The sequence below is a fragment of the Gavia stellata genome, chromosome 6 (assembly GCF_030936135.1).
Source record: "Gavia stellata isolate bGavSte3 chromosome 6, bGavSte3.hap2, whole genome shotgun sequence".
Taxonomy (NCBI): Eukaryota; Metazoa; Chordata; class Aves; order Gaviiformes; family Gaviidae; genus Gavia; species Gavia stellata.
Window position 1 is genome coordinate 26,086,057 of NC_082599.1, and position 242,495 is coordinate 26,328,551.

General features: G+C 38.9%; 6 protein-coding genes across 6 annotated transcripts; 3 read left to right on the plus strand and 3 right to left on the minus strand.

Annotated features, from left to right (window-relative positions):
- The first annotated feature begins 9,649 nt into the window (after positions 1 to 9,649).
- On the plus strand, positions 9,650 to 55,083 carry AKAP9 (A-kinase anchoring protein 9). The gene is made up of 29 exons (XM_059818332.1): positions 9,650 to 9,895; positions 12,073 to 12,235; positions 17,686 to 17,898; positions 20,364 to 20,596; positions 22,552 to 22,671; positions 25,678 to 25,854; positions 25,964 to 26,068; positions 26,500 to 26,652; positions 26,894 to 27,073; positions 30,477 to 31,565; positions 32,640 to 32,786; positions 33,170 to 33,673; positions 34,106 to 34,169; positions 34,878 to 34,996; positions 35,813 to 36,004; positions 36,916 to 37,104; positions 37,754 to 37,898; positions 38,647 to 38,866; positions 39,902 to 40,052; positions 40,971 to 41,639; positions 43,351 to 43,556; positions 44,453 to 44,561; positions 48,892 to 49,071; positions 49,630 to 49,830; positions 50,213 to 50,445; positions 51,452 to 51,537; positions 52,409 to 52,529; positions 53,714 to 53,853; positions 54,541 to 55,083. The coding sequence occupies exons 1-29, from the start codon at positions 9,650 to 9,652 to the stop codon at positions 54,582 to 54,584; spliced, it is 6,399 nt and encodes a 2,132-aa protein (XP_059674315.1). The 3' UTR covers positions 54,585 to 55,083.
- A 351-nt stretch (positions 55,084 to 55,434) lies between these two features.
- On the minus strand, positions 55,435 to 67,952 carry LOC104251559 (lanosterol 14-alpha demethylase). Its single transcript, XM_059818806.1, has 10 exons — positions 67,779 to 67,952; positions 66,892 to 66,990; positions 65,764 to 65,940; positions 60,901 to 61,027; positions 59,573 to 59,747; positions 59,283 to 59,402; positions 58,634 to 58,829; positions 57,952 to 58,047; positions 56,857 to 57,025; positions 55,435 to 56,545 (listed from the first exon to the last, which is right to left on the minus strand). The coding sequence occupies exons 1-10, from the start codon at positions 67,950 to 67,952 to the stop codon at positions 56,367 to 56,369; spliced, it is 1,512 nt and encodes a 503-aa protein (XP_059674789.1). The 3' UTR covers positions 55,435 to 56,366.
- A 7,208-nt stretch (positions 67,953 to 75,160) lies between these two features.
- On the minus strand, positions 75,161 to 97,291 carry KRIT1 (KRIT1 ankyrin repeat containing). Its single transcript, XM_059818323.1, has 17 exons — positions 97,217 to 97,291; positions 96,198 to 96,319; positions 95,651 to 95,810; positions 94,144 to 94,236; positions 93,109 to 93,238; positions 90,748 to 90,991; positions 90,336 to 90,451; positions 88,845 to 88,988; positions 87,598 to 87,754; positions 87,206 to 87,313; positions 85,391 to 85,547; positions 82,913 to 83,064; positions 82,100 to 82,266; positions 79,857 to 79,944; positions 77,897 to 78,103; positions 77,470 to 77,586; positions 75,161 to 76,912 (listed from the first exon to the last, which is right to left on the minus strand). The coding sequence occupies exons 2-17, from the start codon at positions 96,297 to 96,299 to the stop codon at positions 76,844 to 76,846; spliced, it is 2,211 nt and encodes a 736-aa protein (XP_059674306.1). The 5' UTR covers positions 96,300 to 96,319; positions 97,217 to 97,291; the 3' UTR covers positions 75,161 to 76,843.
- Positions 97,292 to 99,011: 1,720 nt separating this feature from the next.
- On the plus strand, positions 99,012 to 204,503 carry ANKIB1 (ankyrin repeat and IBR domain containing 1). The gene is made up of 20 exons (XM_059818688.1): positions 99,012 to 99,072; positions 133,656 to 133,924; positions 151,780 to 152,080; positions 158,672 to 158,854; positions 166,541 to 166,658; positions 170,287 to 170,495; positions 178,947 to 179,035; positions 180,773 to 180,917; positions 182,315 to 182,481; positions 186,708 to 186,796; positions 187,823 to 187,953; positions 192,506 to 192,640; positions 193,207 to 193,293; positions 193,387 to 193,453; positions 193,852 to 193,997; positions 194,675 to 194,853; positions 195,402 to 195,453; positions 198,687 to 198,798; positions 200,853 to 200,986; positions 201,312 to 204,503. Exons 2-20 carry the CDS (start codon positions 133,737 to 133,739, stop codon positions 202,062 to 202,064), a joined length of 3,285 nt encoding a protein of 1,094 aa, XP_059674671.1. The 5' UTR covers positions 99,012 to 99,072; positions 133,656 to 133,736; the 3' UTR covers positions 202,065 to 204,503.
- A 7,231-nt stretch (positions 204,504 to 211,734) lies between these two features.
- On the plus strand, positions 211,735 to 216,596 carry GATAD1 (GATA zinc finger domain containing 1). Its single transcript, XM_059818885.1, has 5 exons — positions 211,735 to 211,926; positions 212,079 to 212,204; positions 212,848 to 212,907; positions 214,549 to 214,732; positions 215,480 to 216,596. The coding sequence occupies exons 1-5, from the start codon at positions 211,735 to 211,737 to the stop codon at positions 215,668 to 215,670; spliced, it is 753 nt and encodes a 250-aa protein (XP_059674868.1). The 3' UTR covers positions 215,671 to 216,596.
- An 8,320-nt stretch (positions 216,597 to 224,916) lies between these two features.
- LOC104255816 (1-aminocyclopropane-1-carboxylate synthase-like protein 1) lies at positions 224,917 to 238,537 on the minus strand. The gene is made up of 14 exons (XM_059819126.1): positions 238,370 to 238,537; positions 238,093 to 238,152; positions 236,591 to 236,661; positions 235,687 to 235,756; positions 235,296 to 235,362; positions 233,632 to 233,729; positions 232,886 to 232,963; positions 230,107 to 230,207; positions 228,274 to 228,360; positions 227,028 to 227,073; positions 226,303 to 226,444; positions 226,067 to 226,209; positions 225,753 to 225,906; positions 224,917 to 225,035 (listed from the first exon to the last, which is right to left on the minus strand). Exons 1-14 carry the CDS (start codon positions 238,535 to 238,537, stop codon positions 224,917 to 224,919), a joined length of 1,404 nt encoding a protein of 467 aa, XP_059675109.1.
- Positions 238,538 to 242,495: the final 3,958 nt, after the last annotated feature.

Consider the following 242,495-nt stretch of genomic DNA (forward strand, 5'->3'; position numbering starts at 1 on the left):
TGATTCCCTCTGGCTTTAAATATAGGTCACATTAAGCCTTGGGGTAAGTTCAGAAAGGATGTATGACTTGTAGCACAGTGACATCTCTGTCATTTGATTACTCGAAAGGTTATCTGCGGTGAAATGTGTACAGCTGCAGTCTAAGGATTCTTAATTTTTCAAGTTAAAAGCACTTTTATGCCTGTATAGTACTGCTGTTTCATTAAAAAAACCTCATAACTTTTGTTTTCTGCACATTTCACTGGATTTAATCGTGAGGAAAATAATTTTTTGAAAACTCAGACTTTCGAGGCTTTGCCTTTTTCCCAAAATTTTAGATTGGATAGCTAAGCTTCTGACCTTAATTTTTTGATACTTGTCCAGAAGACCTTAAAGATTGAGAACATCTGCTACTATAATTGAAGGAATCACTTCTTTTAAAACGGAGTATTCTTGTACTTTACTTTGGGGTGGGAAAAGAATAGAGTTTGCTTATGTTAAAGCAATTCAGAGTAAGTATCTTCAACCACTGGTGACTATTTTCCACGCAGTCTCCTAGCCAAATGGTAAAAGGAGAAATTACCAGGCTCAAAGTTTACCACCATCTCCTTTTGTGTTCTGAGGTAGTCTTAAATTTTTTGTAAACTGCATTTTAAATAAGTTTTCTATATTAAAACCAGCAATTTATAAATATTCTTTGTGTTCTCGTTTTGTAGTCTGAGGTGTTTAAGAAGCATTGGGGTTTTCACAACATACATTGCCCAAAGAAATAGAAACGTGTTCTGGTTATGAAGGCAGTGATCACAGGCTGTCACAGTTACGTGTACTGTGTTGTTACCTACTGCATTCACAGAACCTAGTTCGTAGTTATATCATGTCTACCCACGGAACACTTACTGTTGCTTTTCTCCCTCATTCTCATTTACTGAGAATATTGCTGTCTTTTCTCAGACAACAAATACATAACTATGTACAAAGCGCTAATACATGATTGTTGCCCTTTGCTACTCTCATACGTGCTTGCTCTGCACAGGCATGTGCACTGCACAATACATGCATTTGCTTTTTGCCTGCTCCTGCACAGCAATGTGTATACTTGTATTTGGCCCTAATTATTGTCATTAACAGTTCCTAATATGGATTACTTGCATTACATATATGTAGAAAACCACCATTAAAAGAGTAGCTTTTTTTGGTATTTTAAGGTGGGAATAATATAGGCTTATGCCTGGCTTTCATAATGCTACTGTCTAAATGCACAACAGGCCCTGTAATTGGAATGTATTGTTAATAGCTTGTGAAGTCTTCTGGTGAAAGAGTACTCTCTTAAATAGAAGAGAACTGTATTCCATTCCAGTAGTGGTGAAGGCTGACTGTTTTAACTCTTGTGTTTGCTATTAGTGTATTTTGAGGAGGCATGTAAGGATTCACTCTTCTGTAACAAAGCAATTTGTTCGTTATTGTAATGCCCCCCTTGGTATAGAGCTGTTCCCATGCCAGTTGTTTATTGCAGAATTCTTCTTTGCATGTTCCCTTACATTCAGAAATAACTATGAAAGGAGGAGAAACCAAAGAAAAGAGTGAGGATTAAAGAAGACCCAAGCCTACAGTGGCTACAATGGGTGAATATATAGTTTGTAATGTATCTCTGAGGTTGTATTCACAGTTCTGTTTGTTTTTTCCTTTAAAAATGATACAACAGCATCCTTGCTGTGTACATAGTTCTGCCACAGGGGTCAGACAGCCATAGTAGCAGTCATATTGTTTCATCAGCTGAAGTTTTTGATCCTTCTTCAAATGGAATTAGATGGCAAATTCTATTAGTGTTTTCAGCAACAGGACTGTTGTTATTCATTTCCTATACTTCCACTGAATGGCCTGAGAAGACATAAGCTTTTAAAATTTTTTCCCCGTTGTTTTCTGAAAGTGAGAAATAGGTAGACACGACTTTTATATTTTAACCTGTGCATGTTACTGTATTTTCTAATACCTAGCCAAACACATCTTCCTTTTTAATTACTTAGGAAGTTTGTAGGAATAAATTTGTACCAACAATAATCTAATAATAAAATAGAAAAAACAATGTGTTTAATAAAGTGAATTCTCTCTGACCTTCTGAACATAATCTATATTTATTGACAAGCAAAACTCAGCTTACTGTTTTTGCTGAGTTTCAGCATTTTTTAAAAAGCTGAATCATTAAGGTCACATACTTAAAACCACAACCTGATTTATAGAGCATATAGAGGTTTATTTGGGACCTTGGCTAGATTATTGGCTAACATGGGATTTTATTTCTGGGAGGGCGAGTAAAGTTCAAACTTTAGTCATAAAACATATCATTGGAAGTGAACAGCTTTTGTGCAAAGTAATCCGGTCAGTTAATTACATCTGGAGATTTGGACCAGGAGTCATTGTGACAGAGCCAGCAGGCTTTGCTCTTCTCCTTCCTGCCGTGCAGTAATGCAGGTTGCTGTGGAGAAACCTGTGCGGTTATGGCATTCGTTAAACATTAAACCCTCTTACCTACTTTCTGAGCTCCTTGTTTCTGAACAGTGTACCAGGAACAAGGTAGTAAATAGCTTTATACACTGAACCACTATAAAACTGATTTTTTTCAGCTTGTAACCCCTAACCTTAACTCCTGAGTGGAATCCCAGGAGTAAACTGAGATACTAGCTCTACATGATGCAAAATATGTATTGCTTCTTAAATGTCAGTTGTCAACTCATAAACAACTTCTGTGTCTGAAACTTCTCAGTAAGCACTGTATAAGTAAGCACTTTTCTTAAGATTTAGTGGGCCATGACATCCGACATGCTGAACTGCAAGCTTCGTGGCAAGGAAACAGTATGAACCTTTGTTGGGTGTTTTTTTTTTGTTACGAGGAGAGATTTTACACAAAGAGAAGAAATTTTTACTTGGGCCAGTTATATTTGATTTATTGTTTTGTGTTGACTGAAAAAAAAATTGGGGGACAGAGAATTTGATTTTAGTTCTGTCAGGGTGGGAGATAGAACAGCATTATAAGTATTAGTAGAATGGTGGTTAGGCATTCAACTGCTGGGGCAGTTAATAAGACCTGACAACATTTCTATTTCTTGCTTCCACCACTGAAAATCTTCTGGAAAGATACTGTACTAAGATGCTGTGTGCTAAGACCATTTTTAGGGGGAAAAAGATACGGAAATTTTCACTTTGCAGTTAGGAAGACATTTAATGTGAACTCCTGTTCTTAAGTACCACTTTGTAGAAATTATAATATAGGCATCTACATTTATCATTTGCCATTGATTTTTCTATTTAAGTTGCCAACCCTACAGTATAAATAGAATTATTAGAGGTTTTGTGTGCATTTGATACTTTTTGTTTTTCCTTTTTTATCTTTGAGAGTAGTAAAGTTTCCATGTGCCAAATTATACTTTGGATGACAGCTCTCTTTTTCTTTCCTCGTTTTTTATAGCTATATTTCAGGTACATTACGATATTTTGTTCTGAGATTTTTCATATAACAAAATTATACTTTAACATTGGTTTATTTTGTATTTATCCAGAAGAAATGGAGGCGAATTACAAAAGAACTGACAGAAGCAAAACAGGAGTTTAAAATCTTGTCATTAGTTCTTGGAAGCCAGATTGTACTGTTCTGGTCACTGGCAAGAAGTAATAATATTAGTGATACCATTAATGTAAGAGACGTACTCTGGACCTGGCTTTTAAAAGATTACGTTCTGAGCAGGCATCAATATTTTTAAGTTTTTCTCTAAAAGTTTCCAGACATGCAGAAGTTCAGATGATTTTGCAACAGACTGTACATTTCTGCAGTTATTTTGTATAATGTTTATTTTTGTATTTGACATACACTCTTCATAGCATAATTCAGCTGTACCTCTCAGGCAAATAATTTACTAAAATGTAAGGGTTATAGGGCATGAACTATGGGTTAAGCCTGAGAAGGAAAACAGGAACATTACGTAGATAATTTGTACTCCATCAAGAAATAATTAGATTGTGCAATAACTAATATGTCATTGTTTTATCTTGCTTATAGCTGTGCTACTGTACTGTGGGCTTTTATTTTTGTGAGATCTCTGAAGCTAAGCAGGGTCTTACCTGGTCAGTACTTAAGATGAGTGGCCTCCAAAGAGCATCAGGTGCTGCAGTAAGTGTGTCAGTGGCTGAGTAGGGAATATGTTTTTCTTCAACTCAGTCTTTAACCAATACTTTGACACAGCATTTGGAAATACTTTTGCTGCTGGATGTCCATCTTAAATGAAGGTCCTTTCTACTCTGAGGATATTAAAGCTTCTGCATCACTATTGATATTTTGAGACACCCAGAGCCAACCCAAATTTGGGTGGTGAGAAATCAGAATGCTATTGAATAAAAATTGTGAAATTGTTCATTTTGCAGCCTTCCTTACACTGCAGGGGGGTGGAATATTAGGATGTTATGGGAAAGCCTTTACGCTACACAAACCCATTGCAAATATTTAGTGTGCTGGCAGAAGATGACTGCCAGCCACTGCTAGGGTGACTCCACTACAGTAGTTTGTGACTGAAGTTCCAAAGTGCAGTACTGTAAAGTGCTTTGAAATCCTGTGTAGATGAAAGGTGCCATGTGAATGTATATTCTATTCATCTGGTTATTCGTTCCATTCATGTATATAGTGTGCTTCTGTTTTTTCCCTTTGGAGTGTGAAAAGAGTTTGTAACATTATATCCCACATATAAAAGGAGATATGAAACAGTAATGATATAACTAGAAGAAAAAAAATTACTAAATACATCTGCATTTAAAAAATCTTAGCAATTATAAAGTAAAAATAAACAAAACCTTTCTAAATTAAAATTGCTGTAGATTAGTTTGTTGTACATAGGTCATATACACAGCTGCATCCATGATGAAATAAATGTGTAGATATTATTATCAGAATGTTTGCAGGTATAAAAGTATAGTAAGTAAACCAGGTGGTTAATCATGTTGCAACTTGTTAAAAAAAGCCAAAACCAAACCTGAAAACTAGAATCTGACTTTCTTGCTAGGTTCAAACAACATCAACAAGATGACTCATATCTCCAGTGTTCTTTGCATGCCTGGTTAAGAGGCAAGAGCAAGTATACGGAAATTGTATCCAACAAGAGTACTAACCACATTTTTAAAGGCTATTTGTAAAATTGACCTATTATAATTTCATTTCAATTTCTGTAACTAAACAAACTGTTCCAGTTCAGCAGTCAGAATTCATGGAGTAACCAGGAACTTAAATTCAAAGATAACCCAGTATTGCAACTTCATTGCTGAACAGGCATTGAATGTTCTTAACTCATTTAGTCATAGTGCTGTTTCCCAAAAATAAGGTATTTTTTTGAGAAAACCTTAAGCAAAACCACCATCTAATTGTTTAAAAAAAAAAAAACACACCAAAACATCTAGTTTATTTTATTTTAAATACATTTCAGAAATATACTTCATTCAAATAAACTGTCATTTTAAAAAACGTTCAACAAAAGCATTTGTTTCTGACATTTCAAATCTAACAGCCTAATGACGTAACACTTCTTCATTTTTAAAAAACAGTATCAACAATAGTTATCTACCATCATGATGTAATACTGTATTGTTATATCATACTGAAATGTAATTTTAAAACATCTCAGGAGCTTGCTTTCACTTGTCTTGTTTAAATACAGCCCTGAATTCTAAATATGGCAAATTCACTGTTTTCTAGATGAATTGCTATCAGTTTAATACCATAGGCAAACTTTGTCTCTCCTGCTTTTCAGGCAGAATGGGTAATGCCCTTAAACCTCAGACCTCAGGAAGATGGAGAAGTAAGCAGGTGCCAGGTGGCCCATCAGTAGGGACTGTTACAGTCCCTCTGCACTGTATTTGATTTGTTCCGCTACCCATTTTAATAAATTTTCAGTTCACTAATAATAATGCTGAATTTTGATGTTCTGTATTCTAGTCTGTTTGTCCTGAGAAGTTGTCTGAATTACATGTGTGTCTTTCCCTTTACTCACTTGAGTCTGTGCTTTTGAATCGCTAACTTGAACAGTTTTGCGTTAGTGCACACTAACATAGCTGGGCATTGGTGAAACAGGGACTGACAGTCTGTTTTGGTTTTTTACGTGGTTGTATTTTAAAGACAATCTTGCAAGTCATTATTGCAAGTTATTCAAAGTAGTAAGGGTTACTGATAGTAACAAAGGTTTGAAGATGAGTCTCAAAGCCCAAAAGCATACTGAAAGGACGTCTAAAATATTCTCTGTTACTGTATCTCCTTTTCTCTTTCACTTCTGCTTGTTTTTAGTTAACACATTGTGTATCTTGTTTGTGTAAGTTTTAGTATGCAATATTTCACTTTCTGTCTTTGCGACCAATGCAGATACTTTAATTGTTTTATGACTTGTCTTTCTAATCATAACTCAGATGTACAGTTTTTCGTGTTTTGAAGTGCTAAGAGTCTGTGTGAAAAGGTAGTTATTGTTTTTGCAGAGTCCTGTTCCTCCTATCATGGTAGTAGTATGGGAGATGATGATATTAACATGTGGTCAGGAGCAACAGATGAAGGACTACTGAGCCAACATCTTGCAGAAAGTGGAGTCGAAATTGATCCTGAAAATGAAGAACTCATTCTGAATATTAGTTCTCGACTACAAGCGGCTGTTGAAAAGCTTCTGGAAGCTATCAATGAAATTTCAAATCAGGTAGGATGATCTAATAGTGAAGTATTTTGAATTTTGTGTCTCAAAAATTTTTTTCTTTATTTTTTCTCATCAATGTGTTTTTATAAGCCTAAAACCTGTAGGTTCATTTTGAAAGCTGAAGCAATACTTCACGTGCCTATGCCCAAAAAAGTCTGCTCTAGAATGACTTTACTGATGAATTTAGATTGATGTTAGATACCTGCTTTGGACTGCAGAGAAAGCCTGAATTTGGGCACGTTTATGAATCTAGGGCACTCTTTCATTGCTCATATGGGTCATCTGCATTTTACTGCAATCCAGAGATGAGAGAGGAGGTGTCAGGGCACATTGAGCTGGCCCTTGTGAAGAGGGAGGATTAAGGGGAACTCTGCCCAGTTCTCTTGACAAACGTTTTAGTCAGTTGATGGGCCAAAGAGGTGGAGCTGTCTTACTGTCTCTTCCAACTATGATTTAAACATGGCCAGTTAAGCACATATCCACCTTGCTATCAGAAAAGGAGTCTGCACTCCAGCTCTTCAATATTTACGTGAGGTATGTGATTCATGAATACTCTCCAAAAAAAGAGGCAGTGTATGGGTACTCCTTTCTGTTTGCTATCAGGGTACTTTGCATGGTGGGATGTTAGTTGCTTTCTGGAGTATTTCCCTGTTAATTGAAATGGGAGCTATACACGTAGCTCCGTCAGTTCAAATCACACTGCTTATATTATGTGCTTTACTTTTAGATTATATACATCTCAATTTGAAGGTATCAAAGTAAATACTCTGTATCTCACTGTAACTTTTTAAGCTCTCTTGAAGTACTCGGTCTTTAGAGTCAGCTCTCTGATCTACTTGAGACTAGAATTCAAAGGATATAGTGTGTTTTATGCTACAGACCCATCTATTAGTCAACCTAGTAATGATATTACTTAAAAAGTCATTGCTTTCTTGTGTCTAGGTGTAAAATGTGTAAATCATAACTACTAGAAATGAAGGAGAAAAAAATCTGTGAGGATGCAAATAATACGAAAATTCAGCTAACATTTTAAAAGTTTTAAGCATTTAAATATTTGTTGATTTTGAAAAATACTTCAAAAATTAAGTCGATACTCTTTTCTTCTTTAAAAAAAAAAGGAAGATAAAAGACTAATTTGTGACTTACTAAAGTTAAAAGTAATCTACATACGAATTCAACAACCCCCCGTCTGGCTTACTAGAGCAAGTAGTCTGGTGGATCTTGTATAAATCAGTTTCTGCATTGTGTTTATTTGCAAACTCATTCTGCAACAGTTCTCTTCTGATTAAGCATGACTTCAGTTACAAAGAGATGTTTGGCTTTTTGAGGTCTTTTTTCAGCTTAAGTCCTAGCATTACATAATAATGAAAAAGGATACACAGATATTCCAATATATGGAGTTCTTAAAAAAAATATAGTTAGGCATTTGTAGGAAATCTTGCATTTAAGCAGCTGATGATACAGACAAAGAAAAACCACTTCAAAGTTTTACAGTAAGAATTCATGCTGCGATTATAAAAGTATTGTCAATTGTTTATTCCACTTGGTGCTTCTTTTTTCTGAACATTTTGCTGCTGATCTTTGAATGCAGTAGTATTATACATAGCCCAAAATTATTTCACTTTCGTGACTGATATTTTTGCAGTAAGTACTCAGTGTATTCTAAGCAGCTTATTTTTATTTATTGTCAATTGATCAAGAAAGTTTGTTTTCCCTTCATAGCTTTGTAGCTGAGACCTTGCCAATACCAGCAACAGATTTATGTTTTGGCTCAAACACATACACACACTTTTTTTTTTTTTTCATTAATATGGATTGTACAAATATGGATTTCTCCTTGATAATCCTATCTGTGCATTTTTTAAAAGTTAATAAAATGTTCATCTGTTTACACATTTTCCCACAGTATTAAGTATAAATATTGACATCTTTTCTGGCTGTTCTGTAGAGGTACTTTGCAAGTGTTCAAGCTTGTCTGCTGTGCAATGTCTGTTGTGTGCTTACTGGATTATATACATTTCCTGTATATACCAAGGGTTTGTAGGTGACTTGACAATTATTTTTAAATATTCAGAAACTGAATATTTTTTCCACTCTGCAATATTTTATAATCTAAAACTAATTACTGGCAGAAAAGATTTTAACCTTTCCTCTTAATGAGTTGTGTTGTGCATACAGACATGTACCGATCTCTTAAAATAAACTTAAAAGAGTGAGAGAAACCTGGCAAAATCTTCAAAGCAACTATTTGAGACCTGTCTGAACACACACTTTCAGACCTGAAATGCAGTTTGAATCTTTTCAGGCAAGGCATATAGTGGGTGTATTAATTGAAATTCCACCTGCTGGTGTTATGTATAGGTAAATAAATCAGGCCACTCCCCTGAACTCTTTCAGTTGGGAGTTACTAACAGGAAGCCTTTAAACTAGCAGAGTTTGAGAAAGTTCTTCCTGTTGAATTAAGTCCAAGAACAAGAATGAAAGCAAATAATGACATCTCTGTCTTTTTGTTTCATTTGCCATAGTGAAGATGGAAAATCCTTTTTAGTTTCTGGTCTGCTAGCTTGCTTGTCTGCTGCAGCGTACCTGTGCAGGTAAAACAAAATTATGCTTCCTTGCCTTGGAAATAACCTGCCAGCTGCTACTGGAAGATTTCTGTTGCTTTTTCATGTGAAACTTCTCTGAGAAGGATTTCTAGGAGTGACCATACGAAGCTGTCTTGCAGCTCTCTCTATTTTGGATTAATCCACTCCTGAATTACTCTGCTTGAGAATATGATCTGAGGCTCCCTGCTGATTATTCTGAGTAGGTCTGTCACCAACAGTGCTGATACATGTCTTCAGACTGTTAAATGTATGTGCTCTGTTACAAATTCCTGTTAGAAATTTCTGAAACCAGCCTAGCTAGTGCAAAATATCCATGTGACAGTTGAGAAGACAGAAGCAGCGATATTTTTTGGAATGGATTCTTACCGCACCTACTGGGCATCTAATCTGTTTAGTGGTTTGTGGACTGAAGGCCAAGAAGAAGATACATATGAGGTTGAATCTCGTGTGCCTTTACCATATCCTTTTCCTTTCACTGAACACTTGGATGAGAATAATTCTGTAGTTGTAAATACTTCAATTTTTCACTTCAGCCACAAAAAAAAGGGGCACATTTTAAAAGTTGTCTCAAAAATCTCCTTGCCTACACCTCCCTATTCAGTAAGTATAAAAGTTTTTAAAAGAAATTGTATTTTAAACCAGCTTAAATAGAAGAGAATGCAGTGAAAAAGGATATAAACTTGTCTCCATCATTAAAGTTACTATGTACTGCTGACAGGCTTTTTTCCTAGACAGTTTTTAATGGGCTCTGAAAAACCTTTAATTATACAATTCTCTGTTCATTTATAACAAAAGAAATTTAGCAGACACAGAAATATATTAAATTACAGAGATTTGAGATCTCTTTTTAAAGCACTTCAGTGTTACTTATTACATTACATTTTTCTCACTGTGAATAATTTATGTGGGGGGGGCAGTGCTGCAGTCAATTAAAATCCTTCCTTTGTAGCTTTCATACACTGACTAGTAACATTAACTAGCACAAGCTTGCTAATGGCTTCCAGTGATCCCATGAAAAAAACTTTGTTCTTGAAAAATCATGTTCATGTTTGTGCTTCTTTTTGGTTTTGCCCTGTGATATTTTTAATAATACTTTGAGTTGTTATTACTGAAAAGAGATGGAGAATAATTTTTATTCTGAGTTTTAGTTTGAAGATTTGATATGTTTGAGTAAGCCATTTTTATGGTTGTCTATGTACAGTAAACCTATCATATGTTTCCCTTTTATCTGAGATGGGTCTTTCATTAAGCACTTCAAAATATAAGAATAAAGTAAGAATATTTTGTGATTTTTAAAATATCTCAAACCAGTGCAGCTATTCATCTGCAGTATTTATACCTTTCTTTAACTCCTGCAAGAATAAATAGTTCACGTTAATGATGTCCATCTAAAAAGGAATGCTGTAGAAAAGAAATCAAGTATTTAAATACAGTGTATTATAAAAGATATTGTATTGATTTTTCAGACATTCTTTTCAAAGTGGAATTTTATTTGTAAGTGGATAATTTTGTATGCAATGTTCTATGAAATGTTCCTAATCCATTTTTCTGAGATTTTAAAGCATGCTAATGATACTCATGAACTTAGCTGGAGATGGTGAGAAAGCTTTTATTTTTGAAGAAATTGAGGGAATATGTTTATAGAAACTGTAGCAAAGCCACAGACTTTACTATCTTACAAATATCTACCAATATCCATAATACTAAAAAGGAAAAAAAAAAAAAGGGGGCAAGGAGCAGGAAATGTGTGTTATTTCATTTTCTGACGTTGTTCTTATTTTGAATAAGTTGTCTTACTCTAAATACAAGCCACACAAGGAACTCATTCCTGGTTCAGCTCTGACAATATGTATTTGTGTCCCTCAAAGAGGTGGATGTAGGCTGTAAATGTTAACAGCTGAGAAGTAGAGATGATCTTGGTAATTAACTCCAGTTTGCTGTTATCTTAGATGAACATTTTGTGTGATCAAAACTTCTAACATTAGAGTAATGTTCCTTCTTTACTATTTTGCTTTTGTAATTCTAATTTTAATTCTTTTTGAAATTATCACCTTGGGTATGTCTAAACTGTGCAGTAAGCATACAATTTTATGCATTTCAGTCCTGGTTTTCCAGTAGTTCACGTTAGTGAAGTAGTGAGATTGCGCTACATCTGTGGTAGTACACATTAAATATTAACCCATCAGACAAGCAGAGAAGAATAAAAAAATCCTTAATAATTCTGTTAGGTGGACTCAGTTGGAAGAAGCATTGCTTTACCGCCTTGTTGGTTGAAAAGTGCGGTATATTCAAAATTCATGTTTTCCTGCTGTTCTCATTTATCTTCATCTTAAGGAGAAAAAAGAGATGAAGCACCACTTGTGTCAATTTATATCAAAACTTCTGTGAGTTTTATGCCATGTTTTTTAGCCATTCTAAGTATATGGTGGGTGATAGCTTACTCTTATTTAGTACAAAACTCATATGTAAATAAAGGTGAATCTAGTGTAAACTCATAAACCAGGAATTATCGGAACAAAGAGATGGATTTAGCCAGGTGGCTCATTGAGTTCACTATACTGACAAAGCCTATTTGCTTAGACTTTTGTACTGAGTCAGTCTTCCTATTGTAGTCTGTGAATATGTGTTCAGTAAAGATCTTATCGAATGTCCAGTGAAGTTATGTGAGGCTTCTCATTGCACTGTAAAGCAACTGTTAATTAAATAGGAATGACAGAGTAGTTATTTATCAGAAAACCTTTGGTTTATCTAACTTCTGTGATTTTTTCCTGTGGTAGCTTGAACATGCTAAAATTACTCAGACAGAACTCATGCAAGAGTCCTTCAAAAAGCAACAAGAGGCCACAGAATTTATCAAGTATCAGGAAGAACTACAAGAACGTCTTAATGAAGAAACCAAAGCCAGAGAGCAGCTGGCTTTGGAGCTTAGTAAAGCTGAAGGTGAGTAGCTTTTTTGATGGGTTGTTGAACTTTGCACTCACTTACCTATTAATTAGGTAAAGAAATTGCAAATTAGATAGATTTCTTTGCAAATTTTAGAATGTTGTTATCCTTCTGGATAGTTATGGACAAGATGACCTCCAGAGGTCCCTTCCAACTTCAACCACTCTGTGATTCTGTTTCGCAGCTTTGTCTCACTTATTATTGTCTGACCCATTAAAAATAATAGGTTGGATATGTGTTGTTAATTTATTTCATCATAACATGTCTGTTTGTGCAGACAAGCTTAAATATTAACAACTTAGAATCATAGAATCACAAGTAGTTGAGGCTGGAAGGCACCTCTGGAGATCATCTATTCCAATCCCCTCCTCAAAGCAGGGTCAGGTAGAGCGTGTTGCCCAGGACTGAGTCCAGTCAGGTTTTGAATGTCCACAACCTTTCTGGGTAGCCTGTTCCAGTGTTTGACCACCGTCAAAGAGGGGAAAGAAAAAGAGAAAAAAATATTTTTTTTTGTACATTGAAATGCAGTTTCCCATATTTCAGTTTGTGCCTGCTGCCTCTTGACCTTGACTTAGTTCCACACAAACATGGATAAAAACATAGAACCTTCACTCTGAATTTGATGATATGGTGGTGATACGTTTCAATTTGCACTCTGCTTGAAGTGATCTTTTTAAGTGTATTTGCAACTGCATTAAAGAAGCAGTTAAAAATTGTAGAGTGTTACAACAGGGGAAACTAATAATCTTTTCTGATGTCAGGAAAATGTGTTCAAATCTGACAGACACTTAATTTGTTCTTTAGAATTACCTTTATTGTTTCGAAAGCTGAATGTTTTGTTTCCACCCAGCATTTCTACCATTATCTGTTCATAATTAGCATCTGAAAAAGATGCAAAAAAACACCTGCCCTATAGACAGAATCTCTGTAGTAGTAAGCAGAAAGATATTTTAGTTAGTTCTGAAGCTCACCAGACTTCTCTGTTTCAAAGTGGAAGCATAGAGTAAAGTTTCATAGCCAAATGTTATTCCTGGAGAATGCTACCCTGCCAGCCTTCCTCTTCTTTTTACATAGACAGATAATCCAACATGAGTTCACACACTATTAATAGCTGGGACACACGTAACCTGAAAAGAAGTGCAGGTTTCTAGACCATGTGTCTAAAATGCGTTGCGAGGGGCAGTTGGTAGCCTGTCAGTTCACACAACGTAAACGTGTGTGTCATCAGCACCAGTACTGGCTGTAGCATTTCAATAGCTTTAGCAAAACTAGAAGGAAGGAAAACTGATTTCAGAGGGAATAGATTCAGTTCTGAAATAGGCATTATTACTTTTTTTCAATATTAAAAGTGAAAAAAATCTTATATGGAACACATCTTAACATGCAAAAAAGATGAAATCTGCCACCAAAATACAGATGACCTAAGAATTTATATTCTTGCACAGATGGATTTACAAAACTGTTTCTGCACAGATTTAATCCTACAAGTAGCATTTAAAAAATAATAGTAGAGACTAATTTTATTTATTAAAAAAAAGGTTTTATTATGAACTTATCTCTGTTGCTTTGCCTTCTGGGTCTGTATTTTCTTGGCTTAGTCAGGTTCTCTACTCAGAACTATGAGTTTGCCTTTTCATTTACAATAAATACATTTCCATTTGTGCAGGACTCTACTGCAAAGAATGCGTGCAAAATTGTATTTGAAGATGACAATCCACAGAATGAGACCTGCTTATTACCCATTTTTTATTTTCATATTTTTATTATTATTTTTATCCTATTGCCACCAGACAAGCAAAAAATCTAAAATTAACTAAGTTCTTCTCTTGACCAGTGCACTTCTGTTATAAAATTTGCTTGTGCAAACAAACTAATAGCAGCAGAGAAGTTGCAGACTCTTACTAGATGCCAGTTTGTAGATAATGGGATTGCCCATATGTAAATGAAGGCAAAATTTACCTGTAAAATTTTATTAAATGCTTGAAATATTCCGTCAGAGCCTGGTTTGGAGGTATAACGGATGAGTCAAGTATGTATTCTTCGCTAGCGAAGAAAGTATATTAAACACAAAAATCTAGTGAGACCTGTGAAAGTATGTTTTGCATTCTCTGGATTTTATCTGATAACGTTTTATTTGGGAAAGAAAAGTTGGAAGCGTATAAAGTGGAAACCAACTACAAAAATTTTTAACTGGAATTTAATTTTAATCAGAGCAATAGCAAAGTCAGTTTATAAGACTGGACAGACTGGCTGTGTTGGTTTTGTTCATGAATAGTTCTGGAATATAAGACACAGAACTGGATGTTAGTTTTTAGCCCTTGACAGATACATTGCACAGTTGAGCTTTTAAGTTAGGTGCAGATTTATGTCACATGTAGAGATTTAGTTCAGTTCAGTCTTTTGCAGGAATTCAGCTAATTTGTCCCTCTTACTGCTTTAATGCTTTATAACTCCTGAATTAATTAAACCTTTTTTCATCCTTTTTTTCTGTGAACTCCTGAAATTAATGCACTTCTAAATGACAGGCACCTTTCTTTTTTGGTGTTGATACAGCAAAACAAAAATGCCGTAGAACTCTTCTTATTTAATTTCTTCTGCTCAGTGAACTGAGGTGTGAGCATACTCTGAAAAAGCCAAACTACGTTGTCTTATCAAATTCCTTAGATAGATATGCAGAACAATGTCTTATTTCATTATACATCTGATGGTGCTGTCTTCTCTTGAGATAAAATGTGTCATTTTTGATGATTTCTTTCTTATCATCAAAAACTGCTGCAGCTGAGACATTTTCAAACCTCTAGTGTTTTAGTGGTGTCAGAAATGACTTATCTAATGTGATGGAAAAGTTAATGCCAATTTGTTCACTGAACTCTGACAACTTTCATTACATCTCTTTAAAAAGAAAAAAAAGAAAAAAAAGAGGCAGGAGTAAATCATAGAATCATAGAATAGTTAAGGTTGGAAAAGACCTTTAAGATCATCAAGTCCAACCGTTAACCTAGTATTACTAAGTCCACTGCTAAACCGTGTCCCTAAGCACCTCATCCACACGTCTTTTAAACACGTCCAGAGATGGTGACTCCTTGGGCAGCCTATCCCAATGTCTGCCAACCCTTTCAGTGAAAAATTTTTCCTAATATCCAGCCTAAACCTCCCCTGGCATAACTTGAGGCCATTTCCTCTTGTCCTGTCACTTGTAACTTGGGAGGAGAGACCAGCACCCACCTCTCTACAACCTCATTTCAGGTAGTTGTAGGGAGCGATAAGGTCTCCCCTGAGCCTTTTCTTCTCCAGGCTAAACAACGCCAGCTCTCTCAGCCGCTCCTCATAAGACTTGTGCTCCAGACCCCTCACCAGCTTCGTCGCCCTTCTCTGGACACGCTCCAGCACCTCAGTGTCCTTCTTGTAGTGAGGGGCCCAAAACTGAACACAGTATTCGAGGTGCGGCCTCACCAGCGCCGAGTACAGGGGCACGATCACCTCCCTACTCCTGCTGGCCACACTGTTTCTGATACAAGCCAGGATGCCGTTGGCCTTCATGGCCACCTGGGCACACTGCTGGTTCATAGTTAGCTGGCTGTTGACCAACACCCCCAGGTCCTTTTCTGCGGAGCAGCTTTCCAGCCACTTGTCCCCAAGCCTGTAGCATTGCATGGGGTTGTTGTGGCCAAAGTGTAGGACTCGGCACTTGGCCTTGTTGAACCTCATGCAATTGGCCTCGGCCCAGCCAGCCGGCCAGTCCAGATCCCTCTGCAGAGCCTTCCGACCCTCAAGCAGATCAACACAACCACCCAGCTTGGTGTTGTATAATTGTATACCGCAACATGTGATCTTAACAGACTTCTTCATTGTTCATATCTTTTTTAGTGGGGGTGTGCACTCCATTTAATCTGGGAATGCCCTCTCAAATTCCAGTCTCTTAAGTATTTGTTGTGAACAGTATCTGGTATGGTGGGAATAACTACTAGAATTTGTATTGTCTCAAATTTTTGAAATGCTGTTAATGATGTTTCTAGTTCAGTATTTTTTGTTTCAACAGCCAGTCACTCTGTGTGGCTGTGTTCTCTGTGAATCCAAGTCTGGAAAAAAAGATTGGTCAGCAGCACATGATTGATATGCATGACCAGACCTGTATTTCTCAGACTGATTATGCAAAGACCACTGCTACTTCATTTCCTTCTTGTTAGCTTTCCTTTGATATGGAACTAAGTGCTCACAGAGATTTTACTTTGTCTACATTGATAAAAAATGGAAACATCTTTAATTTTCCTATATTCTCAAACCAGGGTAAAATCCATTTTAATACTGGTTCAAGACTGTAGATTTATACTGATGAAGTACTTTCATATTGAAAATAGTTTGATATTGAAAAAATACTGCTTAGAGTCTGTGGGTTTAGTAAGAAGAAACCTGTGAGATAGGTGTGTGTCCAACAAAGTTTAGACATCGTATAACTGGTGTCCTATCTGTCTTTTGGAACCATCAGTATCAGACATGACTGAACACACCTTACCATGGAAATCTGGGATACCTATTTAGTACCTTCTGTCACTTGGTAAAAATGTCTTCTGTGTTCTGTGGTTAGACGCTTCTGAAAGGAATGATGTGAATAATCTGAAGCCAGTACCAATATAAGATCTCAGTTTAGTTTTTATAGCCCTCAAGGAAATTCACTGTTTTTTCGTAAGTCTTTAGCTTTGTGCTCACTTCTGCATCATTGCAAGATGGTGCCATTTCTTACAGCCGTAGTATCATTCATAAAGCTAAAATAGAACTCCCCCTCAGATTCCTAGGTAAACTACTTCATTATGAAGCAATTTTAAAAAGCATACAAGACATATTCTCAAAGTAGTGTCCCAGATTCTCTGTTAAAAAGATTATTAATTGCTCTGTGCTACTTTAAAAATTGTGCATTAATAGTAAAGAAATTAAATTGCTTCTTATATGTCACCTGTTATAGGGCTTTTGGGAGTGATTCAGGTGCTAAACGTGGACACCTACAACTAGTTTTGGTGCCTTATGATGTTAGAGGCATCTGTATCATACCTGACCTACAGGAGACCCATGCTTTTACAGAAACTGTGGTTTGAGGTCAGACAAATGTCTTGAGGCACCAAAAATGGCACCTGGCACCTGAATTTATTTGAAATTTCTTATTTCTCCTGTGTTTATTGCACACTTATTTTACCCTGGCTTTGGAGTTCCTATTTGCTCCAGAGGTCTTGCGCTGAGAAAAAATTAAAAGCTATATTTGGTCTTGTGCTATCCTTCCTGTAATTTGTTCATCATGGAAGAATAGCAAGGACAGGAGTAGAGAAGTTGTCAGGTGCTGAGTATCTAACATGCATGTGCATTCATGTGAGAATACTGTAGTGACTTCACCATGCAAAAAATTAAAATTGTTCTTTATTGTCTATTAAATCTGCCCCAAAATTGATGTTCTACAGGCCTCATTGATGGTTATGCAGATGAAAAAGCATTTCTGGAAAAACAACTCCAGGAAAAAATAGATGTAATTGACCATCTTGAGCAAGAACTACTGTGTACAGGTAACAAATTGCAGGAGTTAGAGGCTGAACAGCAGCAGATCCAGGAAGAAAAGGAGTTACTCTCCAGACAGAAGAACGCCATGAGAGCAGATGCAGGGCCAGTAGAGCAGCGTATGTATTCCTCACAATCTTTCTATGATATTTTCTTATACTTTCAAATAAAATAATAAGTAATCTTGATAACCGTGTTTTCTCCCCCCTCTTTGTAATTATTAATAAAAATGTGATAGGGCAAAAATGTGGTATTTTCATACTTGATGCCTAATGTTAGCATGATAACTTTTCTTGATATTTAAACAAAAAATGACTGAATTTTCGGAAGTGTTGAGCAATCACAGTTGTTCTTTATGCCAGCAAAATCATGATGCCTTTGGAAATCTGCTTTTATTTATATTATTGCTGGAGATGGAATATCTTGAAGTTAGCATCTCTAGATAAAAGTACTTGTCTAAATACTTCCCAAACAGAGTTTTAGAGGGACTAGCAATATACCTACCAGAACATGACTGAACTGCACATAATGGCCATACTTATTTTAGGCACAGAAGATACACTTTTCTAACAAATTCCTCTTTTGGGGAAGAATGGCACAAAAGTTGCATGATAAGGAAAGCCTGTTACCTACCAGTAATGAAAACTTTCAGCACTGATGGTGAAAATTCCAGAGAATTACCATGTGAATGTAATCTAACTAACTGCTTACTCAAAGAAACCCATTTACCTTCATGATATAAATGTGTCTTTTAATTCTTCCTTAAACTAATAACTTAATATTTTATGTTTGAGAGGGGAAGAAAATTAAAACAGTGGTGTTTTAAGAAGTACTGATCTTTCAAGGATTGCACTGCTTACATCGTAAATAGCAGGATGAAAGTGCTATTTTATTTAATTCTAAAAGTTTATGGCAATTTATAATGTTGATATTTTTACAAATTACACATCTTGGTGTGTATTTGCAATTTCCTGTGTCCACTTTGTGTAACAATGACATTTTAAGAATATGTTGCTTCCTACTTCATAGTAAAGAAGATCCTGTCTATGACTCCAGTTTAGTTACTGTTATATGTTTTAGGTTTCTAAATATATTAAAGTTATTTTCATGTATAACAACTGTAAGGATAAACAATTCTATAAATATGTGTAGGGACTTATATCATGCATACCAGAATAACTTACCACATTCCCTAAGTTATCCCAACAACTTTGTCATTAAATGCCACATCTATCTTTGGCTTCATTTTCTCTTACATTGTTGCACCACAAGAAAACTATAGCTGGCATGTGAATTACTTTGCATCTTTTTTTGTTTTCTCTCTCTCTATTCTCCTAGGCCTAGTAGATGCTGCAGTCGATGCAGCTTCCCAAGCAGGTGTGTTTGTATGTTGCATGGCCAATCTGTAATTGGGTGGAAGACTTACATGTACTGACATTGTTAATCAGGATTATTGGGCTTTTGGCTTACTGACATTACTTGTAATTCTTACTGGCCTGCAGCTTTGATGTTGTATTTCATACTCAGTTTTACATTTCGCTAACAACATTTCTTATCATTTCTAAACATAATAAGCAATTTCATGAGTAACCATCATCTTATTCACCTATGAATTACAGATACTTAGATGGTATTGGAGGGATATTTTTGTACCTTTTTTTTTTCTTTTTATTTCCAAATACAGTTGAGTCATTCATTATGATAACTAAACACTGTATTATATTGATATATAATGGTTACCTAGAAATGAGAATTGGTTAAATATGATGTAAGATGATGGTGCCTAAAGGATCTTTCTTCTATAACGAAAGTAAATTGTATTGTTTCTGTCTCAATAGCAATCATATTTTAAAGATTCTCCAAATGTAATTGCACTTTACAGTTTGGATTTTACCTCAAGGGATTTTTGTACAGTTAGTTAATATGTACTTCAATGAGTTGTGGCTTAAGAGTCTTTAATAGAGTGGTTTGGGGCTTTACTATATATGCTTGCCAGCCTTTTCATGAGGACTCAGAATTGGGCATCCATGCAGTCACTGATTTTACAAAGCTCCAGTTACAGGTCAGTAATTTCCCTCTCTGTCTGCCCGGCAACCTCGCTAAGTCTTTCAATATTCCCTTCAAATTATTTATGTGTATCACATATAATGATGAAGACTGGGAGTGAATTGATTTTAATGTCGCTGGGGATGAGAAGAGGGTTGGGTTTTCTGTACTTCATTGTTAACTCCTGTGCTGATTCTAGCTGTAGTTTGAACCCATGCATTTTCTTTTCTTTTCAATTATACAAAGACCTTTTAATTTATATGAAATTTGAACAGGGAAGTGGTCTGATACAACTTCACTAACAGTCCTCTGAAGACTGACTAAAGGATAGTAATTTTATATTAATTCGCTTTAGTGGTCATCTTGATTATTTCTCAGAAGAAAATAGATTTTCTATAAAAGAAAAATAGTAAAAACCCAAACCAGTTCACATCCTTCTGCAGAGTACAGCATGGAGACCTTGGGGAGTGGTTTTGCTTCATAACATTACTAACTATTCATATCTAAAAGTAGTGTGTGATGCTTTTATTATAATCAGAATTGCTGGAGGAAACAGAAAAGCTAATGAAAGAAAAAATTGAAGTACAGCGTCAAGCTGAAAAAGAGTATGATGACCTTCAGAAGCAAGTGAAAGTCTTGGAAATAGACTTGGAAGAACAAGTCAATCGTTTCATAGAGCTAGAGCAAGAAAAAAATGCAGAACTAATGGACTTAAGGCAGCAAAACCAGGCTTTGGAGAAGCAACTTGAGAAAACAAGAAAATTTCTAGATGTAAGTATGGTAAAAGGCTAGTTTCATGAAGGTGGGTGGGCACCTGTACTGAGGGTTGGTTCAGCGGGAAATGCTATTTTTTTCAGATTTTGAGCAAACAAAGTAGCACACAGTAGTAACAGTGTTAGAGGTTCCAGCCCAAAAATTTAATTAACATTTTAAAAGTTGAAAATCTGTTTGAGATGCTTGCTTAGGACTGCTCTGTATTTCTAAGTATAACTTAGTAGGCTTCTTAAATGTTTAGAATAATGGGAAACTTCTAAAATTAATGAGGAAACATAACTTTTTGTGACTTTCATTTTTAACAGTTTGTGGAATTCCCATGTTTTTCAATAAAGTCTGTTAGAATTAGTCTAAAGTCTGTGCAAGGTCCAGCACGTGGGTTGGGGCAACCCCTGGTTATCAATACAGGCTGGGGGATGAAGGGATTGAGAGCAGCCCTGCAGAGAAGGACTTGGGGGTGCATGGATGGGTGGTGGATGAAAAGCTGGACATGAGACAGCAGTGTGTGCTTGCTGCCCAGAAAGCCAACTGTATCCTGGGCTGCATCAAAAGAAGTGTGACCAGCAGGTCGAAGGAGGTGATTCTGCCCCTCTACTCTGCTCTCGTGAGACCCCACCTGGAATACTGTGTTCAGCTCTGGGGTCCCCAACATAAGAAGGTCATGGACCTGTCGGAGCGGGTCCAGAGGAGGGCCACAAAAATGATCAGAGGGCTGAAAGACCTCTCCTATGAAGAAAGGCTGAGAGAGTTGGGGTTGTTCAGCCTGGAGAAGAGAAGGCTCCAGGGAGACCTTACTGCAGCCTTTCAATACTTAAAGGGGGCCTTTAAGTATTTCTGTATATTTCTGTGCCTTCTCAATTAACTCTCTAGCTGACAGCAGTAGGGTGGAATAATTTTTTACATAATAAATATAACTCCCTGTGGCACCTTCTCTGCATAATCTATTACTAAGCAGTATTAAAGGATAGATCTTTCCAGATACTTCTTAGCACAAATGGATTTGCTTTATTTCATTTTCTGCAGTTACAAGATTAGTTTTCACACTGAAACTAGTATGTGATAATAGGACATGGTTCAGAAGTAAAAATTCCTATTATAAGACCCATAGCCATAAATGCATTATGGTTTGGGATTATCAATAGCATGAACGGGAGAATTACGGACTACTGAGATGAGTAGCTGTTTGTAATAGCAGCATTAGAATTCTGCTGTTTCCTTGAAACAGCAGATGAGTTTTTAAAATCTGCAACTTGTACAAGTTGAGGTTTTATTCTGGTTTCCTGAATTTTTGCAAAAGATTTTGTTGCTAGACAAAAGCATTCCTCTTTGTATCAGATACTTCAGCTAGTTTATTTTAATGCATCTGATAAGGTTTGTCTGTTTTACAAAGTGGCATTTAAAGTTGATGCTTCACTGGATGCTATCAGTTGCACATTATTTGCTGTATAAAGATGTATTTCCCAAATGTCAGACTGGAATATAACAACTGAAACTGGTCAAAAGTAAAACTGAAATGCAAAATTCAAACTATTTATAGTTTTGGGTTTTTGCTGTTGGCTCTCCATCAATATAAACACAGAGTTAATTTGTATTCTTTAGTTTCTATTTATGCTACATATATCAAAGACAAACAGTAGGAAAGAAAATCATAAAATATTGGTTTATTACCATTTGTGTGGTGTACCTGGAACAGAAGAAACAAAACTGTCATTCTTGTGAAATAATACTGGATGTATCTATGCTGTCCTAATTTTTAAATAAAAAAATGTGAAATTTGTTGCCCCAAATGATAAAAGCAGTTTTTGTTAATGGTGGGTGCAGGAGGTTCTGCTACCTTAAAAATACTGATATACTGTTACCAGGCTCGCATTAACAGAAATAAGAAGTAGTAATATACTTAATTTAGAATAGTTTTTAAATCAAATGGTGTATGCACATAATTTAACTTTCAGGAGCAAGCAGTTGACCGAGAGCATGAGAGAGACGTATTCCAGCAAGAGATACAGAAGCTGGAACAGCAGCTTAAGATTCCACAAAGGAGTCAGCCTGTCAATGAACATCAAACCAGAGAGGTAACTCATTTTATTACTTGTACTCAATGAGTATAAATGACAAGTTGACAGCTGTTAAGATATTGTAATGGATCTATTTTATGGTGTACCGAACCTGTGTCCATTCACAAACCAGGAAAGTAAATCCCCTTAGAGGAAGGGTAAGGTGTTGGGAGAAAGCGGTGAAACTGTGTTTTGGGAGTTTTTTAAGGCTGGTTGTTCGTTTGGTTTTAGTAGTAGGCATACAGAGACTTCATAACTCTCAAAAAGGCTCTTTCATATAACTTCGTTTTGAAAATCCACTGTTTTCAAAAGGCTGTGGAAACATTCAGGACTACTTTAGCAATTTCACATGTTCTTATGCTTTATGACATCCTGTTTATAGCAGAGGTACACAACTGAAGGTATTGAGTTACCAAGGTTTAACACCTGAGATGTAGTAGCGCTCTCTGGGTACACTTGAATCTTCCCAGTTAGTCTGTCTCCACTGAAACAAATTTAGTGACTGTAGAACAGCAGCTCAAGGGAGTTACAGAAAACTCTTGGACCCAGCAAAATCAAAAGTGGCAGCAGTGCAAATGCTATATATTACGAAGCTTTGGCATGTTTTGTTTGATGACCTGTTAGTCAATTAAATTGCATTTTATATTTTGTGTGTTTTCTTGTGTCCTGCTTTTTGAGGAAGGCTGATACTTTTGCATGATTTTCTTGCCTGATTTTCACTATTAAAATGCCTCTTAATAGGTTGCACTGTGATTTTCAAATCAAATTTCTTACTGAGGTAGTTCAGTTGCTGTAATTCAATTGCTACATATTAGCAATATTTAGTATTCTATATTATATAGTTCAGGACGATAGACAGTAATAGAAGATAAACTGATGTATGTGAGATGTAAGTTGTCAAAATATTTGTTTACTTACAATTCTCAGATTTAGAGGTGTATTTCATGGAGGGTTTTCACATATTTTAAAACAAAGGTCTGTAAGAAATCTTACAGTCAAAGTATTGAGTCATCACTATGTGATATGGCTGTCATCAGCCTCTGTGAATAATGAATCTTCTGGAATTAGCTGGGTATGTGTTAACCAACACATATGGAGCAATTCTGCCTCTATTTCCTGCTATTGCAAAGTGTGTACACACTCCTCACCTGTTGACATGTTCCACAGATGGCGGAGACTTTTTAGCACGATTAGTTTTCCTGAATCCAGGATGTTCATTCTGAGTTCATTTTGTCATGTGTCTGTTTATAATTTGTGGCATGGGTAGCATGTGAATTCCTGGTTAAAATTACGACATTTAAAAAAAAAATTCTCCCAATAAAAAAAAATTCAAATTTGATAGCATAATAAAAATTGCCCTATTTTCTGTACAGAATATATATGTAAAAATAGTCCTTATTTATATGTACATACACACATATGTGTATACACTTAAGTTGGCAGATATGCTACAATGGAAATTTAAAGCATGCTTTAAAATAAAAGACAGCTGTAACTGTGATTAAAACTTTGAGATTTGTATTAGATGCTTTTAAATTAGATTTTTTTAGTAGGTAGAAAGATAGATAATAAGATAATGTCTGCAAGCACCACAGGCGTAGCAGTATTTTAGACCTGAGTGATGTTGAATGTGATACATTACAAATTATAGGCAGAATTTTCAATAGTGTGGTAGAGTCACATTTAATTTTTATCAAATAAGGCATACAGTCTTAACTAAATAGTATTTTTTGATTCACAATGTTACTTGGAATATTTCATAAATGTACATTTTATCATTATTTCTCATGCTTTTCTGAGATAGCTGCTTTATTTTTTCATAGTTGTATGGTTTTTGAAATCCTCTTCTGCTTTGCGTGAATGCCGTGAGCATTTTCTGTTGATAACTTAATTTCTTTTTTACTGTTGTTTCAGCTTACTCTGTCAACTTATTCCAGGGAGGGTTGTCATAAAGAGTCTGCTCTAGACTTGATTTTTCTTTTTCAGTTTCTCTCTCAAGACTTTTCTGCGGTCACTTCAGACTTTGATGTTACTCATGGATGGATAACATCAATAATACCGTCCTGTCAGCTTTATGTTCTGGTCCTCTTCTCTCCTATCTATTGAAATGCTTTGATTCTTCTACCTTTTGGCTACATCGTAACTTCCTAATTGTAAATACTGAAATCAGTTTCTTGAGTGGGACAAACATTACTTTCCATGTCTCTTGCTCGATTGCTTAGTTTAACTCAGGTCTTAACTTTGTGCATCATGCCTAATACCATGGATTTGTTACACTTCTTTCTTATCTGTACTATTGATTAATCATTTCTGAAATACTGCTAGAACTGGGGTCATTCCTATCTCTACTGCTTCAGTTACTCGTTTAATATGTTGTTTCTGAGCCACAAACACCTGAACTACTGAGATTCAGAACGCTTTACTTGGATGCTTGGTCCCCTATAGAAAGTGAAATTATATCATACATGGCATCTGTTTGGTCCCATTTAACAAACCCAGCATGAAAACAAACCTTATAGCAATTCTCTTTGATGTTAAAGACCCAGTGAGTTTTAGGATATGTCTGTATGTCACTAATCAACTCCTTATGTTGAATAATACTGGTCACAGATTTTTAGAACTATGATATTCCTCAAAGATGCAAATAGCACCTTGACCTTAGGGTCAAGGCATTCCATCCGTTGATGTTAAGTGTATCTTTTTAATGGGCTGCATAGGGATGCCACGCTACTTGCTTTTAACTGACTAGAGAATCTGAAGGCTTCAGAAGGACAAGGCCAGTTCTAGAGAGTAGGTGATGTAGCACAGAACATATGAATTCTTAAAAAATGCTGTTTCTATTTTTTGGATGTAGCACTTAGCATATCCTAACTTTACATTCTGTTTCACTTGAAGAGTAAGAGTTTTGTTAGGAGAAAAAAAGAGGGATATTTTTTCTCTGTCAAAAATGAGTGCTGTTGCTATTGTTAGAAAACCCTTCCAATCTAGTACAATATATTCATCTTCTTGCCATATTGTCACCAGGTTGAACAGTTAACAAATCATCTAAAAGAAAAAACAGACAGATGCAGTGAGCTTTTGCTCTCTAAGGAGCAACTTCAGAGAGATATACAAGAACGAAATGAAGAAATTGAGAAACTAGAATGCAGGATAAGAGAATTGGAACAAGCCTTAATCATCAGTGCAGACAACTTGCAAAAGGTATTGCTTGGTCTAAAATTATCATGTATTTATTACTTTCATCTTTTCTTGGGAACAAAATGGTATATCTTTTTTATTTGTTTATTATTAATATTATTTATATTTAAAGGTAGAGGAAAGAAAACAGCTTGGCACCATCATAGTAAAGGGAGAATTACCTCTTGAAGTACAACTGCAAGCTGAACGAGAAGCTGTAGACAGAAAGGAAAAGGAGGTAAAATACCTATGAAGTGTTCCATGTTTCCGCTGATATTTTTGGTTTGTCAGTTTTTGCCTTCTGTTGAGTTTAGTGAACTATACAGATGAAATTTTTTAACAGATCAGAGAGACAGCAGTCCAAATCCCTTTGAAATTCTTTTGTGAGCCATGATAATTGTTATTGTGTATGTTAATGCTTATGACTTACAAGAGTGTTTCTGGAAGCAAAATTCAGCCCAATTAAGAAAAACTTCATAGTGATTTCAGCTGATTTTTAGTGGCTTTTAAAATTCCATTCAGTTTAAGGACTCAGAATGTCACTGACTACACATTTTTTTGTTTGTGCATACCAAGCCAGTTTACTGTAGGCATTGTATTTGAAAATTATGACATTTAATTTTGGTATGGCTGTCTACTCCTTTTCCACCATTTGTTTTGGAAACATAGGTCACAAACCTTGAGGAACAACTGGAGCAGTTTCGAGAAGAGCTAGAAAATAAAAATGAAGAAGTTCAGCAATTGCACATGCAACTAGAAATTCAGCGAAAGGAGTCCACTACACACTTGCAAGAACTTGAACAAGAGAACAAATTATTTAAGGTAATTATGTAGCCTAGAGCTTTATTCTCCCTCCTCCCCAGAAATAAATTCTTGGAAAAAGCCAAGATCCCAAATTCTTTCTCAAGCATTCCGCAGTTCAACTTACAAAAAGGTCATATAATTACTTCTCATTCCATGCAATTTGTTTATTTTAATTCCTGTGCCTTAAATACTCATACAAGAATATGCAGAAAACATCATGTACAACTGTAACGTGGTTTTGGGGCGGTTTTTTTGGTAGGATGAAATGGAAATACTGGGACTAGCTATCCAGAAAACTGAAGATGCCACCATAAAGGACCATCGTTTAGTGGCTGGGAGGCTCGCTCACATCATGCAAGAAAAGGAGCAGGAAATAGATCATCTTCATGAACAAATTGCAAAACTGCAACAGCAACTTGAAGTCACAACTGACAACAAAGTACATACTTTTGAAATATTTTTCAGAGTCCTACTTTGTGTTGCTAGCCGTTTAAAGAAAAAAAAAAAACCTCCGTCCCCCCACCAATTACATTATCTTCTATTGCTGCATTAATTTAAAAATGCAAATGCTTCAGTTTCAAGCAATGCTTTAATCCTGATCTGGTTTTCCTCTTTTGTCTCATTTTTTTATGAAGGATATATTTTGCTTGCTTTTCTTTTTATTATTCTGCCTTATTTCTGCTTGAGTTTTTGTCTTAAATTCTTCTTCATTCCTTATGCTTCTAATGCTTCCAAACATTTAATAGTATGTAGGTAGCTCAATTCAATCTCAACATTCATTCTACCATCTTCCCTACAATGACATACTTTCAGTGCTATGTTTTGGTGACACCTGCTGCTGGATCATGTTGGATTTCATAGGGTTTTTTTAGCAGTTGAACTTTTGTGCTCCATGAGCTTGTGTAAATAATTTGTCATCATACCAATGTTGGCAAGATCTTTAAGCCAGTTTGAAGCATGGTGGATGTGCAAACAAAATGCTGTGTTTTATTAGAACTGGAGAGCAAGAAAGAAAGAAGCAGATTCATCTTTCTTTTATTTACTGAGATTTAACACCTGTAGCTTTCTGTTATTTTTCAGTTGTGTGTTTTTATGATAATGAGCTTCATCTTCTGGCTTACTTCCATTTTATATAGATACAACGCATTTGATTTCAACAGAAATGCTTATTTTGCATTAATGTAAGTGACCAGCGGAAACAGGCCTTCAGTCTCACATTTTTTATAGAAAGAAAATTGGATCTTTTTCAGTGGATGAATTTTGCATTCTGACCGTTTTAAATGTGAAAATTTATTAGTCATAAGCTTTAAAGTATTATTCGGTAAAGTAAGGACGTGAGTTTTGTTACCCCTCAGTAGCTGATTGAACATTTAGGGTAACATTCTACTTGTTGAATCCAATAAAATAGAGCTCTGACGGAGCTGGATAATTTCACTGAGGTTTTATGTGCAAAATTTAGTTATAATGAACCTCAGTGAATAATAACAAAACTTTGAATTGGATTTAGGAAAGATCATACTTTAGGAATCCAGAATGGTTCTGCTTTATACAATGACCACAGTAATATGGTTACATTTCTTGTCTTGAGAGAAATACCCAGGATTCAGGTATAATTCATTTTAATGATTGGCTCTTCTCATCTTATATGAAGTTTCATATTCTTAATTTCATCCTCTTATTCAGTTATATTTTCCAGGACATTAACTAATTGTTCTGCTTGATTATGAGATCAGTATTAAATATGAATAGATTGTTCTTAAGTTAATCCTTTTCCTAGTCCCTTAGACATCTTCATCCTACTAAGTGCTTTTATATTAATTGCTGTATTTGCCTTCTGTGATCCTTTATTCCATTACGTTATGAAGAACAGAAACTGTTATGCTGTCTTGATAGCAATCACCAGGATTGCTGTCCTTTTATTCTGAAAACCAATTACTTGTTCACATTTTATTTAGTGTTTTTTGAGCTTTCTCTAGTCTCTGTGGATTTTTAAAAATAAGTTCTTGGTTGGCAGATCAGCCCCTCTAATTTATATGGTCACAGTTATAATTTATTTTTGTACATATTATACTTATTACAAAGTAATCTTCTTATTCTATTTAATTAACTAAACCTAATGAAGTATTGAGAGATAAAGGAAAAAGTATGGCTATTTCAGTAATGTATTTAGTCATCTTTCTTCTCTTCTGCATTTTTTTTTCTTCTTCGTATTTCTGAAAGGCCCTTTTAGAGTTCTTACCTATTTTAGGTACCACAACTGATTTTATTTTACAATATCTCTTTTCTGAATATACTTGACAGATTTCCTTCTGACTTTTTCATTTCTGGTGTAGAAACACTGTTCATTTCAGATCTCCAGACATTCCCTTAAGAAAATATATCCATTTTGTTTGTTAGACTTACTACTTATAATCTGGTCTGTCTTTATTTTGACTTTGTAAAGGATTTTTTGTCATTCTTCTACACTCAAATGAGAATTTGTTCCCACTGCAATTTAACAAGCAGGTTTTTAAATTAATTTTATGAAACTTATTCTATTGGAGTCTGATAACTTGTTTTATTATTCCTTTTGCTAAGACTTTTTTACTTATTAAAGTTAGTGTTCATCAGCATTGGTCATTCCATTTTTTGTGTCTACTCATTTATTTCTTGTTAGAAGCTGATATAAGATGGGTTCTCTTTTCTGCATCATAAAGTCATCATGCTCATATTTGCTCAGTTACATAATTTTATTAATTTCTTGGAATTTTGAGCCCCTTACACAACCTGTAATTTTAAGTGTCTTTAGAACTAAGCTAGGAAAGTATTATTCTCACTCTCTTCATGTCTTCACCAATCTCTCTGAATTTTGTTTGGATAGTCACATACATTTTAAAATCAATACTTCTATAACTTTGTCTCTCTTTACTTTCATTTAAACTATAGCACAAAGAAATAACTGTGCTCTGGGTCTATGGGTACTATTTGCCCTGTGTGTTTTTGTGCACATCTGCATAGGTGTATGCACACACACACACACAAACAGACAAACACATATTTAGGTTTGTGGTAGGAAATGTCAGAGTCAACTGATAGGTGTTTTCTGTGGTGTCAGACTAAAAAGCGTGTTATAATGGTATTTTTCAAGACAATTAATTAAAGGTCTGTGTATTTAAAATACATATTCTTCTTAATTGGCTGTGTCCTGTATAAATCTATTTGACCACATGAATGAGTGGTGCTTTTGCATGAGGAGCACGGTATCTTTCTAATCTAACTGAACATATCTGAGCTGAATGTGGTAAGCTTGAGGATTTTTTTTATTCTTCTTATAAAGGAAGTTTGTAATGTAATGCAGGAAAATTTATCTGTAAGTTTTAAGCTTCATAAATCTTGGTTCCTTGGAATTCTTTGAGTAAGAAGAGTATATTAAACCTTGATTTCATAAGAAGATTGAACAGCAGACATGACCACTCCATTTCTATCCATTTTAATTTTCAATAAAAAGGCTGAGACAGAGCTTTAGACCAAACTATTGGGAAAAAAGTATTGTGAACACTTAAACTTTAGTATTTCATATCTCTGTGAATATTACAAATGCTTTCACTTCGTTTGATGCTTTCACACCTATCTTGCAGTTCATTAGGGTCACAGGCTACTTTGTCAGTCCTATGTGAAGATGTCCTGATTCTCATAAAGGTTTACAAGAGACATACCATTAAGAAATTCACTGAGGACATACTTTATTTTACAAGATGTTTCAATGTTTAATCAAACTGTTGCTGTGAAGTCCAGAAGAGAGATTATCTGAGGGTTTAGTAGTTACCCATTATGAAATTCTTTCCTTGTATTTTTTTTTCCAGGTTATTGAAGAGCAAAATGAGCATATACGGGAGCTTGAAGCCCAGGTAGAATGTCTGAAAAGTGACCAAGAACGTGTGAAGAAAAAAAATGATGAGGAAGTAGAGCAGTTGAATGATGTAATTGATAAGCTTCAGCAGGAACTGGCAAATATTGAACAAAAGGTACCTGCAGACATTGTTGCTTTTCAAGAAGATGCTGACAATCTGACACACACACTTGAAACAGTTCTGGCAGAAAAGGAAGCTTTGGAAAAGCAAGTAGAAAACATCAGTGTAGAGGCATCTCAAACAAAGAATGAGCTCGAGGAAACTAAGTTAAAAATGAACCAGCTAAAGCAAGAAATAAGTATGTTAAAAAAAGAGCATGAAAGTATAACAGAGAAATGTAAGTGTGCACTGATGAAAGGTGATGGGGAAAAAACAGGAGATAGGAGCAATGGGAAAACTGAAAAAGCGGAAGAAGGCTTATGTGAGAAGATAGAGTTGCGAGATCAGTCCCAGCTTAGGTCTTCAGATGAGAATACAAGAGTCGCCATTAGCAAGATGGAGGTACAACTGCAGCAACTTCAGGCATGCATTAAGGAAAAAGATTCAGAACTGTGCCAGTCCTACAATGAAATAAAAGACCTGAAAGAGCAAGGCAAAGCTGAAAGAGAAATACTTAAAAAGAGGATATTAGAACTGGAAAAGACACTAGTGGAAAAAGTTGCTGCTGCTCTTGTGAGTCAGGTTCAGCTGAATGCCATTCAAGAGCAAAGAAAATTCATGCAGGAAATTCAGGAAGCCTCAAAATGTGTGGAGGAAGCAAGCAAGAATGCCCAAACAGAGAGTTTGGGTGATAGAACTGAAAATGAGATGGAATCAAAATTATCACTCTTAACAGAGAGGCTTAGAGAGATGGAGGACCAACTGGCAATGGTAAGTTGTAACTTGGAGCTAGAAAAAGAAAATTTAAAAGTTGCACAAAAGGAAGCTAAGGTGAAAGAAGAGAGACTCTTAGAACTTCAGCAATTACTAGAAGAGGTTCAAGAAAAACACAAAGGAGAGATTCAGAAACAGATCAAGCAAGAAGAAATGCAGACATATCAGGTAATTAGATGCCATTTTCTTCTGGCTTGTTTTCACTAAAATCTGTTATTTTATGTAAACTATAATGAATAAAACACTTCTTAGTGAGACTAGTGATAGAAATGTTCTGCTGTGTGGGGTAGACCTTCATTTCTCTATTATTGCTGGAGTTATGAAGAAGAGAAGGATGTTATTTTAGCTGAACCCCACTATCAGTTTCCAATTTGCATTAAAAACACTTTGTCTTTTCACGAATGTAGGGTGATTTTGAATTTTGAACATACACTTTCTTATTTTTACTTTGAATTGACATAGAATGGAGTGAATTACAATTTTACATGGCATGGAGGTAGAGACACAAAAATTATCTTGAGAGGGTTCAGAATGATAAAGGGGTGATAGCAATTTGTCTGTACAGCTTGTTCTGGGGGTTTTTTGGGGGGCAGGTATTTGTTTATGTATGCTTTGATTTTGGTTTACTTTTCCTTGCTTTCCTGTCTTGATTCCAAAGGTATTTCCCATCAGTAGTTTTTACTGGTATACATTTGTCCTGATTTCTATCCACCGCTGGTAGTGTTGCCTCTGAATTTAAAACCTTCAGTGAAAGTTGACTGTGCTTGATAGCCCAAACATGGGCTTGATTGCTGAAACTCTTAAGTTCAGAGGCATCATGGAACCCAGTGCTGAACCAGAAAAGGTTCTAAGACCTTTCATCCAAATGCAGATTGAATGAATGTCTTAAATGTCTAATAATATTATCAGACTTCATTTCCCACTCTCTCTTGACCTTCCTCCCTGTGCTTTCTACATGGTGTAGCCAATTTCTGCTTGCAGTTCAGTAAACTGTAAGAAGACAGTCTTTCCTCCCACGCTTGTCTTTCCTCCCATGCTTATCCAGTTTGTGGGAGTTAATCTAGGAAAATGCTCTTTCAGTCTTAATTTTTTGAGGCTATGTTAATCCAAATAACATTTGGTTTCCCCTGTGGTCTTTTCATTTGTGGCTTCTGTAAGTTGGTGCGAAAGTGATCAGTGTTGTTAATACTTGATTCTTCTTAAGATTCTTTACCATTTTCTGTATCTTGTGTTGCCATGTAGGTAGAAACACAACTCATGGAAAGTCAAAAAGAAAATCTGCTTATTAATGAATTTGAACTAGAGAAAGGTAAAGAAGAGGCAGCTGCTGCTAAGGAAGAACTCAGCAGTTACAGAGAAAAGGCAGAAAAACTTCAGCAAGAACTAGCAGTAAGAACCAGATTTTTCCGTATTGTATTTAAAGCAAATGATTACACAGGACTTACTGTGCAAATATTCATTTTTTTTTTCAATCTTGTACTGAGAATGCCACCAAGAAAAATGGTCACGCAGTACCTACTATCAGTGGAATAGAGCTGATGCTGTAGACCAAATCTTCACTTGTTGCCAAAGTACATAGTTTTACAGTCCACTGTAGTGCAACAGTGGTTCTAAAGCTATATTTCTTAGGAGGTAATATTTGTTACCATGTGTCATAACTGCTTTAAAATAGGACTAAACTGAGTTCTAATGGTATAGAGGATTGTTTGGGTTTTAGATATTTTTTTTAAAATACTTGGAAGAACTGCAATTCAGATTCTCCATATTTACAGGTAAAAGAAGAAAGTCTGAGACGTCTTCAGGAAGACCTGTGCAAAGTCAAAGAGAACCTAGTTCAAGCAGAAGAGAGGCTTGCAAGTTATGTGAGAAAGGACAAGGAAATGGCAAAAACTGAAAGCAAAAAGGATGCAGAAATATTGTGTGATTTGTCAACCATTGAGTCTACTCTAATTAGAAAAAGCTCATCATCGCAAACAGACAAGACTGGGGAAATAAACAGCTGTATCCAAACTTCACCTGTCCTTGTTAAAAATGCAGAAATCCAAATCGATTTGCAAAATGGATGTTCTTCAGAAGAGATTGCAGAGATCATAAGAGAATTTACTGAAAAAATCGACCAAATGCAAGAACTCCACGCTGCTGAGATCATGGACATGGAGGCAAGGCATATCTCTGAATCTGAAGCATTAAAGAGAGAGAAGTTTGTTGCAGTGCAAGTATTGACTGAAGAATGTAATACTTTAAAGGAAGTCATAGAAACTCTACAAGCAAAAGAGGTATGTATCCTGTTTTATATTCATTGAACTACTTCGGTTCGTGCTTTTACTCCTGCTACAGAAATTCCCATTTGAAGTCTGTTAAGGGTGAACCACCACATGTTCAGTATAAAGCTTTTAAGTGTTCTGATGTTTCCAAGGCCTAGGGAGAGATTGTGAACCCCTTCCTCAGCAATTTAAGTTTGGAAGTGTGCTGAACTATCAGATGCTTCCTTGTGCTACTGCCTTGGACCTGTTCTGCTCTGTGAAGTGGGGAACAGTGTAGGTCACAGTATTGAATGCCATCTTTCTCGTCTTCATTTTGATTACTTTGATTGCAGAGAAAACTGAACAAAGAGGTTCATATCATTTCCCTCTGCTTAGAATTAGCTCCCTTATTGTGAGTGGGTGTGGGGTGATCAAAGATTTGATTGTTCTCTTTTCTAAATGTAGGGAATCCCAGTTTCTGGATTAGCACGTGCTCCACCGTATCAAGCTAGAGATGGAGGTTCTAGTGGTAAGAAACTTGGTTTTATAGATTTCAAACACCGTTATAAATTGAATCTGCTTTTTTAATATGAAGTTTACCATTAAAGAGTTTGTGTTCTAAGAAATAAATACAACTACTCCCCAGATCAAAGCAGAAGCCTGTCACACTAAGAAAAGGTACTGAGCATGCCATGTCTATTAATTTGCTTCGTAAGGAAAATGACTAGAGTGGAGATAAGTTTAGCTGAGGGATCAGATGCTAATTTTTTTCTTCCCACTGGAGTTCCTATATTCTTCTTACATATTACATTATCTCTTCAGCACAGCTTCATCATCTCTTGATAGAACTTAAAGCTACAGCTCCCTAGCAGTGGGAGATGATGACAGGTACTGATTTCTCCAAGAGCAATAAAAATTATTAATATTATCCTTTTCATAGGCAAAGGCTAAGCATATTAAGGGGGGGTCATTTGGCAGAAGTGTTTGTGCAAGTAGTTGTTTCTCTTTTAGAACTAAACTAGGATTTTTAAGTTTGGGTTTTTTTAGTTCTGTTTTGCTGTTACTACTTTGAAACTGAAAAAGAATAACTATAAAACAAGTAGTCTCCAGGCTTAGAACCAACTCTGGTGACATGCAACCACCTCTTACAACAACAGACAAAAACACTTTTTTGATGCCTGTTCTTCAAAGTTTCACAGTAATCCAGCTTTCATGTTTTTCTCTCCTTTTATTTTAGACTCCAGTTCAGACTGGAGTCAAGGAATGTATCTTGCTCAGACCCAGGAATCTGACATGATATCTGAAGGAATAGATGAAGGTGAAACTTCAACAGATTTACTTCCAAAAAAAATTAAGGTAAAATAGAACTGATCATTTTTATTATGGAACAAGAATGATACTACCAAAAGCTTACATTAGCTGCTGCTTGATTAGTGAAAAGAGAACCGTTTAGATAAGTTTTAAAGTGTCACCTTTTTTAATACATTTTAAAATAATTCTGATAAATTATATGGTTTTTTGCATGTTAAATTAGGTTAAATATGACTTTTGTAACTGTAGGCTTGTTCTCGATCATGAGAAATATAACTACTGTTAATTATAATTTATTGTAGTTATTGTGTATTAATGATAATGTCACTAACATATATTACACAATTTTATAGATTCTGTTGTTATAGCTGTAGAATAATGTCTATATTATGAAAGTAAACAAATGTGTTTATTATAAACAATAAGAGTATCATGTTTTTAATTACATTTTTAAAAAAAAAAAGCAAGTCTTTTGCAACAAAGCCCTAGCTTAATAGTAATTTCAAAAAGTGAATTGCAAAGCTCACCTGGAAGCTTCCCAGGACTTTGTTTTTAATATGTGAGTTTCCACCAGCAACCACTTCAAAATTTGAGTATTGATTTGACAGGTGAACTTGGGGAGTTTTCATTTGAAACTGAGGAAAAATACACCTATTTATTAAGTTCTACTGTTTGGCAGATACAAAGAACTGGGTGACACTTCTGTCTTTGATATAAGGAAGCATAAATAGTTTCCTTATGCTGACCAATTTAGAAGTACCAGTATTCCAATATGTGTGAAATAAGTTTATTATAAGTGTTATGGTTGTTGTTGTTATTGTCAGAACTGGCATTACTGATTTCTTTTTGTATTTATTGTAGGGTTTGCTGAGAGCAGTCCATCATGAAGGCATACAGGTGCTGTCTCTCACTGAATTTCCATATGGTGAAAGAGAGATGCCACCTCTTAAACAAGAGCCAGAGTCTTGGCTTGAGGAAAGGAAAGCTTTTCTAAGCACTATTTCATCTTTGAAAGACCTAATTGCAAAAATGCAACTTCATAGAGAAGCTGAGGTATAAATAATATTTTAAGATTCTATCTAATTAAAAACAATTTATGATAACCTTTTAAGGCATATTCGCAATTCAGGTTTAAGTGCTCTAAATATACTGTTACAAGGCAAAATATTTCAGAAATATGCAGTAGAACTGCATGTCACACTTTCTGGTAATAAAATATCTTAAATTACAGCTTGCATGTGTTCTTTTGTGCACTGATAGCTTTTGACTGTATAGATCCACCTTTTAAAAATAGTTCTATTTTAAAAGCATGTTTCCAGTAGCAGTTAAAGTAGATTTTTTTAATGTTGTTATTTATTGGTGTAGTAGAATTTGGATGATAGTAAAAAGATTCTGTAGTGAGAGAAAAGAGGGGAAAAATTGTTTAAAATATAACACAATATTAATCAGTAATCTGTTAAAACTTATTAGGACTTGCCTGTCTAATTACCCCAATTAGACTTTTGGATATATGTAGGTAGTTTCTGTTACTTCTGCATTTCCTTCAGCATGTTGAAGTGGGGGGATTAACTTTATATCATTATAAAATTAAATCTTCTTCTTACACAATATCTGCAAACTACCACATAGCTCTCAGAGTGTAGGAACATACATGTAACATCATAAGAATTAAAAGGACAGTGTGATACAGTAACATAAATAATAACTACACAGGTCTAAGTTTTCAGTTGTAAAAGCTAAATTGCTTCCATCTAAACACAGATAAAGTTTGTCATTTGTGCATGCAGAAGAAATCATAACGTGTACAATAAATGCATCCATTTGTATGAATGAATGTTACGTAGCTATTGAGTAAGAAAAGCTCAATATTCCACTGAAAGCACACACTTTAGATAAAATGATAATGACCATTCTTGATGTTATCTTTGAATTCTGCTGTTTAAATTGGTTTTATACCACTGTAGATTTATGCAAGTACTGAATCTCCTGAAGGTGTCTCAGACTGGCGAGGAGAACTTCTGCATGCTATTCAACAGCTTTTTGTGAGAGAACAAAATGTTCTTCTTGCTGCGTTTCAAACTGAACTTGCAGAACAGGGCACAAGAGATGCAGTGATATTGATGAATCAGTTAGAGCACAGACTACAAGAGCAGGTAATATAAAACATACTTTAGTCAAAGTGTGTTTGTCTACATTAGATTTTAATTTTGAATGTATAAATCCATTTAAAAATATATGTATTAATAGTAGTTTTGACAGTCTAAGGGTGAAAACAAAGTAAGACTTGTAGGAAGAAGAGGTGTCTTTAAAAAGAAAAACTGATATGGTGCGCGAAAGAGATTTTTGGGTGCACAAGCTATAGAAAAAATACAGCCGCCTTCGGAGATCAATTTGAATTAATTGAGCTTGATTTCATTAAGTTAGTTAGAATTATGTTACACTGTCTAAGAGAAAAGGTAGCTTGTTTATGTGAAGCAAGTTGTAAGAAGAGGAAGTGATAAGGCTGCTACGGGACAGAGACAGGTCAGATATCTCCTCTGGACATAGAAGGATTAGTGAGGAAAATTACAATTTGCCGTAAAACTGATAGCTCTTTTGATTCTATAATTTTGATGCCTAATAGAGAAATAAAAAAATAACAAGCAGTTCTTCTCAATATTATAATATTGATGTAATTATGACTTAATTGAAAATGTTTTGAATATATATGCATTATGAATATATAAGTAAATGTAATATCCACACCATAGATATTCTAACAAAATCTGGAGTTTTACTTTTAAATGTTTCTCATGCTAATAGGCTACTAACCAGAGAGCAGCAATGGACTGTCTTCAGAATGCAGACAGAAGAAGTTTGCTGATGGAGATTCAATTATTACATGCTCAGATGAACAGTAAGAAAAATAATCCAAAGAGAGAACAAGAGATTAATTCAAAAAGCCAAGGTGACTTCTGTGGTAATATATGTCTATTTCCAAATGCTTTCATGGTAGTGCTCATTACGTTGTAGGTGAAAAAATGATGACTTTCTTTGCTCTCTAATTTTGATACTTATGTTCTGAGCGTGCATACTTTTCATCTTTTTCAATCTTATTGGACCAATTTTGCAAAAATTAAGATATAGTCTGTGTTCTTATGATTTGTATCAAATTGAAAGTGATACAAAGTTATTTCAATTGCTATAAAAATTGGGCTTGTATTTTAAGGTTATTTTCCCTGTATGCGCTTCAGCGTTTAGGTTCAACAGCTTTGATATTATCTAGGTTGGATAGTCAGTCATAATGAGTTAACTAAGCAGCAATTAGAATGAACCTCAAAAAGTTCAGAGAGAAGGTGTACTTTAAGTAAATGCTCGCTGTCAGCATTTTGTCACAAAAATTTGGTCACAAGTATGCATACATACCTAACTTCAGTTACGTTAGTCATAATCCAAATGATACATATTGATATGGTTGCGGACATAGCCTTTTAAAGAAGTTTAAGAGTTGAAGTGATTTCTTGGAAAGTATGAAAGGTATTACAGTATAAAAGGCATGGTTTTGCTTTCACTCCACTATTGAAAGAGTATATTATTTTAAAGTATGACTCTTAGTGATGGCCTTGTGGTCATTCTCTGTGCCAGGGGAAACTTTACCCAAACAGACAGTGTTGTTTTTTTACTAAGTAATTTCCATATTAATGGTACTCCATTAGAAATGCTGGAGTATAATATGCAGCAGAAGCAGTCACAGATACTGGAGATGCAAGTGGAGCTCCGGAGTATGAAGGACAAAGCAGCTGAGCTTCAGGAACAGCTGAATTCGGAGAGAATGATGGGTGCTGAGCTGAAGAATGAACTTGCACAAGCCAAACTAGAGCTTGAAACAACCCTTAAAGCACAGCACAAGCACTTCAAGGACCTAGAAACCATCAGGTGCAGCTTTCACTGCCAAACTTTCTGTGTTGACAGTGAATATGATCTTTTCTATGTTGTCTGAAATCATAATACTGATTTTATTAAGTAAGTTGATCTCGTGTAAGGTAACTGCTTCTCAGTTTTTTCTGTAAAACATACCTGACAAAAAATAGACTTCTGTTCCATTTGACAAAAAATGTAATTCTATAGATTAAGAAGATCTGATTCATAGTTTGATTTAATGATCTATTAATATGTAGTTTCCTTTTAAATTTTGATACATTAAACTACTGTATACAAGCTAATAAGTATACCATATTTATTAAAGGTTTTTCTGCTTCTAAAACTGAACATGGAGAAAAAAAAAGCAGAGTTAAGATGACTTTGCAAGTACTTCCATATGAAATTCCGTAACTTCTAAGTGTTGCTTTGGCATGGTCAACAGCAGAGGTAACAGGCCAAATATCTGGCACTCAAGAAAGCCATTATTATTTATACCTGGACCAGATGGATGTGCCCATGTACGGTATCTTAATGTTCAGCTCAGAGATAAAAAATTGAGACAGGGTTTAAATTGGTATTACTTTATAGATTACCTTAAAGCCTTTACAGACCATCAGGAGCAAGGTTCTTTCGCAAACTGATGCAAAATTGATTTGCAAAAAAAATGAAAATTCAGGGCATTGATTTTCCCCCCCCTCCCCCCAATAGACTTTTTCTTTTGATACACTTGGCGGCAAGATGCATTTCCCCTGCATTCTTTCAGATTCTGACCAGTGACTGGATTAAGTTGAACACTAGCTGCCTCTGAGCTGCCAATTAATAAAAACAGCAGCTACAAAGTTAGCAGGATGGACCTACTTTCTGTCATTTTTGAGCTATGGAACTCTATTTTTGAGTTAGGCTTGTTTTTCTAAATAAGCTTTTCACTGTAACTCTACTACACAAGCAGTGTTTTCAGTGCACAAGATGGAATAAATTTCAAGTAACTGATGTTACCATGATAGGATTAGAGCCATTGTCTAATCTAAAGTTTGCCCATTTCTCTTTTAGGACTGAAGTTAAAGAAAAAGCAGCTGAGCTAGATATTCTCAAGGATACAATGGCCAGTGAACAGAAAAAATCAAGAGAGCTACAGTGGGCTTTGGAAAAGGAAAAAGCTAAAATGGAACGCAGTGAGGAAAGAGGAAGAGAAGAGCTTGAGGTATTCCATAATCCCAAATGGCCTGGAACATCAAGGAGCACACAAGTATTCTTTTGATTAACATTTCATCTCAGCTTACATTTTTGTCCAATGTGTGTTCCGTGTTCTGTCTCCAACAGCAGTATTTTATCATCTAGAGCTGAAGAAAGATGTATAGAAGCTGTGTAGCAAAGAAAGAAAAAGGTCTGATGCAAATGCCATTTAAATCAATAGGCATTTTACAACTGTGCTTTTCAGGGCCAAGATGAAAAGATTCTACTTTATATAATAGCCCTCATATATTCAAGGGGACAGGACACTGCTAACATGGATACACCTACCCCCCACCACAACCTAACTCATAAAAGATAGTATTTAAGAATATTATTGAAAGAGAGATATTGTTTTTCTCCATTTTAAAAGTCAGCAGTTTCACCTCATGAAAACTAAACCAGGAAGTTTACTTTAGGAGAAAATGCGTTAGTAGCTTCCCCGGTACCTCTGCAGTATCTGATACAGTAAGGGAGAGAGAGAGACGGTAGCCCAGTACAAGTATTTAGACAAAAAACACGGTCACCTTAATAGCATAGATGTATTTACATCTTGAAATCTTAACTTGCAGAATCACTTTCACAGTTTTAGAAAGTAAAAGCAGCTAATTATTTTCAACTTCAGAACTACAGCTGTTTGTATCTCATTAAAAAGTATATGTTACAAATATTTTTTTATGACAGTATCTGATTTTATGTTAAAGACACCTGTAATATATTTTAATATCAGATGTAACTGCAGCATTCGGAGTATTGTCACGTTAATTGTGAATAGCAAAACCTTTTAAAAGCAACATGTTAGAGGTGGCATATTTGCAATTTGCAGGAGATTATGGAATTGTACGCAAATGGCTTTAATCAATTCTTTTCTTCTGTTTTCTCATGGAAGGATTTAAAATTTTCACTTGAAGATCAAAACCAAAAGAACTTACAGTTAACTAAACTTTTGGAGCAAGAGAAACAGCTGTCAGCTGATCTGCAACAGAAAATTGAATCCCAAGAAGCACTCAGTGCTGCCCAGCTGTCACGTGAACAAGGTCGTAATTCTGAGTTGCAGGTGCTTCTTGAATCAGAGAAGGTTCGAGCTCTCGAAATAAGCAGTGCCCTAGAAAGGGAAAAAGAGCTATGTGCTCAGCTTCAAAGTGCTGAAGATAAGGGGCAAGCTGGAACACCTAATCCATCTGAGGAATTACTTAAAGAGCTACAGAAACAAATGGATGAAAAGCATGACCGTATAGTGGAGTTAGTGAGTGAGATGGAGAAGTATAAACTGGAATCTGTGCAAGTGAGACAGCAAATGGAAAAAGAAAGGCAGATCCAGAGGAAAGCATTACAAGCAGAACAAGATGCTAACATAGTAGCACAGAAGAAACTCCATGAACTGGAGTCCAAAGTAGAAGACCTTCAGTGGCAACTTGGAGAAAAGAAGCATGAAGTTCATAAATTAGGGAATGAAACAAAGAAGTTGCAGGAAATAATCCAAGAACTGCAGAAAAAAGAGCAGGAGCATGAAGGAAGAAAGGAAGCTGAAAGGACACCAAGCCACAATCCAAATGAGGTACAGTAGGACTGAGAGCAATGTGTAATACTGAACTGTGCAATTTAGCTTTTAATTCTTTTGTTCAATTAGCATTGTGTGTCACTGTGCCTTTACTCAATCTGTAAAATAGCCTGCAGATTACAAAATACAGGCACCAGGGAAAGGGAAAGCATTTCAGTTTTGCTACCTGAAACTATTTACACACATTCTCTGAGAATGAAGCTGTAGGGGTGTGTAAGGAGAAGCATGAGCAGGAAAAATGCATCTGAATGTATACACACACTTTGTGTCTTAGTATAGGAGAAGAATATTCCCTGCACCCAGTCGCAGGAATGAGCCATTCCTGTTCAGGAATGCTCCAGGTCAGTGCTCTTTATCTTTAGTTCATAAACCACAAGTGGCCTTTGAAACATTTAAAAGTGATCTCCCAACAACTTCAATAATTAAATGAGTAAGTAATCAAATGGGCATATGCATGAACATGTATATGTTAGCGAACAAAATAAAAGGAAGAAATCAAGGTAAAAAATTAATTTAAGAATTTAGCCTAATTTTTAGATGAATGAAAGTTGGAACCACTGTTGCCTGTAAATTTTTCCCTCTCATAAAAGGTTTGGAATTTTTTAAAATTATTTTTAAATTACTTTTAAAACTCTTCAGACACTTCCCTGTAAGAGATAAGTGTTGCTGGGTGAGTGATTTGTGAGTAGGACCAGAGAGGGTTGCCAGGAGGCTTGCCTCTTTGCTGACCATGTTTTTGCCTATCCTGCCATCATTCCATGCATTTTGGCAGCTGTCTGTCTGTGGAGCCAGGAAGGAAATTTTTCTCTTCATCTAATTTGGCTACTGGTTTTAGTAGTTTAGTAGTTTTCTGAAGCACTGAAAACTACCCACAGCTAGAGGCAGGATGTTGAGTGCATTGATAGCTGTGATAGCATCAGCCTTCCTGCCACGCCCAGTTTGTGCATCTTGCTCTTCTGCTCAGAGGTAACTGCCAGCACTGCAGTCAACGAAGAGTCTTCCCTTGGATGAGGTTGGCAGTGGCTGTGGGGGCTTTTTCCCCTCCTCGGCAGCAGACAGTATGATCTGGATCTGCCTGAAGTTTCAAATAATGACTCTCCTGTGACATTCGCAACACTGCTTTTTTTCATTGGTACCACATTGTGGTCACATACCCAAAGGCACAGCCATAGACTCATGTTTCCTTGGGAGGGCTAGCAGTTCTTCCATGGCCAGTGTTGGGGGGCTGTTAGTGAGGGTGACAAGCACATGTTCAGTGCATTGCTTCGCTTGTGACAGCATCAGTGGTATGGCTGCCTGTCACTGTGGACTGACCTCCATGACCATGGTGCACTTTTCCAGTCCTGTTCCTCTGCCTATGAATTGGTCACCAAAACACATGGGCACGGTTGCCCAAATTCTATGCACAACTGGTAAAGGAGCTGCTGGCAGAAGAAGGAGAAAGGCTTGGTGGCTTCCTGCCCACTGAGTTTGTTGAATGGATTCATACTGTAGCTAGATCTTAGTCAAGTGAGGCATCACACCATACCATTCACAAATAGTTTAGTGGTACACTACAACAGTAGTATAGTCACACTAAACCCCTCTCTGTGTCAGAATGGTTTGTTCTTCAATTTCTGGGTGTGTTTCAGAATCAAATGTTTCCATTTTAAAGACCTGGACCACATGCATTCTTTATATATATATAAAAATATGTATTTATGTACAGACTACCTGGGATACACCCAATGACAGAACAAGAAATTGGGTTCTCCAGCAAAAAATGGAAGGAGCTGAGGCAAATGAATCAACCTACCCCACGCTGACAGGAGGAGGAGATCTCTCTGCTGCTACTGAAATTCTGGAAAATGTCAGACAGAAGCTGCAAAACGCATCTCCAAAGCTGAAGCAGTTGGCTTGGAAAGCTGCTAGCAGGTTAGACGAGTCCTCAGCTACTTGGTTTTGTTAATAGCAACCAGAAAGCTAATATATTGGGTTTTGATCATAATTCACAGACTACAGGCCTAACTGATTTTGAAGTTTTTGTAGTTTTATAGTATATGCCATTACTTGAGATATACTTATGTAAGACAGGATCCCAGAGTATCAAGTGCTGCTCTAAATCTTACATGTTTGTTATGGTCCTTCATAAGTTACAGCAAAATTGTATTTATTTTTTTTCTCTGAAAAGTGATAAGGTTTATTTGGGTATGGTGTAGGTAGATAATTTTAAAACAATTTAGTAATTAAATAATTCACTGTATAAGGGGACAAATATAGGGATTATTGCTATGGATCATCCCCCTTGCTTTCCCTAGAAAAAAATAATATTTTATGGTCAAGTGAAACTGATCTTGATTCTTATTTTCTCGGGTTACTATTTCCTTAAGAAAAAAAAACCCCTAACATGGTACCAGGTCCATGGGAGGTTTGAATCTGTTTTTTTATTTTGCTGTGATGGTGATTTAATATTAAACATTCATTCTGAAACATTTGGACAAAGCAGAATGCATTATGTCTTGGAAAGAGCCTAAGATTTTGCTAAGATTTCCAACAAATTTGTTGGAAGCAGCACCACATTTTCAAATATGCTTCATGTAGAACTTCCTTTTCTCAAAATTAGTGGAAACTGTTCTATGCAAATTCTTCATAAAATCGAGCCAATTTCATCTAGAGTCACTGAGCAGTCTTGAAAATGTTGCCATGTCTCCAGTAACTATGCTGAAGTGACTTGCTAAAGACCCAGTGCATATGGATCGATGGAAAGTCCTATGAGGCTGGCTCGTGGTGTCAGACTATACCTGTTGTTGAAACTGTCACTTTTGTTTCAGATTACAGTTTGAAACAGCAGATGATCAAGACTTCATTGCAATACAAAATGCTATTGAAGAAGTTATTTCAGAACTGCAAAAACTGCCCGGATTGTCCTATCTGGAAGAGGTGAGTGCAATGTTGTAACTTTGGTGGGAGAGTTTGGATGATGAGCTGTGAGAGGAAACCAGCAAGGAATTGTTAAGTCTGTAGTTACCCAGGTCTGTACTTTATAGAGGAAAATCTGCTCCAGTGAGTGTTCTGATTTGGAGTTGGTGAAATGTAAAACCCCCTTTCCTTTTATTTTTTCTATTTTAATTACTTTAAAAGTGAATTTTCGACTTTCAAATTAAGAGTTTTCCAGTTTAATTATGAATTTTTTAATCTCATGATTTTTTGTTTAAGAAAAGATATTTTCCTTTTAGCAGTATTTCTGTAACTGAGGAAAATTTGCTCAGTACTTCTGGATGCTAAAATCACAGAATCACAGAATCACTAAGGTTGGAAAAGACCTGTAAGATCATCAAGTCCAACCAAAAAAAAAAACCAAACCACACCACACAACAACAACAAACCACAACACACCAAAAACCAACCCACCCAATACCACACAGCTCCATGCCCATCAAGCTACATCCCACAATGCCACATCCACACGCTCCTTGAATACCTCCAGGGAGGGTGACTCTACCACCTCCCTGGGCAGCCTATTCCAATGTTTCACTACTCTCTCAGTAAAGAACTTTTTCCTAATATCTAGCCTGAACCTCCCCTGGTGCAACTTGAGGCCATTTCCTCTTGTCCTGTCACTAGTCACTTGGGAGAAGAGACCAGCACCCACCTCTCTGCAACCTCCTTTCAGGTAGTTGTAGAGAGCGATAAGGTCTCCCCTCAGCCTCCTCTTCTCCAGGCTAAACAACCCCAGCTCCCTCAGCCGCTCCTCATAAGATTTGTGTTCCAGACCCCTCACCAGCTTCGTCGCCCTTCTCTGGACACGCTCCAGCACCTCCATGTCTTTCTTGTAGTGAGGGGCCCAAAACTGAACACAGTATTCAAGGTGCGGCCTCACCAGCGCCGAGTACAGAGGCACGATCACCTCCCTGCTCCTGCTGGCCACACCATTTCTGATACAAGCCAGGATGCTGTTGGCCTTCTTGGCCACCTGGGCACACTGCTGGCTCATCTTCAGCCGGGTGTCGATCAACACCCCCAGGTCCTTTTCTGCGGGGGAGCTTTCCAGCCACTCATCCCCAAGCCTGTAGCGTTGCCTGGGGTTGTTGTGGCCAAAGTGTAGAACCCGGCACTTGGCCTTATTGAACTTCATCCGGTTGGCCTCAGCCCATCGATCCAGCCTGTCCAGATCCCTCTGCAGAGCCTTCCTACCCTCAAGCAGATCAACACTCCTGCCCAACTTGGTGTCGTCTGCAAACTTGCTGAGGGAGCACTCTATCTCCTCATCCAGATCATCAATAAAGACATTAAACAAGACTGGCCCCAAAACTGAGCCCTGGGGGACTCCGCTTGTGACCGGCCGCCAACTGGATTTCACCCCATTCACTACAACTCTCTGGGCTCGGCCGTCCAGCCAGTTTTTTACCCAGCGAAGAGTGTACCTGTCTAAACCACGGGCCGCCAGCTTCTCTAGGAGAATACTGTGGGGAACAGTGTCAAAGGCTTTGCTGAAGTCCAGGTAGACAACATCAACAGCCTTCCCCTCATCCACTAGGCGGGTCACCTGGTCATGGAAGGAGATCAGGTTGGTCAAGCAGGACCTGCCTTTCATGACCCCGTGCTGGCTGGGCCTGATCCCTTGGTTGTCCTGCACGTGTCCCGTGAGCGCCCTCAAGATGAGCCTCTCCATAACCTTCCCCGGCACCGAGGTCAGGCTGACAGGCCTGTCGTTCCCCGGATCCTCCTTCCGACCCTTCTTGTAGGTGGGCGTCATGTTGGCAAGCCTCCAGTCATCCGGGACCTCCCCCGTTGACCAGGACTGTTGATAAATGATGGAGAGCGGCTTGGCAAGCTCCTCCGCCAGCTCCCTCAGCACCCTTGGGTGGATGCCATCAGGCCCCATAGACTTACGAGTGTCCAGGTGGCATAGCAGGTCGTTAACTGCTTCCTCCTGGATCATGGGGAGCCTATTTTGCTCTCCATCCCTGTCATCCAGCTCAGGGAGACGGATACCCTGGGGATACCTTGTGTGGCTGTTAAAGACTGAGGCAAAGAAGGCATTAAGTACCTCAGCCTTTTCCTCATCCTTGGTGACAATGTTCCCCCCCACATCCAATAAAGGATGGAGATCCTCCTTGGCTCTCTTTTTGTTGTTAATGTGTTTATAGAAGCTTTTTTTGTTGTCCCTCACGACCGTGGCCAGGTTGAGCTCTAGCTGGGCTTTCGCCTTCCTAATTCCCTCCCTGCATGACCTAACGAGGTCCTTGTATTCTTCTTCACTTGCCTGCCCCTTCTTCCAGAGGTGGTAAGTTCTCTTTTTTTCCCCGAGCCTCAGCATAAGCTCCTTGTTCAGCCAGGCCGGTCGTCTTCCCCGCCGGCTCTTCTTACGGCACATGGGCACTGCCTGCTCCTGCGCCTTCAAGATTTCCTTCTTGAAGAAGGTCCAGCCTTCCTGGGCCCCTTTGCCCTTTAGGACCGTCCCCCAAGGGACCCTCCCAACCAGTGTCCTGAACAGGCCAAAGTCTGCCCTTCGGAAGTCCCTGGTAGTGGTATTGCTCACCCGCCTCCTTACTTGGCTAAAAATTGAAAACTCTATCATTTCATGGTCGCTAAGCCCAAGACGGCCTCCGACCTTCACTTCTCCCACCAGACCCTCTCTGTTCGTAAACAGCAGGTCAAGCAGGGCACCTCCCCTGGTAGGCTCGCTTACCAGCTGCGTGAGGAAGTTATCTTCCACACACTCGAGGAACCTCCGGGACTGTTTCCTCTTAGCTGTGTTGTACTTCCAGCAGACATCCGGTAAGTTGAAGTCCCCCCCCACCCCCCACAAGAGCAAGGGCTTGCGACTGTGAGACTTCTGCCAGTCGCTTGTAGAACGCTTCATCGGCTTCTACGCCCTGGTCGGGTGGTCTATAACAGACCCCCAGCAGGTTATCCGCCTTGTTGGCCTTCCCCCTCATCCTTACCCATAAGCATTCAACCCCGTCGTGACAATCATCCAGCTCTATACAATCAAAGCACTCCTTGACGTACAGAGCCACCCCACCGCCTCTCCTTCCTTGCCTATCCCTCCTGAAGAGCTTATAGCCCTCCATCGCAGCACTCCAGCCATGCGAGTCGTCCCACCATGTTTCTGTGATGGCGACCACATCATAGCTGCCCCGCCGCACGATGGCTTCCAGCTCCTCCTGTTTGCCGCCCATGCTGCGTGCATTGGAGTAGATGCACTTGAGCTGGGCTATCGGTCTTGCCCCCGACAATGGCACGTCACCCCTAGGCTCACCTCTGGGTAGCCTGGCTTCATCCCCTTTCCCCTTCGAGTCTAGTTTAAAGCCCTCCTGATGAGGTTTGCCAACTTACGGGCAAGGATCCTTTTCCCCCTTGGGGACAGCTGAACACCGTCTGCACTCAGCAGGCCCGGTGCCATGGAGACCACCCCATGGTCAAAGAATCCAAAATTCCTCTGGTGGCACCGGTCTCTGAGCCACGCGTTGACCATGTTTGCTTTCTTATTCCTTTCAGTGTTCCTCCCCACCACTGAAGGGATTGCAGAAAACACCACCTGCGCACCCGATCCCTCAATCAGTCTCCCCAGCGCCTTAAAGTCCTTCTTCATCCCTTTCATGCTTCTTTGCTCTATCTCCTCGCTGCCAACCTGCAAAACTACCAGTGGGTAGTAATCGGTGGGCCGTACCAGACTGGGGAGTTTCCTCGTGAGCTCTCTCACCCGGGCCCCAGGGAGGCAGCAGACTTCCCTGTGGGTTGGGTCAGGCTATATTGTATTGATAGAACACATTTACTTAAACAGACCTGTATTTACCAAAGGAAAGGCAGTCGAAGATTGAGTAGTGTGCACCTGTGTAAAAAAATTAAATGAGGTAATCTGTTACAAAGAATTCAGCAATATTTGATTTTAACTGAGCTTGGCTAGGTCCTTAATTAAATTTTAGGCAAGCATTTTCAACATGACCTGAAAAAAGTTTTCAGGCTTTTCTTTTCCTCTAAGTTAGATAAATCTAAACATAGTACAAAAGCTTTGCATATCATTATAGCTGGTACAGTTGAGCTTGTGTGAAAATATTCTGCTGTGATATACAGGATAAGCATAGAAGAGAAAGTCACATTAATCTATAGTTTACATGTACACTAATGTTTTCTTTATGTAAGTTACTATGAAGTTATTGTCATTATCTACAAAAGTTTTTCACTGTAAGCCAGTTGTTTTCAAGTTGGCAACTTGGATCTAATACAAGCTGTGTTTGGTTTTCTTTTTTCCTTCTAGCTGAAGCTGGTGCTACCACCAGGGACTCCATCTAGCTCGTTGACTGAGAGGCTGCTGAGACAAAATGCTGAGCTGACGGGCTTTGTCAGCAGACTGAGTGAAGAAAAGAATAATTTGAGGAATGCTGTTATGAAACTGGAGGAAGAACTGAGGAGATACCAGCACAGACAACCTTCTGGAGACTATGTATGTCTTTAGTGGTGCTGATACAATGATGTATAGGCATAAAAGCATCATTGCCCTAGTGACCTAAGTGGGAGTGGTCAAGCTGTCTGTCTTTCTTGGCTTCCCTCTGCAGAGTAAATGGGTGTGAGTTATTCTTGTCCTGTGGTCAATATATCTCGACTCACTCTGTTTACTGTAAACTTCGTGATTTTACCCAGTTTCTTTTTGTTAACTGCTCATTTCTTATAAATTCCATGTGCTTCTCTTTTTGATCTGTGTCTCATCACCGTGTTGAGTAGCAAATAGATCCAGATAGCTTCAAGATCATGAAGCTAGTATGATCCAATGAGGGGGATTTTTTTTTTTTTTTTTGAGAAGCTGTATTTTTCTAGGACATTGATCAGGCTCCTAAACGCACTGCTTATGAGTTGTTAGGATGCAAGAGTGGCCTCAGATCCAATCAGTGGGTAGTTTTTCTCTCATTAGTTTTATGAGGTCTCCACCAAACCAATGACTAGAATGACACAGCTCAAGCTTTTCCAAACTGTGTGGTTCAAATACAGTTTCTTTTGTCTTCAGTCTTCTAGACACCCATCGGATGTTGGAGTTAATATTGATACTCTTGTTGCCTCTGAGAAGGAAATTTGGAACAGAGAAAAGCTGTCACTGCAGAAATCTTTGAAACAAGCCGATGCAGAGCTCTCCAAGCTGAGAGCAGAGCTCAGGAGCGAAGCTTTCCTCAGAGAACTGGGATCAGATTCTGAAAATGCTGTTTTAAGGGTAGGAAGACTTTGTTGCCCACATACTAACTACAGCTGCTTTTTTCATTTTGATTTGGGCCTATTTTTCATTGTGTTCATTCTGCTTATTCTAAGTAAACAGATATTAATTCAGGTTTAAAATTTTCATCCTCAGATACCTAACTCTTAGTTTTTCTCCCCAAAAATGATATGTTGTCCTTTTGTGTGTCCTGTATTTCTTGCTGCTCAGGTGATGGTCAAATTACGAAGCTACATTCAACAAGTGTGAGCAGTAGTGCAGTCTTCTCCATGATAGCAAGAAATGAATAATCACAGAAATGCTGTAGGAGTAGTGATGTCAAAAGTCTTAGAACTCTAATAATTCTTGGAGCTTATGGGGGCTTTTTTTTTTCTTCTTGTAGAGAATTTATGGCAAATACCTACGAGCAGAGAGCTTTCGGAAAGCTCTCATATATCAGAAAAAATATTTGCTGCTGTTACTAGGCGGATTCCAGGAGTGTGAAGAAGCCACACTCGCCCTCATTGCACGAATGGGTGGACAGCCTTCCTACACAGACCTCGAAATCATCACCCATCGTTCAAAGGGTTTTACAAGATTTCGCTCTGCAGTCAGAGTGTCCATCGCAATTTCAAGGTAAACTGGAGGAAGTTATATTTCTAACAGATATGACTGTGCAGTTTAATATATACTTTTCTAGCTCTCTAGTGGAATCTAGAATTTCTCATGTTCCGTCCTGTTTAAACTATACGTTTTTGGTAGTCATGAATATAGTAGATACTGCGTAGGGTGACAAGTTGAGCAGAGCATAGGTAAAATCTGGAATAAGAATAAGCAGTCTGATTGTAGTTGAAAATGGCTCTGTATTTGATAATCAATCAAAGATGGAGTGTATTGTATAAAGTAATAATATTAGAAAAAAAATTACTAGCAATTCTGGGGTATGCACTTATTTACAAAGGTATTTTCTGCAACTTAATTTCCTTTCAAGGTTAAATTCTTACATGTAAGTATTAAGATTTATGAACTACTTATATCCATCTGGGTAGTCCTTTGAATTCACAGACTTTAGGTCCCAGCCTGAGGATGAACAGGAATAGATGAGGAAGAACAAGTGAAGGTCATTACTGCATAGTGCTGCCATGTTGCTAGCAAACCTTCTTCACAACAGTCTGAACCCCCAAGCACTTCTGCTTGCTATTGATCTGAGCCTTGTGCGTAGTATAAATTCAAGGAACTATACATATACCTGGTATAAGTGAGGCTTTTACTCACAGCGCTCTGCGGTTACAATTTTGGGGATGTGACAGGGTAAAAAGTCTATTTAGTATGATTTCAAAATGCTGATGCCCTGTTTCTTAGGTGCTTGAGCCGTTTGCTATCCACTTGGACTTATGCAGCACCTCTGGAATCAATGGAATTGCAGAGGTGAAGCTGAAAGCAGATTTGCACAAAAGATGTTTTTCTCAGGGATATGTATAAGGATGTTTTCTACTTGATCTTCAGGTTTTAGATGCCCATCCATTGATTTTGCTTGGTGTTCAAGAAATTCTTATGCCTTCTAGAATACAACAAGCAGATTATTTTTAGCAGACTATTTCATTTATCCTGAAATATTTATTTTTTTTAATTTGAAATGCAGAATGAAGTTCCTGGTTCGTCGATGGCACAGACTTACGGGTCCTGGTATACTAAGTATCAACAGGGATGTCTTTAGCCAGAACACAGGTAAATCATAGTCCAGTAATGACTAAAAAAATGGTATTCACAAGTCACACCACTGCTTAATGGTGATGGTTTTTAATTTGTATTTTCCTCATGGGGAATGAATGGGGTGCTGCTCCTCCTTCCTTTTGCCACAATTCCTTGGATTAACCTGTTTCTCAGGTTTCTGACAGTTTCCATGCTCAGCACAGACACTAATCTATTTGCTTTCTCTTCAGTCTTGTTTTGCTCCATTGTGGGTGGGATTTAAAAAAATATGGCAACTTTCCCTATGGAGTGTTTTTGTAAAAACAATTTTATCTGCATCACTGGGTTTCTCTTAAGAGATCTGCACCCTCAGCTCTAAGAGGGGATGCTGAGGATAGGAACGGACAGAGGAATCGTAGCAACTACAGGTCCCCCACAGCAGTGACTGTGGAATTTGGATAATGAGGTGGGATTCCTGTACACAAAAAACCATTAAGACTGACCTTGCTACATTACTTTTAATGTGACAGAGACAGAGCCTGTTGACCAGCTCTCTCTGGTCTTTTCCTCAGAACAAAAGCCTGTCATTCTTTTGATATAGCTTAAGGTTTGGGAAATCCGGTTTTCTGTTTGCTTTTTTGGTAGAAGCCTAAGGAGAATCAGAAGCTTTTTTATTAATTCTTGGCTATCTAGGTCTTCACTAAAACCCTGTCCGGCTCAGTCTGTGAGGGTTTTCTCACTGACATCAGTGAGGCCAGGATTTCACCTCTGGTTTTCTCTGAAGCAGTCTGAAAGTGGTCTATATTTGTTAAACATTTTTGTGATACGCAAACAGAAAACTTGCATTTGAGATTCCCAGTGAAGTGCAAAACGTTTGTTTTCAATACATTGTTTTTTATATTTCTAGGTAATGAATTACGGCCTGATTCATTCTCTGGTGGCATGGATCTTTATGGAGAACAGAGGCATTCCTATAGATCCAGGTCAGACATGGAGTCTCCTAGATCTCCTGTAAACTTTCAACATAAGTACGTTTTATTTTAGATTATTATTCTCTGTCAGAACACTGTTTAACTAAATAACTGCATCAGTGCTGACTGCTAAGGTTTGTAATTTTTGATGCCATAAGATTTTTCTACTTTTTTTGTAAGGATACATAACAAACTACATCTCAGGCCTTCAGTGTGTGTTCACTTATTGCCTAATCAAGGCCAAAGCTTGCAGACTTCTGCTGTCTGATTTGTGTCACGTTTTTGGAACTGGTGGTGGATGACTGGATGGAGCTACATTTACCTACCTCTGTAGAGTCTAGGCTTTGTGACTAAGCAAACCTCTGCTGCCTGTCCCCCTTTCTGGTTGGCAGCAGGGTTCGGTATGGGGAGGGGCTGCCTCATGTGGAAGGGAAAAGCAGGGCCACTCGCTGTGGCTGGGGAGGGTCATCTGGTTACTGTGGGCCAGGAGGAATTACCATGACCTTGTGGCCAGAGCGTGGGTGGAAGCTGCTTGTTCGGGATTAAACCTTTTTGGATGGTTGTAATAAGCTGTGATACCAGAGGTATTAGTGAATGACATGCCAGTGAAACCAGGTATTTTTCACCAAAGGCAAGGTTTTTAGGAGTGCCGTCAGCTTTTGATGACTTCATACAGAGTTGTGGGCTCTGAGCTTTACTGAATATCTGATTCTTGCCATTTTGGATCTTTGTTTGTATATAAACCACCTCAACATTTGTAATCTTAGTTTGTGGCAACCATAACAGTTTACATAGAAAAAATGTTTAATCTCTTTTAGCCACTTTTTGACTTGTAGAGAGTAACGAAGAGAGACAGAATCCTGTAAAGATGGCTATGTCCTCGTTCACACGAGCTTCTTAATAGAAAAGCAACCTTGAATCTACCATGGCTTCTGCTGCAGTCGCAGTAGGCATTTACTGGTCAGTCTTTGTCCCAAAGAAATGCAGCAACAAATAAGGTGCAGTAGAAAGAAAAGGCCACTGGGAGAAGTGGTTTCTCTGGGGGAGGCAGTACAATGGCTTGAGCAACAAATGGCAGGGACGTTAAATGCGTATGGATGTGCTGGCTACCACAAGGGTAAGTTAAGGGACAGGCAGTCAGTAAGGTATCCCTACTTAGACTATTTTGCTGCGTCTGCTGAAACTTCCGTTTTATTTGAAATTTTGCTTTTCAAAAACATCTTGTGTTTTTCTGCCCCTAGGTTCCATGGTACACATGCTGATTTAAACCCAGCCTCTTTCGCCTGTTCTCAACTGCAGAACTATGATCCTGAAAGAGCTTTAACAGATTACATCAATCGGCTGGAGGCACTACAAAGGCGACTCGGCAGTGTGCAGTCAGGTAAGGGCTCAGGCAGTCCTCCCTGTGACTCCTGGGTAGCACAAGGCATGGTTCCAATTTAGAAAGTGTGTGCTGGTTCTCTGAGATGCGTAACAAACATCTTTGATTTTAGGTATTTTCAGCCTTAAACAAGAGGCGATTCTGAGCTGTAGCAAAAAGCTCATAGAAAAGAAGATGGTAAAATTCTTTGCAGGGAGACATACAAGTGTGCTTTAATTACGGACTTTGAGTTTATTGATAACACTTCAACTTTCCCTGATCTCTAATAAATGTGCAGCAAGGATTCAGTTGGCAGCTTATTAAGATTTTAAGCTAGATGCAGAAAAATGTACCCAAAACATTGAGGTGTGGGAGTTCAAGGGGTATTTCTTCTCCTACCACTTTGGCTGCAGAAGTCACAGCCTTTTTGTCCCATAGATGATGGTAATTTTTGTGCTGTCAAAGGGAACACATCAAGAAAATTGTCATATCAATGGGACTTAATTTATCAAACTTGATGTGGGGGTGATTTTTGCAGTTACTGTGTTAAAGTCTTACTTCAGCATAAAATCCATCATTTGAGGAAGTTCTGTCCTTAAAAGATTTCCCCAAGTCTTTCACACATATTCAGCTGAATAACATGTCATTGGTGAATTCTCATCTACTTATTCCAAACAATCTTGATGGAAATCTTTCTCCATCTTACAGGTTCGACTTCATACACTCAGTTGCACGTGGGTATGAGAAGATAATAATACTCTTTCAACAACTCCATCACTGGCAGTGATGTTAATGGATTGCCTTCTGTAGATCCGTGCTCTTTCTGTGCTTTTGTATAATGTGTATATTGTGGGACCAATATGAACACAGCTATACGATTGTATACAGTTCCATCCTGGCACACCCACGCAGACTGGGATTTGTGTATATAGGCACTTTGTGTTCATGAAAAAAAAAAAACAAAACTGAAAAAACCCACCATTAAATTACATGTATATTTGTGGAATGCTAATTTAAATGATTAACTTATGAAGTGTGTATTTATCAACAGGGTGCAAAGATGAAACTTGTGTATTAATGAAATTGAGCTACATTCAGCGAAGTTTACTTGCACTTTTTCCAGCAAGGCAACTGAAGTTACATGACTCGTAATATTTGCTACTGGCAGTGCAGACAGAATATCACTTGTAGAGACCTATTTTTGTAATGGTAGAAGTTTTGAATTTTATGGGTATTTTGTCAAAGTACTGAAATAAAGATGACTTCATGCTTTTAACTCTGTTCAAGAACCACTCCCTTCTTCACACTGAAAAGGTTGCTCCTACCTGCGCTCCTCCTACTCCTCCTACTCCTTTACTTTTTAGATTCCAGAATGCTGCTACTAATGAGAAGACAGGTACAAGCTTGGTTTCTGAAGGGGCTGGAAGGGAAGATACTGCACTCCCTCAGTTGCCGAAACTGATACAAAACCTTGAGTTTGTAACGGTTATAACCGAGTTTAGAACAGGGTGGGAAGCTCTTTGCAGGACCGACAACAAAGAAAGAAAGAAGTTTATTACAAATTTACTTAGTAAAGCTTTTCAGAATTGACAGGGTTGAGCACAGAAAACTTCCACAAAAGGTTTGTTTGTAAATTTAATTCAAAGTTCCTGTGAGCCAGAGCTCATTACCATTTATCATCACCACTCTTGAACCAAACACCATCTAACACTCCTGCATGAGTCAGTACAACATGGGGACAACATTCAGCTATTTCGCTTAATTTGTGACCGTTTTATACACAAACATGTTATTTACAAAATTAATGTTGTTTATATCATCATATTGTCACTTTCACACTTACATCAAGCTTCTGAGATCACTACTTTCAGAAGGATTTTTAGAAAGTTATTACTTGTTGCTTTCTGAACCTAAGCATTTTACATCTGCTTCAAGTTAAATGTTTAAATCGTTTATTCTCAGAAAAGACTTCTCTGTGAACATTTTGTGATCTGCCTACTGCTCAGCTGTACAGCAACATTTTTTAAATAAGTATGTGGGCACTCCCAAGAGTTAGCCAAGATCACACCTAGTGCGCTTGGAACAGAATTGCAAATACCAAAGTACATTTCCCCCCCGTGCCTGTTCCCTGATGGATTTACTGTAACTGGATACAGAGAGAAGGTACACAGCCTTACCCCTTGTTATCTGGGGAAAAGTAATCTTCAATCATTTTTCAAAATCAAAGAGTTCATTTATAGAAATTACTTACTTCCTCACCTTAAAAAGCTGGCATGCATCTTAAAAGTGTTACATCAATAGAAAAGACACTTTTTCTTTAAAAATGCAATGAGAAAGTTGTAGAACAAGCAATTATACACAGCAGCATTAAATGGTGTGGGCAAATGATAGATGCAACGACTGCATTTTGTAGCTTATTGTAGCTTTCCTAACAGTAGTGCAACTGTTTCCATTTGCCACTCATTTTGTCACAATTTTACTCAAAAGTCTGTTAGTTTACATGACTTAAGTAAATACGGTTTTAGCTCCAGAATTTACACTGACCTCCTCTTGTATCTGATAACAGGGTTACTAGGTGTGTGTATCATTGTCGTATAATTTATAGTCGGAAAATAGTCATCAATGAGATCAAATTCATACAAACGAAGCAAAGTAGACCAAATAGTCTTAATCTGAACATAAGCAAAGTTTTCTCCAATGCAGCGATGACGGCCTAGAAGGAAAGCCATAAAAAGCCGTTAGCATACTTAGCTCAATCACCTTTGACAACAATCTAACTTCAAAAATTTTATGCTGACAGTAATTGCTTCTTTCCTTACTAAAGAACATGAGGCTCTGATCCTGTACATACACCATTATGTGACTCCATCGAAGTCTTGTTTTTATAAGCTGTCACTGCATAAACCAGACAGAATCATCTGGATGAGATTGTGCTATTCTGGCCTCACCAGAAAGCATTATCACCAAAAAAGCATTTGCAACACTACACAATCACTCAGGAAGGCACTGCCTTTTCCTACTCACCAGCGCCAAATGGAACATATGCAAATTTCTCTCCAGCTGCTGGGTTATCCTGGAGATACCGGTCAGGCTTGAAGTCTAGAGCATCTTTCCAGGAGTCCCTGAGTCTGTGATTAACAGTGGGAGATACACAGACCTGATGGCCAGGGGGAATATTATATCCAGCAACAGTCTACAAGGCAAGAGACAAGACCCCACACATCACAAAATGTCTCCATTTTTCTTTTTAAAGTGTTACCTGAAGTGCTATATCATGAGGCTTGAATTTCAAAAGAGATTTTGGCTAAGCTCATTTAAAATTAATGCAGCCTAATACTTTATTGTATTAATTGTACAGGGCACAATATTCAAGTAGGTGCCGGAACCTTTCAGCTGCTTTAACAAGGCTGGCAATTCTACAGAAAAAGTTTAAAAAAATGAACGAACTTAATTTGTGGAAAGCATTTGTCATGGTAGGGACATTCTTTTAAAAAATTATTTGACTTTCAGTCTTATTTGCACAAACAGCAAGTTTTCTTTCAGATTTACCTAGCTTGTATAGTATTAAGTGCAAGCCAAATTTTTCCAAGATAGCTATTAAAAATACCTGGCAAACAACAACCACAAAATATCTTTAAATGGTAGCACCAAACTAAGAACTCAAGTGAGACTGATAGCTAAAAGAAAGGGTCAGTTTTGCTGAGTAAGACTGCACGTGGCTGTTACTAGGTCCCCTCAGAGCCTTTCCCTTCTCCAGGCTCAACAAACCCTCTTCCCTCAGCCTCTCCTCACAGGACAAGTGCTGCAACCTCATACCATCTTGGTGGCCCTCTGCTTACTTCGCTTCATCAACATCTTGATTGCTGGAGGCCAGAGGGGTCTAAAACTATAATATTTCCAGATGAAGGTAACAACTATCAAGTTCAAGGTATTAATTGCTTTCCTGAGTCAACACCGGCTACACTCCCACTGATACAACCCAGGATGCCATCAGCTTTCATCCCTGTCAGCAAACACTGCTCACTCGTGTTTTTCCTTCTGCCAACCAGGACACCCCCCACCTGGCCTCTTCCAGCCCTGTTCTACTGAAGTGAAGTTAGCTCCAATAAGTGTACTCACTTGGGGAGTTTTGGCCATTCTCATCATCGTCATTATAGGAGGTCTAAGCCTTAAAGTTTCTTTTAGACAGCGATCCAGCAAACTGAGATCCTTCAGCTGAAAATACAGAGAAAATGATATTTCAAAACATAGCCAAGTTTATTCAACACAAACAAAATGGTATTTTATACCATTTAAAAACATTAAAAAAAAAAATCAGAGTAAGCAGCTCATATTTACATGTACTTCATTACCTACCCTGGTAATTTTTTTCATTTGATTCAACTAAGAAGGAAAAAAATCTCTGACCAGTGCAATCAATTATGACTAGTTTCTTACTAATCTGTCTCACGAGTGTTTTCTGATGTCTAATTAAAGAACAAGGTCACACTGCATCCCTTTCCTCAGTGGGAATATTAGGATCTTCCTCCTCTACAGAACTATAATTTCTTAAATCGTAGGAACTGTAATTTCCTTAATCAACACTGATTAAAAAGAACAGTAGCAAGCTGAAACTTTACTTGGTGAGGAGGAAGTGGAGGAAATATACTGACAAACAGTGTTATCACAGACTGACTGTGCCATATTATTATTATAACACAAAGCATATGACTATATTTCACATTTTGGTTTTTTGTTGTTTTTTTTTAATAAGCATCTAAAAGTATAAAAATACTCATCAGGAATTACGTAACATACAAACCTGGTCGTACGTTAATGGTGGCAAATCATCCCCACAAACTGCTTTTTGTTCTGCATAGCACTGTTCCTGTACTGATTTGTCTCTGGCGATAAAGAAGCCAAGCCAGGCACTGGTGGTGGAGGATGTATGCTGCCCTGCTAGGAGCAACCCGATGAGCATTCCAGCAATTTCATCATCTGTCAGCGGACGGCCATCCCTAGGTTAAAGGGTGTTAACGTTAGACCTTCATTTGATCAGGTTTCCAGTTATGGTAGTACTTACAAATTCTTCTAATGTACTTCTTTCTCCTCCTTCTCTTTTGTTGCCTACTCTAAATGGAGCAGCAGAAGATCAAGGGGTAGCGAGAAGGGAGAACAGAGGGAGAGAGACTCTCTAGGAGCCTTAAAGAAAATCATGACTGAACAGCCAGCAAAGAGGAAGGAAGCAACTTCGTGACCACTGATGAAAATCTCAGAAATGTAAATAATCATTTACAAATAGTTTTTAAGCTGTTTTTAAGAATACAGCTAGGACCAATTGCTGGTAACAAAACCAATTCAGAACATGAGGGAATATTTCTTATTTTTTGGTAGATGATAGTTTTAACTGAAGAGCTCAAAGCTAAAGTAAAAACTTCTACAAATGACAAGTCTTCAGAGGCTTTGCTTACTTGTATGAAGCATCAAGTAGAGTTTGGAGCATGTCATCTTCCTTTTCCTCAGACTTTCGACGTTTCTGGATAACCTTGTAGAAAATACTCTTTATTTCTTTGTGTGCTCGATCTCGACGTCTGCGATTCAAAACACTTCTATTAGCAACTTTATAGAAAGTAACACATAAAATGCTTATGAGGATTTATTGGGACATCTCGAACATCCTACAAACAAAAAATGGGGGAATCTAAACAACAAAGACATTCAGATAAAATGCTTAAGTTGCTTCATCTGTTAATTCTGGTACCTGAAGCTTGGCAGAGGTAGCCAACCCGGCAGAAGCCAGGCAGCATGAGTAAAACCCCCATCCAAATCAGCATACAGCTGAGCCACCTTCTCATTCAGTAAGCTTCTTATTTCTTTCCCGTGTAAGCAATGACTTGCTGTCAAAATGATAAGTTCTGAAAGGGCTTCAAACAGGTCTGAGGAAAGATTTGAAAAATGTTACTGAAGATGCATTTCAGGAGACATGTTATGTTTTACAGGTTATTCTTTGTTTTTATTTTGTAGAAGAGAAAAATAAGTAACTGGACACAGATTAATAATTTTAAACAGAGTTTTAGATTATTTTACTAGGAGAATGAGGCATCTAATTTTAAATTCCTGTGTGTCTATCAGGTGTCTCTTTAAACAACTTTTTAATTAGATCGCTGATTTCAGGAACTTTTTTCTAAGGTGTTTCTTTCTAGAAATTTTTCTAGGAGAGCTAGTAATCCTTCCAAAGTAAGCCATGCAGCACAAGCTCAATCCTTAATAAATATAGAAGAAGTCATACAAAAACTTAACCTTGAAATCCAAATCCATGGGAAAACAGTTAGTTTTGCTGCTCACTGAATTATTTTTATATAATATTGAAACATTTAAATAAATTATAAAATTATACATTATCATATTATTAACTATAGTGTACATAATACAAATTATATACTTACAAAATACATAATAAATATATTAAAATATGTACGTATTATATATTAAATATTACATATTTAAATATACATATATAAGTTTAAGTAATACTTCTGACACTGTTATGCTACTGTGGGCTTGCAACAATGGTGACGGGCTCTGTCTAGCAGACTAGCTGGGAAAGACAGGTGGGAAATAAAAGAAGAATTCCACTTAGATCACTAACCTAAACGTAGCAGCTTCAAGGATGCAGTTTTTCCGTGTAGAAGATCCCTGAGCTAAGACCTCTGACACAGGCTCTGGGAAGTCAGAGCAGTATCTTTTCCTAGGGACTAAGAAGTGGTTATGCTGAGCTGACTCATCAAGCAAAAAGAGCATAATTCAGCCAGGCAACAGGTACACTCTCTCTGAGCTGACTAAGCAAGCAAAAGTAAGATAGTCCTTCACTCCTTTCAATGATTTTCTGAGCAGCTTTATTCTCCAATAGCCTTAAAATTGATTAAACAAAATATGTATTTTGCACATTTCTTCTGATATTCAGTACAGTTTTACCTACGTCATTTTTAATTTCTTTAATATTGCAGTAAATCGTTTACAAAAACATGCTGCATTGGCCTTAATTCCTTCCCGGAAAATCAGAGGAAAAATGCATCTGATCTTGCTTACTTCTTTCCCCACTTTCTCCCCACGCTTTAAAATACTCCTTTGTTTCTTCTTCAATCACAGATACATGCTGTTTAAACTGGGCAATATTTAGTCCAGTTTTGAGCATCTTCTTCTGTTCCAAAAATACCTAGAGGAACCAAGACAGAAAAAACAATTAGTACAAGGATGATCATATTAATGTAATTTAAAACTTATTTATCATTTGTACTATAAGAACATACAGAAGTAAAAAGGGATTATGATTAGGACTGCAGGGTGCAACAGATACTGAAATTTAAATAATAGGTAATATTCCATTTTTTACCTTCTTTGTTTTTCAAGCAAAAGTTTAGAAACATCCAAGTAAAACAGTAGCTCAAGGGAGCTGCAATTCTCTCTTCTGCAGTACCAAAAAAAAAAAATTTTGGTATCTTTGTTAAAACTTCATTGCTGAAGATACAAGAAGCATTCAAGATTGAAATATGGAACGCATACGTAATCGCAAATATAATCAGACCTGTCCTTGCAACATCTGGATTCAGTCTGCATTCCTTGTTATGTGGCTTCCTTGCTTTCTCGCCCCCAGAGCATCTGTCTTCTCTCACGCAGTAATACCTTACCTCTGGTCTAGAGATGCACCTTTCTTTTACAAGGCCCTCTGATCTCACTGCCCAGGAAGTTAGACACAGAAGCAGGAAGCAAGCTGCTTCCTAGGAAAATGGTGAGCTTCACATCCTTCTCACCTCTCCCTCTTTTTCTTTGTATAGACTCATAGGTAACAAACCTATCTACAGGTAAAAAGCCCATTATTAGATGAGAACCATTCAATGGATTGACAGGACATCTACTCAGAAAATTACTCAATGAATTTTAAGCCCTAATCATGAATTAGGGCATCTGCCCTATAGATCTGCACTATACCATGAACAACACGCCAAAAATTGTCTTCCCACCAAGGGGTCTGCAACTATAGTTACTTACAAAACAAAAGGCATGAAAAGAAAGGTTACTGCCTAAAAACTTCTGTTTTCAGAATGCAGTGGTGACTCCAGCAGTCTATCAGAGGGTACACATGCCACGGAGCAGAGAGACAAGCACATTTTCCTTTGCAACATGCTAGCCCATCTCCATCTCCAGCTTGATGGAGACACGAATGGCACACAGGAGTGAATACATCCTCTGCCATTTCACCTCCTCTCAACATAAAACTATCTGCAATAAGCTTGGACGGAGGACACAGAGTGAATATGAGTTGATATATAGACTATGCATATTAACAAACAATTCCCAGAATTACTAGTAAATTCCTTTTAAAGAGTAAGGGGTGGTTCTTCTAACCGCCATGACTGAAAGTCATTGTCAAGACTGAAGAAAGAGAATTAGCAGCTTGAGCAGAGAGAAGGGGGCCTCAAAAGAAAGTTCTGGATGATCCATCAATGGTAGAATGCCAATGAAAGTTTGAACGGCTCTCTAAATGCCTTCCCAGGAGATGCTACGGATGTCACCTGTCTGGACTTCTGTAAGGCCTTTGACATGGTCCCCCACAACATCCTTCCCTCTAAATTGGAGAGATACGGATTTGATGGGTAGACTGTTCAGTGGATGAGGAATTGGTTGGATAGCCGCATCCAGAGGGTAGCGGTCAATGGCTCAATGTCCAGATGGAGTCTGGTGACAAGTGCTGTCCCTCAAGGGGCCGTATTGGGACCAGTACTGTTTAATATCTTCATCAATAACATCATAGACAGTGGGATTGAGTGTACCCTCAGCAAGTTTGCAGATGACACCAAGCTGAGGGGTGCGGTTGACACGCCTGAGGGATGGGATGCCATCCAGAAGGACCCGGACAAGCTTGAGAAGTGGGCCTGTGTGAACCTCATGAGGTTCAACAAGGCCAAGTGCAAGGTCCTGCAGCTGGGTCGGGGCAACCCCTGGTTATCAATACAGGCTGGGGGATGAAGGGATTGAGAGCAGCCCTGCAGAGAAGGACTTGGGGGTGCATGGATGGATGATGGATGAAAAGCTGGACATGAGACAGCAGTGTGTGCTTGCTGCCCAGAAAGCCAACTGTATCCTGGGCTGCATCAAAAGAAGCGTGGCCAGCAGGCCGAGGGAGGTGATTCTGCCCCTCTACTCTGCTCTCGTGAGACCCCACCTGGAATACTGCGTCCAGCTGTGGGGCCCCCAACATAAGAAGGTCATGGACCTGTCGGAGCGGGTCCAGAGGAGGGCCACAAAAATGATCAGAGGGCTGAAAGACCTCTCCTATGAAGAAAGGCTGAGAGAGTTGGGGTTGTTCAGCCTGGAGAAGAGAAAGCTCCAGGGAGACCTTACTGCAGCCTTTCAATACTTAAAGGGGGCTTGTAAGAAAGACAGGGACAGACTTTTTAGTGGGGCCTGTTACAATAGGACAAGGGGCAATGGTTTTAAGCTAAAAGAGGGTAGATTTAGACTAGATACAAGGAAAATTTTTTTTACGATGAGGGTGGTGAAACACTGGAACAGGTTGCCCAGAGAGGTAGGAGATGCCCCATCCCTGGAAACGTTCAAGGTCAGGTTGGATGGGGCTCTGAGCAACTTGACCTAGTTGAAGATGTCCCTGCTCATTGCAGGGGGGGTGGACTAGATGACCTTTAAAAGGTCCCTTCCAACCCAAACTATTCTATGATTCTATGTCTGAAATGAAATTATGGTGGTATCACCATCCAAAATCCAGGTCACCTCTAGCAGAATGCATTCTGGCCACAACCAGACGTGCTGCCTCGCTAGCTTCATATAGGGAAACACACAACTAGAGATAATCAGAGTATGTCAATAGCAAAGTCCCTGCATCTCCTAGCTGTGGAAAAAAGTGATTTTCTGAGGAACCCAGGTGATTTTCTGAGGAACCTGAACCTGCAGAGATAAAAAGGAAGAAGTCCTTCTAGTATCAAAGGTATGAATGAAGTAGACTTATCCACAAACACCCAAAGCTTGCTGAGTAATATGAAAAGATTAACCTCTTGACTAAAGCAGAACTCAAACACGTTCCAGGGAAAAAACTAGGGTAAGTGTAGAAAAAGACCTTATTTCAGAAAAAAAGCAGTATATGGTGAACCAATGAGGCAGGCTTTAGTCATCCCTATATGCCTGAAGAACATAGTTGTAAGAAATGCCCATTTCCAAGGAGCTTATAGAAAGTTCTATAAAACTCCTGAAGGATGAGATTAGATCCCATCAAAGAACTAGCTCTTGAAAGAAGACAGACATTCAAATCTATCCATGAACTGTAGAGTGTGAAAGCAGAAGTCAAAACAGCTCTAACATCAAGTGGATGGACTTTCACAGAGAGACAGACCAGCACCTTGCATTTTCAAGCAGACATCCCATGACAGTCAGAATCCAAAGAATAAGCACAACACAGTGAAACTCTGGCCAACTTAGCAGTCTATGTCTGATTCACAGACACTTTCCTGAAACTAGTATATACCAGAGAAGAACAGGAAAGATGTATTGCAGAGAATCATGTACCCTCTACACTCTAGCAGCTCCAAAAGGGACCCTTGACTCCATCCCTGACTTTTTGAGGAAGGCCTCCACTGTCAGAACTTGTAGAAACAAGTCTGTTTGTTAGAATGGCCTCACTTGTGGAGGGGATCTCCTAGGACACAAGAAACTATCTCCTACTTGTTATCCAGGCTGCAGTCCTGCTGGTTTCATTCACAAAGGGATGAGAGGAGCTACGCAAATCCATCAAGTGCAAAAAAACCCACCACCCAAACAACGAAACAATCCTCCCCTCAAACTTTGTGACACTGTCTATCCACAATTTAACACTTCCTGACAAAGCAGGAGACAACTAAGTTCTCCTTTACTTATTTACAAAGTGGCAAGTTGTTGGTAGTCAGTTGTATATGAGATTTCCAGAAGAATGAGGTAAGAACAACATACATACTTTGTGGATCACTGCAAAACGCCAGTGTGGAGTAAGAGAGACTAGGGATTACTGCCCCTAAGCCACATAATTAATAGGGGAACAATCACTGCAAGTACCTTCGGCAGGGGAGAATGAAGAGTCATGCTAAGGAGGAAAAGTCTTGATGGCTGCAGAAACTATTACCAGTCAAATGATAGGCATCTACACAAACAAAATAAAGCCAAAACTGAAAATCCAAAAATAAAGTGTATCACAACGCTGTTTCTGCCACCAGACTACTCTGTGGTACAACAGGCTGTCGATGTCAACATACACTGAACACAGAGTCCCAGTGGAGCAAGTCTGACTATGGAAAAGTTGGCTTCTGCAGTTTAAGAGCCTGTCATGACAGACAACTCGCACAAACAAGAAAGCAGCCAACGCTTAGTTCGGAAACAATGCCACATGACACAGCCACTGTGCTTCCACACCCATGCAGACTGTATTCTGTAAACAGACACAGACTGATTTTTGTCTGAGCAAGACAAACCTTGTGGTGCAAACTGTCAAATTGATACTCCTGTATCTGGATTTGGTGTGGCATAAATGAAAAGTTATCACTCTTAAAGCTCTCTCAGAAGGAAGACCTAAAGTTGCTTGTAAGGGAAAAGTAAACTGCAGTCAGTGGCATGCTACAAGGGAAGGAAAAAGAGACTCACGTATTAGTTTTTTCTCTATGGTGGGATTAGATGCTTTCAAGAACAAAAAATAGCATCCAGACTGACGAATGGCCGGGTGGTAAACAAAGCAACTTAAACATGTTCAGTCTTGATTATCCAGCTGAGACAATTTACCAACTGCATTCTGCTTTGCTGCCAGAATTGTGTATGAACACACAACCCCATCATACAGAACCAAGAGCTCAGGGCTGCCTACTTAGAATTTAAATTATGCTACTTTTCTACTCACCTCATATTTAAAACACATACCGTATTAGGGACATCATAAGCAACTCCCTTGCCAAAAACTGGTGTAGTTAACCGAGAGTACACATCCTCTGCATTCAAATCTTCATTTTTACTATTGAAGAGTAGAGCAGCAGCATCACTACCCAGTAAGTATGTGAATGTCTTGCCAACCATAGTGAAACTGAATACAGGTCCATACTAAGAGAGAAAAAAAAAAATTACCAGTTTATTTTAAATAAGAACACAAATCATTAAATATGTATCACTTTAGGTACAGGCTTCCATAAATCACTTACTTTCCCAAGAAGTGTTTAGAGACTTAATAAAGATATTAACATTTTAAACCACATTTAAATTATGTTCTCAATGTACTTCCTAGTGATGTTATAACAAACACACATGATCTTGCACATATTAAAACCATTTAGTCTGAAAAATGTAAATAAAAGAACAACACACTACAAAAACTAGCAGGGAGATTACAGCACATACAGTCTCCAGTAATCTACAACCACTGTCTCAAAAAAATCTGGATTTCAAGTTATGCATAGGTAATTAAGAGCAAATAAGATTTTAAAGTTTACATGCCATCTCCAGCAGATCTTCACATACTAAATTTGGCTTTCTCTGAGCTAACCAAGCTAAGATTTAAGCTTATGCTTTAGACAATGTGAAACAGATCAATAAATCTTATTTCATTGGAATTAAGGCTCTACTTCTTTTGGGCCCTTTTAACATTGGAAAGGGCCTTAAAATTCATCAAATTGCCTACAGAGGTGGTTAGCCACATTCCAGCCTGGTCACAGATTAGTAAAGAGTGAGATTAAAAATTCCCAAGTAAGGCAAGAAATAACGTCACGAAAATGTTTTTTTTTAATTAACTTGTGATTCAGCTACGAGCATTACCTAAATACACAGACACATTTTTAAAACTCTGAATCACAAGAGAGATCTCAGAACACACTATTTCTCTAACAACAATATATATAAAGAGATCTGAAGAAACCAGAGCCTACTCTGCACACTCCACTCCATATTTGAGGTGGTAAATGAGAATGAACTGATTTTAATCAGGCTCCAGATAGAGAACTTAATAGATACACAAAAATATTTTAGCATACGTACAGCCAGTCATGTGGGAAAACATACCTTGTCATAAGCATTTTCCAAAAATTCAATGGGACTTTTTCCAAATGCAACTGCATGTCCAAGGAAAGGGATGCTTGATGAAATATAAGGTGGGTATTTCTGTGGAAGAAAGAGAAAAATAAATATTGGATTTTCTTCACAGACTAATAAAATAATGTCCATTTACATAAAACTAAACACAGAGGAGGCTTTAGACATGTTTTGTTTAAACTTTTTTGTGAAAAGGGCAACTTTGGACAACTGAATCTTTTTTTAAATAAAGTAACAGTTTAACAATTAAGGTGGTGGCTAACCTGCCTCGGAAAGCAAAGCACAAAAATACTGCAATTGGAAAGAAGGCAGTCAGAAGCAAAACAGTGTTGACGGTTTGTTAAACAGTCCCCCAAAAGCATCAACGTCAGTTTAGTAACGAGTTTCACCCATACGTGGGAGCCCTCTTTCAAGCTGCGCTGGTGAAACAGAAGCGGGCACGGCCTTTACCTCTACAAAACCTAAGCACCTCTGCTTCATGCGGTACCAACCAGCGGGGCGAAGGGACAAGCCAGTGCACCATTCCCGTCAGAAACCGCCGCTGGGGAGGTCCTGGGAACGCCCCTCGCCCGCCGGAGCCCGCTCCGGCACACTGGGATCTCACCGCCGATTTCTTCGCGCTCCCCAAGAAGAGCTGTCCAGAGGCGAGCGCAACCCCGCTCCCCCGTCCGCCCGCCCGCCCGCCCCCGAAGGGAGGCCGCCCGGCTCCCCCCGGCCCTCTCCCCTGCCGTCGCCTCGCGGTGACCACCCCGCCCGCGGGGGGGCGGCGGAGGCCCCCGGGCCCCCTGCCCGGCCCATGCCTCTCCCTGGCGCCGCCGCGGGCGGGCCTGAGGCACCGCGCGTCCCCCAGCGCCTACCCTCTGGTCGGACCCGACGTGGCGCCGGTAACCCAGCTGGAACAGGTAGCCGAGGCTCAGCGCGAAGGCGGAGGCGGCCAGCACCAGGGAGAGGGGGTTGCCGACGGCCACCCGCTCCAGCAGCGACCCGCCGACCTCCATCAGGCTCAGCATCTCCTCCGCGCGCGCCGCCATCCGCCGATCTGCGCGGACCCGCGCGCCAGCCCCCTCCGCGCGCCGCGCCGGGGTGGGGCCGGCGGCCGCCACGCCCCTCCGCGCTGGGCTGATCTCTGCCCATGTGACGATTCCTGGCGCCTGAGCCAACCGGCGGCCGCGCTTCACGGGGCGACAGCATCTGCCGGGCTGCGAGGGGCGCCATTGGGCGGCGGGGGACGGGCGGTGGGGCGCCGGGGCGTGGTTGGCGGCCGGCGGCCGGCTGGGGTCTCGCGCGGCCTGGCGCGGGCGGCCGTGGGACCGCGCCGGGGCTGCCGGCGGGAGAGGGTTGCAGCGCCCCAGGCCGCAGCCCCGAGCCCAGCCGCCCAGCGCGGCCTCTGAGGGGGGAGCGGGGCCCCGCCTGCCTCTTCCCGCAGCTGTTCTTCCCCGCGGCCTTTCCCGCTCCCGAGGGGCTCTCCGCCAGAGGGGCTATGCCCGAGGCCGCCCCAGAGCTCCTGTCGAGGCTCCTCGGTCTGGCCTTGACGGGGCCGAGCACTGCGGCGTCCGGCGCGGTCCCTTCGCTGAGCGGCTCGGTGGCCTCTGCCCTCTTCCTCAGAAGCACCACTCAGGCCTGTGGGGCTGCAGCAGCTTCCTGGTGCCACAGCCCTTGGGTAGCAGCACGCTGGGGGTTAAACACGCGTGGGGAGAGAACACACGTGGAGAAAACACGCATGGCAATAAAACTCGCATGGGATAAACTCGTGTGGACAAAGCAAGCGTGGGAATGTACTCGGGTGGGCTAAACATGCATTGGTATGGACTTGCTTTGAGGGTAAACTTGTGTGTTGAGAAACGTGACGGTATGACCTCGTGGGGGTAAACGCACGTGGGTTTGAACTCCCATGGGAGAAACACACGTGGGTATGAACTTGCGTGGGGTAAACACGCGCAGAGAGACACGCACATGGTGCAAACTCATGTTGGGATGCGTGGGTGTGAAACACGCATGTGGAGAAACATTCAGGGGGACGTGCGTGGGGGGATCGTGTGTGGGGATGACCTGCACCAGGGGGCCCGCCTGGGATAACCCACACCAGACAACCCACCCTGGATAACCCACCCGGGATAACCCACACCAGGATAACCCATCCGGGAGAACCTGTGCCAGAATGGCCCACCCAGGATAACCCGTGCCAGAAAACCCACACGGGATGATCCACCCATAACAACCCACGCAAACTAACCCATCTTGGATAACCCACACCAGAGGCTCCATGTGGGACAACCCACCCGGGACAACCCAACCATGGTAATCCACACCGGATAACTCCCCTGGACAACAGGCTGTATTACACCAGCAACGTTCCTCAGAGAAGCGAGGATGCAGACCCGCATTCTGCGCCGCAGAAGGTTGGTCTTGCAAACAACAGGACCCTGCCCCGCAGAGGCTGTAGCAATCAATGCCTTGTGCATGTCAGGCCTTTATTTGCCCGATGATTGCACTTGCAAAAATCATGCCACTTGGAAAGATTTCACAGATGGGGCCCCTACCACAGCCGTATTAAAAATAGTAAATCTAAGAGCGGATGCTTGGTTAGAAGCCATGGCAGATCTCAGCAGGGCACACTAAAAACTGGAAAGCTTTCTCAGTTGTTTGCTTCATCACCCTCTTGTGATGTATTAGTACTCTTCGGGGGTATAGTTAAATGCTTACATTTTACTAATGGACTGAAAGCCTTATTAAATTAATAGAGTTGGGGAGCTGGCCGATAATCATTATTATTTGCAATTAAGCGGACCACATACTCCAGTTCCCCTCTGCTGTCTGGAATTTCCTTTAATGCACTGTGAGATATGTCCAGGTCCCTGAAGCAAACCAGTTTAGATAGCTCCTCTGGAATTTTAGTTAACTGAGAAAGAAATAAAACCATTTACTTAGATACAACTCCTTCTCCTCTGTACTCGGCGCTGGTGAGGCCGCACCTCGAATACTGTGTTCAGTTTTGGGCCCCTCACTACAAGAAAGACATTGAGGTGCTGGAGCGTGTCCAGAGAAGGGCGACGAAGCTGGTGAGGGGTCTGGAACACAAGTCTTATGAGGAGCGGCTGAGGGAGCTGCGGTTGTTTAGCCTGGAGAAGAGGCGGCTGAGGGGAGACCTTATCGCTCTCTACAACTACCTGAAGGGGGGTTGCAGAGAGGTGGGTGCTGGTCTCTTCTCCCAAGTGACTAGTGACAGGACTAGAGGAAATGGCCTCAAGTTGCGCCAGGGGAGGTTCAGGCTAGATATTAGGAAAAAGTTCTTTACTGAGAGAGTAGTGAAACATTGGAATAGGCTGCCCAGGGAGGTGGTAGAGTCACCCTCCCTGGAGGTATTCAAGGAGCGTGTGGATGTGGCATTGTGGGATGTAGCTTGATGGACATGGTGCTGTGTGGTGTTGGGTGGGTTGGTTTTTGGTGTGTTGTGCCTTGTTGTTGTTGTGTGGTGGTTGGCTTGCGTGGGTTGTTTGTGGGGGTTTTTTTTGGTTTTTTGTTGGTTCCCCCCCCCCCCCCCCCCCCCCCAGGTTGGACTTGATGATCTTACAGGTCTTTTCCAACCGTAGTGATTCTGTGATTCTGTGATTCTGTGAAAAAAGTTTAAAAGGGAACTCCTGCAGGCAAAATAACATTCTGTAACTTACTTCCAACAATAAAAGCTTCTGACCATCAATTCTAGTGGAAGCTAACTTGGTATTTTCCAATAAAAATATGGATGCTGAGCGCAGAAATTTGCAGGGAAGCTTTTTAGACATGATAATAGAAAAGCAATAAAAAACATGCAGTAGAACAATGCCTCCACAGCTGGAGCTTTAGGAGAAGTTCTTTTGGTCGTTGTTATCATTAATGAAAAATTCTACCCTCTCAGAAAACTCTAATTTTATTTTCTGCTTTCCTCAGCCACAAGGAAATGAAATGTGTTTTTCTTCTTTTTCATTCTGTTCTTACTTTGGTCTTTTCTAATTATTGTTTTCCTTCTTGGAACTTCAACTGTTCTCTAATTATGGAAACTAAGGCTACAGCTCTCTGAGAAATGGATGTAAGATCACATACCTTTTGCTCCTGGGTCTCAAGAAAGCCAGCCCTTGGAAAAGATCATAACCACATTTGAAATCATATAAAGAAGTATGATCCTTTTCTGACATCAGGTATGAAATACTGATTTTGCAAATTCTTGTGAAAAAAGGGAGATTTAAATGCCTAACTCATCAGGAGATTGTTTTGCCTTGTTCCTTAGTATTTAAAAAAAAAATAAAATAAAAAAAAATTAAACTTTGTATTTTAGAAATGTGAAGCAATTTTCTCTGCTGTAAGAAATCGAGGATCCAATATAGTTTTTCTTGTTTGAACCAGTGAAAGTTTAATGACCAACTAATTTTAATAAGTATGACAGGAGTTAGAAGGATTTGTTCATTTCACAGAGAGGAATCTTGGAGGCAGGCTCATCTACCAAATTCCAGCTTGTCATTTTGTCTCTTGATATCCATTGGGATGTAAAATACCTACATTCCTAATAGTACTAGAAAAACAAAAAAATCGATGATCTATTTCAGATCAATCTGATTATCAAAATATCACCTCAAGATACACCTCAACAACACTATAAAAGTAAGGTTCATGTCTAGTATTTCTAATTAAAAGTGCATCCTAATAGATTTTTGTCCAGTTCTGATATTAAAAATAGGTAAATACGTACACGTGTTTGCCTCTCTAGAAACTATTTTTCTGTTCTTTGTTTACTCTAGGTGTAGTCAAACACAGGAGCTTTTACATCTGTTAGGAGGAAGTCTATTAATAATAATTTTGCAGGACAACAATCTGTGCAACGCAAGTTTTTCTTACGTAAAGGAAACGTTCTCTTACCTTCAACCCATTCATTCGACACACTATCAATGTCTCCAGCAAAGAAAGATGACATATTTCAGAAGGAAAAGATGCAAACTGGTTGTTTGATACATTTAGGTCCTTGCTCACTTCTTGATTGCTAATCTGTAAAGGAATACTCTTCATCTGATTATTTGAAATGTCAAGTGTTTTTAAACACTTTAAAGAACACAGTTCTTCAGGAAATTAGTCAAACTTGCTATGGTATAACAGCAGCACCTGGAGAGCCTTCATCTTGGACACCACTGCTGGCATGCTCTTGATTTCATTCTCACTTAGATGCAAGTAAACTAGTTTTGTAAGGCTACACAAGCAGGCAGAAAATGAAGACAGTTTATTTTTGTTGAATTCTAGGTGCTCCAAATCTTTAATATCAGAAATTCCAGGTATTATTTCTGAAATAGAGTTGCCACTAAGATTTAAGGGTTTAAGATCAAATAGTGCACACAATGCATTTGGAAACTGAGAAAGCTTATTATTGCTGAGGTCAGCTTTGGTTATCCATATACAATTTTTTAATTCAACAGGAATATATGTTAACGTATTTCCAGAAAACTCTGTTTTGGAGAGGTCTTTTAAATGTGATATTTGTTCATCCCGTGAGTCCAGTCGGTTTCTACTTAAAGAAAAACTCCTTTAAATGTTTAAGTCTGTGAATATTAGCAGGAAGCTGGGTTACTTGATTGTTATGTATAATGAGATGTTTCAACATGGTACAGTTGCAAATATTATCTGTAACACTTTTGAATAAATTTTTTGCAAGGTTCAGAAACCTAAGGTCTTGTAAATTCTCCACTTTATTGGAAAGAAACTCCAATTTGTTATCATCAACTCTGAGTTCTTTTAGTTTTGTCAACCAGAAAGCCTCACAGGCAAAAATATAAGATTATTGTTACTAATTGAAAATTCTTTTAGTTTCTTAAGCTCTTTAATATCCTTTGGTAAACTCTGAATCAAGTTCTCACATATGCTGAGTTTTACTAGATGAGGAAAGTAGCAGAGAACCCTTGAGAATATTGAGATTTGATTGGAAGCAATGTTGAGTACCTTCAAATTTTTCATGTCAGCTATGGTATCTGGCAAAGTTTTTAGCTTGTTGCCTGCAAGTTCTAAAGTTGCAAGTCTTTCCAATGCAAAAGGAAATTCATTGCTGTTGTAGTGATTGAGTTCTTCAATATTTACAGGTTTTGACAGTTCTTTAGGGAGACAAGATAACTGGTTGCGACTGACATTCAGTACTGTCAGTTTATGAAGTAAGGGTATTTCTGGTGGCAACAGTGTCAGTCTATTTCTTTCAAGTAACAGGATTTCCAGATTAGTTAGATTACCTATATTTGAGTGTAATATTTTTATTGTATTGTGTAAGAGCAAATATTTTAAATTTGGGGTTTCAAAAGCAAGCAGAGGCATACTCCCTAGTCCTTTAGCATTTAGTCTAAGTATGAAATTCTCATCTTTTTCTTCAGGCAACATACATGTTGATCCATTTTCACGACTTTCAGGCTTCGTTGCTGATGGTAATACGTCTGTCCTGGCATCTGCACTGATAGCTTCTGAAGGGATTTGCTTTAGTTCTCCAGTATCCTTTTCAGCTGATGTAAGTAGTGTGTGTTTTTTCACATCTGTTTCAGAGACACCTTGAGGCATTGTGGCAGCTGAGAATTCACATTCATACCTTTTTTCAGGTAAATCACTTCAAGGTACTGGGTGGTCTTTTCCTCTCCCCTTACAGGAAGATTTATACCATCTTACTTTACAAGTCTTCAAACATGAGTCCCTCAAACAGGCCTGCATTTTTTCCTAGTTCCTTTAATACAGGCTGATGGAGTAAAGTTGTACAAAATGAAAAGCTTTAAGGTCAAGTGGAACCTTTGCAAACCATGTACATCGTTTTTGTTGAGGCTGTACCTGCATTTTTTCAGTCACAGCCTATTTTCTGAAGCATATCTAGCTGTGAGCTACCAGCGGTAGGGAAACCCCTGCATTTCTAGAGTAACTTTTCCCTGTCACCCAAGCGGCAGCAGGAGGACGTCTGGGCTGCGTGAGGGGTTTCCCTCAGGACCACGGCCTCCCTCTCGGACAAGCCGCTGCCTTTCCCGTGCCGCTGGCAGAAGCACCCCCTGAACTCAAGCAGCTCCCGGCAGGGGGGAAAGGAGGCTGGCACCCCATCTCGGCACCCACCTCAGCCGCCGCCACACCAAGCCCGGGCGCTGGCGACGCGGCGCGGCGCCGCCGCCGCTCCCCTCAGGGCGTCGGCCGGTTGCCGCGGCAACCAACGGCGCCTCCTCCGCCGGCGCCGCGGCGCGGCAGGAGGGCGGGGTGGTGCGGGGACCGGGGCGCTGAGGGAGGCTGGGCCGCCGCTCGTCGCCCCGCCCCGGGCGCGGCCTCAGGGCGCGAAGCGGGAGCTCGAGCCGAAATCGAGTCTGCAGGCGGAAGGCTGGCGAGCCATCTGCGGGCGGCTTGAGTTGTGCCGCGATTGGGCCTGTCGGTCAACCTCAAAGGATGCGGGTTCGCTTCACCACGGCAAAAGGCACCCGGTACTAGATGGGTCCGCTCCTGGCTCGTAGCAAGGCCTGCACTTAGAGGTGAACAAGCCTCAGGTCAGCACGCTAGCCTGACGATTAATTATTGCGCTTGATAAAATTGTGCCCGTCTTTCAAAGTTTTCAGTTACTCTTTTGCCTCACTGTGCCTGGCTGGAGCATTCTACTCTCAAATCTTTGCTTCATGAGCTACACAGGTACTTACTTTTTAAAAAAGGACGTGTTAGATAAGCTATAGGAGTTGAGCCGAGTATCTCCTGCTTACAAAGGCATCATTTTCAGACTTGCCCTTCTTGCAGCTCGTTTTCATTTTTTTTTGTTTGGTACAGATATGAGGATAGTTACTAGTGGTCTGTCTCTACAGTGTTAGATTTCGCTCTGTTCCCATTTTACATTTCCCCACTTGTAGAGGAAAAGATTGTACTTGCCCACCTTCTCACAGCAGCACAGTTCAAACTCCTACGTACCCAGGTGCCAGAAGCCTGCTAAGACTGCGTAACCGGGCTTTCACTACTTCACGACTCCACTAACACGCAACCTCTGCAAACTTCTGGTTTGCCATGACTAACAGTTTCCAGTTCTCCTGATGAATTTCTGAGTGGTTTCCAAGGTGCACTACCTTAATTTGTAGTCATCGTGGGACCCTCCCTATAATCCTCTCTGATGATCTTCCTTCATACCTTGCAAAGGTAAGCCTGTTACAAAATACTGCTCTTTGGTAATAACACCTGCTTGGTAAGACATTTGATGGCACTTTCATGCTGGCTGCAGTAATAAAAACAACAAACGTGACTTGCTGCAAACTATTTATTAGGAAGTAATAAATAAGAATTTAGCAGAAAGAACTATACAGCAATAAGACATACTAATGCTATTGTTAAATATGCAAATGACACACATTTTAACATTTTCCTTCTCGTTTACTAACAAGGTGCTACATAGAGAAGTGTATTTCTGATACCAGTGCCAAGTGATAGCAAGGACACACTATGAAGGACCTGACTGTTGCCTTATTTACCTTAAATAAAATGTAACAATCCATGAAGATTTACTGTTATTTATGCCAGTGAAGTTTAAGTAGAAAAGTATAGCTTGCTGGGAAGATTACAAAATATAAGAGTCTCCTGCTCACTTTTTTTTAACTGCTTACTACTTTAATTTCTTAAACTGCACTTACTAGTGGTAAGGAATAAGTAAAGTTACTACACAAGAGCACAGTTCCTAACATTCATTTTAACTTTTATTTGAAAACTTAGAGGCAAGTGCTATTTTTTTTTTTTTAAAACCTTCTTACAAAATATTGCACACTTTGAGCATGCAGTTTACAAGGAAGAAATAGTCAAGTGCACTTAAAACCCTGAAAAACAATCAGAAGTTTTAAAGATTCGTGTTATGGATACTATTTTAAAGTACAACGATATGTTTCGGATTGCATAGGGTCCCACCTTACACTTGGGACCCAACTTATTGAGACCCAATCCTGACTCTGCAAAGAGCAGGCATAATGTTTACAACATGTATCTGAGTTTCTTGCATTATAAATCTTCATTCTTGCATCCTGCACTGCTTGTAGCCTCAAGAAAATGAAGTAATGAGTAGGCAAATTACTTTAACAGAAATAACTTAGTACCTCTTATATGAGTTTTCATTACTACAGATGTGTTGCAGTCCAGGGTAAGATTTATCAAACTTTCTGAAGTCCTCTGAGTAAGATTCATCTGTAAGTCTGCATCTCGCCCTCCTCCATATACACATTTTAGATTGCACAGCAAAAGTAAAAATCCATTTTTTTAAAAAACAAGCATGCTAAACATTTAATATGGCTTTTGAATGTTTTAAAGTATTTCCCTTTTGACATCCTTATGCAGTATTTTAGAATAAATAGGAATACAAACTATGAGAAAGTTAAGAGTAAAAATAAAGCCAGCTATAACATTTGTCAGAAACCAAATAAAAACCAAGAGTTTATCAAAAGTAGTTGCTCAAATGTCTAACTAGTCTTTTAAGCATACTTATCAACAGTATCTTAAAAATAAAGTGTGTTTACAAAATACTGTAACATGTACAACCTCCTTCATGTTCCACAGGATGACACGAAAGGTAAATAGGTTAATTAAGACTTGATTAATGGCACTGGTAGTCCCATACTCTTCTGGGAACAAAAGCCTTACTTGATTCATGCTCATCCAACTCAGTAAACCATTTACATTTCATTAGCTTTATTGGTTAAGCTCAAGCCCTACAACAGCTTATATATGAAACACAAAAATATTTATAAAAATAAGATATGTTGTATAGTTTTTTTTTTTTAAAAAATAAACCATGCAGCTTCTGTACAAAGTTAAAAAACTATACAAATTTGACTTTTTATCATGTAAAATTCATGTACATGGAAGTCTTCTGTTATGATGAGAAATAAGTTGGTTTTTGCTTAGCCATAAGTTGCTGTTTTGTAACTATTTTTCATTTCCGTCATTCATTTCTTTCACTTGGCATTAACTGGCCATTTAATTTCATCAGAAGTTTTACAACGAGACCTGCCTATATAAAGGTATACAATTAAATTCTATCAGCATTTCAGAACTATGACATATTACCACTGATGCAGATTACAGGTAAAACAAGCATTTTCCATTAGACATCCACAAACACTATCAGAAGTTGCTGGCAGCAATTGCAGTGAAGTTGCTTTGTAACACTGCCTTCAGGGATCCTCAGTTTTATCCAATCTCAAAATCCACTAGTTTTGATAACAAAGTTACCAGCTCTAACTCTGTGATTCTCATCATGTTTGGACTTACCCTCAGGGTCTGAGGGATTGGGCACATGCAACAAACAGTTTCAATTAAAAAAATAGTTTACCCTAATGATTACAGATGCATTTCATGTATTTTGAACCCTAAAGGCTTCACATGCTAGGAAAACAAAAGCAAACATTCTGCAATACTAAAAAGAAAAATTTAAGATAATTTTTGTAGGGGCTTGGCTTGGGCTTCTTTTATACTGTACAAGGGTGGTCAGTCTCAAGAGAGAAGAGGCATGTATCCAGTTTAGGGAAAAATAATTGAATGCAAAGGATGAAAAATGACAATGCTTACCTGTTTTGTATGCACAATAAAGCTCATTTTGTTTTCCAGACTGTGGATTTGAAAACACGTATCTCCATCTCCCAACTGCCACATAAAGCAACCATACTTTAGGCTGAGGAGTAAAGCCTACAATGAAATGTAGGAAAATGTCACTCAGAAAATATTCTCCATACTTACAAACTGAACTTTCTTTCGTACACTTAGGCAGGATTCTGACTTAGAACAGTATGTTCCACAATCTAGTTCTGGTTATAAAGTAGTCAAGTGGAAAAATACAAGGCTTTCTATTAGTAGCACCTTATAAAGATCTTAAAATCTTGGAAATCTTCAGTCAAGTTTAACCAAACAGTCGGATGTGAAATGACTACTAGCACAAAGAATTTAAGAGAACAGAATGAAGCTTAACAGGTATCATTGGCAGTTCACTTAAGCTGACCTTCGTTTCCATGTTGAGGAGGTGCAGCCCTTTTACATTTACTCCTACATACACTTTGATGACTTTATGGCTACTTGAACTTGCTTTGGTGAATATCTGTCCTGTGAAAAAAGCTGCTCCGTAAGTAGGAATTTCCCAGCAATTCTGCAAGAACATGCGCTGAAGGTGATGCATCTCTTTACTTACACCTTCACTGGTGCTGAGATTCTAGAAATAAAGGAACAATGGCAATCAACAAGTCTTCCCAAATAGTTGTGGTTATTTGAAGAAAAAACACTATTTAGTGGAATTCCCACTAAATTAGTATTCCCAAAGTGCTTTCCCAGCAACCGTCTTACTACATCTAAATTAAACCCTAGAGCCACAGAAAGGCTCAAATGCCAAAAGAGACTGAGGCAGAAAGGAGATACCTGCACAAGCCTCAGAAATCTGAGCCACAGACACCTAACCTCTGCAGGGCCCCACAATTTTGCCGCACTCTGAAGTATATCAGACTCATCAGGGATAAGCAGCTACCACCCATCTGACACTAAATGCATCACAATCCTTAAAACTAAGCATTCTTCCTCCTTTAAGGGGTCCAATCCAGTGAGGCATGGTAAGATGAGCAAGTATCTCCCCCCCAAAACCATGCATTTTTTTCTTTTCTAAGCAAAAGAGAGGTGCAGTTTTCCCTTTTTTAGTGGAGCTCTCATTCAGAATGAGACAGGCTTCTGTTTCTTCCTCTTCAGTAGAGTGAAACAGTCACAACAAAGGATCGCTAGAGTACTCTTGCCTTAAAATGGACTGATGTAAAGTACCCTAACAAACAAAAAACTTGGCTCAGCCACACCCGACATGAGAAGGCACAGGCATGAGAGAGAACACAAGTCTTCAACAGTCAGAGCGCCATGACTGTGGGTGTGATGGATGGGACCAACCTCTTTGGATCCACACCCTGCATTACAGCTTATCTAAATTCTACACAGCTATTTTTAAGATGTAAAATATATTAATAACTTTGGAACAAAAGATTGCAACTCCTTTTCCCTTACCCCATACCCCACACCCCAAAATAATGGCCTAAGAGCAAAAGTCAAGAAAGCTATGCTCATTCTTATATATTATCTGATACAAGAAAGAGTAGAGACTACTCTGCTATGCCCTCTGCTATACCATAGTCTTAGAAAGACCACCATCATCCCCTCCTTCATCTGTATTACAAAGAACAGGCACAATCTGCTGGTTTCTGACAAAAAAGGTGTAGGCACCAGAAGAAAGTTTATGATTGAGTAACCTCATCTCAAAAGAGGGGCAAGGCCTAGACACATTCCCTGGGCTCCTCTGCAGTGTTTCCTGTCAGCTACCTTTAGTGACGCATGTTAGCCAGTACAGTTCTCTGACACACCTCACTTCTCCCGCAATTTTTTTTACGAAGTTCACAAATTTAACCTTCAGGTGCCTCTGACCCCGTTTGGAATCCATAGGCCTTCAGTTAGGTGTCTTCAGTTAGTTAGATGTCTTCAGTTAGTTGTTAGTACAGAAACAGCCCAAGTCCAGCTCAATTAACTGCTCTAGTCAAAGGAGTTGGCATGTGTTCGCACGTATGCGTCAGCAGCACTATCAGATCCCTAACATACAAGTTACACTGGTAAAAAGGACTTTGTGGATCTATTGCTACAAGCAGATGTGAAAATATAAGTCAGAGTAGATTTTTTTTTTTTTTACATGTATGCCTGAATTGGCAGTATGCCCAATAACACAGTTAACACTGAAGATAAATGAACAGATGACAATTATATGTACTTCTAGCAAACAGATCAACTGTAACTGTACAAGAAAAACAGCATTCCAACAACCCATCCCAAAAATTCAGTGCACATTTCTAGCTTTATATACACCAGTATTTTTGTTCATTAACTGACAACCAGTCAAAACATGTTTAAGACAGGATTTTCTACTATTTGATTATTTATCTCACCTTGTATTCATGAAGTATCCTGTTTGTCCAATGAGGAGCTTTACTTTTTAGTTTAGTAATTGGTACTATAGATTTAAGATTTTCTTCACTAAGAGAAAAACAAAGCAGAAAAAAGTTTTTCTTCACTAAACAAAGTAAGGAGAAAGAACAATGTCTGCCAGTTTCTATCTTCAAGTCACATATTGAGCTAGACAGTCAGCTCCTACTCCATGTTGCCTCATCAGGTGAGAAGCATTCCTGAAACATAAGCCAAGGCTTCCTAAGGTATAGTATAATTCTCAGTTAATGGAGAGCCAGCTTTGTGTTATGCACTTTGTGTCATGCATCGTGGACATGGCACGGAGAGAAAATGCTAGCAGAACACATGACTCTTACTTGATTACAGACCAGTTTGGAAGCCAAAATGATATACGAACAGTCATTTAATCCAGAATATTACATACTCAGAAAAGATAACAGCTTATAGGTGCTCTTCCTTTCACTGTTGTATTCAGCACCACCAAGGACTTGGCCCGTTAATTTCCACATGAAAGTTAGACACTACATGATACGAAAGTGAAATTATTTATATAAAGTGGCTTTAAAAAACCCATAACCAAACAACAAACAGTAAATGGAAGCCTTTGCTAGTTTGTTTTTATGGACAATTAATCTAGGTTGCATCACTAGATTTTTATTAATTAATTTTAGTAATTAATTTAGTAATTTTTAAACTGTATTTATCAGTAACCACACATATGGTCTACCAATCAAAAACCCTGCACAGGACAATGCATCTAGATCTTTAAGATCAAGGATACCCTCATACAAACAACAGCCTGGATATAATTTTTAAATGACCAGTCTTTTGATAAACATTTATGTCTACTACAAAAAAGTTCTGAATATAAATCTTTTAATCTATCTGAAGAAGAACAGATATTTTCCAACATCTTTCTTTGAATATGGATGGAAAGCATGCCCAAATGCCCACAAGGCTCTTCTATCTGGCCCAAACTATCTTTTCAAGTAGTCCTGTCTACAGAGTCAAACAATTCCATTGAGCAGGATCAACTCAGAGCCATATTGCTTATCTGGCCCTGTGTGGAAAGGAACACCACCCCGCAGCTGCTGGGATTCAGCAGGGGTAGTTTCATATTAATCCCAGTTGCATTTAAATGCACAATCCTGCAGGTGTGGGCAGTCCCACTCAAAACCACTTCTCCTTATGCTCAACCTACCAACTGTGCAACTGCAGGAACAAGGCGGGTCAACAGCTGAACCTACTGAACAGCCCACCCAAAAGTTTTCCAGCTCATTCATTTTGCTTACTCTGTAATGGTACAGTCTCTACACCTAACAGAAGGAAGAGAAAGGAACAAACAAGTGCAGTCAGTACAGCCAGCCCTTTCAGAGGCAGCCCACGCTTACATCAGCATAACTGTAGCAGAAAAGGCACCCTGATTTACTCATGGTAGAGGATACAACCAAAAAAAAACCAAGCCAAAACAGCTCAGTTGATGCTGTGAATGAGAGGAGATGAGAAGTATAGCAGTATTCCAGAATAGCACAGCTGCTGTTACATGAATGAACTGAGGTGGAGATGGTAGGGGGTGGACTGAAGGTGTACACAGTAGAGAACTGGAATCCTGATGTGCTCAGATACTGCTGTAGAAATGTATGTGGGAGGAAAAAGCCGTATCCCAGAACAGCTCAGCTACTGTTGTGCTGGCAAGCAGAGAGAAGGGGAGAGAAAAGCACCATCTGGCAGAGCCCTACTGGTGCTATGTTTCTGACCAATTTAGTATAGCAGTTCACATACAAATGAGAGAACAGAAATAATATCTCTGCAATGGTCTGTCCTCTTCAAAGAGGGAGGAAAGCCAATCCCAGAAGTTGATCTAACCGGACATAGTAAGAGGTTTCTTCAGCATTGTCCAAAGTCTCAGTCCTGTCAAAACCCTTCATTCACATGAATACTGTTACCCATTTTGGTATTACTGTATATCAGTGTAGACTTACAGAATACAGAACCTCCATCCCTCTGCCTGGGACTGCAATAATTAAGATAAATATTTTTTTCAGACCCCATGTCCACCTTCTATTAATGCTTAAAGGGTTATGTGATTACTCTGAACTAGAGCTCAGTGATGGAGAAAAATAATATATATATCATACCTGAAATTTGAGAGTTCCATAGTAAGTGCTATCTAAAAATACTTAATCCAAAACCATAATTTTAAGTTTTAAACACACATACTTACTTTAGAAAGCCCTGTTTATGTTTCTTGCTCTCATAATTTCCATAGACTATTTGTAGAAGCAGACTTGCCAGTGTGATCAGCTTGGCATCAGGTGATGTATAGAAACCTTTCAGTAAATTATATCTGGCTTCATCAAAAAGGATAAGAATAGCCAATGGATCCTCAATCTGTTAAAAAGATGTAAATAATATGATTTCTTTGTAAAAGAAAATGATCTTAGAAACTATAAATACAATTTCTCACCGATTCGAAAACAAAAGACAAAGGTGTGATCCTGACTGAAGTATACATTTTAGTAATGCTTTGTAATAGAAAAAAATACATATTTTCATTGACTTAATTCAAGACTTCACTGATCTAACACATTTGCAAATTAAAGGTGACTAGCATACCGTGCCCAATCAAAATGTTCACAGAAATACTGACATTTATGCTTTTCCCCCCCATGAATCCATTTTGAATAATATGTTTGAATAATCCCATTGAAATTGACCAATTAAATATCTGAAAAATCACAGCACAAGGAAGAGGAAGAAAATTGAACAGGTTGTTTTTAGCTGTATGACAGACAGATAGAGACTGAGGCACACAGACTTACGATAAACGAAACAGTTGGGAAGGTGAGAAATGAGAGAGAGAGAGAGAGGGAGAGAGGGAAGAACCTGAAGACTGAAACTATTACAGAAGAGGAGGAGGAGAGGTCTGGTTTAAGTAAGTTTGGAAATTACTACAGTCATTAAACACACTGAGTGTTGATGGTCAAAGTGTTCTGACTCTGACCATGATTTCATGCTACCACTGCCAAGAGCAGACCTTTTTTTCTATTTCCAGTGGAAGTCTCACATCTCTTCTCAGGAAAAGCTGTGAAGTTTCCCTTTGAGGATCCAAGTTTGTCAGTTCAGTGAATATTTCAGGCCAATCTCGAATATGCTGCAAAGGCTTGTGGTATGGCTTCAGTTGGAGGCCTGAAAAATAACAGGTTTTTTTTTATAAATAAACAAACAATAACCCAGCGCACGCACACACACACACATATGATTAAATGCTGCACCAAAACCAGAGTATCTGAAACTGAGGACTCATTAACAAACATTTTTCCCTATGTTTTCTAAACTGCTATATAAAAAAAGTTTTGAAAATATGGATTTATTGACAAAACTCTCAGCATCAATTAATTAAATGCACTAGTGATGAACCTTTGTTATTTTCAGCCTCTCAAGAGTGAAGTACTTAAAAATTTAATGGAATACCAAGACGGACCTTAAAAACTCAGTAATAAAACATTAGAGACTGTTGTCTCAATTATTATGGGAGAAATACAAAGTCCAATAATCTTACTTTTGACAAAAAAACCCCAGATATAGTTTATCTTATAAATATATTTGCCATTTTTGGATACATATAAACCATAAACTTTTCAGAACATTCTTTTTTTTAATCTGTAAAATGTCTTGACTCTTAACAGGCTACAGTCATTCAATGTTTCATGTTCTCCTGTATATATGAGAGCTGAGAAATCAATACAGAGCTTTCGACTACAGTCCTACTATGTACTAGAGTCCATAGCTTCAGTTACGCTCATTCACTTACCCTGCCTGTCCTTGTGATTATTGCTTGGCTGTTTTCTAATAGTGAGGAACTAGAAGGCTGTATCTGCCTCATCCTCCCTGCTCTGGCTTTTACACTGTGACATTTCACATTATATGAAAAACTTCAAAGGACATGTTACAGTGCAGCATCTTTTCACTGAGAACAATCTGTTCACTCAACTTATCCACCTTACATTCAAACACAGAAGAACATTATCCATCCTACAAACAAGAAAACTATGGTCTTTACAGTTGTACACAAACTGCAAGAAATACATTTTATAATGAAACTTGTCCAGTAGTTGCTTGAAGCTGTAAATCAGAAGCTGACTCATTTTCAAGCTTAGGCTAAATATCTAGAGAATTACTTGTTTTTAAACAAATGATGTATCAGTGAGCTCCTCCCCTCAAATGCAAGGGTAATACTTCAATCATTTGAGTAAAACATGACACACATATTTAGAAAAGGCACAAGCAGCAAGACTTCAACGGTCAAACACTTCATTTTCTTCCAGACATTAACTTCTATGTTTAACTGAGGGTTACAGCAGTCACGTGGCATACAGCAAAGTAAAAAGGCAAATGGCATGACACTGGGAGAGAAAAAAAGAATGAAGAAAATATTTCCTGCAATATTTATAGATTTAAAAAAAAAAGTAACAATGCCACTGTAGTGGAAGATCAACAACAGTAAATAAAATTTTAAATGCAAGACTTCTGTGTTAATGGTACTGTCAACACAGTGTCCTACCAGACCTGAACTGTGCTTTGTAAATGCATTATAATGTGTCCCATAGCTATCTGCTTGCAGCAGTACTGTTTACCACATTTTCTGACAAAACACAGTCACAATCATTGACTCTTCTGTGGTTCTATTTATCTTTTACCACAGACCTCAAACTACAAGTATAATATACTTTTTATTTAGATCAGAAATACCAAAAAACACAACAAATGTAATAATGTAATAATGATGATTTGCATGAGAATTCCCTCCCACCAAACATATCTGAAAACTTGTTTATCAAAAATCGTTTTGGTGCAAAACACATGAAATTCATTTAATTAAAGGACCTAGTGAAAAAACATTAATCAGCTTTACTTTAATTACTAGTTTTAAATAGATTAAACACTGGTAAAAACAACTACATGCATCCAATTTCAGACACTCTGGGAAGAAAAATACACTAAAATCAAGGCAAGTTAGCAGTAAGGACTATGACAGCAAAGGTGCCCTATAACAGAAAGGCAATCTGGACTAGCCTCATCTTCCTAGATGAAATACATTCTAGATGCCACAGTGACACAGGGTCAGACCTATTGGGGGTACCCAAAATGATGGCTAAAATGGTGAAGCTCTCTATAGCTCTGAAAGTAGTTTGGAGACATCAGGCTGTAAAAGGCGGGAGTTGATCTACTTGGAGGAAAGCTCAAGCAGAGGAAATAGAAAAATTGGTTTCACTCCCTATGCAAAAGATATAAAGAATGAGACCTACAGGGATTACAGAGTCTCTAGCAGGGGCAAAGTGTATTAACAGACAGTCTAGATACAAATTAACTCCTAAAGGATGGCTTTTAAAAGCTGATAGAAAGATGGTAATACAGAACTGTCAGAAAGTGTGTTTCCTATTTTCCTAAAGGCAAGCACAAATAAAAAAACTATGATAAACTCTCAAGTATAACAATCTTCCTTGTTACTTACTGAGGTTCTCGGAACAGATCCAGATAGTGAAGTACTGCTGAGTTTCTTGAGACAAGCGCATCCCCTCCATTATTTGTTGTACAGTAGTGTTGTTTCCATGTTTCAACTCAACAGAGCGATATGACCCATCCATACGATAAATTCGTGCCTTTTCATACTACATAAAAATTTAAACATATTAAACAAAGAATTTGTTAAAATCCTTTCTGCTGGTGCTTCTGAAGAGGAAGGCAATTTTACCATAATTCAGCAACATCCATACTGTTGAGAAAAAGAACACCGTACAACTCCTGAATATTTACTATTTATCAAAACTGCTTGATTCATGACCTATGCAAGTTCTTATACTGTGCTTTTTACCACAATAACTCCAAGAAAGATCTTACTGATATTTTGAGAACTTCACTTCTGCTGAACTCAAAGGCAAGCAGGCATTTAAAAGTCCCCTGAAGGATTTGGGCTCAACTGCATATCCATATCCTGAAATGTCCACCTCACTATTACTGGCAGGTTATGAATTATTCCCCTCATTAGTCTATACCAAAAAGACTGTTTTTTCAGAGGGAAGCACCACCCTTTACACAGATCACAGTACAGTAAGAATACAATCTCACTAAGATCTTTTAGCACTTCTATAATATCACTACTAATAAATAATTTTTCCCCTTCAGAACCCCCATAACTTTCACTGAATTGCATGTGGGCCCAGAGTATGCCTCTGGACACATGAAGGACGTACTTAAACGTAAATCAGGTGCTTAAAGCATATACACACAAATCAGTGAAACTTCTTGTTTTCATCTCTCTAACAGGTTAAATGTTTCAGCTGCTTGAATAAAAAAGTTGCAGGAATTTGTTATTTCCCTTCTTCAAATCTACTTGTCAAGAACTGAGTTCCTAAAAACTTCTGGAAAAAAAGATGAATGCCTTGGAAAATGACAACTGACTGAAAATGAGGCTGAAACGGAAAACATCAGTCTATTTTTGCTGCAGTAGTCATTGTGACTCCTACTGCAGTAATTTCTATCGTAATTTTTATTTTAATGTGTTAATTCAATAGTAATAAGTGACAACATAGTATCACCTATTACACTGTGAAATCTACTTAAAATGTGTGCGTTAGTCTTTTAGAGTCATTAGACACACATCTGCCATTTGATCAACTGCATAGTAAGATCCCTAAAATAAAGGAGGTCAATTCCTTCAATAATTATTTCGGAAGATTCATTCATATTAAGTGAAATGAAGATAATTTAAAACATCTTGGAAAACTGACAGGTTTACCGCCACCTACCTACAGAGATACAAGTTGCAGCTGAAGTCAAAGAAAAGAAACAAGTGATTTTATACCATTTGGCTAGTTTTAAATCTACTTCAGGATGAGAGGAGTCACATCGTAAATTTCGTTTACTATCCTGGCTAGATCTCCACTGACTACCAAAGAAGCCTAAGCTGACTGACTGATGTAAAGCCTATTCTGTAGAAGCCTACATTTAGCCAGCTGAATGCTCCTGTTTATCAACATATGACAATGCATAAAGAAAGCTAATGGTTGTATGATGAAAAGTAGACATAAAATCGGTAGCTCACGTGATGCTCCTACAAATAAATGAAAACATCACGTTTAAAGTCTTACATCTATTTCTTGAGCAACAGACAAAAACATTTAAAAAGACAAAATGTAAGTTTGTCAATATTTAACAATTTCAGTATACTGCACATTTCCAATAACAGCTATAAATGAGCCCAGCTATTCTACAAGTTTATGTGTAAATTAAATATAATCTTTAAACTATTTAGAAAATAAACTCATACAGGTTTATTTATGGCTTCCTTCAGCAGTTTTGCAGTTTCTTCCCACTCATTTTGTTTGTTCTCTTCACAGACATTCAGTGGAGATCTTCCTTGTTGATCAGTGATGTGCTACAAACATAAACAGAAACACTGATTATACATTGCTTTCACTGGAAACAGGTAAAAATTTATATATTTCTTGAGATAATTAAAATCCTTGATCCTAGGGTTTAAACATTTAATTGATATACAATGAGAAAAGTAGAGGTAATGAAAAATATCTAACCATTTTTTGGTAATCTCTCAACAGGATTATTGTGTTTACAGATTGTGATCTGGACACAAAACATTTCACATACACAAGTTAGAAACTGTTGCTAACACTGCTATTTCTATACACAAACAGAACTTACTCTGTCAATTTCTGGATGATTTAGTAGAATTTGTACTATTTCAGCATGCCCACCTCCAGCAGCAAAATGAAGAGGAGAGCTAAGCTGGCCGTTCAAAAGATTTGGATTGCATTTCCCTTTCTCCAAGAGCATTCGAGTGGCTTCAACTTTTCCATACCTGCAGACAGGTTTAAAGCAGAACAGACACAGCAAATGTAAAATAAAATCTTTTTTCATATAGTCCTAAGTATGGAAAAGTGTATTTCCATGCTCAAGAGTTTTTAGCTTTGAAATGGCACCAAAGACAGTAGAACATTAATAAGCTTGTAGAAATTAGCATCAGTTCTGCATTTCTTTGGTAACCATTGGTCTAGTAAACATTTACTGGATTCATTATAGACACAATGAACCTTGCTTTAAACTAGCTAAGTTTGGGTAGTTGTAGTAATTCAGCCACGGCAAAACAGAGCTCAGCCTTGCCTGAAAAAAAATAATAATCTGTATGAGAATCACAGTTAAGCTTCTGTTTGTCGTGCAGATGGATCCTGAGGACTCGTAAGCCTCATGCAGACAACTGGTAAATCTTGTGTATACTGTTTCTGCAAACTTTCTGAAAAACACTAAAAATCAAATAAGGGGGTTTTTTTATAACAAAGTTTGACTTTCATGTTATTCATATCATCAGACACTACTATAAATACAGAAGACTAACTTGCATAAAGACAAAACAAAAGCATTTTTAAAACAACTGAGGAAAACTCTTAAGCACTTACAGATTAAATCATCACAGAGTTATAGGCAGACAAGTTGACATCTGTAGATCACCTAGTCCAGCTTCCTGCTCAAGGCTTGATCATCACCAACACGCACTCAGCTCAGCTATTGCTGTGCTGTAAGACTGCTCACAGCCTTTAACCAACAAAGACTGTAAAAGTTACCACACTAAACTAGACCCAGTGTCTCCAACAGGAATTAGAACAGATGCTTCAGGACAGATATAAGAGGCAATAGGTAAGTGTTTGATGATATGATCTCCACACCTGGTCTCCTCTGAAACCATTCAGATTGAAATTATATCAAAACCTGAAGCAACCTTTCTCTTGAGAAGGTTAACACTAACATATATTAGGGTCAAAGTGTAAGAAGTCTGCATTTTGTTTGATTTCTCGTTTTTGAGTCTGTATGATAAATTACATAAATGATTAGCACTAATGAATCATGATAGCAAGAACACATTTGATTGACAAAACTATATTCATCAGACTCACCAGCATGCATAATGGATAGGTGCCCAGTGGTCACTATCTAATTGATTAACAGAAAACTTTTTATCCAGAAGGTGGCTTAGTAAATCAGAGTCACCTTCACAAGCACTGCGGTGAAGAGGGAAATCATCTACCCACTGGTGTTCCCTATGAATTAAAAAGGGTAACAGGAGAACAACAGAGTTCAGAAATATTTCAATAGTTGAGAACATCAACTTTTTAAAAATTACTAACTTAGTACTAACTGTAGATCTACATGAAGAATATAAATGAAGCTCATGCAGCTAAAATGTGCCAGTATTCATACAATTAGTATTTTATTCATGCAGTAGTCAAGCCACAGCTGTATTACTATACTAAGAAATCACAGAATCATAGAATGGTTTGGGTTGGAAGGGACCTTAAAGATTATCTAGTTCCAACCCCCCTGCCATGGGCAGGGACACCTTCCACTAGACCAGGTTGCTCAAAGCCCAGTCCAACCTGGCCTTGAACACCTCCAAGGTTGGGGCATCCACAGCTTCTCTGGGCAACCTGTTCCAGTGCCTCACCACCCTCAAAGTGAAGAATTTCTTCCTCATGTCTAATCTATATCTACCCTCTTTCAGCTTAAAGCCATTACCCCTTGTCCTATCACTACATGCCCTTGTAAAAAGTCCCTCTCCAGCTTTCTTGGAGGCCCCCTTCAGGTACTGGAAGGCTGCTGTGAGGTCTCCCCAGACCCTTCTCTTCTCCCGGCTGAACAGCCCCAACTCTGCCAGCCTGTCTTCATAGGAGAGGTGCTCCAGCCCTCTGATCATCTTTGTGGCCCTCCTCTGGACTTGCACCAACAGGTCCATGTCCTTCTTATGTTGGGGACCCCAGAGCTGAACACAGTACTCCAGGTGGGGTCTCACGATAGTGGAGTAGAGGGGGAGAATCACCTCCCTCGGCCTGCTGCTGGTCACGCTTCTTTTGATGCAGCCCAGGATACGGTTGGCTTTCTGGGCTGCAAGTACACCTTGCTGGGTTATGTTGAGCTTCCTGTCAACCAACACCCCCAAGTCCTTCTCCTCAGGGCTGCTCTGAATCCATTCTCCACTCAGCCTGTATTTGTGCTTGGGATTGCCCTGACCTACATGTAGGACCTTGCACTTGGCGTTGTTGAACTTCATAAGGTTCGCATGGGCCCACCTCTCAAGGTCCCTCTGAATGGCATCCCTTCCCTCCAGTGTGTCAACCACACCACACAGCTTGGTGTCGTCAGCAAACTTCCTGAGGGTGCAATTTGGGAAATGCTTCCCTAATGTTTGTAATTTAAACCTTTCTTGATCTGTTCTTTAATTGTTGTGTTTCAGTACTTAAGAGACTTCAAATAGAATTTTTTTAAAATATGTATTTACACAGTAAAGCCCTAAAGCAATAGAAATCTCATTCTGACTGAATCTACCAAGTACTACTGTAATATAACAAAACAAAAGTCGCCATTAATGAAAAAGGAATGTAACGTAATACTTGTCCTCTGTGACACTGCTCATGCTACGTTGCCACTTTTCTCTTTTAGGAATCTGAATCTTTGAATAGTCTGGGGCTCCAAGGCCGAAGTATGGATTTATTACCACTTTGTCAACCTGTGAAGACATAATTTAAACACAACTGAAAGAATATATTACTGAGATTTGGCTAAATAATCCCCCATCCAGGCCAGGTATTCTCTGGAAATCAAACTTATGATAGTAACATTTTATAATAAAAGAGAATGATGTTCAAATGTGAGGATTTGAAAAACCATTTAGCAGTAAGTGTACAATAAAGAAATCTGATTATATTAAACATAAAGCCCACGCTCATATCAAATAAATGAATGAATTGTAAAATGAAAACGTATGTATTTTTCACAAATATAAAATGAAAATATAGTTCTTACCCTATTGGTATACTGAAGGTCAGATCCAAACAAAGGATTATAGATACACATATCTGCTTTCTCCAATGCCAGCATTTTACTCTTTATTTCCAGGGCAGTATAACCCATGTGTAACGAGCTCTCAGTTTGACCAGGTTCTATAGCATAGGCAGGGTTTATTACATTCGTTTTAATTCTCTCAAGAGGAGACGGTCTGAATAAGGCTGGGATGGAGTGAGACTGGGTGTGCCGTTCATCCAACCACCTGCAGGAGAGAATGGGCAAGTAATTAACTTTCAGGTAGAAAAGGACTATTTTGGTCATGCCTGTCCATTATTCTGTTTGATTAAGGGTTGCATGTATGATAATCACACATTTTAATTAAAAAAAAAATTAATTATAATGTGCACAGCCAATTTTATAGCACTAAATTAATCCCCAAACATGACATTTTAAAATCAAATATAGTTAAGCAAATGTATTTGCTCAAACACATTTCCTGCCAATGCAAACTCTCAAAGAAGAGGAAATTATAAGCGAAGGTAAGAATAACACTGGTTACAGCCAAAACACTTAATCACACCAACATTTCACAGTTTCATTTACTTTCAGTTTATCAGTATTACTACTCTCAACATAAAAATTTTGAAACTTAAAGCAGTTTAAGTGTCAGTTGAAGTTTCATTATCTGTGCTTACTTAAGCCTTCTATCTCATGTATTTCATCAGGGAGAGGTGGGAAAAGGCAAAAAATCAGAAGGTCCTTTGACAGTTTCCAAACTGCTAAGTCTCCTTCACATAGCCTACCACCTACCTGCCTTTTCACAAAGCTGTGCTGAAGGTTATTCTCTTCTAAATACACTCCTACTGACAGCATAGAAGGGCTTTAGAGCCCTTTACTCTGAGCTAGAGGGGAAAGTCAGCACTGTACACCTGCTACATTTTTTCCTGCCACATATGCAATACAATACAGGGCTCAAGACAAGTTATTAATCTTATTTTTTTGATAAATATATTTTCACCAAATTCCTAAATTATTTTAGTGTTATGCTGAACAGGGTACATTTTAACTAAGGGTCTAAAGCTAGGTTTGTATTTAGGTTTCTGCACATACTTTCTCACAAGCTCGAAATAAACATGTACTTTGCTGGAATACAATAAATTCCACATAGTGATTTAGCCTGGAAATATAGAAGCAGAAGAAGTACACACTTTAGAAAGATAGATCCACTGACAGAGCAATTGGATCTTGTCTGTCCCAGAACCATATGTAAGCATGGCAGAACGTGGTCTGCAGTTCAATGCATATGCTTTGGACTGGATTTTTAAGTCCCAGATTCAAGCTATGCTGTGCTGCAAAAGCCATATTCCCTTCACTTATTTATGGTCCTGCTGAGAAGGAGGACTGTAAAATTGTGGTCATTGTGCTATAAAAACCCTCTTGCCTCTCTGAGGTATTTTCAGGCATTTTCTCTAACCAGTTGGTAGATAAATTAGTTACGGTAGTTTGAATCTTTGAGAAGTGTTGTTTCAGATTACGTACATGGAGAATAAGCAACATAAACTATTTTCTATTATACTTCCAAAGCTTCTCTCCCAACTGTAAGGCTCATAACACATTTTAAGCAGAGCTTAAGAGTCTGAAGGCATTCATTAAGCAGCACATAAATATAACTGGCACGATGGTATACATGGAAATATTACTACTCTACTAATAAACCCTACACACAGATAATAGCCCGTAACTTAGAATTTTTCATGTTAGCCAAGAGTTTCACCTAACTTTATTAATGCATATAAGTTCATACATAAATATGTTTGGTATTTCTTTGTTAAGGGTACATAAAAAAAGACTAAAAAACTGCTCACATATTCAATTTCCAAAGTACTATAAATCTAGCTAAACAACTAATCACCTTTCTGAAAGTTAATTCCCTACTGCAAATAAATTTGTATGGCTGGGGAAGATGCACTCCCTTTCTAAAGGGAGGTTTAATTTAAATGCAAATCTTAATGGTATACAATTAACAGGATATTTTTACTACACTCTGGCAAATACTCTTAAAGATTACAATTATGTCACTTATAGAAGATTAATCGTTAGTATTTTATACGATTTTACAAAACATTCACTGTGAGCAAGAACTTCCAAAAGGCCACTTGATTTAGATAAGCACACCATTCTTCAGTTTGCACAAGATTTTAAAAAATGTTTAGAAATCTGTTGTCAAGGTTTCAGTTTCTGATAAACATTAAGAAAATAACATGATATCATAATGATTTCCTTCTTAATTAGAAGAAAGCTATAAAAACTATGGGCTACATCTACAAATTATCTTGTTTAACTTTTATTTTAATGTATTTTTCTGATGGCATTTCTTACTTATCCAAGGCAATTAACATTCTTGCAGTAAGCGTAGCAAAATGAGTGCTGGATTCACTGCAGACTCTCATGATGTCTTGTAGACAGTAGAACACAGGGCATCCAGGACTGTATGCGTATTTCGTGTTATCTAAAAAGGAAATATACTCTGAAGACACATCGATGAGAAGAATCATCTTATCTTCCCTTCTGCATCTTTTGTAGTTACACATTCCTAACTAATTGAGAGTACCTTCTAACTTTAGACTAGAGTAACTTAATGTTTTCCAAATGATAATTGGTAGAAATTACATACAATCCTCACGTGACAATTCACAACTCAACAGGGTAGCCTTAAAAGCCTTAAAATGTTCAGTTATTATTCCATCAGCATGCTCAGCTTCATCTGATGAATTAATATTAAATGTATACTCTGGCCAGAAAAAAAGAATAGGACTCAGGACTAGAAGAGGTATTTATTGCTATTTGTAACTCCACAATGGTATTTATTTGGTAGTTTTTATCCTTAAAGCCTATCAGTAAGGCAAAAATGAAGGAGTTTCCCCAAAAGCACACAGACATTTACTTCAGGCTTTTTTAAAAAATACTTTCCTGACAAGCAATTTACTTTGCCGTCTAAAGACTTTGTGCACCATTCCTTATTCAAACAAAACTGTTTACAGACTTCAATAAGCATTCTTCTCTGAGTAAACAACACTGAACTGAATAGGATGTCTTTCTTACACGTGCATTCAGTAAATTCTATACATTAATGCATATGTTATGAAATATAATCAAGTGAACAAATACTGCTTAAAACAGAAGTGTGCTATCGTTACAGAAACAGAGGCAATACATTAAAAACAAGTTTCTTCCTTAATTTTAAGTAACTTTTTCAAGTTTTAAAGTATTCAGAGAGAGGTTTCCACCTGAATGCAACTTCTAATGTTTAAATACAGAAAAAGCCATATAGCATGTTCATAAAAATTCTTAATAAACCCTCAACTGAACTTCTGCTAAAATGGGTGCAACTTCAGAAATTATGCTCAACGTTACCTTTCACAACAGCTGGAACAATGTAAAGTGATGCTTCCTGGCCTGCCTTCTCTCCATCAAGAGGAAACTTCTTCATTAACACTACGCGCTTTCCTAGCACAGTATTAAAAAAAAACCAAAATAATCAATTAACCAACAAAACAAACAAACAAAAAAAATCTATAGTTCGCTATCTGAAAGCTTACCAGACCAATGTTCCTAATTTCTAGATAAAAAAAATTATTATTATTATTATTATGAGCTATAATCTAAAGCAAGCTAAGAAAATCTTTATTTTCTCATAGGTATTAAGAACATAAATATATATATACACATTAACGTGAAAAATCACATGAATGTACCCCTTTTTTCATAGGCAACTTTTCTATACCCCTGATTTTTTGTAGCATTCACCCCCCAAACCATCTATCTTTAAGTTAAACAAGATTCTTTTTGAAATGGGAAAGCATGGCTGCATGCTATATTCCATGTTAGGGTGAATGCTTTATTCATGTAGTTGTAGGACAGCACTTTCCATGTTATCCTCCCTTCCAACCTTACAGAATTTAGCATTTTGTTCGCTTTTCTGACCTCAGCTGCTTATTTTAGCAGTGGCCACATTAAGCTGTGCACATTAATGCTTGGGCCCTCTGTCTGAGTCAATTTAAAACTCTAAACTGTTTAAGAAACAGCTAGTTTTCGGTTTTTCTAGGCATTCCTCAATGTGTATTAATGCTATTATGTTATTTCATGTTTGCTGCTCAACTAACTTTGTTAAGTCCATACAACTCCAGTTATTGCCATCTGCAACATTTTATCATGGAAACAGCTACTCCTTCTCTAAATTGTTAGCACTGCATTGTCTTGTCCGCACTGACAACCCTCCCAGTATAACCCTACTTACAAAGCAGAGATGAGATACAGAGGAAAAAAAAAAAAAGTGCTTTAGTCGGTCTAGTTTATACCAACCTGGAAATGAAATATGCTGGCTAGAACAATTTTTGTCAGCACAAGTGTGAGGTTGTTTGCTAGACCAGCTATGCAACAACAATGAAAAAGAAAATGTACTCATCAAATTATATCTGTGATACAGTTATGCCAGAAATATTTTCATGTAACTACTGTCTACTGAACAATGCTGGCTTTAGAACAGACTTCAGAAGCGATCAATTCACTAGTTCAAGTCAAGTTTTAGCTGAAATTAAGAATAAAAAAGCTACTTCAATCTGGTTTACCAGAAGTTTAGCTATAAATCTCAATTTGAGGTGAAGAAGTAGTACAGATAGGCAAAGTTTCACTTAATAAAAATCTTTCAGTAAGCATTTTATAGAGTTGGAAGGTAAAGGGAAACAAAGGTAAATTAAAGGTTTTAGCTGTATAGTTGGCTTGGGTTTTTTTGATGAACCTCAAAACATACCTTCTTTTTTAAAACTAATTTCATGCTTTTGCACAACCTTTCCATGCGCATTTAGTTTTTAAAATATTTTTATAGAGCTATCAACAATAAATCAGATTAAAATGTTTTTACCTTTAATACCCTGATTGGCTGGTGAAATTGGTTTGGTGGCTTCTAATACATAATCCAAGATGCTCTGGGTTATTTCAGTGCCTCCCTGCAGTTTAGTTTCCAACAAAACTTTCTTTCTTTTTTTCTTTTGGCCTTCAATGGGAACTTCAAGCAACAAAATCTTTCAAACAATAATGAAACCAAAGGAGTTTAAGCACAACTGAAACACACATGGAACTTTTTTTTTTTCCCCTGGCTATTTATTGTACCACTGTAAAAGCAGTAACAAAATGCAGGAAGTATTGAATGTGGAGGAACAGGATGGCGAAGTCAGAATGACCTCCATAACAGTACGGTTAAAGAGAAAAAGACAAGGCTGCACCCTTGTATTAAGCAGCCCGCAGGGCAAAAGGCCCTGAAATGACCATAAGGATGGTAGACAGACATACATAGACATTATTTAAGCAATCTTATTGTCAGATTTTCTTTTCTGCTATATCGTTAGATATTTACTATAACTTACTATCTTAAAAAATTTTAATAAATAAAAAAATTTAAATAGTTTTACTTCGTAGGATTTAGCTCGATATTCCCGAGAATTCAGGCTAGCAGTATTTTTTGGACGAATCACAGCAACATATGCATCTCCAATGTTTTCTGGGTTTCCCATCTCTCCTCCTTATTCTATCACTGGAAAAAATGAATGAACAGGAAGTAAAGGTTCAGTTGAAAAAAAAGGGAAAAAAAAATCTAACAGCACGCTAAACTTCAGGATGCAGTAATTATATCCACTGATTCTTTACGTTATTCATTTATCGTTCTTTAGCTGGAGAAATACAAATGGGTCATAGAATTCTGCTTCCTTTTCCTGAAATGGGAAAATCCTACATCACATAGATTTAATACAAATAATCTTGTTCTCTAACCCACTTTTAAAATAAAAATAATATTTTTTTTTTCCCGCTTTGTAACTATCTTCCCCATTTTGCAAGCCAGGCAAAAGGCCAAAGAATTTTAGGACTCTGAAAAATATATGAAATTGAAACAGAAAACCATTCTAAAGTGACAAGCACTGTAATTTGTAAAATGTGCTATGACAAAGTATTGCATTTCTATGAGTTCCACAGGGATTTTAAGAAAATACCTGATTTTCCTCCCCCCCCAGGAAGTTGAACACAGTCTTGCCTACAGCCCAAGTAACAAAGCTGATAAACTATGATACGGATTCATTTACTTAGTTTTACTTCAGTGGGGCTGCAAACTGGTACATAATTCATTCAAACATAGAGCTTCTGCAAGGAATATGTCTTCAAGTTTTTGCAAAAAGTGGACAGAGGTTTTTAGATTTAAGATAAAACTTTGCTCACCTTCCTGTTTAACACAAAGTGACAATTCCTATAATAATAAAATTTTATGAAGCTAAATCACTTCACATAGCAGATTTGAGAAATGTCTAGCCATTAGCACCCTCCAGCTGATCATTTTCTTCATCTGCAAATGAACACACTTTCATTCCGTATCATCAGTAAACACATGCTTTTTGCAGATTAATCCCTCCACAAAGATTTTTAACGTTACTTTTTCTACCTTCTTCACCTCTTCTAGGAGAAACAGAGGTCTTCAGATACCCATGCCCTTAGTCCAGTATTTTTGCTAGGAGCAGATTACCTGAAAACGTATTAAAAAAAACCCCAACATAAGTAACAGCATGCATTTTCAGCTTCAGTTAAGGTAAATACATTAGTTAGATAATTTAATGGTGGTACCTGGACAGTAATATCTGAATAGAAACATCTATTGATTTGCATTACCGTAGCATCTAGAAACATTAAGTAAACAATGCGCTGACTTGTGAGAGCTCATACTTTGGGATACTAAGAGTTTTGACAGGAACAAGAAACAACCGTCCCTTAGGGGCAGCTGGAAAAGGGACGCTCCCCGAGTTTCCTTACATGAACGGGATATGCTGGGTTTGGGTCACAGGCCTGTGTGGAGGGAACCCGCAGAGGCAGGGCTGGGCCAGGCTGGGCCACCCGGGTGGCAGGTGATGGGCAGGTGAATAAGCAGTGGGTGAACTCCCTCTGCCAGTGCTCTCCACTAAATCCCGAGGGGGGCGAGGATGTGTGGGAAATAGGCAGGCGGAGAGTCTGCACGACTCCAGAAAACAAAAACAGGATGCAGGAGGCTGGGGTTGCAGGGATGCGACAATAGCGATGACCAGCTTCAGAAGGCACCACCAGTTAACTGACCCTAACCAAATGCAGGTGCCAATAACGCGTCCCCGTCCCAACGGATGCAGGTCTAGAGACCATGCCTCAGCTGGGCTTCTCCCAGCGCCGCCGGCCCTCTCCGCCTCCCACACCACCGCCCGACGGCACCCTCAGCAGCGCGGGACCCGCCGGGACGAGACAGAGGGCGGCTCCCGCCGCCCCGCGGGGACACAGGGCCACGCCACCCCCGCGAGGGAGGCCGCCGCGCCCGCCCCGCCGGGCGCAGGCCCCGCACAGGGAGCCGCGGCAGCCTCCTCGGCCTCCCCCGCAGCGCTGCCTCCCTTCGGCAAGGCGAGCCCGTGGAGGGAGGGAGGCCGCCGACCGAGGAGCACGACAGGCGGGAAGCGGCCCCGCGCCGCCGGTACCTCCCCCCGAACTTTCCCGGTCGCGCCCAGGAGCGGGCCGGGCCCCGGGCCCCCGGAAGGGTGCGCACGCCGCAGCGCCACGGAGCGGGAACGGCTCCCACGCCCTCGGGACCGCCCCACCGGGGTGAGGGGCAGCGCCCCGGCCCCGCTCGCTCCTTCCCTTCCCTTGCCTTCCTCGGTGGTGCCGGCCGTGGCCTCCCCCTCCGCATCCTCTCGGTGCCCAGGCCCCGCGCCCGAGACGCGTCCCGCTCCGCCCCGCCCCGTCCCGTCCCCGCCCCGCTCCCTCCCACAGCTCGGCGAATCTGCTTCCCGTCGGAGGCCCGCGGGCCTCGGCTGCCGATGAGTTTCCGGGTCGGCGGCCTGAACTTCTGCTGCTGCCGCCGCCGGTTGTTGACCGTGGGCGGAGAGAGAGGCAGAGAGAGCGAGCGGGCTGCGGGCCGGGCCGGGAGCATGAGGTGCTGCTGGCAGGCAGAGAGGTGCTAAGGCCAAGTGGTCGCCCGGGCCCGGGGAGCGCCGCCGGCAGCTGTCAGCGCCGCCACGCCGCCAGGAGCCGCCGCCGAACAAAGGGGCAGCGAGACGGCGGCAGCCACAACGCCCTGCGCGGGAGGGATCCTTGCCGGCGGGCGGGCACTCCCCACCGCTTCAGCCGCCGAGTGACGGCCCCGGCGGAGCGGGCACTCCAGAGGGCGCCTTATCCGGAGCGGAACGGGGGACAGGGAGAGAGGAGCGGCCGCTGAGCAAATGGAGGAGCTGGGTGGCGGGCGCGGAGGCGCCGGGAAGGGCCGGAGAGAGTCCCTGTGAGGAGCCGGTGAGTGCCCCGCGGCGGTCCCGGCGCCGCCTGGGGAGGCTCGGGCGGGGTCCGCGGGGCTGCAGGAGGGCGAGACGAGACGAGGCGAGTCGGGCCGCGGGCGCAGCCGGGAGACTTTGCACATCTGGGCGTCGGCAGCCCGTCGCCTCGGGGGTGGGGCGGGCCGGGAGGCGGCTCCGGGGGCGCCTCAGCTCCTCGGCGCCGTCGGCGGGCGCGGGGAGCGGAGCGGAGGAGGTGTAAGCAGAGGGTAGCGCCGGCGTGCGGAGGTAAACAAGCCGCAAGTTATCGAGGCTGGCCGTCCCCGGGCACAGCGGCGCTGCCGGTGTGGGGACGGCCCCCGGCAGCCCGGGCCCCGGTGGGCAGGGGGCTGTGGGACAGCGTATAGGCGGGAGGCGGCGGGCCGCCGGGCTGGGTTGTTCATGGAGGGGAGAGAGGCCGCCTCCGGCCTAGGCTCTCGCCGGGCGCCCCGCGGTGGCAGAGGGCGGGGGGTCTCTCCCGGAAACCGGCCGGGGGGGGGGCTCGGCAGCAGCAGCCCCGGGGCGGCGGGGCTGCCTCGGCCGGGACCGTCGGGAAGTTTGGAGCTGCCCGGTGGCCTGGCGTCAGCCAGCTCCCGCCGCCGGGCATGTGCCCGCCTTGTCCGTAGCCTGGAAATCCTGCCTTGAAGGCGAAAGGGAAAAAGTGTGAGTGGCCGGAGTGGGAGCTTCCAGGCTGGGTAACGCCGTGCTGAAACAGTCTTTCTTGGTTGAAATGGAATGCTCGCGATCTCGTGTTTTATTTTTTTTTTTCTCGGAGAAAAATTCGAGTCTTGATACTGTAATAATTTTATGTAAGTAGCAGTATTGCTCTCCCAGACATGTCTAAACACATACTGGAAATCGGGCAGCCTTTAAAAATGAAGAAACTTGATAAATCATGACTGCTCAGTCTGTCTTTTATTTACAGTTCAAATAGTATGCACAGGAAATGTGGAGTCACAAAACCACACTTTGCAGGGTAAGACACTAGTACTGCAGCTTAAGTTGTTTGCGTGGACCCCTTCATCATTACTAACCATTGTTGTTTTCGCTTTTTTCTTTGAGTGCATTTCTGTGCTCACTAGTTCCAGAAATGGAGTTTTAGTTGTAGACATAACGCTAGTAGGTGTACTGTAATTTAAGTACGTTCCCTAAAAAGAGAGACCACTTTTGAGGGAATTATTAGCTCTAGAGGTTAGCAATGAGAAGAGACTGTGTCTTCCTTAAGCATGTGGGTGTTTTATCTTTATTTTCGTCTCTTTAATTTTCAATACAAAGCATAATGTATTAATTTATCTTTAATCTCTCTTGAGTACAGGGGAAAAATACTCTTTTTCCCCCGGGGGGGGGCGGGGGCTTTAGTCATGTGGAAAGCAACAGCATTTTTCAACTTCTAACAACGTGGCTTATTTAGTTGAAGTGTCTACACAGAAGTAAAGTGGTAGAATTTATAGTAACTTTTTTTTTTCCTGGATTTGCAAAGAGTAAATGGCTGTCCTTACAAATAAGAGACCAAATTACAGAAGAGGCTTCTGAAACTTTAATTCCAAGACTTTCTGTGGTCCTGTACTCAAGCAATTCATTCTTGTAACAAATTTTCGTTTAGTCCTTAAACAAAGGAATAAAATATTTTAATAATACAATGTATTATTCCTGAATAAAAATATTACTAGAAATTTACTAAAAAGCTAAACAATGTAGGTGGTGCCCAGTCTTCAGATATATATGCATCAGCAGAATATTGCAAATGAAAATTAATTTTAAAAAAAGGAAACCAAAAAAAGAACAGCAGCACTATTATTATAATAATAGTATCAGTAGCCAAAGGACAAAAAATAAGCAAGTAAGTTTTATGCAGTCCCTCTAATTTTCACTTGTGCCGTACATGTCTAGTTAGGACTAGATACGTACATATGTAAGTATGTGATTAGGCTTATTGAAAGAACGTGGAGTTTCCTAGACATAGTTTTATATTGTATGTAAGTTTAAACGTATCTGTTTGTTACATGCTGGTGTCAGGCATGCGTACTCCAGAAAATTAAAGGAAACTAAATATGTAAATTTAAAAGGGAATGCCTTCTACAGTTGTCAGGTTTTGTTCAATGGAACAACTAGAAAAAAAAAATGGTTTTAGGAAATGTCATTATGTCTTTGTGCCCTATAGAAGACCTTGTTAACACGATGGCTGATGTAAGCTGTCCTGAGCAGTTTCTCACCCACTGTTCTGTGACATTTCTGTTGTGATTGATTAGCACTACATTGCTTTTTGTTTTAGTAATAGAGTTTTGTTTATTAATTGTTAACTAGTTTGGCTAGCAGGGTTTGTGGTGGGTTTTTTTTTAGTAGTTTGTTTTTTGGTTTAGTTTTTTGGGGGGTTTTTTTTGTTTGTTTTGTGTATGTGTGGGTTTGGGTTTTTGGGTTTTTTTTGTTTTGTTTTAGCTTTGCTGCTGATGTCATGTAGTTACCGTTACCTGACTAGTTAATTAACTTCACCTTGGAATCTGAAAACTTGAAGTTGCTCTCTGCTGTTGTCACTGTTGAAATTTTGTTACCTTTGCTAAGGTGACTGACACCAGTAAGAAAGAAAATTGAGAAGCTGCAGGTTACAAATGTGTATGCTGAACCAGTTACGTTTCTAATCACATTACTGTATTTGCATAATGGCTAATGATACCTAGCAAAGAGAGATCTGTTTTGCTTGAAGAGCAGCCCTGTGGAAATTCTGAAATGTTCAAAATGACAGGGAAAGCTGTGTTTTCAACACCATCGTCACAAGACAAGATTCTTACTGCTTTCTCTGCCTCCTCCCAGAATACATGCCACATACGTTTCCATGGAGCGTTTTTGAAGTCACACGTATGTGTAAATTTCGGGAGAAAAGGGTATTTGCTGAAAGATTACATTACATTAAAAGTTCAAGATGGAGAAGTCTACTTTGTGTTTAAAAACTACTATTTTTTTTTCAGAACCTCTAAATGTCTTCCAGGTTTAAAGTGGAACCAGTAAAAATAGTCTGTCTTTGCCATTGTGGAAGGTCAAGCGCAAGGTCCAGCACCTGCGCCAGGGCAGTCCCCAGTATCAGTATCCTGCGGAGAAGGATTTCAGGATACTGGTGGATGAAAAATCAGACATGAGCCAGCAATGTGCACTTGCAGCCCAGAGAGCCAACTGTATCCTGGGCTGCATAAGAAGTAGTGTGGCCAGCACGTCAAGAGAGGTGATTCTCCCTTTCAACTCCACTCTCATGAGGCCCCCCGCGGAGTACTGCCTCTAGCTCTGGCGTCCCCAGTACAGGAAAGACACAGACCTGTTAGAGCAGGTCCATAGGAGAGCCACAGAAATGGTCAGAGGGCTGGAACACCTCTCCTATGAAGAAAGGCTGAGAGAGTTGGGATTGTTCAGCCTGGAGAAGAGAAGGCTCTGGGGAGATGTTGTGACTTTTCAGTATATAAAGGGAGCTTATAAGAAACATGGGGACAGACTTTTTGCCAAGGCCTGTAGTGTCAGGACAAGGGGCAATTGTTTTAAACTGAAAGAGGGTAGATTTAGATTGGATATAAGGAAGACATTTTTTATGATGTGGGTGGTGAGACACTGGAACAGGTTGCCCAGAGAAGCTGTGGATGCCCCATCATTGGAAGCATTCAGGGTCAGGTTGGATGGGGCTTTGAGCAGCCTGGTCTAGTGAAAGATGTCCCTGCCCATGGTAGGAGGGTTGGACATGATGATCTTTAAGGTTCCTTCCAACCCAAACCATTCTGTGATTCTGTGATTTTTTTTTTTTTTTTTCTGAGGAATATTAGATTGTCTTCTCTAGTATCAGTGAAATAGTATGTTTTGCATTCCAGACTGTCTTAATTTATGTTTTGATATGTATATGTATATCTATTTATCTGTCTCATCTCAAAAAATACTCGGAGTGCTATACAAATAAGTGTAGCAATATTGGAATATCCTCTTTTGGGATTCACTTTGGAGAAAAACAGATACTAGTCAGTTTCTTTGTTGTCTTTTTTTTTTAAATGTTTTCTGAATTTTCTTTACCTTCCATGCTTTGTTAACAGTACAGTCCTTACTTTCTTCTTCTTTGTTTTTAGTCTCACGTACTTTAAATTGTACTATGAAGAGAAAAAGGAATAAAATAGGTGTTTGTGTAAAATCAGGTAGGGTTTTTTTCTTATTGGTGTGCAGAGGTGGTCTGAGGGAGTCCTTGTTATTTCTCTAATCCTCTTCCTGTATTGATGTTTTTAGTAATTGAAAGTAGTTTTCGGAAGATGCAAACATCTCGTATATTATATAAATATGAATTTGAAATGTTAATCTGTGTGTTTCCTTAACTCTCCTGTTTTCCAAACAAGAGAATCACAATGTTTTTAGATAAGACAAACACTTCCTTTGACCTAAAGCTAATTTGTAGTACTGCTGGTATCCTTGAATTTTCTTTAAGGGGTTTTGTTGGAGTTGCTTAAGAGATACTTTCATTTAGTGGGTTTGCTTTGATTTATATTTTAAAACACATAAATTCTGAACTCTGGCTGTTGAAGGATAATGGCAGTAAAAATACAGTAATGTGTTGTAAATGGATTACTGCAGGGACATAGAAGGGCCTCTCTACTGAATCCTGGCTGGGGTGGTTTTACGGAGCAGCTGCATGACAATGTTGTCTGTAGAGTTCCTCTTGTAAATTTTTTTGTTCAATTCTGTACTGACAAGGAAGACAAGGGGCCAAAACAAATTTTCTAAAAGTAAGTTTTATGTATGTGCGTAAACTTGGACCTAGGAATCAATGTTTGCACGCAGCCTCCAGTATAGTAACGTTATTATTTGATAATAAGTTAGTGTCATTTAAATATTACATCATGACAACTGAGGCAGTGTATGATTAATTACATATAAAATAGTTCTTATGTGCAGGCTTCTATGTTGGAGAAAACTTGATTAAAGCTCTTGGGGTTTTTTCCCCTACTTAAGGGAGTATCCCAATGGCTTGTGCTTACCATTTTGACATACCTGAAGAACTTCTGTGGTGTAGTCTGCCATACTATATAGCATTCTGGGAAGTAGAAACTTAGTTATTGGCTGCTACTTCTCTATATCTCTTCGCTGCATTTAGGTTTTCCTTTTCTCTCCAACAAAAATAACAACAAAAAATAGGTATTCAATTTTGACATACGCTTTTATTGTGAAAATAGCACCCCAGAAGCATTCGAGTAAATAAACCAAAAAGTCTTTTTGGTAATACTGCAGTCATCAAGTTCCATGGAATAAGGACTGTCGTGTGGTAGCCAAGTGGTATATATTCATTTTAAAGCAGTATTTTTAAACTGCTGTGAACTACTTAGTCCTTGGTTTATAATAAAGGCTGTGGTCAAAAACAGTGTCTAGGCATTTCCGAGTCACTGTGGTATTTTGAGTGAATCCTTAAGTTTTCTGGAATTACCTGAACTATTCCATTTATATTTACAGTTGACAGTCAAGTGCAAAGGCATAACCCTCTCACTTTAGCATTCTGAAACAAAGTACAATTTAGAAGAAAAGATCAAGAATGATCGATTTCTGGACCATCTGCAAGACTATATACAAGTTGATTTAAGAACCTTGACTTAGTAACTGGACAATAGGCTTTGAAAACCAAAAGAACCTAAAGAGAGTTGTTTTGCTATTGAAGAGACCAATTGTTTATAGGTTATTCTCTCTATTAAGCAAGAAAGTAAATCACCACTTGTGATTTACATAAATCACCACTTGTGATTTACACCTCCTACATATAACTTTAAGAAATGTTTGTAATTTTGGGCCATTTTTCTGTAATGTGGAGTAAGTTCTTATATTAAAGTGTGGGGTGTTTTTTCAGGAGTCATTATCAGAGGTAGGAAAATAATAAATGCTTATTAAAGAAAAAGGTCTGTTGCTTGTTTTCAAATTCTGCATTAACTTAAGGTACTCAAATACATTTAATGGAGGCAAATTTTTTTCTTCTTCATTTAGTATCTTTAAGTCTGATGCATTTAAATCCTTTTCTATTTATGCAAGTTAACAGAAGTATAACTTATCGATAAGAGGTTTGTTTATATCCTTGAACCATGATGGCTACTACTGTTGAGGTTTGTGTTATTTCTCTTCTATGCAATGTCACTGCCATATCTTGTAGTAGCTGTTCTATCTTAATGTTATGTTAGTGTTGCCCCTGTATTTATTTATATGGTGTTCTAGCTTCTGAATATTTGTTCTTGTTTCTATCCTTTCCCCCTTATTTTTCTGATTATTCTTTTGTGTTTCATTGTTGTCTTGTACCTCTTGAGGCAAAGATTTGTTTCTTCTGTTGACAACATGAATGGCTTGTAGCTTTGATCTGCTCTTGGAGAACATTTTTATGGAGTCAGGATTGTTTTCAGCATCATCTGCTGTGATAATGGCTGGTACGCTGTGTTATACTTACCTCATGCCTCTGTCTCATGAAGTTAATTGAGTGGGTGACACCTTCTTAGACATGCTGTGGTATTGGGGCTTTTTTTTTTTGACTACTGTCAATGATTTGGCACTTCTGTGCAAGTAGAAATTCTAAACAGTTCTTGGCAGATTAAAACATAGGGATGTGTAGTCTTGTGTAGGCTCTGAAGCAAAGCACTAGTAAGAAGTAAGATAAACTAAGGGAAAATAAAGTGGGCAAGTTTTTATGTGAATAACAATCTGAATTAAGATTTAACTGTAATTCACATAGAATTAAAGGTTATAGAGAGAAAAACAATTTCATTTTGACTTGGTTTGACTTAAGACTCTGATAGATGATGTCAGCTAGGGGTAACCTGTGAGATAACTTATTTGAAAAATGGTAAAAGGATGATTATGGCTAACTGAAAATTCTCACACAGTTTAATTCTGTGTAATTGTCTTAAACAGTTAAAATACTGACTTTTGAAAAAATGTGCTATAGGAGTGTTGGTGATCTCTCCCCCCCCTTCCCCCCCTCCTTTTTTTTTAATGAAAGATCACTTGAGGAAAGAAATAGCTTTTGAGCTTTCAAAGTTATTTCTGGGAAAACTCACTTAAAGTTAACATATATAATACTAATTATGTATATACTAATGGCATGCATATTTCTTGACTGTGCATATTTCCTGACTGTTTTATGTACTCTGTATTCGGTTGCAGTTAAATGTAAACATGAGTTGGAAACTGATTCACTGCCCCAAGTACTTCACCTGATGATCACTCTTACTGGAATTTAGCATAGAGAAGAATTAGATTTTTCTAGTTTATAAATATAATTCTGCTTTAAAACAGGCCCTGCTCATTCTTATAGCAGGTACTTTAAGTGACTGTAGGAACATCATGTCCTGTTTGCGTGCAGCTGGTTTTGGTCCTGCTTGTAAATTGCTACAAATGAAATAACTTAGTGGAGAAAATTGTATTTGTTATATTTATTAGTTTGAGCTGTGTTTACTGTCCACTTAAGCTCCTTGAAGAGGAGACCTTTCACAGATGTTAATTGGGCTGACAATCCCCTCGCTCCCCTTTATTTCAAATAGATTTCTAATAGGAATTTTGAAGGCAAAGTTAAAAATGGTTTATTTCTATCAAAGCTGTTGTGTAGGAACTCAAAATCTTAATGTATTAAACAGCAAGAGTGTATTTTTTTAGGATATACAGATGAAGCACTGATGATAATGACAATTGACATATTTCCTATTATGAACCAGCCTTTGGAGAAATAGCTGAAAAATTATGAGGAAAGATCATGATATATACTTGTCTATTTTTTTGCACTACCATTATATTAAATACTGGTTCTATTAAAAATTATCATAGACTTAAGAATAGGAGTTTTAGGGCTGTTGTAATTTACTAATGAACTCTTCTCTGTACTAAGGGTTTGATTGTTGCTGTGGTATGCAGTTGTGTATTTTTCTTTCTTTGTATTTTTATTAGCTACTATGTGTGTAAAATATAAAAATAAAAGGTAATATATGCAAGGCTGGATGCACATCAGGACTAATTTTCAGCAGTAGCAAGCTGTAAATGCTGTTGCAATAGACTTTTCCTCTGAAATGTTCTTTTTCTTACTACCTTGCCTGTGTAAATTACTTGCAGAATAGTTGCTTTTTTAGGATTTTATTTTTTTTTAAATCCAGGTGGCTCTGCTGTATTCTAGATCTCTAAGCAGCTTGGGGACAAGCAAATGTATTAATCTCCAGTTAACTCTCTATTATGTTGAAAGACTACAGATAGACATGTAGAAATGTCCTGGCAGAATAGAGACCAGAAAATTTCTTGTTAGTCTATCAAAATGGTGAATTTCATCAGTGTCATGAAGAAACTGCAAAAGTGTGTAGCTACTAAACTATGAAGACCAAAGTTCCAGCTGTGCTAATAATGCAGGTTATACGTTTTAACAGTTTAAAGAACTTACTGACTGATGCAGTTTCATTGACATTTGCTAATTAGTTGGTTACCTCTGTATCCATAAGGTGAGGATTTTGCTATTTTAAAGCTCAGATCTTGAGACACAGCTATATATTAGACTTCATGATAGCAGAACATGTGGTTCTTCAGTAACAATCTGACACATTTATTGTCTAGAAATAGTTCCACTACAAAATTGTAACAGCAAATAATCGAGGCCTGTGCAGCACTGTGAGTTAGATACAATTCTAAGATAAAGCGTTTGTTCTTTCTGAATGAACTCCAGTTACTTGCGTTCTCTGGAAACTTGTATGTGGAGGTACACAGCCTGCAGTGCTGAGACATTACTAATAGCTCTGTAGCTTATTGCGGTACAAATATACAATGATTCTTAATTTAGGCCCTTTTCCCTGACTTGTTGAGAGTCACTGACACAGATACTTTATGTATTTAGTCCTCTGTATTTAGAAGGATGTGTTGGAGGGAAATCTTTCATTGTGCTTGGTGACTCACTGAAATAGCTCCAAACTACCCATTAAAAAAAAAAACAACATACTGAAGAGGCTTTATTTGGTGGCTTGCATTTTGAAATACAAGTTCTTTGTAACGTCCCATTTACCAACCTGTTAATTAGTTAAAATTAAACTGCTTGGAAGTCCTTTATCCTTTTCAGGACATGATAATTAGTATTCAGTAAGATTAAATAGTGCAGTTCTGCATTTATAATCTTCATTAACTACCTGGATGAGCCGATGGAATGCACCATCAGCAAACTTGTGGATGACACCAAGTTGTGTGTGCTGGAGGGCAGGGCTGCTCTTCTGAGGGACCTTGACAGGCTAGAGAATGGGCTGACAAGAACCTCATGGTGTTCAACAGAGTCTGAAAATTGAAACAGAATAACCCTATGCACTATTATAGGCTGGGAACCAATGGCTAGAAAGCGACATTGCAGCAAATGATACTGCTTTCCTGGTGGACACCAAGTTGAATGTGAGTCAGCAATATGCCTTTACTTAGCAAGAATGAAGCCAGTAGCTGAGGGAAGTGATTATTTCTGTGTGCTTGGCATTTGTGTGACTGCATCTGAAACTGTGTCTAGTTTTGTGCTTGCCAGTATAGGAGAGACGCTAACATACTGGAGCAGGTCTAGAGGAAGACTGCCAAGATAATGAGACTGCAGGAGCACATAATGTAAAAAGAGAAGCTAGAAGAGCTGGGTGTCCTCAGTGTTCAGAGAAGACTAGGGACGGGATCTTGTTTTCAATTAATGGGAGGGTACAGAAAAGACAGAACCAGGCTCTTCTTGGAGGAGCTGGGTGGCAGGGCTAGAGGCAACAGAAAAAGTTCCAGCTAAGGACGTTTCAGTTAAACATTAGGAAAAGATTTACACCATGGGGGTGGTCAAATGCTGGGACAAGTTGCCCAGAGAGGCTGTGGGATCTCCATCCTTGGCGATACTCTGAACTTAATTGGGAACGGCCTTGAGCAGCCTTTGAAGCTTTGAAGATTGCCCTGGGTAGAGGACTGAAGCAGCAGACCTCCAGAGGTTCCTTCCAATGTAAACAAGTGCTTGCTCCATATCAGATGGTATGATTGCATAACCAACCATTTTCTCCCTCCTCTGCCTACAACTGGTCCTGGCCCAGCTGAAGCATGTGGCCCAGAGGGCTGTGGAGCTTTGTAGAAGAGAACAATATTATTTTACATAAATTCTACTATACAGTTTAAACCCTGGTTGTTTTTTTTTTTAACCTGACTTCTGCATAGTCAAAGATTGAGGTGATTAGTTTAGTGTTTTGAATATCACATGTGTCTGTAATGAAATAGACTAATCCTGAATGAGGTATCTTTTTCCAGAGTTTTGTACTTTTAAATAATGTTGGGGCGTTTTTTTCTGTACTATGACTTCAAAAAATTTTCCTGCTGTGCAGAAGTAACCTGATTCCTTGTTCATCCTTTCAGGCAATGAAATAAATATATAATTGTAATTGGAATACAAATTTATTCTGGTTTTACTTGTTTATTGAGGTTGGGGGGGTTTTGTTAGTTTGTGGGGTTTGGTTTTTTTTTTTCCAAATTCATAAATCCAGACTTTCTCATAAGCAAGCTGCCTGATGTTTATACTTACTTAATAAAGGAATAGAAAGTTAAATTCATTTGTCTGAAATGGGAGTTAGACAGTCAGCATGTTCTAGTATAAAGTACTTTGTTGTAATGTTTAACTAAAAGAGGTAATTTGGAGGTTTTGGTCTCTTTGTTACCTTGGATGTTATTACATTGTAAAATAAGCAAACCTGAATAAAACAGTCACATTATTTTACTGTAAAAGCAATGTAAAGTGCCTATTGATTTGGTCTTTATTTCATAGAAATACCTTTTAAGTTCAGTCTCACTGAGCTCAATTCAGAAATCCTGTTGATATTTTTCTGCATGTATTCCTATTATATATACAATGAGTGAGGAATTGGTATGAAGAACCAGAGTTCTAAAATCGATCTTTAAGGTGATTGGTTAATTTTTTTTATCCCCTCCTTCTGATTTAGCTATTTGTATGGTTTTGTAAGATGAGAATGAGTCAAGTTTCTCCTAAATTAGTTACAAGTCTTAAAAGTGTACTGAATTAACTTCAGTTTTGTAGGTTGTAGTATCAGGGTAGCCATAAGGAGTTACTAATAACTATGTCCTTCATTATTTTGCAAATACACAAAGGTTTTCAATTTTAGCATCTACTCTTGAGTGCGAGGGAAGAAATCCTAAACTTCAAAATCACATGTTTCCTGGGAATAACTTCTGTATGAATTACACAATTTCTAGCAAAACCAGACAGTACTTTGTGGGTGTCTTCAGCATGTTTTAGCTCCTTCAAAGTAATGATGACATGCAGATCAAAGCAGACTGGGTTAGTGCTAAATGGAGTTGTTCAAAAAAGTTTCTTTTTGAAACTTAAAACTTGAGTATGAACTCTGAACAAAAAAATATTCCCGAACCAGTCTACCCACAGCTTAATGTGAAAATAAATTCTTTCACATTCCTAAAGCCGGTCAGTTCACCCTCATCATGCCTTGCATTAGCTATTGTACACTTCATTTTCCCCAGTGCTGCCTGGGTCTGCTTACTCTGACTCTGTTTGATTCCTTTTGTTCTTTCCAAACTGCCCACCCAGCTGCGGTATCCAAACAGCTGTAACCAAGGGCACCCAGGAAACGTTCTCATGCGGTAATTTTATGTTGTGGCCCCAATTCCCTACAACTGAGGATGCTTATCATAAAGAATCGCTTCTCTTTTTATTTATGTGTTGCATTCTTAAAAATGGAATTAACTTTAAAATTTGTCCATGTAGAATTGAAGACCTGAGAGCAATATTCTGTTTTCAAAATGGATTCAGTGGGGCATGAGACTGTAAAATGCAAAGTTTTGGGTTTGTTTTTTTAATACAATTTGCTGTTCTAACTGAATAAGGAAATAAGATTTCCATGTTACACAGACACTTGATTACATCCTGAAAATGGGAAGGTTATTGGATAGGTGGATTATGCCCCTTTTAGAGTAGGTGGTTCCAGCATACCTGATTTCTGGAACATTCCAGGCTCGTGCCCTTCTACTGCAATATGATATGTTTTCATACAAACCACCATTTGAAAAGGGAGTCTTTTATATTTATTTCATCCCTTTATAGGGGTATATTTTTCGTTATTGTATATTATTAGTCATGGCTGTTCTGTAAGCTATTAGGTGCTTGCTTCAGAGATACTTCTTACTTTTACTGTAACACAAATATTGTTCCATTTCTCTCACTTCTTGCCTATTGCTCTTTTTCCCCTTCTGAATCTTCTAAAGAGTAGTTTAATGCAATTAGAACATGCTTCTTGCTATGCAGTATGTTATACGAGTACGTAGGGTGATACCAGAGTAGATTTTTAAACCTGTTTGTGCCTGTTGAAATTTTCAGAAGACCCTAAGACTTGAATCTAACTCTCTCGGTAAAGAAATTTTTCCTAATATCCAGCCTAAACCTCCCCTGGCACAACTTGAGGCCATTTCTTCTTGTCCTGCAGTGGGATAGGTGATGTCGGAGGGAAGGAAGGGATGACTGTTGTTAAACATCATCCTTTCCCAAAGTGCAAGTGGATAGGGACTACATTAGACATATTTTCCCCCACCCCTTCAAGACTGTGTGTGTTCCAAAAGCTTTGTGCCAAGTTAGTAGAGTTTGTTCTCACCGGAGTTCTGCTGAGCCTTCTGCAGCTAAATCAAACACCTTTCACCAGTACCTTCTTGCCCCACTCCTGCTTTTTGACTGTTAGGGTAGCAGAGTTTGGATGTCTTTGCCTTCTAGTAAATGCAAGCTCAGCTGTGTGCTTTCACTACCTGTTGGACAATGATTTTAGTTGTCTTTCCACCTAGGTCTTGCTTGCCTAGCATCAGGCACTGGAATAGCATCTGCTGCTGCTATTAATGATCATCTGGGTTTTTCGCATAATGAGATTAAAACTGGACCCAGGACTAGGGTGAAGTTGCTCTATCAGTTATTCATTGGGAGTTTGTGTCCTGATGTAGTTTCATACTCCTTTGTACGTGGCTCACCATGGGTACTTGCAAGCTTGGGTGCAGTCTACAGCAGCCAGTGCTGCCTCTGGTGCTGTGATGCCTGCTCTGTATCTGCAGTCTCCCACTCCACTCAGCTACATCCTCCAGTCCATGCTCCGTCCATCATCCCCTTCTGAATGCACTGTCAGAGTCATAGCTGATAAAATAATGCTGGGCTGCAAGAGAAATTTCCTGAACACTGTTTTGTCTTTAACTAATGCAGCGGTGCTGGGGTAGTCCTGCCTTGCCTCCAGCACCCAAAAAACTGTGGGCTTTGCACAGTTTGCACACTGCTGGTGTTTCTGCTTCTGTCTGCACTTCAGTTTGAGCAAACACTGTTTTGAAGGTATTTCCACGCTTTATGGTGTGCACTGGTACAAATAATCCTGCCTCCCTATTGCTGCCGCTGTGCTCTGGCCATTTGGACCATCAATATCCAGGAAGAAAACCCAAAAGAGGGAACTGATCTGAGTTACAGCTATTCTGCTGCTCTGTGCAGTGACAAAGGCATGTCCCAGTACAAAACAAGGGAAAGTGCGGGAATATGGACAAACAGGAGGGGTGTATCAGAAACAGAAAGGGCAGGATCAGCTCTGGTGCAAATTAAAAGCACTTTAGAAACTATGGTCTAAGTTTCTCAAACAACATTAGCATCATAAAAAGATAATGGAGGCAGATTTCCAGCTTGGTAAGTGCATGCTTCATAATAACTATAAAAATGACCTTCTAATTTCTGAAGCTTTCACAGAAGTCTGGTAGACATCACACACTGATCTGGGCAGCCATAACAGGGAACTGGACCGGGGGGAGGGGAACAACCCAAGACAGGAACTAGAAGTGTATGGGGAAAAAGAAACATGCTTGGGTTTTTTTTGGGGGGTGGGTTGTCTTGTGATGCCTTTTACTTTACAAGCAGGAAGAACTATTCTTAAATAAGCACCTGTGTGTTACATTGGCAGTGAAGCAGGTTTTTCATAAGGCTCTCACCAAGCGATTCCTCAGCATCACAATTCTGTGAACTGCTGAAACTGGTTCCCCTAGTTTGTCTCATCTACTACTGCTTGCTTTTGCTCCCGCAGATGTGTGCAATGAAACTGGCAGTGGGATTCTTCTAACAAACTCTGTATTCTTGGACCTTACCCCAATGGATTTCTGTCTCACTTTCAGGCAGGCAAATACAAGTTCTACCTGTACCTAGTAAATGCTGGACTGATAATTGAACTTTTCCTAGTGGTAGGTCAGGCTGCTTAAGAACAGCTTTACCAGTCATGGTAGATGAAGGTGAATGGGCTTTTCAAGCTGAAGGTGAGACATGGTGACTTGACCGACGGCGGTAAGCTTGCTCTTTTACATAAGCAGGCTGGGTTGCGTAGTCTCAGGTGGCCACGTGCTCTCTTTGACTGGATGCCTGCTGTCACTACTTTGCAGCCAGCTTTGGTGGACATCGAAGTAAAGGTCTTCCCTTATATGAGGAGGCATGCCTAGCTATGGAGGTAGCAGGAAGGGAACGCATGTCCAAGTCACCACAGCACCACCACAGTGAGGAAAGCTGATGTGCAGATGTCCTCTGTGACTTTGTGCACAGTGTTCAAAAATAGCACTGGCTAAGAACCTCCTGTGCAGTGTCACTTACACCTCCTGAGTCAAGAGGATGACCTGGATCTTTCAGTTCTGCAGGACCTCTCTGTCTAATGTAGCAGCAAATAAGGGATACAGAGGTCCTTAAAGTCACCTTACCTAACCAGAAGCACTGGATCCACTGGTGAGCTAGCTATGTTTGCAGCACGGTCAGTCATTCTTTTCTTATGACCCTGGGAACTGTATGGAGCCGATGTGGAAGGAACAGAGTCAGTGATGAACACAGCCCAGGCTGTGTTAACTCCACTTTATCTATTTTGATGCTAGGTGGGCTCACGGGCAAGCAGTGTTAGAAACAAAGGGTACGTAAGTCTAGTAAATGCTGTTTTTCAGAACGCATGCTTGCTGGCACAGTAACTGGCTGTAAAAAGAGGTAAGGCAGCAACTTTCCATCCAAAAAAACCAAACCATCCTGCCAAAACTTGAGCAAATTAGTGGACAAGGCATGAGATGATCTTGGCTACTGGATACTAAGCCAAAGGCTTTTGCTGGAGCAGAGGGGAAGCATTACTACATGACCATTAGCAACCTGATACTGATCAGGCTTATATCTGGTACCTCAGATGATCTGGTTATATGGAGATCCAGTATAACTGTCAAATTAGAATCTAAATCTTTTTCTAATGGTTCCCTTTTTTTCTACTGCAGTGTTCTGGTTTACAGCATAAAAACTAAAGTATTTCCTGACTGGTATATTAGACTATATAATTAGTGTTGAATGCTTAAATCTATTTCTGCACAGAGGAATTTTCTTCTTCGTATTGGGAAGACCCCAGCGAAATTTTTCAGGTATGCTTTGGCCATTCGAGTGTTTCCTGTGTTTCCTTGTTCTTCCCCAGCAAATGTAAAGTGGAGAAGAATAGTAATAAAGAGTGACAAGGTTTACTGACTACAGGAGAGCATGGAAATAGGGAAACTGTGGGGAGAGGGGCAGTTTTTTTGCAGGTTTCCTTTTTTATTTGTTGTTGCTATGAAGTAGAACAGTAAGGAGGAGAAAGGTCTGCATGTGTGATACCATGAACATTTTCAGAATAGGAGAAAAAATACACAAGACTTCTTACGCTTTCCTTTTTCTTCTGTAGTGTCTGACTACAGTCTTTCCTTGATGATAATTCAGCATCTCTCAGTGAGAGAGGTCTTTCATGAGAAAATGGGGAGGGAAATCTGAAATAATTCAACGTTCTTAAAAGACAGAATATCACTCCTCCATCTTAATGTAAAAAATAGGTCTCAAGAATTTCTAGATGTGCTTTATAGATTTCCTGCATTCTGGCTGAATCAAGCAAGGTGAAAGGAGATTAGCATAGATGCCATCCCTTTATCAAGTATTGTTTGCCAAAGTGAGATGTACTTACTTGGTGATGATAACCAGAGTCTAATTTTGTAGGTCTGATCTCAGAACTGTCAATCTGTGTTGAACCTTGTGGAAAAACTGTGGAGACTCTGTTTCAGGTTATTTTTCTCAGTGTGAATATGGTTTTCTTTAGTGCACTTTTTGATAATTAAAACTGTGCAAAAAACACTGCTTTTTGTCATGTGTAACCTCTCTCTTAAGAACTAACTTGGTGCTGTTCTACTGGAGGTGAGTTGACACAATGCACTTAAAAGATTCCAAGACAGGCTTGTGGAACAGCAGATGCGTAAACCTGATGCCTCTTCCTGGAATATTAGTAGAAATGATGTAATAATGGACCAGATCAGCAGACACATGGATAAATGTGATGTCCTGAGAAACAGTCAACATAGCATCGTAAGGGAAAGTCTGGTCTCACAAACTTACTGAAATTCTTTGAAGAAGCTAGCAGGGAAAAAATGCATTTGATATAATCTGCTTGGATTTTCAAGGGGCATTTCACACAATCCCTTGTTTAGAAGTCTTAAAGAGTCCAAACAGCTTTGGGAAAGAGGGAGGGTCCTTTGCATGTATAAGTTGCTGGTTAAAAGATAGGAAATGAGTAGGAGTAAAGAGACAGTTTTCACAGTGGTTGAAGGACACTGATAGAGTCCCAGATCAGTGCAAGGACCTCTGCTGTTTAATGTGAGGATAAATGATGCAGAAAAGATGGTAAGTAGTGAGGTGATAGTCTCTAGACAATATTACAGTGTCAACTGCGAAAGAATTTTATGAGGCTGAATGGTAAATAGCATATGAAACTCAATATAGCTAAAGGTGAAAGGTTGACATGGTTGGGGGGGAGAAGCATCCTAAATTAATACAGAAAATTATTCTCTTAATTATTACCACTCAGGGACAAGATCTTGAGTTTATAATAAAAACTCTGAAGAAAATTAGCTTAATCCTCAGGACCAGTGCAAAAAGTAAATCAAATGTTGAAAGAGTAGAGACCATGCTACCACCGTGTAAATCCATGCATTTTGCATCTTGTACACAGCTCCTCGTTTCCTAATGCAGAAAGGTTTTAGTGGCATTGGAAATAGATCAGAAAAAGCAGAAAGGATCCTAAAAGTTGCACAGAATCTATTCCTTAAGAATTAGGGTCAATCAATCTGTAAAAGAGCAACCTGTAAACAGATTGGTATGACAGAAGGGTGGTCACCTGTAAAAGGTGATATGATAGTAATCTGTAAAATCACAGAATCACAGAATCACTACGGTTGGAAAAGACCTGTAAGATCATCAAGTCCAACCTGGAGAAAAAAAAAAAAAAGCCAACCACCACACAACAACAAGCCACAACACACCAAAAACCAATCCACCCAACACCACAGAGCACCATGTCCATCAAGCTACATGCCACAATGCCACATCCACACGCTCCTTGAATACCTCCAGGGAGGGTGACAAGTGGAATGGAGAGAGTAAATGGGAAAAGTCTTTTGCTGTCTACCTCTCAGTTCTTGTAGACAGTGAAAATGGAATTTAACAAGTGGCAGGTTAAAAACAGATGTTTCTTCACAATGAATAGTTAAGCTGTGAAATTTCAGAGTGCTGTGGCTGTTAAAATTTTCCATAGATTCAGGGAGTTTTTGAACAAATTAATGGAAGAAAAGTGCATTACAGATTATTAATATAAGAACAGCGCATCTGGCTCAAGAATTCATCAAGTGGTAAATTGCCGAAGACTGGGAGAGTGTTGTGGAAAAGTACCAGCTGATGTTTGCCCAGTTTTTGTACTTTTTGTGGGTATACTCTGCTGGCAACTCTCTGGGCAAGGTATTGGATGAGCAGGATCTGATGTGGTATGGTCATTATTGTAACTATGTTTATAATCTTTGGAAACAAAATGGGAAAGAAAAATGCATATATTGGTAATAGCAAACTTTTAAAAGAACTAAAGTTGTATATCATCTGTTTGATTTCGTATTTGTGAAGCCTAAAGCCAATGGAAATTTTTGCTGCAAGGCAGATATAATGCTGTTTCATGAAAGCACACAATGAATTGTGTTAATAAAACTTTTACATATAAACAGTAGAAGTGGTAAATGAGATTGTTAGAATTGAAGGAGTAATCTAGTTGTCATTAGTCATAATGAAAATCATCCTAAGCTTGCATTAAGCTAATGTCTTGAAACAGAATTGCTGTTAGGGATAGGATTCTTTCAAGGTAGGAATAAACTAGTTTTTCTCCCATTTAGAATTTGGATATTTATTCCTAAGCAGAGTTTGTCTTTATTTTTGAGGAGCGACACTTTTTATTTCCAAAACAGCAAAGGACTCTTACCAGTCTTTGTCAGACCTACAGTCATTTTTAATTTATACTATAACCCTTCCAAATCTACAGAGCTGAAAAAAACCCTGTGGTTTTTGCTTTTATATTTTTTTAAAGGCTTGTCTAGTATTTTTGTAATTCCTCTTTTTTTTAGCTTAGTGATGTAGCTACAAAAAGCTCATTAAAATTTTTACTTTCTTAGTCTGCTGTAGAAGCCAGATAATTTTTCAGGTTTCCAAATGGAGTATCAATTGAACCCATTATCTGAAGAACACATTGGCTCCAAGAATCTACTATAATTTTTGGAGTATTGGACACTGTGGATGCAAACAATAAGAACGCTTATGAGTAAATATGAATGATGAAGAATTCTGATTTCAGGACAAGGTCAATCACTTAGTTGTTGGACTAAAGAAATTTCTTCCCTTAGCAGGTTGTTCATTGTCTGATGAAGCTTTTTACAACTCTTTCTGTAATATATAGGACTGACTGCTAGCAGGAAATGTAATGGATTATATCAATTCCTGAAGTTGCAATCCAGGAAAACCGTTTCTCTGTAGCATGCAAAAGAAGGTAAATAAAACTGAGGAATGCAACTCCTGCAGGTCTTCAACATCTGTTAAACTCATTCTGGTGTTACATCCACAGAATTCCGCTGGAGAAGATATCGGAGATTCTGCCAGTTCAGCACCATCCTGATCCTTTCTGATTACTTAAATCTTTATCTTGGCAAGCACAGGGATAAGAGCCCTTACTGTCATCAAGGGTCCTTCATTTCTCAGTATCCGAAAGTTTGCTCTCTTTCTTCTGTGAATGATCATGGTTTCTTTCATGAATTGGGCAGTATTTTTCGTCTAGACACTGTTGCTCTACATCTTTATCTTTTGCTGTATCACGTAGCCATTTAACTAGGTCAAACATTTCTTTGATATAATAGTTTCAGATCATCAAATTTGGCTAAGCTGTATCTTCACATTGCCCCAGATACCTTTGAACAGCCTTCTTGTCTACCTCCTCTTAGCTTTTAGCACAACAGTAGGATGGTGTCCAAAGAGATGTCTTGATACTGTTTAATCCAAACTCATGGAAGTTGCTGTAAAATTACTGCATTGGGGACGAAGAAAATTTTTAAGAGACTTTGTCTGAAGGAAGAATAAATAGGCTGCTTAGTGAAGTGCAATATGATGTAGCCTGTGTGCTAAACCAGTAAAACAAAACCATTCCTAGCTTTCTATAACAGTATTGCAATAAGTTAAAATGAAAACCTACTGCAAACTTGTTTAGCCTTAATCAGTACAAATGCTGTTGGATTTCTTGGAGCACAGATGCTCTTTTATTGTTATGATACATGTCTGCATGAACAGAGAGTTTTTTGTTTTCAGGCGTAATAAGAAATTGAAACAGTGGATGCAATAGTGAAATGTTCCAGCAGACACCAGATGTAAGAATCTGGTGACCTGAGTGTTGTGGTTTAGAATATAAAGAATGGGGTTTATATGAAAGTTTTGCTGTTTAAGAAAGACCGTAACAGACAGATGTAACAGGACTTTCAAAAGAACGATTGAAAAAAAAAAAAAGTGGGTCTCTGTTCACTAATATTCTTTCGGCATGTGAGCTTAAGTCTGTGCCAGGCAGGAGTGAGCAGAAAACTCCCTGGCTGATACTCCCAAACTTCTCAGCAATCTTAGCTGTGAAAAGAGCATAGAAAAAATGAAATTAAAAATTTTTTTATTTCTATTGTAGAACATCTGCTTGCTTTACTTATGGCTCAGATTTTTAATATAAATACTAATTTTAAAGCACAATGTAAGATATGTTGTTCTTAAGCTTGGATGTCTGGAAGGGTAGTAATATTAATGTTTTGCTTATGCTTTAGGGAGGCTAGTCTGAACAACTAGTTTGCTGCTTTGAAGGGAAAAGCTCACTTTTCTGCGTCACTGCTTTAGGGGTGTATATTCTGGCAATGAAATTATGGAAAATAATTCACTGTAAGGAACTTGGTTTCTCTAAGTAAGTGATGGCACTTCAGTATTCTGGACATGAGAAATGTCATAACTTACGGAAAGAGGCAATTACATTCTGTTTAGAGATTTTGCAGTTTTGATGGCTTTAAGTAATTTTCAAAGTCCTAAAAACAACAATGTGCTTCAGAAAAACTGAGCAGAGCTACATGTAAGAGCATGTTCTGTTTGAGCTTGGATGACTTAGAGAAAAATTTAAAGTGTGTGTAGTTACTTTGTACACTCGCACAACAGATACAGGTATGCCAGTGTGTGTTCACCGTTAGATGACTGGTTTGACTTCTTGTGTTCAAAGCAGTGACTGAGAGTCATGCTCTGGCTGAGTTACTTAAAATAAATAAAAACCCTCATGACAATACTGAGTAAGGGGTGGTGCGGCAGGGATTTCTGTCAGCTTCAGTTCCTTCCTTGCTTTCTCTTTGTTTCTGAAGGAAGCTTCATTGTCCTGACTGGAGCATTGTATTGACAAGTAGCATAGGAACATACTACTTGAGAAAGTTTCAGCAAAAGAAGAATCATTGTAAGAGAATTCTACAGGCTCAGTCATTTCCTAGAAATAAAAAATGCTAGAACAAGGAATGTTTGTTCAGGACAACCACAATTCACCTCCTTGTGTAGGCCCTTTATTATTATATCCTTTAGTTTAATTGAACACCTACTAGTTTTGCCTTATTTAGCTTGCATGACAATGGCCCATGTATGATGAAGGTTTTGTAGTGTCCTTTCTCCTTTCTGTTTTCATTTTCCACCCACTGACTACTGCAAACTGTTTTCCCTTGTTTCCTGCTTTTTTGTTGCTCCTGGCGATCCAGCCAGGCTTGTTAGTTCTGCTGTTCTTTTTCCACTACCTTATCTGGTTGCCAGCAGGAATATTGAGAGCATAGGAGAAATGGCATAACTGCTCTTAACTGTCTTCTCTGTCTAGCTTCAGCATGACCCCTGGAAGTGATCATGGAGAAAGTTCCACTAACCATCAAGCACCGTTAGCTATTTTATGATCCCAGTGTCTGTACAGTTACTTCTGGTGGAAGCCTCAAGTAAATAGCTGAAGATCTTCTCAAATAAAGTCATAAAGATTTTATTACTTGGGTAAAACGGAATGCTTTTTTTAGACCGGTTCTTGAAAATCTTTGTAACATTAAGCCTGTATACTCTGCTCTGTTCCATGCAATTTTGATGCCAAATGGGTCAGATTTTGCAAAATAAGGAACTCTGGTAACTTGCATTTCTCTTTACTCCATTCCTTACCTTACATAGCACAGGTCAGTAATAGTATTCTACAAAGAACGGCAGTCATTCATATTGTATTAGCATCTACGTCAGTCACTAGGTATGTTGATTATGTTAACAGGAGAACTGATAGAAGAATTAATAGGAGGACTGCGTAGCCAGCAGGTCGAGGGAGGTGATTCTCCCCCTCTGCTCTGCTCTGCTCTCCTCTTGTGAGACCCCACCTGGAGCACTGTGTCCAGGTCTGGGGTCCCCAGTACAAGAAAGACATGGACCTGTTAGAGCAGGTCCAGAGGAGGACCACAAAAATGGTCAGAGGGCTGGAACACCTCTCCTATGAAGAAAGGCTGAGAGAGTTGGGATTGTTCAGCCTGGAGAAGAGAAGGCTACAGGTAGACCTTGTTGTGGCATTTCACTATTTAAAGGGGGCTTTACAAGAAAGGCAGACTTTTTGCCAAGGTCTGTAGTGTCAGGACAAGGGGCAATTGTTTTAAACTGAAAGAGGGTAGATTTAGATTGGATATAAGGAAGACATTTTTTATGATGAGGGTGGTGAGACACTGGAACAGGTTGCCCAGAGAAGCTGTGGATGCCCCATCATTGGAAGCGTTCAGGGTCAGGTTGGATGGGGCTTTGAGCAGCCTGGTCTAGTGAAAGATGTCCCTGCCCATGGTAGGAGGGTTGGACATGATGATCTTTAAGGTTCCTTCCAACCCAAACCATTCTGTGATTCTATGATTCAAGCTGAGGTTGTTTTGGATTTTTTTAATAAGCTTTATTCTGTCTCTTTCTGTTTTCTTTGGCTTGATATTTATCTTGAAGCCAAAAATCATTATCATGCAACAAGTGTGCGTTTCATTGTAATTACACTGGAGTCAAGAATAATCTTCATAAATACAATCTGTAAGTGAGATACTATAATTAAATTTTGCTATCCACAGCCTTTATGTAAATAATTAAACAGTTTGCGCACACAGTGGGGAAAACAGCCCAATATTTCAGCAGAGCTGTTCTGGCAAAAGTTAAAAATACTTCTTCAAGTTAGGTGTTTGTGTAAATTAATGTTAGATTAGATCCAGTATATCTTTTGCCATTTCCCTGCCAGAGTCAGAATTTTGCCAGTGGGTATATTAAATATTTTATCAGAATTGCAGCAGTTGCAGTTCTGCTAATTTTCTGGCGTTCATAAGGTGCAAGTGATGATCCTTGTCACTGCGGTTACCTGAATGGCTCATTCTTAGCTATGATGACTCTTGAGATTCTGGGAACTTAGCACTGTGACAAGCAGGACGCATATCTTTTAGACTAGAAAGAGTTAAACAGTTCTAAAGTTGTCCCTCAGAAGTGTCGTAAAATGCTTGTGAAATAATTGTGTTGAAAACATATTTTGCTGTGGGAATCTGTCTCATTTTAGACATGCAGTGATATCCCGGAATCTGTGTTTAGACCTTAAATGAATGTGTTGCTTTGAAGGAGTGCTGACCAGTTAAATTACCTCTTTGTTAAAAGGAAATTGATTTGTTCATTCATCTGAAAAAGCCAAGATCTCTTTGAAAGATCAGTGGGGTCACATTGTCTTTTAGCTTTATGGAGAACAAAACCAGCACGTAAGAATGCTTCCAGGAAACAATAAAAGTATGTGCGTGTTTGTTTCTAGTCTGGTACGTTTGTGAACATTGTTCATCATCTTTCTCTGATAGCTGAATGTGCTTTCCTCACCTCCCACTTGAATAGCATAGAAACAGATACTCCTTTAATGTAAATAGATTATATTTTACAAAGTTTCATCCCATAGATATTTATGAAATAACTATAATGCACCAAGTAGAGATGTACTCTCTCACTCTTCAAAGCTTAGCTTGCTTAAGTGAAAATAGGGAACTCTGCATACATTGCATATTCCTTGAAATGGTGTGTAATAATTCTTTTCAGTGCTTTCAGTTATTTGGGTAATAATAGAGAAATTTCAGTAAGTGTTACTTATTTTATTCAGAACGTGCAACCTGCGGACTATCAGCAGTCTACAGACAGAGCACTGGTCCTCTTAATAGTGTAGTTATGAGTCAGGAGTCAGGGGTAGGATAGCGTGATTGTTGCTTTCCTCTGATGATTTGAAATACAGCATGATATTTTGGGAGATTCTACACTGAAAAATCTAGATTTATTTGTTTGCTCACCTTTTTATTTTTACTCTATTAAAAATATATCGCTGCTTATAAAATGAGTAGTTTTTGTGTTGAAAGGCACTGACTTCAGATATTATTTCTAAATGCAACTGTATGCTTTTAGAAAGTGGTGGAATGATGCTTACTATGTAGTCTGATTGCAGTTGGCTGACCTTGTGTACTAGCTATCCTTACTTTTTAAGATCCACCATAGGCCTCTTGCATATTTACAAGATTCAGCGACAGCATGACACTACCAACTGATATTATTTCCTATGAAAAAGCTTCCTCAAACTGAAAGACTTCTGTTTCAGGAACATGCTAAGGTTTTTAAATGTATAAGGGATTTTCAGATTTTACCTTGGAAGAGTGTGCTTGTAAGCAGCCCTGTGTTGCCATACTCTTTATTTTTGCTTTCTGTGGATATGCCTTGACAGCCAAAAAGTTTTGATTTCAGTTACAACAGTTTAACGCCACTGAAAATGAGGTTGACATTAAAGCTTTTGGCTGGCCAGATTCTATAGAGGCTCTCCAGAGGGTTGGCTTTAGGCTGCAGTGCAGTTTCAAACTTACCTGAATTTAAATTGTGTTAAGCTGAGCAAACATACTTGAAAAATACATACTGAACTCAGTCAAGGCAGAGTCAAGGCGCATTGCACCCTATTTAGATTGGTCAGTCAAGCTCAGAGTAAGGTTTTCTACAGCCATGTGTGTTGCCGTCTTCATTCCTGCTTCATGTCCTAGCAGTGCTCTCCAGTACTGGTTGTCTTTACCCTCAATTTTTTAAGCAGATCAATCTGACAGGAACTGACAAATTTCTTCAGACTTTTTGCTCCATATAGTGTCTGTCTGTTTATCCCATCTGTCCATTACTCTGTAAACCATTGCCTTGTAACTCTGTGTGGTGGTTTCACTGTGTCCTTTTTGTTTGTTGGAACTGATTATGGAGGGGACAGACATTTGTCTTTTACTGAACTGAGCTGGGTTGTTGCTTATCTTAAGGTTAAACAAAGTGTGTTTGAGTCTTTTGTGCAAAGAGGCTCCCACCCCAGCCAACACATAGAGCATGATGTGTGTTCGAGGGTGAGGAGAAACCAGACAGAGAAGCATTACACTATGTGAACAGGGTTCTCGTGCTGCCAACATGAGAGATGTTGCACTGGTTAAGAACATTGCCAGTCTCTGGTTCATATTCTTCAGCTTATCGCTGATGCTAACTGTCCTGTGACTCATCAGCTGCTGGTACTTCTTTACATAGGGGCTGCCTGATATTTATTCACTTTTGCTTGATGAAAAAGTGGTGCTATCAGCATTGACCTGTGGTAGCGAAGTCACTTTTATAGACATTTATTGAACTAACAGTGTTTTATGCCCTGTATCGAAGCTGGTTTGAGTTATTTTAGTCAGTGGAACAGTCTACAGTGAGATTTTTATACTAAAACAAACTGTGCTTGAGATTAAAATACCAGAACTATCAAGCATGTCTGTCTTAAGCTAGACTTAATATAATAAAATGTCAAACATTTCTTTTTGTGCTTCTTCGCCTTCTGATCTAGACAGAGGAGGTCTGAGGGTGGTAGTGTCGGTATTACACTAGGTACAGATATTTTATATTATTTAAGATTTGGTTAGTCTACTCTAATCTGAGGAGTGAAGAGCTAGCCCTAAAAGAGTTCTGCTTCATTTTATGACTGGAGCGTAAAAAGGCTGTTAAGAAGACTCTCTCTCTGGTATCAGTAACTAAGCTACAGCAAATTAAATCAGATCATTAAGGCCTTTACAGAAGGTTGCATTGAGAACAATTCCAGAGTGCTATCTGGACTTCCGAGAACTTTGAGGGTTTTGTTAAGTTTAAAATAATTTTCTAAAGACATGGTGCCCTGGAATGAATATGAAATGATCTGCAATTACAGGTGAGACTATTGGATAGGTCAGTGCGTAATTATAGAATAACAACTCTATTGTTCTGTGTTACTGAATTGCTGCTCCCTAAGGATAAAAAAAAAAGGATGCACCAAAATGGATGCTCCTTTTAAGTTGTGCCACTGGATTTTTTTGCCCTGACTATCTGCAGGGATGCTGTCTTCATCTGGCTATAACAGTATACCTTTAATTTGGCCACACAGTATCTTGTCTCTCCTGCCATATGTGTATGTACCTACCCCGCAGTGGAGTTAACCACATCTCATTTAGATGTTGAATGCAAGTACTATAGACAACACCATTAAAATTAATGTAGCAATTACTTTAGCTACGTCTATGCAGAATTTTTTCCTTAAAGTGATAACTGCTTCTAGTCTCTGCTGCAGCTGTCCCTGTTCCATCCCTATAAGTGTATCAATGCAAAGAAAACCAAAGCCATGCTTAAAATCCTTTTTTCTCCACAGACTAGATTTGTGAAAGAAGTGTGTCTGAAAGAAAATATTACTCCTGGATGAAAGTCTTTCTGCCTGAGTCAGTAAGACAAAGCCTGAAATTACTGAGCAAAAACTTTAAGCCTTCTACTTGTGGGTACATATGCCAGGATAAAAAGATTGTAACATAAGTTGCTAGACTCTCTGTCCCACAGATGTATAAATAAGGAAAACATTAATTGTCTCACTACCCTACACTACGTTTTATTCAAGTCAACTCTCAAAATTATTGCCACTTTTCAACCTTGGTATTTAAAACACAGATACAATGTTATACTGGTGATCATTCTACAAAGGGTGAGACACTGGCATATCAATTATTTTTTTGGTCTGTACTTCATAGTGTAAAATGTAACACTGAATTTGATAATGTCAAGCTCCATGCTCCATTCACAGAGGTTTAAAGTGGCAGGCATGCTTTCATTATTTCGTGTTGATGACTTCAGAACTTTTGGCACAAACCTTAGAATATTTCAGTATGTAAAAAAAAAAAAAAAACCCAAAACAACCCAAACCCAAACAAACGAAAACCAAACAACCCCCCTCCCCCCCACTTTTCCATAAATCGATTCTCAAACTTTGCTAGTGCATTTGTTACTTAAAACTTTGCAGAAATGTTCCTCCAGATGCAGGCATCCAGGAAGAGCAATTTTTGCCTATTGATTAAAATTTGGCAAACCTTAAATCTTTACTGTAGACATGTAAAAATCAGCTTTAGCCTAACTTTTTCTGATACATCTTAATTATAGACATCTCTACCAGTCATACATAAAATAGGTATGCACATTTGAATGTTTCATGTTTTATTTTGCTTCATTTTTAATTTAATCCATCCCAGGAACGAGGATGAAAATTACCAACATCACAACGTGACACTCCTCCTAAGTATACCAGGTTACTAGGCTTTCTCCTAAAACACAAAACTGTTCATGATTCCCTTCTGCAATAAATTATAATGTACAATGAAGGACAGACTTTGCAGTAAGTATTTTAGAAACTCAGCTTTTAAAAATGACCTGTTTAATTGCAGTATCCGAAGCAAATAAAATAGTTACCTTTTGACCTAACTATGCTTGAAACAGAAAATGCTTTTAGAATGCAATATAGTATTTTATACTTTAAGCAAAGGTGCTTTTGGAAAACAAGTCGCTTTGAGATCTCTTTTTGTTATCCTTTTTGTGTAGGCAATTCATTATCACTTGTCTTTCCAAAGGTGTAGGAACCATGTAATGTACACTAATTTTAGTCAAGAATGTATTTTATTTTGCTAAGATTTAATTATGAGGGGCTATGTGAAGTCTTACTTCTTTGAGCTTGGCTCACTCTGCTATTCCACAATAATGTTCTTATAGTTTACGTGAAAAACTACTTTCGTCGAATATAAAGTACGCTTTTTTTAAGCTGCAGATTGTATTCAAACTTTTTAGGGTTAAACTGTGGAATTACACAGTGTTACATTGTAAAATAATGGTTGCAAATGATGATTAGCTCTATTGCTGATCTTTGCTCATTATATAGGTAAGAGATTTTTTTGGTGCAAGAAATACATAGCATTATCTTCTCATGGTTAAACCTGAGTATTTTTTTACTGATTTTGATAGATTTCTGAAGCAGTACTATGTAGCACAGTATGTCTCCCTTTCTTTTCATCATCCCCCAATATATAGAACGGCTGCTGTATGATCATATGCTAGTGCTACATTCAGTGAGAAATTCTGCTTCAGTATTAAAGCAATTAAAATCTAAATTGAGAGGTACGTCATTTCATGAAAGACTTGGGTGTTCAATACGTGGTTCCTAAATGAGTGTTAGAAGTAGGATGTTTCAGAAATACTTACCTGATACCACTTGTACAATATTTTATTCATTATAAATATCTAGCAAGCACTGTGGCAGTATTTCAAAGGAGGAACTCCTTCTAAAATCCTATTGAGCCATTACAATTGTCCTTCTTCAAACTCACTTTTATGATGATGCCCATGGAAAAATCAATAGTAATTGGGCAGCTGATGCAACTGCTCTCAAAATCTAATTGTTACCTTGTTCTACCCATGTATTTCCATATCCACCCTTTTTTCATCTTGTACTCAGTATTCAAGCTCCTATGAGAGTGTCCATCTCTTTGTTAAATATTTATAGAGCTATGATATCAAAGTGCTGCTTTTAGCAGTGTTGCTAATAAGCCCATAGAAGTTTTACTGTTCATCGCCGAAGTAGAGAAGTGCGATTCCCCTGACTGAGTTTATAAGAATCTTTCCTTAGTCTTTAAGGTGGGCTGTGTAACAAGTGATTTGGTTTTTTTGTTTAAGCTGGAACTTTTATTTGGGAATAGTAGAGCAGTAAATACAGTTTCTAACTTTAAATGAGGTGGTTGATGTTTGGAATTCTGAAATACGTGGGATATAATTAGCAAACATTGCATTTAGGTTTTCCTGTATTCTTTGGTATAAAAGGTTATGATATTTGTGGTTATGATAAATGTTATGAGGTTATGGTAAAGGCTATGATATAGCCCTTCTGTTATCACAGAACTTGAAAATTTAGTGAATAGGTCTGCCTGCCAAACAAATGTCTTGTCTCCGTCCTGTAAAATTCTATTCAAGTCTCATTTTATTAAGATAACATACTTGAAAATTGTCATTTTTATTGTTATTTTTGTTCCACTGTGATGTTTTTGTAATATGGCACATTAAAAAATAGCCTAAGGATTTTAAATGCTGGGGTTATACAAACAGCAAAGCAAGACCAGTGACATTGACACTGCACACTAGCCATGTGAGCCTGGGAGCTGCTGAAACTGCTGTAGCAACCCCTGTATTCAGCCCATGGGAGCTCTCCAGGTCCCTGAGGCTGTGGACTGGCTAGACCTTCCAGGCCTCGCCTCTTCCCTGCCACCCGCTTCCCCGCTTTCAGGAGGAAATCATAGAATCACCGAATGGTTTGTGTTGGAAGGGACCTTAAAGATGATCTAGTTCTAACCCCCCTGCCATGGGCAGGGACACCTTCCACTAGACCAGGTTGCTCAAAGCCCAGTCCAACCTGGCCTTGAACACCTCCAAGGTTGGGGCATCCACAGCTTCTCTGGGCAACCTGTTCCAGTGCCTCACCACCCTCAAAGTGAAGAATTTCTTCCTCATGTCTAATCTATATCTACCCTCTTTCAGCTTAAAGCCATTACCCCTTGTCCTGTCACTGCATGCCCTTGTAAAAAGTCCCTCTCCAGCTTTCTTGGAGGCCCCCTTCAGGTACTGGAAGGCTGCTGTGAGGTCTCCCCAGAACCTTCTCTTCTCCCGGCTGAACAACCCCAACTCTGCCAGCCTGTCTTCATAGGAGAGGTGCTCCAGCCCTCTGATCATCTTTGTGGCCCTCCTCTGGACTTGCACCAACAGGTCCATGTCCTTCTTATGTTGGGGACCCCAGAGCTGAACACAGTACTCCAGGTGGGGTCTCACGATAGTGGAGTAGAGGGGGAGAATCACCTCCCTCGGCCTGCTGCTGGTCATGCTTCTTTTGATGCAGCCCAGGATGCGGTTGGCTTTCTGGGCTGCAAGTGCACCTTGCCGGGTTATGTTGAGCTTCCTGTCAACCAACACCCCCAAGTCCTTCTCCTCAGGGCTGCTCTGAATCCATTCTCCACTCAGCCTGTATTTGTGCTTGGGGTTGCCCTGACCTACATGTAGGACCTTGCACTTGGCCTTGTTGAACTGCCTGAGGTTCGCACAGGCCCACCTCTCCAGCCTGTCAAGGTCCTTCTGTATGGCATCCCTTCTCTCCAGCATGTCAACCGTACCACACAGCTTGGTGTCGTCAGCAAACTTGCTTAGAGTGCACTCAATCCCACTGTCCATGTTGCTGACAAAGATGTTAAATAGCCCAGGATGTCCCAATACCAGCCCCTGAGGAATGCCACTCGTCACTGGTCTCCACTTGGACATTGAGCCGTTAACCACAACTCTTTGAGTGTGACCGTCCAGCCAATTCCTTATCCACCGAGTGGTCCATCCGTCAAATCCATGTCTCTCCAATTTAGAGACAAGGATGTCATGTGGGTCAGTGTCAAATGCTTTGCACAAGTCCAGGTAGATGATGTCAGTTCCTCTTCCCTTATCCACCAATGCTGTAACCCCATTGTAGAAGGCCACCAAATTTGTCAGGCACTATTTGCCCTTGGTGAAGCCAGGCTGTCACCAATCGCCTCCTTGTTTTCCATGTGCCCTAGCATAGTTTCCAGGAGGATCTGCTCCATGATCTTGCCAGACACAGAGGTCATACTGACTGGCCTGTAGTCCCCTGGCTCTTCCTTTTCTCCCTTTTTAAAAATGGGGGTTATGTTTCCCTTTTCAGTCAGTGGGAACTTCACCGGACTGCCACGACTTCTCAAATATGATGAATAGTGACTTAGCAACTTCATCCACCAGTTCCCTCAGGACCCGCAGATGCATCTCATGAGGTCCCATGGACTTGTGCACCTTCAGGTTCCTTAGATGGAAATATATGTATTACATGCCCTTCATCTTCAAAAACATGAAAAGAGTTGAAAGAGCAAACCAAGTTTCCTTTCTCTGAATCACTGCCTGGTTCCAGCATTGGCCTTGATAGCTTACTGTCCTCTGAGAGCACATAATGGGTTAGAAGCACTTAATGAAAAAAAGCAACACAAAAAGAAGGCACACTGGGCCCCTTTCAGCCATTTTCAGATCCAGAACTTTGTTGCATCAGCTCATATTTTGTCCTTTTTCTCATTCAGTTGAAGTGAAGACTTCTTTGGTGGCGGATGTAGTTGGTCTGTTAGCTGAAAGGTGAACTGAAGACTGCAAATGGGCAGATCCTGAATATTTTACAGCAGGGCACTTATGACCCATGGCAGCTTGAGAGAGGCAGCAGCTGTCACATCTTGGTTTCTTCTGGACTTCCAAACACGCTGGGAGCCAACTGTTACTGCCAGGGTATAGAGGCAGCTTCTCCCCTGTCTTTCTGTATTTCTGCTGGCATTTTTAATGGCTAATTCAGAAAAGAAAGCTACAGCGTGGCCAACCAAATTTTCAAAGCATAACAGTCTAATGCCTGTCGTAGTGTTAAAGATGAAAGACATTGTGGATACTGTATGAAAGTGAAAGGCATTAATACAGTTTCTCGTATCATGAGTTGTAAGTAGGGAGGGTTTCTGGGTTAGTTTTGACCCTGTCACTTCTCTCCTTGCATGCTTCCAGAGTCTGGTTTCTTGCTATCACATCAAATATAAGCTGTTTGCCTTCACCTGAAGGACTTTCATAGACAATCCTCATTCTATCATCATTCATTTTATTTTGATAATGTGATGATTATAGTTATATTAGCCATTTGCTAAATTTTCAATATCTCTATGCTGATTCTTGGTTTTGCGGGGAGTTTCACTTGTGTCTGTTCAAAGCCCCATCATTGCTCTGTTTCATAATCCTTCAAATTCTCCCTTTCCTTTGACTGAAAGTCTTTTCGTTTGGAGAGTAGTCCTCTTATGCAGACAAGTATTTTACTCTTTTTATTTCATTCACCTTTCTATATCATGTCTGTATCGTATATAATCCTTTATTGTGCACACAGGCTGTAAGCTTTTTCTATGGAAGCAGGTGTCACTGTTTTGTTCAGTGACTTACATAGTACATGCTGCATATTCCTAAAATTCCCAGATGTTACGATAATGTACATAATAGTTCAAGCAATGTGCTTATGTCTTCTATATTATTAGTTGTTGAAGACTGTGCTACCATCTAATATATCCGTACTCCATCAAAAATAAATAAAGTTTGTTCAGTGTGCAGTAGAATTAATGAAATTTACAGTTTTTGCCTTCTCTGCACTGCCATAACTTGAGCTTTTTAGTTCTGTAGGGCCACCCTACACAGACCCTCAGTTCTCCCATGCCTTTCCAGACCCCTGCCTAAATCCATTCAGATCTCCTCTTCAACATCTCAACAGTATGACCCTACCTCAGCTTCTTCTCAGACTGCCTGAGGGCACCATCTTATCTCGTTATACACTCAACACCCTCTCTCATCCCCACCCAGGTTTGTTTAATGTTCCAGTTTTGGGCAAGAGGCAGCATGTTCCGCAGCTGATGCAAGCTATCCATGTGCTAATTTCCAGAAATAAGAGCATGGCAATTGGTGCTGTTACCTTGTAATTTCAAATGATGGAAGAAGGTTTTGTGCTTTTCTTTTCGTTATGGGCACTAGTGGGATCTTCGTTATTGATTTTCATGAAGATTCTAGGAACGTGGTATCTTTCAGGCACTTGTCTAGTTTATAGTCTGGAGAGCTATTGGTGGTGGATAGGGATAAGACAGGTAATACAGTACCATAAACTAATCTCATTAACAAACTTTAGTGAAAATCACTCTTTCAAGGTATTTTTGAAATCCTAGCTGTTGAAAGTAATATGAACTGCTAGTTGATTGAAAAGACTGTAAACTACTTCTTGGTTTTCTACAGTCTTTCATTAAAGCCTGAAACTATCCAGTATTTAGAGTAATGCAGCTGTTTCTGCATCTGAAAAGACATTAATCTACAGCACTGAGAGCTGTGACATGGTAATGTGAACATGCAGTGGCTTTCTTGAAGAACATAAATATCATATCTGCATAGTATCTGCATATTTATATTTTAAAATATAGAGATGACAGAAATACACAAAATGCTGCAGAATCTTTAGTGTGATTGAAGAATCTGGGCTTTGGTATATATTTGTATATATATGTATATAACTAAACATGTTGAGTCAGCTGATTTGGCAGTTTCATTGTTATCTGACACAATGACATCAAAAGGTAGGGCACAACAACTCCAAAATAAGGGTGGCCTCACCAAGATTTTGTAGGAAAAGGGGATGAAAATGGAGGCCACCAAGGCCACCGCTCTCCTTAAATGACCCTGACAGCACTGGTGAGATTACGATGAAAATGGTCTTTTCCCTCCCCTTCACAAAATGACCTCTCAGAGGGACTGTAGAGAGGAGACAGTGCAAGACTCCCGCTGGTAGGATCTCATGCAGAATGGGGTTTGAGCAAAGCTATAGCAAGACTGGGATGCAGCGTGACACATAAGTTGACAACAGTAGCTGAAAGCAGCTCATGAGAGGACTACTCTGGAGAAACAAAAATACTTCATTGCGACTCTTCCCCAGGTTTCCCCAAATCCTTTTCACCTTAATTGCATCCGCATCCTGATTCCCTTGGATTTTCTACAGCTCTAGACCCCTTAGATTCCTCTATTTGTTCTGTTTATAAGGCTGTCTGGGCACCAGTAAGTGTGCTGGAAAGCCGATGTAGAAAGACAAGTTTTGAGATAGTCCCAACAAGTTGAATGTAAGGTACAGGGCAGGAAGCAGCTCCTGCTCTGCCTGATTACATGTGCCCAACATAATCATTGTCAATTTCCTAACCTGCTGTGCCTGGCATATTTGGATCCCAGTGTGTGCTTTGTGGGATGAAAGGTCTGGCATGGAGCAGTCTGGATGGGATGACTCATGCACAAAAGAGACCTCCTAGAAGGTTCACTGTGCTACCAGCTGCAGCCTGGTGCTGAGTCCCCTGTCTGTCCCTCTGGCATAAACCAGTGTGTGCTCTTTCTGACTGCACGACCTGATAAGCTTCTCTTGTCCCATCTCACAAGTGGAGATGCTCTGTCTGCCCTGTCTTTATGCAACTCGATCTGCTGGTCCCCTCCATCATATAAAGGTGAGAGGCTGTGGAGCATAGCAGTTGGCAAGTACTTTGAAGTACTCATATGGTGAAGTTGGTTTGTGCCAGTATAATGCCTGGCAAGGTATGGACCCATTAATTGTTGATCTCTAAGTGTCATTTAAAAGATGCGGTTAGGTGTTTTAAAGAGTCTGCTTAGCAGAACTGTTAAGATGGGGCCATGGTAACTCCTGTGTGCATGTGCATTCATCTTACTGGCACAGAAAGGTGCTGTTTACACCCACCTATACAAGCACAGGTGCTTCAAGCACAGTTTTACATGATCTTTAGGCAAAAGTTAAACGGATGTCTGCTTTCTTGCATACTTTTGAAGAATTTTACCTCCTTGTTTAAGTATTTTGCTTTGGTTCTACTGTGTTTTGAAATCACTTCTAATTCACTTCTCATTCATGGAAATTTAGCATTCATCCCTGTCTTCTAATACAGTTAAATATTGGCCATATTTTTTTCTTTTCTGTACGTTCAAAGAATATGGGTAGTGAAAATATTTGCACAGGGAGATGGCACAATTTATCAGGGAAATAATCTGTGAGGAATTGGGAATTTGTGTGTATTTACCTAGAAGGACTTAGCAATTCATGAGTAGAGTTTACAGGCCCTATGTACTATTTCACATGCCTGCTTACAGTGCTGTAGGTCTGGGTGAATTCTTCTAGGAAAGAGTGTTTTACAGAATAACTGAAATATTGTTTGTCTTTTTAGGCTGTGAAGCATGTTTCAGAACCGTACAACAAGTGGATGAAGGGGAAAGGAGGAAGTGCCATTGACAGCTAGGATAACAACATGGGAAATACAACCACCAAATTCCGCAAAGCTCTTATAAATGGAGATGAAAACCTGGCCTGCCAAATCTATGAGAGCAACCCTCAACTAAAAGAAACTCTTGACCCAAATACTTCTTATGGAGAAACATACCAGCACAATACTCCACTCCATTATGCTGCTAGGCATGGAATGAACCGTATACTGGGGTAAGTATGATTTGAAGTTTTGCTTGGGTGTGAATAACTGACCTAAGAAATGCAAGAGTGTCAGCTACGTTATAAATACCTTATGTGTATGCACATGTATGTACGTATGTATGTGTGTGTTACAGATGCAGAATTTGTAACATGTTCAAGTAGTAATAGAAAACATGCAAATTAGTCTGGTAAAACAGTTTTTAATTTTACAGACTGGTAAAACAGTTTTTAATTTTATTTTTAGTATCTTTGTTTCTTCCTTGTAACTGTCTTGGACAGTTTTAGTGTGCTTCCTGAAGACTCCTATACCACAGTTTTTTGAAAATAGTGACTGTTCCACTGTTCTTGATGCGTTTTCCTGTCTTAAAATAATCTGCTTGCAAAGCCATACCTAATGGATACCATACTGATTGTATCTACTTCCAGATGGCACAATATATGCTTATTCTTGTGTTATTCGGGCAGCTTTTATTTTTCATTTTGAATAATAACAGTAAACATTAGTATCTTGATAATGATTATTATTGTCACAGTCAACATGTATGGCAATCCCTAATGTTAGCTACTTCCATTCTTATGTATTTTTGTCAGTGCTCTAAGATCAATTAAAGATTAACATCTTATCCATGCCCAGACATTGCACATACAAGCTGTTCTGGTTTAGTATTTCATGAAGCTAGTACTGAGTAGATATTGCTAAACTTCTTCAGTAAGTTAGAGAGAATTTCGTAAATATCCTCTTCCTTATATTAGGAAACAGAATGGAAATATATACTGAACTGTATTATTGTTAATATTCTTTTCATCTCTGTTTATATCTACTGATGGGCCTGTGGTATTCATAAAGTTTGTTTTGTCCCTCATATGCTGTAACTTTACTAGGCATCTGGCCTCCCACCATGAATTTTTCCTCAGTGTTTTAGATTCATCTAGGAGATTTTGTACTTTATAACTTCTCATTTATCTTGATTTTTGCTAAATATTTTTCTCTTCTCCTGTATGTATTCTATATTTCTATTTTTAATTGATGTTTTCATTTCATCTCTGAATCTTTTTGTTTGTTTGTTTTTTAACATCCCCCAACTTTCCTCCATTCCTGAATTATAGGAAAAAATTAACTAAACTTAATTTTAAAAAGCATCCAGTTTTTATTTACATTTTCTGTGTGATTTTTTTTTTCTCTGAGATTTTCAGGTTATTCCTCTCAAGAAAATATCTCTTAAAAAGATACAACCTCATTGAAACAACACGGACACATAAAATTATGAAATGAAGTCATAATTACTGACTTCTGAGCAGTCCATTAGTTAATTCATATTGCACCATTATGATGAGATCTTGAATAATTGCTTTGTGTTAAAAAGAAAAAAAGGTAGTTTAGAAATAACATTTTACTACTAGCTGCATGGGACCTTTAGCATCTAAGTCTCACAGGACAACTCGGTTTTATTTTGCACACATTACAAACAAATGATCAAAAGAATAATATTTTTTTTCTAGTTTGAGTCCAGGAGTTGCAATACATTTTTTGCCAGTAAATACAGTGAAGGTGCTATTATTTGCTAGTCTGCTTCTCAAAACCTGGACTGTTAGAATTGTCGCTGTTGCTAGGAGTAGTTTGCTGAGGTTTTTTTAATATTTACATTTCTGCTGTCTTTCTAAGGGCTTTGTTCAGAACTACTCTCTCAGACATGCTACACAAAAATGTAGCCTTTTTATCTAAACAAAGTAGTAAGAGTGAATAAATATCAGACTTACGGTGTGCCTGTTTGCAAAGTTGATAGTAGAAAGGGCAAAAGTAATTTCCAGTTAAGCTTCTTCCTTTTGATACAGAAAGTCCTGGATATGACAGAGATTAAATAAATTGAATATTAAAATGTATGCTTCGATTTACTGATGAAGTACAGTAGCTAAAAATAAATGTATTTTAATCTGTTTGTATTTTGAGAGAGATTTAGAATTATGAGCTATCCATAATAATGTAATATTTTATATTTATTTCTTATTAAACATTTTAAATATTCAGGAATCTGTAGCTGCATTAACTTGTAGTTCAACCTCTCCATGTTATTTATATGCATACGATATACTTCAATTTTTCTTTATAGGCTGATATTTGTATTTTTGTAGGTGGATATGAACTGACGTGTTTTACGATTCACTGTGTGAAATTTTCTCAAAATAGAGTAGTGCGTTGCAGTTGTTAGTATACCTTTTTCATAACAGAATATATTGAGAGAGATATTCTGGGATGTTCAGAAATAACCTATCTGGCAATGCTGTTACCAAACACTGAGGCAAAGGCACAAACTCCCTGTTACCAGATGTATGGCTGGTGGTGACGGTCCGGAGACACGATGAAAGCACAGGCACCAAGTTTGCAATGAAAGGGAGTTGGGGACATCCTGGCATAGCAATCTCAGAAGTGAAGAAACCAAGAGACTGGAGAAGTGGTGAAAGGATCATGAAGCAAAACTCCTGACCTGGACAAACCTTGTATAATCCAGCATGAAGTCTACTGGCAGAAATTAAGCCAAAAAAACTTGAGTCTCAACAATTTTGAACTGCACAGTTGTTTTACAGCAGGTGTCTGAGTCATCCGGCTGCTGCGCCTTTCATCCAGCACTTACAACCCAGAAACTGGATTTAGTATATAATCGAGCTGTAAAAATTTGAAAATTTGCTGCTAACTTCTTTCCTCTTCACGAGATTCAGCAAGAGTATGTTAAAATACTAGGATTGTTTCTATGATAATTTTTCATGAGTATCATAGAAAGCTTTGGTATATTAGAAATGTTGAAATAAAAAATGGAATGTCATTAAGCATTCAGTTAATACATAACTTTTGTTTGGTCTGCAGCCGTAAATAATGTTTACCTGACATCAGTTTGTTTTAACAGAGCATTTAATGTTTAAAAACCAAAAATTGCTGGTCACAGCTAATTAACACAAATAAGAATTTTCAAAGCACTCTTGAAGTTGCCAGAAGTTACTACATAGGGCTTAGCAGTTCCCCATAACTGATAGCTATCTCATTTTCTCTGTCCAGTTAGTAGGGTTATATAGTTAGTTTGGGTGAGGTTGCGTGATGGGGGGCTCATCCTAATCCTAAGGTACGTTTGAGACCATCTGACTGCTCAGTTTGAAATAACTGCTGTTAATTTGGAAAGTTTTTCACCAGGATCTGGCTGTTGGTGAACCATTCCTGAAATACGACAAGAGAATAGGCTTCCAGAGGGTGGCTGAAATGGAGTGGCTGGAAATCACAAGGACACTACTTGTGGTTGAAAAGAAAAAAACATCTTAGATAATCTGTCATTTCGCAATACATGTTGTAGCTTTGCTGGGAAGCTTTTTGGATCAATGACAGATTTTCCTCATTGTGTGCTTCATACTGCTATATCTGAGTACTTTGTGAGTATTCAAGCCAGAAGTGTGTTATTCATAGCAGTTGCTGCTGGTCCTGGGCTGAAGAGGTGGGAGGAGCAGGAGGTGGTAGAAACATGGGGCTGTGGGGAGACAGGATGGTTTTGTGAAGCTGATTTTTTTTCTAGAGCAGGAAAAACAAACGTTTCCAGTTACAGAAGATTCTGGAAATTGAGGTGAATGCTGAAACTGAAAAAAAAAAACAACACTTTTTTAACATTCTTGATGCCTGCCTAGCAGTAATAACAGTAAAGGAACTCTGGCATTGAAGGCATAGCTAAGGTAGCCAGAGAGAAACATTGGTAAATGTGCCCAGGATCTGGCTATAGGAAGTATTTCTTGTTTCATTGCTATAATTTGGGAAGTATTTTTCATGACAGAACATCAATGTAGTGGTGGTTTGAATTTCAGGTTAATGAGGGCTATAGTCTTATCTAGTTTCTATGGCTGTTAAAGGCGTTCCAGTAGGGTCTGGTCTAAGCCATTGTAATGCAATCAAAGAAAGTGTATTGAGATTACCAATATGTTATATAGGATGAATTTGACAGAAAAATTGTTGCATTGGTCACAACACATTTGGGACTGTCTCTTCCCGTGTCAGGTTTTGTTGGATTTTATTCCTTTTGCAGTTGTGTTGAAAATCAGTTTTGGATGTATTAGAGGGAGGTGTGTGCAAACTGTTTTTCAGAACATGACTTCTCTCAAGTTGAGAGGATATTAGGGGATTTTTGTGCTGCAAAACATATGTCAAGGAGAAGTATTAGAGAAAACCCTGTTAACTTCTTTGTGGATCTTCTGGCTTTAGAGAGGTGCTGTAGTTGATTATTTTCTGATAAGGTTGAAGATGCTCTGAATTTCAGATATTTTTTTTTTTTCTGGAGATGCAAATAAAGAAGAGGCTACTTCACTCTCCACTGTTTTGACTGAGGCAGAAGTTCTGTAAACGTTTAAACTTTGAGATCCAAATTGACCTGAATCATTCATGCTGAAATACTCAGAAAGATGCTACAAAATATGTTCTTTCTTTATCAAATTTCTGAGAATCTGTTTGATGCTTTGCTAGTAAGACTGATGTTCCCTTTTAAATTACTCTCCTAACTGTACTTCCGATATAAATGTGAGCAAAAGAAAAATAAGAAGGTGGTTAATAGCAGCTCTTTGTCTAATAAGGGCAAATGAGAAAAACATGGAGTTATTAACCAAAACAACAGGGTCCCAGTGTAAGAAGATTTGTATTGAATGTTTGGATATTTTCAGCAGGTTGTTCAGAAATCAGAGTGAATCACAGAGTGGTTTGGGTTCGAAGGGACCTTAAAGATTATCTAGTTCCAACCCCCCTGCCATGGGCAGGGACACCTTCCACTAGACCAGGTTGCTCAAAGCCCTGTCCAACCTGACCTTGAACACTTGTAGGGTTGAGGCATCTACAGCTTCTCTGAGCAACCTGTTCCACTGCCTCACCACCCTTGCAGTGAAGAATTTCTTCTTTATATCTCATCTAAATCTACCCTCTTTCAGTTTACAAGCATTACCCCTCATCCTGTCGCTACACTCCCTCATAAAGAGTCCCCATCTTTCCAGGCCCCTTACTTAAAGGTACTGGAAGTTCGCTATAAGGTCTCCCTGGAGCCTTCTCTTCTCTAGTCTAGATAACCCCAACTCTCTCAGCCTGTCCTCTTGGGGAGGTGCTCCAGCCCCCTGATCATCTTTGTGGCCCTCCTCTGGAACTGCTCAAGCAGGTCCATGTCCTTCTTATGTTGGGGGCCCCAGAGCTGAACAGAGTACTCCAGGTGGTGTCTCAAAACCTAACCTTGGACCTTCAGGATATCTGTATGTGAGCATCACAGTAATGGTACACAAATAAGGCTTTGGTAAAAACACACAGTTGTATACCAATCAGAATGAAAACATAACGCCATTTCGGCATAAACAGAGGCTGTGAATTCTTTGTTACCATATCCAAATCCTGGAGGAGTCTGTTTTTTCTCTTTTTTTTGTGTTCTTCATGGTAACTCTTTGAATGATTAAGTTTGTTTGGTCTTTTCCAGGCAATTTTACAGCTAATTTGGAAAAAAAATTATGAAGGTATAATAGTTGCATATGCTTCTTTCCTAAAAGTAGTTTTTAAAAGTTTTGACTTCTGATTTTAGTACAAAAGATATCCACCTAACTATCTTTACTTTCTCCCACACAACAAAAGAATTCTGTCCTGTTTTAATAACTTTAAAATATTACAATATATTACAATAGTTCATCTGAATAATTTATTAGAATGTCATTGTCTAGATTATTCACTTTTGAACAACAAAAAGCAAGCTTCTTTTTAATTATCAATAATTAACACAGATAAATTGAATATTTAGAATATACTTTTATTTAAGATTAATTTTATTCATAAAAGTAAGTATGTCTGCATTGGAATTGTTCATGCTAGACTTCCTTTATAGTCAGTGTAGACCTAGGTAATAGATCTAGTCAGAATAATTAGTGAAGGCAACAGTACCATTCATTTTATTGTGAGATTGACCCTAAAATATTTTAAATTAATTGTGTGCCAGAAGTGCCCGTTTCTTCCCATTGATTACAAAGGGATTCTAAAAGAACTGGATCAGCTGTAGTTGTGTGCATTGTAGATTTCCAGAGCTGAGAAGATGAATCTTACCCTAGAATATGCTAAATCATGTAAAATTGAATAATAAGCACCTGCAAAGCTGTAAATTGAACACTTTCACAGCTTTACAGTATCAGACATGAATGCTACTTGTGGGAGATACTGCTTGTGATATAGTGTTAAATGTTTGACTTTCGTGGTCTGAGGTAAATGATCCCTGCAGTGTTTGGATCCATCCAAGTGCAAGCACTGGTGTTCACCTGTTGTCATTCTGCTCAGCTGCTGAAAAATACCCAGGTTTTGGTTCTGTAAGACACTTTTATTTTACATGGTTGTGAGGCTTGGTCACCTGCTAAATGCTTTGGAATATGAAATATTGAAGGGAGGTTTTGATCTGATGTGGGAGAATAATACATGAAGAACATGATCTGACCAGGCTTTGTGGGAGTGTTTATAAAGAAGCAAGAGGACCAACTGAATTGAAACACCCATGACTTCAGCAGCAGAGCATGTGGCTGGATGGTAGAAAACAGTTGTTTTTAAGGTCATTTTCATGATACCCAGTGTCAACAGCAGTCAAGAGGATGGAGGAATAATAAAATTAGGAAGCCTTTAAAATTGAGCAAGGTCTTTACTGTGACTGAATCCTCGATGGAGAAAACTGTTAAAGACAGAAAACAGTGGGGATGCTTAGAGGAGTAGCTCCAGACATGGCGTAGCAGCAGTAGTGTTTGCAAGGTTTCTTAAAGGCTGTCACCCAGTTAGGCACTGTCTCCTAAAGTACAGCTAAGACAAGCTGAAAAAACTTTATCTGGCTTACTCCCTTGTGCATTGGGTTTGCCTGGCAAGGTTTTGGTAGCCGTGGGGCTACAGGGGTGGCTTCTGTGAGAAGCTGCTAGAAGCCTCCCCTGTGTCCGATAGAGCCAATGCCAGCCGGCTCTGAGACGGACCTGCCACTGGTCAAGGCTGAGCCCATCAGCGATGGGGGTAGCACCTCTGGGATAACATTTAAGAAGGGGGAAAAACAACTGCTCAATTGCAGCCAGAGGGAGGAGTGAGAATATGTGAGAGAAACAACTCTGCAGACCCCAAGGTCAGTGAAGAAGGAGGGGGAGGAGGTGCTCCAGGCGCCGGAGCAGAGATTCCCCTGCAGCCCGTGGTGAAGACCATGGTGAGGCAGGCTGTGCCCCTGCAGCCCATGGCAGTCCGTGGTGGAGCAGATATCCACCGGCAGCCCATGGAGGACCCCACTCCAGAGCGAGTGGATGCCCGAAGGAGGCTGTGACCCTATGGGAAGCCTGTGGTGAAGCAAATTCCTGGCAGGACCTGTGGACCCATGGAGAGAGGAGCACACACTGGAGCAGGTTTGCTGGCAGCACCTGTGACCCCACGGGGGACCCACAACTGGAGCAGTCTGTTCCTGAAGGACTGCACCATGTGGAAAGGACCCATGCTGGAGCAGTTTGTGCAGAACTGTAGCCCGTGGGAAGGACCCACATTGGAGAAGTTCATGGAGAACTGTGTCCCGTGGGAGGGACCCCACACTGGAGCAGGGGAAGAGTGTGAGGAGGAAGGAGTGGCAGAAACAAGGTGTGATGAACTGACCGCAACCCCCATTCCCTGTCCCCCTGTGCTGCTTGGGAAGAAGAGATAGAGAAAAAACTGGAGTGAAGTTGAGCTCAGGAAGAAGGGAGGGGTGGCAGGAAGGTGTTTTTAACATTTGGGTTTATTTCTCATTACCTTACTCTGATTTTGATTGGTAATAAGTTAAACTAATTTCCCCAAGTCGAGTCTGTTTTGCCTGTGACGGTAATTGGTGAGTGATCTCCCTGTCCTTATCTCGACCCATGAGCCTTTTGTTATATTTTCTCTCCCCTGTCCAGCTGAGGAAGTGGAGTGATCGAGCAGCTTTGGTGGGTACCTGGTGTCCAGTCAGGGTCAAGCCACCACACCTTGGTTTTTTTTTCCCTAAAGCTCAAAATCTCGTTTAAAAACAGTTCTCACTAACTAGATCTGTGGCCTCCCGAAGTGGCTTCCCTGGTGCTCCTCATGACTTCCTCACAAAATACAAAACAGTGGGTAGGCTTTATCTTAATAGTAGTCTGACCTGCAAGCAAAGCTCAAATGCCAGTTAGCTGCTATGTTTTCAGCTCTTAAAATTGACCTTTTACAAGCTGATTTCTGATTATTTTAACCTTAATAGGTTGAATATATGTGATGCCTATGGAGTTCATTGGTCACAACACAGCCTTGCTCTCCAGTTACAGGTGCTGCTGTTGAGTGTGTTGAGTTACTGCTTCTTGCTACTAGGTTTTTCTGTGCCCTTTAGCAAAGCGGGAACCTTAGGTTGCAGTGCTCTGCCCTGCACATGTTTAGACACTGTTTAAATGCTCTTACTAAAACGATCGTCTCTTCCCCACATTGTTCTTATTTTTCTTTCCTTGGAAATCAGATACTGCAGAATAAGATCGCTTCATTAGTGAGTGGTGAGATGAGATATGTTAGTACACTATTAAAGTACACTATTAAAGATTTCTTGCTCTGTGTTGTCTGTTGTCCTTAGTAGAACCCTACTGAACATTTTACCTCAGGCAAAGTAAAATTATATTTGGGTTGTAGAGGAGTACAGCTTTGGTCCTTGCCAGCCAGGGTGACTGAATCTTTATTTCAACGAATTTTGTTACCAGGTAGAGTTTGTGACTCTGTCGAGTTGATGGTAACTGCTGAATCATTGTGTCAAATGGCTTAACTTCACCCTGGGGTTAGAGGCACACGTGGCTTCCTTACCAGAGAGATCTGTTGGCTCGGTAGTTACTGGAATAATGAGTGAGAGACTTGCAGTTTCTGATAAACAGAAGTAAATTTGTCAGAAATAATTATTTATAGCTAAATGCAATATCCAGCTAAAATATTCAGTGACATTGTATATAAACCCAGTTTCCCTTTTGGCTAAAATATAGACCGTGGATGATTTGATTTTTTGAATTTGTGATTTTTTTCAATTTAAATGTAATAAAATTACTTCACTGAGACATTTAAGGAAAATAAAAATTAGTGTCCTTCAAGGTCAAACAACATACGGATTGAAAGGTTTTTTCTGGAGGGAGGGATAGTGGAAGATGAGACAATGTCTGTAATACAGTCATATTTTTAAGAAGTAGAAGGAATAGAAATGATGCAAAGCCTGTTAGTATTTGCTGTGTATTTTCATCATTATTGCTATATAAATAATATCCACACTAGATGTCATCGCTACTAGGTGATTTACAAGCTGATATGTAGATAATGGTCCCTGCGCAGATATATAAAGCTATATCTTTAAATGGTGAAGATAAACCCACTCATTCGTAGTTTCATGCTTATTATTTAATCTGACATTTGTTTGAAACCAATCTAAAAATAATACACTCACAGTTATCTGAGAAGATAATTCAGTCTGGATAGTCTTTTTGGAAAAAACTGTGTTCAAAGGAGGGATTTGGAGAGAAGGCTGGGAGGATGACACCTAAGTTCGAGAATTGGTTCTAGCTGTAAAAAAATTTATAGAAGAAAGGGCCAGAGACAGAGATGAAAGTCATACAGATTTTGCATTATAGAAGACTTTTAGTCACCAAAGCTACTGATAAGCAGCCAGCTCCAGTGGAAGCCACTTCTAATTTGGCACTCAGCTCTTTTTCTTTTGAATTCTCACTCAGAATATTGAAATAAAAGCCAGAAGTGGCATGGGATTGTGGAAACAGTATTCCTGACTGTCCAAGGGAAGGCCAAGCTCAAGTTGCTCGTAAATAAATACAATAGTTTTCTCACTAAGGATAACTTAAGGATGTTGTTGATACCTTTGTGCATCAGGAATGGTTTAATTCTGAGTTTTGGTGCTGCTGTTCCTCCTAACAGGCATAGGTACCATATATAAAGCGTGATTTTTTTGGCCCACAGTATGACAAATGTAAGGATTAACCAAGTTTTGTGTTCCTCACTTCTAGTGTACGCTATCTTTGGATTTGTGCACCACAATTCAGTTTGCCACTCCTGCATATTGTCCCCCTTGTTTTTCTGTGTTGTAGCAAGCCAAAGATTGCTATCTATCTACAGAAGGTCATACTTAATCATATTAGCTGACTCAAAACCACTAAACCAAAGAGACTTTTCAATCTATTTGCATCTTTTTAGTAAAGAGAATAGCAAGTTCTTTATTGATGCATATGAGTCAGTCCAGAACTGGAAGTCAGATACACGTGCTGACCTACCTTTAATCACTTCAATAATCTTTTGGAAACAAGCTATTTGGGGAAACCATAGGTGAAATGACAGCAATACAGTGAAAAATATTGTAAGTCTTTTTAGAGCCAGTTCAGGAGAGAGTGAAGACAGTGCTTGTGTTCTAGGCCGTATTTTTGTATTGAGCATTACATTAAGTCCATAAGTGAAAAAGGCACAGAAAAGCATGTGTTGGCAGAGTCAAAGATTACCCTTTGAACCTTAGATTGCTCTAAGTAAAAGACATGGTTCGTATGCGCCATAGTATGGACTTGGTTCTCAAATTGGTGGTTTTCTCTGAAAATCTGCAGAAATTGTTTGAGTACTCAGGAAATGGATTTAACGCATTTTGCCGGATGTACTGTACCTGATAGGAGTCATATGAATGGAAACAAATGGGAGGCATTTCTGTTTAGGAAAAATACAGAATTGGAGGCCAGAGTGGAGTACTTGACATAAGGGAACTTGAAATGTCTGTGAAGACTTCAGATTTTGGAAGGAAAAGATTAGCTCTTCGCGGACTTCCATCAGCAGTGGAGATGATATCATTGACTTCCTTTGCTGTTAGCCCAAATCAGCACCGGTGTAACTTCGCGCCTTACTTTGGCAGGATATTACTAGTGTTTATGGGAATTCTGGTAGTGTTAGTAACAGTTCTTAGGCAAGGGGCCAATTGAATTTAAGGCTTATGAAAGGTCAGGATAATGGTCTGTGTTTTTTCTTTGATAAACGGTTAATGACCTGTCAGCAGATTCTTTATCTTAGCATAGAAATAGTCACTGTCTCCTACCGAGGTTCTTACTGCATGCAGGAGATTCCTGGGCTGTAGGAGAAGCTTAAGAACCTTAATGAAACAGAGAAGAAACTGTAAGTACTAATAAAGAATTTTCTAGGACTATATAATGAATAAAAATACCAATAATTACTTTTACTAGATGTGGCTTTCAACATCAGGTAAATAATAATACTTTTCACAAAATTATTTAAACCAGCTCATACTTCTATACAGCTGTCAGTAATGACTAAAAAGATTTCTTCAAGTGCTCGCTAGTACACTGTGGTTGTTTTGGAATAGTACATTTGGGGGAAAAAGTAATTTGGGTTAATGAAATAACCGTGATTGTTCAAGGTTTTAGTGCATCAGTATTGACCTACTGTGTTGGAAACTGAATGATTCAATAATTGTATGAATTAATTCATTGCATATGACTTTTAAATTACTGGGTAACAGGTCTTGGCTCTTCTGTACGTTTTTGTAACTCATGGCTTACCCATACTTCTCTTAACTCGGAAAGCTGTGAGCTTTAGGTTTATGCCTGCACTGGAGTTCACAGTGTGACTTTTTTAATAGTGAGCTGGACTTACATGGGCTATCTAACCCAAGGACCAGAGGAGATCATAGTTGGAAAAGACCTTTAAGATCATCAACGGTATCCCTAACGCTGCTAAGTCCATCACTAAACCATGTCCCTAAGTGCCTCATCCACACATCTTTTAAATACCTCCAGGGATGGTGACTCCACCACCTCCCTGTTGTGAAAGGGAACCCTGTGCAGATTAGTTTACCTTGTTGCTGCAGCTCACCTGTTTCTAGTACCTTATTTGTGTTGCTTAAAGCAATGGTGCAATTTGCTGTGTAGTTTATATAGTATACATAAGTGGTTTGCATTCAAAAATCAGTAAGTCTTTGAGCAGATTCACACTTCCTTTAGTCTCCAGCTGTCAGAAATAAGTTTATAATTTCATTTTACACTAGTTTTTGTTTTGGCTTTATTTTTCTATACATAGCTATATTTTCATATGTTTTTATATGCGTACATATGTATACATGTGTATACATATAGCACACATACGTATAGCATTTATTTAGAGAAACAAAGAGACTGTAAATATGGTGGTTTTCATGCCCCAAACACCAAACATGAAATATTTTATTAAAAACTGAAGAAATGTTTGTGTTGATGTTAGTTTCCCAGAGTGAGGGAATGTGCCAGTTTATTATTCAAGTTCACAGCCTTGTAATCTTGAGTCTCTTGCTGCTTTTCTGCAAACACAGATAGTAGTAGGTGTAAATGTTACAGCCCTATCTTTTTTGTCACTTTTTTCAACACTTTTTTCATTATTTTGTCACCTCAAGTTTGGATTTTGCTAAGAGCTACAGCTTGAAGCAAAATCTGGAAACAGCAACTAGAGTAAAGTCTGGCTGCCTTGTGGTTAAGTGGTATTTCCCACAGGCAATCCATATTTTGACTTTGTCAGTACATTTCCAGGCAGAATTTAGCTTTTCATACCTCTGAAGTTGTGAGCCAAATTGCAGGGGTCCATAGCAGTGCTCTGTGAAAGTCTTATGCACCAAATACCACTGGTAAAAATGGGGCCCTGTGGAATAATGAATTTGTGGATGTAAAATGTGTTAATTTACCCTTTTTCGGACATTAGTCGTCATCTCTGAATTTTAAGACATGGGTTCAGCTGGGCTTTTCATTGTTGGCTTGACTTCCTCTTACATGGAAGAGCTGATCCTTTGATTTTTGGAAGAGATTAAGGAGAGAGAAAGGGGGAACACTGTGGCACTTTGAAGCCCATTTATGTGTCCATAGTGAGGTGCTGGTTGCCTTTGGCAGCTCTGGTGTTTGTCACACCCCTTTATGAGACACAGAAGTTAAGTGACAAGCAAGGAGAACAATTAGTCAAACCTAATTTTTCCCCAAGCCCAACAGTGTTTTTTACAAATGCCACAAAATTGTTCTTGAAAACTGGGATATGGTTCTTACTCAAGTTTTCAACGTATTTAGAGAGAGTTGGATGATTTTTTTAGCACATAAAGTTTGACAGAAGAGCAAATGTTGAGCTTAGGCAAGGGAATAGCCTTCTAGGGAGGTTTTTTGGATTTCTCTCTTGGAAAAAAAAGACCTGCTGATACTTCTTGCTGCAGGGGTTGAAAATCTACCTTGCTGATAGACTTACTTGAGTAGGGATATTCTTTGTGCTATGAAGTGATAGTAAATCTGCGCAATGACACTTGAAAAGATTTAAATCCATCCTAGAGCTTTTCATCATTTGGTTAATACAGAAAAGTGCTTTTCTATTTGTTTAAGAACAGAGAATCTGCAAGCAGGCAGGAGGACATAAGCACTTCTCATTTTAGATTAGGATATACATAACTTCTTAAAACAGATGTTTTATTGTTTTTTTCCCCAAGAGCTTAGTTTTATGGTGGAAAAAAAAATATACTAGTAGTTGCTACTAAAGCTACCTTTTAAACTATTGTTTAACCCTTTAGAGAGAAATTTTGGTTTTAAAAAGGGGTACTGGTTTGACAGCCTTCAAATTCTAATTTTATGCACAGGTTTTCAGCCTAGGGCAGAACCATCTCATCATTGAACTGTTAAGGATAAGGTGAAACATCTGCCTCGAGCTATGGGAGGCCATTTGTATCCATTCAGCATTTGTCTTCTACAAAGGTTCTTCTATAAACCTACATAAATCTTAGTAATGGAAAACTAATAGGTTACAGCATATAGTCAGTCAAATAGGGATATGATTAGCTTATGATTATTAAAGAGAATTTTATCAGAGTTGTTGGGAAAAATGTAGTAAGGTTTTTAAAAAAATAAAGGGAGGGAGATGAATATAGGCAGAATGGTCTCTTTAATTGATACCATTCAGTTAACCTTGCTATTATGTTAGCAGAGGTTATGAATACTTTTGTTTGTGTCTAAAATACTGTTTTGTAAGAAAAAGTGTCTGATTTATGGCTTTCACGGGTCACCACAAAACATTGTGCTATTCTGAAATCAGATGCACTGTAACCTGATTCAGGAGTGAATCACATGCTTTAAAATACCACAGCATGGACTTTCACTGATGATAAAGAGCTAAATATTGAAAACAGAAATGTACATTATAATATTATCAAACCTAGAAGGTAATGATTAGCTAAAGATACTAGAGAAACTTCATCTGGTTTGGGAGGAGACAATGAAGGTCTTCTCACAATTAAAAACACTCAAGCCCTGGTTCAGTGTCATACAGAAACCACAGGCAGTTCTTCACTGAATTTTAAAGTAACATTTTACTTTGAATTAGAGAAGTAGCAGGAATCAGTACATTGAATATAAAGCAATTCGAAGTGGGAGGAAGAGATGTGGTTAACAAATACCCAAAGGACTCTCCTGACATTCAAAATACGCAGGTCTAATTAGTGCAGCCATCCAGCATGTTATACAGTCTAAGTGCAAACTTTGAAATAGAGTTCAGGCACTTGATGTGAAAGACAATGTCCACCCTCTTTGCAATACTGAATTGTTTCTGTTAGCTTTGTACCGTGAGCTTGGTGCTATGCCTTTGTGCCAGTTGAAGCCTTTAATCTCGATACTTCCTCAGTTGCGTGTCCTCAGGGATTCCTGCTGAATGCTTCTGTATTCGAAAAACTGGTACTTTTGCTACTGTACTGCAGTTCACTGCAGTGATTGCAGGACGGATCTGGCACCTTCTTTATCACCGTTACTTCTCTACTCATTCCACGGTGAATTTGAAGGTAACAGATGTCTGCTACCTTTACAACTTTGTGTTACAGATGTCAGGTAAAAATGGCTAGGCCTACTGTCTTGAACATCAGTGTACCTAGTTTTAAAAACTACTGAAAAAGGAGCCGCACATTGAGTCTTTTACAATCTTTAGCTGCTGCCTCTTTCTTCCCAGTGCTGTGATCTCTATTTTTTTTTTCTTAGGGAAGATGCAACAGTTTTGGGGTGGAACATTAGAAGGCATATGGATAGTAAATGCCATGGGTAGGGGGAGGAGGCAATAATAAAATTTAAAAAAAAACTGTATTTATTCTTGACTTAAGGACTCTGAATTGAAAAATGAACAACTTCACATTTTCTGTTCATACAGCAGTTTACAAATGCATTGAAGGCTAAGTTGGGGGTGATCTTTACTTGAAGTAAAAATATAACAAATGAAATTGTGAAAGGGATTTAACAGAAGAAAAGATACTAGTGTACCATAAAACAGATTTTATTGCAAAAGTAGAGAAACTCAGACTTTAGTGAGTCTCCAAGGTTACATCTCACAGAGACCAAGATGACTTAGATTTAGCCTTGTATTTTCTATATCCAGGTTTTGCATTGGGTCCCTGCAAAGCCTTGTATCTAAGGCATCTAGCATTCTCATATCTAAGTGCCTCTATAGAATTAATCTCCTCGTCCCCCAATGAGTTATCTCCTCCCTCCCTCTCTTGCTTCCCTCCTTCCTTCCTCTCCTTCCTTTTTCTCTTTCCTTTCTTCCTCTCCTCTCCTTTCCCTCCTTCTGTCTCTCTGTTCTTGCCCACCTTCCTTCCCATCCTTTCCTTCTGTCTCTAGTTTCATACTATGTAAGGCTAATTCAAACAAGCAGATTCATTTTGGATCGTGTTTGATACTGGTTAGTCTTATCATTTCATGCAATTGGCTGTGAAGCATTTTGCCTGTGTTGCTAAATCCCTTTCCTCTGGGGAAAAAAAAAAAAAAAAAACAAACAAAAAAACAACAAGCAAGCAAGATGTGCTATCACTTTTTTGGCAACATCTTTCATTTCAAGTTTGGCATATTCATATTTCCTAACAAATGCATCTAGCATGTCAGCTATCATGGAATGAAAGAGAGATTTCTCTAAGGGACATTTTTGCTGCCAAAATAGGGCAACATAAAGGAGACTGTTTTGGTTTTGTCTTTTCCTCTGAATACTTTGTTACCACTTACTGAAAAGAACAGTATTTTAGTAATAAGTTTCATTTTGAACTCAAACTGTTCAGAGCTTTTTAGAGGGAAGAAAGGACAGAAATCTGGCGGCCCAAACAGCTATCATTAAGACATCCTTCCATTGAAGGACCAGATCATCTGTGCCTAATTTTTTCTACTGAAATACCTGTCCAGTCTATTTTCAATAATTTCCAAAAGGGAAATTCCACACCCACCCTGTATAGCCTCTTCCTTTATTAATAAAGTAGTTTCAGGATTATTCTTTGTCCTGAACAAAGCATGGGAGAACTTTGAGAGGGAGAAAGGCATACCATGTAGTGCCTGGTGGGATGTATTCAGGGACAAGGGAAAGGGGAGGTGGCATTTAGACTTGTACCGATAGCATAAGGCAATAACTGAGATAATGTTTTCTTTTGTCAGTTTGGTTACCAAGTTCTTCTGCTTTCCACTGTTCGCCAAGAGCAATATGGTCTGATTTTTGTATTTAGGCAGTGCCTGCCTTCAGTTGGCTGAGCTGCCTGTTTTAAACTGAAAGTGATTGAAACTGTTTTTCATTAGTCTTAGGGGTGAGGGCAGGGAGGGTGGAAGCTCGTCCCCTGCATTGATGCAATGAGGATTCCAGAATAACTGGTTTTTTCATACTTGGAAACTGTTCGGGGTCAGGGAACAGCCTGGGGAGGAGATGAACAGTGACTTCTGCTGGTTTTATGTGTGAGGGTGCTTACAGGAACAGTGCAAGTGTTTCTGCAGTGACTTCTGAATATATGTGCCATGCTTCTGATTTAGCCTGGAAACTGTCCTTCCTACCTTCACACGGAGTTCTGTCACCATTGCTGTCTCTCTAACCCCAGTCCTACAAAGAAACGGTCTTTCTTCTCTGCTATTTCCTACCATTCACTCTGCCTTAAGAAAAAAATTATTATTTTAGTATACCTTAAAAGGCTAAAGCAAGTTTGGATTCACAGGGCTTGTATGATATGCGTCAGTTCTTCCATTTCAGAACTGGATTGTAACTTCTATAATTCCTTGCTGGCAAGAAGCAGCAGAGAGCTGCGTTGTCTCAGGGACTGTCAGGAATCAGAGCTGTGATTCCAGGAATCAGTCTGTTGTTTCTGATTCATTCCTAAACTGATCCTTTTTGCCAGTATAGTTTATTGTCCACTTTGAAATGCCTCTAAAGCATTCAAGAGAAGACTTAAATTCTTGCCAGCTTCTGTCATCTGCATAGGTGAGGGTTTGCATTACATTGCACTTCCATATATTCTAGAGTGAGAAAGCAAATAGAGTCTTTCCTCAATGCATGCAGTGCTACCAGGAAAAGTATTTAATATATTTTCAAGAAGTAGTAAGTACTGCCTTGACATCTGGCTAAAGATACAGGAAAGGAGAATGAATTTTTAAGAAAGTGCTCTAGCATTATCTATTTGCAAACTACCAAATGCACTACTATTCAGAACACAGAGTAGAAAAAAGAAAGTATCTATTTCATCAATCTTGTGACTTAATAACATTTATTGCAATACAACACAGAATTCTAGATTAAACTTTGCCAACTAAGATTTATGTCACACACTGACAAAGTAATTATATATGGTACTTAATGATATTTCAGGAATTCATCCAGAGCTTGGCTCTTGATTCCTAAGAGAAATGGAGGAGAGCTGTCCAGTAGTAATTATCTATTATAAAGAACGTTTATCACTAACATGGCTAATCAAAGTCTTGGCAAGAAGAAAAAGCTGTCATAATAGACCCTTCCCACTTCAAGGAAATGAGTGGAATTGTGTGCTAATTATTTTTCTTCTATTTTTTTCCCCCCCTTGCAGAACTTTTCTTTTTGTGAGAGATGGTAACCCAAATAAACGGAATGTGCACAATGAGACATCTATGCACTTACTGTGTATGGGACCTCAGATCATGATCTCAGAAGGAGCTCTTCATCCTCGCCTGACACGACCCTCAGAAGATGACTGCAGAAGAGCAGATTGTCTGCAAATGATCCTGAAGTGGAAGGGAGCAAAGCTGGATGAAGGACAATATGAACGAGCAGCCATTGATGCTGTTGATAACAAAAAAAATACACCTTTGCACTATGCTGCTGCCTCAGGGATGAAAACCTGTGTTGAGGTAAAAGTTCATATATAATCACAAGTCTATATACTGCTATTAGTAAATGACATGCACAGTGCAAAGCTGTTTTGGGGAAAAAAATCTGATATACTATATTGAATTAACTTCTTAATTCTATTTTTCATTAATTGGAGAAATTACAAGGATAAACAGCCCAAAACATACACTGTCTGTAGAGGACAATGAAAAAACTGGGTTCAATATACATTAATTTCATGCCATAAACTCCTCAGCATGAAGAAGACTCATGTAGGCTTATAAAAATTGGAAATAATTACAAAACGGTAACATTGGAGAAAAAGCTTTAAAGGTAGGCATAGGCATACCTATAAGTGTAAAGGAAAGTGAAATAACTGCCTGAGAGAAAATTAGAGCGCTTTATTCTGCTCTATAGCTGAGACTGGGAAATCCTATCCATGTTTCAAGAACAGGTTTGATGTCTTTAATTTACAGTGCCCAGCTTTTTTAGAGGATGTGCTAACATACTTAAATCTGTGCTAACATACTTAAATATAACTACCTTTTTACAAATTAAAGATTACTTTTATGTTTTTGAAAGTATTGGATAGTAATGAGTAATGGGGAATCATAATGACTCTGAAGGTCTCCCATCAAATTTATTTTTAAATTACACTAAGTAATGAGGACTAGTATTTAATTGTTCTGGTAATTTAAAGAATGCAAAAACAGACATCTAACATTTTCAAAAACAGCTAACATTTTCATAAGCCTGTCTATTATAACATCGATTTGTATTTTGAATGGTAATGATTAATTCAGAGTTCAGCATTTATATGTAAAATTTAGGTTGTTTTTCTTCTGTGTGTAACTTCATGTTTATTGAAACTACACTTCACTCATTAACTTAGTATCATCAGCAAAGTTTATCACCTCATTATTCACCTGCTTTTCTAGATAACTTCTGCATATCTTGAACAGTCAGGTCCCAGCACCTGTGGGACTTCACTGGTGACCTCTCTCTGCAGTAAAAACTGGCATTCTCCCTGTACTTTCCTGATTTTCTCTGGAGCTGTTTTTAGTATTGCTGTTACTTTTACCACCTTCTAATCTTGTACCGTGACATATTTAAGCAATAAGTTGCATATTGTAATAAATAGTTCAGAAGTTTCATGTTTGAGTTCCATTAGGACTCATGAATAAGTACCATCTGGTGCTGGGTATTTATATTAGTATTTGGTTTGTTGGTTATTCTAGAACTTCTTGTGCTGAGACTTCAGTTTGAAACAGGCTTTCTTTTGTGACCTTTGTAAAGCATGTGTGGTACATGCACAGAGAATCCGGACTCCAACAATTCATATAACTTTTCTGCTTTGTGATATTTGAGATTGCTTTTGCACTTTGTCCAGTGACTGACTTTACAAGCACACTGACAGATTTACTGTGTAATGTTTTAAAATTATTTATTCTGAGTTGTTATGCACTTGGCATACTGCTCTAAGAACATTCAGAGCCTTCTTTATTGTGATTTTCCATTTACCTTTTCCAGACTTTGTTCTTTACATATTCTTTATCTGGAGACAACTTCAGCTTCTTATTTCCCACATGATTCTGTCCCGTTGTTTCACCTTCAGAGATTCTTCTGATGTTTCTAGAATTTTTTTCCGTGATTTTATTTAGTACCACTTTTTGAAAGTAGGCAATGGATTATTTGTCTTTTTTCTGCTTGTGCAAGAACGGTGAATCTAAGTACTTTTTGAGAATTGTTACTGAGTGGTTCTTTGATGGTAACATTTTCAGTTAGGTCTTGTAGACTACTCTGGACAGAGTCAGAAGTTGCTTCTCCTCTCATGTGTTTCCTAACTATTTTGTCTATTATTCAGTCAGTTGTGTAGTCTGAAATTTTAACTTGAGCATCATGTATTAGCATAGCATTTTTTCAATATACTTGGGAGATGCAGTGACTGAAGTTCCCTTTATTTTTGTGGTTTCTGCCCTTGGAGCATTTCTGTTCTTGGTCAGTATGTCGCTTTTATTGTTACAGTTTTGGTCAGGTGGTCACCAAAGCTTTTTTGTAAGTCCAGAATTGTATTCCACTGGGATTCTCTGGTATTTGTTGATAAGAGTTAGTTTATTTATCTGTGAGTTTGGGGTTTTTTTCTAAAAAAAAGGTAAATAGCACCACCCTTCCAGTACTGTAAACTTCTCTGTGATCCTCACATAATATGTTCTGTGGCATTACTTTGTTACACTGATTGTATTCTGTCAAGTTACCAGATATTGTCTGAAAATTCTCATTTAAAATTTGTCATTTCAATTCCCCAGCCTTAGCTGTGCACCATCTTGAACTGGATGCTCTTCTTTATCCTCTGGTTTTTCATTAGTCTCGTCTTTAAAAGCACAGATAGTGTCTTTTTATTTCCAACAGCCAACAGTTTCTTTCATTCTGTTAGTATAAAGATCATCTTTCCTAGTTTTCTGAGCTTTTAATAAATGGAAACTCAGCTTCCTTATGCCATTTTCGGTGCTGTACCTTAAGCCTCTGTCTCTCTGGTCCCGTACTCTGTACTGAGTGGAGTTAAGAGGGTGCTGCTCTTAGATGCTGATACTTAACCTCCAGTATCACAGACTGAACCTTGCCCCTGTACCTTCTCTCTTCTCTGCACCATGTTGTTACAGCTCCACAAGCTCCATGCTAGCAGTTTGTCTTTAACACGTCCCTAGAAATTGTTTACGTACTTACTGATTTTCACCAGGGAGGCAAGTCACTGTGCAGTCTTTGCTAGCTGAATTAGACCCAGCTAATTATGTACACGGTAACTGAATTACACTTAGGTACTGCCTTGCTCTTCCTGTCAAGTAGAATGAATCTTTCTTTATTTGTATGGTTATATGATTGATTTAGTGCCTTTTTTGATGAGATTGATTTGTAAACAAATACCAGGCTGTCTCCTAGGTCTATGTTAATACTACTTTTATCTTGATCGTCAACTTTTAATTCTTTTTAGATTTGATAAACAAAAATATTAATTGCAAAGGACTGTGTACTTTTCTCTTGCTCTCTTTTTTAATGCCACTTGTTTGATCCAGCTGCCTGATAAATTCTGGCCACAGGGATTTTCAGTCACAGTTGTTCTATCTAGCCTTCCCCAAGAAGATCCATTTGCTTTTAAACGTTATTGTACATTACAGGACAAAATGCACATGTCATATCAGAAAATGGGAGGTATCAGGATTTAGCATTTAATGATCCCTTTGAGCCAAGTTGGTGAAAACCACTCACATAAAATGATTTGACATGAGAATGGTTGCTTCTGGTAGAGAAATGGTAAACAGAAGAAAAGTTTAGTAACCAGTTTCCAACGTATTTCGATTTCTCGTATTTGCAAGCTTGCTTACTCACATTTGCGAAATGTTATTTCTGTTACACTGATTTGTAAAGTGCTTACAGTTGGATCCCTATCAATATATACTGAAAAAAAAAAGAACAATTACATTATCCACAGAAATTCTTATTTCTTTGTCTTCTCTCTCTCTCTCTACACTTGAGATCCCCAGGTAACTTAGACTTCAGATTTACAAGGGGTTTGAGCAAGGAGTCTTCTGCCTCAGTCATTCTGCCTTCATGCCCCTAAATGGGGCTAAACTGGTATTAGAGGTAGACACAGTTGTTCAAAGTTTTCAATTTCAAGAGCATGAAGCAAGTGGACTCACACAGTGAGATCCAGGCAGACTATAATGTCGGAAAAGATCACAGTTGCTGCAGAGAAAATTGTAGTTCTGGAGCTGGGCTGCAGCTTTTAACTGCAGGCTGTAAAATCAATTGGTTTTAAACTCATCATGGAAGTTCATGGCTTGTGTTTCTTCACAAATTATCATTCTATTTCTCACTGTCTGTGTTATCATTCATTAGATGAATCCAGCTACTAAACTGCTAGTTCCCCATTTAATTATATAAACTGTGTTATGTTATCATGATAATACATCCTGTTCAATTGACTAAACCATTTCTGACTCTAGTTTGCTTTCAGTTTGTCTTTGAAGAAGAATTTATAGTCTGATCCACATGGATTGCTATTTGTCAGAGTTTGGACACAGTTACATAGGCTAACTAGTCATGGTTTCTACATTAGAAACATAGAGTACAGCCCCAAGTTCAAACTTTATGTGCCCTACCATAGGGTAGAGAGGGTAGACCTTGGATCCTAAGATTAGTATCTGAGATATCTTAAGTCCTCCATATAGTCTGTAGTCCTTCTAACTCCTTCAACAGGAACAGGATTATGAACAGGAACACTACATTAGGAAAAGCCCGAAACAGAGCTTGGTGGAGGAGTTTAGCAATGATCTCTTTGTTCCTGGAAATATTTGAGGATTAAAATTCTTAACAAAACAAAGAGAGATAAAAAACTGAATTGCCTAATCCTCAAGTCGTCTTCCGGTTCTCCAGTAAACTGAAGGTTACTTAGAACCCCAGGAGCACCTTTTGCCCAGTTTTGTGGTGGTTACTCTCACTTCAGTATGAGAACGAGAATGCTTGAAGAGCAGCATTCCTCTTTAATTGTCTCCTTTTTCCGTAACTTTTCAGGAAAGCCCCAGCCTTGTATCTTCTCCTATCCCCACCACACCCACATAAGGAAAGGAAAAAATGAACATAGTCCCTTGTGGGTGAACCACCTACTAGTTGATTTGTTCAGACTTGATAGTCAAATATGCAGTCTTGGTACTACTCCATTCACATGTGTTAAATTTCTCTTCTGAGCAGAGCAGCTGTGTGGACTCAGTTGCTAAGATAGTTTGGGCAAAGTTAACGTGCTTACCTCAAAATACTGAATAGAAAAAAGACTTAACTTTCATGCTGAATAGATTTGATTTTATGCAGGTATATTCCACTCTATCACAGCATATTTGGCATATTAAATGGTGTTTTTGTGATTGTTCAAATTATTAATGTGATTATTTAAATTATTAATCTCCCTTTAATTACTTAAGAGACACAAACCTTTTTAACAGTGCTTCCAGAGAAATATGGCATCATTATTAAAAACTTGTTGATTTGCATATTCCTCATGTTGCGGATTAGATTTTGAGCCTAAAGAACAGTATGGATTGTTCTTTCAAGTTTATTTACTATTTTTCTTCCTCAGAAGGTGTCTTAGTTGCCTCAGTTAAATTTCTGTTAGAGTTTAAAATGTACAGACAGAATGTGAAACTCAAGTTAATAAAGTTTTGGCAACGTTAAGAAGCTTAGGTAGAACAAGGTAACTGTAGGGTGGGTATCTTGAAAATTGTCCTAGTATTATATTTATTTCTGCCTGATACTCTGCTATGAAGATAAAACACGGTGTCATACTTAATGACATTAATATCTTCTCAACTAAATCTTGTTATTGCACTGGTTTGTGGTATTTTTGGATTTGCATTTCTTTTTATTTTGGAGGATGTGGGAAAAGTTTCCAAAGAATCTGCAAGAATGATTCTAGGTTTGTAAAATACATTCTGTATTTTACAGTGACAGGTGAAGGAAATACAATCTTCTGAAAAGTAAGAATTGACTGATCACGATCTAAAAGGTTTATGTGGAGAACAGATCATTTTGGGGAATTTTTTTTTTCTAGAAGTATAAAAATTGGAAGCTGAGTTTTGAAATATTCTAGCTAAAAATACAGGATAGTGTTGTTACAGCCATCTTGTTCTGAAGGCAAGATAATGTTTATAGATTTTAGTTTTATTTAGAAATAAGATGAATCATTTTAATAGTGAATGATTGTCCTGGGTGCTCCATCATTAGAAGTTTAGCACATGTTATAAAGATGTCATAATAAATCAGCAAAATGGTCCACTGTTGGCCTTTAAAATCTGTGGCATTTGTTGTCCTTGCTTATATCAGCTCAGTTTATAGCAGGAGGCAAGGCTGGCAAGGTAATGAGAGCAGCACGATCAGTGTTTATTAGCTAGAGACTGCATTTCTGGGTGGTTATTGGCAAGAGACAAGTTTGGTGAAATGGCACAGCACTAGATCATATTAGAATTATTAGAATTAGAATTAATTCATTTCACTGCTCTCATGTCTTCAAAAATAAGGTAGAGCTACCAGTAGTATTATGTGCTGTCTGTGAATTCGTACCCCATCTTCCCTCCTACCCAAGGATTCTCCCGTTTTCTGTCACCACCAGTGTACCAGTGCTAGGAAGAATGATGGAGTTACACCCATATATAAAGAACATTTAAAGGTGTATCTAGCTCCATCTTGGCCACATGCTTGATGACCTCAGGCCCCTCATTTTCTACAGAGCACTAACCATATCAGTAGAGCAGAATTTTAGTGTTTAAAACCTAACAGAGACATATGGTACAGCATTGCCTTGTAACATATTTCTGAGATTCTGTGGTTCCATGGAATTATGGTGGCTATAGGTATAATTATGTATGAAATCAAGCAGTAATTTATTTAATAATAACAACAGAGAATCGTTGTTTCCCAAAGACCATTGCTATTATATTTGTCTCTTCTTTCTGTTTTCCTTGTTCATATTTTTTTTGTTCTCTTCTTAACTGACATGTCTTTTCTTCAGGGTATCATTGGAGTTGGTAATTAAAAACTGTTTACTTTGCCATTTTACTTTTCAGCTTCTGGTAAAACATGGTGGAGATTTGTTTGCAGAAAATGAAAATAAAGATACCCCATGTGACTGTGCAGAGAAACAACAACACAAAGAGCTGGCTCTTAACCTGGAATCTCGAATGGTATTTTCACGTGATCCTGAAGCTGAAAGCATTGAAGCTGAATATGCTGCTTTAGACAAAAAAGAGGTCAGAGGATACTTTAAATTTGGGGTATTTTACACATTTATATTTGTAGCAGTTACACTGTGACAAAATTCTGCAAAGTATTTCAGTAGGTATTGGACTTTGTACTGTATATTTGTAAAGCATTTGATCTTAACACAGCTCTTTATAGCTTTCAAGTTAAGCTCAGAGAACATAACAAATATATTGTCAAATCTAAAGAGAAGTTTTATTCATATACTTAATTATGTGGACTATCTTGTAAGTGTTAGTGTTGCAGGCTGCGAGGCTGGAGGAAATACAGTGAGGTCAGTAAGCTGGGAAACAGTTGCTCTAAACCAAACATTTTTTACATATTTTTATTTCTTAAGATGCCTTTCTCTCTAAAAACAAGGGCAAGAGAAATTCTGAAAAGGAGAAAATATGTGGGATAAAATAAGGAAAATGTTCTGGTGGATCTTCCTAGACTGCGACTGAGTTGAATGTCACCAAAAAGCATCTGAGTGGTGCAGGATTTCAAAACAGTGCATTTACTTTCTTGTTTTATAACATGATGGCTGGATCTGCTGCATACCAGAACTTGTATGAAAACCAGGTAATAACAGGTGTTGCTGTTTTGAAGTCAATTTTTGACAGAGAGAGACAATTCACTGACACAAGTTTGCTTGAATTCTGGTATGCCTTACAGAAGACTGTCATTTGACAAGGACAATTTGACCAAAAAGATTCTGAGAAAAATGTTCCCTCCCCCATCCATTATCAGATTTTAATTAACTAAAATTCTAAATAAGAATACATAGATTAATTATATGATTCTGTGAAATATTATTAAGTAATTCTGGGTAAATTAAAGGACAGTAGATTTCTGTATGGCTCCTCCCTTCACAGAATCACAGAATCACTAAGGTTGGAAAAGACCTGTAAGATCAAGTCCAACCATCAACTAATACCACTTTCAAAAGTAGCATCTCCTTGCCTTTCACTAGCTTAGCCCACTTATGACCTAATGACACTTAAAAGAAAATTAATTCAGATTTAGCTATGAGTAGGCTTAGATCACATCAACTGTTTCCCTGAAAAATGCCACACATGGTCACTTTTATTTGAAAAATGCCATGCATAATAACTTTTATTTTAAAGTAAGAAAGTCTTTGTACTGTTCAATTCATTTTCTGACTAATCTTCTTGAATAAATTCAAATATAAGCAAGCTTAATTAGATTGTTTATTCCTAGATGAGAGATTTTGAGATGAGGTTTAATATACTTGAATTGTACATTGAAATAACAAATGTAATTAACTCATTTTAGTTTCTCTGAATATTCCCGTATAGAGACACCCAAATTGTTGTAGGAGTATAGTTTGAAATTGTGTTTTCTCTGTTGGCAAGACCACTTTAAAAGACTGCAGCAGTTTCCTGCCATGATTGCAGTTTACCACTCCTTTGGTTGTACAAGTAGAACTATTTGGATGGTTATGCTGTCGATTGGATCATAGCAATGATTTGGCTTAGAAGAAGAAAAACTTTTTCAAAGTGTTAATATGTAATTGTTTTATTTAATCTGAGTATTTTTTGTCATTATATTTATACCATGGGTTTGCTGGCATATGCACCAGCACAGCTAAGAGAATATGGGTGGGGCAAATCAAGAACCACTTGAACAGGCTTTTCGGCAAGAGAAAATAATCTCATGACTGTTTAAGGTAGGTGCTTAGAGCAAAATCAGCTTAAAGACTTGATAGTTACAAGGGACTTGAGTAAAAGGTAATTATGCTAACTTGGGGTCACTTCACTGAGACTGTTAGAAGATACAATTCTGGTCCTCATTTGACTTGGTTTTAGCAAAGCTGTTGAGCGTGAGAACTGAAATGTAGGCAGGCCTGCAGACCTAGATCCATCTGACATACCAGGGCAGCTTTCCCACATGTTTTAAAGATACACAAGCCAAAAAATTCAGCCTGGAATTTGGTACACCGTTTGGTGGTCTTGAGGCTTCACATAGAGCAATTCTGCCTACATGTGCTCCCTTCTTTGGTTTTTTTTCCCTTCCTTTGTGATTTTTCAGTGGGATAAGTTCTCTAACTTCTTGTGTGACTGTAACAGCACAAGTGCTAGCACAAGAGAGATGCCACAGCATGCAGCCAGGGGAAGTTCTTTTTTCAATCTTATCCTTCAGAGTAGCCAAAAGCAGTTGAAAAAAAAAAACAGCCGTAGAAAGATTAGCACTGGACTGCAATCCAAATGACTACATGTTCTCATTCTCGGGGTCTGTGGACAAAAGTCTGGGATGGGCAGTGAAAGCTGCACTTGCCACTGGCTACGGTGATGCCTCCAGCTGTTATCTTAATGAGGCATGAGAAGTGATCCAAAAACCTTCCCCAGAACACATATTCTTCAGCAAAAATGCCCCTCAAAGATGGTCCTCTACTTTTTTCTCTCAATTTCATTCTTAAAAAATATTAAACACTGAGGGAAGTGAGTGTGCAAAATGCTTGTTTAACATAGTATTTACATTGTAGTTGTTCAGCGATGCCGTTTAACATCCTCCAAAACACAAAAAGATAATTCATAAAGAATTAAAAAACTTTGGAACACCAAGAAATGCATTTTCAAAGACATTTCATCTCTTGAATGAAGGTTAGAGGAAAAGATAAAACCTTTAAAAACTGTGAATAGGATTTCTTCCCAGGCAAAACAGCCAAATGGGCTTAACTCCGGTGTTTATGATATGCACAGTAGTATCTGGAATGATAGCACCCAATACCTCCCCTTCCAGACCTGCCACGTTTAGAGCAGAAAATAATCCTCTTTTTCATACAGAGCAAAAGATTTTTGTAGTGCTCTGTGCAGTGTCATTGAATTAAGTGTGCATATTCACAGTAATAACAAAGCTTTGTTTCTGATCCTGAGAACCAGTTTGTGTTGTTCTTCACGTTGAAATGCTACCAAGGAATTATGTGAGTGCTCATGTTTAGAATTGAAACACTTGTAAGAGTGGAAAAAAGAACATGCACATACCTTTCTTTGATTACAGAGGCTCTCAAGCCGTTAAGAAATACAGATCACTGAGTAGACCCACATTTCAAGTTTGGGAACGTGACAGCAAAGACCTGTCCATCTTCCAGCAGTTCAGTTTACTCCTTCCACCAGGGTTTCTGAATAGAATCCATTTCCATCATACAGTTACCCAACCTTTTAAAATCTCATTTTACTACGGCGTTCCCTGAAGCATTTTTTTAAAGCAACATTTCTACTTTACTTTTTCCTTAGTACACCTCAAACATTTCTAGTGAGCAGATTAGAGACTGCAGTTAAAGATGGGTAGCAAACAGGCCCTAATCATTTTGAAACACAAACATGATTGTTAAGTGTGTTTCCACAAAATGCAGTTTGGAAGGAAAACAATGTACCAACACACACATAATCTGTATTTCCCTATATAAAATGGAAATGCTAAATATTTTAAGAGTGGAGTATAAAGTGTGATTCTCTTGACACTGTAGTTAGCTGTTAGCAGAAAAAGATCCATCCATGATGTGTGGGCAGTGGAAAGGGTATTAGAAAACAAGCCAGGAGAGTATTTCAGATGACCTTCTTTGTCTTGATTCTTTTCTCTTATTTTGTTGATGAACAATCTCCAAAAAACCCCTCTATTACATAAAATCTAAGTTTATATTTTATAATCTTTTAAATCTAATTGAAGTTACACTAAATAATATGACTGTAACTGATTATTGTTTAAACAACTTTTACGGATTTTGGTTGGTTTATTTGCACAGTCTTTTAATTTACTGATTATTTTAGCATGGGAGCATATTTGTCTTGGTGATGTATCCCTGGAAGATAACAGGCACCTTCATTTCAATCACATCATGCAATGTTTTAAACTTGCATAAGAAACACCTGGGAGTGAGCAGTACTTTAGAGCAGATCATACAGGACAGTTTTGGCTCTCAGTTAGACTCAGGGAAATACGTTGTGCAATAGCAAAGTGTATAATTTCTTAGTTCATTTTACATATGTGACACTGAATATTGTAGAAATACACTGCTAGTGAGTGTATCGCAGATTTATTGCGTGTATAGTAAGTGGAATGGTTTTCTTTGGTTCCAGAATTGATGTTGTATAAATATATATACAATGCAAATATCATAAATAAGAAGAGTTATCTCAAATTATTAAAATGTACTCTATCTCTAGAGATAGAGAATGATTTATTAAGTGAAAGGAGAGAAGGGGACAACAGGTAGTTCAGATAAATATACATTTATATATATACAGTGCATATACTTACACTTGAATGAGTTAAATGGAGTATAGATAATTTTTTAAAATATATGACTCCATTAACTATAGAACTCCATCCACCCTTAAAGGAGGATATTTATATAAAGTATATTAGACACCATTTAATTATACAGTCATCACTCTAGCAAAGATTTACTTTGCCCTTGTCTATTTTAATGGTACTTTAAAAGTTAAGAAAATAATAACAGTTTGAAATGAACTGTTAAAATAATCAGTTTACATATTAAAATTACTTTCAGGAGAAAAACAATTATATAATTTATGATATCTAAATATTAGTGGTAAAAAATTGAGAAGAAAACAGTTAAAAAGAAGGGCTCTTGAGAATACAAAAGGATTGAAATCTGTAGTGAAAAGCTCACCAATGGATTAAAGTAGTAACTCAAATAGTATATTCAAAAATTATTATATATTTAAATGATGCTAATATTGAACAACACCTTTTTCACAGCAAATATCAATAAAGAGCTCCTCCATAAATGAGTGTTAAAGGAGGTCTCTGAGCATCATGAGCTGTAATCAAAATCCTTTACAGTATGTGGCAGTGCAGAGATAAGTCATCAATGTTTGAAGTAGTTAAAAACAAGCCTCTATGATATTACATAAAGGATATACATCCGTATCACTAAAGACTGTGTCTTTGCAAGTCTCTACAAGACTGTGTCTTGTACACATGAACATTTTTAAGGGTTCTCATTGTATAAAGCCTTCACTCTGGAACTTCGGGATTAAGCTGCTTCATAGTACCAGCCTAAGATTTTCTTTCTTTCAGCTTTTTCTGTGGGCTCATAAATTATTTTATGAAACAAATGTCTAAAGTTTCAAACACATTCTTAAGAAATATTTCCCTCATTACTGAAGAAGATAAAATTAGGATTCTTAAAAACTGCAGGATCCAAAAATCCCTGCTAGGTTGTATGGAATGCTCCAGCTGAGATAATACAATAGTCTGTTACTCAGACAGAGTTGCCAGTGTTTGACCTAGAACCAATCAGTAAAATATAATCTTGAGCATATCTGCAGTTCAGGATAAAATACCAGGTCCTAAAATATGCATGTGTGTTGCAGGTTTAACAGAAAAGACATTTCTTTTTATAATATATGTGGTCTTTAAGAAGTGAATACTGTTGTGCTGACAAAGCTACTTGTTTTACAATTGCAATTCAAAATGCAGTTCAGATTCAGTCAAGACGTTTTACTCTTTGCTTCCATTTTTTTGCAGTATATTCATGCAATTATAATCATTCAGACAGCCAGCTGTTTGTATCCCTGTCTCTCTGACATGTTTTTATAAATGATCTCTTTTGTAAGAAATTAAGTAGGTCAGTCAAATTCCAGCATGCTATGAATCAAGTGGCCCGGATTTATTTCAGTGCAAGCCATTAACATTCAGATTGTCCTTTACTGAGTCATGCATGATCAGCAATGGAAGGACGTACAGAAACTCCCTGAAGTTGGGCAAGGTCAGGACACTCACAGTCCATTTCTGTTCTGCCTTAAGGACAAAGACCCAGTGCAGAGTCATGGCACCATTACTCTTGCCTATCACAAAGTTTCTAATATTGAGAAGTTCCTGTTTATATTACTGACTAGCTCACAGAAAAGGTCCTTATGGGAGTTAGTTATGTTTTAGATGCGTTTTATAGAGTTTATTATGATATCTAGAATGTAGGAAGCATTTTATGATTTTAGAGTAGGTGTCTCAGAAGAAGAAAATTATTTGGAAGTCCAGGGTATCCATTTCTCTCCATCTCTTATACCTTCTGCTTGTTATCCTCAAAGGGTTATGTGTACAGCGGACTTTTACTTAGATAGTAAACTTCTGAGGACAGAACCAGTCTTTCGCTTTGTGTCTAATGTATATATGCATGTGTACGCATATTATGTAGCACTGGAGGGTCCTGGACTATGCTCTACATAAAATCAAAATATAGATAGTAAATAATAAGGATGTGTGGTCTTAACTGTGGTTATCTGTTATTGCTACTGCTCTGTGTCCTTTCTTCTCCAAATTGGTGAAGACAATTGCCGTTTGGTGCCCAGGTTCCTAATTAGTCCTGAGCATGTACCAGTTTTACATCAAATCATAGAAACATAGAATCATTTAGGTTGGAAAAGACCTTTAAGATCATCAAATCCAACCTTTAACCTAGCACTGCCAAGGGTGCTTTAAATCTTTTGTAACTATCCTTTATATAAATAAAACCAGTGCATATAAGAATTTTTTTTACATACCCTTTCTGTATCTGTTCTCTGTACATATCCTCCCACTTGTTTTTCTCTTTGTACCTTTTGGGCATTTTCCCTGTGCAACACTAACAAACGTATTATTTGCTGTCATGTTCTTCCTTTCTTAGTAAAAAGGAGTCTGCAAAACATGTGTATGCATCTCCAGTATCTTGGTTGGAGCTAATTCAGAATCCTAAAATTATTGCCTTTTTGTTTTTCTAATTTGACCTTTTTCAACACTATAATAAGGGAATGGAACTCCAGACCAGGAAGGCAGCTGGATGTTCTGTTCTAACTGTGTAGGGCTATAAGAGTTGGCCACTGTTTCTCAAAGAGAGTTTTGACATCTTCATGTACAATAAATACCGAACCTTGATGATATTCAAAAGCCATCTGGACACAGTCCTGGGCAGCTGGCTGTAGGTGACGCTGCTTGAGCATGAGGGTTGGACCAAGTGATCCACAGGTCCATTCCAACCTCAACCATTCCATGTTTCTGTGAACCTCTAACTGCATGTCTCATCTATCCTATTCATGACTGACTTCTCCATTTCTGTGAGGGTTCATATTGCTTCAGAAGATCTGCACCTGATTCTGTTCACAAACATATCCCTTCTTACTATCTAATGTCTCAAGGTATCCTCCTCCAGATAAATTCAAAGTTAATGGGTCTCAATTAATGTATAAAGTTGGTGTTAGAGGATCTATATGCAACGTATGTTAACCTGTCCTTTCTCTAACTCTCCCCTGAAATCCTTAGTTCAGATAGAGCCATGCATTCTCATACCCATACCACAATATTTGAGGTTTAATCACTTCAAAATTCAGCTGGATTCTGTGAAAATCTAGGGGGTTTTTTGAGAGAGAGAAATAGTCAGTGTTAGGCTAGTTCATCATTTGAACATGGCCTCCAACTGTAATGGAGAACTCTAGAGATATGACTTTTAGATTTTGAAATGTACAAAGATCATACTATAAATATTGTAAAATGACAGTGTTTCCATATAGCTTTGCATGACCATTGGTCTGCACAATGAATAAATTTTGTCACATATTACCTCACAATTGAGATGATGATCAGTAAAAGTGCTTTGAATGTTTTAATTTTAATGTGGAATTAGAGATTAACTGGAAAATACTGCTAGACATAAATTGTCTTTCTTCTTCTCAAAGCCATATGAGGGGCTAAGACTTCAGGACCTGCGAAGGCTTAAGGATATGCTGATCGTGGAATCTGCTGACATGCTGCAAGCCCCACTGTTTACTGCAGAAGCTCTACTTCGGGCACATGGTAATCCAAAACCTTAAAGACTAAAGAAACTGTTTTCAGCAACACCAAAATTGCAGCTGTATGTTTACTTTTTATCTCCAAGTAAAAGAGAAGTAATGGTTAATCAAATATCAGGAAACAATTCGCACAGTACTTCAGAAAGAAGTACAGCTGCAGTATGTCAAAAAGCATTGAGGCAGACAGGGAAGCTGATGGAAAGTGATTCAAACTAGGAATTACAATGGAAGTCATTTTAACTTAAGCAGTGTGGAGAAACAGAGCTTTCCTGTTTTAGTGAGAGACACAGAAGTTAGAACTTCCATGGTTTTATATGTCAAAAATGTCAAATTCATTGTAGCTATTTTTGTCAGATGATTGCTTTTCTGACACTATATATTTGTGTATAAAACTGGATCAAAATTTATTTATCTATTTATTTTTTGTTGCAATAAAAGCAGTCTGACCGTTGTAATAAACAGTTGGAAATTGCCTTGGGGCTTAAAGCATACAAGTGTATGTCCTTTGAAGGATTTTTATAGTTACTCTTTTAATACGGGGTATACTTTGCCATGTGTGTATCTGTAACTAGTTTAATTTCACTGAAATCAGACTGTGCTCTTGTCGTGTAATTTAAACTGGGGTTGTCAGAATGGGGATATACTGAATTCAGTGTGTTCACTCCAGACAAAAGTATCTCTGAAACTCAGTGGAAGCTTTAGGCTTTGATTCAGTGATTCAAAACTTGTGCTTACTGAAGCATCTGCATTGTTACTTTATGCCAAAGGAACTACTCAGGCAGTTAATGGTTTGCATGCTCATCACTGTATTGCTGGATTAAGCGTTCATACCCTATTATTTTTGTGGGCTCCTCGTGAAAATAAAAGGGAAAGGGAAAAGTGAAATAGGAAAACATTATTTTAAACCCTCAACATTTGGCAGACTTTCATGAGGAGGTATGGTACCTGAAACTCATCTCTTTTACATTATTTTCGGTAGTTGGTATTTGTGTTCCTTTTAACACTGAATTAAGTATGAACTTCTGCCAGTCTGATGATAGTTAAGGCACAGTCTTTGCATATATTTTTTTAAACATTGATTATTTGTTTAATTCTTATAATGCATTTATAGTATGTGGAATATTTGAATGCTATTTTGGATTCTCAGAGTACTCTCATTAAGGCTAAATATTACTAAATATTTGACTAAGTGGGTAGGCAGATTCTGTAACCTGTGCAGATATTTTGAAGAAGAAAATGATGGCAATACTGTTCAGACTCACAACACAGTCCATAGTAGGTTCAAAAGCAGTGAGGTTGATGTAAACTGTGGAGAAATGTCTGCCAGCATCTAGCAAGCAGGAATTGAAAGTTGAGAAGAAATCAGGCTGTGTTGGAAAGGTCATTCTACTGATGTTGCCTTAGTGATGTAGCAGTAACTTAATGCAATTGGCCAGTGCAGAGAAAGAAGCACAGACAATTTGCAAGTCATGAGAAAGTCAACTATTTTGCCTGTAGCTGTAGTCACATACTGCGAATTTTCAAACAGAATTTATTTTATTTGAAATTAAGACATAGAATTGGTTCAGCCTAGTAAAGGGAATAATTGGGCTATTTACAAAGGCTTAGACAATTGGGAAACATCAAATGCCAAATTGTAAGGTTTTTGCATTTAATCTTGAAATTCATAAAAGAATATTATGAAATCTTAACTTAATTCACACTTAATGTATGAAAAGCATGTTTTAAATTCTTTGAAAGATCATTCTTATGTACTACTTTTAATAGTTTACAGACATGTAACATTTAATCCAACAAACTTTGCTTTCCTTTATTGTACAACTGTATCAATTTACTGACTGTAAGAGTTGAGAGTGTGGGGTTTTTTTTAATTGAGAGACAGAAGTATGTAGCATTAGAGCCAAGATAAAATAATGTTATTATGGCAGTCATGAAAATAGAAAACTTTACAGTTTTTCTAGAAGTGTTTTTTCAACATTGTTCCTGTTTCTTTTCTAGTTCATTATATGGCAGTTGATTTCAGGGTAAAAGAAAGGCAATTCAGCCAATATAACTACTTCATATTTTACTAAAACTCGTAAGTTAGTAGAGAAAACACATTGGAATCCATTTAGTAGCATGTCTTAACCCTGGGTGATTTTAAAGATTCAGATAGAAACAAAGGACCTCAGGAAAACTTTCCGGAAATTTTATCTGTATCTTCGCATCAGTCAGCTCCCCTCTGAAAGATTATAAACTCAGGGTAATTTGAAAAATGCTAATGAAATTTATAATTTTTGAAGTATAAATACATTCAGGGTCCATGTCTTTAAACAAATGAAATTAAACTAACCCATGATATGTTTTAGCTTAGATAAGTAAGCACCTGATCAGTAAATCATCTCCAGCTCAAAGGCTTTTTTTCATATTAGGAGGGAGCAGATTTTAGTGTGATAGCAATCATTATTTGACAGGGGCAATATTTTTACTAAGTTCAGTGCTTAGAACGCATACCTATATTTTCTAGCATTAATACAGTATAGGAATACTATTTATTGTTTTCTTATAAAATATAAAATTCAATAAAAATAACACAGATCTTTTGGTTAATAACATAGAGTTGCCAGAGGGAGTACCTAACATTAAAAAAACCCAACTTTAAAATATTTATTTAAAGCGATAGGAAAAATTTGGGAAATTTCTCTTTCCTTCTGACATTCTAGTTCATCTGATCTGTGCATGGTGTTGATGGTTTTAGATTCAAATCCATATAGGAACTGGATAGATGTATATTTAAATGAGAACTTTTAAGTATTTTTAATAGGTAAAAAAATCACTATTCTTAAGATATCTTTAGTATTACTCTTAGGAATCAGAGACATAAACCATTTTAAGCAATGGTTAAGAAAGATTTGATTTGGTTTTAAGATCTTCATACATAATAAAATTTGTTTCACTAGTTCTTTTTTGTATGTTAATTATGAAAAAAAGTACAGCATTCAGTAACACTTAATTATAGAATAAAAATGTAGTAAGAATAGATGAAATACTTTTTGCAATCAGGTGGGTTTTTCTCTTTTTTTCCCCCCAGAAATGCATCACTCACATACATATATAAAGACTGGTAACTCATTAAGTCACAAATCTTTTTATAAACCAGTTTTATCTTAGTCTTATTCCTTCATTTGTAGCACTTGGCTTCATCTTCTTCGAAACCCACAATAGATAAAAGTGAAATCATATTGAACTATTACTTTTTTCATAGAAAGGGAAAATACCGAAAATTCTGTGGTGCAAGGGCTGTTATATTTTGATCTGTCTTTGCAAGTCACTGCAGTTCTGGTTTGTGATTGAGTCTCCTAGGTACTACACTGCTGTAAATAAATAATACAAATAATCTTATTTAAGACTTTTATTACAGGGAAAGGAGATGTTTGCGAAGCAATTATTTACGTAAATACATTGCATTATGTATTATCTTGGAATGGGTTCTGTAAAATCTAATGTGTAAAGTTCCACTCACACTTTATCCTATTTATTTATTTCTAAATTTTTCAGCTTAGTGTTTCTATATTCTTTTGAGGGTGCAGTCACAACATAGATTTTAAACATTGTCAGCTGCATAATTTTCTGTATCTGTATATTTACTGAAGACTGGGACAGGGAGAAGTTACTTGAAGCATGGATGTCTAATCCAGAGAACTGCTGCCAGCGTTCAGGGGTTCAGATGCCAACTCCCCCTCCAAGCGGATACAACGCATGGGATACACTCCCGTCTCCACGAACTCCACGCACTACTCGCTCTTCTGTAACTTCGCCTGATGAAATCAGCCCCTCACCAGGAGACATTGAGACAGCTGTGGTAAGTTTATAAGTAGATCTGAAACTAGAGGGGCAAAAGAGCTTATATCTAAATATAGCACACCTACATGGACCGGAGAGCTGCTTTTTCATCTCATTCTGAAAATACGTTTGTAGTGTAAAGTGTTTCTCTTTCCAAAAGTGGTGAACAGAGAAGTTGACAACTTAAACATTCTGTATAATAACACAATCAAGCATCTGGCTGATATAAAGCACTCTCTTTTCACCTTGGCTGTCACTCACAAAGTAGCATTTTATCCAGCTACAATCACATCAGTGCATTTGGCTCTTTTGAGCTTCTCTTCTCATCTCATACTTATCAAGATGTTCACTTTCATTGTATCCATTTCCCTGAATGTACTCAATGCTGTGAACCCTGCCTTTTGAAAATTTTTTCTTTAGAAAACAAAATTCTCTTTGTCTGCATTTTGAAATGTCAGCCCACTAGTGTACTGTAAGCTTATAATTACTTTTACTATGTGTGGGCTGCTTCAAGCGGTTTACAAGGCTATTGCAAATTTGAAATATGAAAGCGCCTTTCTTTAAAATCAGTGTGGTTCTTTTGGAAGACAGAGTTCTCTTTTTAATAATCCACAGCTGCAGCATTATAAAAGTTTTGCTCCATGACCTAAGCATTTTTCTAGAATATTATATGCAGTCTTGCAAATGGATCATCCCTAGATCTCGTATTAAAATTAAGATTTTGCATTCCTGCATAGAAGTCTTTTATTTCTTTAAGTGTAAAATGCTGAAAAAGAAGCTATATAGAAGGAATAATGTTATCATACATTTATTTGCATTAGCAGTTAAATATTGTCCGGGAATATTTCCTGATTAAAATGTGTAATGAAAGATTACATGTCTTCAGTTTTACATTGTGTGTTTTGCTTTTCGTTGATTGTCCATAAGCCAGGAATGCAGGTTTGGATAATGATTGCCATTCTAGATCTAAGTGTATCTAAATCCAAATCCAGAGTTATACATTTAGTATTCCTGTTTGTTTAAAAGTCTTACAAAGAGCTATCAAAATAATATTTTCAAAATGTTGTTTATGAAATAATACATATTTTTCTGAAGTCTCTCATTTTGGCAGGAAAATGAAAACTAAAAGGAATAGATAAAATAAAGCCACAAGCTATAAAGCTCCTTTTCAGATTTTACATTTACATCCTATCTTATAATTAAAACTGTTCCAGTAAATGTTCTCTACTTGATATTTTGAACTGAGGGCTTCATTAAATTCCTTATTTTAAAGTTACATTTTAAACAAAATTGAAAACTCGTATGAATTTAAGAGTGAACATTTTTGATGCATTGTCAACTTCTAAAATATGTAATATTGGCAAGACAATGAGGTGAAATGACTGAAACAACAATAAATGCCTTCACTGAATTTTGCACTTGAAAGGCCGACTTCTTTGGTCTGGTTTGGTTTTGGCTGTAACACAAGCGCTTTTAAAAAGTGGCATAACATAGGCTAACTTTTTGAAAATTTCCTGTGTATGTCGTAGTGTATTGAAAGTTGAAGTAAATTTTCATGGAATCTTTGTTCCAGTGGAAAGAAAAATCTGTTTATACTCCTTGAAGAATACAAGTATTTATTTTCACGCCTACCCACAAGTGATGAGTACTTTCATCCCTACGCTTTTTTAAATGTTTTCAGAGTAAGGGTCTCAATATTGAATGTCACTTTTTCTATAGTACCTAGTTGTATAAAATCCAGCAGTGTTATCTTCTGTTGGAATATTTGTAGCTTAACTTATTCTTTATTTTGATCGAAAGCCTCAAAGTATTTTTAAAAAATAGTATTTATGTAGATTATTACATAAATAGTATTTATGTAGATTATTACATAAAATAGTTGCTGCTGTTGCACAACCAAATTGCTCCATCTTGATTTGGACCTGATTGTGTGAGATGCTAAACATTTCCTATAGCCTCTGTCATCTCCAAACTCCATTTCTGGCTGCCTGTGAAGCTGATGAAAAATTCAGGTCCCTTTTATCCCTAGAACTCTAACTCCGAGGTCCCAGCGCTCTGCAGGGTGAAACACTTACTGAGCTGGAGGACATGATAGAAAGCACCCCAAAATGTGCTGTTTGGATAGGGAGGTGTAGAAACAGAGATACCTAATCTTTCCCATTTCTGTTGCTATAGCTTAAATAACATTTTTTCTGGTTACAGTTAGATCTTTTCCCCTACTGAGCACTTCTTTAAATTTTTGCTGAGATTTTCCAACATGTCGTGGTTTAAGCCCAGCTGGCAACTAAGCACCACACAGCCGCTCACTCACTCCCCCCAGGTGGGGTGGGGGAGAGAACCAGAAGAGTAAAAGTGAGAAAACTCGTGGGCTGAGATAAAAAGAGTTTAATAGGTAGAGCAAAAGAACACTGCGCGGAGAAGCAAAGCGAAAGAAGGAATTAATTCACCACTTCCCGTCGGCAGGCAGGTGTTCAGCTATCTGCAGGGAAGCAGGGCTCTATCACGCGTAGCGGTTGCTCGGGAAGACAAACGCCATTACTCCGAATGTCCCCACCTTCCTTCTTCCTCCCCCGGCTTTATATACTGAGCATGATGTCATATGGTATGGAATATCCCTTTGGTCAGTTGGGGTCAGCTGTCCCGGCTGTGTTCCCTCCCAACTTCCCGTGCACCCCCAGCCCACTCGCTGGTGGGGTGGGGTGAGGAGCAGAAAAGGCCTTGGTGCTGTGTGAGCCCTGCTCAGCAGTAACTAAAACATTCCTGCTTTATCAACATTGTTTCCAGCCCAAATCCAAAACACAGCCCCATACAATCCAAAACACAGCCCCATACTAGCTGCTATGAAGAAAGTTAACCCCATCCCAGCCAAAACCAGCACATTCTCCACCCCTTATTCCATACCATTTACATCATGCTCAGGTCTCACACCATCCAAAACGTTCTCATTCCCTATCATCGCCCTTCCCATCCTTTGATATAGTACACAGATATCCTTCCCTTAGTCTATGGACCACCCCGGTGAAATATTTGTAAAATGTCCATAAATGTCCATTGAGTTCATGTAGTCCATAACTTTGGGCTCCATCTGTTATGGTGGTCACTCAGGAGAGAAGAGGTGTTGTATTGCATGGAGTTCTTGGGCACCACAGCTAGCTCAGGTCGGGTCACTGCTGCACTTGCACTGCTTCTTGTAAGGCTTGTCCTCAGTTGGTTCAGGTGGTTCCTGCTATAGTAATTCCTGTAACATATAACTCAAATCATGGATTAGTTTCACCCAGAATTAAATTACCTTGAGGTACACACTGGACTTCCCCATTCTTCTGCATTACCCACCAAGTGCACCCAGGTCCTTGAGCAAAAACAACCCCGCGAATAGGTTTACCTTTTCCTGAGGAAGGAATAACCCAGACTGTTTTTCCCAGCAAGTTCCTTATATGTACTACGGGAATCTTATCTCCTTCCACAGTGCGCAGGGGTTTTGATTGGGCAGGGCCAGGTCGACTGCCAGAGCCTCTAGTGTTAACTAGCCAAGTGGCTTCTGCTAAATGTGTATCCCAATGCTTAAATGTCCCAGCACCCATTGCTTTCAGTGTAGTTTTTAATATTGCGTTGTATCGTTCAATTTTCCCGGAGGCTGGTGCATGGTAGGGGATGTGATACACCCAGTCAATGCCATGCTCCTTGGCCCAGGTGTTAATGAGGTTGTTTCGGAAATGAGTCCCGTTGTCTGATTCAATTCTTTCAGGGGTGCCGTGTCGCCATAAAATTTGCTTTTCAAGGCCCAAGATAGTGTTCCGGGCAGTGGCATGGGTCACGGGGTATGTTTCCATCCATCCGGTAGTTGCTTCCACCATTGTAAGCACATGCTGCTTCCCGTGGCGGGTTCGTGGTAGTGTGATATAATCAACCTGCCAGGCTTCCCCATATTGATATTTCAGCCATCGTCCTCTATACCAAAAAGGCTTCAGCCGCTTAGCTTGTTTGATTATGGCACATGTTTCACATTCATGGATAACCTGTGCAATGGCATCAATAGTCAAGTCCACCCCTCGATCACGAGCCCATTTGTATGTTGCATCCCTTCCTAAATGTCCTGATGTGTCATGGGCCCATCGAGCTATAAATAGCTCACCCTTATGTTCCCAATCCAGATCCACCTGAGCCACTTCAATTCTAGCAGCTTGGTCCACCCGCTCATTGTTTCGATGTTCTTCAGTGGCACGACTCTTGGGTATATGAGCATCTACATGACGTACTTTTACAACCAGGTTCTCTACCCGAGCAGCAATATCTTGCCATAATTCAGCAGCCCAGATGGGCTTACCTCTGCGCTGCCAGTTGCTCTGCTTCCATTGCTGTAGCCACCCCCACAGGGCATTTGCCACCATCCATGAGTCTGTATAGAGATAAAGTACTGGCCATTTCCCTCGTTCAGCAATATCTAAAGCCAGCTGAATGGCTTTCACCTCTGCAAACTGACTTGATTCACCTTGTCCTTCAGCAGTTTCTGCAACTTGTCGCGTAGGACTCCACACAGCAGCTTTCCACCTTCGATGTTTTCCCACAATACGACAGGATCCATCTGTAAACAGGGCATATTGCTTCTCAGTCTCTGATAATTCATTATACAGAGGGGCCTCTTCAGCACGAGTCACCTCCTCTGGTGACAGTCCGAAGTTTCGGCCCTCCGGCCAGTCCATGATCACTTCCAGGATTCCCGGGCGGTCGGGGTTTCCCATCCGAGCTCGTTGCGTTATCAGTGCGACCCACTTACTCCATGTAGCATCAGTTGCATGATGCGTAGAGGGGATCTTCCCTTTGAACATCCAGCCCAGCACAGGCAATCGAGGGGCCAAAAGGAGCTGTGCTTCAGTACCAACTACTTCCGAAGCAGCTCGAATTCCTTCATATGCTGCTAATATTTCTTTTTCAGTTGGAGTGTAACGGGCTTCAGATCCCCTATATCCCCGGCTCCAAAACCCTAGAGGTCGACCTCGAGTCTCTCCAGGTGCTTTCTGCCAGAGGCTCCAGGTGGGGCCGTTATCCCCAGCTGAGGTGTAAAGTACATTTTTCACATCTTGTCCTGTCCGGACTGGCCCAAGCGCTACTGCACGAACTATCTCCTGTTTAATTTGTTCAAAGGCTTGCTGCTGTTCAGGGCCCCATTCAAAGTCGTTCTTCTTCCGGGTCACTCGATAGAGAGGGCTTACGATCAGACTATAACTTGGAATATGCATTCTCCAGAAACCCACAACACCTAAGAAAGCTTGTGTCTCCTTTTTGTTAGTTGGTGGAGACATGGCTGTTATTTTATTGATCACATCCATTGGGATATGACGACGCCCATCCTGCCATTTTATTCCTAAAAACTGAATTTCCTGTGCAGGCCCTTTGACCTTACTTTGTTTTATAGCAAAACCAGCTTTCAGGAGAATCTGGATTATTCTTCTCCCCTTCTCAAACACTTCCTCCGCTGTGTTGCCCCACACAATGATGTCATCAATATACTGCAGGTGTTCAGGAGCTTCGCCTTGTTCCAGTGCACTCTGTATCAGCCCATGACAAATGGTAGGACTATGTTTCCACCCCTGGGGCAGTCGATTCCAGGTGTACTGGATACCCCTCCATGTGAAAGCAAACTGTGGCCTGCACTCTGCTGCCAGAGGGATCGAGAAAAACGCATTGGCGATATCTATTGTTGCATACCATTTGGCAGCCTTTGACTCCAGTTCATACTGAAGTTCTAGCATGTCTGGTACGGCAGCACTCAGCGGCGGTGTGACTTCATTCAGGCCTCGATAGTCCACTGTTAACCGCCACTCTCCGTTAGATTTTTGCACGGGCCATATGGGACTATTAAAGGGTGAATGAGTCTTACTGATCACTCCTTGACTTTCCAGTTGACGGATCAAGTTGTGGATGGGAACCAGGGAGTCTCGATTGGTGCGATATTGTCGCCGATGCACTGTCATGGTAGCAATTGGCACCTGCTGTTCTTTAACTTGCAGCAACCCCACCACAGAAGGATCCTCTGAGAGACCAGGCAAGCTAGACAGCTGTTTAATTTCCTCCGTATTCAAAGCAGCTATACCAAAAGCCCATCGATACCCTTTTGGGTCTCTGAAGTACCCTCTCCTGAGATAGTCTATGCCAAGGATGCATGGAGCCTCTGGACCAGTCACAATAGGGTGCTTTTGCCACTCATTCCCAGTTAGGCTTACTTCAGCCTCCAACACAGACAGTTCTTGGGATCCCCCTGTCACTCCAGAAATACAGATGGATTCCGCCCCCTTGTAATCTGATGGAATTAGAGTACACTGTGCACCGGTGTCCACCAGAGCTTTATACTCCTGTGGGGCTGATGTGCCAGGCCATCGAATCCACACAGTCCAGTAAACTCTGTTGTCCCTTTCCTCCACCTGGCCGAAGGCAGGGCCCCTCTACTCCTGGTCTGAGTCTTCATTACTTGTTTTTTGTACGTGCATAACAGAAGTCCCTTCATCAGGATCAAAAGTACCGTCAGCCCTTCGAGAGTTTGCAAGTTCTTCCTTGAAGGGATACCTGTCCTTCACACTTGATAGGAGTCGCTGCCAAAGACTGAGGACTCCTGCCTTTTTTCCAATACCTTTGTCAATGGCCTTGTCCTTAGCAAGCGATCCCAGCTGCCGGGCTTCTTTACCCTCCAATTCCTGACTACTGGCTCCAATATCCCAGCATCGAAGTAACCAGCTGAGAATTAGCTCACCTGGTTGACGGCTGAAATCTTTTCGCATGTCTCGTAGCTCACTTAGGGATAGGGAGCGGGTGGTTTCCGTTTCATTGATTATCTCAGTATCTTCGTCCTGTTCCTGTGGCTGCTCTGCTGCAGAAGAGGCTGCCTCTTCTGATTCTTTTTCCCTCTTAGGAGAAGCTTCTTCATCCCTTACTAAACGAGCTGATTTCCGCTTCCACTGTTTCTTTTTAGTTATAGGGGCGACGGATACAGTGCCTGATTTATTTCCCCTCTCTTCTCCCTGAGGGTGCTGCATAGTATCAAGCAGTGTTTGGTAGATGCTGGCGAGGGCCCAGCACAGCGCGGTAAGTTGTGCCTCTCTGGAGTAGCCATGGCATTTTTTTTTCAAACATTCTACCACTTCATCAGGATCCTGTAATTGTTCAGGGGTGAAAGTCCAGATCATTGGAGGTGAGAAGTTTTCTAGATATCTGCCCATATTCTCCCACATGCCGTGCCACCCATGACCATACTCTCGTGGAACCTGGGTCATATTCCTAAATTGCTTGTTGACCTTAGAGAAAACTGAAGCAATATGTCTAAGGAATATCAATAGAAGTATTTTAACTGCCCAAGGATGTTCAAGATACTGAGAGGTCATTGTCATGAGGGAGACAACATTACAGAAGAAGGAAGCAAGGGTGCTGTTCTGTATTTCCTCCAAAAAAAAACTCTCAGAAGAAGGAGTATAATTGTTAAGTATCTCCACGAGATGGTACCCAAAATACAGTAATGGCTTCAGCCCAGAGACCAAACACCAGATTACCCAGCTCAAGGTCAGCGTTTTGAAAACAAATCTTCCAGGCAAAATGTCACTAATTACTGCAGAGCAGAGCATACTGAAAAAGCGCAGGCCAATCTTTAACAGATATAGCAAAAAGAAGATCATGGTGCAAATTAAACAGACTAATGTTGACCTATAACTTTTAAAGGATAGAAGTTCTGTTGAATCTGTTATTATCTCAAACCCTTCGAGCCCCACGTTGGGCGCCAAAAAGGACTGTCGTGGTTTAAGCCCAGCTGGCAACTAAGCACCACACAGCCGCTCACTCACTCCCCCCAGGTGGGGTGGGGGAGAGAACCAGAAGAGTAAAAGTGAGAAAACTCGTGGGCTGAGATAAAAAGAGTTTAATAGGTAGAGCAAAAGAACACTGCGCGGAGAAGCAAAGCGAAAGAAGGAATTAATTCACCACTTCCCGTCGGCAGGCAGGTGTTCAGCTATCTGCAGGGAAGCAGGGCTCTATCACGCGTAGCGGTTGCTCGGGAAGACAAACGCCATTACTCCGAATGTCCCCACCTTCCTTCTTCCTCCCCCGGCTTTATATACTGAGCATGATGTCATATGGTATGGAATATCCCTTTGGTCAGTTGGGGTCAGCTGTCCCGGCTGTGTTCCCTCCCAACTTCCCGTGCACCCCCAGCCCACTCGCTGGTGGGGTGGGGTGAGGAGCAGAAAAGGCCTTGGTGCTGTGTGAGCCCTGCTCAGCAGTAACTAAAACATTCCTGCTTTATCAACATTGTTTCCAGCCCAAATCCAAAACACAGCCCCATACAATCCAAAACACAGCCCCATACTAGCTGCTATGAAGAAAGTTAACCCCATCCCAGCCAAAACCAGCACACAACATAACGTGTGTTGCTAACAATATGAAAGGATTTAGGGTATTTCTTAATCAGAAGTATTTTTTTCATCTACAGTGTGACATTTGTATGTGTAATATTTCTGTGTTTGAAGACCCAGTGGATATGCCTTGTGGGCATGACTTCTGCAGAGCATGCTGGGAGGCGTGAGTATATGTACTTTTCTATCTTTTGAGAAAATTTTATACTTGCCATTTTGAAGAGAAAAGGACAGAAACCATAAACAGCTAATGTTAAAGTACTGTTTGGGTTTCAAAGAGTTGCTGGTTTGACCCTATCGAATATTTAAGTTGTCAGTCAAAGTGGCCATCAACTGTTCTAGGCTTACATAATGTTTGTTTTGTTCCTGATTCGGCAAAACTCTTAAGCAAATGTTTCAAGCCTGTGTGTAAATACATGAGCCTACTCTTGATTCGCTCTGTGTGTGTGCGTGGTGCTGGTGGCATTGGAGTTTACACTTTCTAAATAAAGCACATGCTTAATTCAATCTCTTAGTTTAGCACACTAAACTTAGGCATCGTAAATCCATTTCCAGTCAGAAAAGCAATTAAAATGCTGGGGGTTAATAACTGAGGAGTAGATTTAGCTTAAAAGTTCTATTAGTGTAATGCTCTCATTACTACATCATTTTTTTTAAAGTCAAAATAGTCATGCTAGTTAAAAACTCAGACATGGATAATTATGCTAGTATAAATATTAATCATACTTCCCAGGAATAATTATATCTGTATGCATTGCCTTTATATTCATCTTTGTACCCATTCAGGAGATTGTACTACTTGAACTGTACCACTGTAACATCTTGTTACAGTGTCATATCAGCACAGCTAGTCCTACTGCAGATCAGCCCAATTTGTATGAACTCACTCCTCCTATGTTAAGGAAGAGCACTTTCTCCTCCATATGAGCATTTAGAAGGCAATTCTTTTCAGTGGCAAGAAAATTAGTAGTCATGCTTCAGTTGTCTTGCAAATTGTTGTGCAGCTATGTAGAAGTTACCAAGAGATCACAGGCTTGACATGGTGCTTCTAATTTGGGTGCTGGACTATGTGTACTGCAATTTGTGCATGCACTCAGAGCTACAGTTCAATGTCAAGCAAGTGTTGGCAGTGGCACATCTAGGGTGGGATTCATCTTTCCGAGCCGGTCATTTCTAAGTTGTTCGGAGCATAGTCAGGACTGAGTTATCCCATTCGAATATATGAATCTAAGATGGGATGAATTGGCAAGTATCTCTACCTTAACTGTTAAAGGATCCCAGGTGACTAACTTAGAATAGCTGCCTGTCCTTTAGATGATTAAATTTAGATGAGATGAGTATCATCCTTGATGTTAGATTAATAAATAAGTAACAGCTTTTAAACTAAGCAACCTTGCGCACTGTGAGTTAAAGTCCAGCTTTCAGCAGATTTCTGAGCTCATTCTGTCTTGCATTCTAGTGCTTAGGGACTGTAAAGGTCTCCATTTAGAAATTTGTTTCCAAAAGCAGACCTATTTTGACTAGCACAGTTGTAAAAATTAATTGCATATCAAATTAATTATTTCCTGGATTAATTACACTTACATGTTCCATTTCTGATTTAAGTTAGAAGTAATGCTCAGTTTAATTAAACATTGTATAGCTCTCTCTAATAAATGGCAGGGATGGAAGCCACATACACATAGCTGATGGTGCTCACTTTTGAACTATAGCAGTGTTGTTTTATTTTTTTTTAGTTATGTTGTTCATCAAATCTGTAGCCCTTTTGAGCAGAAAGGGATACTTCCTATTCTTTATTTAAAAATTGATTAATGTGAATATCTGTGAACCTAGTATAAATTATTCAGCAGCCTTTTAATTTTTACTTTTTATTCACAAATACTGACTGACAAAATTCTGGCAGATTTTTGAATCTGAAAATTCAGGAGGGTGAAGCTCACAACATTTTTTGCCCAGCATATGATTGTTTCCAGCTTGTGCCTGTAGACATCATAGAAAGTGTGGTTTCCAAGGAGATGGACAAAAGATACCTTCAATTTGACATTAAGGTAAATTATCAAACTGTTCCTGTACTCTTGAACTGTATTTCATTTTATAAAAAATGACATAAAACTTCTGTGTGAAATGCTGCAATATATCTGTAACTTTCCAAGTATAAATTAATACATTAATATGTACACTGAATTATTGGCTGTCTTAAATGCCATAATAGCAATGTTTGATATACCACTGAGAAAAAAGAAAGAAAACTATATCTATTCCTTAAGCACAAATGCAATACTTCCATAATGTGTAACCTAATGCAGTATTAATAAAATTATTTGATCAAACTAATGTTTGTAACAGGTGATACGAAGCTTTTAATCAGCCAGACTTGTTTGTGTTGGCAACCTAAAATTTTTAGGAGTTTTTGCGTTATTTTTATTACCAAGAGACTGTTTACATTCAGAAATAGTACCTGTTTCCATTTAAAAAAAATTATTAATATGAGTGAATTACTTACATTTTTTTCCATCCAGTGCTTGATATTATTGCTATATATAGGAAGAGAAGTAGGAAAACCTTGATTTGGTTTTCCTGTTTCATTTTTTTATGCGTTTATTTCCATCATTGCAACTTGTTTTAAAAAGCAATCTTTTAATTCACCTTTTTTCTTTTACAGTAGTGTAGTAATGAACAAGTCGTTGAGATAATGTGCTACTTTATCAGTGGTGACAGGGCAAAAGAAAATAGAGAATTATTTTTTCATTTGCAATACAATACTTTGTGACAAGTCTCTTTAATACACAGTAACAGAGTCTTACACAGGAAGATGCAAATTAAATGACCAGATCTGATTAATCTTTTACATCTTCATATTTCAAGTGGCTGGTGATCAGCATAGGTTTGAAGCAAAGTAGTTAAAGTTCCTTTTCCTCCTTATTTATTAGATGTAATTTTACAGAAGAAGACCTGCTACATTAGCCAAAAAAGGTTGGAGACAAATTCCTGAGTTAGTCTAGTTCTGTTTTCAAGTTTATTGTGGGTGGGATATATTGTGGAATTTTTTTTTTAATCAATAGGTTTTCATTCTTTTTAAATACAAGTGTCAGTTCTGTTAATGAGTGTATTGTCAGTACATATATAGTAGAAATTTACACTAAGCCATATCACAAAGGAATTGACTTGCAATCATTGAACATTTTGTTTGGGATGTAAGTCATTTGCATCTTAGCATAAGCCTGGAGTACTGTTGTTATTTAAAAAAAAAAGAAAAGGTGAAGATTAAATTCTTCACTTTTTATAACTATTTTTAAAAGCCTATCAAAGTAGCTACAAGATTGTCCTTACGCTTTCTGGCTTTGTTCCTTCAAAGGAAGATTATGAATACAAATTGTTTTATATCAATGATGAAATTTGATCTTTCATGGTAAAATATTTTCCTTTTTTCCTTTTTTTCTTCCAGGCCTTTGTTGAAAATAATCCTGCTATTAAATGGTGTCCTATACCGGGCTGTGAAAGAGCAGTAAGGCTAACAAGACAAGGATCAAATTCAACAGGATCAGATACACTTAGCTTCCCTATGCTAAAAGCCCCCGCTGTAGATTGTGGAAAAGGACATCTTTTCTGCTGGTTAGTACTAGAAACTTATCTTACTTAAACTCACGGTCCCTGCTATTCCAGGGATTAAATAAAAAGTCCCACTTAGCACCAAGCATGCAACAAAAAATTGTATGGAATGGTATATGACAGTACTATCCTGTATCAATGCACTGAATAACCTCATGTGCACAAATATTTTAGTATTTTAGGGCACAGCAAAGGTTTATAGTACTGTCTTACACATTATTAGTTCCGTTAGATGCAAAACAGCAGTGCGGAGTCTTGTGGTGTTTTGTTCCGAGGGGACAGAGGAGAAGTGGGATATTGGTGGAGGGATTTTTGTGTCTGCTCTGGATAGTTGTAGTATAATTGAAACATAACATAGTCACAGAATCACACATGGCACATTCTGAATTGTAGCACAGAAAATCAGCAATTTTTAGCTCTTTCTGAATTTTGGTAGGATCACATCAAAGAAGCGGGAGTTTTAACAGGACTGTGAAGGACCCTTTGCTTCATACATAGCTATTCTGTTTGCAGGATCGCTCCAATTGTTTCACTTTAGGATCAGCACTTTATGTTATCTTCTATTGAGTCTTAAGATGAATACAAGCTCGAGAAGGAGTAAAAAGCCATAAAATATTTTAAAAACATCCCTCAGATTGCCTGTCTTCAGCACTTCCAAGCAAAGGACAACAGTATCAACAAAAGCAAAAAAAGTGGTGGGATATTTTTCTGAAGTGCAGACAAAGCCCTATCCTAGTTCAGACTGACAATTTATGACTATTGTAGTGAGACATCCTTTTCACTGTTGGAAAATCAAAAATGGTCAACCAAAGTATAGACATTCAGACAAGCTGAATAATCCTTCTTTTCATTTTTCAATTGAAACAATGGTGCGAGAAGAAGAGATCCTGAATAATCTGCTTGATTCCAAATATTGTAAGACTCTTAATGAAAGATGCTTCTGATTTTAGTTCTTTCCCCATATGAATGGAAAGGAAGAAGGAACAAGAGGAAAGTACACATAATGAAACAACCACAAAAGCCAGAAAACAGAACTTCTTGAGAAGAGGTTGTTCACAATGGATGGAGAATTCTGAAAGAAACAAATCCTGTGGAAACAAACCAGAAAATGTTTTTTACATTTACCTTAGTACTATTCCACAAGAAGGTACCATCCTCTCATCCTTGCTTCTGATTACAGACAGAGAATCGATTTTTCTGTTAACCTGAAGGACAGAGCTTGAGACCACTTTAGTGTAATATTGACATGGTCCTTCAGACATTGGCAGCTTCTGCTTCCTTTACATGGGCTGAATGTACTAGCTCCCCAGAATGTCCTCTGAGTGCCTAATTTTTATGAGAAGTGTCTTTTTTATGTTTCCTGATAATAATAATGTTATTTTTATGTTATTGCTTTGAGATACTGCACAAGCAAGTATGGTTAAGGTCTTGAAAAAGACTTCATTCTAGCAGCAAAAAGTCCAAGAAGGCCTTTCCAAGGCCTTTTTTTCATCCCCACAAAAGCAAATGAAGAGTTTCAGCAATTGCAAGAAAGTTCTGCTAGCAACCAAAGCATACTGCAGTACTATAAATCAGAACCATTCGCTGAGTACAGCCATATTAGTCTTACAGTACAAAACCCCCATGCATGATTGAGTTCCTCTGGAGATAAAGAAAGTGTATTCTCAGTTCAGAGGGTTTTTATCATTACTGTATGCTTAAAGGGAGCTTGCTTTATATCTTTAAAGTTCAATCAGCACATCCCACAGTTCCATGCTTATGTCAGTTCTGCAAGTTTTACCCAGGTAATCTACAGCTTAGACATTGTTATAGCAATTGATACTGCATTTAGTAAGAGATTCTTTGGAATTTATGTGTTAGAAAACCCCAGCCAATCCCTAGATTTTTGGATCTATAGCCTTCCTGCTCATAAAAGCAAGAAAATAGTCTGAGTCTATTGAGCAATTTCCTTTTCTAGTTTTTTTAATGTGGAAGTAGGAATGTTCCTCTTAAATACAGAGTTCCTTAGAATTTACTCATTTTTCATTACCCACCACTAACAGCGCCTTCAACAAAATGTCATCTGTTGTGACAAACACAAAATTCTATTCCCTTTCAGAAAAAGCATTCTGAGATATTTATATGTAGTACAAATGAAAACTGTGCACAAATGCTACATCTGTGTATTATCAGATACATTCAACATATTAGAACCCCTTCATGCTGTTTCAGAAGCACAAGGAATTGTAGTGAGCACACTTCTGGAAAACAGCCATAGTGGGCAATGCACACTTAGTTTTGCACCATAAGTCCTCGCTCCTTTCAATCTAGATAGAGATAAGGGGCAGAGTTTCATTCTGTTGGAGAGACATCTCTTCAGGTGCACTCGGAAAGCTAATTACAAGTTGCAACAGTATTTTGCTGTTTTGATTCAAAATCCATTATATCATACAAATACTATCATGAGGGGAAAGAAAATCCAGAACTGCATTCTTCTTGGATGATGCTTTTAGCCCTTCCATGAATTTTAACTTGTTGAAACTTGCTACAATTTTATTAAGTATGTACTGCACCTTCAAATAAATGATCCTGCTGAGTATTGAGGAAGGCAGTCTGGGGAGGCTAACGCTGTTAGTTGTCACAGCCGTTTGGCGTTAGTTCCCTCCATTCAGTGCTGTCAGGGAGTCTGTCCAAAATACAACTTTGTTTCATAGAAAGTTTTATGAATGATAGGCTCAACACTCTTACTCTAGTAAAATGGCATCCCATTATAAAAATCCTTGGTTTGGGTTGGGCTGAGGAAAGAACTTCTTCCGTGAGAAGTTGTTCTTTAACCCTCTGTTGTGAGTATCATATAGATGTAGATCTAGATTCAGATACATGATACATGTATGATTGCACTTCATTAGAAATCCACAAATTTACACATTTGAAAACATCAAAGACACAATCTTGCCCTCCGCCCCAGTCATAGATCAACTAATCAGCTTTTAACTTAAAACTGAGTTTGTTGAAGTTAATTTTTGCCCAGTCCTTTCTGGGAACAAATACTGTGTGAGAGGTCTTGGCTGTCTTGAAGTCAATGATTTAAGTGTACTACTGTCCAACAGAAGTGAAAGGTGTGAGTTTTCAACCAGGGCTGAGATTGCCTTATTACAGACTAGTTATTCATTCCAGTACAATCTTTCCCAGCTACAGATCTTAAGTATCTCCAAACCAGAGTCCTTGTGTAGTGAATTTAAGCTTGTTTGATAGGAGACTAGCTAGTGGGGAAAAAAGTTTAAAACTGTTGCCGTAACCTTTCCTTTGTTCCTGCATTCCTGCTTAAGATGTGGACAAGAGCAATCAGAAGAGATTGACGTGGCTTCTGAATCTGCACTGCAGAAAGCAGTTCACCATTGGATCTGCAGAAAACTTGTGTATGCTGTGATGCAGCTGATGCCCATCTAAAGTATACTCCCTTTGAATTGTTTTCTTTGATGTGGCAGATGTCTGAGGCTATTTGCTGCCTTTCTAGTAAAAAAAGGGGTCATCACAAATCCGGGGTCCATATTGACACATCTACACCCAAGCACCATCTGGAAGCCATATATCTGCCACTCTGTAGTAGTGATTGCCATCTTTAAAGCTAGTAGGAACTTCAAGAGAAGCTCAAGGGACTCATTTCTCCACTGTGTCCATGTAACTAAGTTAAAGCCCCCATTTAAGTGACTCTGGTGGAAGGAGTAAATACCATAAATACTTAATGCTGATGTTGAAGGGCTTGGATCTTGTTCTAGATTGAAAGCTTGAATCTAATTAAAGATTAATTATTACAACTGAGTAGGTGCAAGTAATTCTACATAAAATGTGTTTGAGCTATAGCAAACTACCTAGTTTTGGATAATCTCTTTATTCTGGTTTACCTTTATCACAGAAACTATACTAGCACTTTGTAGGGCACTAAAATAGTACCCAGGCATAACTCAAACTGCAAACCAGCTGATCTATTTCAGATTGTAATTTTAAAAAGCTCTGTTCCTTTCCTGTCTCATTTAAATTCTTTTATAATCTTAATGATGGTCATCTATGCTTGTGAGCAAGTAGTCTAAGAGTGTTTTAAAATAACGTTAATTGGATGGCTTTTATCTTCCTTAATTAAAGTTTGACCATGTCTTGATAAATTTCTGTGGTTTTTAGCTTGAACCAGTTTTAACTTTAATTCTAAATCTCTAAATGGTAAGTAATTGTGTATACACCTTCATTTTCAGGGAATGTCTTGGTGAAGCACATGAACCTTGTGACTGCCAAACCTGGAAGGACTGGCTACAGAAAATATCTGAAATGAAACCAGAAGAACGTAAGACTCATGCCTGGGGGGGATTAATTTTTTTTGTTGCTGTTATCTTCCAGTTTTAGAGGGATTTTTTAGTTGCATTAAGTAAAAGCTCTATATTGGTTGAAAAATAGGATAAAGGGGGAAAAAAATTAAATCCTTGAATGAGGGGCTGCTTCATGCTTTAACTGCATATTAGGCAACACTATGGTAGACTGTTCTTCGTAAACCATTCCTCCCCATAAATCCGTGTGTGGTTCACTCAGGGCATACAAAACTCTTTTCCCCTCCTCTGACAGCTTTGTTTTGTTAATTAATTGATTTATTCCTGAATATAACTATTTCTCATGGGCAATTTTAATTCTTTTAGCCCAGTCTGCCCTTCTGTTCGAGTTGTGTTCCATGCGGTTGTTTCTGTGCTTTAGAACTAATTCAAGCCAACAGGTGTTAATAATAGTAAGGTTGAGGGTGAATTGCAAGGGAATTGTGGGGAATGGCTTAATGATAAATAACTTTTACTGAAAAAACTAATAAAGGTTGGGTTTACGCCGGACAGACATTTTCTTGGTCAATATTAACAAAAAAATTAAAGATGAACAGTAATTTGAATAAATACTAACTTAACTTGATTGCCACAGTTCAGAGCCTTTCCATAGTGTGTTATAAATATTCTGGAAGGCACAGAAAATTTTATAAAGAGGCAAAATACACCATACTTTGTCAAATTATGCCAATTTTTCTCATATATGTATTTGTTCATTTATATATTATAAATGTAATATATCATATATATATAAATTTTATAGAAATATATGTGTGGAAATATATATAAATAATGTTTGTAATAATATAATATATAATAAGTATAAGTTAGAAAATGTATGTATTTTTAATATATGATAAATATATATAGTGAAGAATTACGGTATTCTGTCAAGAAATGGGTAAACATATACCTTTCCTAATCTGATTTTCACAAAAGATAACACAAGTACAATTTCAACTTCTCTGTTTTTGCATGCTCCATATCCTCTCCTCACCCTCAACAAGTTGTGGGAGTGAGTGAGGCATATGAAGATGCTGCCAACTGCCTCTGGTTACTAACGAACTCCAAACCATGCGCCAACTGCAAATCTCCAATTCAGAAGAATGAGGGCTGCAACCACATGCAATGTGCAAAGGTAAGAAAGACCCTTCATATAATTTGTTGTGAAACCATAATTCAGGTTGTGGATATTGTGTATACGTTTTAGGAGCACAGATGTCCAAAACCTCTGAAATGTCATGTCTGAGACCTAATGGAACCTGTTGCAAGAATTAGATAATTTGCAAATGGCGGGTTACATGGAATTTAGAAATTGTTTAACATTTAGTGAAATGTGTTTGGCTGGCAGGTGAACACTGTAATGATCGAAATTTCATAAACACCTAAGAATTACTGGCAATACAGTATGAAACTTAAGGAAACAGAAATAATTGATAGTTTAATCATGATTAATAATGTAGAAGACAAAGAACATTTTTAGTTGGCAGAACATGAAACAATTTAAGGAATGGTAAGCTCTAATGAAGGTTTTGCTTTACTACGTTTTTCTTTTGCATTATTTCTCTAACATAGCAACAAAACAGAGAAGTTTAAATGGAAAACTGCAAACAGGAATTCATCAGTAGGAATGAAAAGACAGCAAAGAGTAATTCCAGAAGAAACTTATTGGTGACAGCAGCCAAAAAATTAGTCATGAGTTTGCATGATGCTACAAAAATAGAAAAAATATTTTTTGCCATGAGTTCAGTATCATTTGAGAATGCTTTTTCTCTCAAATTAGTTAAATGCGGCATATTTAGAATACTGTTTCTTTATGTCAGAAATATCTTGTATAACTACAGCTAATACCTCTTAGAGAAGCATCATTGAAAATAAGAAAGTAGCACACACTTGACATAGTTGGCCTCCAATAAAAAGCTAAGAGATTTAGAAAGTAATTCTCTGTATTTTTCTGGCAATGTGTCCGTCTCTCTCCATTGCTATGCAGATCCCATTTTCTTTATATTATCATCACATATTCTCTCTCTTTCTGTGATATGAATTGAAGGTTGGGGCTTTTTTTGGTGTCGTTTCTTTGGTTTTTCTGTTGCAGCAGAGAACAGATTCTCCTCCACTTCGGTTTATGCCAAGTTTGTGGTTTGTTTTTTTTTCTTAAATGATTTTTAGAAGAGCTCATAAATTCCATAGTACTAAAAACTGTAAAAGGTACATTTGTTGTACCTTGTGCCACTGAGCTCATCTCAATCGAATAAAAGTATGGCTTCAGGCTGGAGAAGACTTTGGCCATTAAACACAGAATCACAGAATCACTAAGGTTGCAAAAGACCTGTAAGATCCAACTGTCAACTAACACCACCATGCCCATTTAACCATGTCCCACAGTGCCACATCTACATGTTCCTTGAACACCTCCAGGGATGGTGACTCCACCACTTCCCTGGGCAGCTTATTCCAGTGTCTCACCACTCTCTCAGTAAAGAAATTTTTCCTAATAGCCAGCCTGAACCTCCCCTGGCGTAACTTGAGGCCATTTCCTCTTGTCCTGTCACTCGTCACTTGGGAGAAGAGACGAACACCCACCTCTCTGCAACCCCCTTTCAGGGAATTGTAGAGAGCGATGAGGTCTCCCCTCAGCCTCCTCTTCTCCAGACTGAACAACATAAGACTCGTGCTCCAGACCCCTCACCAGCTTCATTGCCCTTTTCTGGACACGCTGCAGCACCTCAGTGTCCTTCTTGTAGTGAGGGGCCCAAAACTGAACACAGGATTCGAGGTGCGGCCTCACCAATGCCGAGTACAGGGGCACGATCACCTCCCTACTCCTGCTGGCCACACTATTTCTGATACAAGCCAGGATGCCATTGGCCTTCTTGGCCACCTGGGCACACTGCTGGCTCATATTCAGCCGGCTGTCAACCAACACGCCCAGGTCCTTTTCTGCGGGGCAGCTTTCCAGCCACTCGTCCCCAGGCCTGTAGTATTGCATGGGGTTGTTGTGACCAAAGTGCAGGACCTGGCACTTGGCCTTGTTGAACCTCATACAATTGGCCTGGCCCCATCGATCCAGCCTGTCCAGATCCCTCTGCAGAGCCTTCCGACCCTCGAGCAGATCAACACTCCACCCAACTTGGTGTCATCTGCAAACTGGCTGAGGGAGCACTCAATCCCCTCATCCAGATCATCGATAAATATATTAAATGAGACTGGTCCCAAAACTGAGCCCTGGGGAACTCCGCTTGTGACCGGCTGCCAACTGGATTTGACTCCTTTCACCACGACTCTCTGGGCTCGGCCGTCCAGACAGTTTTTTACCCAGCGAAGAGTGCACCTGCCTAAGCCACAATTCGCCAGCTTCTCCAGGAGAATCCTGTGGGAAGCCACTGCTGAATGTAGATAATTTAATTCAGTACCATTCTGAGGCACTGGCTGATAGCCACAGTTCTCTTTTCTTCTTTGATGCTGTACCTTATAAACAGCTTAAATTGTCCTTAAAACAGTCAGATTCCTTTTGTGGTGGAGAAATCTCTGCAAACAGAAGCTGCCTCCCCTCAGCCTAGTGAAGAAGGAAAGGAAGGGTATCCTCAAGCTCATTGCAGGGCTCAGACACAAGGTATAGTGGTCACCTCGCTTGTCTCTTCCTCCACTGAAGTAAGGATCTGTGACAGTCCTTCTGCCTTTGCTGCAGTAAGGTCTGCTCAAGCCTACTACATGATGAACTACGACTGCCTCTTAGCAGCTGGCATGTACCTTGGTGTAGAGGAGGATACTCTTTATGAGTAAAGTCACATTTCAGTACTTAAGCAGGCATCTTACTGTTTTATGATCCCAGTTTCTAAGGAGACAAGGCTTAGGCAATTCTCTCTCACTCCCCTACCTGTAGTAGTTTTTTAACCTTCTGGGTAATTTGATCCAGATACGAAGGAACAGGAAGGGGTTCACAGATATTCAATTACTGCAAGTTTCATGAAACTTGGTAGCTGTATGATGCAGAGACTTAATTTGTGCTGACGCCAACATAGAGGCTGAAATACCTACTCAGCAGTTACCTGCTCAGCAATTACCTTTTCTGCTTGGCTCAGATGGTGGCCTAGCAGCAGATGTGATTTCTTAAGCATAGGTGGTGCTGCTGCATGGCTAGGTGGTCATAAAGGCACATGAAACAGAGCTCAGGGTTTTGGGAGGTCTGTAGAAACAGATGATGTGCTTTTGAATGTTTAATGAGACTGAAGTACTGGAGGAGGTTCTGGGAACACTGAGTGAACCTTGGGTTTTTGAGGGGACTTTTGGAGATGTGAGAGATTAGAAGATATATATTATGGAGTAGTCATGGGGGGAGATAATTTGGGAGAGATGAGATTATTGCAGTAGGAGCATATGCACGTAAATTAATAGGAGGTCAAGCCTTATTAGTTCTGTTGCTTGTGAAACAACTTGTTTCATACCATTTTTTGAATATTTTGTAATGATTTTTTTCTTATAATGAATGAGTGGTTTTGAATGACAGGCAAATGATGCAGTGATACACACTTAACACTTTGATACACAATTATTCTCATACTTCATTCTCAACACTCATCTTACCATTTTGTATAAGCAAGCAGCTTCAAAAAAACGTTTAAGAACAAAGAAGGTGCAGCACAATAACAAGAAGAAATACCCTAGTCTCCATTGCTTTTTAGAACAAAATCAGCACTACTGGTGAGACGAAATTAGCAAAAGTACAATGCAGGAGTTAGATTTCATTTCTTCCTGTAATATATCTAATTGATTGTATAAAACAGCTACCGACAAACACATTTGGTATGGACTAGATATTCCTGGAAAGATTAAACTTATCAAAGAGAGAAAAAGTGCGACTTAATTTATCAAATTCCAATAATAATATTAATGGCTTCATATTAATTAATGTAATTTTTTGTTTAGTTTTCTCAGGATTTTTCTTTGTTCATCTGTAAAACAGATAAAATAAACAGGATTCACCAATTCGTAAAGTCTTTTGCCCATCCATCCATAGCTTCCAATTATTTTGAAATAAACTGGCTGAGAACTCAGTGCTGAGTTGAAAATATTTAGTAGTACAGTTTGATCTTCTCTGATGCAGAGAAGCCTGGATAAGTCAGATCTCCTTGTAAGGTGTTACCTATTTTGAAAGCTCTCTACTCAAGTCAATACAGAAAAGGCTCACCTTGAAGTAATTACTCTTCAAAGTTTATGTTCTGGTTTCTTCTCTCTTGCTTTAGTAGTTGTTAGTAATATTTTGCATCAGGAATACCACATGGCAAAAATACCAGTAATCACTTTTTAAAGTGATATTAGAAAAAAATCACTCTTTTCTCATGAACAGTTTCTCTGTCACTTAAAAAATGGGACTGTCTTTTTTAAAAACAATAACAAAAAGCCAGGCCCGATCAGCTGTATTTATCATTTGATTTATTTCATCCACTTAAAACTTAACTTGTAGATCCAACACAATCTTGTGATCCAAGAAACAAAAATTATTACTGACATGGTTTGATAACCCTACCTGTAGTAGGTAAAATAGGAAGGAGGCTCCTCAAAAATTTCTTTGACCGTAAGCACACTCAGAATGATGTTAATTCGATTGTTCATGGAGGAATAATGATACATAACTGCAAATCTACAATGTATCAACTATTTTTTTGCCCCTGTTCCTTTTTTTTCTGAAGTGCAAATATGACTTTTGCTGGATATGCTTAGAAGAATGGAAGAAGCACAGCTCTTCCACTGGAGGTTACTATAGATGCACTCGCTATGAAGTTATTCAACATGTAGAGGAACAGTCCAAGGAGATGACAGTAGAGGTAACAAATGACTGTGTGTGTTTGAAAAATAGCACTAAGGGTGCAATTTTCTATTTAGGGTAAGTTTCATCAAAATTCTTCCAAACCCAAGTCCTAAATGGAAAAATACAACCTTAAATATATCAAAGAGACAGAAAGAAAACACTGCTTATTTGTGGATAGAAACATAAGACTTGATTCTGCTTTTGGCTTTGGTAACCACTGGTGACTTTACTCACGTCATTTTACTTCTCTGTGTCATTGTTTCCTTTTGTGAAATGGATGTGCTGGTACTGTAATTAGCTGCTGTGCACTACAGAAGACATGCTTTAATTTTGGCATTTGGAAAGTCTGCTTAAATAGCATGCACACATAATGTATCAACTCTGGCTATGGTATTTGCAGACTTGTGAATTTCAAAAATTACATTTGTCTCTTTACTTACATGGCACTCATCAGCATTGTGTACAATACTTTATGTATAGTGGGAATAGAAACGGTTGGTTATGTAATTATATCTAACGGTGGTTGCTAAATTAAATCAGAAGATTCATCTTGGTTTCTTTTGTTTCTCCATTATTTTCCAGGCTGAGAAGAAGCATAGAAGATTTCAAGAGCTTGATAGGTTTATGCACTATTACACGAGATTTAAGAACCATGAACTTAGCTACCAGGTGTGGGTCAAGCCATTTTTACTGATTTTTGTTTCTATTTTAGTAATCCAAAAGTAATTATCTTACCGTATTTTATTTATTTTCGTTTTCTAGTTAGAACAGCGCCTTCTAAAAACAGCCAAAGAAAAGATGGAGCAGTTGAGTAGAGCTCTCAGTGGAAGTAAGTATTTGCTGTGATCTATGAATTTGATTTGAAATCAAATCAACTCTGTTATGGCTAAACTTTTTTTTTTTTTTTGATAGAGCTCACATCAGTCTGCTGTGTGATGTGATCCCTCCAGTACTAGAATTCATAAGCAGTGAATGAAAGCTAAATGTACAGTAAATCTTATCTATTCCAAAGACTCAAAGATAAAATAGCATTACTAAGGGATAAGCTAATATTCTGTGCTTCTTTTAGTAAGAACACTGTGTAGTCATTCAGAACCTGCTGCTGTTTACTTGCAAAATGTTTAACTGACATGCATATAAATTTTATTTTGGAGGAAAACTCTTATGCTAAAAGAAATGCTGACATCAGCAGGGAAATATTTTCACAATGCTTGTTTCATCTTACAGCTGAGGGAGGCTGTCCTGATACCACATTCATTGAAGATGCAGTGCAAGAGCTTCTAAAAACTCGCCGTATTCTTAAGTGTTCTTATCCATATGGATTCTTTTTGGAGCCTAAAAGCACAAAGAAAGAAATATTTGAACTTATGCAGGTAATACATGCATATATTTTGCTTTTCTAATGTTACTTTTTTCTGTAATATTAGTTATCAGAGTCTTTTTGCCATTTTTGTAGTGTAAAACTGATATACCTGTTTTGTATTTTTAACCAAGTTTGGAAAATTAGTGCATTTTTATTACTCTGTGACACAGTAGCTTTTAGTTCAATTTTAGAATGAATGAAAAATAACACTTTGCTAAAAAAGGAAAGGGATAAGGACAGGTGGAAGGGGAAAGAAAGGAGATTCTTTACTGTTAACCTGCTTTCTGAGGATAACATTTTAGCTTCAGTCTTCATCTCCTTCTCTAGCACCTCTTCCCTGTCTTTCCCTACTAATGTGTCTGACATGTGGTTGGGGGCAAAATTGGGGGAGTACCTAGGTGGCGGTGGCATCAGCGCAGGGGTTGCTGCCTCCTTTCCTTTCCTTTTGGGGCCCTGAAGATTTTCAATATGTGTGAGTGCAGAGAAGCCCTGCTCCAAGCTGGAGTCCTGCATTTAGGGCAGTAAAAGGGGAGGCTAGAAGGGCAGACATTTGGGTGTATTTCGGTATTTCAAATGGTATTTCCAGGAAAATGGATATAATTCTGCTCAGTATTTATGGTGTAGAGCTCTTCCCGATCTTCATTTCCTTGTAAACTTATCTTATTCTGTATTTATTAACTGTTGCAGACAGACCTAGAAATGGTCACTGAAGACCTTGCACAGAAAGTGAACAGGCCTTACCTTCGGACTCCTCGCCATAAAATCATCCGTGCAGCTTGTCTTGTGCAGCAGAAACGGCAAGAGTTCCTGGCTTCTGTGGCCCGTGGTGTTGCTCCTGCAGACTCGCCAGAAGCACCCAGGCGCAGGTAATCCAAACAAAATACTGGACAAGTCAAAAAAGTTCATTGCTCGCTGCCCAAGTGGGTGAATCCACTGTCATTTTTTGACAGTGAGGTAAAGTGGAGCTGATAAATGTGGTGGCTGTAAATCACCAGATAGTGACATTTTCTTGGACATTTGATGCTTGTGGAATTGCAGCTTTTCACTGAGGAAAAATGTATTTGAGAATCACTGCTCTGTGTGTTGTAGCCTAAATTGCTTCCCCATTTGTGATATATTAATGATTATATGTTGTGGCTTCCACTTCACTTTTTTCCTTCAAGATTGTCACTAAATACCTGGTGTACTCCAAAAATCTATAAGTATTTGCTAAAAATATTAAGCAGTTCTTGAATAGTCAACAATTTAATTGCATGACTTTCTAAATGAATTTTGAGGTAAGAATTAAAGCAGAAGACTTGTTAAGTTTAGAGAGTTACAATTGCACTACTTTTTAGATGTTGATAGGTTTTGAATCTCTGGAGGTTGTTCATACTTTGTTCTAAACTTTATGGTATATCTCTTCATTTTATAGCTTTGCTGGTGGAACATGGGATTGGGAATATTTAGGATTTGCATCCCCTGAGGTAAACTATTGATTTTAATTTTTTTAACTTAGTTCTGCGTATTCTAGAAACACAGGTATGACTGCAATCTGCATGAAGAGCTTCCTTATTTTGATTCAAAGCATTTCAAGTTGGTTTAAGCTTACCATTTTTTTTATTTCACAATAGAAGGAAATATATGCATAGGTAATTGTGCAATGATTCTAAACAATGCCTCTAACATGGCTATAGCTATTTAAGGTGGCATTAGACAAGCTATGTTGTATTCATCATTTTCCAAGTACATTACCAGTTTTAAAATTGTGTATAAACTGGTGTCTATGGCCTGGGGAACCTTCAAGTAATAAATATATGAAATTGTGTAGATTACTTTTGAATGCAACATCAGTTCAGCAGAATTTGACAAAAAGTCTAAGAAATTTCCATCCTTCTGTAACAATCCAACAAAAACATACAGACATACACCTAAATATTGTTAGGCATTTGAAATGTTTCTTTTTATTTTTATGTATTGAAGCAGGATGGAAATTGCATACCTAAATGAGATGAACTTCTGCTACTTAACCAAGAATGAAAATTATAATTTTTGAAGTGAATAATTCACTACCTATATATGGGAAAGAGTATATAATTTTCAAGGCTCTGCACAAAAATACAAGAAGCTTCCTATAAAGCTTTCCTTTATCATCTTAATTTTTACTTAATATTTTAAGAACATCAGATTAAAGCATTCAGTTAGGAAGGAAACTTCATTTCCACATTTCCTTGGTGCTGTTTTCTTTCTAGCTAGTCATTTTAAAGCATCCTGGAAAACTCCATGTACTTTTTCTGTATATTTCCTTTGCTATTGTTGTTGGTGAGCATCATGCTGGTGAGAAAATAGCTTGCTTCTCTAAAAAAGATCAACTTGCTTCTCTTGTCTAGTTCCTCAGTCCTTTCTTTTGATATAATTCCACATTTGATAATATCGAACTCATTGTGATGTTGCTGTATCATCAGTAGAAACGGTTATGAGAAAAAACTGATAAGAAATAAGTTGATAAGCTGTTTAGCAGTAAGTGCCATTGCAGTCATGCTTAGATGATTGCTTATGAGTTTTTGTGATTTGCCTAAATGTGGCACTGTATATTGCAAGTTGGTTTCTTTGCTACGTAGCTATCAAGGATACTTGCAACCACCTATGCCAAAGGAATTTTGTAAAATTAATAATGGTCATCTTTGTTTATTTTAGTGAATTTCACTATAAAATATTTGACATAGAGCTGTACTTTTACTGACAAGTAGTAGAATGTCTGTGTATACCAGGTTATTACAGAAAACAAAATCTTACTGGTTTTAGCAAGGAACATTGCTCATTGTAGACCATTGTGTGAAACCATGATGTTCCTACCCAATAAAATTAAAACTCCTTCTGTTCACATGTATTGTTCCAAGTAATCAAAAATAAAATTTTATCAGTAGTAATCAAGATATCTTTCTAAAGGTTAAAAAGCAACCAAAAGTTAAATGACTTGGTAAAATATATTCTTTTATTGCAAACAGAAAAGAGATAAGATCTGATATGCCTAATAAATCTTAGTGTTCAGTGATCACTTCTCATTATTCCTTATGCAATTCATAGTTATATATTTATATATTTTTAAAAATATTTCAGTAATACTGTTTCATATCAAGATTTTATTTTCTGTTGTTTGGGGTGCTGCCTTCCATTTAGGAAATCCCTGAGCTCCCTAGGAGCTGGAAGAATATTTTAGAGAAGAATCACTTCATGTTTGCCCTGGTTTTTATGCTGTGCCATAGGCTAAGAAGCATCTACTGCTAACCGCTGTTGAAGACAGAATATTGGGCTAAACGGACCTTTTGTCTGGTCCAGTACAGCTATTTTTATGTTCTTACAGTTTTCATGGATCTTCTTACGCAGATAAAAATCTGCTCACACTGATCATTTTGTGACTATTCTTTTTGGCTTGCATATGTCATTATGCATAAAAACTTGGTCTGAAACACTTAATGGAAAGACAACATACCGTCATAATACCATCAAAATCAATACAGTCATTGTGTAAGAGAAATTACACTTCTGGATTTAAATTTTAGATACTTCAGATGTTGAGATATCCTAGGATGAAGAGTTAATGTAAGAAAGGAAAGCTAATGGTAATGTTATCTTTCCCAAGTCATTTGGCCAAATGAAGCCTTTGGATTACAGATTTCCCAGCCTGGGGCTTAGGGAAGAAAATAGCAATATTCTTTTCCAAAGAGAAGAGCTAGTACCTGTGTGTATATTTTTATTGCCTTGTGTAAATGAATAACTGAGATTAACAAGAGAATTTACAAGAGATTTTACCTACACAGTCAGGTTCAGTGTCAGCTGAGTTAACCAGAAAGCATATCTGGAAATTTGGCTTCAAACATAAAATTAATCTCTTAATATTAGGAAAGGTATGGAAATAAAAATATTTATATCCAAGTATTAAGATAATTAACCCTTGGGATGTTAGCTTGATGTGACCAAAAGTGAGTCTTTTCCATAAATGTTTTATAAACTGTCTTTGGTAAATACACACAACATAAGAAATTACAGGTTTCAGGAGTTCAAATCCATATTGTATGGCTCATCAGTTACTCAAAAATAGAGGAGATTTGTAAATCATGGAATAAAAATCCATCAAAGACTGTTCAGTGGAAGAGTATCAGCTGTGGCTTAAGAAGTTCCTGAGCCATAGTGTCCTGGAGGATGGGAAGAGTATAACAAGTCCTAGTGTATGTCTGCCAGCTTTCTATAGTCTTCCAAAGGTTATTTTCTACTGGTCATTGCTGGCAACAAGAACCCTGACATAATCTGTTGGTCTAATTCAGATTAATTGTTTTTATGTTCTAAAATCACTAGGTATATATTTATTAAAAAGTGTGTCAAGGTGTGTGTGTACAAAGATTGGCATCAAAGCTTTTAAACAAAAAATGTGTACTTGGAATTCTTTAAAAAGGGAGATTGCAAGTATTAAAATGTCTGTAATACATGAAGTATTTTTCTTTGCTAATTCATTATTTTATAGATTTAGGATTACCTTGGATTTTTTTAATTATTTATTTTAAGCATTGCATGATATAACTTGCAATTTGTTTTTCTGAAAACAGGTGATTTTATAATAAACCTATAAAATCACATATTTTTAATGAAAATTTGGTGCTTGTTACATCAGAAAAATATTACTGCATGCTGCCCTGTATTTTGTAACCTTTGGTTTATGCAGGAATATGCTGAATTTCAGTATCGGAGGAGGCATAGACAGCGTCGACGTGGAGACATGCACAGTCTGCTGAGTAATACTCCGGATCCTGATGACCCCAGTGAGAGTACATTAGGTATGTTCCTGCATGGGGCTGCTTTTTCTCTCTTCCTACTTCAGAAATTGCTAGTAGTGACCACAGTGTTTGTTCTTCTGTGGATGCACTCCAAAGAGGTTTCAAATACATTGCTCTATTTTCCAGGATACAACATAAAGGCTTATTTTTGTATTTTTGAATGGGATCTCCCCTAAGCCTTCTTTTCTCAAGGCTGAGAGAACTGGGTTTGTTCAGCTTTGAGAAAAGAAGGCTTAGGGGAGACCTTATCACCATGTTCCAGTATTTAAAGGGTGGCTACAAAGAAGATGGAGACTCCCTTTTTACAAGGAGTCACATGGAAAAGATGAGGTGCAATGGGTACAAGTTATTCCTGGGGAGATTCCAATTGGGCACAAGAGGAAGATTTTTCACAATGAGAACAATCAGCCATTGGAATAATCTCCCCAGGGAAGTGGTGGATTCCCCAACATTTGACAATTTTAAGATTGAGCTGGACAGGGTGCTGGGCCATCTTGTCTAGTCCATGCTTTTGCCAAGAAAGGTTGGACCAGATGATCCTCGAGGACCCTTCCAACCTGGTATTCTACGATTCTGTGATGATTCTATGAATTGTAGCTGACTTCATTGTGGCTGCTCCTCTTTTTAAAGAGAAATTCATTGATCTTCCCACTAATGACTCCTCAGCTATTTAGAGCAGGTTTACTTTTCTGAAGAAATTTTGAAGAGCACATACTTCATATGACAGTCTTATCTATATACCAGCTCTTCTATGCCAATACCCAGTTGTGCATAAAGAGTGTAGAAGAGGGTTCCCCTGCTGCAGGCCTGCTGGAAGATGGTCATAAGGCTGTATTCCAAAACCCTGCTCAAAACTCCTGCGTTGGCAAAGACAGCCAGGAAACAAGTTGGCATGGGCTATGGCTTCCAGCATGCTGCTTTTCTAAGCAGTGCTACGGCTGGTAGTGCAGTCGCTTAAGGTCACTGTAACTTGGCTGTCTGGGCTGTCTCCATTCTGCCAGGAGCTTTTGCAAAGGTACAAAAATAGCTTGAATCCAAATCATACTGTGATGCTGTTTCTTCAGAGCTGTCAGTCATGTGCTGGGTCTCTAAGCCATGCTGCACAAACTCTCATCTCTGTGTCTCATGAACTTAAGTCCTGTACATAGCTTGTCCTTTAAAAACAAAAGGAGAAATCCATTACTGAGAAGAAATAAACAAATGCATTCTTTATTTTAGAAACAGTAAGAAGAATTTTGGTGAGCTTTGGTCCTTCCTTATTACAAGTAAAATGCAAAACCATCTTGTTAGTTTGAGGACTAGAATTTGACCAAACACTTGCATATTGTAGTGATGATCAGTGCATACTGTTAAAGCATGCAAGAGAGAATTAGTTTGTCTCACCTTATTTAATTTTGAGTTTTGAAGTGGAAAATTCCATTTTCCAAAGTCAAGAGAGTTACATTATTTTTATTACAGAGCAGTTTTTCTGGAAACAGCATTTTACTTCTATTTTTTTGTTGGTCCTTTTAAGAAAACAGCAATGTCAGTGATTGCTGAGGTATACACTAACGACTACTCTTAATTGTGCTGCAATGTTATGGTAAAATTTAATGTAATGTTAACATTACAGCTGAGTTGTTGTCTTTGAAAGAACAGAGAAATGGGCAAACTTTGGTTGTAATCCACCTGTAAATGCATCCTGTATTGTGTCCATGTAAAGTATTTTTCAGGACTTTTCCATAAATCATGTATGTGCCTTAGAAGCACTTTGCCCCTCCTGCCAGTGGGCTCATGCTCCTGATGGCCTACCCCATCCTTTCAAAGAGAAGAAGAAGGGTGTTGAGAGCAGAAAAGCACAAATGAACCAGGCAGTCACTCCTAAAACAGTGTTTTGCCACTGTGTCAGAGCTGGTGTAGAAGGAGTGGTTTGGTTTATTTCATTCAGAGTGAATAAAGGAGTAAAATTACACAGCTGGATTCCAAAAGGAAGGAAGAGATTCTGTCAGTAAATAATAGTGGAGAAGGCTTCTTCACTGGTTCTTCAACAGTTTTTGTTTCAATTGCCCAAACAGACACTCAGGAAGGTGGCAGTAGTAGAAGACATGGCACCTCCATGGTGAGTTCAGCTTCTATGGGTATTCTGCACAGCTCTTCGCTTCATGACTATACCCCTGTCAGTCACTCTGAAAACCAGGATTCTCTTCAGGTATCTCCCCTAATCTCTTTTCCGTTTTCTCGGCTTTGCTTGCCTTCCCCTGCTCTGCTTTTCTGTGTCATTTTGTCTCTCTGCAAATTTTCTTAATTCTTCAATGAGAAAGGGAGAATATAAGACAACAAATTATACATTCACACCAGTAAGAACTGCTAAACTATCACTAATGTAACAATAGTCAACTTTTAAATTCTCTTGTCAACTGTGTCAGTAAAAATTGATTCTGATAAATGACATGTAGGAATAAAATTAGTTTTAATCCAAAATATGTACCAAGGTGAAAGTTTTATTCTGAAAGCAACCTTATGTATTTCCACAGGCTCTGAGTTCTTTGGATGAAGATGACCCAAACATCCTGCTAGCTATTCAGTTATCATTACAAGAATCTGGCTTGGCCATAGATGGAGAAACTAGAGACTTTCTAAATAATGAGGCATCTTTAGGAGCAATAGGTACCTCTTTGCCTACAAGATTGGACTCTGCTCCCATAAGTATAGATAACCCAAGAGGTGCTTTGAGCAGCTCTGAGCTGTTAGAACTTGGTGACAGTCTGATGAGACTAGGTGCCGGCAATGATCCTTTTGCAGCTGATCGTCTTCATTCACACCCCTGCAGCGATACAAGAAGTGGATTATACTCAACATCTAGTGACGCTGATTCCAGCAGTCAAGATCCCAATACCAATGAAAATCTACTTGGAAATATTATGGCCTGGTTTCATGACATGAACCCACAAAGTATTGCTCTGATCCCCTCAACAAGTACAGAAACAGATGAGGATTCACAGCAACCCAGTACTGAAGATGGGTCAGCAGGGCAACCAAATCTTATAGACACAGGGCTGGAGCCTCAGGAAGAGCATGCACTGTTTGAGGATGCACTCAAAAATGAAGGCAGAGGAACCCAAACAGGGGAAAGCACTTGTGAAGATAACATGATTCCAGGTGAAATGGTATCACAAAGCAGTGATAATAACAGGGAGGTAACAAGCACCCTGGATGCTTCAGGAGATACTTCAAGTCAGACTCCTCAAACCTCAAGTGAATGGATTGAACATGTGCATCTGGTATGAATAAAAACTAAATCTGGAGTAAATGAATGGTGGTGACAGATGGTACAGTATGTGGAATAAGCATTATGGAGGCTTTGATCCACATAATTACAGCTCAGTTGTAACCACTGACGTAACAACGGATATTTAGGAGTTCTCTTGAATTGTAGTTCTTTATAATAATGTGAACCTTTCAAGGAATATCCTTTGCATTTAATTAGGTAGTACTTGCTGTTTTGCTCTCAAGAAAAAGGAATAAGTAGGTTGTATTCCACATTCCTAATACAATGCATCATCTGTTTAGCCTTAGGTTGATGATCCTTAACTTGAAAGTATGGATTAAAGGCTTACACTGATTATTTTGGTTGGTTTTCCTGAGAAATAGTTTATTCCATTTTTTAGAACTCGTTCTTTCACCAAAATAACATTTAGCAATTCATTTGCATTTTGGTTTTGTTTTCCATAACTTTTCCTTACTCATTTTTCATTTTTGTTAGCAGTGTGAACGGAGGTATTTAATGCTTCTCTGTAGTACTGCTCCAGGAACAAGTTTTAGGGGATATTCTTTCCCGTTAAAATCAAAGATTTTTTCATGTCTATTTACAGTCCAAATGTGCCAAACTGTGAATAATTAGCTGGCAGTAGCCTAACAAAACAGTGCAGTGTTACTCTATCAAACTAATCCCACAATTCTTAGCAGTGAAAGAAACCACTGGGTAGCATTGCTTCTCTAAATTTAACTGGCATGTGTTGCCATGGTGACTGCATTTAATTAAATGTAGCCTGTATCTTAAGTTAATAAAATCTAATGCTGCTGTTAAACAGTTATTTTAAATATTAAAATACAGTGAGTTAGCAACAGCTATGCTGTATTTTAAGAGACACTTTAATGGAAGTGCAATCATAGTTCTTTGTTGTCATAATTCTACAAAGCATTCTATGCACTAACAGTGCAATTACTTTTAATGATAACATTTTATAAAAATATAGGAATACAGAATTTTCATATATTAGCCAGTCCCACAATTGAAGTTCAGATAATACATTCTGCTCAACATGTTACGGTGCCTTTGCCTAACCCAACTGGATAGTTGCCACAGTTAAACAAGTGATTCAAATTCAGTGTCTGTTCTGGAGTAACTATGCTATTACTTGCAAAGACCTCCATAAAACCACCCATGGCCTTGCCTTTACAGAAATAACTAAATGTTCAGTCAGTGTTTTTGCATAAACAAAACACTGCTAGGTATTTGTTCAATTGCACAATATTCATTTGCTGTGTGATTACTGTTTAGTGTAAAAAAAATTAAAAATAAAACCCACAAAAACCCCTTTTCCTAGTTGTTGTACCGTGAAAAAAAAAACAAACTGGTTTTAGATTTGCTTAAAAGCATCAATCTACAGTTAGTGAGATACAATGGTACATTATGTAATTACAATTAGAGTAAGTTGTTGAAATGGCTGTTTTAATTACATATAATCAAAACTTGTCATAACACAAGCAAATTACATACACTCCATTTTAAGTTTTGCTTAACTGTTACCAGAGATTTGTTGATATGATATAAAAGTTTATTACTACTGAGTGTGTATAGGCAAGTGTCATGATGGCAAAGTTTATGTGTTGATTACTGTGAGTTCAAGTGAGTGTTTTGGTAACTAATTCATGCCAATGCAGCTTTTGAACCTTGCAGTCACAAGGTTCATATTAGTAAAAAATGAAATAAGAATATTTTACCCTTACCCCGTAAAAACCTAGTTCATTTTGCAAGCATCTTTAGAGAGAATGGCATAGAATAGTCTCAAATCATTTTCCAACTTCTCCTCTAGCTGCCCTACTCCTGACATAATCATGAACCTTTGGACATCTTTGAAAAATACCTATTTTAAATTGTTCTATGGTATAAAAACCTTCAACTAAAACAGTTATTCATGAGCTATTATCATGAATCAGTCTGAAAGTTGTTTAGCTCACATAGCTTCCTTGAATTGTAATTTCTGAATAGAAAGATTCTCACAAAAAGATTGTGTATTGCATTGAGATGTCTTGCAAAGTTACAGTAAGATACGTAAGAGTGCTCTCTGTGAAGATAGTGAAGTTTGTGGGTTCTGGTTTTTTGTAATTTGGTTAGGTTGTGCAGTATATGCATTGTTTCTGTGTTACTCTTATGAGCATGAAATTAGCCTATTAAATTTGTATTTTCCTGGTACTTATTTTAACACCATAGTCATTGACTTTACAATTCAAAAATAAAGTTTGGCAAGACTATTTTGTAAACCTGTTAATTTTATAATGTAAAAAAATTACTCTAACCTTGAATTGTTATTTGCACTTTCATAGTCTATACTTGATACATTCCCACTTTATATACAAGTAGGATACTACAACCATGTAGATGTTTGGCCAAACGAATGCTGTTAATAATATGTAAAATTCTTTGATTAAACATTTATTACTTAAACTAATTCCGTTCTGTCTCATTACGTCTTAGACTTATAGTAGCAGATTCTTAAGACTGATGACAGATGTTTTTAGGATATGTTCAGTCCTGTGCCAGATTAGCTGTGGACCATATAGTAAGTTGAATGTTTTGATTTGTAAATATAAGGTACCTATATTCATTAAGCTTTGAAAACAAAATCTAAAATTTTGTCTTAATTGCTGCAGCCATATTGTGCACTTGTTTTTGTAAAGAGTAATGCCTTGTCATTACAAATAGTGGTGCTAAAGAGAGTGGGCGAACTCATTTTTGAGGAAGATCCTGCTAATTAGTGTTACTTAAGTGCCACTTAATATCCAGTCTCCATTGTTACCAGGAAATTCCAGACTGCCTCTGTTAGGTTAACAGGCACAAACTATTCTGTTCATTGTTACAGTAATTTAATTAGCTTCCTCCAACAAGTATGCCAAGATGCTGGAGAGGTTCTAAAATCTAATGTACAAGGTTGGATTAGTCACTGCAAGGCACTTTCTATTACCTGCTGTTGTGGTGTCACTGCATATGCTGCAATTAGCAAGTACTGGGTTTTACTAAGATCATGAGTACCACAAGAGAGATTTTTGGTTTTATGGCAGCTAGAACATACTAATAGATGTACAAATTTAAAAATACTTTTCTGAAGTGTTTGAAATCACAATAATATGTTTCAAAATCAGACACCCCCACAGCCCAGTTTCAGAGATCTGTTTATCAAGGCCAATTTCACTATTACCTTCTCCTCCTTCTCTTCCTCTCTCCCAGCACACACAAGGCATCCCACTGTAATACTGATGGAGGCTGGTAAGAATGGAAGCCAAACATCGGCATAATGATAGCTAGTTTCTTTACTAAAAATTATCTAGATAATTTGCTCAGAATTAGACAATATATTGATTATTGTCCTTACTACTTTTCTGTAGATCAGCCAGATACGGAAACTTGAAAGATGTAGAGAAGCCAGTGATGATGCAAAACTGAGTGTCATTTTTACCATCTCGTCCTCTTAACTGAAGAGTAAAGCACAAGATGTGCATCAAAAGGAGGAGATGGATCCCCTATAAATACTGTATAAAGCTGTGTTTGCTGTCAGTCTTTGTGTGACGGCAAAGAAATGAATGAAGGCTTGACTTTCTACCATGATACGCTTTCATTCCACTTCAAAAATAGTCAAATATAGAATTTACACTATTCTCCAAATACATAACCACATAAAACAATTGAAGTAGTTCATTAAAAAATTACTTAAAAATAGAATAATGGAGTAAGAAAAAATGCTTCCTAACAACTGCAAAGCCCTTGTTTCCTTAACTCTTCGTAGATACTTAAGGTTACATTTCACCAACAAAATGTTAAAGCTAACTGTTAACAGGATGGTATTATTTTAAAATTATCCACATCTTTATCTTTACAGAAATCTTCTCTGCAGTGAAATACAAACTTGAGAAGGTGTTTTGCATATATTTTTTCTTTTTAGGTCATTTGTGTGAATATCCAGATAAATGGAATATAAACAAGAAAATATTTAATATATCCAGATAGATGTTCAGTACTGCACATATATAATCTTCAGGATTCAGATTATAGTGCTATTTTCATCCGAGCATAAGTGTCATATCCACTACAAGATACCGGAAAAAAGATGGGGGATTTTGTCTTGGGGTTTTTACATAAGAATTGTTCACTACTTAGGAATGATTTACCTTTACATAAGCGGTTTTAAGGGCTATTTATCAGTTTATGAACCCAGGTGTTATTCTATGAGCAACAGTGAACATAACTATTCAAATTATTCATCAGTTCTATTTTGGCCACTGCACCTTCTGCTCTAGTTATCAGATCAATTTTATTTATAACAATCTATTTGAAAAAAAGGTCTTACTCAGATGCTAGCATTTTTACTCTACAAATGCCACAGTTTTGCTGTCCACATTTTTTAGTATGGCAGTCCATGTAGCCAACATCATCACCTTTAGGGATGCAAACAAACAGCAATGTCATATTAATTAGCCAGCCACGATTCACTAATGCAATTGCCAAGACTACTAGAATTTATACATGTTATAGCAGGAACCTTTACATTCTGCAATTTAAAAAAAAAAAATCTTACTTTGAAATTGGTCGTCTTTATTTTCTGTTCAAGCACCTGGAGTTTGAGGCCCTTCTTCTGACCATGATGTCTTTACGTATAAGTCAGCAGCAGGCACCCACTTAAAATTTCAGTTTTGTTTTTTGGAGCATATACAGACAGTGTTATTGAGCACAGCAGTCCAAATTCTGCTTGGCTATAATTTAGCCATCCAAATCCATTCTCCATGATTTGAGATTAATTCTGTCCTGGAAGGCTCCAGATAGAGGCAGACTCTTTGATGATCCAAGTAAAAACCACATTTACTCTTATTTGTACAAACTGAGCACAATATACGTGGCAAAGAAAGAAACATGAGGATGTAGACATTTATGGTGTATATAATGTTTATTCATTATGCAAGGAGATACATAAGATACTTAGATGAATTAACTTCCCCTTGATACACAGCCAGTCTTGATGGATTTTTGCACTTTCTACTCCAGGTCTTCTCCAAAATAGTGTTAAGAGATTTAAACTTAGATACGTGGGTGAGGTAACACCAGAGATGCACTTTGAATGGACTATCAAAACACTATACTAAAGACTACTGTTCTGATAGGACATAACCTATTTGTAGCTACTGTTAAAAAAACAAAGGACAAAACATTTTTTGTAGGTGAGCTTACTCTGCTCTGTAGACTCACATTGGAAATCTTTACACTGAAACATAATAGCAATTTGTTATGTAAAGAAAATACGTCCTCTTATAATTTCATATTACATTGCTGTTTCCATGTGTGTCAGCCCTTCTGAGTTTTGCTTGAGTACAAGGCTTCTGATATAACAATACAGCACAGCCATCCAGTTTCATCTTTGAAGAAACTTCAGTGAACTCAGATAAGAATGAGTGTAGTTCTATGTTCCACTGTAATAACAGAGTAGAGAAAGGTTGAAGTTCAGTAGCAGAGCCAGACAAGGAATAAAACGGGGACGGTAGGAAAAACTCCGGGCTAAACCATGGAAAAATATCCTAGGTAAGTTTGAACTGGTTGCAGAATCCAACAAATAGAGCAACATGCTGCAAAGCTTCATGGAAAATGAGATATACTCACAATTGTCTCATGTACTCACAAGTGTACTTGCCATTGCATGATGTCACAAAGAATGCCAAAGGCCATAGGTGCTCTAAGATCAGAACCAGGAACATTTCAGGTGCTACAGTGAAGCCCCACTGGAGATAATGAATGAAACTCGGGCTCGGTTTATTGCCTACTACAGCAGGTCCTTTGATTAGTGTATGAAGAGACAAAAAGTCACAAAATTCTATCATGAGCCTGCCACCTTTCAGGAGTCTGGAAAGGCCTCTAACTACACAGTTCCTCAGAAACAAGTACTCCCCATGCAATATATAGAACCACAGCCACGCAAGGACTTGAGCACCGCTTTAAAAAATGCAGCTGAGGCTGCATCAGAAGCAGGGGGGCGGGGGGCTGCCTACCCCGGAGGAAAAGTTCATAAAAAAATGCTACAATGGCAATCCCAAGTAACCTGTTAAGTGCAGCTGACTGAAAAGATCAAACTTCTGTCATGTTTTCTGAAATCTAAGTGTAAAACAGTAATAAACTGGCAATGGTAAATAACTGAAGTTAGTTTGCACTTAGTATGAAATCTTACACAACTGGTAGATCTCCTTTATGTATTTTTACTAATAAAGAGAAAGACTGTGATTAACAAGTTAATTTACATGCACAGTGGGAATGTGCATGGTGTGCCTTTAGGAATCGGTGTGGACTTGCATCTGTCAAACTGGCTTATAGTGGAGACATGAAAACATTCTGTAACAAAAAACATATAAAGAAAATGAACTTCCTCAGTCACAGTTAACAGCAGTACCTACTTTTGTCACCAGTGCAAAGAGAGATAAGCCCAAAGTCAAGTGAGCTTGTGCCCAAGGAGCATCATATTGCATCAGCATCGTAAAGGCTAAAAACCAAGCCTAAAGTATTTTTAGTGGCATGCAGTTTAGCTGGGACCACTAATTCAAATTATGTTCAAAGACTTATGTTAAAACTGCTCCAAGCATTAGAACCTTAAAAACTGTCTCAAATGAAGCAGAAACAGTAAAGATAGATAACCTGTTAAGCAGAAAGTCTGTACTACAGGATCCCCATTTGCAAGAAGATACAATAGCAAAAAACTGTCAACTGTTACAAAAATAAGTCCTGAAAGCCTGAACTAACAAAACACGAGAAGTGCAGAAATACTAACTTTTGCTGAAAGGTGTATTTTTGCTGTTCTTGTATCACAGAAGCATTTTAGAGTACCAATGTAGTCGTTCAAGGGACAGCTTTAACATGCTTTAAAAGAACAAAGTACTTCTGGTCATATGTTATCTCTGCCATTGCTTGCCCTAGCCACATACCGTGGGGCCAAAAACCAAAGACCTTGCAAAATCTGGGGTTAGTTCAAAATAACAAAAAAGTTAATCCATGCTAATTTTATTGGGTGTAACTAAAATAAAAGACATGCTGTTTTCAATTTTTGACAAAACATCCTAACCACCGCTCTTTCTGTTACCTTTCAGGCTAGGTGGGGAGTGATCAAACAGCACTGACAGCAATCCCTGTCCCTCCATCATGGTTAACTCTAACGGCCTTTCACAAGGCCAACAGAACAGTCATACTAAGTGCACTGTAATCCCAAGGTGTCATTTACTGAGGTTCCATTGAAATGACAGTCATTAATGAAGCCGCACTTTGTCAAGAAATACTGAATTAAAACTCTTTTCTGCCAACATTACGTAAATATGGTTGGCTAAAACCCACTGAATTAGCTTAAATTATCACCTCAAATTAAGTTTCATAAAGCGTGAGCATTTTTTTTAATTCAAGTTATTATTTAAAAGCAGAAGAAAAAATCACAGTGGGTAAGTTATCAGAACACACAGTAGCATATTTAATTAGAATATAGAGATACAGGTAAAACAGATGCATCCTACATTTATGGCAGAAGAGGAAGACTCTGCAGCATTGTTTCGGAAGGACCGAACAGGAAGAAGCTGGGAGTGGGGAAGATGGTAAAAAGGCTACAGTAAAACGAGTTGAAAAATCCCAACTATTTCCAAATATGCTTGTTACCCATTAACACTGTATCTCATCAAATTCACAGAATAAAAACCTTGACAAAGTACTAGGTACTTACCTGGGCAGAAATGGACACCGTCACTGATTTCTGCCCCATTTCTATGCCAACCTGACAGCGCTGAAGGGGCCCCAGCAGTGGAGAACTTTCTGAGGGTGGTTGGGAAGGAAAACAGGCAGAAGCTGCAACAAAAGTGGTGGGAAGAGTTTAAAAGTCTCTGCGAGATCACTGATCTGCCGGATAATCACATAAAACTACAGAGGGGTGTATTAAAAAAGCAGAGAAAAAAAATAACAACCCAGGACCTATGAACAGTTTGAAAGGAGATGAAGGTAAAGTAGGATTTAAATCGGGGGACGTCATCCCTCATCACAGTCTACAACTTCCTCAAGAGGTGCAGCAGAGTGGGAGGTGCTGATCTCCTCTCTCGGGTGACCAGCGATAGGACACGAGGAAATGGAATAAGCTGCATTAGGGGAAGTTCAGATTGGACATTAGGAAAAGGTTCTTCACTGAGAAGGTGATTGGTCACTGGAACAGGCTCCTCAGGGAAGCCTGTCAGAATTCAAGGAGTTCTTAGTCATATGGTTTAGTTTTAGGTAGTCCTTCAAGGAGCAAGGAATTGGACTCGATGATCCTTATGGGTTCCTTCCAACGTGAGATATTCTACGATTCTATAACTCTAAACATTTTATTTATAACTAAAAGCATGTAAGACCTTCTAGCCTCTCTGTAAAAGTTAGAAGGTTGTGTTGTTCTTTCAGAATAGGATGTTTATAAGGATGATTCTTGTCCCTTAAAAACTGTGAAGAACATGACCTTTCAATGCGTTGCCCAGCAGTTTAGTACCTGGTGGATGTTAGAAGACCAGGGCAGACTATCTAGGACTATTCACCATTGTATCTCGCCTGAGATACACGAGGGAAACGGGACAGAGGATGGGTAGGTTTGCCACTGTCTGCACCATCTTTCAGTGGGAGCTGGAGGTGTTCAAGGAACGTGTGGACGAGGCATTGTGGGACATGGTTTAGTGGGCATGGTGGTGTTAGTTGATGGTTGGACTTGATGATCTTGCAGGTCTTTTCCAACCTTAATGATTCTGTGATTCTGTGAATCAAAATGCGGAAAGAAATTTGGCACCTGAGACAAGAAAGTCAGCGCTGGTGTGAAAGAGAGGAGTGGAGAGGTTAAGCGTGCCGCCCATGAGTCAGTAGGAACCCGGGCAAGCCACAGGGACGGGAGTCCTGGGAACTGTACCCTCCGGCCACGGCAGGCTGCGGGCGAGTGGAGCAGCGGTAAAGAGCGCCCTGCGGATCATGTCTATTCCTTTTGCAGTTGTTACCATAATACCGTTGAATGAAATAGCCTCTGCTTTACATAAAGTAACAACTTGATTTTAGCAGGATCATTCTCCTCTATGTAAAAAATCTCATTAAAGAAGAAAATGATTTGTTCGTTCTGTCCACTGAGAACAAGACAAGAGGAAATCAACGGAATTTGCACCAAAGGTTTAAATAAAACCTACGGATGAAGGACGGCAACTAAGTATGGCAATGAAGAGGCTGTAAATCTTTCGGTGCCAGTGGGCGTTTCTTTTTTAACATCAGACTAGAGAAACATCTGCACGGGATGGCTGGGGGCCCTGCCAGTTGCACCAGCCTGAGGAAGCACCGTCAGATCCACGGTTCGCGCATTCAGCAGGCAAAGCTGCACAAAGACACGCGAGACCGCCCGCCGGCGGCGCCCCGCGGGGCTCGGCACGGCGGCCGCTGAGGCGAGGCGAGGCGAGGCGAGGCGGGCCGCGGCCGCCCCCCGGCGGCGGGCGGCCCCGCAGCCAGCAGAGGGCAGGGCCGCCCGCCCCGCTCCTCCGGCGCCGCGCGCCTCGCCTCGCCTCGCCGCGACATCCGCCGCCGGCGGGAAGGGGCCGGCGCCGGGGCCGGTGCTGGCGCCGCGCTCCCCTGTCTCGCTGCCGGGGGCCGCGGGCCCCGCCGCCGGCCGCAGGATGCCGCTGGGGCTGAAGCCCACCTGCAGCGTGTGCCGCAGCACGTCCTCCTCCATGTGGAAGAAGGGCGGTCAGGGCGAGATCCTGTGTAACAACTGCACGGCCCGCTCCGCGCCGCCCGGGCCCGCCGCCTTCGCCACCACCTCGGCCGCCGCTCAGCACAGCAACGGCGGCGGCGGCGGCGGGAAGCAGGTGAGCCCGCCGGGACCGAGCCCCCCGCTCCGCTCCCGGCCCCGCCGCCTCGCCCAGGCCGCGTCTCGGCGGGGAGCGCAGGGACGGGCCGGCCGTACCCCCCGCCCGAGGCAGCGCCCTTCCGCGTGTTTATTGGGTCATTTCCCCCCTAGAGCAAGCAGGAGATCCACCGGCGGTCAGCGCGGCTGAGGAACACCAAGTACAAGTCGGCGCCCGCCGCGGAGAAGAAGGTTTCCACGAAGGGCAAGGGGAGGAGGCACATCTTTAAGTTGAAAAACGTACGGTGCTGCGTGGCTTTTGGCGGCTGGGGTGGGAAGTGGCGCGCTGCATGGCCCCCGCGGGCTCGGGGAGCCCGGGGCCGGGGCCGGGGCCGGGGCCGGGGGAGCGGGAGCCTGCCTCGTCCCCTGAAGAAACGCCGCCCCTCGGCGGGCCCGCAGGCCCCGGCCGGCCCGACCCGGCCCCCGCCAGGTTCACCTTGGCGGTGCCTTGGACCCCACACGGAGTTTGCAGCCCCTGTCACAACATCGGATTGAAACCTGGATAGGAAGTGGTTGTGATCAATGCCAGAGGGGTTTTATTCCTCAGTCATACGGGGACGGATTCACCGGTCCGCACAGCGGCCAGTCCTTCAGGCTCGTTCCTTGAGAGAAGGGAGTTTTGTGTAAATAGAAACCAGACGTGAATTCAGTGCTCACTTCTCCACTTAAAATCCTGAGAAGGAAAATGTTGACGTTACTGGTTTAAATTTTAAAGTGGAAATGTTTGAAATGTTTGCACCCGATTTCTTGGGTGTTCTGATTTTCTAAGAAGATAATGTATCAGTATGTTGTCTAAAAGGGAAAAAAAACCAACCTGGAATTATGTTGCTTTGTTGTTTTTTTTTAATGCTTTTGATTTTCCATTTCTGTGTTCTTTTCTTAGCCCATCAAGGCTCCCGAGTCTGTATCCACTATAATTACAGCAGAATCAATCTTTTATAAGGTACAGTTTATGCAGGTTTGTTTGCAAAAAGGATCTTGCTGTTTCTATTTCCAACCTCAAAAATTACCACAGACAGTAAAAGCACTAGGGATGTGTACACAGAAACTGTTCTTCTTTGCCTAGCAATTGTGTAGGATTTTGCTCTGCCTTATGTCATTGCCGTGAAGTCTTGTAAGGTAGTTTACCACAGTAGTTTACATAGTTGTCATTGTCCCATTTTTTTCTTCCAAGAAAAAGAGGCGTCTGGTTTCCTTAGTAATTATTGCGATCGAGGTTTTTAAACTTCTAGCTTTCACCGTGTAAAGGTCAAGCAAAAGTGACTATAGTTGATTGTTTAAATTTGTGTGATGTTTCCTACCTTAGGCACAGGGAATATTGCCTGTGGAGGGGATAGTTTGCGCTGCTCTAACATCTAAACTGGCTCCTGTTTCAGAGCTGGGTGCAAGCAGTCTCGAACACCCTGGGAACAAGCTGCGGACTGTTGCAATGAAAGCAGAAGCTAGCCTTCTCACAGTCATGCTTGATAATATTTTTACCAGCATGCCAAGGTGTTAGTGTTTTGAAGTTCTGAAATTTGCTTTTGTTTCCCAGTAGTACAAACAAACCATTTCCCCCAAAGAAAAGGTCAGGATAGCCACTGGGAGACTGCATTCCCAGAGGAGAAGTGGTAGACTGAACTTCCATATGCTCTCTAGAGACCTGATGCTTTCTGTCTTGCATCCCAGATGAATCCGTGTTTGCTGTTGACTGGTTCGGAAAGAATTCTTGTCTTTTCTTGCCTGTGTTTGTTTTTTCCAGAAATTCCTAAGAATTTTGTCAAAAGTTTTATTTAACCTGATCTCTTTATGCAAAATGTTTCTAGTTTGATACTTTGCTGTGTTGTTGAGAAGGGGATGTTTGTGGGTTTTGAGGTCTTCTAAATCCGTTTTAAAAACAAAACGCTCCTGGATGATGCTTGACAAATTCTGATATGGATAGTGCAGGCACTGCGTTGTGCTGTGCGATACTCTTAGAACATGAAGTGAGCTGCCTTTCCTGCGCAGCCTCACACATTACAGAGCACCATGGAAGGGGGCGGGGGGTGGATCTGTGTTTTGGGACTCCTTTGCGTTCAGATGAGTGAACTTGTTCATACACGGAAAGCTGCTTTCCCTGCATACACAGGGAAATTACTACAGTTACTTTTTCTAGAAGGTGGTGTTGCACTCTCCTACTTCTGACAGAATGAGACCATCACTACACTGCAGGCAGGAGGTGTAGCAGTCCTGGGAGAGGGGGATGTAGGGCAGCTGAGAAAGCTGTTTCTTTGAGGATGGATGAAGCGGGACAGGTTGTTTCTGAGACATTTGGCGGACAGAGACCATGTGGCATTGCCTGTCTAGTCTCAAAAGTAATTCTGGTACTGAACTCGGACCCCTACACATTGGGTGATGGTGCGCAAGCAGTGCTGATGATTGCTTAGGTAGGACAGCACTCTTATGCCACCATTCTTTTGCATGTAGCTGAATTAAGGTTATCTTTCAAGATTGGGGTAATCTGAGAGAATTTAAGATACTGATACTGAAGATATGAATCAGAATCACAGAGTGAAGCTTCTAAAATCAGATTGTTTGATTTAATTATCGTTTGTATGTCTTCTAGGGTGTATACTATCAAATTGGAGATGTTGTTTCAGTGGTTGATGAGCAGGATGGAAAAACATACTACGCTCAGATCCGTGGGTTTATTCAGGACCAATACTGTGAAAAGAGTGCTGCGCTAACCTGGCTTATTCCTACGCAAGCCAGCCCCAAAGACTGTTTTGACCCAGCATCCTATATCATAGGTAATCTCTAAGCCTTCGTTTTATACAACTACTTATATGTGCCTAGACTAGTGCAGAGTTGTATTTTTTAAATGAAATTTTTAGTTTGTCAAGATCATTTATGCAATTTCCGCATTTTAGACCCTAATCCTGTAAGAATCTCTTTTACTTGAATAACCTTTTTAATTTATCTTATGTATATAATATGATTAGCGCTACTGCAGTGAGTGTGATTATTTGAGTATTTGTGCTCATCGGCGCAATTATAGTCTTGCAACTTTAAGGATCAAATTATTACTCTATAGATAAAATCAAAGTTACTACAGTATAAACCTGAGATACCAGTCCAAGCTGTTTCTTTTAAAGTGGCCTGAATTAGCTGATCTTCATCTTGGGTACTTAAAATACATAGCATGCAAGCACTGGCATAGAGAATGTTCTGCTGCGGATTAGAAAATTTTTAATAATTCGAAAAAGTCCTTTTGACAGGCAGGCCACAAATAGTATCCGTTTAAAATATATTAGTTAAAGTACTTCACTCAAATAACTGAATGCTTCAGATGGGCGGAGGGGGGGAAGATCAGCCCAGCAAAGATAAAGGTAGAGGTTTCTTGCCTAGTATTTGAGGCTACTTCGCCAGGAAAGTCATTGAATGAAAAGGCGCATTCTCTAAGGCATGTTGGCTGTTGTTGCATGTTTTTAAGTCCTGCATACTCCAATTTTATGCCTTTAAATTTTGTCTTTGAAGATGATTTATTTTTTTCCTAGGACCAGAAGAAGATCTCCCAAGGAAAATGGAATATTTAGAATTTGTTTGTCATGCACCTTCGGAATATTTCAAATCTCGATCGTCTCCCTTCCCTACTGTTCCTACAAGACCAGAGAAGGGCTATATATGGACTCATGTGGGACCTACTCCTGCAATCTCCATTAAGGAAACTGTTACCAATAATTTATAATTTTTTAAAGGAATACTTCGGACGAGTTATTTTGGGTGTATTCTCAGGTCTGTGAACCCCATACAAGAAGCTTAAAAAAATTATAAAATGTTCATTTTACTTTATGGATTACGGTATTTATTTATTTTTAAATTAGATCTTTAAAGTGGAAGTTTCTTTCCATTTGATGCGTCATTTCTGTGCTCTGTTCTTCAGACATTATTGCTCATTTTGGGACAAACCCACAAGTTTCATGTCATCTTCGATTTTGGTGAGCAAATAATTGACTTCTGAAAGTTGCCTTTAGTGTTCTCATTTTCTAACTTATTTTCCAGAAAAGGAGTTAAAAGACATACTCTAAGTCATCCAGCACTTTATATGCTTGTTTAATTTAGTTAACTGTGACTGCAGTTTTTGTTTACTTCTTAAATATTTTAAGATTAGCTTCAAATAAACACCAGACTTGGTCAGTGATGCAGTTAACAGTTTTCTATTACACTGGAGAGGAGTGATCTACTTAGATTTCTCTTCTTCAGACTAAAACCTAATCATCTGCAAGACAGTACTCTATTTAACCTTTTAAGGGAATTTTGTTCAGCTGAATCTAAAACATGGGCTTATGTATGTAGCTTCCTGCTAAACTTTACTTATAGAAGGGGATAAATTTCTTGGAAAGCTGGATGCAGATTTAAAAATTAATGTTATTTGGCTTTGCCATCCTGGCATCATCATGGCAGAAATGTATCTTCATTTCCTGAGCAAGCCAACGCTGATGTATGATTTGAGTTTCACGTTGTTACTATTTGTGTGTTAGCTTGGTCTCTTAAAATTAATTTTAAATTATTTTTTCAGTCTTTGCAATTAATGATGGTAAGAAGAAAATCCTCAAGCAATTCAAATGAAAAAAACATTTGCTAAGGGAAATAAAGCCTAATTTTATATATTGACAGTCTCAGTATACCAATGAAAATATTTAAATAGCAGAACGGGAAAAATACCACATACTAAAATACCAATGTTAAAGTTTTTTGCACTGAACTTTTTACAAGCCAGTCAGCTACAAACACTGAGATCTGCTTGTATGTCCTGAATTCCCTGGGGTTAGTGGTTCCTGCTGCCTATGAAGGATAAGAGCTGTAAGTGCCCTTAAATTTACATTTACAGATCTTTTCAGCTTTTTTTTTTTTTTTTTTTTTTTTTTGGACATATGTAACCATAGCACCCAGAAGCCCCAAATCAACTTCAGTATATTGTATGAAAGTCTGTAAAAGTTGCACTAGACTTAGGTTTTAACTTCATGAAAAGCTTTGATTTAAGATGAAATATATTCTGAAAGTTTCAGGTATTGACAACTTTTAATACAGTGGGACCTGTGACAGCAAGAACCAGATATATTTCAGTCTGCAGCCTCAGTTCTGCCCTCTTCAAATACAAGGAAGAATAGTCAACCTTAAGGGTGTAGGTTCTAAATTTAAGGGATACTGTCAGTAGTTCAAAATGCTCAGAAATTAGCAGTGTACGACTGAGTTAAATCTTAAGTAACTTCAGTTGCTACGTACATGAGATGTGTGCCCATGTTCAGTGTGTTGCAGTAGTTAATCCCAAGGTGACCTCGCTCCTGACCTTCCTCTCCTTTCTCTCCTTTCACTTCCTCTAGATTTTTTTTTTGCTGATTTATCTTTCTTTATTAGATTAACAAGCGTAAGAAAGTAAAAATAACTACTCTTAAAAGGTATTTATAGTATTGAAAGTGACTCCCTCCACTCAAATGTTTTCCCTCCTTTCTCTGCAGTCCACAGGGTTTTCAGCTGGGATCACTGTAAAGTCCCTGTGCTGCTTAGGCTTAATCCATGGAGCTTTGCTCTTCTGTAGGCTGACTTTGAGCTGCTTTCCTTGTCAAATCCTTGTAGGAAGAGGGAAGAAAACAATGCTTAGATTCAGTTTTGCTTTTTTGTGTTTCTACAATTTACACCAAATGAAAAGTACTTGCTTGGCATTTGCCTTATTTGTCAAAAAATTGTAACACAAAAGGGGCAATTTAGAGAAATATCAATGTATGGTTTATGATCTGAAGTTTGTTTCACAGAATGACCTGTTGATAGGCAGGTCTCCACACCTTTTTATGTCAAACAGCAGGTCATGCTGAGAGAGGGGACTGACTGCAGGCTTGCACTAGACATGTAGTTTGAAAGCTTAAGCAAAAGAAGAGTGTTTGGAGGAAGATAATGTCTTACTCTTGCGAAAAAAAATATGCCGTATAAATGTTCTACTTACAGTAGCAAAGAGCAGAGCTCTAGGTAGAGGATACGTAACCTGGAACTTCTGTAAGAAAAAGCAAAGAACTGTAAGCATTGCCACCGTGAAATGAAAGCCAGAATCAATTAAAAATGTCATACCTCACTGCATTTGAATCACCAGCAGCACTACATTTAAGAAAGTTGTATTCTGATGAGATTAAAAAAAAAATGCTAAAAGAACTGCACAACAAAAACAAAACTTATCAAATGATGTAGTAGGTAATCTAAAACAAATGTAATCCACCTCAATTCTGTTACTTACCTAACTGTGATAGACAATTATTTGGTTTGGGAAGATGCAAGACTCATCAGTTTTTCTTATGAGACAGGAACCCAGGAACCCACAGGAACTTTAAATACCTTCTTAGCATCTGGTCTTGCCACTCACTAGGGAATGAAATAGGAAAAAATCACACCCAAAAAAATGTACTTGTCAGCTGATTAAACATAAAACTTCTATAAATTTTTACCAGACTCCCTAATACAGAAAAGAAGCTCCACATTTAAACATTTTCATTTTGTTTCCTGCAGTGCGATATGAAGCTACTGATAACTACCCTTGACGAAGTGATTACGAGTACTGTACAGTACGGGCTAATTCATGTCAGTATATCTAATAAATGCACATCAAGTAAACCACTTACGTATGAATTTATAAGGATACAGACAATTGCCCTGATAATCAGCAGAATCCTTGAGGTGGTTGATACAGTCATGCTTGTCAGGGTTTCCTGAAGACACTAAGTACAGTGAGACTGTCTTTAGCTGCAGTTGGCCAACACATTTTGAACCCCCCAAAATTACATGTTGTTAGGGATGGTGATTAATAAACTAACATCAGTGACACGCATAAATATAAATCCTGAAATTACTGCAGCTGACTTAAGCTCTGTTAGTAAGCTGAATAATTCCATAAAACATATTTAATTGGTTTCTAATTCTGTTTTTGTTAACTTCTTAAACTGAATTCCAGCTGCTGCTGCCTTCCTTTTGATACTCATCAACATTTCTGAGAGAGGCTCTAAAAAAGGAACAGATAAATGGTAATATGTTCATGAAAAAAACCATTTTGAAATACAATACATTCCACTTGCATGTTTTAACTTCTCTTGCCCTTAGTATAGCAAACCTGTGGATGGAAGAATGAAGCTGGGACAGAGATTTGTGGGAGAGCGGGATCAGTTCTGGTAGTTTACCAGTTTCCAGCAAAGACTGCTAATTTTTATTTTATTTTTGTTACTGTGAGCATTGCTAGTTGTGGAGATGTGAACAGAATTAGTAGAAACTGAGTGACAACAGATAGTCATTTAATAGTATTTACTTTTGTCTTCAGGGCAAATAAAAACAGTAACAGGGTTGCAAATGCAGTTATTCCTCCAACTTCCATTATAGTCATTGTATCATGGGAACTAAGGCATAAGGGGCAACCTTTTAGCTCTAAGTGCGCAAGCAGAATGTAAGCCAGTGAAAGAAAAATGCTTAAAAGATTTAATCTAAAATAATGCCGAGTATTATACTTCCAACTACTGTCTCAAAAGACAAAAAATATCTTTTTTTTAGAGAGCTATGGAAAAACCTCCCTTAGCAAACATGAAGTATTTTAGTTTTTGATTATACTGGGAAGTGCTAAAAAATAATCCAAATGGGCAAGGATTCTGATGGTAAGGTCCCTAAAGAGATCGGATCCACAGGCATCCGTCTGTTGCTAAAGCATTATAACTTTGTTTACAGGTATTTGAACAATTGCATTGTCCTGTTTTTGTGTCCAGAACATCAACCAGTAACATGGGAAGAACGACTGACTCTCCAGACAGCTTCTTACAGACAGAGTTGAACGAATGGGACTTCTGAGGGCAACGTCTCTCTCTGAAAATTTCTCACATTAGGAAAATGAAGGGCAAAAGGAAGACCTGCAAGATTGACTCAACAGCAGAAGGGCTATCACAGGATCCCATGGAGGCAGACTTTGATGCCCTGCAGCTGAAGGAGCTGAGCTCACCCATTATTCTCCCTTTCCTTGTTTGGTATCTCCCATGCCAAAATTTAGGTAGGTTTCATTCTTGCATCACTGGACTGAGAGTGGATACACTACTACTGAATTTATGGCCTTGTGTTAAGCTTCAGAGCTTTGTGACCAGCCAACAGACATTTTCGTTAAGTAATTTTGGTTCTAAAGATGGAACACGTAGCTAAGAGCTAAAATACACAAAGCATAGGTAATATACTGAGTAATGCATAGAACACGCAGTGTGTGCCCTGATGCATACATTGCAGTTCCGTCTGCCCGCAGGAAGAAAAATACCCGTTTTGGAGTTGTAGGAAATCAATATTATCCAAGAACATTTGACTTGCAGAACAGGAAGAAGTTTCCATGACAGAAATAATGCAGACATTGTTTTTTAAAACTACTTTTTGACTGAGGCGAGTTATCACTTCTGTATCTATACAGGAGAAATAAAAGGGCTTGAAAATAAAAAATCATGGACTTCAGCAATATACTTACCTCTGTTAAGGTATAAGAGGCACTCATTGAAGTAGTTTGCTTAGCAATTGTACACACAATAATAATAGCAGTACTCATCCAAGTAAAAAAGAAAGGGGAAAAAAGCAACTGAAACATTTTTAGTGACTGATAGCTCAAATAAATACAGCAAATAACAAGTAACAGCTTTAATTGCTGAAAGCAAAACATTCAAATGTCATATGTGTAAAGGCTGTCCACTAAATATTCAATTATTTATTCAATATATGTTTATATTATTGAAATGGAGTCTTAGTTACGCAAAGCCATACTGGTTGAAATGGAAAAATGACTCAATTTAGATATATACTTGTTAAGTCACGTAAATATACAAACACTATTTTTTTACTCAGGTATTTGTCATGTATTTGTAAGCACATCAAAAACACACTTCAGGTGTATATTAAATGATTTTTAACGTGTAACTTGCCTGAGGGAGTATCACTGAAGATTTGGAGATTTGTATTAGAAGGCTGAATCAAGGGGAAAACCACAAGGTCATGCTTTTCCAGAATTGAATTGATTTAACTTCCAGGTTTTAATTTATACCTAGAAGCTTTTTGATAAGCAACATGTTGGCATACCTGTGGGTTTTACATTCTAACAAAGGGTTTATTCTTCTGATGCTTTTTCTGTGTCTCTGCATCTCCTTCCAACACTTTAACACGATGAGCAGAGCTACCTGGGCCAGTACGGACAGTCTTGGGTAGGCAGGATCTGAGGTCACTGCACAGTAGAAGCCAGACGTGGGGCCCGGGTAACAGATCGTGCCTTAGAAAGAGCAACTTGTCTTCCCTCCCCTCCTCTCCCTGCCCAATAGCCCCTAGCTGTTAGGTTTTCTTTCTTTTACGCTCAGCACCTCAGCAAATGTAGCAATGAGAGCTGAACGTGTAGAGCCCTGAACTTGCAGAGAAGCTAAACTGGTTGCAATTGGTGCAATAGACCAGCATAGACCATTTCAACTTGAAGCACTGGCTGAGGGACAATGAAAAACCTAAAAATCAGTAAGTAGGACTTGATGGTTTTCAGCACACAGCTTCATCAATATTTCTCAAGAAACAAGGCCTTTATCTGTGAGATCTTGGTGATCTCCGTGCACCTATCCGTTCAGTGCTGGATGCATAAGCTAGCTGTAAAGTCTGACTGCACAAAGTAGTCATGGCATAACTGTTTAAAAATTAAATACACATTCAACAGAACATCATCAAAGGTTATAAGAAATATCAGGTAGTAAAGCTATTGAAAAACTTACTTATGTTCATCTTTTGCATACAACCAAGAGTGGGACAGTCGTACAGTGTGTGAGAGAAATCACTCATTTTGTGTTAGGAGGAGGATCAATAGTTTTTCATGGTGCTGATCCTAATAACTTCTGTTTCACTCTTGGATCTTTGTTTCTAAACTGCTTAGTAATAAACCGCTGCTAGGCAAGATAAAAGATTTGTCCCCCTTTCTTCTTCATGAGAAGCTGATCACAAACTGTCAAGGGAAGGGAAGTAGGTGCTGCATTTATTGCTGTCCAAAGAAAAACCAAAAGCAACTGCTTCATACCTGCAGAGTTTGCACAGCCTGACTGTGGCTTAATTGCTCCCTTGGCAAGATAAGTGGAAATGGTATGTTGAAACATAATGTATCCATATAAGGCTGTTTCCATAAAAACAAGTACTGTGGGACAACAACAGGAACGTATATTACAATATACCTCCTCTGTAGGCTTTCAAGTCAAGCTTAACCTGTTTGTAATGACCTACAGCTCACCCTGAATAAGTTGAGACTGTCAGAAAAGGAACTGAGAAGTTCACCGCAGCTTTTAGTGACCAACAATATTTTTGACCAACTCATTGCAGTACTTTGAGGTAGAAACAAGTGACAAACATTTCTTGTAGAAAATGAGTGTAACAAAACCCAGTGTGAGATCTGGGGAAAAATCTATTTCACAAATCTCTTAACAAATTGGTTTTACACACTCCATTCCATAAAGGAATGGCACGTGTGATATGCTGGCTTGTTGCCATCCTTCTCTTGTAGAGAGCAGGGTCCTCTGTTGAGGAGCCGTCTGTGCTATGGTCTTGTCAGCGTGCCGACCATCTGGTCTTGCCCCACTCCTTGGTCTGACTGACTGGGAGCAACGTCCATCATGCAGACCATGCCTTTCACTCTTCTTCTGCTGTCTCCGCTGGTGCTGGCACACACACTGCCATCCACAGCAACCCTCACTTTTCTGTTACAAATCTCTGCATCTCTTTCCCCAACGCTCAGAAGCAGAGTTTCAGATTAACGTAAGTACAGATGTATTGGGGCAAACCTAAACTCTGCATAGTAGCCCACCTCCAATAATGGCCAAATCCTGGCTTCTAATGCCTTGGGGAAGGGTATGAAGACCCAGTCAATCATCATATTACTTCCGAAATACTCATATTTCAGAGGTGTGTGTTTAGGACTCCTCAGTAGACTGAGCAGACTTTCCCAGTGCCGCTGTATCCTTTTTGATGCAAGGGGACTTAAACTGCATGTAACCTTCAACAGCACACATGCAGGAACAACATGGATTTTTTTATAATGACAGAATACGTTCTGAATTCTTTTCTATTTCTTCTCTAATAATTTCTAACATTCAAATTCCTCTTAACAATAAGCTGGTGTTTCATGGGGGATCATTACTGAAGAGTAATGATCTTGAGACCCTGTCATATTGCTTTTCCTTTCCTTTTACCTACAGTAAATTTCATCTGCCAAGTGCAGTCAGCAAGTTTTGTGAAGGTCTTCTGTAGTTTTTTTGTTACCAATCTTTGTTTTTACAGGCCTGAAAAGCTTACTCATTAGCTTTCTTTGCTGCTGGTGCTGTTTCACTCTTCACTCCCTGTCAAGAGCAGATGAGTATGTATGTTAAACACCACAGGCCTCTCTCTACACAGGACTTGTGTGACACATCTGGAGTGCTGGGGCCCAGTGTTCTGGGCTCTCCAGTACAAGACAGACATGGACATAGCGGAACAAGTCCAGTGAAGGGCCTCAATAATGATTAAGGGACTGGAGCATCTGAAATACAAGGAGAGGGTGAGAGCTGGGACTGTTCAGCCCGGAAAAAGAAGGCTCAGAGGAGACCCTATCTGTGTATAAATACCAGACAAGAGGGTGTACGGAAGATGGAGCCAGGCTCTTCTGGGTATCCAGTGACAGGACAAGAGGCAATGGGCACAAAATGAGAAAAGGAAATTCTGTTTAAACATAAGAAAAAACCTTTTTAGTAAAAAAGAGTGATAGAACTCTGGAACAAGATGCTGAGAGAGGCTGTGGAGTCTCCATCCTTGGAGGTACTCAAAACCCAACCACACCCAGTCCTGGTCTACCTGCTCTGGCTGACCCTGCGCCACGCACAGATATTGGACTATATGATCTCCAGAGGTGCCTTCCAGCCTCAACTATTCCATGATTCTATAAGCTTTAAAAATTGCAGTACGGCAGATTATTTATGTTATCCGCCTGAACAATGTAAGGTTGCCAAGTTTAAAGGCCACGAAAAACAGGCCATGTTACTATCAGGAGCACAAATTCCAAGTTTATTAGGAATCCACAGTGAGATAATCCTGCTACTGAGCCTCTACAGCAGCAGTCTGTTAATTTTGCAAATCTAGTTTTCTCTCGCCAAACCGAAATAATGGAGCAAACGGTGAATTAACTCTGCAAGTACCTTAAAAGAACGAACCAACAAATCAAAAACAAAGGAAAAAAAGTACCCACACAACTCTGTCAAATGAGTCTACATTACAGACCTTCGAGGGTTTTTTTATAGTTAATGTATGAAAACACTATCCACTGAATACAGGCACACAGAAATAATCTGAAAGGGAGCCCAGAAGCAAAAATCTAAATGCTTTATCAGAAAGTACTCACTTAGCATGCATATACAGAAAGATGTATAAAATGTTTGAAAGATGTGTATGTTTAGAGAGATCTCATGAATATACAAAAACATTTTGCCAGCTACAAAAGGTTAGCAAAATTTGAATATCACCTGATTCAGTACTTTCAGTACTCTGATTAAAATATACAGTCCATAATTTATAGTAATATGCACAACCATGTTACCAGTGTTTTCAAAATTTCATAATTCAACAACTGTGCAAGTATATATTAAGACTCACTGGTTTTGCTGACACATAGCACACTTGAAATGGTGTAAAACCAAGTGCTGTGCTTAACAGGGGCCAATGTCACATATCCAGAAGGTCCATTTTCCTTAAAATTCAACTTCAGCAAGTCCATTTGCAAGATTATTAATGCCAGATCACAGCGAAGTGTTACGCAAGGCTACAGCCAAAAATACTGAAGTCATACACACCTCTAGTAAACGTAAGCATGCTAAATTATATCAAGTCATTAAATGCATATTTGATTTTAATGAACAAGTATATTTTTTAGCTGGGAGACATCTTCTCCTGGTGTATTTCAAGGTTTGCCTGAAGAATCTTTTTCTGGATTGCATGAAGCACCTGCAGTAGATGACGTGTTGTTTGTGACTCGTTCAGCAGCGTAACTGCGCAACAATTGCTCAAGTCTCTGAATACCTGTAGAAAGGAGATACAGATGGAAATACCAACTGGACGTATGGAGAAAAAAAGTCCACCACGAGAGTGATTAATCACTGAAACAGGTTCCTCAGGGAGGTTCTGTAATCCTCATCTTTGTCTAAAGATGACTCAAAACTTGACTGAACAAGGCCCTGAGCAACCTGCTGTCTGACTTAGAGACTGGCCCTGCCTGGAGCAGGAAGTTGTGCTAGATGACCCAAGAGTTCCCTTTCAATCTACATTTTTCTCTGACTCTTTATGCTCCCATTACTTCGCAAATGTCCCCTTTGCCAATGATGTAAAGCTTTCATTCAAGGTTAAGTGTTTTACAGCATAAGAGGTGGATACATTTTTCACATCCAACATAAGCCACATGTAAAAATGAGGGATGATGGGGAACTCCCGTATGTTATAAAGCATAATTTGAAAGAGTACAAATCCTTTCACATAAAATTTAGTTCCTTACTTCTGATAGAGTAAAAATAAATTTTAAGATTAAATTCTGAAAGCTTTAGAGGTTGAACATAATCCAATGTAAGTGCTTTGTAACCAGTGCTCTGGGCCAATCTAATATTTCTCAGTTCATACAAACTCTAAAAATGCCCCTCACAAGCTGAGAGAGAATAATTAGGTTTGAACTGATTATTTAGAATATTAATGTTTCTTAAAACCTGTGTGCAACTACATGCCATATTAGAAGTAAAACCCACTTACACAAGTAAATCTTATCTACAGAATCGGAGAAAACCAGTCTAAACCATCCAGGTTCATAACAATAAAAAGCTTTTCCAGGACTAATCAGGAGCTTTTTATCAAGGAGCTTCTGCCATAATTCAAGTTCGGCTTCAAATGTCTGTGATCGTAAGAACTAAAAGAAGAAAATAATTTTTTATTAAAGGTTGAACAAATGCATAAATTCATTGAAACAATTTTCCAGGACCTGATACTAAAGTGTGTAACAACACGCACAAGTAATTTTTACATTTCCAACTTTTACATTCCCACCCCTTTTCAAACTCCTTACATACTTTTCTGAAGTCTGCCCACACATAGAGTCCTCCTGAACTTTTGAGCACGGGTATTCCAACATTTGCAAGCCCATCCACAAGAATATTCTGTGCTTCTTTAAGTCGCTTTTTGTTAGTGGGAAAAAACACATTATCCAACCAATCTATCAAAGCAAGAAAAATATAATTCTGTTTTATTTCCACCTGCAATGGAAAAAATAAAACAGTTCAATGGAAACATTTCTAGTGTGGCTAACCTCTGTCCCTAAGGAACTGACTGAGAACGTGCTGAACAGGTCCAGGACAGCTGTGGAAGACAGCCAGTTGATTCACAGCTTTCTGAATGTCATGATTTCTGGTGTACAGTGCTGCAACTCTGATACCGCTCATACCAAAATCCTTGCAGGACAAAAAGAAGAGAGAGAGAGGTGTAATTTTTACTTTATGTTTGTGCTTCATCAAGCCACCAAGTCTAGAGTCATCGTGATGCACAGGAACAAAACCTTCTGGAGTAAATTCTCAACGTGGCCAAATGGGGTCCCAAGGGTGACAAAAACCAGCCAGCAACTTCTAAACAACCCTGTGGCAGGGAGGTCAGTGGCTTTAAAAGGGTTGCTTTACAGGTCAACAACTGAAACATGCTTGGCTCATACCCTTGGGCTGTTCCCATTATACCCCACTCTTGTTTCCAAGCAGTCATCAGTTTACTGTTCCCTCCAAGAGATGAAAAGGCAAAATGCTACAGATCTGAAATATGCTTATATGTTTCAATGAGTATAATACATATGCATTAACGGTTGCTGTTAAGTAGATCCCAAATTAAACTATGAACTTTAACAAATTTTACACTACCAAAGAGAAAGCAAATGAATAAACAAAGAGAAACTCAGTTTGGCACCTATAACACAAATTATGTCAGAATAGCCCAACTAACTTTTGTGGAGAAATATCTTAAATTAAAACACATAGTATTTTGACCTACCTTGCTAAAACCCCACATAAAATGTGTCCGTTCTGGATCTGGTAAACTGAATGAGAAAAGAGGAAGACAAGAACTGTTGCTATAGAAGAACAAGTTATGCAGGTTACAATTTGTAAAATTGTAGCAATTTTTTAGTAAAATTGGTATATAATCCTTTAAAGTGACATGACATTTTTTCAGAGATCTTTTAACAAAACATTATCCTATGACACTGATCTGCCAAGCGTGTGCTGAGGCACTGATTCATTTCAAAAAAAAAACCAGAAAGGATCTGCACCAAGATGTAATGGTCCAGTTAGAATCCCATATTCCTGCTGCATAGTTAGTGATCACGCCTGTATTAAAACACAACCAGTATTTCCATAAGTGATGCACAACTGCTCTTGTACTTGATGGAGAAGAATTGTTTGCTCAATTATGCTGCATTTCAGGCTAGGGAAGGGAGAAGTGAACATTTTAGGACACGCATCTACACAGTGAGGTGCAGCTAAACAAAATACACCTCAGTGTACCACTGCAGATGACATTTTTTTCTCCTTTGTGTAACTTTGTGTAAGTGGGATCAAGGGTGGAAATTTCCTTCTTCAGACTAATGGAGCTGGGTGAACTTTCACAATAATGAAAGTATTTTTTTAGGCTTCGTTTATGGTTCATGATTTTGGGCAATACCCAGTCACTCACTGAGCTTGGTCATACTTGGATGGACTTGGAAATTTCCCATCGGTATGAAATTTATGCAATTATACAAAGACAATCACATACTTCTGGGGAAAGAAGTTTTATTAGTCAGATACCAATAGGTTTAAATATTCTTGAACCATTTATTCTTTTCATCGCCTGTTAGGAAACTAAGAGCCCAACAGCATACTAGTCAGGAAAGAGACTCATTATAGCAGGTAACTTGCGCAACCTCAGGCAACTTCATTACCATCACATTGAGAACCTTACGCTCAGGCTGTGTAACAGGGAACAACAAAGAAAAGCAGTGGCAGATGACTAAGGTCTCTGTGGATTTCTATTGTTATTACTGTATCATACACATTAGCTGGAAGCAAGAAATCTGCCATTTAAAGCCATCTATGAAGAAGATCTCTTGTATTAACTAGTCTCATAGTTGCAAAGACTTGGATATGAGTTTGTTCAAACTATACCAGTTACACTAGCTAACCAGAAGTTTGAAAAAAAATGGCATGGGTTCTATTTAGGATTAAATATCTCCTAGTCTCTGCTAAGAAATCACACTTACCAATCTAAGCTGAGAACACTGGTGAAGGTGGTAGCATCATAAACAGACAGCATGTATATTTCATCCATTATTACATGCAATTCATATCTACGTATAGAAAAAGGACAGGCATATTAACATATTTAAAGACATTTCTTTGCATATATATATATATATATGTATAATCTCAACTACTGCCATAGCAAAGTATCCATAAGCACGCCTATTTGCTATTATATTCCCCCTACAAATTTTACACACAGAGGGCACAAGGTGTACTGTGAGCACTTGTGCATCACCAACTTCTATTTATATACATTCTATATTTCGCAGCAGCAATAGCATTCCATATATCTGAAACAAAACCCAACTGCATGCTCAATCCAATGGTTCTCTGGAATATGTATGGTCCCACCCAACTCTTATTTAAAATTTAAAATGAACACAGCAATGTATTATAAACTTCTTTACCCTGCAAGATTTCTCCAGTGAGACTTGAAGTCAAATGCAGATGCTAGATTTTAAAAAAGACTTGTCATGCACTTAAGATAACTCTCTAATACACTCTTGCTGTGAAAGCCACAGTAAACAGTAAGCCATGTTATTGTACTTGATACCAACAAGCCATGCAGGTATTTATAAACACTGAAAAAATTGCAGAATAGTTTTACACACCCAAGTAGTGCAGGTATCTTCTTCTACGTAAACCTCATTTAATTTGATCATCGAGTTCTAGAATTTTTTTTAAAAGGAAGTTTGGTTTCAGAACAGTTTTTACATTAAAAACAAAATTATTGTTTCTAATCCTTATCCTCTAACATTATTTTAGTACCAGCTTAAGTTGGTTGCACCCTGAAATCCATGGGGCATGCTGAGAAAAGATACATTTGCCTTTTAAAAAACTTGGTAACTGGAAGCAGCGCACTGAATTCTACCAACCTCTGCTGCTGTTTCCACGAAAAGAAAATCGTGCCAAAAATGCAGGAATGTTATGTTATACCCAGTAATCTCTGGTAATTAATGAACAATTAATATCAGCCTACTCTATTTAAGACTGTCAGAAACTAAGTATTGTTAGTTTTCAAAGTGTGTACAGGATTTTGAGGTCATTCTTTGGCAGCTCACTGAAATAATGAAGGAATATATCTTTTCCTAAAAAAATATAGATGCCTTTCAAAAGGAAATGTTTTTTTTCTCCATCAGTACCCAAGGGATTCAGGAGACTGTTAGAGCTTAGAACATGAACTCTGAGCTGGTTAAGGACAAAAGAAGTGGAATGGGGATGAGATATTTCAGAAGTATCTTCCTTTGACGGAAAGTGAATTGCTTGCACACCTGGACCTAAATAGGTATAAAAAATGCCACAAAACTTCAGAGTGTTGACTTACTCCTTGCCAATTCAACTACTTTCCCCCAATGTCAAATGTTAAGATTTTCTTATTTTGATAGTGTTTCAAATGACGGTGCTGGCCATGTTTACTGCTACTGCTAAAGAGTGATCATCACCTGTTGTCATTTTTCTGAGCCATGCATCAAAGCAGTTTAATAAAGAAAAATTGTTAGGCAAACAAAAAGCATTGTAAGTTTAAACCACACATAAAAGAAAAAAAATCCCAGCAGTATTTCATCCAGAAAGACATTGTTAGATCCCAGTTCAAGCAATTTATTCTAGTGTTCTCAGAAAGGCCAAGTAAATAGGAGAGTTACACAAGAAAGGTGATCAGGACCCTGTCCACCACCTCCTCTGAACATGTACAAGTGAAGAACAGGTGATCACCAAAGGTGGTTTTTCATCACTGCTATATTGCATTAATAGAAAATGAAACACCAAACAAACAGCACTAGGGCTCAAACCTGTGCGCAAACTCCAGACATTCTTTCAGTAACTGTGCTGGGTAAATGTTCCCTAATGGATTGTGGGGGTTGATCAGGATTAATGCTCTGACTCGGATGCCCTGGAAAAAGAAAAACTGGTAGCTGGAGACACAAACAACGTCAAACCAATGACTAGCGAGGATGCAGCGAGGAAGTTTGTGAACCCTCCAGTGAAAAGCAGCTTTTGAAAATTCTTTAACTACATACTACAATTACTATACAGAATAAGATTCCAGCTACCAACCTTGTTTCATAATTTATCCAATATCACCCCAAAAAACATACAAATTAGTTTATTAGTAAATGAAAATCAGGTTAGCACTCGTTTGAAACACCCATTGATATTAACAGGCGTTGTAGGGATTAATACTGGTTCTACAGGCATACTTCCAAAATCATTTCCCTGGACTGCTCAAAGTTACTGTTGATAAGCATGGGAAAGCTGAACAGAAATTGGACTTTGACATCTGATAACCTGCCAAGTAATTAATTTTTCAATGTTGCTTGTTTCTTTAAACAAGTAATAGAATCTGAAGAAGTCTGAAAAGTTAATTACTTGGTGTTCTATGAGATGCGCAGAGGTCTTGGGCAAATAATTACTTTTTAATTATATTTATCAAAAGTGCAGAATTTCTGTTATGGAAGTTCTCTCTCCACAGAAGGTAAATATTCTACTGTGTAATAAGAAGGGTCCGACATGATCAAAAATTAGATTACAAGTACAAACATAACTAGTCTTTTTAACTCTACAGGTATTTTTCAGAAAATCATCTATTTTCTATTTACTAAAAAAATCCTTATTGTACATTAACATAAGCTATATGCAGCAAATACGTTTTTATTTTACACAATCAAACAGCACAATGACTACAGCAGGAACTTTCAAGCCTTTAAACATGTCAACATGAGGAGTTGCCGTATTAGTTCATGTTTGGGATAAACTTGAAATTAAATTATTATTTTTTATTTCCACATTTTTCATTTTTAGAAAAACCTCACCCACTGCAAATTCTCACTCCACCCCAGCCTCCTCCAAAGATTATTTGCAAAGACCAACTCCCAGGGAACTCCAGGAAATAATGTTCAATGATGAGGAAGCCCTGATATTTGCTTTCCCTGCCACATGCCATTTGTTGGAACATTAATGGGTACTGTGAGCAGAACTTCACAAGAAACAAACTTTCAGTGTATTGCCTTTGATTCCAGCTACAGGAAGAAATTACCTGAAAACAAGATAGGATGCAAATACTAGGCACAAACAGCTGTTCCACAAGTACTCCTTGCACAATAGCACATTTAGTGTATTTGACATCTGACATGTACTAAGCAGAAGATGCTGAGTGAGGCATTATTGTTCACAGGAACAGCTGCTGTGGGATGGCAGTTTCTCGACTGCTGTTCTAGTCTAGTTCCTCCAGCTATTTATGATATTACACATATCCAAAGCAGATGTTTATAATATTATTTGTGAGAACAGTTGCAGCTCTAGAAGGATGACAAACACAATCGCTAAAGAGTTAATCTGGTCTGTGATCCAGCACCTTGTCCAGCCAGTTCATGTCCTGACAGCCACAGTAACACAGCAGGGATGCTAGCTGCCTCCCTCTGCTAGGATCAAGGGAGAAATGTCTGCATGCTCTGGCTCACACAGGCTGGCAAAGGCACAGACAGATGACACAGACATACAGATGGTGTCTAAACATAGGCACCATCCTCATCAAGCAATTAGCTAACTAGGAGAGCATCAACATATCTATGAAAAAAATGTTATATACACATTTGTGTGTATCCAAAATACCCACTTTTTACATGTGACTGTACTTATAACTGACATTTATAAGAGACCTTCCTTGTAACTATATGCTTTATCTATTGTTAAACCTCATTTTCTCTCCTGGAAGAGGACACAAGAAGTCCATCTATCTCACTTAATGTTTTGAAACATCATTGCCATCACCACCACATCTTTGGTAAAATGTTTTACTATTCAGCCTGTGCTTCCTCCGCTGGATCTTTCCAAGGAGGAGCACAAACAGTTAAGGTTAAGTGCATTTATAATTTTCCATGAAGTGAGTGGATTATGAATAGCAAGACAATAAGAGTAGGAAACATTTTAGCCTCAAATACTGCTGAGAACTATTTTGTGGGCACTCACAAAACCAAACATTTCCACAGGGAAGACAAGCAGTTCCACAGACAGGAATGTGAAAAAAAAATTGTATGTGACAAGCAATAAGATCCTCATTTATGCAATCCTGATCAGAATAAAATCACTGACCATGCTAAGTATTTTGAACCAATGAAGTTTCCTAAACTCTAGAAAAATTACATTTGTAATTTTTTGTTTGCTAGCAATTCCTTGTTAGCTGGAACTCAGAAGGAACCCTCTTCAAAATCACATTAGACATGTTTCTTTAATTAACTGAGTGGGTTGTTACAGTAGCATAATTCTCTCTTCTGAGGGTCAGAACAATAGCTTGTTTACAACACTTCGAATTCCATTAAAATCTACAGAGAAAGAAACTTGGTCTTGAAACACAAGTTAAGATCTGTTCTTCATGAAATAGAGTCAGGCAGTTTCTCTGCATTTTGTTACAGTGCCCAGATTATAAAATCAATTTGACTCCTCTTGCTAGAGTTGGACCCACCTCAGTCACAAGACTGAAAATCTGCACAGATGAAACTGTACAAATGCTTCAGTGCTGCTTAATTAAACAGCTAGGAAAATATGAAAATTGGAAATCAATGTTACTGATACCTGCTTTTTAGCTCCCTGTAATGCATCTTCTAATTTTTCAACTGTTAACTGGAAAGGGTGACTTTCTTGGTCAGTTACCTACAGAACAAAAAAATCAACAAGAATAAAAAAATATTAAAAATATTTTAAAAAAACAACAAAAAAGAAGACAGTGAAGAAAAACTCCCACCTAGTGAAAATACAATTGCTACTGGCTTTTATAAAATACAAGAATCTGAAACAAAGATCAGTCTTTTCTATATAAACCCCATTATTTTGTTTTGAAACGTTGCCCTTATCCACGACTACACTATCAGCGACTTACGGAAGAACTTGTGTGCTTGAAAGTTCACTTTTTTTCCTCTCTGACTGTATCATTTGATCTTATAAAAGATGCTAACCCCCTTTGACTTGCTTCACAGATCACCCAGCTTTCAAAGGGGGAATCAATGTTACAAAGCTTACGTGGTAGATACATTTTTCAGTGCTTAAGGGGAAAAATTTGCAAACCAAATTTACTCGTAGTAGGAGTGACAGATTATAATTCAGCATGTCGGTGCAGAACAGTGCCTGCACAGAACTAACATCATCCTACACATCTGATGACACCAGCCTCCGATCATGCTGCAGTCTGAGGCAAAGACAGGCTGCCTCTAAACGTGCTAGACCGGGCCCATCTCTTCTTTTGGACTCGGTTTGCATTTTCAGGTTTTTTTGATTCCTCCCTGTGAATGTCTGTTAATGTATGTGAATAGCTAAAGCTTTACCTCACTGAACAAGGGCACATGAACAGGCTGTATTCCACCATATAGCCATGTTTTCGAATTTATACCACCATAGTATGGAGCTGGAATAAGATATCCATCTAAAACAATTAAAAAACGAAATTAACATTTCTCATGAGCAATTATTTCATCACACTCTAACTGAATAAACTGACAATCTAAGAATTTGACATCTGATTTAATCTCAAAGCTTTCACTGTGGCCTAAACCAATATTTAAACAAAGATGAAAATTTAGGATACATCAATCAACCCGAATTCTTTCCCAATATTCTTCCTTAGCATTTGCAGTAGCAGATTCGACAGTTGTATATATTTTCAGTAAAAGGGAATGGACCTGATCAACTACTCGACTGATTGATTGATTGATTTAATTATTTGTTTAAATAATAACGACAAATAGTGCTCTTGTTCTCAATATTTTGCTAATGCTCTGTTACTATCAATTTTTCATCAGGAATTGCTGCACGCCTCAACTATTGCCTCCTGGTTGCCAAGCTGCTCTTTTGCAGCCAGGGATCCTCCGGCACTGTGGGACTGGTTTCCCTCCTCATTGTTTTGCTGAGAAGTAGCCCCCGGTTGGTGTTCTCCCGGAGAGAGTGGGAAAGCCCTGCGTGACAGGGTTTCAGAGGGGACGGAGTGGGCTTCCTGTGTTAACGAAGGGGTAAAAAGGAGCCTGTCAATGTTCAGGCGGACGAGTTCCTGTTAAAACTGTGCAAACAAAATGAAACCTGACCATACTAAGATAGGCAGGGGTACAAGTAGCCTTCAGTAAACACCGTAATTTGAAGCTAAACAAAACTAATCGGTTTCACAGCACTTTTGCCGCCAGTATGCTGAAGTCATTGCACCGCGTTACTCTGCATCACTCCACCTTCCTCCCAGGGGCTTTTGGTGCCAGCAACAGGGTGTTAACGGGTGCGGCACAGCCTCCTGCACCGGCGGCCACCTGCGTCGTCCTGCTCACCTTCCCTCCCTGGCAGGTCTTCGCGGATTTCCCCGTTCTCTGCTGCACTGCATGCCTACGCTGCTTTCCTCATTCCAAACCAGAGAGGAAACCATTTTCCCTTGCTGAGCTCTCTTTTTCCTCCTGCTGCCCACTTCTGCTGTGAGCAGATTGCTTCCCAGGACTCCCCTCCTTCTGCTTGGCATTCCCGCCTCTGCTTCCGCCTCACCACCACCCTTATTAGACCGGGAAGCCCTCTTTTGCTGCAGCTCCTTTCCCCTGTCCCAAATTCCTTCTATGTGTTTTCCTTACCCAGGCACCCAAATTTTCTCTGGGTCCCACATTTCAACCCAGTCCAACTCCCTCCCTGTGTGCCTATTCCCTCCAGCTTCCACCACGGTTCTCACCTCTTTTTCGCGTAACTTTTCAAAATACACTGCATTCTCTTGATACCCTTCTCCTCTTCCTAAAAAACTATAGACTGCATTCCAGAAAGCGAGTGGGCCTGCTGATACCTCAAACATTTCCCACTATTCTAGAAATAGAGGCATTATTTCAAAACCACTCTGCCAGTGACAAAGAAATACCACGCCTTGCTTCATTCAGGCAGTTAGAGTAACAGCAGGCCGTCAGAAGTCACAATACAATTACATTCACTGCTAACAAATGTTTTTAAGTAAAATAATCAAGTTTTTACTCACCACCAGGGTCACATAATACAGTTGACAGAGTAGCAAAAACAGCACAACAGCCATTCATAACAGTTATCTGAAAGAAGTAGTACAAACTTCCATTTAGCAATGAAGTATTTAGCGATATATCAGCACTTGTTTAAATTCATAAAGTCATCAATACCAGCACTAGTTTAAATTCCAAAAAACAGACTGAAAAAGCCACACTACTACACCTATAACACTAGTCCTTGAGCGTTACACCTTGCCCACGTTTTCAAATGGAAAATTAACACTACTAAGATTTCTGCAAATCTTGCATATATCCCTCCTGTAGTATCTTGCTGACATTTGTGTTCAGTTTTATTAATCTTTATCAGTTTAAGAAAAATACGGTGCAAAGATAAAGCACTTGTCTTACATGTTCCGGATTCAGTGCTTTTGCAGCTCTGGTGTAGTCAGTTAGAAATTTGGCAATTTCTTCTCTGAACCTAAAACACAGAATTAAAGTCAAATATGCAATCACACATTTCTCAGGAAAAAAAGAAGCACAAAATACACACAGAAGAATGAAGCTTACCAAAAATAGAACAAACACATAATTCATTCTGCTGTGAAAGCCTTGAAGATTCTGATTAAATAATGTAATTTCCTCAGATATCAGTGCGCTACATTTTGTGAGACAGAAGCACAGAAGCCATCTGTTACCTTGAACAACAGTGATTGTGACTCAACTATTACTGCTGTACACTAGAAAAACAAGAAAATAAAGCATCTTTGAGCCCAAGTGGGATCTGGTTTTGGAGAAAGGACAAGAATTTGGGTACCAGAAACAGTGAAACCTGAGTCAATGACAATTCTTGAGATCAAGACAGGCTTTCAGCCTGAGTGAATGCAATGGTAGAGTTCCTAGAGATCTTCAAGGAGCCAGTATTTCACCTCTACTCTCTACAGCCCCCAGAGTTTCAGTTTATCCCTCGCTGAGACAAGAACGCATCATTCCAAGAGTGATTCACCACAACAGTACAATTCACCACATCAGTACAATTCACCACATCAATACATGCTCTCTTGCTTGCCAACAAGGCCCCGGATCTTTGACCTTTGGGATTCCGGGTCTTTTTGGCACAATGAGGGTGGGAGGAAAACCAGAAAAAAAATGCAGAGAAGTGACTCCTGCACAGGACCCCAAATGCCTGCCGGCGTGCAGGTAACAGTAACACACCCATCCTTTGGGTTTACCAGAGGAATGAAACGGCACCCAGCTTCCCATGGGCCACGACTAGCACTGAGCAACGTGACAAATGGGAAAACAAACTTCTTACCTTCTAGTACCTTGCGTATCAGAATACTGGAAAAGATCAGGCTCCAGATAATTCATGTCAGGTCTTGTGAGCTAGTGACATGAAAAACACTGTAGAACATAGCACTGTTGGGAGTTTCTGTTCTGCTGTAGCAGAGTAAAACTTGATTTTTCTTAAAAAAAACCATTAGTCAGTAACATTAAGGAAATGGAGAATATAAAAATTCACGAGTTACAGTTTTGTTTATACATTGCACTTCTCTGTTTTAGTTTTAAGATATTAGGAAACAACATTAAAAGATCATCAAAACAAAAGAAGAAAACAATGAAAGAATTATTTATTGGATTGTTCTGTCATGTATTAAAACAAGCCCTGAACAACACATCGAGGAAAAGCATCCCAGCTGTACCTAGGAGATCATACAGCCACTTCTGAGATATAGCAAAGCTCAAACAACGCTTGCAATATTTATATCTGCTCTTAATTCACATGTCAACTTTGACTACTTCTCAACGAACAGAAAAAAAGTGACAGCAACCCTATTTGTTACAGAAGAAAACTAGCTCTATTATTAACAGTGGCTTTCTTGCTCTCAAAGAGGTGTCCCCCCAAAAACTGGCTCAGTCCTATAGTCATTGTGGCGTCAGTTTTGGTTTATTCCGAAGAAAAAAATCCCTCCCCAGTTGCCAGCACTGCCAACTCATCAGCTAACCAATCCGTACGTCGACTTTATGCCGGACCTTCCGTCACAAGCATTGCAAATGCACTAGCAGTTGCACTTGTGCAAATTCCTCATGGAAGCAGGAAGGAGAAGCAGGAGGCAATTCACAAGCTGCAGAAACTGGTCTGGCAACTAGATCTTTGTTTTGCTAACACACAAGGCAGAACACCATGCTTTCCAGCAGATGAGCTAGAATTAACAAATGTGGGGAAAACACCTCCTTTAAAGAACGTGCACTTTTCCTATAGTTGTGTTTCAGAGACTGCCTCTCACTGTGGTGCACAGCAGCATAAATTTAGGTTGTAGCTTTAATTTTGCTCAGAGTCTGAATTTCATGTGTGGAGCATTTTCAGTCAAAGTTTTGGCTTTGCCATCAGACAAATGAGCGTCTTACCAGCCCATGATTTTCCCCTCCGAAAACACACTTCCTCCTGATAGCTACCATTCCAAAGCAGTATTTTCTGCTGAAACTGGAGCAGCCTCCTCTGTCAGTTCTGTGTGCAGTACACGTTCAATCACATGTGAATGAAGTTTAAGCAAAACCAAAACTATCTTCATTTTCAACCAGAGGCGAGTTTTCAGTGTAAATATTACTTGGCAAATTATTTCCAAGCGTGCAACTGGAGCAGTACATACAGACATACAGAGAATGCTTCCTTGTGAAGGCTGTTAGTCCCAGCACCGTCAGTACCCTACCCTGCATGCTACTTTTCCTGAGCTAAATTGTCAACCCGACACTTCAAAATTGTCGAAGACGAACTGGTGGTTAAATACCAATTAGTCAGAAGGCAGCAACACTTACTCTCTCCTCTATTAAGTCAAAGCAAAGCTTGTTCTCACTTGTGCCCAAATTCAGGATGCCCTGGAAGAGACGGCAGCTGTTGGACGACACGCCCGCAGGGCGCACGCACCCGCTGGGCTCTCACTCCGCCCTCGCTACGCTCCCAGAGCCGCGCGGGGCTTTGCGAGCCCACCGGCGGAGCCCACCGGCGGCGCCCGCCGCCCCGAAGGGCGCCCAGAGGCAGCGGGCGCCCGGCCCCTCTCCGGGGCGGACGCCCGGGCCCGGCCGCTCCCCGCACCTGGGGGTTGAGCTCCCGATCGAAAGGGTCGGCGACGTAGAGGGCGAAGCCCGCGTCCAGCAGCCCCGGGGCGCCGTCGGCGATGCGGGCGCCGCGGGCCGACAGGGCCGGGGCCGGGGCCGGGGGCGGCGCGGCAGCCCCGGCAGGCAGGGCGCCGCCGCCGCTCATCCTCCGCCGCGGGGGCCGGGAACCGCCGCCTTCCGCCCGCCCCGGGCTCCGCAGGGGTCCGGCTGGCCCCCGCCGCCCCGCCCCGCCCCGCCCCGCCGGGGGCCGCCCCCAGCCCCGCGGCTCCTGCCGGGCACCGGCGTCTGCGGCGGAGAGGCGGGGGGGAGCCACACCTCGGGGCGCGCCTCCGCTGCGCTGTGGCGGCTCCCTGCGATCGCTCCGGGGGACGGAGGGACTTTCCCTTGTGCTCCGCTTCTGTAACGTTCTCCGGGGCTGCAGACGTGCGCTGGGGGCGCGGCGCTCCCGCATCGGCGACCGTCGCAGAGAAACAAACTCCGTGTTTCCAGTGTCACCCGCGGCAGAGGGCCCGCTCCCCGGCACCGAGAAGTCTGCTTTGACCCACTGCCTTCGCTAAGACGTTGTTCGGTTGGTGGGATCTGCAGCACCGGGCAGCTGGCCGGGAAGGGTGGTGAGATCTGCTCACCTAAACGTGGGAAAAAGGAGCGCTGGGGTCAGTAAGGAGAGGGGGTGCTGATGCGTGGGAAGCCAGGATTGTTTTCTCCCCAGGATCCACAGAAAAAGAAAGTTTCAATACACTGACTTCAAGTGTTTCTTTCTATAGCTGTGCTTTAAACTTTGCTTTTTAATTAAGAATATTTTGGTCTTTTAGATATAAAAAATGTCTTTTAGACACTTAGAAAATCAGCAGGTTTTTAACTCCTGGAAAAATGGGTGTTAGAAAATGGGCTACGAGTTAACTCCTGGCAAACACTAAAATACTCCAAAAAGCACCAGAGACACCAAAAAGCTCCCATTGTAGCTTTTTAGCATCTGAACAAGGTCATGATGCTCTAGTTATACAGTTATTTAAACAGTACTTTGGCGATATACAAGCATTGTACTAAAGTAATACGCATGATTAAGAAATAATTTTATTACTGTTTCCTGAAACTTGGCAATAATTAGGGAAATGGAGATTAGCACTGAATCTTTAACTAGTTCGTCTGAAGGATCCAGGTACCTTCCTAACAGGAAAATGGCACAAAACCACAAGGATGGCTTTAATCCTAGCGGTGCTTATGCTGGAGTTATATAACATGGCATTGTCAGGATTTTGTGGGCAGTTTCAAATATTTTGCTTTTTATTCTACAAAGCTGCTGATCTCTGGAAGGAAGGGAAATCACCCAACAGCTGTATGACCTCAATAATTTCTGATGTACCAAAACGTAGTGCCAGCGTCCGCTTATCCACTGGGTCTCCACAAGATACGTACTGTGTTATAGCCGTGCCTAAATCAGGTAATAATCATTACTGCAGAATTTTAAGGGCTGTTTTTGTGTAAACAATGAAGAAAGAGGTTATCTTTTTGCACCTGGGAGTCCCAAACTGACTTTTCCCCTGAGAAACCATTCTTCACTAAATCATTTCAACTAATTCAAGCCATTAAAGACTTTTGGAGACTGGCGTGTGACAGTACAGCTAAGAGATGCAAAATCTGCCCTGGTTTTCTAGTAGCAGCTGATATGACACTGCTGCTGTTATGACACTGCAGGAAGGCCGCATACTTGGGCATCTTACAGAAGCCCCACCAGCTGCTAAAGGATACAGAGAAAGAATTTTTGACACTTTGTTTCTATTAATCTGACTTATACCTGTGACCTGAATACCAGTAAACTTGATTTAGCAGTTCTTTACCAACCACTGTCTGAGCATCTGAAAGTATTTTATCCTAGCTCTCTCTGCTGCATCATTGGAACAGCACGCTAAACCTTAGTCAACAGATTTTGACAGATTTTTACCCTTTGGCCTATTTTAGAAACGGGAAAACCAAAGCAATTGTGCCTTAAAACAAGATTTGTACCATTCCAATCCTGTTGTGCATATGCTAATGAAAAAAGAGAAATAATCTGGTATAGCACTTGCTATAAAACAAAAACAGATTATAGAACTAATGTCTCAAAATTTGTATCTGAGGCAAAACTGGGTATGAGTTAACAAATGCTGAACATTTCGTGTATTACAGCTGGGGTCAAACACATTACCGTCATGACCCAGTTGCCATCTCCCTTGTGCCTCGAGTGCAAAATATCTCACTTAACCCATAGGTACAGCTGACGCCAAGATCCTGCTAACAGATGGCCCACTTTTAAGAGAGGGCATGTGAAGTGCAACGGAGACTCTACAAAGCCCTGTAATAAAATGTATGGAAGGAGTGCTGCTTTGTAAGACCTCTGCCAAACCACCTTAGGCCCCCTGGCCGAGCAGCCCCTGTGGCATCTGTAAATGGGTTATTCCCAAATGACGCCTGTGAGAGCAAAGAATTCCTACCTGTCAATTGATGCTGACAATTTGTAGTCCCGTCTCTCAGCTTCATTCCGTAGGGTTAATGCTGCCTAACTCATGTAAGAAATTCTGTTCTTCTTCTGGTCTCTTCCAAGTCCCTGCATTGCTCACAATTTTATGATTGCTATCTTAATTCCCTGGAAAGCAGGCTTCACTCCCACCCTACTATATGAGCTTAGGAGGTATTAAATAACAAACAAACGGTCAGATCCTCATGCAGTAATACAGCATGTGTACTTTTTTATAATAACTAGGAGTTATGAAATAAATTAGGCAACAAGTAAAATGATAAATTAGATTCATAATATTAAAAACCAGCTATATATTTTTTCATATTTTATATATATGTACACATATACATACACACACAAACACAGACCCCTGTCGATTTGAGTAAAATATCCTGTGAAAAAATTAAATTCATACAATGCAAGTCTTTTGTTTTGAAATTATAGTTTAAAATATTTGCTTGCTTTTGGGATGGAGGAATTAACTTTGCTGGCTTGATGCCAGAAGAGGGGGAGGGAGAAACTCCCTCTATGACACTAAATGTAGATTGATGCATGCAAAATTTAGACTTGTTTGGTTGAACTAAAATCCAAAGTACTTTTCAAGCCTAATGTAAATCATAAAATGTGTGTGTTTTAACCAGGCTGTTAACTGTCATGCTTAAAATACTGGCAAGCAGAGTTCGAGCTGGTGACGTCTAATATGAATCATAAGGCTAATGTAATCTAAGCCTCAGCAGACATTGCTTATCTTTTAATTTTATTTCAAATGGGTTAGGAAAAGTTTTCTGTTTTTTCCCTTCGGAAATGGAACAAAGTTTGATTCCTTAAGAACTAAAAGTTATACAATAAATATCTTGTGAAATTTTTACTGTACAACAGGAATTCTGTTTCCCAAACAAACAACAAATGTGATTTATGGCAGAATAGCATTAACAGTAGAAGGATCTAACACATTGGATGGTATTCAATGTCCCCAATTCTTGGAAAAGCAAGTCTGGCAGGTTTTGATTATTAGGCATTAACAAATTCCCTCAGCATTCAGACATCTGAGCCTCTCAGTAGAGTTAATTACACTGATTAATGACTTGTGTCATCTTTTTTCCAGAAACTTTTTCCAGTCATCAACAGACTCAATCCGGAACTGTGGATCACTTCAAAACAGGTACATTTTTCAAAGGCAGTGGTTGAAAAATTTATCAGCTACACAGCTGTAAGAAGATAGCTTCAAACATAAATCACTTTTAGAGTAAAAGCTGCCTAAACTTTTTTTTTTTTAAGAAAAATTAGGGGATAGTAGAGGAAATGGAGTTCCTATTACCAAGTGAAATAATCCCTGGCATGTTAAAAACAAGGTAAATGTTTACACCTATTTTTAACACTTGCTTCTTCAGAAGTCCCTCGACTACAGGGAAAGGCTGGTTGGCAATTGAGAAAAGGTCAGTGACAGCTGGCAATGTTGGTGACAACAGGAGTGAAAGGAAAAAGCTACTCCATGTTACCAACTTTTTATACGGTCTGTAATATATACCCAGAAAAACTGACATAGGTATTGCTTAAAGGAGATAGGAATGACAGATGAGCTAGTAGGGAAGCACAGAATTTTTCC

What these genes read in the sequence shown, in the direction of transcription:
- KRIT1 (XM_059818323.1), bottom strand. Translation starts at nt 96,299, where the DNA reads ATGGGAAACCCAGAAAACATTGGAGATGCATATGTTGCTGTGATTCGT. An exon ending in CCTATCCATTATGCATGCTG is followed by an intron (nt 87,755 to 88,844) that starts GTGAGTCTGATG and finishes ACCTGTCTGCAG; the next exon opens with GTATGGAAAAGTTGAAGCCA. An exon ending in ATCATCCAGAAATTGACAGA is followed by an intron (nt 87,314 to 87,597) that starts GTAAGTTCTGTT and finishes TTATGTTTGTAG; the next exon opens with CACATCACTGATCAACAAGG.
- LOC104251559 (XM_059818806.1), bottom strand. Translation starts at nt 67,952, where the DNA reads ATGGCGGCGCGCGCGGAGGAGATGCTGAGCCTGATGGAGGTCGGCGGG. An exon ending in ACGTCGGGTCCGACCAGAGG is followed by an intron (nt 66,991 to 67,778) that starts GTAGGCGCTGGG and finishes TTTCTTCCACAG; the next exon opens with AAATACCCACCTTATATTTC. An exon ending in TGGAAAATGCTTATGACAAG is followed by an intron (nt 65,941 to 66,891) that starts GTATGTTTTCCC and finishes TTTCTCTCTTAG; the next exon opens with TATGGACCTGTATTCAGTTT.
- LOC104255816 (XM_059819126.1), bottom strand. Translation starts at nt 238,537, where the DNA reads ATGAGCGGCGGCGGCGCCCTGCCTGCCGGGGCTGCCGCGCCGCCCCCG. An exon ending in ATGTGCCCTTGTTCAGTGAG is followed by an intron (nt 232,964 to 233,631) that starts GTAAAGCTTTAG and finishes TTTGTTCTGTAG; the next exon opens with GTAACTGACCAAGAAAGTCA. An exon ending in TGTAGATAAGATTTACTTGT is followed by an intron (nt 225,036 to 225,752) that starts GTAAGTGGGTTT and finishes TCCTTTCTACAG; the next exon opens with GTATTCAGAGACTTGAGCAA.
- GATAD1 (XM_059818885.1), top strand. Translation starts at nt 211,735, where the DNA reads ATGCCGCTGGGGCTGAAGCCCACCTGCAGCGTGTGCCGCAGCACGTCC. An exon ending in GCGGCGGCGGCGGGAAGCAG is followed by an intron (nt 211,927 to 212,078) that starts GTGAGCCCGCCG and finishes TTTCCCCCCTAG; the next exon opens with AGCAAGCAGGAGATCCACCG. An exon ending in ACATCTTTAAGTTGAAAAAC is followed by an intron (nt 212,205 to 212,847) that starts GTACGGTGCTGC and finishes TTCTTTTCTTAG; the next exon opens with CCCATCAAGGCTCCCGAGTC.
- ANKIB1 (XM_059818688.1), top strand. Translation starts at nt 133,737, where the DNA reads ATGGGAAATACAACCACCAAATTCCGCAAAGCTCTTATAAATGGAGAT. An exon ending in CCAAGGAGATGACAGTAGAG is followed by an intron (nt 192,641 to 193,206) that starts GTAACAAATGAC and finishes ATTATTTTCCAG; the next exon opens with GCTGAGAAGAAGCATAGAAG. An exon ending in ACCATGAACTTAGCTACCAG is followed by an intron (nt 193,294 to 193,386) that starts GTGTGGGTCAAG and finishes TTCGTTTTCTAG; the next exon opens with TTAGAACAGCGCCTTCTAAA.
- AKAP9 (XM_059818332.1), top strand. Translation starts at nt 9,650, where the DNA reads ATGGATTCTTACCGCACCTACTGGGCATCTAATCTGTTTAGTGGTTTG. An exon ending in AACTTCAGCAAGAACTAGCA is followed by an intron (nt 32,787 to 33,169) that starts GTAAGAACCAGA and finishes CCATATTTACAG; the next exon opens with GTAAAAGAAGAAAGTCTGAG. An exon ending in AACTTCATAGAGAAGCTGAG is followed by an intron (nt 36,005 to 36,915) that starts GTATAAATAATA and finishes ATACCACTGTAG; the next exon opens with ATTTATGCAAGTACTGAATC.